At 39.5% G+C, this 288,358-nt stretch overlaps 4 protein-coding genes and 1 pseudogene across 4 annotated transcripts; 1 reads left to right on the forward strand and 4 right to left on the reverse strand.

Annotated features, from left to right (window-relative positions):
* Nucleotides 1-590: 590 nt before the first annotated feature.
* VWA3B (von Willebrand factor A domain containing 3B) lies at nucleotides 591-212,330 on the reverse strand. The gene is made up of 28 exons (XM_043997092.1): nucleotides 212,267-212,330; nucleotides 210,091-210,315; nucleotides 205,379-205,473; nucleotides 201,921-202,171; nucleotides 199,156-199,315; nucleotides 184,314-184,483; nucleotides 182,774-182,889; nucleotides 143,524-143,653; nucleotides 140,091-140,107; nucleotides 113,074-113,255; nucleotides 107,696-107,850; nucleotides 101,643-101,781; nucleotides 100,880-101,011; nucleotides 87,341-87,439; nucleotides 84,439-84,621; nucleotides 81,116-81,246; nucleotides 77,279-77,442; nucleotides 73,676-73,813; nucleotides 69,327-69,384; nucleotides 69,029-69,185; nucleotides 49,911-50,029; nucleotides 43,493-43,543; nucleotides 41,570-41,774; nucleotides 26,109-26,214; nucleotides 15,704-15,828; nucleotides 13,050-13,187; nucleotides 11,622-11,719; nucleotides 591-1,069 (listed from the first exon to the last, which is right to left on the reverse strand). Exons 1-28 carry the CDS (start codon nucleotides 212,328-212,330, stop codon nucleotides 712-714), a joined length of 3,966 nt encoding a protein of 1,321 aa, XP_043853027.1. The 3' UTR covers nucleotides 591-711.
* Nucleotides 172,477-173,451, reverse strand: LOC122746028 (calponin-3-like). The gene has a single exon (XM_043991501.1). The coding sequence runs from the start codon at nucleotides 173,449-173,451 to the stop codon at nucleotides 172,477-172,479; it is 975 nt and encodes a 324-aa protein (XP_043847436.1).
* Nucleotides 212,331-230,022: 17,692 nt separating the features above from the next.
* LOC122746052 lies at nucleotides 230,023-230,423 on the forward strand (annotated as a pseudogene).
* A 24,444-nt stretch (nucleotides 230,424-254,867) lies between these two features.
* On the reverse strand, nucleotides 254,868-255,830 carry LOC122747417 (ovarian cancer G-protein coupled receptor 1-like). The gene has a single exon (XM_043993446.1). The coding sequence runs from the start codon at nucleotides 255,828-255,830 to the stop codon at nucleotides 254,868-254,870; it is 963 nt and encodes a 320-aa protein (XP_043849381.1).
* A 19,539-nt stretch (nucleotides 255,831-275,369) lies between these two features.
* On the reverse strand, nucleotides 275,370-276,290 carry LOC122746578 (ovarian cancer G-protein coupled receptor 1-like). The gene has a single exon (XM_043992310.1). The coding sequence runs from the start codon at nucleotides 276,288-276,290 to the stop codon at nucleotides 275,370-275,372; it is 921 nt and encodes a 306-aa protein (XP_043848245.1).
* Nucleotides 276,291-288,358: the final 12,068 nt, after the last annotated feature.

Raw genomic sequence — 288,358 nt, forward strand, 5'->3', positions numbered from 1 at the left:
GTAAATCAGGTAATATTAGCCTGGTGGAAAATAGGACAGTATCTGGTGTGAGATAACAATTCAAATAATCGATATAAATGATATACAATATGCAATTTCACACCTTGGTCATAGTTAACCCTACTTGGGTTAACAATGCATTGACTTCCAGAAAACTTCAAAAACCCGTTGACAGTAATTTGGGCAAAATCAGGACACAGAAGCTCCAAAGCCCAGAGCATGAAGGTTACCCCAGAGTGACCAGGGGTTTGGGTTTCACTTTGTAGGGAAAGCTTTTGTCTAGCTAGAGAGATGAGGCCCGGAAAACAGAATGGGATAAAGTATGATCAGGCAAGAGCCAATAAGGCGTTTTGTTTTTTTAAAAAGCAGAAGAGTTTAGGTAAGTAAATATGGATTAAAAGTTTTGCTTGTTTCTTGGTTGGCCTGAGCCACAAACCATGAAAGGTTCATGTGGAAATGAACCTGGTGTGTTACTTCAGTGCCAACCAACCTGAATGTCTCATTCTACCAGGTACCAGAGGACCAGCTGCTACAATGGTCTTGAATGATGATCAGTAAATCCCTTGTTATTTTCAGGATTGCCCCCAGAGCTTTGAGTGGGCCTCCAGGAAGTGGAGCTAGTGCAAATGGTAGATCTGACTTAGGGACCAGCTCAATGGAATCTGTCCTAAAGATTGGTTCTAGAGGAAGAGAATAGTTAAGTAGAACAACTTAAGCAGATTTTTTGCTGCGTAGGGATTTAGACTGACACTGACACTTTGGGAAAGTTTTTATCTGGTGAGTATAACTTTTAGGGTATTTGTTACTGTTTTCCTTAGAACCACTGTCTGGGAACCCTCCTCCCCTTGACCGGCCCCTTGCCTTGGAGCAGCACATGTGTGTCTCAGCTTCATAGGGACCATCCTCTGAATCTGAGGACAAGATCTCTCGGGATTGCTTCTTTATGTCAAATTTCTTCTTGTTCTTGTTTCTTTTTGAATTCTCATCTGTTGAATCTCTTAATGGGCCAGTCTCAACCTCGTCGAAAGGAAAGAACATAAAATCAGAATTCATCTCCTCTTCGTCCTCCCTAGAAAAAAGTAATTGGAGTTACATGGAGTCTGCTGAGAGGCACAGGGAGGATGTGGCTGGTGACATGCAAACACAGGCTCACAGACTGGCTTCAGGATATTTCTCCAGCGATCATTCCATGTCCCACCCCCACCCCCAGACACAATGAAAATAATCTTACCACCAGCAAATTTTGAGTTGCCTGGATTTATTTCTCTCAAGTCATTTTTATAACACTTTGGGGACACCTAAGAATCACGACATAGTTTAGGCTAGGTTTGATGTTGCAACTCAACAAACTTGCACGAAACCCCATGTGCAACCCCTATGTGGGATCTATCAGTTGTTATGTGGCCGCCAAGCTGGATTATCTTCAACTTCATATGGGAGTCTGCATCCCAAGCTGAAGACTACCCAAATAATCAAATTAGTCATGCCGAATGAAACAAAGAGAATGACTACCTACCCTAGTTTAGATTAGGCTCCCACCCCCCACTTCTACCACCCCTGACTCCCAGATGTCTCTATCTATCATAAAATTTTCCAAATTAAAAAAAAAACACACTTTGAAAACAAAAAAAAAGCATACCAGTGAAACACAAGTCTTGGCAGGTCCTACCAAGATGGAAAAGTTTTGTGTAGGGACAGTGCTATAACTAGGGTGGGGCGATGGAGTTTTGCCCAGAGTACAAAATTTAGAAGATGTCAATCTTATAGGGGGCTGACAGAATTTTCAAATTGTCAGTACTCTAGGAATAACAACATTTAACATATGGTTGGAAAGAATAATTAAAATAGGTAATTACCACAGAATGGACTGTAATTAACTTCTTCCTTAACCAGCACTGCTTACCTTGACCACTCCCTCCACACAAGCGCACACACAACTGAGAATTTTACCTTGTGTTAGTTGCCCAAGGAGCAAAAATTCTTGGTTATAGCTCTGAGTATGCATCCATTAATGTATTATACACTAACAACCTACAACGTTTCTCTAAATCTGGAAAGGCTTATCACTAAGTTGGCTACCAGGTGATGAATTTTTTAGCCATAGCAACTCTTTTTGGTAATATTTTCTTGTCTTTTCCAATTACATGTAAAGATCATTTTCAACATTCATTTTTGTAAGATTTTGAGTCCCAAATTTTTCCCTCCCTCCCTTCTCTCCCCCTTCCCCAAGATAGCAAGCAATCAGATATGTGTTTATATATATATATATGTATATATATACACATATATATATATACAATCATGTTATAAATATTTCCCCATTAGTCATATTGTAAAAAAAAAATCAGAACAAAAAAAAAAGAAAAACATATAAAGTGAAAATAGTATTCTTTGGTCTGCATTCATATTCCATGGTTCTTTTTCTGGATGTGAAGAGCATTTTCCATCATAAGTCTTTTGGAATTGCCACGGATCATTGTATTACTGAGAAGAGCTAAGTCTTTCATGGTCAATCATCATTACTGTAGCCACAGCAACTCTTGAAGACCTTGTATTAATTATGGTCTGAAGAGTGAAGGGAGTACCCACACAGATGAAATCACAAATCAGTGAAGCATTGATGTATATAGACTTAAGTTTAAAAATTAATAGAGAGCATAAATATAAGGTAATGATACATAGGTATACTTAAAAGTTATCAGAAATGATGCATCCACATAAGCATTGGACCCTTCAAAGTGAGGACCTTAAAAGTCTGTATACCTATTCAAGTGATGCTGCCCCTCCTTAGAACCCTTGAAAATGCCTATATCCAAACTGCTTTTACAGTCTGTTGTTGAATCCAATGAAAAAGCTGTGCCTTATTTCTGTAGAGATATATTCCGAATATAGATATATTCTGTATATTATTCATATTCCTTTGGGGGCCAAAACCAATGTATGTCCACTTTAAAGCATATCATCCATTTTATTTACATGGATTGACATTATTATATAATGACTGTTTATATTCAGAGCCAAATATGTCCCTGAGCTTTAGACTTAATGGCCTCTGAAGTCCCTTCCAGCTCTAAATATGTGATTCTGTGCTCCATGAGTCTATGACCAATGAGGATATTAAAAGCAGACAGTTTCAAATGAGGAGTTTTCACAAGTGTTTTGAGCCAAAGCACCATTTTAGAAATATATGTATCACCTACTGTGAAGGGCAGTGGTTAGTGTTCTGGTATGCTTTTAAAAAACAAAACAAAACAAAACAAAACAAAAAGCACTATCATTTGGTTTTCTTTGTGGAAAGCACAGACATTTCCTTTTTATTTCTCCCTGTTTTGAATTGATCGGGGACAGATCCTGTCAGACCTATAACTAGGGTGGGATAACTGCAGTGTCTATCTTGGGGATCTGAAATTTAGAAAACTCTGTCAGTGCTTGTATCTCTTCAGCAGGTTAAAAAAAAAAGTAATCTTTCCATCTAGTTAATAAGAATTACGGTTTAAAAGAGGAAGCTACTGGATGGCTGGCCCTGTTGTGTCCACACCACAGATAAGCCCTTTCCAGGCCTAGTTCCATATCAGTGACCTTTTAGTGTGTCCAGTATCTCTGCATCCCCTTGTAGGAGAAAGTGCCCTGGAGGCTCTTCTCCCATGTGGCATTTGCATCAAAAATCATCTCCCCTCATCCTCCTAAATCAAGTTAGCTGAAAAAGGTCGTTATGAGCATATGTTTCGTGCTGTTTATCATCCTAGAAACAATTTGCAATGTTTGCTTTTGGTGGCCGCATTTTTTTTTTAAGTGAAGCAATTGGGGTTAAGTGACTTGCCCAGGGTCACACAGCTAGTAATTGTTAAGTGTCTGAGGTCGGATTTGAACTCAGGTACTCCTGACTCCAGGGCCAGTGCTCTATCCACTGTGCCACCTAGCTGCCCCACAGTGGCCGCATTTTTAATTGGCTCTGGACATTGTACATATCCTAGCAGGATTTTATGCTTATCTCTCAAGGAATACCATTATTAAAAAGTGGTTGAAGTTGTGAGTTGTTTGGTTTTGTTTTTTTTCAAATCTGTTGAATGGACAGGGAGAATTTGGCCAGGGAAGGGACCTCTGGTATTGATAGAAATGTTCATTCCTTTGTTAAGAGCATGGAAAAACTTGAATGAAAGGGTGAAGAGCAAAATGCACAGAAAAATACCAAGAGAATGTTGTGTACGGTAAAAGCAATATTGTTTTAAGAATGGCTTTGTCATTCTTGTTGTTGTTGTCCTTCAGTCATTTTCATCATGTCCAATTCTTTGTGACCCTATTTGGAGTTTTCTTGGATACTGGAGTGGTATACCATCTCCAGCCCATTTTACAGATGAGGAACTGAGGCAAGCAGGATTAAGTGACAGTAAAGAAACTTGACCACTAAGGAAGAAATGACTTGTTCAAGGTCACATAGAAAATAGCATGCCAAAAAACAAAATAAAATAAAACAAATAAATAAATGAATAAATAAACAAATACATGAATGAATGAATGAATGAATGAATGAATGAATGAATGAATAGCAGAACCAGGAATAAACTTATGTCCTCTGACTACAAATTCAGCATATTTTCCACGGTGCCACATTGGCTGTCAGAAGACAGTTTTATTCCAAAAATGTACTATTGCATCAGAAAGTAGCTCAGTGGTACGCCCCTTTCTAGTCACTCTTCATTTTCCCCTCAGGCTTAAAAGTTGGCTCATGAAACATGGATGATAAAAACTGCTGTTGGCAGAGGCCTCTCACAGAGAGGCCTCGTGTCTGAGTTCTCCTTCCAGTGCACTCGAGATGGGGGTTAGAAATGGCGCGTTTGATCCTTTAGATCTTTCCCCAAGCAGAGCCAATGGGCCCCTGACATTCACTGAAACGACTAAACCAGCTAATGACATCCAGTGGCTCAATGATTTCGACTGCATAGTTTAATGATTTCAAATGTGTGGCTTCCTCTAAGAGGAAAACAATCATTATCTACGGTGTCAGATTATGGGAAGTGATTCATCCATAGTAATGTCATAGCATTGAATCTTTATGCTTCAATCAATGACTTCCTCAAGCCACAGCAGGAAAACCAGTGTGAAGCAAGGTAACGTGGTATAAAAGGAGGAGTATTAAATAACCTGAGAATTATGATTTCCATGAGGGCATCATTGCAGAGCAAAATGTCTTCCTGGGAAACCACCAAATGGGTCTCAAGAAACAGAGCTAATGAGATACTAATGTTTTGTGAAATAGGAATTGGGAATGGGAAAATAGAACCAGAGACCAGAACCAAAGCTACAGCTGAGACATCAGGACGTTACTTCATTGTTCTCTTGAGAGCCAACTTCTCCAGATCCACCACACTAAGAGTAAACAATCATGCTCATTTATTAAGAGAATGTCACCGGATCCTAAAGGCAAATATAAATCCAAATAATCAGGAGTACGATCATTTCCTTTCTAGCTGAGTTTTTATTCCTGAGGAAAGGAGAAAGAACCAGCCTTTTTTCTCACATTGTTAGATCCAGAGTTTCTAACTTTTCCAAGAAGCCAGAGCTTATAGGGAGAGGTCGTTACTTGGTTTGGATAGTCTTACACCTGAGGTTGTGGTCTGGTGTTTTAATCCAGAATGAAATGCTGGGCTTATGCTACATAGTACTGACATGTCTAAGACTGACCTGCCTCACTGAGGATGATCACCTACTAGTTACATCAGATAAAATGCAAAAGGGTGCTAGGTGGCGAAGTGAATAGAGCACCAGCCCTGGAGTCAGGAGGACCTGAGTTCAAATCCAGCCTCAGACGCTTGACACTTACTAGCTGTGTGACCCTGGGCAAGTCACTTAACCCCAATTGCCTCACCAAAAAAAGAAAGAAAGAAAGAAAGAAAGAAAGAAAGAAAGAAAGAAAGAAAGAAAGAAAGAAAGAAAGAAAGAAAGAAAGAAAGAAAGAAAGAAAGAAAAAAGATAAGATGCAAAAACCGGACTATTGGCCTCGAGTTCCAGATGCCTGAGTCCCATAAAAGAAAGTTCCCTAGACTCGCTGATGAGGCAACAATTTGTTTCCAAGATTAAGATCATCCTGATTATCATATTGCTGGCTCCTTTAGGGCAGAGGGCCCATTTTGAGCTGTTCTTTCATCTCCCTGATATGGTGATGCTCTTTCCACAGGGGGAGCTCAATCACTTGTTCTGACAATGACCCACAGAACTGAAAAGCCTTAGCGAATGATGAAAGCCAGGCAAACTATCACTACTTCTCCTAGATGGTCAGTAATAGGCTATCAAATAATACATTCTGGAATTCTGCTAGAAATGGAAGTTCACTGGCCCATAGTTTGCAAATTCCATTTGAAAATCAAGAATTGAGATTGGCTTTATCAAATAGAGGTTCTGGTATGACCAAGAGGTCAAAAAACCCAACTTTTCACTGGCCTATAACTTGCTGCTTCCATTCTCTTTCTTTCTTTGCAAATTGGGACATTTGCTTTTCTCATACAGTAACTTTGAAATCATCATGAAATTCTCTCCCTTGAAATTATCTTGTTTTATTTAATATATACTAGCCTAATCTGTGCCTAGCACACAGTAGGTACCTAAAAAGATAAGGAGTCCATGAATGGTAGCCATGTGGAGAAGACAACAGAATAAGACCATGGGAAGTGGGAAGGAAGCAGATTCAGCCATAATACACTCAATGTATTACCTTACTACATAGGCTCTGTACTGAGTCTATTTAAGCAAGACAGACAGTGAAATGTGGATCTATTGAAGAGTGGCCCCAACAATTCTACAGATGCCCAATGGTACATTGCAGTAACCTGAGGGAAAGAGCCAGCTCTGACTCTGGGCGCAGTGAGTCAGGGTGACTGCAGGGGAATCCCTGGGAATTTTTCTTCCTAAGTTGATGTGTCCTTCTGGGGTACAACCGGTTCCAGGGAGACAGAACAGGGCAAGAGACTGTACATGTTTAATAGCAACATAGATTTAGAGTTGGAAGCAACCCCAGAGATCATTTAATTCTCCATTAGATTCTATGATCCTTGAGAGCAGATGTGTGCAATATTTTTGCCTTTCTTTGTATTCACAGTGCTTAGCACAATGACTGGCACCTAGTATATGCTTAATAAATGCTAACGGGTACCAGCATTCAATATCCTCATTTTACACAGATAAGGAAACTGAGGCCCAGGGATACTCCTCCTGTGACTTGCTGATGGTCCCCCAAGTAGCCAAAGTAGTGGCATCAGGATTTGAACACAGGTCCCTTGAATACAAATTCAGTACTCTCCAGAAGCTGACAGTGTGAGCACTCTGCTCCCAGCTCCAGGCCCTCTTTACATGATCCAAAGGGTATGATGTTTTGCTTTTGCTATGATTCTTACTTGATATGAACCTTCTGCGACCATGTCAGGGTTGATCTAAAAGAGGCTGGCAAATGACAGGAGAAGCTGTTGTTGTTGTTGTTTGTTCTTCATTCTTTTTTTTTTTTTATTTAGTGAGGCAATTGGGGTTAAGTGACTTGCCCAGGGTCACACAACTAGTAAGTGTTAAGTGTCTGAGGCCAGATTTGAACTCAGGTCCTCCTGATTCCAGGGCCGGTGCTCTATCCACTGCGCCACCTAGCTGCCCCTGTCTTTCATTTTTGAAGAGGACCATGTCATTGGGGTGATGTCATGACTTGGCAGTGAATTGGATTTAAGTAAGGGAGGGCTGTGCAAGGTCACCAACCTCACTCCTCCAGAGTCATCTGGGTCCAGTGGCAAGATATAGATCAGGATGACTGGAGATGGCCCTGGATTTTTGAGGCAATTGGGGTTAAGTGACTTGCCCAGGGTCACACAGCTAATGAGTGTCTGAGGTAAGATTTGAACTCAAGTCTTCTTGCCTCCAGGGCCAGGGCTCTAAACACGGTGCCACCTAGCTGCCCCAAGCTAGTCAGCCTCCTAGCTGACAGGAGAAGCACTTACAGGGTGATTTTTCTCCACTTAGGAAGAAGTTTCTTGGGCAACCACTCACTCCTACATTTCATTTCAAATTCCTTCCTAGTTTTGCTGCTGCAGTTGTTCACCTCCATGTCCTCCTGTACCATAAGCTCTAGGGAAACCTAGTCTTTGTAGCCCTCTGGGCACTCAGAGCAGAGCTCTGCATACAGCAGGCACTAAATCTTTGTTGAACTGAATCCACTGAAGCTGCCTGGCAACAGCCTCGGGCAGACCTGCTTTTTCATTTTTAAAGGGACTCTGCTTTCTGTCTCCCCTCAGAATATTTTAAAACACATTTGAACAGAAGAGAAGAGTTTTTAAATTAACTCACACATTTGTTTCCTTCTGGGCTTATATCTGTGCAACAGTGGCACCAGTGGAAGAACATATGACCATATGAACCCTCTATCAACTGTACCTGGATGTACCCCCAAAGCAGGTTGCCTCCTGGGGGGCTAGGCACATGCCCATAATTTAGGAGGTGCCGTGGATAGAGCATTGGACTTGGAATCAGAATGACATCTTCATAAGTTCAAATCTGGCCTCGAACACTTGCTAGCTCTGTGACCCTGGGCAAGTCACATAACCCTGTTTACCTCAGTCTTCATATCTCAAATAAGTTGAAGAAGGAAATATCAAACTCCTCTGAGAACTTTGCCAAGAAAACCCCAAACAGAGTCACGGAGAATTGGATACGACTGAAATGACTCAGCATCAACAAAACAACACAAGTGTGTATGTAAAGTGTCCATGATTCATGGCAGCTCTTCTCGCTACTGGGCAAAGAAGTGGTTTCTGTATTACTCAGTGAACTGATCCTGCTGATCCAAGCCAAATGGCTACTGACCTTTGATGAAAACAGCTCTAGATTTGTTACCCCTTTCTCAGTTCCTAAATTGAGGTTTGTATGCTGGAAGCTTTAACTGTCTTTAAGTTATGGTAGCTTAGAGAGTGTTTTAGCTAGCTAACTATGCAGAACCCCACAGCAGAAAATAGAAGCACTTGGCAAAGATAATTCAGTCAACATCATGGTGAACTGTGAATCTACCAGTTAAGCAAAGAAATAATTGAATTGGCTCAATATAATTGTTTTATAATTCAGCCATTCTAGATTGCCTCAAATTTCTGAATACAACCACTGGGAAGTCAGGGCTATTTTAAGTGATTGAACTGCTGACAAGCCACCAGCACCACAAATAAAAAGGACTTTTTACTCATATGCTGCAATACCATTTGCTCTTTGGGGTCATATTACCATCATTCAGATTGGTTTGTTTGAATTACTTGACTGTAAATTCTTCAAGGGGAAGGACTAAGTCTGATTTCATCTTTGTAAATATAGGGCCTAGAACAAAGCTTTTCACAAACAAATGCAAAAAAAAAATCAATCAATAACAATTTTTTTAGGTGCCTACTGTGTGCTGGGTCCTGTTATTTGATGTTCAGTTGTTTCAGTTATGTCCTATTCTCCATGGCCCCATTTTGGGGATTTTCTTTGGCAAAGTTACTAGAATCATCTTCCCTTTCTTTCTCTAACTCATTTTACAGATGAGAAACTGAGGCAAACAGGGTTAAGTGACTTGCCCAGGGTTACACAGCTAATAAGCTAGATTTGAACTCATGAAGACCTTCCTGATTCTAAACCCAGTGCTCTTATCCACTGTACCAGCTAGCTGCCCCATGCCCTGTTATATTTGTTGCAAATATGACTGACATTTTAAAAGCACCTGTTGTATGCAAATCACAGTGCTAGATTCAAGCAATATAAAATGCAAAAAGGAAAAGTTTCTGCTTTCAAGAAGCTAATGTTTTAATGTGAGATATAATGTGAACACTGATAAGTAAATATAAAACAAATATGGTCATTTCAAGCGGGAGAGGGCATTTATCTTGGAGCATAGCTGGAGAAGATCAGAAGATGCCTCACCTAGGAATTAGTACTTGGGTTGTGCTTTGAAGGAAGACCCCCAAGGAGTACACTCCACACATTGGGGTACAGGGGCACCTTTGCAAAGCCTGGGAAGTGGTAGATGGAATGGAATGGAAGGTGGAAATTAAGTTGTTTTATCTGGAATGGAGAGTGTGTAAAGAAGGGGAACGTGAATCAAGTTGGGAAAGGTAAGCAGGAGCCAGATGATGGTGGACTTCAAAATAGTTGTAGCATAGCTGATGGAATGCTAGCCCTGGAATTCAAACCCTGCCTCAGACACTTTCTAGCTGGTAACCCTGGCCAAGGGGCTTCATTAGCCTCATGAGTTCCCTCATCTGTATAATAAGCATAATAACACCACCTCACAGAGTTATTGTGAGGATCAAAACAGATTATTTATAAAGTGCTTTGCAAGTCTTAAAGCCCTTTTTAAATACTAGCTGCCATTTATCATCATCACCACCACCATCATCGATTATTATTATGCCAGACTGAAGCTTTTGCATTTTATCCCAGAGGAAGCCCCAGAAAGTTTTTGAGTAGGGGAATGGCCTGGCCGAATCTGTGATTTCTGAATACCAATTTGGCAGCCATGTGGAGACTAGATCAAAGTGGTCAGAGACCACAAGCAGAGAGACCAATTGGCAGCCAGTCACAAAAACCCTACACAAGATGAACTGAGAGCCAGTGTTTGCAAACTGGTATACACTACCACCTGGTAAGCAAAGACGCCTAGGTGTGGTAATCTCAGAGGAAAAGATGGAATATAAATTTTTCCTCAATAATCCTTTTAAAACATTTAAAACTATGAAGAAGAGCCACATTAAAGAATACTATAAGGAGATACAAAGGGCAAAGTATTTAAGGAAACTTAAAGCTCCTTTCTTAAGAACTTAAGGAAAGTAGAGTTTGGTACTTTTCCCAATAGCGTCTTCCTCACAACAATCCTGGGGAAGTAGATGCTGTTTTTACCACCCCGCCCCCCATTTTACAGATGAGGAAACTAGCATAGAGGTGCAGTGATTTGCTAAGGGTCACAGAACTAATGTTTGAAGCAGAATTGGAACTCAGGTCTTCCTGAGTTCATGGTTGATTTTAAGTGTTGCCATGGCCAAAAAATGAATCACTCTCCTGCCAAACTGCTAAATAGCCTCTTTTACCTGGCCCTAACTTGAAGCCTTTGCAGGTCAATAGGATGGCCTTCTAGTGCTGGCAGAAGATCTTCTCCATGCCATCAGAGGAGGACTTGAATGGAGGCCCTACTTAATCTAACCCTGCTTTTTTTTTTCCTTTTGTGGGGCAATGAGGGTTAAGTGACTTGCCCAGGGTCACACAGCTAATAAGTGTCAAGTGTCTGAGGTCGTATTTGAACTCAGGTCCTCCTGAATCCAGAGCCGGTGCTTTATCAACTGCGCTATCTAGCTGCCCCCGACTCTGCTTTTATGTAGTCAGAGCGTTAGAATGCTTCTTTCCTCAAACCCTAACACACTTGGAGAGCTGCTCACCATTAATTGTCTAAGAGTGTGCTTTTCACAAGAATTTCAAAATAATATTCATGAGATAGAATCATTTTCAGGCAAAATGTACCATATGTCTGCCTTTCTCTTCACATACTTAAAGGATGATTACTCCCTACTCAAGGATGAAAACAAAAGTGTAAGGCACACTCTAATTTAATAAGTGGAAAGTTAGAGAATACTTACTTTGGGGGTTCTTTCATTGGTGTAGAACTTATAAAGGAACAAGAGAGTGCGTATTTGTTTTGGCTGATTTTAATAAGACCACTTCTGAGGCAAAAGTCCTATAAATGACAACAATAGTGACCATTCAAACAATACCATCCCACATTCGGACACATTTATACCCCAATCCACCCCATCCTACTAGTGAGCAGGGCTCTCTGTGACATCTTCCTCAACAGGGTAGTTTGAAAGAGAGCAGCAATTCAAAGTCAGGGCTAAGAATCTGTTTCTGGTTTTATTGGTTCACTTGTCAAAGTCCTCTTTGACTCATCTCTGTCCTTCCCCGCAATGATAGATTTATTTCCAAATCCATCCATCCATCTACTCCTTTTCACACATCTGCCTCTTACTCTCTAATCCCAACATTCTTTGCTTGGGTCAGACTCTGGTTATATCTTTCCCAGACTTGCTCTTTGCCAAGCTTCCTTTGGCCAGCAGTCACTCCTCTGTTCTTCCCACACTCTGCTGAAGGCAACATCTTCTTTGTCCTTTTTTCTTTTCTTTTCTTTTCTTTTTAAAATAACTGCTCTTTACCTCCCTAACATTTCTCACTTTGTCCTCACCCAATGTTCTATAGTCTTCACCAGGGTATGTTGGGCAGTTTTGTATTCTTAATTGCAGCTCAAGCAATCCTGCCTACATGAAAATTTTCTTGATCTTTTCCAATCATCAGAGTCTTCCCCACTCCCCAATCAACCACCATCTTCTATTTAACTACCTTGTATTTATTCTGCATATTTAGTACCCAATTCCTCCTCCCTTCCCCTGCTTTGGGATGAACTCATTGTATTTGTATCCCCAGTGCCTAGCAAGTACCTGGCATACAGTAGGCACTCAATAAATGGTTTCTGATTGTCTGATTAATCTTTCCCTGTGCCTTAGCCTTTAATCATTCCAAGTTCATATGTTTTTCATCCTCTTACCAGTAAACCTTCTCCAAAAGCAGTGCCACATGCCTAGATTGACTACCCCCAATGAATGTGATTATTCCATTGTCCATTTGCCTATTATATGTGTCCATATCAGTATGTATATCTTAAAAATGAAAGCAGTGGGGAAATTCTATAGTGTTTCTTGGGATGGTTGTCATCATTTCTGTGGACAGCGCTCGACACAAGTTCTTAATGAACCAACCAATCAATCTTGGCGGTGATTCCGATTCATTTCAATATATAGCTCTACCTGTTTGGATGTCAGCAGAACATAGTGCTGTGCTTTTCTATGAACATGGGATGCTCTACACCCAGCTAGTACATAACTCAATTACGCTATAGTTTTCATAATTTTCATCATGAAGGCACCAGGCCCACTATTACGATGATTATTTCCCAAATTGTTCTCCCGTTCTCCCAGCCCAGTGTCATTGTGTTGATCAGGATGCCTACTTACTCTTCTGTTGTTACACTTCAAAACAGTGTAGAATCTGTCATATGGATCATCTTCGTTGGGTGTTGCTGTGATAATAGCTGGAACATAGAAGTCATATCCTTTTCGTATAACAATTTTGGCAAATACATAGTCTCCAATCTGTACAGAAGAACATATTTTGTATAAAATAATGCTCTTTTGGAATAAAGACACCATATTAACATTCTGCAACATAAAGTTTTTAAAAGTTTTAATGACCACATATCAGTGCTGAAAAAGCGGGTATAACATGGAGGATAGAGGGCCAGGCCAAAGGCAGGAAGGTCTGAGCTCAAATTTTGCCTCTGACACATACTAGCTGTGTGACCCTGGGCAACTCATTGAAATTCTCTTGGTCATGTGCAATTATCTAATACATGGCAGAGAAAGGAGGAAAGGTCAACTTGAATTTATAGAGGGAGTTTCTTCACCTGAGATTTCCCTATACTAATAAAATCACATAAAAAAACCCCCCCCACCACATGTCCAAGACCTATCCCTATATGAACACTAGCAAATTTTAATATGGAGAAACAATAGAAATTAGTTTTTCTAGACTACCAAGGATGATAAGTAGATTACAGTACTCACTAACAGTCAGACCCATCTGGAACATTGTATGCATTTCTGGAAGTCACATTCTAAGAGAGACAGTGATAAGCCAAAGCCCATCCAGAGAAAATGAGTGGGACTTGACGCAATGTCTTATAAGAAACAATTGAAAGAGTTGGGTTAATTTATGGCTTGGAGAAGAGATGATTGAGGTAAGATAGGACAGCTTGGGCAGCTAGGTGGTACAGTAGATAGAGTGCCAGGCCTGGAGTCAGGAAGACTGCTCTTTGTGAGTTCAAATTTGATCTAAGAGACTTACTAGTTGTGTGACCTTGTGCAAGTCACTTCACCCTAATTGCCTCAGTTTCCTCATCTGTAAAATGAGCTGGAGAAGGAATTGGCAAACTACCCCAGTATATTTGCCAAAAAAAAAAAACCCAAGTGGACTCTCTCATGGAGAGTCCTACACACTTGAAACAACTCAGTGACAACAAGAAATGATGGATACCTTTAACTATTGCTAGGATTCTAAGTTTAGAGTTAGGGAGGGCCTTTGAAGATCATCTAGTCCAAATGCCTTAATTTACAGATGAGAAAACTGAGGCCTCCAGTGAGGTTAAGAGGTCACATAGGTCATCAATGACCAACACAGTATCTGAATCTAAGCCCTTTGACTCTAAAGGCCACTGAAGGGCTGACACGTTGAGAAGCGATCAGACCTGCTTGTGTTATCTTATCCCCAAATGAAAGGGGTTTCCTAGAGAACTCTATATGCATCTCTTTTGCAGTATAACATCCTACCTTTTTTTTATACTTACTTATATACAAATCACATCTTCCTACCTCAATAATATGCACAATTATTAAGGTCAAGAAGTGTGTTGAGGGGCAGCTAGATGGCTCAGTGGATAAAGCACTGGCCCTGAATTCAGGAGTACCTGAGTTCAAATCCGGCCTCAGACACTTAACACTTACTAGCTGTGTGACCCTGGGCAAGTCATTAAACCCCAATTGCCTCACCAAAAAAAAAAAAAAAAAAAAAAAGAAGTGTGTTGACTTGATTTCCAGTACCTGTGACTGTGGCTTGCATGTCCTTGATTTGAACTGAATTTCAAAAAAACTACTAAAAACTGGTTCAGCTACCCATAAAAAAATGACTTTCTAGCAATTACAGGATCCCAAAATGGAAGAGACTGCTTTAGGAAAGATTTCCATTGAAATTCTGCTTTTATGGGATGCTGTCCCAGGGATCAACCAACTAACTAACCTCTCTAGCAATCAGGAAGTATTTATTAAGCATTTACTATGTACCAGGCACCTTGCTAAATGTGGAGGATAAACTAGAAATTGACCCCCACAGTCCCTTACAACTCTGAATTCAATACTTTTTTGACAAACTGCTTTTTAACTGGTTCACCAACCAAGTAATAACTAACACTACCCAATCATTGTGAAACTTTCCCTTTCCAAAGCCTGTTTCAACATTTTTTTTTTTAAATCACCAATTGACTGTTTAGAATTAGGGTGGTGTAAGGGATATGTGATCAGACCCACTAAATCTTTTATGGATGCATAACTAGATAAGAAAATAGCATGATACCACAAATATTATCCATGCAAATATGAGTAGTATCAACTTTTGAGGGCTAATCATGTTTTAAGGTCTAGAAGGTACAGTCAGTGAAATTACAATGCCGGAGGAAAGCAATGGAATGTGCATTGGTCATAAATTACTTTTAATTTATTCTTATAAAGTTAAGAAAAGATGATAAATTATGGGCAAATTACAGCCCCTCTGTTACTCTGTATACTGTTGGAAGCAAAGTAATAATATTACTAGCAAAAGCAAGTCAATATGATTTTTATCTACATTGTATGGAGTTAATTATGCAACTATAAATTAGCAAGAGGACAATAGCAGCTTTGAGCCCAGAAAGAGGACTTAATATCATTTCTTCAACTAGTCAATAAAGAGTCATATGAACACAAGTGTGGTGATGTCATTGGTGACTTTTGTGCTGTGTCAAATGAAGAGCAGAGTGAACAGCCGAAAAGGTAGCTGAAAGAATCGCTATCTTTCTTACCTGTAGAATTGGACAGGGCATAGCACCTCCCACAGGAGTAATGAATACAATGGGCACGACTCGAGCTTCTCCATATTTGAATTGCACAAGTGCATGTGTGGGGCCAACACACCTTACCACAGTGCCTGAAATGGATCAATTTTTAAAGAAGACATTTTTAAAGCTACATTCTACTCACTCCAGGTAACTTCATGTGTTCTGTTGGCCACTAAATGGGCATTTAGTCACTTAACATTCCTTTTGTCTACAGATGTGGGATAAGAATCACAGACTCTCAGAATTAGAAGAGCCCTCACAGGCTTGTTAGTATTTGTTTTCCCTACAGGAATGTTTTTATTCCTTGTATTTTTTTTTTTTTTGGTGAGTCAGTTAGGGCTAAGTGACTTGCCCAGGGTCACACGGCTAGTAAGTGTTAAGTGTCTGAGGCCGGATTTGAACCCAGGTCCTCCTGAATCCACGGCCGGTGCTCTATCCACTGTGCCACCTAGCTGCCCCCCATTCCTTGTATTTTAATTCCCAGTATATAGCACGCCCCGGCACCTAGCAGAGGGTTCAATAAATGTTGACCAATTGATTAATGACTTGAAATAGGGAGAAACCGACTACCTCATGCAACCTATTTCCCTTTGGGACAGCTTTAGGGAGTCTTTCCTTACCTCAGGCATTGCATTCATCGTGGTACAGTGGGAAAGAATACCAGTGGAGATTAAAGACCCAGGTTTGAATCCCACCTTGAATGTGAGACTACATGTGAAACTTTGGGAAAATCATTTAACCTCTTTTGACCCTGCAGTGTTCATGTGTAGAATGAGAGGATTCACATAGATGGCTTCTGGGGACCATCCAGTTCTAGATCAATGAATCTAAGAGCTTTGGTCCTAAATCTGACTCCATGCCCATCTCCATCCCTTTGTGGAGCCAAGCAAAATAAACCTAATCACTGTTCACTGTGATAGTCCATCAAATACTTAAAGATAGCTATCATGGTTCCCCTAAGTCTTTTCTTCTCCACAATAAATATCCCTCAGGTTCTTTCAGCCAATCTACATTGGACCAGCTAGGTTGCACAGTGGATAGAGTACTGGCCCTGGAATCAGAAGGACCTGAGTTAGAATCTCACCTCAGATGCTAACTAGCTATACAACCTCGTGCAAGTCACTTAACTCCAATTGCCTTAAAAAAAATCTGGGGCCATCTCCAGTCATCCTGATGTATATCTTGCCACTGGACCCAGATGGCTCTAGAGGAGAGAATGAGGCTGGTGACCTTGCACAGTCCTCCCTCACTTAAATCTAATTCACTGTAAGTCATGACATCATCCTGATGCCATGGCACTCTTTAAGAAGAAAGGACCGCCAACAACAACAATATGGCATAATCCTAAGCCCCTCACTATCCTGGTTCTCTTCTACTGGGCACACTGTAGCCAGATAGGATTGAACTCAGGTAAGAAGTCTTGACGAACAAATTATGATTTGGGGATTTGGGGTTGCTTGTTTTGGTTGTTGTTGTTTTGGTTTCATTTTGCAAAGCCCAAAGCAGTTTACAAACATTGATTATAAAATACCAGTGGGAAAAAAATACCAGTGAGATGAGTAGGCATCAAGATAAATGAACAGGGGGGCAGCTAGATGGCGCAGTGGATAGAGCACCGGCCCTGGAGTCTGGAGTACCTGAGTTCAAATCCGGCCTCAGACACTTAACACTTACTAGCTGTGTGACCCTGGGGGAGTCACTTAACCCCCATTGCCTCACTAAAAAAACAAAAACAAAAACAAAAACAAAACAAAAAAAGGATAAATGAACAGGGTCCTGGAGAATTTCCATGACTTATGCTGAGGAGTAGCAAATATTCAGGGAAGTTATGTGCCAGACCTGGAGTCAGGAAAATTCCTCTTCCTGAGTTCAAATATAGCCTCACACACTTACTAGCTGTGTGACCCAGGGCAAGTCACTTCACTGTGTTTGCCTCAGTTTCTTCATCAGTAAAATGAGCTGGAGAAGGAAATGGCAAACCACTCCAGTATCTTTGCCAGGAAAACCCAATGGGGTCACAAAAAGTCAGCCACAACTGAAAAACAACAACAAAAAGCAAATATTCTTCCCAATAAAAAGATTATTTGCACATACATTCATGTGTTCCCTTCCTCTAGAAAATCTTTTTGCCTTCCACTCACATAATTTCCAGAAGCTGTAAGGGACCGAGTGAAATCCAAACTGCTTCTGCACAGGAATCTCTTCTTCAATATCCCCAACAAATGGGACCAGCTTCCATCCAACAACCACCAGTGATGGAGACATGACTATGTCTTAAGGTAGTCCCTTCCACTTTTGGAGAGGCCTAATTTTTATTCATTTATTTTTAGTAAACTTATATCAGTCTTTCAGGATTAAAAAATGGTATTTTTCAGTTGGACAATTAGGAAAAGAAGCCTGTGTTTTTCCCAGAATCCTTTTCTCAAAGCTGAATAAAAGCTCTAATGGTAGAGAAATGGGAAAGATGACCAGGTCAAATAAACCAATGTGCCCTCTGTGCCCAAATTTACAACTAAAAATAATTAAGAAGCTAAAAATGCTGAGTGTTCCCTTGTGGTGTAGCTGCAGTCAAAGAGGGCACTGTAATGGAAAAAGAAAATTCCTGGGCTGAGGTTGAGGGGGTCTGGCATTCAGCCTGACTGAATTTATGCTCCACATTAAAAGGGGTTATAATTTTAAGGGACATTTTAGAAACAGATATACTTAATATGGCAGCTACAGCTGTGCACAGAATTCCTTTCATAGATAGAAAATGTGTACACAAGTCCCCATTGTCCTCCAGAACAACACATCTGGCATCCTGACCATGACCACCCTCTTACTGCCCCATCTAGCCTTGGCAAACTGGGTTTATTTGCTGCAAAAGAAACCAGGTGTTGATTTTCTGCCTTGACCCAGGCCCAAACATCTCTTATTTCATTGAGTGTTATAAGGAGGCCAAGATATTTTTAAAAAATCAGACCCATGGTTGATTTTTTCCCCTTAATTTTTGGACTAAAATATTCAACTTGATTTTAAATAAGATTAAACAAAAATAACCAATCAACAAGTAATTATTAAACACCTACTATGTGCTAGGCACTCTGCTGGCTGTTAAGAGATACAAAGACTATTAACTCCAGAGGGATGGCAAGTAGGTTACCAGGAAGGGACAATGGTTATTTCCCAGTTTCCTGAGTAATTCAATTCAAGTCAACTGAGCAAACATTTATTAACTGCCTGTCATATAGCTAGCAAAAGCTACAAAGTTCAGCTAAACTCCCATCCAAAGTGGGGCTTGGAGTACAGACAGTACAAGAGCCCAAGTGCATGTGATATTTTGCAAACATCATTGCAGTTAGTCCCTACAACAGCCATGGGTAGATATTTCCATTTGACAGCTGTTGATATCTTGAGGGCATGGGTAACGTGCCTAGGTCAGGCAATCAGTTACAGAGCTTTTCATTGCTGTTCCCACTACAACCCGACTGTCTGCCCAGCTCAGCCACGGTGTGCAACAGAGAGACCTCATCACCTAGAAAAACCAATATGATGTGGCTAATATAGAAATATATTTTGTATGTCTTCTCATATATAATGGGTATTCTATGCTTGCCTTCTCAATGGGTGGGGGAGGGGCTAGATGGGGAGAGAGAGAGAGAGAGAGAGAGAATTTGGAAATTAAAAAAAATTAATGTTAAAAAAGTGGAGGGAGTGTCTTTTCCTGCAGATTAGAAAAGAAAAATAGTCTTCCCACAGGGTGACTAACTAATCTTTTAAGCTTTACAAAGTATTATACTCATAATAACCCTGTGAAATAAATGATACTCTTTTTTTTGGGGGGGGGATGTTCTGGACCTTTGATTTCCTAAGTATGTGAGACCCCACATCAGCATCTCCTCTATAATTTCTACTCTCAAGAAAAGTGCCTGGAGGTACCAAAAGACTCATAGGCCAAAGATTTAGGTCTGGAAGAGCCCTTGGAGATTCTTTCAAGTCTGGAAGATGAAGAAACTGAGGCCAGGGAATGAAAGGCACTTGCCTGCAGTCATGTAGCCAGTATGGGTCAGGACGGGGACTTAAATTCAGCTCTTCCTGACTCTAAGACTTTATGCCACACTGTTCCTGTGATCTCCTAAAGTCAGGGAATTAACCCCAGGATCACATGTCTGGAGTCAGGTCCCAGCAGTATCGGGTGAGGAATCAGGAAGGCCTTATCCCATCTCTATACTCCTAGCTAGGTAACTATGAGCAAATGATTCCATCTCTCTGGGTTTCATCTCCCCCATCTCTAAAATGAAGATGATAACATCTGTAACACCTACCTCTACAGGATCATTGTAAGGATCAGAAGACTTCATCTGTGTCTATAAAGTAGCTTTTTAAAAAATCCAAACTATAGAGTTTTGCAAAACCGTAAAATGTTATTTAACTGTCAGCTAGGCTTTAAGGTATGGATTCAAATCCTGACTTTGACACTTATTTCCCACAGTGATCTTGAGGAGATTAGTTCTCTCCCTGGGTCTTCCTTTGCTTATCTGTAAAATGAAGAAGCTGAGCTAGAAGATCTCTAAGGTTCTTTCCAGTCTTAGGTATATGAGCTGATAATCCATATCTCTGTCCTGGCCTCAAATCCAATATTCTTTTACCTTTTTTGTTTGTTTGTTTTTGGTGAGGCAATTGGGGTTAAGTGACTTGCCCAGGGTCATACAGCTAGTAGGTGTCAATGTTCTGAGGCCGGATTTGAACTCAGGTACCCCTGACTCCAGGGCCGGTGCTCTATCCACTGTGCCAACTAGCTGCCCCCCAATATTCTTTTCACTCTGCCACACGGCCTCTCCTATATGTTATGTTTCAGTTTTGTCTAGGGTGTCTATTAGTTAATTGAGAGGCCCAGATAAACATTTCAAATTGTATCTGCAATTTTGTGTCCTCCCCATACTGTCTCTCCCTGTGGTGGGCAAACCAAACCCAGCATAGCTGGTGGAGCCACCTTGTTCTTCTAACTAATAATTACTGATTCCCTCTAGCATATGAGAGTCCTTGCTGTGATCGGGAAGTTTGAAATGTTGCTGTTGTTCAGTCGTTTTTCAGCCATGTTCGACTAGTCGTGACCCCATTTGGGTTTTTCTTAGCAGAGATACTGGAGTGGTTCGCTAATTCCTTCTCCAGCTCATTTTCCAGATGAGGAAACTGAGGCAAACAGGCTTAAGTGACTTGCTCAGAATCACACAGCTAGAAAGTGTGTGAGGCCACATTTGAACTCACAAAGATGAGTCTTCCTGACTCCAGGCTATATCCGCTGCTCCACCTAGTTTCCCATGTTTGAAATGACTGGGCCAGGTACGCTTGTTTTAAGGTGTTATAGGCAACTTAAATCATGCAGTGGATAGAGTGTGTTTGAATCCTGCCTGTGACTTTGGATGAAGTCCTTTAGTTACCCTCAGTTTCCTCATCTGGAAAATGAGTATAATAAAAGCACCTACCTTACTGGGTGGTTATGAGGATCAAATGAAATTCTATTTGTAAAGCACTTTGTAAACCTTAAAGTGCTATAAAATACAATTAGTTTAACAAACTAGCATTTTTACCCCTTAACACAGTACCTGGAATGTAGTAAGAACTTAAATGCTGGTTGACTTGAACTGACCTGGTATTGGCCTTTGACTTAGGATACCCTTATCCCAATTATTCCTTCTGCCCCTAATATACTTTAAAATGATTCATGATCACCAAAGATGATTCTAAAGCTTTTAACAAAAAATATCCTAAATGGACCAAAATAATATCTTTGCAAAATGTTTTAGCGGCCTTTTCTCAATGAAAATGATGCAGGCAAAATAAAGTTGCAAAAATCCTATAAAGGTTAAAAGACAAAATTGCGATAACATTCTGGACAAGTCAGGCACTTCCCAAAAGGGTATTCCTATGAACACAGAATGGGTTTTTTAAAAATAATAATTTAATCCAGTTAAACAACCTTTAAGTAACTGGTTACCTATCAGTTAGTTTCATAGTTGACTAGTTGCTTGAATAAATTGATTTTCTTTTAAATTTTCCTCCAAATGGTTTCTCTATTAGGTAATCATGGAGGCCAAAACAGCTGGTGTTAGCTCTTTTGCATTAATCACATATGGAAAGTAATAAAATAAAATTTAAGATGTTGATATTAACATAAAGTTTAATAGGGAAGAATGTAAAATCTTTTTCTTAGATTCAAAAATAAATTTTAAGAGTGCAAGATAGGGAGGCATGGCTAAGTAGTAGTTTGTCTGAAAAAAAAAGGTCTGGGGGCTTTAGTGGACCACAAAACTCAATGTAAGGGGCAGCTAGGTGGCGCAGTGGATAAAGCACTGGCCCTGGATTCAGAAAGACCTGAGTTCAAATCCAGCCTCAGAGACTTGACACTTACTAGCTGTGTGACCCTGGGCAAGTCACTTAACCCCCATTGCCCTGGAAAAAAACAAAGAAAAAGAAAAAAAAACTCAATGTGAGTCAACAGTGTCAAGTGGCATGCAAGATAGCTAATGCTAACCTTGGTCTTGTGTTTTTTGAAATTAATTTTGCTATTTCTATATAGGTTTTGGTGATGAGCATATTATTTATTAAATATTATACCAGTAAAGGATTGACCATGTATCTCCCTAACTTTTCATGGTCTCAGGCCCCATGGTAGAGAAATCAGGGAGAGAGCTTCAGCATGCCAGTTAGCACACAAGCAGGAGAAAAGCCCCGGAATACCCAGAAGACCCAGAAGACCCCCGAGAGAGCTCGAGGTGTATTCCCAGGGTTTTTATCCTCTTTCGATAGAGACGGGTCATTCTACATTGCTAGTTGGTTAGCATCATTCAATTTCATTGGTTGGTATGACTTGAAGGTTCATTAAAATGAACTCTAGAGATGACATCAGGGAAAAGACCCTCACTTAAGTTGCTTAAGGCAAAGTCCATTATCTAGGTGTGGTTTGATCCCAGCAGTCCTTCACAAAAGAATCTGTCTCTGTTCCTTTTGTTCCCTTGAGTTTATCCTAGATCAAGGAGAACTGGACTTGGGGGGGGGGGGTGGAGGGAAGGGCGGGAGAAAGCACAGAGAAACTGATCTCTGCGTCCCCCCAAAGAAATCCATTATTAATAATTTATTTTCTCACATACATTAAGAAAAGCAGAAGTTGGGTGGTGATAATTCAGCTACACTCTGCCCTGGTCTGACTACATCTGGAACAGTGTGTTCAGTTCCAGTTACTACACTTCATAAAATGGGGTCAACTCATGTATTAAACACCTACTAATGTTCCAGGCATTGTGCTAAGCACTGGGGATACAAAGGCAAAAAATAAAAATAAAAGACAGTCCCTACCCTCAAAGAGTTCACAGTCTAAAAAGGCATGAAAACAACTATATCCAAATAAGAAATGTGTGTGTGTGTGTGTTTATACACACACAGAAAGAATAAATTGGGGAGAGTGTCCGGAGGAAGACAACCAGTATGGTAAAGGACCTTAACTTCACATCATATAAGGATTGGCTGAAGGAAATACAGATATTCAACCTGGAAAGGAGGAAACTTGGGAATGAATGCATAAGATAACACTCTTCATGTATCTGAGGGGCTATCCCATGGAGGAGAGATTAGAAATTGTTCTGCTGGGGCAGAGGAAGATAGAGGTAACAAAGTAGCAAGTGTGGGCTGAACGTCAGGAAAACCTTGTCAGTAACGAGGGCTCTCCAAAAGCAGAACGGTCCGCCTCAACACACAGTGTGTTCCTCTTTATTGGAGGTCTTCTGATTAAGACTAGATGATCACTTATTAGGAGTGTTGTAGTGGGGGGTTGGACAAAATGGTCACTGAGATTCCTTCTGTCTCTGAAATTCTGTGATTTATTGCTGACTTGCCACAGAGCGACCCATATTGTACTGCTGTCCCCAAGGGCTTCCCATGCTTTCCACAATCAGGCATGACTGGTTTTTGTTTCATTTTCTTAGCTCACAACTACTGTACTGAGGGATGTTTGAGCCCTTCACATTTTTGCTAAAACACTAAAGCAGAAAACTATTATTATTAAATGGGGTTTTTTAAGCTGGAGGAAAGACCTAGTAAGGGTGGGCGTGGCGCATAATAAATATCACCAAATATTTGAGAGGTTGTCTTGGGGTTCAAAGAGCTATTAGATTTATTACTCTTTGTTCCAGAGGGTAGAACTAGGAGCAGTGGGTAGAAAATGAGAAAGGCAGATCAGTTCAATGTAAGGAAAGTTTCCTAAGAATTAGATCTATCCAAAGGTAGAATGGTCAGCTTTCAAGTCAAAGGAGGTCTTCAAGATAAGACTGAATAGGGGCAGCTAGGTGGCCCAGTGGAAAGAGCACTGGCCTTGGATTCAGGAGGACCTACATTCAAATCCGACCTCAGACACTTAACACTAGCTGTGTGACCCTGGGCAAGTCACTTAACCCCAATTGCCTCACAAAAAAAAAAAAAAAAAAGATGAGACTGAATAATTTCTTGTGGAGGAAATTCCTGCTTTAGGTATGTGTTGGACTAGTGCTTACTTAGCGTGGTGCCTGATACAATGTAGGTGCTTAATAAATGCTTATTGACTGACTGACTGGAAGACCACAGTCCAGGGAAAAGAGCACTGGCTTTGGAATCACAGGACCTAGGTTGAAGTCTTCTGTCTCTCACTCACCACCCCTGTGACTTTGGTGCCAGTTGCTAAAGCTATCCTGGCCTAGTTTCCTCATCTGTAAAATAAGAGTTGGATTATAGTGGCCGAGGTACCTTCCTAACCAGAAACATGCTCCTATGATCTTGTAACTTTGAAATCAAAAGATCCAGAGCTGGTAGGGCACTTGGAAGTCAATGAGTCCAAGCCCTTCTTTTTGCAGATGAGGAAATCAGGCTTTTCTCATCAAGGTCAGAGAGTGAGTGAGCACCAGATCCAGGATTGAAAACCAGGTCTTCTGCCTCCAAATTCAACATTCTTTCCACTGTGCCGCTCCAGTCCTAAGATTCTGAGACCAGAAGCTGAGCCAGCAGGTTGGAGTCCAGATTGCTTCAGCCTTACTGCTTGGCTTTCACCTTATTGTCAGTTGGCTTTCTAAACTCCAGGCTGAATACATCAGAAGGAGCTTTTCCAAGCCAGTCAGACAGTTTTCTCCAGTTACATCTGAGCATCCTTGAGCCCCAGAGACAGGGCAGAGGAAGGTTCCACACACCTCCTCCCCTTCCCTTTGCTTCAAGACCAGTTGCAAGGTATAAACTTCTAGGCCCCCTTGTAAGCCCTCTCCATGTTTATTCTCACAAAGCAAGTTCCAAGGCAATTTTGCTAAGTTTACAAATCAAATTGTTCCAGTCGTCAGCCCCACATCTGCCCTCTGGGAACTGAAAAATTCAGCTGATGTCTGTCTCTAGCCATCATCCTTGGTAATAGAGATTCTGGAATTACATTTTATCTGGTGGTTTGGATGGTGATGCCAGAGGCCTAATCTACTTTGTGCAGGACAGCTGTGCTCATTTGCAAATAAAATGCCAACTTGTCAGGAATCTGGGAAGGGCTAACAGATACCACCCATTTCCTCTTCCCACAGAAACACTTCCACCTCCCACTGAGGAGCCCATTAAGGACAAAGTCCCAGAATTCTCTGTTAAAAAGAGAGCTGGGTCCTGGGGCACTAATCTAGGGAGGAAACAATTCCAAACTGGTCCCATTATTCCCCCAGATAATTATAGAACTCGTCTGCAGCAGTCACTATGGCCCTTTTGTCTTATTCTGGAAAGATGGTGATCCTATCTTTTTCATAAACACCCCTTTCAGAAGACCCACAGGTCTTTTCTGAGCCACCGGGAAGCAGAGCAGCTCACTGCCCAAGATTTTTGCCCTAGTTAAAGGTGAGCCTTCCCTTAAATCTCTTAGGCCATTCCATATGAGTATGTAAAAATGTAATGCATTTAATCAAAGTTCTAACTTGGATTATCTTTTTTTGGCCCAGACCTGTGATTTCAGTGTGAAAACTCCTTTCACCTGCTGGCAATCCACTGGTAATTAATAGTCTCAGAGTTTTCTGAAGGCATTGAGAGGTTAAGTGATTTGCACAGCTAATATGGTCTGGTCCATTGGCAGGCCTTGAACCAGACTCCAAGGCCAGACCCGGAGTTACTAAGACCAGTGCTTCTCATTACTATTGCATTCGTGGTGTAATTTATCTGATTTTAGGATCATGGGGTTGTTAACTTAGAGGTCACTTAACAGCGACTTGGCCAGAGTCATACAGTTATGAAGTTACATTTAAACTCAGGAAGCCTAATCTTTCTGACTCGAGGCCAGGCACTCTATCTGCTCCAACACCTGCTTGCCATCACAGTATCTTAGGGACTCTTAAAATACAAAGTCTACCTGGAAAATAAAAGCCGTTTTCTTCTGATCTTGCAATAACCTTCTGGCCTTTGAGAGGATCAACTCTTTTGCTTTTGAATTTCTTCCCTTGGCTTTGCTGTGATTTCTGTAGGGTTAAAAAACAGCCACATGAAGATAGAATGATTATACAAAAACAATGAGGAAGAGGACATGCAAGATCTCTAAAGACTTGGAAATCTTGCAGAATGATAAAATAAATGAATACTCTGTGTGCTCATGCTGTTAGGTGCACACCCCCCCCCCACAGAGGCCATCTGGCCCAACCCCCTCATTTTACAAATGACAAAACTGGGTCCAGGAAAGAGAAGTGACCTCCCCAAGGTCACAGAGGCAGATAATATTAGAGTTGGGATTTGAACTTAGGTGCCCTAATTTCAAAATCAGAGCTCCTTTTACTAGACCAGGCTGCTTCTCACATGTAAAAAAATCCAGCAGAGCATTTAAGCCCCTGAGGGGAGAGAATTCATCATTTTCATCTTTGTATTCTCAGTGCCTAGCAGAGTTCCTGGAACAGCAGAGGTGTTTGGTGAGTCCTTGCTGAACAGAGGAGCTGTTTGATCATTTCTTGAATTGATTACATTGATATTATCTTCAGTCGTCTTTTTGAGCTGTGGTTTCTTCCATACAGAATATGGAGGAAGCTAAACAAGGAATGTGCAGCTAAGTGGCACAGTGGATAGAGTGTCAGGCCTGGATTATGGGAGACCCCTCTTCCTCAGTTCAAACCTGGCCTCAGACACATACTAGCTGTGTGACCCTGGATGATTTGCTTAACCTTGTTTGCCTCAGTTTCCTCACCTGTAAAAGGAGCTGGAGAAAGAAATGGCAAACCACTCCATTATCTTTGCCAAGAAAATGGGGTCACAAAAAGTTGCAAATAACTAAACAAACAAATAAACAACAAAGAAGGCCCACTCCATGTCTCAGTAGACCAAGAACACTGGTAACCCAACTTGATTCTTCCCACCTCACAAATCCCACATTAAAGCCTGGAAAGAATAAAGTTGAGTGAGCCCTGATGATCACTGTCATAAAGAGTGGAAACAGACTCCATTCTTGATTATCTATGGGTTTAAATCAGTCAATGATTGGATTCTCCACGCTCTTCCATTCTCCCCTCCACTTTCTTTCCTTCTCATTGCTGGCTTTGTGGCCAGTTTATTGCTCTTCTATAATGGGAGGCTGGGTAGATGAAATTTAAATCAGTTAATTTCATGCCTTTGCCAGCAATCAGTGTCAGGGTTTCTTGGGGAAGAGGATTGAATAGTCCCAATTAGATTTGGGGATTGTGTGTGGATTTCAGTGATTCGTGCTACTTTTGTTCCCCATGACCACAGATAACTGAGAGTTGGCTGGACTCTCCTTGAAACTCATCAGCCCCCACCTGAAAACAATATTGGTCACAGCCTTCCCTATAGGGTGGGAATTATGAAGAAAGTCTCACAAAACCTTTTACGAGTCAAGATGGTAAAGCCCTTTGAACTCCTGTCTTCTTTCAAGGAGTTACAATAATAGGTAATATTTATATAATAGTGCTTTAAGATCTGCACTTTATAACAACATCTCATTTGATCCTCACAACAACCCTGATGTAGATGCCATTATCATCCCCATTGTGCAGATTAGGAAACTGAGGCAAACAGTGGTTAAGTGACTTTCCTAGGGTTACACAGCTAGTTAAATGTCTTAGGCATAACTGGAACTCAGGTCTCTATGGACTATAAACCAAGCATTCTGTCTATCAAGCCATATAGTTACATTTTTTTGTTTGTTTTACCAAAAAAGATGGGGGACAGGGGCAGCTAGATGGCGCAGTGGATAGAGCACCAGCCCTGGACTTAGGAGTACCTGAGTTCAAATCCAGCCTCAGACACTTAACACTTACTAGCTGTGTGATCCTGGGCAAGTCACTTAACTCCAATTGCCTCACTAAAAAAAAAAAAAGATGGGGGACAGGGAGCATGGACAGACAAACTCAAGAAAGATGATCATGAGACACACACATAGGCACACAAACAAATATGAACCAACACTGAACTAGTGAACAGAATTTTACCCAGCCAGATACAACTGCTTAGCCACAGGAAAAATAAGAGAATAGCTGTTAGGCTGTGGTCTCCCTAAGCACAGATACTGTATCTTTTTCCTCTTCCTTTCTCCCATAGCCCCAGCATGACATTTATTCTAGAGGCTGCTCAGTGAAATGTTGAATGTATCAATGGGCACTAAGGTGCTGCATTCTAAGCAAGCCAAGCATCTTCTTCCCATCATTCTTGGTTTGGTGTGGCCTGGAAATTGATCCCAAACCTTCTGAATCCTGCAGGGAAAGCATGGACAGTTGCTATGGTGACACCACTGTCAGGATAACATCCTGCTGGGAAAATTAACCACAAGGAAAACCCACAATAAACAACAACTACCCTCTTCTGCATCATTACAGCTAGACAAGAGACAAAAGACCCTTTGTTGTATCTGCTTTCCTTGGAGAAGGGATCCACTTGAAATTAACAAAGCTCTGCTTCACTTTCCTATCCTCGAAGAATACAGGAATATAGGACTTCACTGGAAGTATGGTAGAAACAGGCTATGCTAAGGAGAAAGGCCAGTCTCAGCCCCATCCTCTTCTTTATTCCCCAAGGTATCTTGCAAGGGATGGGTATCGAATGAATGAAAAAGCTTTTATTAAGTGTTTCCTTATTAAGAGAAAGATGGGAATTCATTCACTTCTGGCCTGAAGCTAGGTGATAGGTATACATGCATGTATATACACACATGTATGTATGCATGCATGCATGTGGATGATCAGACTTTTCTTTCAATCATGTCCAACTCTTCATGTCCCTATTTGTTTTGGTTTTTTTTTTGGCAAAGATATTGGAATCATTTGCCATTTCCTTTTTCAGCTCATTTTACAGATAAGGAACTGAGGCAAATTGGGTTAAGTGACTTGCCAAGGGTCACATAGCTATTAAGTGTCTGAGGCCGGATTTGAACTTAGGAAAATGAGTTGAGTCTTCCCTAAGACCCAACACTCTATTCACTGTATCTCCTAGCTACCCATATACATACATATGCATGCATGCATGTGTATTATAAATTGTATCTATAGATGTATATAGGTGTATATGTGTATATATACAAGTATGTATATCTAACATATAGGCATCTGCATTGATGTGAATATGTATTTGTGCATATATGTATATATGTATACATATTATTGATTTTAGATAAGCCAAATGAATCATCTTCCTGAAATGGCTGCAATACAGAAACTGAGACTTTTGTGCTCTCTTCTCGATGAGTTGTTTTTTCATTTTTTCTTCCTACAGTGATCATTAACCCTGCCACCTCTTGAATTTCTCAAATAAATCAAGGAATAAGAGGCACTCCTCCCAGTTGGATGCTGGGCAACAAAGCTACTTCCCAGAAAACAGGCAAAGGTTCTGTCCCTTAAAAAGTGACATCTTCAGGAAAGGACTTGTTTCACAGGTACAACTTAATGTTATTTATTTGGGGCCCCAAAGCTGCATTTTAAAGTATTACTTCAGTGAAGAAAGGATTAAATTATCTCTTGTACAGTCCCACTTAAAGCCAAACATACTTAAGAAGGTTTTTCTAATGTATGAGGCAATTGACTATACAAATTAAAATAACTTCAGGAAGTCTGAATATCATTTGTTCTTTTTTTTAAATTTTTTTTTTTCAGGGAGGCAATTGGGGTTAAGTGACTCCCAGGGTCACACAGCTAGTAAGTGTTAAGTGTCTGAGGCTGGATTTGAACTCAGGTACTCCTGACTCCAGGGCTGGTGCTCTATCCACTGCCCCACCTAGCTGCCCCAATATAATTTGTTCTTAAACCATTATTCTTGTTCAACTCAGTTTGGGCTCTGAAAATATCTAGACTTCTGTCTTTGGTACAATGGTGACACTTCAAAGACACAACCAAAAGCATCAGTTGATCATTCAGATATCTGAGAGATTCTGCCCAGGGTCAATAAAGGAAACAAGAAGAGCTTTATGACCTTGGAGACCCAAACACAAAGTCAGGGCCCAGGAATTAAAAGGTGAATGAAATGTTTCTTCATCTGTAAAATGGGATTAAATGGGCACCTTCCCTAAAGAGTCGTTAAGAGGATTAAATGAGAGAAGAAAGGAGGGAGGGAAGGAAGGCAGGAAATATTTGTTAAAGTCTCTTGTGTGCCTATTATTTTTTTTAATTATTATTATTTTTTTTTAGTGAGGCAATTGGGGTTAAGTGACTTGCCCAGGGTCACACAGCTAGTAAGTGTTAAGTTTCTGAGGCCGGATTTGAACTCAGGTACTCCTGAATCCAGGGCTGGTACTCTATCCACTGTGCCACCTGGCTGCCCCTTGTGTGCCTATTATTAAATCTACTATGTACCAGGCACTATGCTATAAGCTTAGCAAATATAGTCTCATTTGCAACCCAAGAACTATTACTATTATTACCATTTTACAGTTGAGTAAACTGAGACAAATAGATTGTGACTTGCCTGGGGTCCAACAGCTAGTAAGTGTCTGACTCTGGATTTGAACTCAGGTCTTCCTGATTGCAAGCCCAGCAATCTGCCCACTGTACTACCTAACTACCTTGTAGCATACGTAAAGTTCTTTGCAAACCTTAAATATAAAAATTCCGGCTGTTTATTATTATTGTTGCTATTACTAACAGCAATTATCATTGCAGTAGTAGTAGTCATCGTTGTTGTCGTAGTAGTCCTAGTAATAGTAGTAATAGTAGAAGAAGCAGCAGCTAAGTTCTGGAGAACTTAAGAGGATCATCTTTTCTTGTAAAGGCTTCATGCCTAGAATACATTTAGAGCAGCTGGGTGGTGCAGTGCTGGTCCTGGAGACAGGAAGACTCCTCTTCATGAGTTCAAATCTGGCCTCAGACACTTACTAGATGTGTGACCCTGGGCAAGTCACTTCACCCTGTTTCCTTCAGTTTCCTCCCCTGTAAAATGAACTGGAGAAGAAAAATGGCAAACCGCTCCAGTATCTCTGCCAAGAAAACCCCAAATGGGGTCATGATGAGTTGGACACAACTGAAACTATTGAACAGCAATAACACCCCCGTTTTGTAGACAAGCAGGTTGTATGGTATTGTATAATAGCTATAGATGCAGCCAGCCTCACATCAGGAAAACCTGGCTTCTTTGACTAGCCATGTGACCCTGAACAAGCCACCTTAGGTCTAGAATAAATAAATGAATGAATGCATGAATGAAATAACATGCATTAAGCCTTTACTGTATCCAAAGATTTGTGCTAGTCCCTACTCTCAAGGAATTTATGTTCTTATTGGGGGAGACCACACCTAAAGGAGGTTTTAGCTGGAAGTAGGTTGGAAAGGTACTGTGGTCTTTAGAGAACAGTGGCAGGGTAGATAGAAGGTACTACATCGTCTTAGGTGCCATTTCCATTCATCAAACCACCACACTTGCTGAGAATGAACAATTTAACAGTGCCAAAGACTTTGTGGGCAAAAGCTATCTTTTCCAGGTCTTCAGTAGCTAGAGCTTTAGGGGCAGGCTAGGAGAAAGACTGGTGCTATAAAGGGGTGGGCGAGTGGTAAACTTCCATTCCAAGGGCCTGAGTTGCCAAATAATACCCTGAGCTTACCTTCCTCCTTGATGGGCTGTTGGTGCGGTTGGTGATGGAAACCGACGGTCTCTTCTCTAAACGACGTGCTCCCACAGATAATGACCTCCTTGGGTGACTTGTAAGATATGGTGGCTTAGAGGCAGATGCTAGTCTCGAGGATTTGGGGCGTGTTTTCCTTTCCTTGGCAGTTGGTTGGTGGCAGTGTGTGGTTGGAGAGGGAGGGACAGCAGGCCTCTTCTCCATGGAGGATGATTCCCTGTATAACACAGGGTTCTGAGCTGATGGTGGAGATACTGGCTTGAGGGGCACTGCTGTGTCAGGGGTTCTCAGGCTTTCCTTTTTATCCATGGAACTTGGCTGATGGTTGACATTGATATCAGGCCTCCTCCTGTTCACAGGGGACCCTCCCCTGGATGACAGTTGCCGAGCCTGTGCTGGAAGATGAAATAGTGGTCTGGGGGGCTCCGCTCTTCTCGGGGATTCTCGACCTTCCACGGCAGTTGGTTGGCAGTTGGTGTTGATGGCAGGCTCCATCTCCTCAGAGGGTGTTTCCCTCGATGGTGGCTGTGGGTTCTGACTGGGGCCCAGAGCAGGTGATCTGGGGTGTTCCACTGTTTCTAGGACTCTTGGACTTACCCGCCCTTCCATAGCAGCCAGTTGATAATTGATGCTGGCGACGTTGGCAGTGTTCGCAGGTATGATGGACCCCTTCTCCATAGATGGAGTTATCCTGTATGTTAACTGTGGAATCTGAAGGAGAAACAAAGTCAGTGTTCTGGAGGAAGCTTCTGTTCCTCCGGTCACCAGTCCTTCCATGGCAGTTGGTGGGCAGTTGGTGTAGATGATGGAGAGTACGGAGAGCCCCTTCTGCACAAGGCTTGCTCCCCCAGATGACAATGGTGGGGTCTAGACTGGCAGCAGGGCCAGTGGCCTGCAGGGTGATTGCTTTTCCTGGCACTGTTGGACTTAACTGTCCATCCATAACAGTTGGAATGGAACATAAAGCTAAAATTCCTTACTGGAAGTTGTTGTTTTTTAGTTGTTGTTTTTTTTAAATCCCCAAAACTCCATTTTCCATGTCTCAATTTCACAAACAGTAAACTCCTATTAGAATAATTCAATTTATAGCTCACTTTTAAGATTTACAAAGCACTTTTCTTACAATAATTGCATAAAGTAGCAATTATTATTATTGTTGTCATCCCTGTTTCATAGATGAGGAAACAGCACAGTGACTTGCCCGAGGTCACACAACTAATAAGCTTTAGTCTCTCCTAATGTAAGTCTAGGAATTCTGTCCACCACACCATGTTACATGGTCTACACAGTGTTAGTCAGGGACCAGAGGTGATTCCCCTATCACAAGTTTGTGTTATAATGAGAAACATGCTGTATATCACTGAGTATATCAAATGAGATCATATTTGTAAAGTGTTTAGCACAGGGTGCTATATAAATGCTTATATACCTTTCCCCCACCACACGATTTGACTTTGAAGAAAACCTTCTATTGAAGTTTTCATTTCACATCTTCCTGTATTTCATCGCTCAGAGGAAGACTTTACTCAGTTTCTTCAGCCATCGCTAGGATCCACAAAATGAAATTAGAGCTGTTTAGCAGAGGTGTGCTGGAGGCAGCTTGCACTCCCAGAGAGATTGTTAAATTTTCAGTGGGAGCATCCACATGGAAGAAACTGGCAAACACCACAAATCAGGACTTGATTTATTGTTTGGTTGATTGTCTAGACTTAAGTAAATAATGAAGAAAATGCTAACAATGCAGATTAAACTGAAAAATGTGTTCTAAGTACAATTTTTTTCCTGGAGAGTCAGTTATTAAATGTGAGATACAGTAGCAACCTGTTAAAGTAGTGCACTCTTCTCAGTTAGCAAAAAGCATGCCCACATAAGGAGCAGCAAAAATATATGATCTAATGAACTATGTCAACTCCAGAATTATGAGAAAAGTTAAGTTTTTCAAGGTGAGAGGGAAAACTGGTAAAAACCAGCTTGAGCTGACTCTCACCAGTGCTCTAGTAAAAAGGAGGTCACTACTGCACTTGTTTAATAGACTTATTAATATTAACTTCTCCTCCCATGCCCAAAATCTCCACCCCATTTTCTATCATGGGTTGCATGAAGGTGTATGTGGATGGGAGGGGTAACATATCAAGGAGAATTTAATTAGAACTCTTCTGGGAAGATAGTGAACCTGATGTAACTGACCTATGGTGACCTGGAGGAGGGACTTACTGTGTTAGGGCTTAAGATAAATACAGGCTGCACACTCTTAGCACTGGCACTCACTGATTGTTTTTACAGTGGGTACCCATTCTCAAGAGAATGCAATAAAAAGCTTTTGTCATACCAAAGTTGCCTCTGAAAGAACTCATTTTGAGAAGGTGGTCTGCACCTGTTTCTCACATTAAACATTTACCAGTGTACCTCTGTCTATGCCTGACCTTTACTTCAATCAAGGCTCAAGTTCCAATGTATGTCCTGCTCCAGGAGCATTCACACCAATGGACAAAAGCCCAAGGAGTGAGGAGTGAGGAGTGAGGATCTCACATCTAGGAAGGGTCTAAAGTCAGATTTGAACTCAGGTCTTCCTGGCACATGTACATGAATACTGAAGGCACAGCACTGGACTTGAAGTCAAGAAGACACTTAGCTGCCCTTGGAGTCAGGAAGATGAAACTGTCTGAGTTCAAATCTGGCCTCACAGATTTACTAACTGTGTGACCTTGGACAAGTCACTTAATGATGTTTGCTTCAGTTTCCTCAGCTATAAAATGAGCTGGAGAAAGAAATGACAATCCACTCCATTATCTTTGCCAAGAAAACCCCAAATAGGGTTTGCCAAGAAAACCCCACAAAGACTCAGACTTGACTGAAATAACAACAACAACATTGAAATTAACTTAGGTAAATAGTTCAAAAGCAAGTTTAATTGGATGTATTGATGTTCTATTGGGTATTAATCTTTTTGGGGGGTGTCACATTTTTTTTTCCCGATCACATGTAAAAATAATTTGTAACATTCTTTTTTTGTTTGTTTGTCTTTGCGGGGCAATGGGGATTAAGTGACTTGCCCAGGGTCACACAGCTAGTAAGTGTCAAGCGTCTGAGGCCAGATTTGAACTCAGGTACTCCTGAATCTAGGGCCGGTGCTTTATCCACTGTGCCACCTAGCTACCCCTGTAACATTCTTTTAAAAAAATTTTTGAGTACTGAATTATCTCCTTCTCTCCCTACCCTCTCCCTGAGATGGCAAGCAATTTGATATAGATTATACACATGCAGTCATGCAAAACATATTTCCATATTGGTCATGTTGGATATTAACTTTTTTTTTTTCCTGCGGGGCAATGGGGGTTAAGTGACTTGCCCAGGGTCACACAGCTAGTAAGTGTCAAGTGTCTGAGGCTGGATTTGAACTCAGGTACTCCTGAATCCAGGGCCGGTGCTCCATCCACTGCGCCACCTAGCTGCCCCGATATTAACTTTTTAATAGAACATTAAAAAAATATATCCAAAACATTCAGCTACTCTCCTCCCCTCTCCCCATAAAAACCAAAATCTAAAACAAACAAAAAAACTAGCAGAGAATTGAAGAGTAAAAGCAAGCCTGGGGTTAAACTAGACACACAGTTAAAGCTTCATGCCTTTGGTTTAAGTTTGCCTTTGGTTAAATAATAATAATAGCTAACATTTCTATAGCGTTTTAAGATTTGCAAAGTGCTTTACAAAATATTGTCTCTGATCTTAACAACCCTATGAGGTGGGTGCTATCAGGGCTTAACTGGCTTAAAAAGTCATTAAGGTAAGGAGCCGGAGGTGAATAGGAGTATGAAACTGAGAGTCACAGATGATTGTATTAAATGCCAAAATATAACCACTGGCTCCAGCAGACAAGAATATCTGGAGACCAATGTCACTCATGAATGAAGTAAGATGGGCAAAAATATTGGTTATATGGCAAGCCACATGATTTTCACTGAGGTAACTGGCTCTGCAAAATCCAATTTGCTTCCCCCTCCAATTCAATTTCCAGAAGTACAGCAAAGCTCTAAATTGTACCATTCACCCTTCACTTCATTGTTTAATTCTAAGGTTATATCCTGGGGCTTACAGTGGGAAGGATATTGACAGGAAGAAGAAGAAAAAACCACATGTACACAAATCACTCTGATGAGTGATGAGTGTTTTATAATTTTCCCATTTAAATAAGTGATGTGTGTTTCCTACTTGGGAGGGACAAGAATATCCTTATGATAGTTCTACAATATAACTCACACTGACTTTGTGTGTGTGTGTGTGTGTGTGTGTTTGTGCACAAAGTAGGACTGGAAAGCAGATCTTGCTAACTATAGTCAGACTCTCATGTAGTAAAAAAAATGTAAAAACACATGTGTATATATACATGCAAGTGTGTATGTATATACTGTGTGTATGTGTATATATACATACATGTATCCACATATATGTATATATCCACATGTATACATGTATGTGTGTATATATATACATACATATATACATGTATCCACTTCCTCTCCTTAGCCTTGGCTAACTTAGAGTTCAGTGATCTCTAAATTAGGATAGTTCACATTGATATAAGGGCAGCTAGGTGGCCCAGTGGATAAAGCACGGGCCCTGGATTCAGGAGGACCTGAGTTCAAATCTAGCCTCAGACACTTGACAATTATTATCTGTGTGACCCCCTCATTTCCCAGCCAAAAAGAAAAAAAAGAAAAAGTGGGGGGGATATGTGTGGGGGGCCACCGAGAAACTCCCAGGCCTAGGGGTTGGAGTGAGTCATCAATCAGAGGGTGTTCTGAAGTGCCTCAGGTCCTAAGGACAATACCCATGCTGAAAAGGAAGCTAGCTGCTCCTTGATGATAGCTTAACTGGAAAGCAAATGCCTTCAGCCCTGGTGATTGTTTCTTGAATTTGAAATAGCTGTGGGGTACTTAGCTGTACTTTAAAAATGGAAGAGTTTTAGATCATTTGGTTTTGCAGAGTACCTTTTTTCTCCCCTCAGACCATTAAATGCTGTGAAGCATGAGGAAGACAGGCCCCCAAGTCCCCATATACAATTTTCCTTTATTTCCACACTTGTTTGTGAGCAGGGTCACCTTTACTTGGATGTATGCTGGTTAGATAGATCTGTACTCTTTTGATGCCCAAACCATTAAATTAAGCAAAGATTCAGAAAGGTGATGGAAATACTTCAGGCGCAAAGCTCCCAGCATTCCTCCAGCTCCAGGAAGACTAAGGACGGACGGCTGTATATGCCTTTTAACCCTCCACTTCAGAAACTTTGCCACTGAAGATTAGCAATTACTGGCTTTGGTGCCTAGCTGATTAAGTTCCCAAAGCAGGCGGGCTTGGGATAAGTGATTGTGCCTCTGTTAATCACACCACTCTCCTCTCTGATTGGCCCCCTCGGGATGAGGAGGAGAAATTATACAGATGAACCAGTGAAACATGAAAATATCTCCCCTGCTGCTGAACTGTAGTAGTCCTGATGTCATGCATGAGAGTTAATCATTGAAAAAGTGAAATCACCAATTCAGCATTCCCAGATTGAAAATGTAATAAGCAAATCAGAGGGGCCTTTTGGAAAGCCTGCCCTTCCTTTTTTATCAATGGAAAAGGAAACTGATGAATATGTGTCTAAACATGTGTATATCACACATGTGCATATGTGTATGATATGTGTGTGTGCATATAAGGAACTGACTCAAATGATTACCTATGGGACAACAAATGCTATCTAGCCTCCTACAGGCAGTCATTTCATTTTTAAGCTTAATCGGTCTTTAGGATTCAAAAATGTGTATTATATCTAGACATTATACCCACCACCTCAGATTTTCACTGCCACACATTGCTCCAGCAGATGGGAGCAACAAAACCCAAACCCACAATCCTGCCCTTTCCCCACATGTCACAAGAACAAGGCATTGTGAAGTGATGAATGGGATTTGGCAGCTTATACAAGTCTCTAGACACTGGTGAACTGATAAACCTTAATCCATTAGGAAAAATCCTCATTTGCAAAAAGAGGTCAGAATCTTCCTGGTTCTTTATTCCAAGAAGATGCAATAGATCTTAGCAAGATCATCAGTCTTTGCGGGGGAAAAAGTAAGAAAAAAAAAGAGACAAATGGTAAATATTATTTTTAAAGTTATTGTCAATTTTATGTTTGATAGCAAAAATTAATTAGCCACAGGGATTTATTCAAATTCATTTTATGAACTGAATTAATTTTGCTAACGTAAATGTTAACACATACCAACATCAGTAAATGACTGTATTTCGAGATTTGGGGAGGGAGGGAGACAAGATCTGTGACTTCTTGGTATAGGGAACTCATGTTGAGCAAACTCCCTCTACAAATGCAGCATCAGCATCAGCTCTGAAACTTAAAGTCTGAGGGAATTGACTTAGAGCACTGAGAAATTAAGTGGCTTTGCCGGAGTCTCACAGCCGGTCTGAGTCATAGGTAGAACTAAAAATCGGGACTTCTTGACTCCAAGGCAAGCTCTGTAGTACCCCCTCTCCAGCTAAGTGATGCAGTGCATGGAGCATTGGTGCTGATTCTTCCTCAGATGCTAACTGACTGTGTGATGCTGGGTAAGTCATTTAACCTGTTTGCTTCACTTTCCTCATCCGTACAATGGGGATAATAACATCACCCTCCATTCAAAATTGTGAGGATCAAAATGAGATATAAGTTTTCACAAATCTTAAATCACTATAGCTTAAAGCTAGCTATTATTTCAAGAAATAGCCACTTCACAAACAGAATATTATTTACATCATACAGTGCTTATGGTAGGTACCAAGTAGGAATTAGAATATATTAGAGCCAGAAGAGATCTTTTTTTTTTTTTTTTTTTTTAGTGAGGCAGTTGGGATTAAGTGACTTGCCCAGGGTCACACAGCTAGTAAGTGTTAAGTGTCTGAGGCCGGATTTGAACTCAGGTACTCCAGACTCCAGGGCCGGTACTCTATCCACTGCGCCATCTAGCTGCCCCCAGAAGAGATCTTAGAAATAAACGAAGCTAATTCCATTTTGAGGCAGCCAGGTGGTGCAATGGATAGATCACTGGGCTTGGAACCAGGAAGACTCCTCTTTCTGAGTTCACATCTGGCCTCAGACACTTCCTAGCTGTGTGACCCTGGGCAAGTCACTTAACCCTGTTTCCTTCAGTTTCCTCATTTGTAAAAGGAGCTGGAGAAGGAAATGGCAAACCACTCCAGTATCTTTGCTAAGAAAATCCCAAACAGGGTAACAAAAAGTTGGAAATGATTGAACATTAAGAACTCCATTTTACAGATGAGGAAAATAAGTTTCAAAGCGATGAATTAACTTGTCAGTCACATAGCTAGCAAATGGTGAAAACAAGATCAGAATCCATCTTCCCTGACTCCTACTTCAGTGTCCACTCTCTAGCATCCCACAAAGCATCTTATGTAGCTCAACAAAACTTCCCTTGAATTGCTGGGCTTTCTGGTTTCAAGTTCCTTTTTACTTTTCAAAGTCACAAAGCTGGGGCAGCTAGGTAGTACAGTGGATAGAGAATCAGCCCTGGATTCAGGCAGACCTGAGTTCAAATCCAGCCTCAGACACTTGACACTTACTAGCTGTGTAACCCTGGGCAAGTCACTTAACCCCAATTGCCTCACCACCCCCCCAAAAAACATATTTACTCAAAGTCACAAAGCTAAATCTCACAAAACAACAGCAAAAGTAACCATTTCCTATTACTCCCAACTTCTAAAATACACTTAACATTTATCCTACCACTCTAAGACAATTTTCCTACACAAAAAAATAAAGGAGAAATAATAGAGAATTTGCTGAGTGGAACACTTCATTAACAACTCATAAAAGTCACAGTTACCAGATTCCTTGGGTGCTACAAGACAGTGAAGTTGAATGTCCATGGACAGCTGCGCAGGGAGGTATCGAATTTCTTATCTGGGTTTGCCTGCAGCTGCCGCTCTCACCTCAAAGTAGCTCACTGTCTCTGTGGTCTCTCCATCGCTCTTGGGCAATTGCCCAGTTGTCTGTGTGGATTTTACACCATCTTTTTTTTTCTCACCCACAGGAGAATGGTTCTCGCCCCCACCACAAACAATATTTTCCATTTGTACTACTTAATACCCAGGGCAGAGAGGGACACACAAATGTTTGCAGGTCCTGAAATGCCCTGCTGAGAAACCAATTCAGAAAATATTTTGAAAGAAAATGTTAAGCACCTCTTTGGGAAAGCCATTTCATCTGAATATTAAGAGATGTAGAAGCTGGTCTGTGAGGAAACTCCCTCCATTTTGGCTTGAAGACAAAACACTAAGAAATAACACTCAGAAGCCCCACCACCACCACCACCCGCAAACAAAACACACACACACTAATGAGCAGCAAATGAAGCAGTTAACTCCTAAGAAAGTTAACATTGATGATTTTTCATTAGAATTTTTAATTTTAATTTTAAATTATTTTTTCCTAGTGCAGCATTAAGGTAAGCCTTGAATTCTGTAGGATATTGTAAAGATCTGTCCCCAAGACAACTTTAGGCAGAATTAATCAGGAACGATCTGCTGAAATACAGTATGGATGAGACTTTCATGAATTGAGACTCAGGCGCAGCAACTGGGGCAAAACTAAGTTTGATGGTGAAAAGAATTAAGTAATGGACATAGAGTCAGAAAGACTAGAGTTCAAATCCTGTCTCAGATACTTAGTAGCTGGGTGATGCTGGGCAAGGCATTTAACATTACAGCAACTTAGTTTCATTATCTGTAAAAGGGGGGTAATAACAGGCTTTTGTGGGTAAAACAAAATGATGTTTACAAATCTTAAAGTTCTCCATAATTGTGAGTGGTTATTGTATGGAAATCAGCACTGCAGTATAAGAATCTGGTGAGGTAGATTGTTCTTGCAGACAAAGGGAAGGACATTTTAAAGGAGCCGTGGAAGTTCCACTATGCTTTTTTATTTCCATCATTCAATCACTGTGGCACCTAAAGAAAAGAAATGCCTTACCTACTCTTTGGGGAAGTTAGAGGGAAACCCGAAAGGTTTTGTGGGGCTTTTAAAAAATCCAAAAGATGCTGCAAAAGAGATCTTCATCTAAAGTGAAGATTAGGGAGGGATGTCTCTGTCTACTGAGAAGGAGCAGATGCATTAACAATGAATAGCTTCGGGGCAGCTAGGTGGCGCAGTGGATAAAGCACCGGCCCTGGATTCAGGAGGACCTGAGTTCAAATCCAGCCTCAGACACTTAACACTTACTAGCTGTGTGACCCTGGGCAAGTTACTTAACCCCAATTGCCTCATCAATAAACAAACAAAAACAAAACAAAACAAAAAAACAATGAATAGCTTCCATGTGCCAAGGAAGAGCAGTCAACTGTACAACCATGCCATTGAATCGGGGCTCTAAGAAAAGGCAACCCAACCTCAGAAGAATGAAGACTACAAACATATGCAAAACCAAATGATATTATTAAAACAAAAGTTACAGTGATCTACATACACTTGGAAATTGATAATTAGCAAACATGTTTTGACTAGCTTTTCCATAATAGAGAATGTCAGTGCTTGCAACTTCACCTGCTATGCATTGCAGGGGTAGTGATTCAGCCATTTCTTCCCCAGACCAGACCTACCCTCATTTTTGTAAAGCAAAGAGACGACATCTCATGCTATCATAGAAACAAGGGGAAATGCCTCTGAAGGAATGAAAGGAGGAGGACTATGAAAAGAAAGTTTTGACTCCAGGGCCAAGCATCACCTCAGGTGACTGGTCCCCACGACTGTTTTCCTTCTTGGTTGCTTCTTGGATTTCCTTAGCCTGCTGGATGTAGATATTCCCAGCCTGGATCTCATTTTCCAATAATAACACATCTTCCAAAGAAATGGGCCAGTTGGCCTCTTGTAAGGCCTTTTGTATCGCCTCTTTATTTCCCAAGTATTGAACTGGCTCCTGTATTTTAAGCCTAAGTGGGAAAATAGCATAAGAAACACATGGAGATGAACCAGTGTCTAGCACAAATAGACCCTTAATAAATGATTAATTGAATGCGTCTCAGTGAGCTTCCCCATAAAAGACCTCTACCAAAGTATTTAAGGCATGCTAGCTGGCAGTTATGATCACACATCTATTGACATTTATCTACCCAGGACTCTTTATGTTGATAAACCAATTATCCTCCTCAACAAAGCTAGAACACATGTTCAGCTTGTGCCCTTCTCTGGAGGCTCAAAATTTAAAAGTACAGAGAAAGGGGTTCTGGGAACCTTCCTATCCTCAAGCCTTGGGGTGACGGAGAGAAATTCAGTAGCTGCATTTCAACAGATGCGGGCTCTTTTCTGATTTATTACAAGCAGTCAGACTCTCTCCTCTGGCAGCCCATATGTTTCATCTGTTCTTTGTTATTTCCACTTTAGGGCCCACAAAGAACAGAAACTAAACTTTCCAAGAGGAAACAGTTTGTTTATGAGACTGCTTCTCTAACTAGTGTGTCTGATGGTGAGAGACCTATCTTTCTACCTCCACCCCCCCCCAGCCTTTCCATTTTCCAGCTTCTCTTGGTGTAATGTCTTCCCCCATTACAATATAAACTCCTTGGAAGCAGCTAGGTGTCACAGTGGATAAAGTACAGCCCTGGATTCAGGAGGACCTGAGTTCAAATCCGGCTTCAGGCACTTGACACTCACTAGGTGTGTGACCCTGAGCAAGTCACTTAACCCTCAATGCCCATGCAAAAAAAAAAAAAAAAAGACAGGGACTACCATGTTTGATTGTATTTTTATTGTCAGTCCTTAGCACAGTTCCTGGAACACTGCAAATGCTTAATCAAATCTCTCTCTCCAGCTTTTAAAAATCATTTTGGAAAGTCAGAAGTTAGGGTGTGTTATGTGTATACAGGTGAATGCATTATAGAGGAAATAAGGGCTGAAGAAAGAAGAATGATGAGGAAAAGGAGGAGAGAGGAGAGAAAAAGAAAGGAAGAGAGGTCAGAGAGAGAAAGAGAAGGATGGCACATGTTATCTTTACAGGGAAACAAGCCTTTCATATTTCAGCTTAACTCAAGCCACACCATGGAGATTCAAGTACAGTTGTGAGGAGGGGAGGGAAATATTAAAATCTATATCCCAGAAAATTCTTATCCCAAATGTAAACTAATGTATGACTCCTGACTGATTCAGAGCTATATCAATGCTACCTTTTTAACAGGCATCCTCCCAATCCTTCCAGTGCTCTGTATCAGAATACAGAAGTAAAATGCTACCTGAAAATCTACTTCCTTTTGTAAAGGAGTTGAAGTATAGAAGGCTGGAGGAGGATGGGGAAAGAACTTCCTTTATCAGTTTCATTGTCCTCCATTTCAAAAGTCCCATGAGGTGGAACACCTACGTCTTATGTCAGGTTAGACTGACATGAGGATTTATAGTTGTTTACATCCCCTTTGCCCAAGGTAATCTCTTGACCTGAATTTACATACCCTTCAAAAGAAAGCAGACTTCAATATCTAATAATTAACAATCAACTCAGAACTGAATGGATTCTTAATGCACACACAAGTTCAGGGTTAAATGTCATCCTTAATTTATTTATTGTTGGCTGACTAAGCAAAGCTAAGGACCACTCTAATGCCACAGAATGCCTTTTGATTACAGCCTTAGGAAGTGATTAGGTGACATCACAACTTACCTCTCTCTTTCCTCTGGAGAAAATGCTTTCCAAATGAGCAGATTTAAGCGCCTGTTTTCAAAAACAAAACCAGCAACAATTAATTCATTTCATATTGCACTTAGTTTGTAAGGTGATAATCATAGAGCTGCAAATATCAATTACCTACAAAGGCAAACTGGGCAGCTACGTGGCACAGTGGATAGAGTGATGGGGCTGGAGTCAGGAAGATGAGTCTTCCTGAGTTCAAATCTAGCCTCAGACACTTACTAGCTGTGTGACCCCAGGTAAGTCACTTCACCCTGTTTATCTCAAGTTTCCTCATCTGCAAAATGAAGGAAATGGCAAATCTGTCTAGTATCTTTGCCAAGAAAACCTCAAATGGGGCCACAAAGAGTCCAACATGACTGTACAAAGGCAAAGCTGTCAAACACACCCTTTTGGGAAGGGCTCAGGGAGCATAGTGGTTGGGTAGCATGTCCCCTTGGTCACTGAAGTATAAAATTATCCGGGATAAGAGCATCTTCCCTTCTAGAGTGTAATTTGTGCCGAGTTATGAATGGATTCATAGGAATCTCTTTGGGTTTCTTGACAAAGCAGAGGGGAAACCCCAGCACCAAGGCTGGTGAAACTCTTCAAGAAATGAGCTCCTAGTCTCATGTGGGTATGAAAATGCCTGATGTGGCTCACTTCAGCACTCCGAAGATCTGATTTTACCATTGTGGCAAAAATACTGGCTCTAAAAAAAAAAAAAGAAAGAAAAAAAGGAGCAGCTAGGTGGCACAGTGGATAGAGCACCAGCCCTGGATTCAGAAGGACCTGAGTTCAAATCCGGCCTCAGACCCTTGACACTTACTAGCTGTGTGACCTTGGGCAAGTCACTTAACCCCAATTTCCTCACCAAAAAAAGAAAGAAAAAAAGAAAAGAAAAAAGAAAAAAATACCAGCTCTATCAGAGGACTTCAGTTTAAATCTTACCTCTGACATTTACTACTTGTGTGACCTTGGACAAATAATTTAATTTTCCTGGGTCCCTGGGTTTTCCTTATGTTTTTGACAAAGGGATTGAATTAGATGGATCTTTTTTCTCTGTAGCTCTATGATCTTATGCTATTCTCTATCCAAGGGCACAATTATTTTACATACTATGCAAGATAGTCTTTGGGAGCCAAAGGTTTCAGTACTCTGGAGCCTGTCTTTGTCCCTTACTCCCTGTGTGACCTCGGTTCAGTCATTTCATCTTTCCAGGCCTCCATTTTCTCATCTGTAAAATGAAGGGGTTGAACCTTATGGCCTCGAAGATCCCTTTTGACTTTCAATTTATGACCCTATGAAACTGGTGATGAGTGTCTCTGAGCGTCTTCCATGCGTGGGTCTTCAGAAAACAGAGAAAATGTCTATCACTGGGCCCATTTTCTAAGACTTTCCTGATAGGTAGGACACAACAAGGCTTACATTTTGCAATCAAAGCCTTCTCAGAGTAATAGAACCTCCATACCATGAGGAGGTTAATAGAGGAGGATTTCTGTGAAGAATGAGGCTTGACATGTTTTCTTTCTCCCCCCAGAAAAGAACTCCACCCTAACCTCCCTTGCTGAAGTTGTCCTTCTACTGTTATGTCACAATTGACACAGAAAATACTCAGCCAGGTACTCGAGGTGGAGAGAGTTTATTACGCGCGGACCCAAGGGAGGATTTCATCCCTCCAACAATGGGCAGTGAGTCCACCTGGTTATATACAAAAAGAGTAGGCGATGCATAGTGGCACCTAGTGGTTAGGGGAGGCTTGGCGTTGCAGCTGGGGTACCTCAAGACCAGAGCCTGTCTGAGACAGACAAGGTCAGAAAGCAGAGATTACAGGCTGCAGCTGCAGTTTGGAACATAGCAAGGCCAGGGTCTGTTTGAGATAGACAAGATCAGAGGCTATGTATGATTTTCTACATCACTACCTAGTCTGGGAAAACAAAAAGAGGGGAGCTGTGGTGGAGACAGGACTAAATCAGTGAATCATAAAATGTTAATATTGGTGGGAACGTTAAGAGATTTTCTAGCTCAATTTCTTTCTTTTTTACCTCTGGGAAAACTGAGGCCTAGAGACAAGAAGTGGTTCACCCAAGGTTAAGTTAATAATAGAGCTGAAGGTAAAATCCAAGTCTCCTGATTCCTAGTCTAGTACTATGCTACATAGGATGCTCTCTCTGAACATCATTTTAGAAGATATCACATTTTTCAAAGATAATTTGTCACTTAACCTCACCCTGTTTGCCTCAGTTTCTTCATTTGTAAACGAGATAAAGAAGGAAATGACAAACCACTCCAGTATCTTTGCCAAGAAAACCCCAAATAGGGTCATGAAGAGTTGGGCACAACTGAAAAATGACTGAGAAATAATACTGTTACTGTTAGAAATCAGAATGAACATCTTCAGAATATAAAAAAAAAAGGATGCAGAAGACTTTTAAGTTGCTGTCTTTTGCAGCCCTAAACATGATCAAATTAGTCACATTTTCCTGGCCTATCTTATTGTTTTCTTAGTTTTCTTCACCACAGCTCTGGTTCAAGGACATGCACAACTGTAAGATACAATGGGGAGAGAACATGAAAGGTGGATTATGGTCCTGGCTCTTATTAGCTAGGATGTAGCTATGGGATAGTCAAAGAACACCAGACTTGAAGTCAAAAGACTTGAGTCTGAGTGTAGGCTACAGCTGTTGGTAACTGTGATTTTGGCCAAGTAACTTTATCTCTTTAGGTTCCATTTTCTTCATCTGTAAACAAAAGATCCATTGGCTTTAGAGCTAGAAAGTTGGACAAGTCATTTAACTTCTGTTTGCTTCAGTTTTGGTTTTGTTTTTCCCCCCAGTGATTGTAAAGTGCTTTGTTGATAGGGAAATGAAAATAAAACAACACTATAAGACAGAAGAAGAGAGGTTCTTCCCCAAGGATGAAACCGAGATCATGGAGAATCCCTAAGGACATAAAGGGACGGCATATCACATGGAGACTACCCCTCTCCAGATGCAGCTCCCTCCCAAGAGGATGGAGAGGGGCAGGAAAGAGAGCTACAGAAATTCAACCCAGGACCTCTGAATACAAATCAGGCACTGTTTCCATTTGGTTGTTGTTCAGTAGTTTCAGGCATATCTGACCTTTGTGACCCTGTGTGGGGTTTTCTGGGCAAAGATACTGGAGTGGTTTGCCATTTCCTTTTCCAGCTTATTTTACAGATGAGAAATTGAGGCAAACAAGGTTAGGTGACTGGTCACACAGCTATTAAGTGTCTGAGGCTGGATTTGAACTCACGAAGATCTGACTCCAGGCCCAGAACTCTATCCATTGTGCCACCTAGCTGCTTGTTTCCACTATAACACAGCCATAAGAGATGACCTTCAAGGTCACTTCTAGCTCTAACATTCTATGAGATAACTGTAAAATCATAGGCAAGTGACTGAACTGTGCCTCACTTTCTTCATCTGTAAAGTGATGAGAGTTGGACTGAGTGAACTATAAGGCATTCTCAAGTTTTATGATTCTGCAGTATTGCTGCTACCAGTTATTCTTGCTTCTAATTTTATAAAAGTGACATTTGAATGAGGGCTCGACACCAATGACATTAATGGTGCATCTTCCTCTACCCCTCAGACCTACATGTGCCAAAAAATTACCCTCTTTTCTGATTCCATAAAACAAATTTGTGGCTGATCATCATTCAGAAAGCTGAACTACAATTTCTGCAAATTCTATTACCAGGAGCGTGGATCTGCAACCACAGCACTAGAAACAAGTTAAAACCAAGCCAAACAAACAAAAAAAAACTTTCATGCTTTAACAACAAATCTTGGTTTTATGAATTCAGAACTTAGATTTCTTACCTAGACTCAAAGATGGTCCAAGACTTAATCCTATCCTGACAACGTGCATAAAGCCTCTGATGAAATGCACAGAGTAAAATCATTCATTTAATTCAATTCAATAAGCATTTATTGAATCACTATAGTGCACACAGTACTGTGTTAGTCATTGGGGAAGAGAAAAAAATTTAAATGAGACAAAATCTTTGCCCTTGAGGATAATTCAAATGAAAGTCTTTTTGTACAAATTATCTAAATAAATGGCTTATTTTTCTATTATCCTCTTAATATAGGCACTGAAAATACTGAAGTAATCCCTCTCTTAGAACTTCCTTAGCTCTTAGTACCTCTCTTGTTTCCTGTTCACACTTTATTTTCATTATGATTATTCATGTTCATCTCTTACTTCCCCTACTAGAATATAAAGTCTTAAAGGGTATGGACCGTATCTTGAGAATTCTCTGTCCCAACAGTATCTTGCAAATATTAGGTGTACAAAGAACTTAGGTATTTGATGAATGGAATAATTGGTTTATAACCGGACTTTGGTTAATGTTAAGGGTCTTTGGATTATCCTATTTTAATTATGGCCCTGATTAAAAACAATAAAAACCTGAATATTAGTAGCAATACCCTGAAGGTTAGAACAAAACAATGTTTGGAGGGTCAGGGTTGCTTTTGTCTGACTTTTGAAGAACTAACCAGAAACATTATTCTGTAATAAAATGTGAGTTTTAAAATTTATTTTTTGCATTTCACACATATCTTAAAAATAGAAGGAAAAATACACATTTACAATAAAGAAAAAAAAACTTTCCCAAAAAGAAAGAGAAACTTTATTTATTATTTCTTAATAATATCAACAATAATGTAGATGTTGTTCTAGACTTAAATCAGACAATAAAGCTTTATTCTAGATTCTATTATTTATTTGTAACTTGTGGTTCATTGAATGAGTTCTGGACGCATATAGCCCCAATATTGGGGGCTTTTATATCTCACACTCCTAAGATCATTATGCCCCCTCCCCCAAGAGTTTACTCTGGGACAATCTCAGAACATATTGTTTATATGCCTCCACAAACATGGGTAACAGTGTCTTCATCTTCCAACAAGTATTCAATGTAGTAATGCAAATAGAGGGTGCAAGGCAACTTTTACCCTGCCAAATAATGTACAAAACCCTATAAACAAATAAAAAGTAAGCTGTAGAATTCTTTTTTCCTATCTCAGGATTCCTACTTTCTATTTTTTTTGGGGGGGGGGGTGAGGCAATTGGGGTTAAGTGACTTGCCCAGGGTCACACAGCTAGTAAGTGTAAAGGGTCTGAGGCCATATTTGAACTCAGGTCCTCCTGAATCCAGGGCCGGTGCTCTATCCACTGCGCCACCTAGCTGACCCCTACTTTCTATTAAGTGAGGTTCTAAAATCCCCTAAACTCAGGACCTCCCTGTGATTTAGACTCCCCTCTGAAGGAAACTGAATTTGGGGTTGCCATTGGAGAAATTCCTAAACCCTCTGGTGATTCCCTTTTTCCTCGGAGATGAATTTAGTAGCTCCCCTCCCAGACTTATAATACCACTGTAGCTTAGAAGAGATATAAACCTGGGGTTACTAGATAGGCAACACACCAACATTCTAGTGATCCCTCATTAAACCCAAATTGACCCTCTAAGGGGATGGACTCCCCTAGAAGAGGAACATTTTTGGGACTGACAGATAACCTTTCCTTCCTCTCCATCTCATCAGAGACCAGCCATATAACTCATCATAAAGACTAGACAGCAAAGTCCAAGTTCCTTGCTCCTCTCTTGTTGCTTCTCCTGCTAGCACCAGGGGCCATGTAGAAAATCTCTATAATGGCATACTGCCCCTCCCCAATCTTTTTTTTTTTTTTTAAATAGGGCCAAAAGTAGTCTCTCAGCTCTCTTTCACAGGCCAACACAAAGAGCCGGGTCCGTCCTCTCGAATCTGAATCAATCAAATGATCTGGGGCAGCCCAGATCGTTAATACTTACTGATAGGATCTCACTGAGATGCCAATGGGCATGCCTAACTCTTTAGGGAGATACAATCAAAAGTCCAGGACAAAAGCTGTTAGCTCAGTAAGCTGAGCAGGGAAATCGCTTGATGAAATTACTATGCTCTTCCCCCAATTTTAATGATAATAATTGATTATTAGTGGAAAATAAATACTGAGTGAGCCTCAACACTAGAAAAGATGGTTTGCCAGCCTATGAAGACTAATCCTCTTGACCGTTACCTTGATCATCACATCAATCACCTTCCTGCCAAAGAGACTGTAAAAATAAAGCTGAGTACACATGCCCTTTGAAATATTATCATTATTGCCCTGCATGTTATTGCTCACTGAATTTTAGATAAATGAAAGATGCTGCTAACTGGAAAAAAAAACCCTTCCTAGAAAAAGGAAATAAGTTTGTTTGTTTGTTTGTTTTGGTGGGGGTAGGAGTATGTAGTATGTGTGATCCAACTCTCTGTTGGAGTGTAGTACTTGAAGGAAAAGGCTGTTTTACCTATGAAACCTGACTGCTCATCCCCACAGAGCAGACAGCAGAAATACTCACCTTTCGTAGGATTTCACAGCTCGTTCTACTTTGTGCCTATAGGTCTTGAGATTGACAGCATGTGGGTTAATTAAGATCATTTGCCCTGTGTCACTGCCTACTTGTTTCAATGTAAAAATCTACAATACAAAAAAAAAAAAAAAAAAAGGAAAACATTACTTCAATGACGAACATGCCTATCTTTCAAGGACAATTTGCAAATATAGATGTTTAATGTGCTTGTTCTATTGAATGGAAAGGTAGGAGAAATTTGTCTTTGGGGACCCAGGATCTCCATCGTATGCACTTCCTGCCTCCCCTATATTGACCATCAAAACCCTTCTAAAGAGTTCATTCTTGTCTGAGAATAGCCTTTTTTTCCTTTAAAAAAACAAAACTAACTATTTATACAACAGCCAGGTGACTTAGCAAATAGAGTGCTGGGCCTGGCATTAGGAGACTAATCTTCCTGAATTCAAATCTGGCCTCACACATTTATTTACTGGCTATGTGACCTTAGGCAAGTCACTTCACCCTGTTTTCCTCAATGTCCTCATCTGTAAAATAAGCTGGAGAAGAAAATGGCAAACACCCCAGTATCTTTACCAAAAAAACCCCAAATGGGGTCATGGATATTCAGACACCATTGAAAAATAACTGAACAAACCCCATTTATTTCCAACTTTTAAATTGTTTTCCATACATACCTAATAATTCTATATTCTACTGATGTTTAATGTAAACATGTGAAGAAAGAGCAAGGCTAAAAGGAAGCAATCACATTGTTGGATAGCTGTAATTGTTTGAAAAGTTCTGTTATTTATAATGAGAATCTCGTTAGAAAACAGCAAAAGACAGATTCAAGAGGTATGGGTTCTAGCCCTGATTCTACCACCAATTACCTTTTAGTTTTGTGACCCAGAGAAAATCACTTAACTTCTCTAGACCTCAATTCCCTAGAGAATCTCTGGGGTTTCTTTTGGTTCTAAAAATGTGGTGATTCTACAGATTTTGACTTCATGTAATGCTCACCCATTGATCCTAGTTCTGCTGCTACACAAACAACACACAACCTTTAAATGGCAGAAGATGGCCGTTATGTGTCCTCTTAGTTTTCTGTTCTCCAGGCTTTATTGATATAAAGCAAATCCCATAAGCATTACTGAAATGACATGATTTCTAGGCTCCTCATTGTCCAGGCTTCTGGATACACACTGTAAAGGCAGTTTAAGACCCTCTCTGTCCCCTCTACAGTAAGTTTTGTGAAGCTTTGCCCTTCATTTATACTTTAAAATAATCACCAATCCCAATAAAGTTACCTTGGTTTTGTGGAAATGGCACTGAATTTGGAGTGAGGAGAGACTTGGGTTCAAATCCTAGTTTTACAGGTTTGTGATCATTCCACCTTTCTGAGCCTCAATTTCCTCATTTGTAAATTCCATTAATAATAGTTCCACTATCTCCCTTCAAAAAGGTTGTTGTGAGGAAAGCTTTTTTTATAAATATCAAATCATCATAGAAATGTGAATTGATTTTACCAATAAGGAGAAGGTATGAGTGGAGTAGTAGTGTCCAACATTTACATTGTATTTAAATTTACAAAGTTATACACACATATATGTATATGTGTCTATACACACACATACACACATACACACACATACGCATGCACACACACACATAGATAGATAGATAGATAGATAGATAGATAGATAGATAGATAGATAGATAGATAGATAGATAGATCTCATTTGATCTTTAGCAACCCTATAAGGTTGCTTACCCTATGGCCAATACCAAACAGGCATTATCACTCACATTTTACAGATGAAGAAAGTGAGATTTAGGGAAGCTATATGAATTACCCAGGACTTCAAAGAAACTGAGGAAGAATTTCTTTCCTAAGACTCTTTCTGCTACAACATGCTTCCTCTTACAGAGAGCTAATTCTTCAAAATCAACAGTAAATATTCACCACCACCACCCAAACTAAAAAGCAAACTACTAGAATTTCTCAAAAGAAAATTATTTTTGAAAAGAATTCCATTTAAAGAAATGAAGAGTTTAGGTGTAGTAAAAAACTGAATGAAAAGAAACTAAGACAGGGCAGCTAGGTGGCACAGTGGATAGAGCACTGGCCCTGGAGTCAGGAGTACCTGAGTTCAGGTCCAGCCTCAGACACTTAACACTTACTAGCTGTGTGACCTTGGGCAAGTCACTTAACCCCAATTGCCTCACTAAAAAAAAAAAAAGAAAAGAAAAGAAACTAAGACAAAATTTTCAAAAAATTATAATTAAATACTAATGGAAAGACCACCAACAAAACTAGAAGTTTCTCAAGGAATAATAAAATTAATAATAAACACACTGAATAAAGTGCAGGAAAAAGTTAAATGAGTAAAAATATGAGATTAAAGAACTGAGCATGACCAAGAAATCTCAGGTCAATATGTCAAGAGTTTAAAGATATTTCTGAAAAAATTAAACATACTTAATCAGAAAACAATTATTTTATTAAAAGACTAAATATATGATGGAAACAACAGAAGGGAACAAAAAGAAAAGTGTTTCCAAAAAAATGACACATCTGAAGTGAATTGGAATCTATATAAATGAAAATGATGGTTCTAGAAAGCAGAATAAAGAGATAAAATTATAGAATTATCAGGCTCCCCAAAAACTTAATAGAAGAAAAAAATTATTATTTCAGGGGGCAGCTAGGTGGCAGAGTGGATAAAGCACCAACCCTAGATTCAGGAGGACCTGAGTTCAAATCTAGCCTCAGACACTTGACACTTAACTAGCTGTGTGACCCTGAGCAAGTCACTTAACCCTCACTGCCCCGCAAAAGAACAAAACAAAACAAAACAAAAACAAACAAAAAAATTATTATTTCAGTAAATCATGCAAAAAGATTTCCCAGAAATATTGAAAAAGAGACTGATTGTAGACTGACAGAATTCAAGCTCTTTATAGGAATGAACCCCCAAATCCAACTCATATGGAAAAATCATTGTCAAGCTTCAAGACAATAGTAAGATGATTTTACAAGCAGCCAAGAAGAAAAAGCATCATGATGAAAAACAATTTGATTTGCATAAGATCTTTCTATAAAAGAAACTGGATGATTTACAAAAGCCAAATTTGTTACCCCCATCCACCTTAACCCTATCCAATGAAACCCTAGTTTATTGTTAAGATCCCCTTTGAATTTGAGCTCATCTCACACTTCCTTGAAAACATAAAAGATTCTTCAGAAGTTACTGTAACCATAGCCACCCACCCTCTCCAGTATTGCATGGACACTTTCAAGTCCCCAAACATTGTGCTGAGAAGTAGAGTAAGCTTTCTCCTTACTCCTCACTGCCATTTTGAAATCTCCTCCATTCCATTTTCACAATCAAATACTTTTTTGAAGTTCACTGAATCCAGGCATATTACTTTATCAAGATAATTGGTGGCTATTATCTGCCAGCTCAAGTCATTTTCCCTCCTTTCTCAAGGAGAACAATACGAGTCATAGTCTTTCCATTCCAACCCTTTCCTTCATACTAGGGATTTTAATACACACAGTCATGTTTCTTTACTCTGGCTTCTCAAAGCATCCACCTTAACTCCCATGACCTACATTTTCACTCCACCTCAGCCAAATGCAGGAATAGTCAGACCCTTTAACTTATCACCACCCACAAATAATCTGTTTCTATGACGCAAAACTCAGAAATTCCTCTCAGACCATCACCTCTTATGCTTTTATCTCTCTTCCTAAATCAATTCCTCATCCTCCTTGCTACAATTTCTAGGCACTCCATTTTCCCCTGTTGTTCTAGTCTATCTCCCCTACTCTGGACTCATTTTCCTTCCTTTACCATCTTTGTTGTTGTTCAATTGTTCAGTCACATTCAGTTCCTCATGACCCTGTGGACCATACTGTTCATGGGATTTTCTTCACAAAGATACTGGGCACAAATCTATTGTTTCTACTAACAAATGACAAACTTGTCAATATCTGTCTTGAAATTAGACAATGAACAATGCTCTAAAGTTTAGATCGGAGGTATCAAACACCATATTGCCCCACAACGCTCCCAGGTGTGCACAGAACCAGATTAAAATGTACTCAGGAAAAGTTTAACAAAATAAAAATACAATAGAACATAGATAATGTTACTATGTGTTTTTCTAAGTCACTGTGTTGCCATTCTGTGCAAGTTAGTGGTCCTTTTTTATTTGAGTTTGACCTCATTGCACCGAACATAGAATGGTCCTTACAGAAGACAGTAGAAATACTGTCCCCTTATATTTCAATTAAGGTATCTTAAAACTGTTCCCTTGCTTGGTGGCCACATCTCACAACAGGCTTATGTTGACCTTGTTATAAACATAAAACTTTCTAGATCCTTTCATGTGAAATATTACTAAAATAGTTCTCTTCCATGTAATCCAGGCGATTTTTTAAAAAATCTAGATATAGGACTTTCCATTTATCCCAGTGAGATTTCTTTTCACTGATATTGGCCTAAACTTGTCCAGCCTGTAGAAATCTCCATGAATATTAATTTTCACTTAACAGTATAAAAAACCCTTAATTCAAAAGATAAACTTTGAGATTTTAGGTAATATCCTGTATTCTTGAAGGACCACCAAGGCTTTCCTAAGGATCCCTGAAATCACACCACAGAAGCAGCGGCCTATTTTATCTGACTCTAAGGCCATTCATTCATGCATGCATTCCTTCAGCTCTCATTTATGGAGAGACTCCCACATGCAAGACACTGTCCCAGGCACCAAGAATACAAAAAAATAAAAACAATCCCTGCCTTCAGAAAGCTTAAACTCTAGCAATCAATTGGTGTTTCAATTATAGACTTAGAAACCTTATATGTAAGCAAGGACACTTCACTTTTGTCAGCAGCTGGAAGGGCCTGGCCAGACTCTCCTTGCTGCTGCCAGTTAATGGATGGGGGGAAGCATCATGAACTTGAAATACTATTCTTTGGGCCAAGGAATTGGTCCATAATTTTGTGGGCATACATGCTAAGGTGGGGAGAGCAAAGAAGCATTCATCAGTTTTAAGTTGTAGTCTTTTGCCAAGAAATCAGAAATAGTGTGGGAAGGGGATCATGGGTGAGAAATGATGAGAAAAGATCCATCAACCAAGAAAAGGTTCAGGACATATCCTAGGGTCTACCAAACTGCCACACTACGTTGTTCATTGTTCTCTGGTACTTGCCTGATTACAGGTTTTGCTAATACAAAACTAACTCTCTAATGCCTGCCAACTGATGATGACACTGCTCTTCATCTCGAGAAATCCTTTGCAGCCCTCAGGCATCTGGCACAGATACATACAGTTGATGAAAGAAATGGACCAGCTCTGAAGAGTGGAAGCTCAGGGCAGGCTGCTACGTACATTCTTCAGGCCCACTGTCCTTCCCCTCTACCAGGTATGGCAGCCTACAGTGTCACCAGGAATCAAATACCCCCATCTGCATGCACCAGGTTGAAGAGTGAACATAGATGTAATTCAGACTCCTTTACAGTTAGGGAAACTGAGACTGATAAAAGTCAAGTGACTTGGCCATGAACATGCAGTTACTTGAGCATGTGTCAAAGATGAGATTCAAACCTGAGTTTCAAGTCCAGTACTCCCTCCACAATGGCACACTGTCAGTCTCGCCCCACTTCCAGATTGCCTTAACTAGTTGTTGAACTTTTGCACTCTCCTCTCCACTTCACAACAAACATCCAGAGTTGGATCTTGCATCGCCATACCAAACATACTTGATTATCAGCAACAAAGCAACATATTGATGCTCCTTAAGCAGGCAGGAAATCTGTGGACACACTAACAGCTGTGGGCAGCTGCTTGCCCCAGTGACCTTCTTCTAACAGCTGGTCCACCTTTCAACTTGGATGACATCTGGGGATGCCATTATCTCAGAGCCAGAGTGTCCAGTATAGCTGAGCTTGAGCTAGAAAGCCTGTGAGCTTTCTAATGCACCCAGTTGTGGTGGTGGTGATAGTCTGTCTTTCATTCTCAAATTGAGAGGTGATATCATAACTTTTGGTGAACTGGATTTAAGTGAAGGAGGGCTGTGCAGAGTCATCAACCTCACTTTCTCCTCCAGAGATATCCAGGTCCAGTGGCAAGACACACACACAGACATACATTATATATATATATATATATATATATATATATATATATATATATATATATATATATATATATATATGAGCTTTATCAGGGGAAGTTTTACTTTGGACTATAATATTCAAGATTATTTAAATCTTATCACTTCAAAAATTTCAAAAATTTCAAATATATATAATATGTGTGTGTGTCTCTCAGGATAAGTGGAAATGACCCTGGATACAGTGGGAGGCCTTGGCCTTTTGGAACCCAGGGCTTTTCCAGGTCTCTGCTTGCCTGAGGCACAGCCCATTCAGTGATTACAGCTAGATAAAAAATGAGGTAAAGAAATGCAGCTTTGCCAAGGCACCCGGGAAATTTCTCATGGAGGCTTAGTGTGGGCACGAGAGGCCAGCCAGTCTCTTTTTGAGCTACTCCAGGTCCACAGAGGCTGATCTAGTCTAGCTGAATGTCATAGAGCTGATATGGACTTTGGAGGTCATTTAGCCTGACCTCATTTTACCGATAAGGAGACCAAAGTCCAGAAACACCTGCTGGTTTTCACATTTCAATGCGTCCCTTGGCTTCTCTTCCCAGGGATCCTGTTCCTAAGATCACACGGTGGAAAGGGGGTAGATTCAAGCTGGCCCTCTGACTCCACAGCCATGGCTCTTTCTGAGGCAATATGCCACCTCCCCAACTCTGCTACCAGGGCCATGTTGTTTTCTCCTTGGGTGGCACCTTAGTCCTCTTTTGGACAACAGCTCTGCTTTAAGGCTACATCTTTGGGAAGAAAGGTGCTGTTCCCTCCATCTCCCCTGTAGGACCTGTGAAAGGAGAGGAATAGGAAAGGTTTCACAGCAAACAATCCCATTGTGGCTTGGGTGAAGCCAAGTTCGTTGGTTTATGGGTGCTGCTGCTGCGGGTTGGTGAGTGGAGGAAGGAGTCACAAATCCAAAACCATGATTTTTAGTTAGGTGGCACAGAAAGGGCCGTGGCTACACATGTCAAGGAGGGGAATAGACCCCAGACATTCACCAGTTACAAGAACTGGTGATGATGATTTGCCAAGAAATCAGCCTGCTGTTGTTCATCCTTACTTTTTGTTGGTGAATTGGATTTAAGTGAGGCAGAGCTGCACAAAGTTGTCAGCTTCACTCTCTTCTCCAGAGTCACCAAAGTCCAGCGGTAGGGCAAAAGTCAAGAGGACCAGCAACGGCCTGGGATGAAGTGGACGACTTGGCATCTTTGATATTTGACCAAGTTCTAAGGGCTCCACACGACCTGCTTCAGCTGCCTTCACAGCCATTGGAACAAATTGTTCTCATTCACCATTCTGCCAGGGGAAATCTTCACTTGCGTGGGGTAGACATCCCCCTAACTCACTGATGGGTTTGAGGTTCATTGGTTACCCTTCACTTGGTTTAGCCCATCTGCTGAGATGGTTTTACTGGGGTGTGGCTGCTGTGTATGTATGCTACAGCTTCTTGGAGCCACAGGTGAGAATTGGGTGCCAGGTGGACCTCACAGGTGGATAAGCAGCTCTGAAAGGGCTCAACAAGCCATCATACTAGAGGTGCTAGACCTCCCTGAACAGCCCATAATTCAAAGGAAAGGGACCATGGGTGAGAAGATCAGAGAAAGTATTAGACTAGAAGTTTTCACTCATCAGCCAGATGAGCATCCAGGAAAAAACAGAAATCAGATCTGGGAGGGCTTCTGAGCCACCTGTAAACATCCAAGAGACTTTTTATGGTTCATTGAAAACTCTCTGTTCTTCCAGTCCACTCAGTTTACATAGTTCTCACTTTATTCACACTATTTATTCATGTGGGGATACCACCTGAACATTCATAAGAGAGATAACAAAATACCATGCTTGAGTTGTGCTGTCAGTTCATATTAAGCCATATTTCATATACTGACCTTTCGATCAATGGGCAGAGGAAGCTCAGATAACCAGAGAAATCAAAGACAGAGAGGTAGGACAATGCAAACAAAGTTTCTTGAACCATAGATTTTGAGCTAGAAGGGGCCTCAGTGCTCAATAAATCTATCACTCTCATACAAATGATGAAATTGGGCCCCAGGGAAGTTAAGTGACTTGAATAGGGTCACACAGCTACTAAGTTTCTGTGATGGTATTCAAAGCCGGGCCTTATCGACTACAAGTGTAGCATCCTAACCACTACACCAAAGAGTTTACCTCTGTGGTATAGGTGTCACTGGACAACATTAGGGCCACTCTGCTGCTTCCTTGAATATAAAACCACAGAGTATCACAGCTGGAAAAGACCCCAAATCATCTAATGTCAGAACTGCAAAAGACCTTGAAACAAAGAATATTACAGAGGGAAGAGTATTTAGACCATAGAATATTGGAACTGGGAGGGACACAAATGGCCAAAGAGGGAGAGCTCTTAGACACAGGATGTCAGAACTTGGAATGACCTTGGAACACAGAATGTTGGAGTAGGAAATGACATTAAAACATACCACATTAGAGCTGGAAGGGGCCTCGGAGACTGTCCAAATCAGTTCTTTCATTTTTCAGAGATTGAAAGAAGTGGTGGGACCAGCATTCAAACCATAGTCCATTTCCTACCAATTTAGTGCTGTTTCCTCTAGATTGAACCCTTTCTGTCTACTCTCCTCATTTTTCTTTCATTTACAGAGCAAACATTTGCTGAGCACTATAATGTACTAGCTAGGTGATGTGGTAGCTAGATCGCCAAGCCTAAAGTCAGGAAAACCTGAGTTACTAGCTGTGTGATCCTGGGCAAGTCACTTAACCCTGTTTGCCTCAGCTGTAAAATGAGCTAGAAAAGGAAATCGTAAACTACTCCTGTATCTTAAACAAGAAAAACTTAAATGGGGTCACAAAGAATCAGACATGACTGAACAACGAATTATATATAGGGCAGTTAGGAGCATTTGGCTTGGAATCAGGAATACTCATCTTCCTGGGTTCAAATCTGACCTCAGATACTTACTAGCTGTGTGACCCTGGGCAAGTCACTTAACCCCTCATTGCCCTGCAAAAATAAAAAATTGTTTAAATTAAAATTAAAAAATAAATAAAACTTACTCTATGGTTATGAATCATGGGATGGTACAGTCTCTGAAGAACTAATGTTTCAGGTCACAGAAAATGCTATAAAGAGGCATATGATAGGTATAAGTAGACTGCAGCATATTAACAAGGAAGAATGCCATCAAACAAATGGCATAAAAGATATTATTAAAGAAATGTGTGCCTGGGAAATGAAATTGACTGGCAATATGTTGAGTGAGAGATAATTGGGAGATATAGTGTCTTACATATAGTAGGCACTTTTAAATGCTTATTGGATTGAATTGTTTACATTAATACCAATTCAGTGTCAAGATAATCTAGAGGAAGGTCCCTACTAGACTAAAGGACAAATGTTCTTTCCATTATTACATGTTGGCCCATAGGGATATTACATGCTTCTGGATTTGTCTGTTACTACCACAGAGAGCTAACAAAAAGTTCAAAAACAAAATATTTGACTCAAGGTCCTATGTAGACACAGTGTTAATTAACTCCCAGTGTTACTCTGATAATAAAATAATATCTCTTTTCAAAAAAATTATATAAATCATCCTTTTCACTAACATGCCGTGGTTTTCTCCCCAAATTATTACAAATTAATGAGATTTTGCTCTAGCATGAGAGTTGTAACTTCTTTTCTCAAATAAGATAGCATAAATGGTGCTTTTCAAACCTTAAAGCACTATATAAATGCTAGTTATTATCATTTTACCTAAAGAAAAGTGTTCTTCCAAAAAGATGAGAAATTTGGAGCCTTTAATTATAGATTCATCTAATAACCAAGTTATGTTTTCTTCTAAATGTGACTGGGTGATGAATTAATCTCTTTGAAAGAGCTCAGGTGAAATTGTCTGGTCACTTGGAAACTAAAAATGCCAGTTAGAATCCTGTAATGAAGAGTTGCCATGGTAACCTCTCTGCTCACTTATTTCATTTCCAAGGTGATAGATTGGATGAGAGTCCAGCCAAGACTGAAAACCCAACCAGCACTGTGTGTACAGATGGGGAAAAGAGAACCCATGCATAAGTCATGAATGAAACAATAAACTGGGAACAAAGCTATATGCTGCTTTGAAAGTCTCTCTATCTAGCCAGATATGGAAGAGTAAAATCTCTGAATAAAACCCCCTTCAAACGATTAGCCTCTGTTCCTAACCCTTTCCTGCTCCGTTCTGAATGCTACTCTTCTCCTTTCTAGGAAACGTTAGCATCAACTACAAAGAACCTAAATATCAGCATTGGGACCAAAAGTAGATTAATTATCATTCTAAATTCTCCTTCTTGATCCCTCTTCCCTTGCTTTAAAAAGGAAAGGGGAACGGCAGATGTGAAAGTATTTTAAAAGGTAAAAGTGCTATGTTAATTCAGGCTGTTACTTTTCTATCTCTACTAAAGTCCTACTCAGGGTCTTCATCCAGCAGCGGTGGCCTGGACTTCTCAAAGGCCATGCCAAGAAAGTGCAAGCTCTAGGAAGCTGGAAAAGCTTCACGTATTTAGCAACTGATTCCATGGTCACTATCTGAGAACTGACCTAGCCAAGTCCTTAGAGGCTCATCATCAGAAAGGAGGAGAATGCCAAAAGATTAATCTGGGGGCCACAGGAGCTCATGAAGACTATCTCTACAAAGGCATGGAAGATTGGCGATCTCCCTTGGAGAAGGAAGCATCACACTGATGAAATCATTGCTTTTTAAAGGCTCTTTGAGAGAAAGGATTGTTTCATTCTTCGTATGTGTGTCTCCATTAGTGAGCGTGGTGCCTGATACAAGGCAGGTGCTTAATAAATGCTTTTTGATTGATTATAGAACTCACTTAAGCATTATTACCAATGTTGTTCCTGTTAAAGGGACAGGGTAAGCTCTCCAGTCTCTCTCTGTCTCTCTGTCTCTCTCTCACTCTCTCTCTCTCTCCCTCCCTCACTCCCTCCCTCCCTCCCTTTTTCTCTTTTTTCTCTGACCAACTAGTTGAGTACTGCCTTGGAGTTCCTGGATACCATCATTCCATTCCTTCATAGTCCTTAGGCTTAGGCTTTTGGGGGATGGTGGCCCATCAAGGTAAACACAAAGTAAACCATTTTCATGAGAGTCTAATATCCATGTGATTTTCCCTCTAGTCAGGAAGCACACTCACTGACATCATCAAGCAATTTGATCACAATCACTTCTCAAATGAAATTATACATTTAGGTTAACCAGATTACTCTTACATACTCTATTCTGAATTCTATTTCCAAGATTTGCTGACAAAAATCTTTCTGCTTCCTGAATTCCACCAAGATAAAATGTTGTTATTTTACATAATTTTAATCTTTTATTTTATGTACTCTCTCCCCACCCCCAAGATGGCTTCAGATAACTTCTACTCAGCAATGGGCTCCCAGCACATCTCTCTTAAGCCTCCACTCAATTTCACTTCCTCTATTGTGTTTTACCTAGTGTGATACCGTTCCACTTTCTTTGTTTTTTCTTTTTCTTTTTTTTTGTGGGGCAATGGGGGTTAAGTGACTTGCCCAGGGTCACACAGCTAGTAAGTGTCAAGTCTCTGAGGCCAGATTTGAACTCAGGTCCTCCTGAATCCAGGGCTGGTGCTTTATCCACTGCATCACCTACCTGCCCCTCCACTTTCTTCAAAGGGGAGACTTTGGTACTACCTTGTCTGAGTTCTCCCCAGTATCCCTCACCCCTTATTAATGGGCCACACTTTCTGCATTTATGAAAGGTATTCCTCAAAGTGCTACTCCAGCCTAATCTTCTACACCCTCTGAACTATAGATCATCTTTCAAAATTATGATTTTGAGGCACTACAAGTTCTTTTTGGATAAAAAAAGATAATTAGGGACAGTTAGATAGCTGTGTGACCCTGGGCAAGTCACTTAACCCCAATTGCCTCACTAAAATAAAAAAAGATAATTAGTGATACTAGTTTGAGATTGTAATGGTGTGTTTTTCATCTTATTCTACCTTAATAGATCTGCAATCTTATGGTACTTCCTCCATGATTTTATTCTAATTCTAATTTTTTTTAAAAATCTGGTTGTCCAGTGGCTTAAATTCATAGAACACTGTAAAACTCATGTTTTCCTTATAACTGTAACCTGACTTCTGGTCCCCTCGTATTCCTGGACTTGCTTTAAATTCTAAAGACTGCTAAGAGGGGATCTTCTTCAGATGAAATGATTCCCTCTCTCTTTGATTGATCTGAAGTCTTAACTTGTTCCAAGCTTGAGAGTTCATTTATTCTAACTTATTTCCTGGTATATTCTAATCCATAGAACTTCTCCAATATCTATTTCCTGTTTTGCTTAAATAAGTGGGTTTATTCACTGTTCATTATTTGTGACTGTCTTCTGTGTAACTGCCATTTGATGAGTATAAGCCATCCTCCCTCTTAAGAGCAATCAGGGATGTACCTTTTATTCTGAGCCTTTCAGACCAGAGAAATTTGAGGGATGGCACAACAATATAATTCTAGCCCAGATACCCCTAAACTGACCCAATCTTCCCCAAGCTAGTGTGTTGGCAAGGCAAGCATAATCCCTGGCTCTCTTCCTACTCTCCAGAGAGACACTTAGGTCATATCCATCTGCCTTCAAGCCTCATCTATACAGTGTCCTAGGGGTAGCTAGGTGGCGCAGTGAATAGAGCACCGGCCCTGGAGTCAGGAGGACCTGAGTTCAAATCCAGCCTTAGACACTTAACACTTACTAGCTGTGTGACCCTGGGCAAGTCACTTAACCCCAACTGCCTCACAAAAAAACCAAAAACAAAAACAGAGTGTCCTAAAGGTCTCAGTGTAGTTTTAAGCTATTAGAGGTTCAACTTCTTCCTCTGACACATACCAACTGGCCCAGTCACTTGACCTCCCGGTGTCCTGGGAAACTCCCTAAGACTAAGTTGCAGAATAGTTATATATCTGCATTGATTGGGATTTTCTTGTTAGAAGCTATAAGCGCTCAAAACTATACTAAGACCTTTGGGACACCCTATATGTTTACTCAGCCCCCACAGAATCCTGCAAGTAGGCATCTACCCTACATAGCTGTGCTGTGGAGGTGGGTAAAGTATTCTTATAACCACTTTAAAGATGAGAAAAGTGAAGCAAGAGAGATGCAGTGACTCTTCCACAGTCACACAGTTAATGAGTGGCAGATGAAGCATTTGAACTCAGGCCTCTGAACTCCTGTTCCAAATGTTCTTTCTACTACAGCAAGCATAGGATCCATGATATTTCACTAATCATAATATCCTTTGGCCTAAAACACAGCATAAGTAGTAAATAGAAAGGAAGCCTGCCTGAGTCATGAAGATCTAGGTCAAGTCTTTCCTCTGACACATACTAGCTGGCCTAGTCACTTAAACTCCCCATACTCTAAATAACTCCCTAGGACTAAGTTACAGAACAGTTACAGATCTCTATGGGTAGGAATTTCCTCATCAGGAACTTCCTATGTTCCACTGAACTCCTACATTCCACTCTTCCCCCAGGGGGAAAAATTATTTCCCTAACCTGGACGAGTGGGGAGCGGCAGCATATAAGTACTATAATTAGATTCAAATTCATTTAACATATAACTGTATTAACCACCAATATGTGTATTTAATATGTACTAAAATATTAAATAGCAAGAACATGTAGAAAACACAATACACATGAAGTAACCTAGTTAGGTTTTGCTTTTAAAGAAGAAAATTAAAATGTGTACTCAAACATAAATGTGGACAGCAATGATATAATTATTTTATCTTATGAACAATTATTTTCATACAGTTCCGCTCTAATGCCAGGGTCAGGAATGGATTATCTATTAGTAAGAACCATGTAAATTTTCCCTTAACCTTAACCCTGCCCCCCCCACCCCTCTCCACCTCATTTCACTTTGACTTCTATCACTGTGGTTGTCATTAAGTCGCTTTTTAAAACTTTAAAACATTTCACTGATGCTCTTGTTTTTATATCACCTTAAATTTCAAATATATTCCTTCCCCACTCTCTCCCCAGAGAGATACATCCCTTGAATGAATAAAAAAGAAAGATGAAAGGGAAAGAAAACCCCAGCAGTTCCATAAAACTAACCAACCTATCAACACTGGCTGTCAGTCTAGTCGATGTTCCACATTCATCCTTTCCCACCCATCCCTGCAAAGAAGGGAAGGAGGAGCATTTTCTCATCTTAATGAAGTCACTTTTATGGGCACGTCTATGGAGAGGATATAGCAGATAAATTTTAGATGCCATTAAAGTCCACTGGTTTCACCAAAATGATAGTGAATGTATTTTCCTCCAAATAAAACTGCTGAAGAATCTTAATGAAATAAACTCATGGAGCATGAGAATGAGACTTCGTAGAGGACACAAAATGGTTTCTTGGCTATCTCAGGCATTCTGGGTAGAAGCCAAGCTCAGTGGATGAGGAAATAAATTCCTGTTCAGGGGGAGGGGGTCATATTTCTTTTGGAGGTAAACAGGACCAAAGGGCTGCTACCAGAGGAAGGAAGGGAGGCACAGACAGAAGCAAAGAGGCCAAAGAAAAAGTAGGGGACAACCTGCCATGCTGGGACTCCAATGCTAATTCTTAGATAGTCTAGTAAATGTGTAGAGTCTAGAGCAAGGTTGAGAGGCAGAGAAGCTGAGTTCAAGTCCCCAGTTCTTAGGCACATCATTTAACCTCTTTGGGGCTCATTTTCCTTCAGCTGTAAAATGGGGGAATTGGCTTAGATGATCTCTAAGGTTCTTTACATTCTACATCTAGGACTTGAAATCTAGGATCTTCAAACATTTAATCAGCATTCAAACGTTTAATCAGCAAACACATTGTGCAACAGATACAGGAGAATTTTACATATTTTTTCCAAATACATCCAATCTGAGTGGTTGTAAAGCTACGTAGATGACAGCTTCTGGAAATATCTATTATATTTGATGTCTTCTATGGCTTGCAAACCCTGAGATGATTTCAGTCTAATTCATTAGCTGTGGCAAAGGTAGAGTAGATGAATAAATGCAAGCACTTTTAAAAGACAAAACAGGCTAGCACTTTGAAGGAGAAGATCAGAATATAAAATAGCCAGAGAAAATGAAGAATGAAGGATATAATAAGATTCAACTCAATCAATCAACAGACATTTATTGAGGATGTGCTAGGAACTATGCTAAGTGCTGGAATACAATGGGGAAAATCCCTACATTATATTCTAGTGGGGGAAACAATATGAGCATGTTGCTGTTCAGTCATTTTTGGTCCTGTCCAATTCTTCATGACCCCATTTAAGGTTTTCTTGGTAAAGATATTCGAGGGGTTTGCCATTTGCTTCTTCACCTCATTTTACAGATGAGGAAACAGGCAAACAGGCTTGAGTGATTTGCACAGGGTCACACAGCTACTGTCTGAGGATGGATTTGAATTCAGGAATATGAGTCTTCCTGACTCCAGACCTGGCACTCTATCCATTGTGCCACCCAACTGCCCTATATATGAGCATAAATAGATATGGATGGTATACAAGAAGAGTGAAATACAAGGTAACCTTAAAGCATTAGGCACTAGCAAAGGGGGGAACCAGGAAAGGCTTCTTGCAGAAGGTGGGACTTGAGTCTTAAAGAAAGCCAAGGATTCTAAGAGGCAGAAGGGATGAGGAAGACGATTCCAAAGATAGGGGACAGACCAGTGAAAAGGCATATGGACAGAAGATGAAACATCACTCATGAAGAATAGCAAAAAGCCTAGAGTGGCCATACCTCATGGGGGCAAATAGTGTATAAGAATACCAGAGAGATAGGAAGGGGTCAGAAGTGGAAAAATCTAAATATCAAAGAGAACAGTTTATATTTGATCCTAGAGGGAAAGTAACATAGTCGGATCTATAGTTTAAGGATATCACTTTGGCAGCTTGGAGCTTGAAGATGGCTTGGAGCAGGGAAAATTTGAGGCAGGGAGTCCAATTAAGAGGCTATTAGTGGAGCAGCTAGATGGTGCAGTGGATAAAACACTGGCCCTGGATTCAGGAGGACCTGAGTTCAAATCTGGCCTCAGACACTTGACACTTAGTAGCTGTGTGACCCTGGGCAAGTCACTTAACCCTCATTGCCCTGCAAAAAAAATCAACTTCATTCCCTTGTATTTTTTGCCTTTTAAAATTTCCTTCTTGGGGCAGCTAGGTGGCGCAGTGGATAGAGCACCAGCCCTGGATTCAGGAGGACCTGAGTTCAAATCCGACCTCAGACACTTAACACTAGCTGTGTGACCCTGGGCAAGTCACTTAACCCCCATTGCCCCACCAAAAAAAAAAAAAGAAAAGAAAAGAAATAAATAGTCCAGGCAAGAAGTGATGAAGGTTTGAACTAAGGTAGTAGCTGTGTAAGTGAGGTGAAGGTCAGTTATACCAGAGATGTTGTAGTGGAAGAAAGAAGATTTGGGAACTAGTTACATAGGTGGGATAAAACCTGGCTGACAGAAAGAATAGTGGTACCTTCAACAGCAATAGGGGCAGTTAGGTGGCAAAGTGGATAGAGCACTGGGACTGGAGTCAGGAAGACTCATCTTCATGAGTTCCGATCTGGCTTCAGACACTTATTTTCTGCGTGACTCTGGGCAAGACACTTAACCTTGTTTGTCTCAGTTTCTTCATCTGTAAAATGAGTTGGAGAGAGAAATGACACTGAGTTTGGAGTGAGGAAGATTCATCTTCATGAGTTCAAATTTGGCCTCAGACAGTTACTAGCTGTGTTACCCCAGGCAAGTCATTTAACTCTGTTTGCCTCGGATGAGGAAACTAAGATAAAATAAGCTAGAGGAGGAAATGACAAACCTCTCCAGTATCTTTGGCAAGAGAACCCCTAAATGGGGTCATAAAGAGTTAAACATGACTGAAATGACTAAAAGAAAAACTAAACAGCAATAGGGAAGTTTCATTAAGGGAAAATTTGGGGAAGGGGGAAAAGATGATGAGTTTTATTTTACACGTGTTCGGTTCAAGATGTCTAATGAGACACTATTCAATTTGAAATGTCTAAGGGGCAGTTGACAATGAGGAATCAGAGCTGGGGAAAGAGACTAGGCTAGAGCTAGGAGTAATATGCACAGAGATAATAATAGAAACCATGGCATTTGATGAGAACATCAGGTGAGAGAACAGAGGGAGAAAAGAAGAGGGTCCAGGATAGAGTCCTGAGGCACACCTACAGTTATTGGCTGTGACATAGATGAAGATCCAGCCAATAAGACAGGTGGAAGGAAATCCAAGAGAGACATTACATGGAAAGCCAGAGAGGAGAGGGGATCCTAAAGAAAGTGGTTAACAGTGTCATATGCTACAGATGTGTCAAGAATAAGAACTGAAGAAAAAGTCATTAGATTCAGTGACTTAGAGATCACTGGTGACTTTGGAAAGAACAATGTTGGAAAGATGAGGTCAGAAGCTAGTTTGCAGAGAGTTTAGAAGTGAGAGGAGAGAAAGCAGAGGCTCTAACAAAGAGTTTAGTTCAAAAGGTGAGGAGGAAAAGCGAACAGCAGCTACTGGGGAAAGTAGCATCTAGTGAGGGTTTTTAAGGATGGGGAAGACTTGGGCATATTTCTAGGTAGTCAGGAAATCAATAAATAAGGAGAAATTTGAAAATGAGAGAGACAGAGAGAAGACTTAGTGGAGACAGTACACTAGAGGAAATGGAAGGGAATGGGATAAAGGGGACAGATAGAGGGATTGACTTTGGTGAGGGAAAAGCCTACATCTTCATTAGAGATTAGAATAAAGGAGGAGATCATTCACCACAAGGGGAGAGAAGTGTGTGAAATGGGGAGAAAGGAATAAGAGGGAGTTTGTTGAGAATGACCTCTATGTTTTTTCATGAAGTATGAGCACAGGTCCTCAGCTGGGAGGGTAGGGGAAGAGGGTCACATGGGAGGCCTAAGGAGAGGGGAGAAGGTCTGGAACAACTCCTGCAGTGGCTACCCAAGGAGGAAAACAGACACAACTATGAAAACTGAACACGATCCAGCAATGCAATAACATCCAAAAAGTATGAACATCCATGAGGCAATCTCTCATCTCATGCTGGGCCTCAGGCAAACCTCAACATTATTCTAAGTCAATGACATATCATGGACACTATGACTATGGAAACTTAGAGAGGTGGCAAAAGACCCTCAAAGATAATTTTAAAACTAGAAAAACCTCATACCTATGAAGTGAGATTAGATGAGACCTGGGGCTTAGAGTAACCTGGAAGAGGTGTGTGTGTGTGTGTGTGTGTGTGTGTGTGTGTGTGTGTGTGTGTATAAGAGAGAGAGAGAGAGAGATCTGATAATTATTCAAAAGGCCAAGTAGGGTTAGTCTCAAATAGCTGTTCTCCATCTTCATGAGGATAATAGGAGAAGAAGTAGGATTATCCTGGACCATTAAGCATTTTGATGAAGACAAAGATTTAATTTTCCTACGGTGAGTGACATCAAACATCCAGATGAGTTATTGAAAGGAAGCAGTTAAAATTAATCTAGAGACCTTTTAAAAACTAAAACAAGCAAATGAGTGAAATAACCTTCAAGGGTCCTTTCCAATTCCATGACGCTCTGCAGAAAATTTGCATCTCTAGTGAAATACCTGAATAGCTCCATACTACCACCCACTGGTAAATAGACAAGAAGAGCCTGTACCTTGGAGGCCCATTTTACATCCCCCTCAGATTGTAAACAAACAAACAAAAAAAGAAACCATATTCATTAGCAATCTATTTTTTCAACAGCTGCCATCATGAATAAACATTTTCTAATGATGTAACATGTATTTTGTTTTTGTATAGAACACATGCTAAGACATTTAAATGAACTACATGATGTATTTAGAGAAATAATAAAAACCCTTCTCTAAAGGCAACACTACCAGGGCTGTAGTTTACATAGTATAAGGCCTTGCCAAGAACAGTGTGAGTTTTACCGAATCGTATACTTTAGAAACGACATGCTTTCCCAGAATTGGCACATATTTCGAGCGGTGTGGAATGGCTGTAGCAGATAAGGCATCCATTATGGTGAGTCGCTTAGCAACCAAGCCATGGACCTTGAGCCAGGTTTCTGAAGACATATCTAAAGAACTAAGAACACAGATTTCTGTGAGATGCAATGGAAGATTGTAGAGGGGGAAATGGGGAAAGGGGGAGAGAAAAAATGCAATTCAGATTTTTTAAAAAGAAAGCAAACCACCCAGTATCCTTTGGTGAAATTAAAATACTTACTCTTGGCTTGGTTCTCTGCTCCTCACTTCTGATGTTTTTTCACCTATTGTATTCATTTCTGTGGAGAAAGAGTTATAAATATATAAAGGTGTTTCATGTGTGGGTTTTACACCAAACTAACATTAGCTTCATTGTTATTTCTCTATCTGAGGTTATTGGTGGCCAAGGACAAATGTTCTGTTTTGCTTTTAAAGTATTCTCAATGGTACATCTTGGTTGGTTTTATTGCTCAGGCAATTTTGATTTGAAAGGCTAAGTGTGTACATCAAAGTGTGTATTGCCTTGGTTTTGTTAACAATTAGGCAAACACTCTGAGCTGATCTTGAACTAGTCATAAAAACAAAATATAGACTCTCAACTGCTTTGGGATATTACAGTTCAAGGCTCCTGAATAAAATCACCAATCATTTTCTATTCCCTCCTACTCCTATTGTACTCACAACAGAGGAACATAGGATCTCAACCAAGTTAGGACAGACATTTAAAATTTTTTTATTTTAAATTTTTTTTTAGTGAGGCAATTGGGGTTAAGTGACTTGCCCAGAGTCACACAGCTAGTAAGTGTTAAGTGTGTGAGGCCAGATTTGAACTCAGGTACTCCTGACTCCAGGGCCGGTGCTCTATCCACTGTACCACCCAACTGCCCCAGGACAGACATTTTAAGAAAATGCAATAAAGGAACAATTTCAGCTAAAACTGTTATTGTCATATGGTATCATGATTATATATCTTAAAATCCCTTAGCTATATCTTGTTATGTTATGGTCCTTGTTCATAATATCATTGATTTAGAGCCATCAGAAACTTTAGAGGCCATAGAGTTGAGCCCCCTAATTTGAGAGATGAAGGAAGTAAGGGCTAGACAGGTTTAAGGAAGTTGCTCAAGGTCATACAGGTATTTTTGTGACAACACAAGCATAGTAAAAAACATTACATATCTATTCAAAAGCCTCTTTGAATTGTTTAAATATTCTTTAAAATTATGCCTCAGAGTGTGCTTGCATTATTAGCTGTAAAAGGATATGACCTCTTTAAAAGAAATAGGCCAGTATTGGAAATCAAAGTATAAAATTGCAAGTAAGAAATTTAATACAGAAATTTAATCATTCTGTTTAGACTACTAGTAAACTCAAACTATACTTAGCAGTGATTGGAAAGTAGGGACTTTTAAATGACTCAAGCTCTGGTTTAGAAAGCTTCATGGGGGCAGCTAGGTGGCACAGTAGATAGAGCACTGGCCCTGTATTCAGGGGGACCTGAGTTCAAAGCCAGCCTCAGACACTTGACACTTACTAGCTGTGTGACCCTCAAGTGCCAGGTACCTTTCTTTTGTGCCCCACCCCCTGACCCTTTACAGCTTTTTTTTTTTAAGTTGTCTTCTCCTGTTAGATTGTAAGCTCCTTGAGGGCAAGAAATGCCTTTCTTTTTTGTGTCTGTATCCCCAGCACAGTACCTAGCACATAGTAGGCACTTAATCAATGCTTAATGACTGTCTGAATAAATGGGAATCCCATTGAGGAAAGTATCAATCCTATTTTGTAAGCTAGGACCTTGAACATAGTAGACATTCAAATATTTCATTCATTTCCTCAGAATGACAAGTATGTGATTTCATCTTTTTGGGGGAGAATGCACTGTACAACCATGAACTTTTTAAGGAAAAAAAACAGGAGCAGAGGAATCTAGCAGGATAAACAGACTACTATATAGCTGTGGTAGAGGAAAGCTGTTGGCAGATGAGAACAACTGTCTGCAAGTGATTTTCCTTAAAAGTTATTTAGAAGCTCTGAAGTGCAGAAGTCTTGTACATACCTTGAAGGGTTTTGTTTCTGAGTGTAATGGATATAAGAATGAATTGAAAGAAGTATTTTGTGCATCCTGGAGAAATTAAAGTTACATTGGTGACAAGTGGGCATTAGTGAATAAAGTACCTAATTGTAACTAGATGTCTATAAAATCTTGCTCTAATTATGTACTATTTTAAAATTTAATGATTAGTATTATTGGCTAATATATACAACTAGCTTTTTATTAAAGTTTTTTTAATTTTAAAAATAGATGGAGAAGTATATTAATTTCTCTCATTAATTATGCCCAGACAACTGTGGCTATTCATACCAAGAAGACATACTCAAGGCACTGCTTACCTAATTGCTGCAAAAGCACAAACATATATGATTTAATGTCATGAATTGATTCTGAGAATATATATAGTATTAAGCAAAGCATTATTATAAGACAGTTAATTTCATAGGAACAATGCAAAGTCACAATTTTATAGTAGCATTTTAGAACTTTACAGTACATTGATATTGTTATTAATGAGGCTACTATTAAAAACATTTATTGGACCAGACATATATAGTTTGCCTACATCCAAGATTTAAGGGTTTAATTAAGGATTCCCATTTATTCAGAAATGGCTAAATAAATTGGGGTTTATAAATGTAATGGAATATTCTTGCTCCATAAGAAATAGACAATTTCAGAGAAGTCTAGGAAGACCTTTATGAAATGATATAAAGGAGAGTGAGAAGAACCTGGATCACTAGTTATACAATAACAGTGCTGTAAAGACAAAGAACTTTAAAAGACTTGACAATTCTGATCAATGCAATGACCGATTATGATTCCAAATGACTGATAATGAAATATGATATAAAGGTGATGGACTCAATTTGTAGAACAAGGCGTGCATTTAAAAAAATCTCCATCATTGACTCTTCCCATTTTTCGTCAATTTACAAGATGTGGTGAAACCTCAGAGTTGATTTAACACTTTCAGTGATTAGGCAGGGGTCAGCAAATTACAGCTGGAGATCGAAGTTTCCATTGCATGTTGTTTACATTTTTTAATGCAATGAAATTTGATTTTAAAATGTCAAAACCATTTTTAACTTCTGGGCATACATGTAGGCCTTAGTTTACCAACCCCAAATTTACAACATGTTTTCATATGGTCATTTATAGTTTGTAATTCTTTTGAAAGCTTCAATGCTGGTTTTGTAAACCCAAACTGACCAAGGAGACAGGAACCATAAAAATGGAATTTTAAAAACAATAAATATTCTCTAATCGTGTTCCTCATATTTAGAGAATACATTTCTTTTTTTTAAATTTTCTTTTTTTTTTAAGTGAGGTGATTGGGGTTAAGTGACTTGCCCAGGGTCACACAGCTAGTAAGGGTTAAGTGTCTGAGGCCAGATTTGAACTCAGGTACTCCTGACTCCAGGGCCGGTGCTCTATCCACTGTGCCACCTAGCTGCCCCAAGAATACATTTCTTGAAAAGACAAACAAGTAATTATTTGTTTTATAGAAGGATACAGCACTGGGTTCCTTTCAATGGTGCACTTAAAACACAATTTGATTTCTACACAGCTGCTTCAGGAGGAAGAAATATATCACAAAGGTAAGGGGGTTGACTGGAGTCTTTACTACCCATTAGTGATCTTTTCATTTACATTGTTGTAGTTACTATTTGGATTATTTTGTTGGTTCTGTTTGTTTTCCTCTGTATTGGTTATGATGCCTCTGGTGCTTACTTCCTAAGTAAACTTCTATGAGTTACTCCCTGCACCTCACTTTCCTCAAGTATAATTGGAAATCGATGGAATGCCCATCAAATGGGGAATGACTAAACAAGCTGTGGTATATGATTGTAATGGAATATTATTGTTCTATGAGTAATTTTGAATGATTTGACTACTCTCAGCAATACAACGATCCAAGACAATCCCAAAGGACTAATGATGAAGCATACTATCCACCTCCAGAGAAAGAACTGATATTCACTGAACACAGACTGAAGCATGCTATTTTGCATTTTCTTTTTCTTTTTTTTTACTTGAGTCTTTTTATATAAAATGACATATAGTAATGTTTTACATAACTACACATGTATAACCTATATCTGATTGTTTACCACCTCAGGGAGGGGAGAGGGTAGGAATGGAGGAAATGAGAGAGGGATAGAATTTGGAACTCAAAACTTTAAATAAATAAATAAAAGAAAAAAGAAAAGAGACCTTGAAGGTTCCATCCAGCTCTAGATTCATGAACTTAACCAAGAGATGTATAGAGGTGGTATACTAGGATAGAGTGCTAGACTTGAAGGTAGGAGGGTCTGGGTTAAAATTCTGCCTCAGATCTTTACTTGCCCTGTAACAATGGGCAAGTCAATTAACCTCTATGCCTCAGTTTCCTCATCTGTAAAAATGAGGAGATTGGACTTGATGACTTCTGAGGTCCTTTACAGCACTAAACCCGTGACCCTGAGATCTATTAATATCATTCTTGTGCAAATCAGAGCTCACTTGCATTTTCATCTAGCTCTCTTTTTCAAGCTGACCTTTATGACTGGGTGAACAGGTTCGTTTTCTGGGAGACTCCTTTTGTTCGAGAGGAAGGTGCTTTTTTGCATTTGAACTATCTTCATTCAGCTTCTTTTCAATAAAAGAATTCCTGAGTAGACTAGTTTTTGTTGGTTCTGTTGACATTTACAGAAAGAAGATTGGTGGGGAAGGAGAGGGAGAAAAGACAGTTTAGTTCAGCTTCTAAATAAAACCTAGTCAACAATCTCTCTGGCAAATAAACACTGTCCCCACACCCCTTCTTAAGCTTTAGACTTTTCTTTCCATTCGGAACTCTAATTTGGGATGTGGTGCAATATCATCAAATTTAAATAGCTACTCTGGGGGTTTCTGGTATCTCCCTCTATCTTCTATCCTGGGGCCTAATAATATATGCAGATCCATAGTCTAATTACAAGCAACCCAAATCCTTGAAAGCATTTGTGGGTACTGAAGGAGAAAACATGCAAAGTTAGAAAATGACTGGAATATAAAATTTTAGATATTATTTACCATCCACAAAACAACATGTTGACTTTTTAAACAAGTAATTGGTTTGGGGCAGGTAGGTGGTGCAGTGGATAGAATGCTGGGCTTAGAGTGAGGAATACTGATCTTATTAAGTTCAAATCTGGCCTCAGACACATACTAGCTGTGTGACTCTGGGCAATTCATTTAATCTTGTTTGCTTCAAGTTTCTTCCTCTGAAAAATGAACCAGAGAAGGAAATGGCAAACCATTCCAGTATCTTTGCCGAGAAAACCCCAAAATGCTATCACAAAGAGTCAACACAACTGAAATGTCTCAATAACAAATAAAGAGTAATGTGGCAGTGGAGAAAAATACACTTACAAGGTTTAACTGAATTTTCCCCTTATTAATTGGCCAGGTAATATCAAGGATTTTTTTTCTTTTTTTTTCTTTTGGGGCAATTGGGGTTAAGTGACTTGCCCAGGGTCACACAGCTAGTAAGTGTCAAGTGTCTGAGGCCGCATCTGAACTCAGGTACTCTCAAATCCAGGGCCGGTGCTTTATCCACTGTGCCACCTAGCTGCCCCAAAATCAAGGATCTTACTGACAGGTGTGTATTCTTAAACAGTGAGGACAAAGTCACCTTTCTAACAGGTGCTCTGCCTGCTTCACACATTGATCATACCCAGGTAATTAATCATACCCAATTCCACAAATCTCTTTTTTCTACTGAAGATGCTAATGAAGCAGAAATGGCTAAATCAATGGGGCCCCTTATTAAATCCAGCTTTTGATTGCCATATGAAACCAGGTTCCATGTACATTTCAGATAAGTGTTTTGTGTAGCTACCAAAATTTAAATAATAACGACAATAATAGCTAGCATTTCTATAGTACTTCAAAGGTTTGCAAAGTACTTTACAAATATTATCTCATTTTATCCTCACAACAACAACTCTGGAAGGTAGGTGCTCTGATTATCCCCATTTAATGGGTGAGAGAACTAGGAAGGCACCTAAGTAGGGAGTGCAGGGAGTAACTCATAGAAGTTTACTTAAGTGACTCACCCAGGGTCACACAGCTAGTAAGTGTCTGAGGCCAGATTAGAACTCAGGTCTTCCTGACTCTAGGTCCAGGGCTCTATCCACTGCACCACCTAGCTACTTCTATAATAAGCAATAATTATAATAAATATTTTTCCTTTATAATTATTATTATATTAACACATAATTATTATTTATTATATTATTATTATTATTATATTTATAATTATTCCTTTATAATTGGAAAAAATTATGGGCCTTAAACTTATCCACATTAAGAGTAATACCAGGGGCAGCTAGGTGGCACAGTGGATAGAGCACCAGCCCTGAAGTCAGGAGGACCTGAGTTCAAATTCAGCCTCAGACACTTAACACTTACTAGCTATGTGACCCTAGGCAAGTCACTTAACCCCAAATGCCTCACCAAAAAAAAAAAAATAAAAAAGAGTAATACCAGTAAATGTTCTGGGTTTTTCATAAGAAGACAACACTACTGGGGGGGAGGCAACTTTTTTTAATTGGGAGGATGGATTTGCCTTGATTTCTACTCATAAACCTTTAAGAACTTTAGAACTAGAACAGGTACTACCAGGCAGGCTGGCTACCCTTATTCCTATTGACACCTACAAAGGTTGAGCTGGGGGATGCCATCTGCAAAGTTAACTGGCCTAGGTAAGAGCTGAAGCTACAGAGGCATGTACTCTAACTCCAAATCACGACTTGTACAGAAGCTTCAGAGCTTACCCAAAAGAGGTGAACACAAGCGCTTGCATCACGGAGGGAATGCAAACCTTTACTTCTACCCCTGACCCTGTGCCCAGTCTCCACATATCAACACCAATTCTTTTGTAGAGACAGATATAAATACCTAGAAATACATCTCAAGGCTGTCTAACTCAAACACTAAAATGCAGGTTATGGAAGTATTGAAATCTACGATGGGATGGGATGAATGACATGGTAGCCGCTTTTCCAATGGGGATTTAATTTCACCCCCAACTATTACCCAAAGCGGAAGGATGAATCATGTGAAAATTTAACCCATCTAAGACACCAGTATTTAGGATCAAATACAAATCTCCTGTTTGATTTTTTTTTTTTTTGGTGAGTCAATTGGGGTTAAATGACTTGCCCAGGGTCACACAGCTAGTAAGTGTTAAGTGTCTGAGGATGGATTTGAACTCAGGTCCTCCTGAATCCAGGGCTGGTGCTCTATACACTGTGCCACCTAGATGCCCCTCCTGTTTGATTTTTAAAGCCCTTCACAACCTGCCCATGCCCACCTATCCAGTGTTCTTACAACTTAACCCTCTCCTCTTCAATCCAGTGACACTAGCCTCCTTTCTGTTCCTCACATACAACATTTCTTTTCCCAACTTCTGGATATTTCCATCAGCTGTTCCCCCACCCCTGGAACACTATCTCTCTTCAACTCCACCTCCTGGCTTCCCTGAAGTCTCACCTCCTAAAGTCCCACCTTTTGCAAGAAGCCTTTTCTTATCCTTCATAATTCTTGTGCCTTCATTTCGTGATCATCTCCAATTTATCCACTATATGTCTTGTTTGTGCATTTAGTCTTTTTGTTTGTTTGTTTGTTTTTTTGTGAGGCAATTGGGGTTAAGTGACTTGCCCAGGGTCACACAGCTAGTAATTGTTAAGTGTCTGAGGCTGGATTTGAACTCAGGTCCTCCTGAATCCAGGGCCAGTGCACTATCCACTGCACTACCCAGCTGCCCCCATTTAGTCTTTTTGAATGACATTTTGTCTCGTTTACATGTTGTCTTCCCTATTAGCCTAAAAGCTAGTCCCTTGAGACTAGGGTTTTTGGTTTTTGCCTTTCTTTGCATCCCTAGCACTTAGCACAGTGCCTAGCACTCAGTAGGCATTTAATAAATGCTAGTTGGGGGCAGCTAGATGGTGCAGTGGATAAAGCACTGGCCCTGGATTCAGAAGGACCTGAGTTCAAATTTGGCCTCAGACACTTGACACTTACTAGCTGTGTGACCGTGGGCAAGTCACTTAACCCTCATTGCCCCCCCCCAAAAAAAAACACACACAAAAAAATGCTAGTTGACTCACTGACAGTACCTGCAAATGGTACTTTCTTCTTCAGGAGAGTTTGAGGTGGGTTTCCACAAGGACTAGAGAAACCAGTCTCATCTGGGGATACTGTTCTCAGTGTAGGTCTTTGTAAAGGCATGTCTTTCATTTTTTCTGTTGTTGAAACCACTGCATAGGTGGGCTTTTTATACCTGGTTGTTTTGGTGGTGTTTTTTTAGAAAGGGAAAATGGCAAAGAGAGAACACAAGATATTTCACAAAAATGCACAATATATTAAAAGATCGTGGCAAAAATGCTATATTTAAACAATTCAACTACTTTCCATTTCAACATACGAAAAATATCCAAATAGTCAAGTTTCAATATAACCAATTTTCAGGGATGCTTTCCAAAACTTCATTTATTAAATTAAAAATAAAAACAAAACTCCAACATGCAAAAATTGCAAATCCAATTCTCCAACCTGTGGTTCCCCAGAAGACAGCAGGATTCCCCAGAAAATACAGAGCACCAGTGTCACAATACATGATAACATAGAGCTCCCATGTGAGAAAAAGGGTAAAGTTGGGGAAATGGAATCGCAGTCCTAGATTCATGCAGCTGCAGCTGTTACACTCCTGCTTAGATAGCCCTGCTGCTTATGGACCTGCACTAGGCAGCAGCCCCAGGAGCCATGGACTCTCTAGGATGCCATTTTTCTGCCTGAAGTTGACTTGGAAAGACAATGCAGATACACTGCTACATTTAGGTTATGCAACAGTAACCCTCATCTCCTCCTGTATTGTTTCCTCTTTCAGGTAGATTTGCTATATATTGTGTAGTAATCTGATTTGATGATTTAGCTTCCTAAAAGGCATAAACTCCATGAGGACTAGGACTAGATCTTAATTAAATTGTGTATCTTCGGGGCAGCTAGGTGGCACAATGGATAGAGCACCAGCCCTAGAGTCAGGAGGACCTGAGTTCAAATCCAGCCTCAGACACTTAACACTTACTAGCTGTGTGGCCCTAGGCAAGTCACTTAACCCCAAATTGCCTCACCAAAAATAAATAAATAAATAAATTGTGTATCTTTGCAAGTAACTAACATAGTATTCTGCACATAGTGGGGGATTAATAAATGCTTATAAAGGTTGAATAATGAATATTCTACATGCAGAAAGAAGAAGTCAGAATAAACTCCACTGGAGACATTTAAGTGGAGGTCATATAGATATATGATCCTGGATTGTTGTTCAGTCGTGTCCAACTCTTTGTGACCCCATTTGAAGTTTTCTTGGTAAAGATACTGGGGGTGGTTTGCCATTTAACTTCTCCAGCTCATTTTACAGATGAGGAAACTGAGGCAAATAGGGTTAAATGACTTGCTCAGGGTCGCACAGCTAGTCAGTGTCTGAGGTCAGATTTGAACTCAGGAAGGTTAGTTTTTCTGACTCCAGGCTAGGCACTCTAACTACTGTGCCACCTATCTGCCCATTATTCTGTAGTTATTTACCCTTTATGAGTCCTCACTTTCCTCATCTGTAAAAGGAAGAAGTTCAACTATATGATTGTTAAGATTTCTTTCAACTTTAAGTCCTAAGATCCTACTTTAGTTTCATGTTAATGATACTTATGAAAATACTGGTTACATGGACAGAAATGATTCTATATATATATATTTTTTTGTGGCTAAGACAACTTCTTTTGCCTGGTAGAAAGGTGGCAATACATAGTTTAGTGTCTGTTCCAGTACATGTGGAAAAGTAACCGTCTAAGAGAATTCTTTCCATCAAGGAACAGGAAAGTGGAAAGAAAACATTTGTAAAGAATGGAGCGGTGCCTTCTAGTCTTTGTACCAGATTAGTTTGACCTCTATATAACAGCATTCATTTGTTTATTTTGAATCAAGCTGATCTTTAATTTAATTATTCAGCCAAATGACAGAAGCAGATACACTAGTGAAACAGTTTACCCAGCTCAACTGCAGATCTCCAGATGAATTAGTCAAATGGGAGAAGGGAGTGAATGGACAAACTTACAGAAAGGAATAGCTAGAGGTATATTTGTTATTTATTCATTTAACTATTAATTTGTATTAAATAGCATAATGATGTGTGATTAATACATATTTAATTAAACAACAAATCTAAGTGGGATGGCAAAGTGGGAAATTTGGAGTCAACAGACACTTCTTCAAACCTGAATATGTTGCTTATTATTTATGAGACCCTGGGCAAGTCACTTAACATCTTTGGACCTCAGTTTCTCCAACTGTAAAATCAGGGGATTGGACTAGATAACCCTGAAGGTCCCTTTCGTCTCTCGATCTATAATTCTATGAATTCTATGTTCATGTGTTCATTCAAGTTTCCTAAGTCTGCAATGCAAATTCAAATGTTAAAAAATACATATAATTATCAATTATTCCACATTAGAATAAAATTTCATATAATGAGGCCATGCCATGACCATGAGCCATGAGGCTTTGCTAACCCTGTTTTTCTAGTGAGCATATCATGAATACTGTTGAGTGAGGAATCATTTATAATAGATTCATTCCCAAGTTCCTTCCCAGTTAACAGTCAACCTACTCATTAATAATGATGGCTGATATTTGTAGACCATGGAAATTTACAAAGGAATTTTCATACTTTTAAAAATTGACTTAAAAGAATGGTTTTAATGAATCCTCAGTGTGGAAACTCCCTTCACCTAAGTAAATTGGCAACTTGTCTGTTACCTTATGATCTTAGAGGTTAAGTGATTTGACCAGAGAACTGAGGGGTACACAGTGACATGCTAATGGCCATGTAGTTGTCAAAAGTGAAACATGAATACAATTCTTTCTGATTCTAAAGTTGTTTATCTTTACTCTAAAAGTTTGCCTCTTTTTACATACATTATTTCATTTTCTTTCAGAAAAGTGCCCTCTTGGTAGAATATTTACATACAAGGCTGGCATTTCAATGCCTGTAGAATATTAAATATTCATTATCAAACTAGGCATGTTTTTCAAATTTTTCAATAGTATAAGAATGCAATGTAGATATCAGCATGCAGTCTCATATGAGGCCCCAGTTGTGGGTTTCCACCAAGGTTCTGCTCTCATCCCTCTCCTTGGCAATTAAAGGATCATTGCTAGTTTTGGGAGGGGGCAGGTAGGTGGTACAGCAGATAAAGGGCCAGGTCTGGAGTCTGGTGATACCTTCATTCATACTCCCCAATTCACTGGTACTGATGGAAGAATAAGCATATTCCTTGATTCCCATTACTCAGACTTCCTCTACCACTACCACCCTCCCTCAGTCACTCCTCCTCTTTTATAGTTCAATCTCTTCAGTTGTATCACCTAATCCAGATCCACTGGCTTTTATCTCCAGAGCCCCATGACAATTCTCTCTCCTTTCTCATTGATGTCAGTGCCTGGCTCACAGTCTCCCGCTCTGCCTAAATTCTAGCCGTCCTCTTGGAGACATCAAAATACTGTTGATGCTCCCTTAAATACCTTAAATGACAGCAGTGACAAGCTGTGGAAATATTGAGTTCTTTGTAGACATCTCAGATCTTGTACTTCCTGAAACACCGTGAATGACATTCTGAGCTAACTTAGTGACTTGTCACTTTGTCTCTAAAATAAGCTTATTTGAGCTCATTGAATTGGAATTCTGTGAAAAATTAGATAACAAATGTTCTTTATCTAGCTTATCTAGCTTCTCAAAGCTAATCTTAAGGAAACCTTAATTTAAGGTTCCTTTTGCAAAAGTAAATCATGTAAAATATGCCAAAAGGGAAAAACAATGTCAAAGGAAGCTTAACAACAAATTTCAGAGGATTCTAAGACATTGCGAAAAATGTATGTCATATGAGAGATAGAACAGTTACTCAGTTTCTTCATCTTTTTCTGCATTATGCCACCAGTCCAACATAATGGATTCAGTGTAAAGGTTTTGCACTCTCTCGAGGTCATTTTGTCCCATTTCAATCTCATGTAGTAAAAGGTTCAATTGTTCATTCTGCCAAAATGAGAAGCAGACACATATACTACTCAAAAATATGGCTGATCCACATTTTACAACAACATTTCTTAGAGCCTGTCATCTGGCTCAGGAAAAGAAAAAAAATAGGACTTCATTTTTCTTCCATTTTAGTTTCCCACAAGTCCAGCCAGGTCATCTTTCAATTAAAGTCAGGTTAGTCAAATCAACAAACATTTTTTCAAAAAGTTTTATTTATCTATTAATTAATTAATTTTAACATGAACTTTTAAAAATTTCTGAGTCCAAATTCTATTTCTCCCTCAAACCTCTCACTTATCCAGTGAGAAGGTAGGCAGTATGATATAAATTATACATGTGAATTCATACAAAACATGTTTTCATATTAGTCATTGTCAAGCATTTATCAAGTACCTATGTGCTGGGACTTGTGCTAAGTATTGGAATAGCAAAACCAGACTCTGCCCTTGAGATGAAATGGGGGAAATGGGGAGGGGGGGTAATGTTGTGCAGTCATTTCAGTCATGCCCGACTCTTCATGACTCTATTTGGAATTTTCTTGGCAAAGATACTGGAATGGTTTGCCATTTCCTTTTCTGGTTCATTCTACAAAGAAACTGAGGCAAACAGGGTTAAGTGACTTGCCCAGTATCACATAACTAGTAAGTGTCTGAGGTGGGATTTGAACTGAGGAAGATGAGTTTTCCTGACTCCAGGCCCAGCACTCTATCCACTGTACCACTTAGCTGTTCCAATGGGGAAAGGCAAGGGAGGGTGAGATAATAGTACAACTTTATACAAACAAGATACACTTGAGATAATTTTCTTTCTAACTACCTTTGGATAAATTCACAATCACAAAATGTAGGGGAAAGCATTTAATCAACAGAGAGTATCACAAAAGTCAGCACAATTTCAAGGTTAAAACTACATGACTTTTGGAATACCTTGTAGTTCAAAATTTTACCTACTATTTAGACATATTCTGCATAAAGCCATTTCCAAAAATAGGAAGTCAGGTAAACAATATTATGAGGGAATTCATTTCAATAAGAACATAAATCTAAAGCTGTAAGGGATCTAACAGGTCATCTAATCCAATGACATCATTTTATAATGAGAGAAATTGAGGTCCAAGAACATTAAGTGACTTGCCCAAGGTCACACAGGTAATAAATATCAGAGGAAAGATCTGAACCCATTTCCAAAACAATGTCTCTGGGGATAAGATTAGTTGAATTGATGGCTTTTCTGTAAACATGTCTTTTGTGAGACAACAATCTATGGCATATGCCCAAACAAGATAATTCATGAAGCAAATGACTTAAATATTGCTTTGTTAATAACCCCACAGATTCTGTAATAAGTGAAGCAATGGGACATATTCACAGAAGAAAGGTATGAGGTTATAATAAAATCTTTCAGCTTTGACTACTAGTTTTTCCACTTCTCTAATATATGCTGAGGAAAGACAATTGAACTGTAACATGGCTTTCCTTCCTCTACTCTATAGTGTACATCACCCAAGGATTTCACCTGCCATGTCCTCTCTCCCTGCTCAAAGCACGTATGTGCTTGTTGGATGACCAAACCCTCCCCAACTGTGATTTCTAACTCTGCCCTATCCTCTTTTCATCAAATAATAAATAAGTGATTTAATTTGAAAAAGTGTGTCTTCTTCATCAAATGATCTCTCCTTTCATAGCACTCCTGTAAAAATTCCTATTCCCTGTTTGGCTGATCTTAGCTAAATGTTAGGAGGAAAGCAATCTAATTAAACTAATTCACAACTAAATACAAAAGACTGACAAACATTGTTCTAATCCCATGTATTTTGTATCAGAGGATATTTGCTAATTCAGATTAATCTCTAATTACTGCATTTTCAAACCATTCCATTAGTGGAATAACACCATGAAGATGCATGATATGATAATACAATGTCATCTCCCACCAGGATAGTAAGTCTCATTTGTTGAGGTCATTCCAAGGACCTGAGGAAGCAGTTTTCTATGGCTAGCAGGGTTGGACATTATCAAATCAAAAGTGACCATTTCTTTAAGGGGGTTCAACTGATGAACTCTGAGAGCAGATGAAAGCATATTTTTTTTCACTTTTTTTATTCTTCCTTCCTTCCTTCCTTCCTTCCTTTCTTTCCTTTCTTTCTTTTCTTCCTATTTTTCTTTCTTTTTTTTTGCAACATGGCTAATGACTAACATGGCTAATATGTGTTGCATTACTTCATATGTATAATAGGCATTGTTTTTCTTACCTTCTCAATGGGTGGGGGAGGGGTAGAAAAATTTGGAACTGAAAATAAAAATTTTTAAAATAATAAATATGGAAATGCTTTACATACTTGGACATGTATAACCTATATCTGTTTGTTTACTATCTCAGGGATGGGGGAGGGAAGAAGGGATAGAATTTGGAACTCAAAACTTGAAATAAAAATGTTAAATGTCTGAAAAAATAATAAAGGATTTGAAGCACTCCAAGCCCACACAAAGCTTCAGATGTACGAGATGCAGTTTTGCCTTCTCCAACTGGTGTGGAGCTGAGGAGTAAACTGCAGAGATTCTAGCAAAGTGAAACCAGACAGGAAGTAAAGAAAAGGATAATAGGTCCTCATCAACCTTGGGAGTGTCCTCATTGACATTTACATACTCTCAGGATCATTGATTTAGAGGAGGTAGAGACCTTAGAGGGCATTTCTCTCATTTTACAGATAAGAAAACTGATGCAGGTTTCAAAGAGATGCCCAAAGTCCAAAAATCATCCAGGTAGTGTTTCTGCAGCAAGATTTGAACTCAGATCTTCTCAATTCCAAGCTCAGCATTCTCCTTACTCTGCCACCTCACAAGGGCCTAAGTGAGACATACACATCCAATTTTTGCTGCTATCTTGTCTCTCTTCTCTCAGCAAGCAGCGGTAATCACTCTCTTTTCTTGTGACTAGGCCAGAGGTCATATCACCTCTGGAGCAATAAGAGGACAATGCGCCAGTTTGGGGACAAAGGAATATACAAATTATACACTCTGATAGTACACAAAGCCAGTGGGATCATCCATGTCCGGGTTCTTAGGGAGGCATTTCGCTGTAGGATCTTGTGGGTTTTGTTCTAGTAAGATAGAAATCATGTTTCACTAATCTCAGATCTGTAATTCTAAACCAAATAAACACATCCTCCCCTGTCAGAGAGACTCTTACCATGTAAGCATCTGGGTCCAAAGGATCCCGGGAACCAAAATGAATGTAATGGAATTCTCCTCCAGTCCTCAGGGAGAGTTCCTTCAAAAATTCATTTGCATCTTCATCATGATAGTTGAAGGAGATTGTATGAATAGGGATTTTCTTTCGATGTTGGATTTGACAAAAAATCGTTTCTACAGGCTATTTGGTGGTTATTTTTAAAAGATAGACAGCGGTGGAAGAAGGGGAAGTTGAAAAGGAAAGAAAAGGGGGAGTGAGAAGGACATAGAGAGAAAAAGAGGAAAAAGAAGAGAATAATTCCTTAGTAAACATACCACTGTGACACCAGCAATTTTCAATTTATATTTTCATGACTAAACAATGGATGTGTTGGTTTCATTTTAAAGCCAGTGAGTGGTTTCACTGTGGTCTTCATTCATGTAAAGTCAGCAACTGATATGACTTAAGAGTTTATATAAGCAACTGGACTTATAGGTCCCTATGCTTTAAAAAATGCATTTAACTCTGATGGTGATGATCTGTGTCCAGGGTAGGTGGCAGATAGGCAAAGATTATAAGCCAAATGATTAAGGGAAACTAATCGTTCAATAAGCATTTATTTATTAGCTTATTCTGGGCAAAGCATTGGGCTTCCCAGCACTGTGTTAAGGACTGAGATACAGAGACAAAAGGCAAACAGTCACTGTCCTCAAGGAAATTACATTCTAATAATAATTCTAATAGAACCAAGTCTATGCCTCTTTAAAGCCAGGGAATGTGGAGACCTATCTTAGCATTCATCAAGTCTGTCTTCCAATGGCACACTAATGCTTCCCCTTAAGAACTAATGAGGTCATGAGAGAGTTTGGAAAGAGAAATGAAATGAGTGTCCATAGCTTATTCCCATTCCTATAGTGATAAAGAATGGAACTGAGGGGCAGCTAGGTGGCGCTAGGTCTTTTGTTTCCAAGTCCTTGTCACATGACCTAAAGGTTTTTATGTGGCCTGCCTAACAGAGAGGGGCTCAAACCAGATAAAAATATAATTGGGGTGGGGGGGCAGCTAGGTGGCGCCGGCTCTGGATTCAGGAGGACCTGAGTTCAAATCCGGCCTCAGACACTTAACACTTACTAGCTGTGTGACCTTGGGCAAGTCACTTAATCCCCATTGCCTCACCAAATAATAATAATAATAATAATAATAAGGAACTTTAACAAATAAATAAAAATACAATAAAACACAGATAACATTAAGTTTTAAAACTAAATCAAGCTCAAGTAGAAATGGGGTCATTAAACCATAGATAAGGATGCCTGCCAACCACATACTGACTTAGAAAAGCACTTATTAACATTATCACTTTTTTTCTTTTTGTTTCGGGTTTTTTGTTTGTTTTTATTTTTGCTGGGCAACGAGGGTTAAATGACTGGCCCAGGGTCACACAGCTAGTAAGTGTCAAGTGTCTGAGGCTGGATTTGAACTCAGGTCCTCCTGAATCCAGGGTGAATAACTTTAAAGGCTAAATAGAGGAGTTAATACTCTATCCTGAGGGGCAGCTAGATGGCGCAGTGGATAGAGCACTGGCCCTGGAGTCAGGAGTACCTGAGTTCAAATCCGGCCTCAGACACTTAACACTTACTAGCTGTGTGACCCTGGGCAAGTCACTTAACCCCAATTGCCTCACTAAAAAAAAAAAAAATACTCTATCCTGGAGATAATAGGAAACCATTGCAGTTGGTTTAGTAAAGGTTGGTTAAATTTCTATTTGAGGAAAATTGCTTTAGGAGCAATGTGTAAGACGGCACAAGATTTGAAAGGTAGAGGATCAGTTGGGAAGCTATTGCAATAATCTGTATGAGAGGGATGAGGGCCTGAACTGAGGTGCTGGTTGTGTGAATGGAAAGAAGATGTTAGATGAGACTGATGTGGAGGCAGAAGCAGAAGGATTTGACATCTATTATATTTCTAGCAGCAGGTATTCTAAACGTTTTTCATCCATAAACTGCATATCTGCCTTCCTTACTTCTAACAAATGACCTAATTTAATTTACTATGAAGAAGGGGTCAATCTAACAAAATCCTTCAACTGTCTTCTTCTCTATCTCAGAAAGGATTTTTGTGGGCTGACCTCAAAAACTAACCTCTCTATATTATATTATTTCATACGAAAATATATTTTATGCTTCAAATTTTGATTTTGGTAATACATCTCTCATGATTTGGAGGGACAGGGAATTCATGCAGTAAGAAGGGAACCCAACTACATTAGGCATGGCCACTGGCTGGATATTCGTGAGTGAGTGGCTACCTATATTATTATATTGAATGGTTTTTAGAGGAAGAAGCTGTTCAGTTCCATTCAACTAACCTTCAGTAGCAACCTTCAGTAATAACATCTGACCAAGCATAGGATAGAGATAAGAGTGGGGAAAAAGGAGAAGAGAATGATATGGTCCTGAAAGATAATATTAGCTACATATATATGTATGTATATATGTATGAATGTATGTGTGCACACACATACATACATAGTACATGCATACATATGTCTCTGATTGGTGCTTTCCTTATTGTATTCTCATTAGATCTTTTCCTCCCAGAGATCAAATTCTAGTATCTTGTTCCATGGGTTATAGCATGTAATTTCACAAGCAAAGCATCTTCTCTTTTCATGGCATATTATTTATATTTATAGTTGTCTATAATTTTAAAGAGACAGCAATCCTTGCATTCATTTCCCCCCAGTGTATTTAGATGGAAAAGCTGGATTCCAACTGAAAAATAAAATGTGGGAGCTTTTTCAATAGCCTTTTAACTAGAATAGGTTTTGAGGAATTTGGAGACTCAGTCCATTCACAAAGTGCTATTTAAAATATTTCCTGCTGCTTCTTCCCTGTTCTCCCTATGGATGAAATACTACCTGATCAGGTCTCCCATCCGTCAGAATATAGATTACTTTTGTTTCTTTATCAGCAAAAGCAGTTTTAAGGGCATCCATAGTATTGGTAGAACTTCCAACCTAGGGGTGGGGTGTGGGGAGGAGAGGATTAAAAAGAAGGAAAACATTGAAATATTACTAAAACAGAGATAAATTTCTCTAATTTTTACTCTACACATCCAATCAATTGCCAAACTGCATTTCTTCACATAGGTTTCCATCTATCCCTAAAATTACTGACTTGGTCCAGACCCTGGTCATTTACTAGGACTTATCATTATATCCTTCTCATCAAATACCACGGACCTCCAATAACACTCTCAACTATCCTGCTATAATCATCCAATCAAAAACATATATTAAGTGTTTACTATGTGCCAGGCACTGACAGATGCTAGAGATACAAAGACAATAATGAAATAGTCCTTCCCTTAAAGAACATACACCCTATAGGGACCCCCCAACAATACACACATACATATTCAAATTTAACAAAGTATATATAAAATAAATAAAAGGTAATTTTGAGGGAGAAATGCTACCAGCTAGGGGGAAATCAGGAAAAACCAAATGCAGGTGGTATCACTGCAGTGGGGCTTCAAAGGAAGTTAGGAATTCTAAGAGGAAGGAAGGAAGGAAGGAAGGAAGGAAGGAAGGAAGGAAGGAAGGAAGGAAGGAAGGAAGGAAGGAAGGAAGGAAGGAAGGAAGGAAGGAAGGAAGGAAGGAAGGAAGGAAGGAAGGAAGGAAGGAAGGAAGGAAGGAAGGAAGGAGGGAAGGAAGGAGGCATTTATTAAGTATCTATTAAGTTCCAGACACTGTGGCCTTACAAATATTATCTCATTCAATTCTCACAACAATCCTGTGAAGGAGGTACTGCTATTACCCCATTTTTAGTTGAGGAAACTGAGGTAGACAGATTAAATGACTTGCCCAGGATCACACTGCTAGTAAGTGTCTGAAGTCACATATAAGCAAAGAACTACTTAGTTACCTGGGATGGGAGCACCTAGTTGAGAGATGAAGTATCACATGTGAAAGAAAGCAAGATGTCTAGTTGGATGGACTATAGAGTATATGAAGAGGAATAATGTATAAGCCAGGAAAGATAGAACTGGATTGTAAAGGGCTTTAAGTGACCAACAGAAGTATTAGTATTTGAAGTATCAGAAGTATCAGAAAAATACTAGAATTTATTTAGTAGAGGAATCAGCCAGGGCAGCTAGGTGGCAAAGTGGATAGAGCACTGAGCCTTGAATAAGGAAGACTCATCATCCAAGATTCAAATCTGGCCTCAGTCACTTACTAGCTATGTGACCTTGGGCAAAGTTTGCCTCAGTTTACTCATCTGTAAAATGAGCAGGAAAAGGAAGTGGCAAATTACTCTAGTTGTTATTGTTTGTCCTTCATTCTTGTAGAGGACCATGAGATCAGGGAGGTGATGTCATGACTAGCAGTGAATTGGATTTAACTGAGGAAGTGCTGTGCAAAGTCACCAGCTTCACTCTCTCCTCTGGAGTCACTCCAGTATCTTTGCCAAGAAAACCCCGAATGAGGACATGAAGAGTCAAAAATAATTAAATGAAAGCTGGGAAACAATTTTTATAGCAAATGTCTCTGATAAAGGCCTCATTTCTCAAATATGTAGAGAACTGAGTCAAATTTGTAAGAATATAAGCCATTCCCTAATTGATAAATGGTCCAAGGATATGAATGGTAAGTTTTCAGATGAAGAAATCAAAGCTATCTATATTCTTACAAAAAAAAATGTTCTAAATCACTATTGATAGAAAAATACAAATTAAAACGACTCTGAGATACCACCTCACACCTATCAGATTGGCTAGTATGACAGAAAAGGAAAATGATAAGTGTTGGAGTGGATGTAGGAAAATTGGGACACTATTTCATTGTTGGTGGTGTTGTGAACTGATCGAACGAATCTGAAGGAGAATTTGCAACTATGCCCAAAGGACAATCAAACTGTGCATACCCATTGATCCAGAAATACCACTACTAGGTCTCTATCCCAAAGAGATTTTTTTTTTAAATGAAGAAAAGGACCTATTTGTACAAAAATATTTATGGCAGTTCTTTTTGTGGTAGCTAAGAATTGGAAATTGAGGGGATGTCCATCAACTGGGGAATGGCTGAACAAGTTGTGGTAAATTATTATAATGGAATATTATTATATTATAAGAAATAATAAACAGGATGATTTCAGAAAATCCTGGAAAGACTAAAATGAACTGATGCAAAGTGAAGTGAGCAGAACCAGGAGAACATTGTACATAGTAACAACAGTATTGTAAGATGATCAACAGTGAATGCCTTAGCTTTTCTCAGCAATACAACAATCCAAGACAATCCCAAAGGATTCATGATGAAAAATGCTATCTTCATTCAGAGAAAAAATTGATGAAGTCTGAATGTAGATCAAAGCATACTGTTACTATTTTTTTCATGCTTTTTCCCTTTGGGTCTGTTTCTTTCACAACAACATGACTAATATGGAAATATGCCTTACATGATTGCATATATATGACCTATATCAAATTGCTTACCATTTTAGGGAGGGGAGAGGTAAGGGAGGAAGGAAGAAAACTTAGAACTCAAAAGTTTAAAAATTGAATGTTAAAAATTCACTTAACATTTAATTGGGAATAATCATTTTTTTAAAGAAAAGAAAATGACTGAACAACAATAAAGAAGAATCGGACCTATGCTTCAAGAAAAGAATTTTGCTAGCTGAATAGAAGATGGGTTGGAAAAGTGAAATGTTTCAGGCTGGGAGAACACTTAGAATAGACCAAGTGAGAAATGATGAGGTCCTGAACTAGGGTGATAACTTGTGAGTAGAGAGAAGGGGATTCAACAAAGAAATAAGTGATAAGACTTGGCAGCTGAGGGAAGGGAAGAGAGGGAAAGAAGGGAATTGACATATATATATATATATGCAAATACATACACATATACATGCACGTGCACACACACATAACCTAATATGTGCCAGGCACTGTGCTAAGAGCTTTTTACAAGTATTATTTGATTTGATCCTCCCAACAACCCCATGAGACAGATGCTGTTATCCCCATTTTATAGATGAGAAACCTGAAACAAACATAGATAAGGTGGCTTGCTCATTGCCACACAGCTAGTAACCATCTAAAGCTGGATTTGAACTTAGATCTTCCTGACTCCAGGCCCAGTGCTGTATGCACTGCACCACCAGTGGCCTCTGAATGGATATATATGGGATGGGGGAAATGAGAAATCAAGAATGACATGAAGTTATTTTAATATTTCTGGATAGAAAACAGCACTCTAATCAGAAAAAGGAAAAGTTTGGAAGAGGGGTAGGTTTGGGAGGAGAAGTATAATGAGTTCTCTTTTGCAAATATTGAGTGTGGCATACTTAGCTAAGAACATTGACGGGGTGAAGAGACGTAGTACCTATAAGAGGTGGTGACTTGCCCTGTGGTGGACCACCTACTGTGGTTTTTCTGACCTCTTCCTTGAAGTTTATATAGTGGCTTCCTGATTCCTATACATAAAGTCCAAGATTCATGCCTTATGCTCTTAAATCTTTTATCAGGGTACTGAGTATCAATTTACTTCCTTAATCAGTTCCAATAATAGTCTATGCCATCTTTTTTTTTTTTGTCTCAAAGAAACCTTCATTCATTCTTCCTTTTCCTTCCTTTGAGCCTTCTCTAAGGCAGCACTATAAACCTTCAATGCCCTCTGTATTAGACTCCTTCCATTCACAGCCCTTTATTTACATAGGTTCTGATAGATACTTTCCTATGAACTATTCCTGGATAGATTAGAGAAGAATTGATAACTTCTACCAGCTCTCACACATCTGACATGAGGCATCCACCCCTACAGCTATTCACCCCAATTTTCTCCAATCATATATTTAACCCTCTTGTTCCTTACTTGATCTATATATCATACTACCTATTAACATTAAACATTCTCACCCTTCTTTATGCATATCCTATAGAGATCCCTTTCTTTGTATAGATCATAAGTTTCCAGAAGACAGATTAGCTATATAACTCTAGTGTCTCTCACAGCACCTCAAGCAATGATGGCTAATAAATGGTTTTTATTAGACATCAGTCAACTGTATCATCTTTCATCTCTTAGCTCTCAAGTTATCTTCCTAAAGCATGGGTCTGACCTTACTCAAAAACCTTCAGTGTCTCCATAACACCTCCAGTATCAAATATAAAAGACTTTGGCTTTCAAAGCCCTTTTTAACCTGCACTCTTCCCTGACTCTTTCCAGTCTTCTTACACCAGACAGGTGGAGACCTGGGCCTCTCCTCCTTGATCCAGTGACATGGCCTCCTTGAACAAGATACTTCAGCTCCTGTTTGGAGGCATTTTGATTGGCTGTCACCCATGCCTAGAATGTTCTCCCTCCTCACTCCCACCTCCTGGCTTCAAGTCCCAATTAAACTCCCACCTTCTACAGGAAGTCTTTCCCAAACCCCATTAATTCCAGTGCTTTGTCTTTGTTGATTATTCCCAATTCATCCTGTATAGATCTTGTTTGCACAAAGTTGTTTGCATGTTATTCCCACTATTTTATGATATCCTTGAAAGCAGAGATTGTCTTTTACCTTTCTTTGTATCTCTAGAGCTTAGCATGATGCCTGGCCACAGTAGGCTCTTAAATGTTTATTGACTGGCTGCCTTTTTTTTTGCAGGGCAATGAGGGTTAAGTGCCTTGCCCAGAGTCACAAAGCTAGTAAGTGTCAAGTGTCTGAGGCTGGATTTGAACTCAGGTCCTCCTGAATCCAGGGCTGGTGATTTATCCACTATGCTACCTAGCTGCTCTGACTGACTGCCTTTTTGATAATATTGGTGGTGAAGATAATGATGATGATGAACTATATAACTCTTTATTGACCTTAACTCTCTTCATGGCGTCATTCTAAAAGCATATTTTCCAATGATTGGCCTTGAGATTCCAAAGTTGACCCTTGAAACCCACAGGAAAAAAAACACACGCAAGCACTCTTGTTTTTTGTTTTTTGTTTTTTTAATTTTATGTCTCCAAAAGGGGAGGGGGAGACTGAGTCATCAACGAGAATTCAAATTACACTGAGGTTAGAATTTAGCTCCGATGATTCCAGGAAACTGAATAACTTATATTGGATACTGTCGTATACTGTAAATGCTTCTATCTGGGCATGCAAAGGACAGCTTGAAGCCTTCATTATGGATTTTCTGTCTTGAAGATATGGCTTTTAATGCTGTTTTATCTATGTGTGTTGATGGGTGAAAAACTAACTCAGTACTGTTCCTTCATCTGTCAACACAGTTTAAACAGACTGCCTGAATACCTCTTGGCATGGGCATAATAAGATTATCCATCCCTTCTTCACCTCTCTTTCAACTCAGATTTTCTGCATGTCACCTGTTATTTGGTAAATGTGAGTGTTGCTCTTTTTGCATTTTGTAAAATTCAGCTGGATTCCAAAGAAATTCTGTTGTATTCTCGCTCTGAGTTCACACAAAATATACTGTGTGTTATTTAGATACCTGGCATTGAGGGCAGGGATTAATTTATGTCTCTGTATCTGTGGTGCTTAACATTGTGCCTAGAACACAGTGGGTACTTAATAAATACTTATTGATTGATCACAGACTTGAAAGGGACCTTAGACCAACCTCTCTCATTTTACAGCAGTTAAGAAATAAAGCTAGAACATTAAAGTGGGGCCAGATCATGAAACTTTTTGAATGGCAAGCTATAGATTCTGGGCTTAACTCGGTAAACAACTGAAGTCCACTTAGGGCATTATAATATAAAACAGAACTGATTTGGCCTTTATGAGGAAGCTCATCCATTCAAATTATAAAAGTTATACAAGCATTTGGGGTTTTCACATTTACTTCCCCACCTCTAGTGATTCTGTAACATAGAACTCACAGTATTTCCATTGTCTAAAAGTAATGAGAACCATACCACCACATCTGATTTACTGCAAATTCATTTAATAGCATCTGGACTAATGAAGGTTTTCAAGAAAACCTATAGTTTTCTAGTTTATTTACCTATAGTTAATCAGCCACAGTCCATAGGATCATGGATTTAGAACCAGAAGTGAGCTCAGAGGCCAACTAGACCCATCCCCTCATTTTAGAGACAAGGAAACTGGGACCCCTAAAGATGAAGCAACCCACCTAAAGCTAGTGAGTGACAAAGTCAGGTTTTGAACCCAGGCTGTCTGACTCCAAATCTAAAGCTCTCTCCACTACATTACCCTATTTCTCATGCCACCTAGTAAGTTAGTTATTAATTCTGGACAATTTAACATGCCTGAAGTATGAAATCAGTGCTTTCTTTCCTAGGACCAAGTTATCACTCGGCACAAAATTTTACAGCTATTGTTACTTCATACAGTAATTGGTTCTTCATTTTTTTAACAGCACCTCCAGGGAATCAGATTGCTCAGCATGATGGCAAAGGCTCAGCTTTGATTAAAATTTGGAGGGATCTGCTGATGTCTCTTGATCCTTGACAAAGCGGGGTCACTAAGGTCTGCCATCTGCACTGTTTTCAAGATGGCTATGTTCCACAGCCATATTTGGCTTATCAAAAAACAGATTTGGATCCTCTTTCTGGTGCTTTCTCAAGCACCTGGTTGATTATTTGGTTCCTAAAAAGGAACTTTAAAAAAATACCAAGGCCACATAGTCCAGGAAAGGGGAAAGTTTTAAAAAAAAGGAATATCCTTTTCATTTGACCATGCGTTTACCAAGCACAGTAAGATATTTTAAAGATATATTTCCTCTGAAATGTTGAGGTAGTGGTGTACCTCTAGAAAAATAGGAAGGTTGTGTATGGTTCTTTGATTTGGTACAATCTTATTAGAAATCTATGGTGGGGGCAGCTAGATGGCACAGTGGATAGAGCACCGGCCCTGGAGTCAGGAGTACCTGAGTTCAAATCCTGCCTCAGACACTTAACAATTACTAGCTGTGTGACCCTGGGCAAGTCACTTAACCCCAATTGCCTCACTAAAAAAAAAAGAAAGAAATCTATGGTTATTTAATAAGAGATACAAACTATTCACACCCTGACACTCAGTGATCCTACTACTAGGAAGATAACTGTAAAAAGAATATTGACAGGGGAAAAGAATTATCTATATAAAAATATTCCTAGGAAACAGCACTGTACAATGGAAAGAACAATGAGGCTAGAGTTGGAAGATGTCATTCAATTGTTTCAATCATGTCCGACTGTCCATGATCCCATTTTGGGGGTTTCTTGGCAAAGATACTGGAGTCCTTTGCCATTTACTTCTCCAGCTCAGGAAACTGAGGCAAACACAGTGAAGTGACTTGCCAAGGGTCACACAGCTAGTAAGTGTCTGAGGTAAGATTTGAACTCATGAAGATATTCTCCTGACTTCAAGCCCAACAACACTCTATCCACTGTGCCACCTAGCTGCCTAGAGTTGAAAGACCTGGATTCAAATCCTGACTTGGATGCCTACTCCATGTGTGAGTGACCATGGGCAAATTAACTTCTCTTGGCCACAAGCTTCCTCAAAACTGAGGGAGCTTGGGGCAGCTAGGTGGCGCAGTGGATAAAGCACCGGCCCTGGATTCAGGAGGACCTGAGTTCAAATCTGGCCTCAGACACTTGACACTTACTAGCTGTGTGACCCTGGGCAAGTCACTTAGCCCTCATTGCCCTGCCCCCCCCAAAAAAACAAATGGAGGGAGCTGTAATTATAAAGTCTCTGAGGTCTCTTTCAACTCAAGATTTATGATCCTGTGAACATTATCTTAACAGTAAAAGAATGAAAAGACCACATGCATCCAACAATTTGGTCATGGCTCAGGAAATTTTGGTATATGGATGTATCAATCTATCGATCAATCAACAAGCATTTATTAAGTTCTTACTATGTACCAGGTATTGTGGACTCAGCACTGGGGATACAGAGAAAGGCAAATCATTATTGTATCATATGAAAGTGCAAATATGATACCTACAAAGGCCTAAAAGGAAGGCATATATGAGGTGATGCAGAGTAAAGACAGCAGAACCAAAAGAATGATAGATACATAGATATATAATACATATATCTGAACAAGTGACAGAAAGAAATAACAGAGAGAAATTCAAAAGCAGACAAAAAAAATAAATAGTATGACAATGTCCTTACCTTGTTAAAGTTAGTATTTTTTAAAAAAACATTATTGGGCAGCTAGGTGGCGCAGTGGATAGAGCACCGACCCTGAAGTCAGGAGTACCTGAGTTCAAATCCAGCCTTAGACACTTAACACTTACTAGCTGTGTGAACCTGGGCAAGTCACTTAACTTAATTGCCTCACCAAAAAACAAAAACAAAAAAAAACATTATAAGGAGATGATGGATCAGGATAATCTCTGAGTCAAATGAGGAGACCTCCAATCAAACAGATGAGTTACAGGGCATGGATGATGGTCTGCGGGCAATTTGTGGGATATAGGGAATTCCTGGTGATTGGCTCACTGGGGATCAGCTATCCCTCCTCTTGGCCTACAAAAGCTCCAGGCTTCTTGAGACCTTACTTTTCATGCTTTCCCTATCTCTACTTTTAGAGTGCTGAAGAGGAGGGCGTGGGGAGAACTTTTATCAGTTCATGTAACAGCATGGTAATTAAAAGAATATGTGTGCAGGCCTCAGTTTCCTGATGTAAAAAAATGAGGGGCTTAGAAGAGATCACTTCAAAGGTCATTTGAACTCTAAAATTGTATTTAAGATATCACTTTTGTATCTAAGATATCACTTGACCTGACTGCACCCTACCAAAAATTACCCCACCCTTCTTCCTGCCCTGCATTTTCCATTTACCAGTTAGAGGTTACTGCTTTTGGTCAAAGGTCACAGCAAAGCTTCCATAGCAGCAAACAGGTACAATGTGATCTTTAGAAAACAGCACTAAAGCTTCAAACAGAAAAGCTAAAATGAATTTCTAAGGACCAAAAAAGTATAATGCTTCAGAATTAATTTCATAAAGAGGCTCAAGGGGGCCGTAAATCTTTTCAAATTTTGCCACAGTTTCCGAAATAGTATTAGCTATTTTTCGAGGCAGCCAAGAGATAGAGACAGAAGCAGAGAGGGAAAAGAATGAAAGAACATTTTATTAAACATACCGTGTGCCAAGTACTGTGCAAAATGCTGGGAAGAGAAAAGAGATAGGCTTTTGTTTCAAGGAACTCATTCTCTAACAGGAGGAGACACACATGTAAGAGAGTTCAGATGCAGGGCGCATGGTAATGCCTGGAAATCCTAAGAGTTCAGCAACAAGGGAGGTGGCAAGTTCCTTAGGCAAAGCAGATGGCACTACTCAGAGGTCTAGAGGGTGATGTAGCAGGGAGGATGAAAAGGTACAAAGGACCTGAGGACACAGTGACAGGGAAGTTGGTAAAGCCTGGCAGTCTCCCATCTTATTAGAGGCTTATAGCTGGTGACTTTCTGCTCATCAGTGGTATGAGAAGTTATGTCTGGAGGGGAAGTGATCTCGTTCATGTTTTTTGTTGGACCGTGAGTAAATAATTCCCACTCTAAATATATTGAAGCTTAAAATGGCACTAAGATTTTTGGGGACATAATATCTAGAGAATTAAAGAAAATCTAGATTTAAAATTGCACAAATATAGGTTTGTTGAGAGGGGTATGATTTGTTGTTGTTGTTTATTACAGAATTAAATGACTCTTCATGACCTTATTTGGGGTTTTCTTGGCAGAGACACTGGAGGGGTTTTGTATTTCCTTCTCCAGCTCATTTTACAGATGAAGAAACTGAGGCAAACAGGGTTAGATGACTTGCCCAGTGTCCCACAGAGGCCAGATTTGAATTCAAGTGTTCCTGACTACAGGCCAGGGCACTCTATCCACTGCTTCCTAGCTGAGAGAGATGTGAATCTGCCTTCTTTCACAGCCGTGGGCATGATCTTGTTTGTTTGTTTGTTTGTTTGTTTGTTTTTTAGTGAGGCAATTGGGGTTAAGTGACTTGCCCAGAGTCACACAGCTAGTAAGTGTTAAGTGTCTGAGGTCGGATTTGAACTCAGGTCCTCCTGAATCCAGGGCTGGTGTTCTATCTCTAACTCTTTTACCGGTTCCTCTATTTTCTATGTCATGTTAATTGCAGATACCTCCCAAAACTCAGGGAGGAGCTTTCTCTTGACCTTGCCTTTAAGGGAGTTCATGTGTTTACATTATAAATCATTTTTATGAGGGTGACATGAGGATATGCATCCTTTAGGCTTAACTTCTCAAATTCTATCCACAACTATATTTCATATGGTCCATGGGCTATCTTTATGTGGATGCCCCAATGATGCCTAAAATTAAATGTATCTAAAATAGTTTTATCAGCCCTACCCAATGTGCACATTAACTACTTCCCCTTTCATATGTGAGCAGTTTGGTTTGTAAAAGAGGAAGAAAAAGCATATCTGTGTAAGAAAAACTAATCAAATCCACTTGGGGAGAAACATTGTCTCTCAGATGAAATGTTAAGGAGAGACAAGGACCCTTCTGAGGACCAGATGAATGTCCTGAGGGGACCTGTTTGAAGGCAGTACGATGAATGACAAAACAATGGCTATCAGACACTGCAGCCCATGAGCTCATCTGCATGCAATTTCAGAGTTTTATTAGTTATAAATGACAAGATTACAAATGATTTCATTGTTTGGGGTCTAAAGAAAGACTGTTGGGTTCATACCTGAAAGAAAGATGGATTTCTTGTATTTTATGTCATAAGGTAAAGATAAGTCACTGTCCATCAAGAGGCTCTGGCTTGAGATATTAGTGGATTTAAGATGGCAGAAGGAGAAGAAACCACAGGAAGAGAGAGAAGTGAGTAAGCCGAGCACAGGAGAAATCATGGTTACAGAAGACCTAGACAGCTTCTGGCTGAGAACCTCATTTTCCAAATGCTTTGCTGGAAACTTGATGATTGGAAGAGGGACATGGTTTTGCTGATTGGCTGGAGATCTGATTGGAAGAAAGATGAATCCTGCTGCTGGGCTATTGGGCTAATTCTGCTGTTGGGGCATATGGCTAGTGCTGTCTACAATCTCAGAAGGCATGAATTGCCTTCTACTGTTCTCTCAAACCAGAGAGAACTGAGGAGCTTGGCAGGTCTCTGGCTTAAGTGAACTGCTATCACTGATGCAAACTATTTGTTGTTATTGCTGTTGTTGAGTCCTGTCTGACTCTTCCTTACCCTATATGTTTGGGGTTTTCTTGGCAAAGATAATGGAGCAATTTGCCATTTCCTTCTCTGGCTCATTTTCAGATAAGGAACTGAGGAAAACAGTTGAAGTGACTTGCCCAGGGTCACACAGCTAGTGTCTGAAGCCAGATTTGAACTCAGGAAGATGAGTCTTCTTGACGGCAGGCCCAGCACTCTATGCATTGTGCTAACTAGCTTCTAGGGGGCAGCTGAATGACACAACACAGCAAACAACTGAGCACAGCAACCTCTCACTGAAAGAGTGGTTTTCTCAGCACCCTGTTAGAGTGGCTTGGAGCAAAAAGTGCTTGCTACTGTTCCAGGTGCTTCAAGCACAGAAAAGGGATGGTTTTGTCCATCAGGGGAACAGCAAGGCCAAGAAAAGGGGCAGCTAGAAGAAAAGCTGCTTTGTGTGAGACAGATTGTTTAAGAAGGAGCAAAGTCTAGAATTGGGAGGGCTCTGGGGGGCATGGATTTCTCCACTCATGCACCTTCCTTCTAGGTTTCCATGAGCTCAGTCTTCCCCACCAGCACTATGCACATTAGTGAGTGTGTGTCCCAAGTTTATGGAATGAATGTGATGCTTTTATTATTTGTGATCTTGCCTTCTATTGAGTAAATGTTGTGATTACTATTGCTTTTGTCTTATAATTTAGCAAATGTTTTATATCTAAGAATTAATGGTGAAATCAGTCATAGTGACTGATTTCATTTAAATGGGAAACACACTGGTAGAGATTCAGGAGTTAAACTTATATTAGGAGTGTAACCCCACCTCTCCACACATGCACCAGAGTTAGCCTTAATACACTGTAAAGGAGTTGTCTATAGCAGTTGTATACATCTCTTCTCTTCTCCCTTACCCCAATACTATAAGGAGAAAAATACACATATGTGTACATACACATACATGTGCACACACATGCACATATATATGTATATACTTATATACACATATATACACATATCTTTGGTTTGAGAGCAGGTTGGGGTGAGTTAGAGAGAAAAAGAGGATACTGGCACGACATAGGGCACCATGCTGGTGCGTTACCTTGCCCACATGGATGAGTCAGTGGCCACACCCTAGTTACAAACATTATTGTCAATTATAACTCTAATACTTACAGGTCATTTTTTACTTTAATTTCCTTCTCTGGTACCAACCCACTAACAAGTTTTGACATTTGTGCCTCCCAAACATCTCTCATTTCCTCTCCTTCTCAACTCATCCCAGGCCCATAGTCAAAAAGCCATGTCATACACTTGGAATACTGTAACAGTCTCCAGGTTCCCCACTCTCTATCATGTTCAACAAGCAGTTACTCTGTGCCTTCTATATACAATTCAATTTGGGTATTTCTAGCCTCAAGTCTAGGCTTCTATCTTCTTTGACAGCTAGCTGTTACTATTATTTGTCTTCTCATTTAATTTCATTTTAGTTCTCATAACCTGTCTGTCTCCCCACTGTGAAGGAAGCAATGATGTCTGGTTTCGCCCTGTAGCCTACTGAGCATATTTCAGCAGAAACTCACTATATTGTCAACTGATTAACTTTCATGTACTTCTTGTTAATTGTTGTTGAATTGTTTCAGTCACATACAACTCTTTGTGGCCATTTGGTGTTTTCTTGGCAAAAAAATGGCAAACCACTAAAAAAAACCACCATTCCTCAAAGTGTGATTTGCCATTTCCTTCTTTAGCTCATTTTACAGGTGAGAAAACTGAGGCAAATGGGGTGAAGTGACTTGCCCAGGGTCACACAGCTAGTAAATATCTGAAGTTGGATTTTAATTCAGGTCCTCCTGACTCCAGGTCTGGCATTCTATCCACTGTGCCCACACTCCTTGTTATTAGAAATGAACAGGAGCAGCTAGGTGGCGCAGTGGATAGAGCACCGGCCCTGGAGTCAGGAGTACCTGAGTTCAAATCCGGCCTCACACACTTAATACTTACTAGCTGTGTGACCCTGGGCAAGTCACTTAACCCCAACTGCCTCACAAAAAAAAGAAAGAAAGAAAGAAAGAAAGAAAGAAAGAAAGAAAGAAAGAAAGAAAGAAAGAAAGAAAGAAAGAAAGAAAGAAAGAAAGAAAGAAAGAAAGAAAGAAAGAAAGAAAGAAAAGAAATGAACATATTTCTTCAGCAACTCTCATTCTGGGATCTCAAAGCACTTTTCTAAGAATTTAAATAAATACATAGACATAAGAAAAGATTCAATCCCACTAATTAGTGCTTCTTTTCTAAATCACGAACTTCATTTTACCTGAAGGTTTTTAACCCATTCCTTAGCCATTCTCAAAGTATCTTCATTAACTTCAGCAAGTTTCTCCTGCCAAGCAACAGCCTTACCATCAAACTTCACAAAATTGAATTTTTTTTTGAACACCAGCTGCTCCTGCAATAGACAAATTTGATTCAACCATCAAATCTTCATTTTCCCAATAAGACAAAAGGTTTGGACAATTCACAGAAAGAAAAATATCAATGACAATGAATGGAGTCAACTTTTTTAGTTGTGGGTATTAAAAAATCATATTAAAAACCAACCCTTCAAAGTTAAAGGCATTTCATTTCAGGAAAGCATTTATAGTCTGGATGCCGATAGCCCATGCCAGGAAATGGAAATAAACATTTGTGGTAAAAGTCATTTAGAAAGTCTTACACCACAAATGTCAAGTCTTCCACACTGGGGTCATGAAGGAAATAACAAAAGAATCAAAGTCCCTCCCATCAATAGGGTTTGAGAACAGAGAAAACTTCTAAAGCAGTAGGTGAGGAGACTGTCCACCGGGCCATCCAAACAAGGGGAAGATATATTGATTTTGTCATTTTTAAAGGGTAAAGAGAAGCCCTTCTGAAATTTTTCCTTAGGAACCTAGACTCTGACCTCACACAATTCCTGATTCCTTTTGACCATAACTTTAAGAGCTCAGCTCCCTGTTGGTCCCTTATCCCACAGAAGATGATAACAGGTTGAGGCAGGAAATGGGTCCCCAAAGTCAGGGGAAGTGACTGCTTTCTCTAACCTTTAAAAGCTGAAAAATCTTCTCTTTCACCAAAGGCAGTTTACCCTTCATCGAATGAGATGTATCGATGAGAATATAGATATAATCTTCAAGCACCAGTCCAAAAAGACCTTGGCTCCCATTCTGTAGCCATTTAATCCTGGAGATAAGAGAGAGGAAAGGTAGGGATGTTAACAGAGTTAATAGCCAGCAGGTCATCATAGTACATCCCCGAAATCTTGATAAAATATCCAGTGAGAAATTCAATAGATCTCTAATGGAGCCCTATCTCCCCAAATGTCTGCATGGGTTTTACTTATCCTCTTTGGGATAAGTAAAACATATTTTGCAATGAACCTAACAACCCTGTTTCCCCCAACCAGTACACACGTGTTCAAGAAATACAAACTTTAGCACAGATTCGAGTAAAACAGAATTAGGGAAATGGATTTATTGAAGAAATAAATATTTCCATCCCAAAGCTATTCAACAAAAATAATGTTAAAATTAATGATTATTGCAGATCACCCAAGGCAGGGACAGGAAAAGAATAAGCACTTATATGGTAACTACTATATACCAGGCACTGAGCTAAGTGTTTATCCTCACAACAATCCTGGGAGGTAGGTACTCTTATCCCCTTTTTACATTTGAGGCAACTGAGGCAAACAGAGGTTAAGTGATTTTGCCCAGGGTCGCACAACTAGGAAATGTCAAAGGCCAAATTTGAACTCAGGTCTTCTTGATCCCTAGTCCTGTGCCCAGCTGTTAATTTGAGCTGCTGTCCATCTCATTTGTGAATAAAGAGATACTTCCCCCAGCCCGCCCAGAACCACCCACATTCAAGCTGGTAATGCCAGCACATTCTTCCAGCCCTCATAAAACATATGGACAGTGTCAAAGGATGCACGGATAATATTCTGTGACCAAGAACCCAGCCAGCTGTGTGAATGAGTCTTCTGTCCTCCCTCCTCAGGCAACTTTAAAGAAACATGAAATAAATGTGAAGCTGGCAGTAGGCCTAACTATCACTCATAAAGCTCTTAAAAGCCAAAAGGGCCTCAGGAGACAAGGCTGTGCAGCACTGCACGGTTAACATCCTCCCAAGTTCTGCTAATTCAACAAGGGTTTTCTTTATGTATTTAGAGAGAATTATCAGAGACTCCTCTGGTTCCTCGGGTGGATAGGCACTTCAGCAGAGCCATTTCTAAATGTGCAGAAATAGAACACACAGCTCTGGTTTCCATGTGGATGGTGAAAAGGGCAATGAATGGTAAAGTCAGAGCAGGAGAGTGAGTCTCTCACACAGCTGTTACCCTTTTCTTTACAGGTGTGTTACATACTGACCAAACAAACAGTCCAGGTATTCTAGTGGGTAAGGGAAAACTGATGATCTTGGTTATTACAGAATGAAAAGCCAAGTTAACAAGGGATTCCTTAAGAGAGCATCCAGCTGTCTTCAATGATTTCAGGTTACCAAGCAGAAATTAATTGCATCTCAGGTACTAGAAGACCTGGTAGGTATAATTTCTTAGCCACTGTCAGCAGCCTCACAATGAAAAATCATGAAGAATGGGAGAGGCATCATGAGACTGGGCACTAATAAATGATCTGATTTTTAAAAGGACATGATGGGGCAGCTAGGTGGCACAATGGATAGATCACTGGCCCTGGAGTTGGGAGGACCTGAGTTCAAATCCAGCCTCAGACACTTAACACTTACTAGCTGTGTGACCCTGGGCAAGTCACCTAACCCCAATTGCCTCGCCAAAAGAAAAAAAAAAAAAAAGGACATAGGAAGCAAGCAAGGGTATAGTGCATAGAGTGCTGGACCTGTCATCAGGAAGACAAGTGAAAATCCTGTCTCACTGCCTGTGTGACCCCGGGCAAGTCACTTAACCTCTCTCAGCCTCAATTTCCCCCTCAATTTGAACATCCGTGAAATGCTGAAGTCCAAATACAGTGGTTCTTAACCCAAGGTTGATGCACATAAAAATATTTTGTTGACTTAATTTCAATATTATTGGTGCCTTTTGTAATCTTCTGTATTTTATTTTGTGCATTTAAAAACGTTCTTTTTTTTTTTTTTTTTTTAGTGAGGCAATTGGGGTTAAGTGACTTGCCCAGGGTCACACAGCTAGTAAGTGTTAAGTGTCTGAGGCCGGATTTGAACTCAGGTACTCCTGACTCCAGGGCCAGTGCTTTATCCACTGCGCCACCTAGCTGCCCCTAAAAACATTCTTATGAGAAGGGGTCTGTGGGCTTCACCAGACTTCCAAGGGGATCTGGGACATGAACAAGGTTACAAACCTCATTTCCTGTAACAACAGAAATGAGAAATCCTCTACATGCACTTGAGCATAGAAATGTCCACTCTCCCCACCCTGCCACCCCCAATAAAACCTAAAGACTTTACTCCCTCACCAAGAAGTTGATAATGACAACAGGGACTCAAGTGTATACATATTAACAAGCAGGAGTGATGGAGAGCTTGCTGAAGGTGGCCTTTTCAAAGGAAGAGACAGGCTAACACTCCTTCCTCCTCCTGCCTTGAAAACTATGGCAAGATCCAAGGTCCTGTTGATCTCCCTGGCCATAACTGTCCCTTCCTGTTCCTCCTTCCCATTTCCATGCCCTAGGCATTTCATGCTGTGCCTTATGTCTCCCTTGTGTGAAATAAATGTGTCATGATCACTTTATATATCACTGGCCCGACTTTTGGTGAAAAGCCCCTTCTAATTTCCTACAGTTATGGCATGGGGCAGAAGCCACACCATTGATTGGGGTTGTAGAGTTTTGACTTCTGTTTCATTTCTAAAAGCAACATTCATCATTGAAAATAAATGAACACCTTATATTCAATATTCAGTTGCCTTTTATTAGCACACATTCCACAGAAACTGTCTCTTTTGGCCATGTTAATGATTTTCATGCAAGAGGAATGATAAGACAACATGGCAGAGTAGATTGAGTAGACCTAGAAGATGTAGGTCCAGGTCACACCTCTGACACAAATGGGCTGTGTGATACTGGGTAAATCATTGCTCTAAGCATTGATGCTCTTTAAAACTCCCTAAAACTGGGGCAGCTAGGTGACACTGTGGATAAAGCACTGGCCCTGGATTCAGGAGGACCTGAGTTCAAATTTGACCTCAGACACTTGACACTAGCTGTGTGTGACCCTGGGCAAGTCACTTAACCCTCATTGCCCCATTAAAAAAAAAAACAACCTCTCTAAAACTGTAAATTTCAGAGACCTGTAGTGATAGAGGACAGGGGTATTCTAGTAAACTTTTAACAACCAGTTCTCAAAAAAGACTTATGACACACTTTTAGATTTAATCTGCATTATTAACATTTTCTCCATTGCTTTATTAAGTCTAGACAATCATGAAAACATTAAATCAAGCCCTGATTTGTAGCATTTCCAAGATGTAAAGGTGCACACTGAAAATTTAGCAATGGCTCTCTCCCTGTAGGAGCTGGCTCCCCCAAACCACCAAGAGAAAGAGTTTCTTCATCTGAGAGAGTTCCCTGTGTCAATGAAATCAAAGGTCTAGTTCTTATTCCCTAAGACTTCTCATTCACAGATCAAATCTAAAATTTATTATCTTCTCTCAAATATAGAAACTAAAATGGAAATAGAAAAACATCAGCATATATTTATCACATACCTATTATATGCACAACACAGTATTGGGAGTTTGGGGGAATAAAAAAGTAAATATCTAGTTGGCCTCAAGAACTTATATAATATAGTTAGGAAGTCCATGGCTCTCATAGATGGTCTCCAAAATATTATTGTCCTCTCCAAGTATCATCATAATCCAAAGACAGCCCCCAAATTCATCAAGTTTGTTCTAGAAGTGTCATAAACATCAGAAATGAAATTTCTCATAATCTCCCTTCTAGTCTGTAATGACTATTTCTGAGTATAGGATCCTCCAAAGGAGGAAACAATATAGTTTCTGTCCCTCACTTCTGAATTGGCATGGATACTAAAAAAAGACAGACAGTAGACATGTGACAGGAAGCCTAAAATAAAGGTCATGATCTTGGGGAACAGGAGCCAACCCGAGAATAAACAGTCTTGGAGACCAAGTAGATATGGCGGCAGACTCCTCACATTTGGCTGGGTGGGAACAAGGGAACAAATAGACCCAGAGACTATTTCCTGGTATGATTTCTTCCCTTTATACTACCCTCAAGGGCATCTTCCCACCAGCTTGAGGACTCTCCTGGGGGTTACTGTTTATCTTGCAGGACCAGTAACTCATTAGCAGAGATTAGTATGTCAGGTAAATCTGTTATCAGCCATAAGGGAACCTGGGCACTGGGAGAATAGGACTCAGGAAATGAAAGTTTAGATGGTGGAGGAGGTGAAGTAAGGAAGGTTGAAAGAATAGGGTTTCCTCTCCTACCAGCCTTCAATACAAGAGGACCACGGGAAGGCATTTGATAACTTGGGAATGGGAGCACTGAAAGGGATTAGGGGGGTCTGCTGAAAGAATGGTGGCAGGGGAGGGAGGTTCACCTAAAATGAGCCTGGTCCTTGTTGACTAGGGCGGTAGCCTGGTCAAGGAGGGGCCGTGTAAATAATCCTCCTGATAGATCACCTACAAACGATGAATTTATCATATTGTTAAAATAGGCTAAAGAACCTTTCCGGATAGCAAAATCTGACAAAGACGTGAGGAGTCACACATGCTTCTTTTAAAATTAAGTAACACGAAAATTTCAAACGACGTGTCAGTCTTTTGTGGTTTCATTTTATTCTTTCAGTGGGTGCTTTGAAATAGAATACCCAAGGACTCTGATGATACTGCATAATGTCATTTAAAGATTAGAACAAAGGATATGAGACACTTGAAAAACATGTATTGTGACACAGTAGTGTGTGTGTCAAATCTAATAACCCCATATTTCATTTACCATTTTTAAAGGCAACATCACCCAGTAATGAAATAAAAAGGGGCCTAAAATGCAAATGCACCATCCATTTAGTAAACATCACCCAGTGGGTTCTTTTATTTGCATATCATCTGAGTTGTGAAGACACCAAACCCAGTCACCAATGGCTGTTGCTTCATCATGCCTGCCCACAAGGTTGAACCATTTTTTTTATTTTTTTTATTTTTTGGTTTTTTGTTTTTGTTTTTGCAGGCAATGGGGGTTAAGTGACTTGCCCAGGGTCACACAGCTAGTGTCAAGTGTCTGAGGCAGGATTTGAACTCAGGTACTCCTGAATCCAGGGCCGGTGCTTTAACCACTGCACCATCTAGCTGCCCCTGAACCATTGTTTTAAATGAAGAAAAGGACTAAACTCTTTGCTTCTGAGAAAAAAAAAACTAACCTTTTTTCTTTTTTTAATCATAAAAGTATTTTATCATTTTCCAGTTACATGTAGATAGTTTTCAACATTTTTTTCATAAGATTTCTAGCTCCAAATTTTTCTCCTTCCCTCCCTTCCCTTCCTCCTCAAGACAGCAAGCAATCTGATATGTTATATATGTACAATCACATTAAACATATTTCTGCATTAGTCATGTTGTGAAAGAAGAATCAGAACAAAAGGGGAAACCTCAAAAAACAAAAAAAGTAGAAACAGTATGGCTCAATGTGCATCCAGATTCCACAGTTCTTTTTTCTGGATATGGAGAGCATTTTCCATCATGAATCCTTTGGAATTATTTTGGATCATTGTATTTCTGAGAAGAGTTAAGTCTATCACAGTTGATCATCACACAATGTTTTTGATACTGTGTACAATGTTCTACTGGTTCTGCTCATTTCACTCAGCATCAATTCATGTAAGTCTTTTCTGGTTTTTCTGAAATCTGCCTGCTCATCATTTCTTATGCATAATAATGTTCCATTACGTTCATATACCACAACTTGTTTAGCTGTTCCCCCAATAGATGGGCATCCCCTCAATTTCTAATTCTTCACCACCACAAAAGAGCAGCATATAAATATTTTTGTACATATAGATCCTTTCCCCTTTTTCATGATCTCTTTGGGATATAGAACTAGTACTGGTGTTGCTGGGTCAAAGGGTATGCACAAAAACTAACCTTTTTTCAATCAGCTCCAAGGCACTGCTCATCTTCTCTTCATAGGCCTTGCACTTGTCTGCAGTGACATAAACATGGACCATAGTTCCATCCTTCCAGGGAGTGTGGACAAATTTGTTACAGTATTTTGCATGGACATTTTTCTTGTTTGTCTCCTATGGGGAAAACAACAACCACCACCACCACCACCAAAAAAAAATCTCATATACCTAAAAGAATTTATAAGCAGCCTATTACAAGCAGCAGGACATCCGTGGCATGACCATATGGAGTTCTATTACCTAATTTGTCTCCATAGTCACTGAGACTAGTCATGCTCTATAAAATGGCTACAGGCATTGAATTAACCATTAATTTAATAAGCATGTATTCAGTGTCTGTCTTTGTGCAAGCCACTATTCTATGTTCTGTGTGTAAGACAAAGTATAAGAAACAGTTCCTACCCTCAAGGAGATTGGAAGGAAAGAAAAATGGAAGGAAGAAAAGAAGGAAGGAAGGAAGGAAGGAAGGAAGGAAGGAAGGAAGGAAGGAAGGAAGGAAGGAAGGAAGGAAGGAAGGAAGGAAGGAAGGAAGGAAGGAAGGAAGGAAGGAAGGAAAAAATATTAAACACAATGTGCAAAGCACTGTGTTAAACATTGGATTTAAAAGAGAAAAAGCAAGACAGTTTGCCCTTTCAAAGAGCTCAATCCTAATAGGGGAAAAGAAGTCTATGTAGACTAAATATTAAACAACCAGCTTATTTGATGATGTTTCCTAAAACAAGAGTTAATGGCTGACTTCTCTTTAACTCTCCACAATCCTTATCAGAATGCCTTATGCACAATTAGGGGCTCAACAAATCTTTGTTGAAGAAATTATTCTATTTTTTTTTCAGTGTTTTTTTTTTTAATTTACAGGATGCTTTCCCAGAAACCTCAATAAGATAGGAAGGGCCAATATCCTTATCTCCATTTCACAGATGAAGGAGTTGATGCTGAAGGACTTGGACATTGTCACATGGGTAATGTCAGTTCCAGAATTTGAAACCGGGTCTCCTGACTCAAAATCTGGAGCTATTTTTATTGATACATAGGAATGAGTGAATGGCAGTTGGTAAAATTGTGGTAGCAAGTTATCAAGTGAGTAAGACATTGTTAAAGGAGTTCAGAGAATGGAGGGTGAATTTGGGGCTAGCACAGTCAGGGAAGGATAGATCCAATAGAGAAGGTAATACCTGAGATACACAAAATGCTTTCCCATTGTTCACTTCTTCCATATTTGGAAAAGTGTAATAACCACAATAGCTAGTATTTATATATGATACATATGTATATATGTGTGTGTTTATATTGATATATATCAAGTCTCAGACCCTTAATAGCTATGTGACCCTGAGCAAATCACTTAATGTGTCTACCTCAGTTTCCTCTTCTGTAAAATGGAGGGCAATAACAGACCCTGCAGTTCAAGGTTGTTGTGAAGATAAAGTAAGATCCACTATACAAATACAAACACATACATGTATACATATATTTATACACATACACACACAAATATGTGTGTGTGTGTGTGGGGGGGGTGTTAGTAAGGGTCTAAGGCCAGATTTAAACTTAGGCTTTCCTGACTCCAGGACCAATGCCCTATCCATAGGGCCACCTAGCTGCCACATAAGTACAGGCAAAAGTCCTATCAAATTCACATTCATGGGACTCAAAGTATTCATTCAAGAATATACATTTTTCAAGTGTAGAAATTATGTCAATATATGGTAAATGCACTATCTTCATGCTCCAACTGTTATAAAATCAAATGGGACCCTATGGTATGTGATACCCTCTTCCCCTGGACCACCTAGGAAAAGTTCATATAAAGTCTTCCCTTTCCATCAAATTAGCTGGGAAAAAGCAAAACTGTACCTGGAAACCATTGCTGAGCCAGGTGGTAAAAATAGGAGAAAAGTATCTTACTGGTCAGCCAAGGGATCATTTCAATTCCCCAAAGAAGAAATGCTCCTTAGGCTTGGACATTGGGTCCGAATAGGTAGCCACTCATACACAGTGTGATTTCAGGGACTCTGGAAAGGGCGCCCCTCTCGCCAAGTATCTCTTTAACCTTTTCGGTGGCATAGTAGAGAGAGAGTGTTGGGCCTGGAGTCAGGAAGACTTGAGTTCTTATCCGGCCTCAGACCCTTAACATCTGTTTGCCTCAGCTTCCTCAACTGTAAAATGGGGCTAATAATAGCACTTGCTATTATTAGCAGGGCTAATTGTAAGGATCAAATGGGATAAAATTGGAAAGTGCTTAGCATAGTGGCTGGCATGCAAAAGTTGTTCTATAAATGCTTATTCCCTTCCTTTTTCCTCTTAGTGATACCTGAAATTAGAAAAGCATGCTCTTTTTTCATAATAAAATTGATACCTCATTAAAAGATAATTAATTTAAAATTTTCAAGCTGTAGTAGTTATTTGGTCTTTAGCGTAAATGAGTTTGCAAAGTCTTTTCCTTAGTGTAAAATCTGACCAATAAAAGAGAATACTGGCAAAAAGCAAATCTAGGGGACAGCTAAGTGGCACAGTGGATAAAGCACTGGCCCTGGATTCAGGAAGATCTGAGTTCCAATCTGGCCTCAGACACTTGACACTTACTAGCTGTGTGACCCTGGGCAAGTCACTTAACCCTCACTGCCTCCCCCCCCCCACCACCAAAAGTAAAAGGGAAGCTGGGGAAAATGAAAATAAACTTCACCTACTTCACAATTTTGCTTCAGACCAATCCCTGTGAGCAGCAATTGCATAATTTCAGAGGGGAATACAGCTTTCTATGTGTTACTTCAAATACAAAAGTAAAGGTTGTTACCTTCTTTTTCCCTCCATAATTGAAAAAAGATAGGTTGAAGGAATGGGGGAGGGCAGAGCTTAACTTCACTAAAGCTCATATGTCTGTTCTACCACTTACTAGCAATACTATCTGGGGAAAATGATTCCATCTCTGAGAGCCTTACATTTCTCCTCTGTAAAATGGTGTTGGGGCAGCGAGGTTGCCCAGTGGCTAGAGTGCCTGGCCTAGAGTCAGGAAGGCTCATCTTCGAGTTCAAATCTGGCCTCAGATACTTATTAACTGTGTTAACCTGGACAAGTCACTTACCCCTGTTTGCCTTAGTGTCCTCATATGTAAAATGAACTGGAGAAGGAAATGCCAAACCACTCCAGTGTCTTTGCCAAAAAAAAAAACCCCCAACAACTAGGGTTATGAAGAGTCAGACACAACTGAAAAATAACTAAACAACAACAATGGGGATAATAATACACATGCTACTGAATACCAGGGTTACTGTGAGATGTATGTGTTATGCAATTATAATGTTTTAATGAGAAGCAGTGTGGTGGAGTGTATAGAGAGCTGGCCTCAAAGACAAGATAACCTGAATTCAAGTCACACTTCAGACACATACTGGTTGTGAGATTGGGTACAAATCACTCAACCTTGTCAATGTCCCTACATGTCTAAGACTCTCAGTTGCGAAATTTGTGCTAATCTGAATTGGTGAAAGGAGTCTCCTTAATGGGAGTTATGTATGATTATGAAATCATAGCCTTGATCCAAAGGAAAAAAAATTATGTAATAATGAAAACTGCTAAAAAAAAACCCTACTATTATACTAAAAAGCCCTAATCTCAACACATTTTGTGAGATATTGTGGCATGGTGAAAAGAGAGACAGAGTAATTTCCTTTTGGAAGTTGTATTAACTCCGTCAGGATACCTACAGTGCAGTACAACTTGTCTATATTTCAAAAGTCTTCTCTACCAAGACAATATTTGACACACTGGGAGAATCTAGTCTCGTAACAACTGGGTACCTGTTTTGTGGTGTTGGCAACCATTCGGTTGAACAGATGGTACAAGATATATTTTAAAGTGACAAGAAGGGACAAGAATCTTGCTCTTCAGAGTTCACTGGCTGTAACTGAGGAGCTCAGATAGGCAAATTTTCTACCTAAAAAAAAAGAACTACTCTAGTGATACATTTTATGCAGGATTGATCCCAAGTTCTTGAATGAGCATCAGCAGGGCCCAAGTTCTGAAAAGTTTTTTTGTTTTGTTTTTTGGTGAGGCAATTGGGGTTAAGTGACTTGCCTAGGGTCACACAGCTAGTAAGTGTTAAGTGTCTGAGGTTGCATTTGAACTCAGGTCCTCCTGAATCCAGGGCCAGTGCTCTATCCACTGTGCCACCTAGCTGCCCCCTGTTCTGATAAGTTTTACCACTCGGGAAGGAATTCAAGGATGGTCCATGAAAGAGACTGAGTTTACTTTCGGAGGACCCACTTAGTGATAATAACAGCTAACATTTATAGAGAGTTTACTATGTGCCAGGCACTTTGCCAAGCACTTTATGATTGTTATTATCTCATTTTATCCTCACAATAACCCAGGGAGAAAGGTACCATTATCATCCCCATTTTTTTGTTGTTCAATTGTTTCAGTCGTGTCCAACTCTCCATGATCCCATCATGCTATTTTCTTGGCAAAGACACTAGAATGGTTTGCCATTTCCTTCTCCAGCTCATTTTACAGATGAGGAAACTGAGGCTAAGAGAAGTTAAATGACTTGCCCGAGGTGAGACAACTAGGAAGTATTAAAGGCCAGATTTGAACTCGGGTTTTCCAGATTCCAGGCCTGCTCCATCCACTGTGCCAACTAGCTGCCCCTTGGCCCTGACAACCCACAAAACAAAAATAAGAAATAGCAAGAGCAGAGGCCCCTTTCAGGACATTGTGATATATTGCTGTCCTGAAAATTATTATTATTCTCTGAAGTTTCTATTTCAGTCTTATTTCTAATTTCAGTGTCACTTGTAGTTCATTTATAACTAGAAACTATTCACTGATTTGATTTTTTGTTTTCCCATATGGGAACGGTTTTGAGAAATCTAAGGTGGAGATGCAGAATAATAAATTGAGAAAGGAATGGGAAGGGAAAAGAAAGATTTGTAATCGTGGCTCAAACTGCTCATTTTATAGACAAGGAAATGAGGCCCCAGAGAAGTCGTGATTTGCCCAAGATCACAAGACTAACGGTAGCAGAGAGTCAAAACTCGAAGTGACCTCTTCTGACTCCCAAATGCAATGTTCGACTCTGCCACTCTCAAAGAAGGAGCGGTCATCTCCATGGAAATACCACAATTTCCAGCCTCCAACCCCTCAAGCACCTGCCTCTCTGTGGGCTTTTTCTTCACAAATACTTTGATTCTGCCCCTGTAACTCTGATTTTAATTAAGATCCTTCCAGTAGGAATTAGAAAATTAATTGCATTCATATGGTACCACTCACTGGCTGTCCAGAACAGGGGAGAGTGGAAAGAGTCTCTGATTCCTCGTCCGGTTTTTCCACCCTACTTACGGCACAGGTCTGCAGGTACACGTTGTCGGGCCTGGCTTTTATGTCAACAACTCCATCAATGTGGCGAAAGGAACAGTTAGCGAGGATATCAAACGCCGTCAGTTTTTGGGCTTTCAGGCCGTATTTCTGCAGCCACTTCCTGGAATCCAGCCTGTCTTCTAGTGATGATTTTGATGAGAGTTCTATTTTAGAAGCACAGTTCATTGGCCAATTACATACGCAGCTCTGTGTGTATGGCATCTGTCTATTTTAGCATCCTTCCTAAGGCCCATTAGCCTAAATACAGGTCATACTTCTGTGCCCCACACCCTCCCCCAACCTGGCTTATGTATGTAATAATGTGTGTTTTATAATCAAATTCTGAGTACCACAACTACTATTTAAAGCCCTCTGGTCTCCCTGGCATAGGAAGAAACAGGGACAAGTGGCCTTCAAGCACCCTGCAGGAGCCTAATGCTGTCACTGCTTCAAGATAAAGGAGGCAGATTCTAAGCACACACATCCCTGACCCAAGAACCCTTGAGACAGGGGTCCCATGGAAAAGTCTTTGGATTTGCCCTCTCTCCTTTGCATTCCAGAGTCTGTAGGAGACCACAAAGGCTAGGGGAAGAGGGGTTCAGGAAGCGATCTCTTGTAAGTCTCCCTCATCAAGAGGCAGTTTGCACTTTGTCCTAAGGCTCATCTCCGCTTCCTATTTTTAGCTGGATGACCCAGGGCCTGCTGCTCGCTGACAGCTACAGTTGCTCAGGTTTTTACATGGAACTCACTATCTCAGGGAGGAAAAATACAACAGAAGAGAAAAGCAGAAATGCTGAACAACTATTGCCTACTACTCTATGGTATGTAAATTTTACAAGGGAGTACAGGGATGACCTGGGCATTATGATAGGGAGGGAGGAGAAAGGGAGAGGAGAAGGGTAGGGAAAATGAGAGGGGAGAGGATCAGGAGATTAACCCAACTATATTCTCAGCCTCTTCTGCCTCAAAAATCCCTTCTAAATTCTGTGTTGTGAGTACTGGTAGAAAATTTTCAATTAGTCCAGGGGTGGGAAAAATTCAACACCCACCACCCTGAGGCTACAAATCCCCAGAGAGCATGGATGTCACCTTAAGACAGATCTGGGGTTGGTATGGGGGAGGCGGGAGAAAGAACCTACAGACCTAGAGATACAAGATAAGAGTGTTGGAAGTGGAGTTAGGGGACCTCCATCAGAATCCCAGATCTCTCATGCCTCTGTTCTCTGGGAGAAGTCACTTTATATCTCTGTTGCCCCAAGTTCTTCATCTGTAAAATGAAGAGCTTGAACTAGGAGACCTCTATAGCCCCTTCTGCCTCTTTAAACCCTGTGAGGCTAGAAATCTGAATATTAAAATGTCTGCCCGGCCTGTGATAAAATGGCAGAGGAGAATGGGAGGAAGTGATGGATAAACAAAGAAAAAGAATGGGGGGAAAGAAGAGGATGGAGAAAGGCCCATCTGTTTCACCGCTGTCATGTGGGGAGGAGTTAGGGAAGAGGGAGCTGGCATTGATCGGGTTTTAGATTAAAGGTGTTCATTGGCCATTGAGTTTAGTCAATATCTGACCTCGAATAATGGGGAATCAATGGCCTCTTGGCACAGCCCTTACAAGTTCTGGGCAGCTTTAACTGTTAGGAAGCTTTTTCTTCAAGCTTAAATTTTCCTTCCTGTAACTTCCACCTACTTCAACCAGTCCCTTTCCACAGGAGAGTCATTCAAACACCTGAAGGCAATTAAGTTACACCCCTTCCCCATTTCTGGGTCTGTTCTTCTCCTTACTGAATATCAACAGTTCCTTTATCTGATCCTCAGATGGAGGGAGCTAAGGGTGTGCCACCACCCTATTACCCTCCTCTGGACACTGAAAAGCTTCCAAACATCCTTCCTACATCGGGGTACCCAAAACTTAATATGATACTTTAGATGTGGCCTAAGCTGGGCAGAGTATAACAGAACCATCATCTCCTTATCCTAGAAGCTATATAACTCAATATAGCCCAAGGGAATGGAGGGAGAGAAGAAGAAGGAAAGAGAATAAGCATTTATATAGTGTCTGCTATGTACAAGGGGACAGCTAAGAGGTGCAGTGCACATAGCGCCAGGCCTGAAGTCAGGAAAATCTAAATTCAAATCCAGCCTCAGAAACTTACTAGCTGTGTGACCCTGGGCAAGTCACTTCACCCTGTTTGCCTCAGTTTCTTCATCTGTAAAACGAGCTGGAGCAAGGGCAAGCCACACCAGAAATCTTTGCCAAAAAAACTACAAATGGGGTCACAAAGAGTCAAAATGACTGAAAAACAACAATGTGCCAGATACTGCATTGTGTGCTTTATAAATATTATTTCTTTTGATCCTCACAACAATCCTGTGAAGTTATCATCCCCATTTACACTTAAGGAAATTGAGGCACACAGAGGTTAAGTCACAGGGTCACACATTTGTCCAGTAAGTATCTTAGTCTGGATTTGAACTCAGGTCTTCCTGACTCCAGGCCTAGTGTTCTATCTACTGTGCCATCAAGATTATATTAGTTTTAGGGTCAGCTAGGTAGCACAGTGGATAAAGCACCAGCCCTGGATTTAGGAGGACCTGAGTTCAAATCTGACCTCAGACACTTGACACTTACTAGCTGTGTGACCCTGGGCAATTCACTTAACTCTCATTGCCTTGCCAAAAAAAGAAAGAAGTTTAAAAAAAAAAAGATTATATTAGCTTTTTTTTCTGTCACATCACACTGTTGAATCATACTGAGCTTACAGATCTTTTTCAAACAACTAGCTAAACATGTCTTCCCCCTCTTTGTATTTTTAGGTGATTTTCTTAAACCCAAAGGCAATACTTTTGGGGGCAGCTAGATGGCACAGTGGATAAAGCACCCACCCTGGATTCAGGAGGACCTGAGTTCAAATCCAGACTCACACACTTGATAATTACTATCTGTGTGACCCTGGGCAAGTCACTTAACCCTCATTGCCCTGATGAAGGAAGGAAGGAAGGAAGGAAAGAAAGAAAGGAAGGAAGAATGGATGGAAGGAAGAAAAGAAAGAAAGTTACATGTTGAATGGTTAATATGGATATGTGTTTTGCCGAACTTCACATGCATATTGAATATCATATTGCTTGCCTTCTCAATGGGTGGGGAAGGAGTTGGAGGAAGGGAAAGAATGGGGAACTAGAAATGTCAAAATGAATGTAAAAAAAAAAGGAAGTTACATGCTGAATTGATCATACATTTAAAAGGAAAAGCAAAGGGTAAATAACAGATTCACAGCTTCTTGTACAACCCTCTTTTCTGTTCTATTCTGTATATGGAAATGCTTTGCTTTATTTGGTGTTTTTTAAATTCAGAATTTTTAAAATGAATACCCATTCCCCCACCCCCCTATCCCTTCAACCCTGTTGGTTTGCTCAGCTACCATATCCATGGTTTTCTCAGTAATCAGTAATGTAGTTCATCTGGGCTAAATACTTGGAAAATACCACAGGTGACTCTTTTACTAGCTCTGTATAGAGCCTGGAGTCAGGAAGACCTGAGATCAAATATGGCCTTAGACCCTTACTAGCTGTGTGACCTTGGCCAAGTCACTTAACTTCTGTTTACCTCAGTTTCCTCCATTTTAAAATGAGAATAACAGTACCTTCCTCACAGGGTTGCTGTGAGGATCAAATGTGATAATATATGTAAAGCACTTAATGCAGTGCCTGACACAAAGTAGGTGCTTTATAAATGTTTAATTCCCTTACCTCTTCCCTCCCCCCCTCATTATTTCATCAGTGGAAAGGAATCTAATGGGTCTGGATTTAATACAATACAATTTTTACATTTAATCCACATAGAATATTCCTGGGATTGAGGCAATCAGGGGATTCCAGGGACACAAAAAGTGTGAATTACAGAACAAAAGCTAACATGGGTACCATCTCTACAACCCTACAGATATGGAATGTCCACTTTTTTGGCGGGGGGAGGGGATGGCAGGTTTTTTTTTCTCCAAATAGGTTAATGCTTTTAATATGGTAAGTTTATGTAATTATTTTTCATTTTGTGTGCATGTCACATACACATCAAAAATTTTCCCCTTTCAAAGAGATTTTATGTGGCCAATATTCCTGTTAGCTGCCTGGAGTCGGCTGAGTCAGCAAATTGTTAACATTAGTGAGGAGGGGGAGGGGAGAACCCAAAGCAAGTTGCGTCAAACAAAGTGACAATTTCCCCACAATCTCTGCATTTTTGGTTTCCTAACCTCCAGGAGATTGCCCCAGTTCTAAATTCTGTGCTCTGGAAACTGGGTCATCTTGATGCTTTTGATCTCAGTGTCCTACAGATAATCCAGAAGCTGACCGGGCCTAGTTTTTGGATTTTACCTGCTCCAGGTGAGAATGACCTCAGGCCTAAGGGTCCCTTTTCAGTGGTATATTTAAGCCCTGCCCTTTTAAGTCACCATTTTAGAATGGTGGTTTAATTTAGGACCAATAGAGGATTCATCGATCCCCATATTATGTTCTTGAATGATTTTCTTTTACTGAATGCTTATTTCAGGATGCACATTTTCCAACAAAGCCATGTTATCAAGGGAACAGTCCTCACAATTGAAAGAAAGAAGACCTGAGCTCCACCATTAAGTGGACCAGTCCTCCAATGCACATGGAATGATTTGAAGGATGCCAAATGTCCTCCCTAATATCCTCTTCCTTCCCAGCTTGCTATGTTACCTGATATTCTTTAAGGGGCCTCTGAAGACAAATCTAGAATGTCATTGGGATGAACTATCATGTTACATGGACAGCCTGGCCACTTACTGGTACATTTTACTCATGAGGAACCAGAGAAGGTAAACAAAATGGTAGATGTGGTGTGTGTGTATGTGAGAGACAGAGACATAGAGAAAGACACAGAGAGACACAGAGAGAGACACAGAGAGAGAAAGGCAGAGACAGAGACAGAGAGAGAGAGACAGAGAAGGGATGGGGGTTGGGGTCATGTTCCCTAATGCCCAAATATAATTATAATCTTGCTGAATGGGGCAAGGCACTAGTTAATTAGCATATAAAGAGAAAATCCCCTATCAGATTAAGACATTGCCCTCTGCTGTCATACAACAGAAAAGAATACTGATAAAAAGAGGACAGAAGATGCATACATTTGAAAGGGGGCACAGGTAGAAAGATAATTATAAAAGGTTCTTAGCACTGGGTAATGCTGGGCCAGATAAGAGTCCTAAAGGAAGAATGCTCATCACCATGGTAACATACACTTAGACTTATTAAGGCCACATCTGCATTTTTTTCATCTCATATACTTTACTGACAATCAGTAAAGTGGATCAGCTGGACAGTGACCTCTGAGCTATAATTTTGTGATATGGAGGTGGGGTGGGGATGGTGGTGTTTAGAGATGAGTATATTTTCCCATTTGATATTTTATTTGTTTGAAATAATAGTAGAACTCCCTACCATCAACAGTTTTGTGCAGAACAATCACTTCATGTAAATAGGCTACAGAGTGAGAACAAGTCTTAGAAGTATAAACACAAAATGATGCCTTTATCACTAAACCTTAACCATTCCTTTAATAGATGTAATCCAACCAGCCCTTCTCTTTCCTCCCCCTTCTACTCCAAACTAGGCTCAAATAGAACAGTAACTTCACCTGAATCTTTCTTGGAGATGTACCTTCTAGAGGCTTATGTGGGACTCCAGCCATCAAAAGTCCTTCTAGGGGCAGCTAGGTGGCACCATAGATAAAGCACTTGCCCTGGATTCAGGAGGACCTGAGTTCAAATGTGACCTCAGACACTTGACACCTACTAGCTGTGTGACCCTGAGCAAGTCACTTAACCCTCATTGCCCTGCCCCCCCCCCCAAAAAAAATCCTATTTCCAGACACTTGACTCAGTGGCCAGTCGGCTTCTCTCCATCCTAGTCACAAATGGTCATTATACAACTTAAGCAATTTGATCTAACAAGAGGGACAACGTAGGTGGCCTTTCTAGCCTTCCTCATTAACTGAAAAGTACATGTCATATTCCCTTTGGCTCCCTTAAATTCTCCCATCATGAAAAAGCAAAAAGAAGGGGAAACTTACAGCAATGTTTATATGTTTCTTCTTGAAAACTTTCGGTGGTTTCCCCCAAACTTCTCCCAGAAATAACAGCTCATAATTGCTTCAAAGTGTTTTAACATCCTTTCTCTCATTTGATTCCCCCAAACAACCTTGTGAGATCAGTGCTCTTATTAGCTTCCTTTTGCATACAAGGAAACTGAGGCTCAGAGAGGTGAAGGCACCTACTCCAGAGTTACACAACTAGTAAATGTCTTCCTACATCAAAATCCTGTTCCCTATCCCTGTACAACATTTCCAACCTTTTTAATTTAAATATTCTGCCAGAGCAGTTTGGCTATAAGCCATGTAGGAACCCCATCTCCTATAAATTAAAAATGATGAGTTGCATGAAAAGTGTGAAAAGTCTGTAACATAGAATAAACAAGGAATTAGTAAGAAGCAGTGTGATGGATATGCAAGAGTGTAAAGTGATGGACTAGTCATGTGGAAGAACAAGAATGACCACCGGAAAGCCCATGTGCTCTTCTGGCAGCCTCAGGACATCAAAAGTAAGTGAGGAAGGTCCCCAGCATGCCCTTGATGGGGGATGCCTTGGGGTGAAATTGCAGAAAGACCTGAACAAGAAATAGATGGGTTACATATACCCACCATGATGAGATCATAGATGCATTGAAGAAGTCTGCCAACTAGCATCTGAGTCTTCATATGTTTAAAGGGTTTTTTTTTTGTCCATTGAGAAATCCTTCAACTATTTCCCTTACTGACTCTTTCCCCATTAATAATTTAGTGGCCCGGGGCAGCTAGGTAGCACAGTGGATAGAGCACCAGCCCTGGAGTCAGGAATACCTGAATTCAAATCCAGCCTCAGACACTTAACACTTACTAGCTGTGTGACCCTGGGCAAGTCACTTAACCCCAATTGCCTCACTTAAAAAAATAATAATAATTTAGTGGCCCTTACTAGGGAAATGGAATTTCCAGTTGATTGTTCTCATAGCCACCATGTCACCCACATCAGAGATGTTTGCTCTCAGTGTAGATTGCCTCCTTCTAAAAGCACATGCCTTTCCAACTACAAGACAACTTGACAAAAACATGATGATCAGACTAACAAAGAGGCATGAGGTTGAATCACTACCAACACCAAAGGGTTGGGTACAGGAAAAGGGGGTATGATTATACCTAAGGCTAAGTGTCCTCTTGAGTTTCAAGTTCTTAACATTTCAGATAGGGACTGGACCTGTGTTATCATCTGATGTAAGTAGTTCCTGGTGAGGAACTTCCTCTACCAATGCAGGTTGTTACTACATTCTCTGTAATTTAGAGCCTTAGAGAATTCCCTGTGCGATGAGAAGTTAAGTAACTTGTCCAAGGTCACACAGCTAGTACTTGTCAGAGAAAGGACTTGAACCCAGCTCTTCTGGGCAATGAGGCCCTTTACACCAGAACTATCAAACTCTTGACCCAGACAGGCCACAAACCACATTAAAACATAACCAGAAAATGTTTAGTCATATAAATAAAAATACAATGTGACATAGATAATGTTATTTTGTGATTATTTAAGTCAATATGCTCCCAGTAGGGACCTGTTTTTATTTTAATTTGACACTGCTTCATTATACCACATGGCATAACATAACTATGTAGAAAAACAGAAGGGGGGGGCAGCTAGGTGGCACAATGGATAAAGCACTGGCCCTGGATTCAGGAGGGCCTGAGTTCAAATGCAGCCTCAAACACTTATCACTTACTAGCTGTGTGACCCTGGGCAAGTCACTTAACCCTCATTGCCCAGCAAAACAAACAAACAAACAAAAAAACCAGAGGGAAATAGAGGTTACATGGATCACCCAAAATGATACTATGATGAACAGAATGATTCCAAAGTACTTAAACGGAAGGAAGTATAAAGCATTTAGCATGTAAAGAGCCAGAGTGCTAGCTAGGTAAAACAAGAATAAATGACAAATTTACTCAGTAGGGATAAACACCAATTAATGGCTGAAAGGCATATTTAATATAACAAGGAAAACTCTGTACATTTAAAGTTATTTAGTAGGGTAAGCCCATTCACATTTCCCTGCAGCTCTAGTAATTATGAACCTTATATGAATTCTCACCCTCTCACTTACAAATCCTGGGATAATACTGTAAGTGATTTATTAAGATGCTAACTCAAAGCTAATCCTGATTCAATTGCTTTCTTATTTCTACTTGATAAACTGCTAAAGGTTTTCTTCCATGTCTACTCTCATTCAGCTAAGCTTGACCTAGTTCATAATACTCTTGCCTACCTACTCTGTAATCTTAAGGTATTTTGTACCAGGAGCTTCTAAGGTGGGTTTGGGGTGGCTCTGCCAGTGGGAATCTGGCTACAATGTATCCTTCTAGTATTATTTGACATCAGACCCCACTCATGTACTATGACCCATGTGCTATTGCTAGAACTCAACATTCCATCTCATATCTTTGCATGTATTGTCCTGGAATGCACTCACCCCTATCCCTACCTCTCAGAATTTCTCACATGATCCATGGTTCAACTCATAATCCACCTCCAAGAGGAAGTCTTTCGTGATTCCCCTACCAAACTAGACCATCTTTCACCTCAATTCTTACCTAGCCTTTAATCACTGAATGGGTGTTGCCTCAAACAAACTGAGATCTGGAAAAAAAAACTTAGCTTAAAAAGGCTAGGGTCTCCCACTGCATCCTAGGTCTTCACCAGTCATACTGACCTATGTTTTGCCACTGGACTGTGATGACTCTGGAGGAAAGAGTGAGGCTGATGACATTGCACAGCCCTGCCTTACTTAAATCCAATTCACTTACAAGTCAAGATATCACCCTCCTGACATCACTGGTTCTCTTCAAGAAGAAAGGATACTGGCAGCTTGGTGGCACAGTGGATAAAGCACCAGCCCTGGATTCAAGAGGACCTGAGTTCAAATCCGGCCCCAGACACTTGACACTAGCTGTGCGATCTTGGGCAAGTCACTTAACCCTCATTGCCCCACAAAAGGAAGAAGAAGAAAGGATAAACAACAGCTCAGTGCTCACTCACCCTTCAAATTATCTCATATTCACTTATTTATAATTTACCTCCCACCCCCAAGAGAATGTAAATTCTTTGAGAGCAAAGACTGTTTTGTTTTATTCCCTTTATTCTTAGCACTTAGCATAGAGCCCTATACATGGTACTTAATAAACAGTTGTTGGATTGGCATCCTCAAGGGTGTACATAGGCAAGTGTTCAAGCCAATGGCCTATTAGCTCAGGGAACGAACAGGGAAGATAAATAGCCTACATGAAAAGACTGGAACTTAGGGAAAACATTTGAACTGTACAAATGGGAAGCTGCCCAGCACTCTCATTTGTTTGTTTGTTTTTCTTGCTTTCTTTTGCTATTATTTTAATTATTTATTTTTTGACATTCTTTAAAAAAATTTTTTTTTTAATTTCAAATTCTGACCTTCATTTTAACTCCTCCCCTCCCCATTGAAAAAGTACCAATATGGGGCAGCTAGATGGTGCGGTGGATGGAACACCGGCCCTGGATTCAGGAGGACCTGAGTTCAGGTTCGACCTCAGACACTTAACACTTACTAGCTGTGTAACCCTGGGCAAGTCACTTAACCCCAATTGCCTCACCAAAAAAAAGAAAAAGCAAAGAAAAAGTACCAATATGAGATCAATTATACATGTGAAATTATGCAAAACATATTTTCACATCAGTCATGTTGCAAAAAAAGCAAGAAAAATAAAGTAGAAAAATTATATTCAATTTGCACTCAGAGTTCATCAGTTCTCTCTCTGGAGATTGGATAGAATTTTTGATTCCTTTGGAATTGTCTTGGATCATTGTAGTAATCAGAGTAACTATATCTTTCACAGTTGATCATCATTATAATATTGCTCTACAATGATCTGGCTCTGCTCACCTCAGTTTGCACCAATGCATATAAGTCTTCTCAGGTTTTTCTGAAACCATCCCTCCCTTTATTTCTTAAAGCACAATAGTATTCCATCATAATCATATACCACAACTTGTTTGGTCATTCCCCAATTGATGGGCATCCCCTCAATTTCTAATTCTTTGCCACCACAAAAAGAGATGGTGCAAATTTTTTTTGTTTGAATCTTTAGGTTTATCAAAGGCTAGATTACTGTGGTCATTTACTACTGTGTATTGTGTACCTAATTTATTCCATTGATCCACCACTCTATTTTTTAGCCAGTCCCAGATTGTTTTGATGATTACTGCTTTTTAATATACTTTGAAATCTTGTCCAGCACTCTCTATATCATGTAGCCTGGGGTCTGATCCTGATGTCATAGCCTGAGTCTCTGCTTCTACAACTGATTTTCTAACATGTCTCATAGCCCCTTGGATTTAAGCTAGTATTTGTGCCTACTATGTGTCAGGCACTTTTACAATATTTTTCATTTGATCCTCACACCAACCCTGGGAGGTAGGTGTGATTATTATCTTCATTTTTATAGCTGAGGAAACTGAGGTAAACAGAGATTAAGTTCAAGGTCACAGAGCTAGTGTCTAAGGCTGGACTTGAACTCAGGCCTTCCTAAATTCAGGCCCACTGCTCTATCCACTGTGTCATAAACTGCCTCAAGAGAGGGTTATATATGAAACTGAACTTGCATTATATAGTTTGGTTTTTTTAAGTGTATGTTAAATTTAACAGGATAATAAAACTGCTTTTTTTTCTTTCTAAATTTCTGCTCTTTTCTGTGTATTTTAAAAATGTTTCATTAACACACTTTTTTAACATCGCTATTACTACTTTTTTAACACCACTATTACCCCTCCTAACTTCTCTCCCCACAAATAAAAGTCATCACTGGTAACAAATAAATATAGTAAAGAAAAACCCCTAAACATTTGTAATCTCAGAAAATGTTTATCTTATTCTGCAATTCAAGTTCATCAACTCTCTGTTAAAGGTACCTCCCATCCCTCTTGAGTCAAGTATGTTTGTTTTTGTTTTTGTTTTTTGGTGAGGCAATTGGGGTTAAATGACTTGCCCAGGGTCACACAGCTAGTAAGTGTCAAGTGCCAGAGACCAGATTTGAACTCAGGTCCTCCTGAATCCAGGGCTGGTGCTCTATCCACTGTGCCACCTAGCTGCCCCGAGTCAAGTATGTTTTATAGCTATGGGCTATGGGAATCCTACCTAGGGAGACACAAGGCATAGGATGAAATGCCTAGGTCACAAACATGTAGAGTGTTGACAGGAAGGGAAGGTTATAGCCAGGGGAGATCAATAGAACTTTGGGTACCATGGTCTTCAGGGAAGGAGGAGGAAGGTGTGTTAGCCAGCCTCCTCCAATAGAGAGGCCACATTGAGCAAGATCTCTATCACTCCTCCTCTTTAATTTTTGGACTCTTGGGTCCCTGTCAACTTTACCAATCAGCTTCTTGGTCAGGGAGTAAAAGCCTACCAAGCTTTCTTCTACATTCTTAAATTTGTCTCTGTGAAGTCTAGAGTACAAGTCAGTCTCATTATCTTTCATGAAATCTAAGGGTCACGGTGACTGCTTCCCAAGGTTTTCCTCATTTCCTCTTCATCGACTATTTCCTCCTTTTATTGAGGCAGGTTCAGAATATCAGTGTCATGCTTCACTTCTGAAAAATGAAATTATCACCAAGGACAGTCAAGTGTGTATTGGTAGCTATGCTTTTTGGCAGAGAGAGGCCTGTCAGACGTCAACTACTTGGATCCCCCACCACAACAACACTTTGGGATATGTATAAGGAGATATATATAGATATAGATGTAGATGTAGATGTATGTATAGGTATAGGTATAGGTATAGGTATGGATATGGATGATATAGATATAGATGGATATGGATATGGATATGGATAGAGATAGAGATGGAGATGGAGATGGAGATGGAGATGGAAATGGATATAGAGATAGAGATAGAGATAGAGGTGGAGATGGAGATGGAGATGGAGATGGAGATGGAGATGGAGATGGAGATGGAGATGGAGATGGAGATGGAGATAGAGATGGAGATAGAGATGGAGATAGAGATGGATATAGAGATAGAGATGGAGATGGATATAGAGATAGAGATGGAGATGGAGATGGAGATGGAGATGGAGATGGAGATGGAGATGGAGATGGAGATGGAGATGGAGATGGAGATGGAGATGGAGATGGAGATGGAGATGGAGATGGAGATGGAGATGGAGATGGAGATGGAGGTGGAGGTGGAGGTGGAGGTGGAGGTGGAGGTGGAGGTGGAGGTGGAGGTGGAGGTGGAGGTGGAGGTGGAGGTGGAGGTGGAGGTGGAGGTGGAGGTGGAGGTGGAGGTGGAGGTGGAGGTGGAGGTGGAGGTGGAGGTGGAGGTGGAGGTGGAGGTGGAGATGGAGATGGAGATGGAGATGGAGATGGAGATACAGATATAGATATAGACATAGATATGGATATAGACATAGATATGGATATAGACATAGACATAGACATAGACATGGACATGGACATGGACATGGACATGGACATGGACATGGACATGGACATGGACATGGACATGGACATGGATGTGGATGTGGATGTGGATATAGATATAGATATAGATATGGATATAGATATAGATATGGATATAGACATAGATATAGATATGGATATGGATATGGATATAGATATAGATATGGATATGGATATGGATGTGGATGTGGATATAGATATAGATATGGATATAGACATAGATATAGATATGGATATAGATATAGATATGGATATGGATATGGATATGGATATGGATATGGATATGGATATGGATATGGATATGGATGTGGATGTGGATATAGATATAGATATAGATATGGATATAGACATGGATATAGATATAGATATGGATATGGATATAGATATAGATATGGATATAGACATAGATATAGATATGGATATGGATATAGATATGGATATAGACATAGACATAGATATGGATATGGATATAGATATAGATATAGACATAGACATAGATATGGATATGGATATAGATATAGATATGGATATGGATATGGATATGGATATGGATATGGATATGGATATGGATGTGGATGTGGATGTGGATGTGGATGTGGATATAGATATAGATATAGATATGGATATAGACATAGATATAGATATGGATATAGATATGGATATGGATATAGACATAGATATAGATATGGATATGGATATAGATATGGATATAGACATAGACATAGATATGGATATGGATATAGAGATGGATATGGATATGGATATGGATATGGATATGGATATGGATATGGATATGGATATGGATATAGATATAGATATGGATATAGACATAGATATGGATATGGATATGGATATAGATATGGATATGGATATGGATATAGATATGGATATGGATATGGATATGGATATGGATATGGATATGGATATGGATATGGATATAGGTATAGATAGATATAGATATAGATATAGATATAGATATAGATATATAGATATAGATATAGATATAGATATAGATATAGATAGATATAGATATAGATGGATGTGGATATGGATATGGATATGGATATGGATATGGATATGGATATGGATATGGATATGGATATGGATATGGATATGGATATGGATATGGATATGGATATGGATATGGATATGGATATGGATATGGATATGGATGTGGATATGGATATGATTGAGTTCCTCCAAGTAACCAAGAAGCCTGTAACATGCTCCTCATCGAGTTCCACCTTTGATACTCACCCAAATGCTTTCTCTCCTCTGTTTCATGGATTTCCACATCTATCTTCTTGATCTATAGTTGCTACCCCACTACCTATGCTAGCTGATCTTTCCTTCAGAAGAAAACCCTTCCATTCTAGTCATTACTCACACTAAGACTCAATAACACCTGTGATACATATTTAGCCCTCAAGTTAAGACATCTAGTTTGTGTTGTTAAACTCTCCCTCCCCTCCCCCAATTTATGAAAAGCCATCTGAGATGACAAGTCCTATTTCTGTTTCTCTTTGCAATCATGGTCTCCTCTAAATACTATACTATATACTATACTAGTATTTCTACTATAATTTGTCCTTTGTGAAACCTGCAGATCTCAATGATTTAACTAACCACTTATCTCTGGGCAATTCTTTTCCTCCTCCTTGTCCAGTTTAAAGTCCTGCTGGTAGGTCAGTCAGTGAGTAAACATTTATTAAGCATCTACTCTGTGCCACATGGTGCTAAGCCATAGGATAAAAATAAAAGCAAAAACCCCCCAAACCAAAAAACAGTCCATTCTTTCAAGGACCTTCAATTCTAATGGAGAAGAAGAAATGCAAACAAACTACATATACAGGATAAATTGGAGATCATCAACAGAGGGAGGGCACTAGCATTAGGGGAGATCAAGAAAGGTGGGATTTGGGGGGCAGCTAGGTGGCGCAGTGGATAGAGCACTGACCCTGGATTCAGGAGGACCTGAATTCAAATCCAGCCTCAGACACTTGACACTAGCTGTGTGATCCTGGGCAAGTCATTTAACCCTCATTGCCCTGAAAAAAAGAAAAAGGAAAGGTGGGGTTTTAGCTAAGACTTCAAGGAAGTCAGGGGGGCTAGGAGACAGAGATGAGGAGGGAGAGAACAACAGGCATGGAGGACAGCCAGTGGAAATGGCCAGGGGGTGGAAGATGGAATGTCTTTTGTGATGAATAAGGAGGTCACCAGATTGCAGAGAACATGGTGGAAAATAAGGTGTTAGAAGACCAGAAAGGTAGGAGGGGCCCAGTTTATAAATGGCTTTTCCCCCCCAGGGCAATGAGAGTTAAGTGACTTGGCCAGGGTCACACAGCTAGTATGTGTCGGGTGTCTGAGGCTGGATTTGAACTCAGGTCCTCCTGAATCCAGGGCCCATGCTCCATTCACTGCACCACCTAGCTGCCCCCTATTAATGGCTTTTAATGCCAAACAGAGGATTTTACATTTGATCCTGGAGGCAACAGGGAGCTATTGGAGTTTACTGAATGGTTGGGGGGCGGGGGGGGGGGGGAACGTTAACAGAATCAGACTTGTGCTTTAGGAAGATCAATCTGACAGCTGGGTGGAGGACGGCTGGAATGGAGACAGGCTTGAGGCAGGGAGATCAATTAGAAGGCAACTGCAATGATCCAGTTTTGAGATGATAAGGTCCTAGATCAAGGTCTTTAAGTAGGTGCTTGATAAATGTTTCTTGATTGGTCATTGATCATCCAGTCTCCAGACAAATATATTCTTTTTAGTTATAATGTGACTCCATGTATAACTTATATGGAATTGCTTGAGTTCTTAAGGAGGAATGGGGAGGGAGGGAGAAAGAGAATTTGGAACACAAAGTTTTAAAAAATCAATGTGAAAATTTGTTTTTACATGTAACTTGGAGAAAATCCTAAATAAATAAATTAAAAAAAAAAAAGCTATAACATGACTGTCCCTGACCAAGAGCCCATCTAGAGCCCTGACTGCCTAATCAAAGGCAGCTAGGTGGTGCTGTGGATAGAATGCTGGGCCTAGAATCAGGAAGATACATCTTCCTGAGTTCAAATCTGGCCTCAGACACTCACTGTGTGTGATCCTGAGCAAGTCACTTCACTTTGTTTGCCTCAGTTTCCTCATCTGTAAAATGCTCTGGAGAAGGAAATGGCAAACCATTCCAGGATCTCTGCCATGAAAACCCTGAATGGGGTCACAAAAAGTCAGACAGGAACTGAAAAAAATGACTGAACTGCCAAATCAAACGTCTATTCTCGGATTCAATCTTTTTTTAGCTAGCTGTTAATTTCTCATCTACTACTTTCCCTCCTAAAACTCCAACCTTCAATTGGCTACAGTGATAATAACACTATTTGTGGCCTTAAACCCCTTGCTTTCCTCCTTGGGTCTTCAAAATTTCTAGACTTTCTATCTAGCAGTATCATTGGTTCCCACACAAATCACCGGAAGGAGGATCAACCTTCAGGTTTGGGAGAAGTATTTGGTCACATTCTGAATACATGCCTCAGGAAGACAACACATTTCCCATTCTCCTCTAAAGGAAGTTGCTGGCCACTATGACATCTCTCCTTTTCTAGTGGACAATAACACATTCCCTCACTCTCAGAGGGATCTGTGAATTCCCCTGACCCTTTCATAAAACATAACTGCTGGGGTAGCTAGGTGGCTCAGTGGATAAAGCACTGGCCCTGGATTCAGGAGGACCTGAGTTCCAATCCGGCCTCAGACACCTGACACTTACTAGCTGTGTGACCCTGGGCAAGTCACTTAACCCTCATTGCCCCACAAAAACAAACAAACAAACAAACAAAAAAACATAACTGCTGAGTCTTCTTTACTACATCCAGATCCAATCTCTGAACATGGAAGCATATGGTTCCAACCACTCAAAGGTCTTCTTCCTTGTATCCCTCCGACTCTTTTGCCTTCTACTGTATTGATTCTCCTGAACCTAATTTGGATATTCTCCTATCAAAACATGGTAGAAGGTCAGGGTTGTTAACCATTTTTGTGTTGCATGGACTCTTCTGGCAGTCAGATGAAGCCTATGGACTCCTCAGAATTATAGTGTGTTGCTTATATTTATAATTAAAGTAAATGGTAAATTTCAATTAGAAGCTACTGAAAATAAAAATGCTGTCTCTTCCTCATCCAAGATGACAGACCCTTTGAAATATATCCATGGACTCCTGGTTAAGTACCCCTATCACAACTGGATAGAAGACTGGACTCAGACTCAAGAACACCTGAATTCAAATCACATCTCAGATATGTCTGTGCCTTTTCTTATCTAGAAAATGGAGGTGGGGTTGGACTCAATTGCCTGTAAGGCCCCTTGCAACTCTAAAACTAAGATTATATAGTGAGAGAGAGAGACAGACAGACAGACAGAGAGGGGGGAGGAGAATGAGAGAGGGGAAAGAAGCCAGAGACACACAGAGAGAGACAGAGAAAGAGAGAGAGACTAGAGAGAGCAGAGAGACAGAGACAGACAGACAGAAAGACAGAAAGAGACAGAGAGAGAGACTGACTCTGCTGGAATAAAGAGTAGCAGGAGGTGCTGCTACTTCCTTGGGCAATTGACTTAAGCTCTCAAAGCCCTAGTATCGTCATCTGTAAAATGAGTGGGTTGTCCCTCTCTCAGCTCTAAATCCATGTTCCCAAGAATTATTTTGGATCTTTGAGCTCTTCCACTTCTCCTGGATAGGCCTTTGCCCTCTGTGATAAGCTGGAGAACAAAGAAATATCTTTCTGGTCCTTATACCTTGTCCTCCAACAAACAGACCAATTTGCATTTAGTGCAGATTTAATTGTTGATAGCTTATGGCAATAGCAAAAACATGTAATGATCCCTTGAGGTCATAGACCAGTTCCTTTGCACTCCCTCCACATAGGCTAACACGGCTGTAATTTGTAGGTCGCCCCATAATCTTCCAACCTCTAACCGAATGTTTGCTATGCCTCTTTAAGCTGAGAGCCCTGTGACCACAGGTTCTGAAGCCCAGGCTCTTTTAGCCCATTAGAGTTTGCATCTCCTGTATTCCTTCTTCCAGATTCCTACAGTCCTACATATGGACAATTAGTTAGCAAATCCCAGCCAATGGCCTCAGCGGCCCACAATGTCAGTCAGCAGATATGACTGAGAAGCCCAGTGAGGGGAAATGCCAAGTTCACTTACCAGATTCTTCTGTCCCCTCTTTTTTGCCATATGCTACCTCTTCCATCAGTTTCTGGTTTCCTTTAGGGACACTCATCCGAAGACTCTCAGAGGAGGCACTTCCTTTGGCAGACAGGGAATCTAACATGAAGACAAACACAAAAGGAAAACAGAATTGTGAAAATAGTGTCATAAAGGCTAAAGCCCAGAATGAGCAAAGGCATGGGGGGAAATACTTAAGTACAGCAGAAAGGATGCTTATAGTTGTGAAGAGAGATGAAGTATCACATCCAAAAGACAGCACACACGTCAGTTTAGCTGGATCACAGACTGTAAGAAGGAATTTTTGTTCAGTCATTTTTCAGTCATGTCCGACTCTTCACAACCCCATCTGGAGTTTTCTTGGCAGAGATACTGGAGTGGTTTGCCATTTCCTTCTCCAGCTCATTTTACAGATGAGGAAATTGAGGCAAACAGGGTGAAGTGATCTGCCCAGGGTCACACAGCTAGTAAGTGTCTGAGGCCAGTTTTGAACTCAAGAAGACTCATCTTCCTGACTCCAAGCCCAACACTCTATCTACTGTGTTATCCAGCTGTCCTGTAACAGGCAATAAGTCCAGAAAGGTAGGTCAGAGATAGATTGCAAAGGACCTTAAATGTCAAACAGATGAGTTTGTATTTAATCTACAGAAAATATAGGTAAGCCTCTGGAGCTTTTAAGAAGGGAGTGACATCATCATACTCATGCTTTAGAAATATCTCTTTGGCAGCTACGTGAACAGATTAGTGAAGGGAGAGACCAGAGGCAGGGTGACCAATTACGAAGCTATTGTAATAGTACAGAGGAGACTTAATAAGGGCTTAAACCAGGTTTAAATTCATTACTTATGAATGGATGACAAATGGAGAGAGAGAGACAGATATAAGATATATCAGAGGGAGGATAAGGGTAGCTGAGGGAGAAGGAAGAGTCTAAAATAACTCTGAATTTGCAAACCTGAGTGAGGGATGGTTGTACCCTCAACAGAAATAAGGAAGTTGGGGATGGAGTGGGGGATAATAATGAGTTATCTTTCGGACATGTTGAGTTTGAGGTGCCTATGGGACTTGTTGTTGAGTTATTTCAGTTATGTCTGACTCTCTGTGACCCCATGTGGAATTTTCTTGGGAAAGATACTGGGGTGATTTACCATTTTCTTCTCTAACTCAGTTTACAAAGGGTTAAGTGGGGCAGCTAGGTGGCGCAGTGGATAAAGCACTGGCCTTGGATTCAGGAGTACCTGAGTTCAAATCCAGCCTCAGACACTTGACACTTAACTAGCTGTGTGACCCTAGGCAAGTCACTTAACCCTCATTGCCCTGCAAAAAAAACAAACAAACAAACAAAAAACAAAGGGTTAAGTGACTTGCCCAGGATCACACAGGTACTGTCTGAGGCCAGATTTGAACTCAGGTCATCCTGACTCCAGGCATGCTGCTCTATCCATTGCACCACCTAGCTGCCTATGGGACAACACCCTGGAAATGTTCAATAGGCAGTTTGTGATAAGGGACCAGAGATGAGAGGACAGACTAGGGTTGAATTATAGATTTGGGAGTCATCTGCTTAGAGATCATTGAACCTATGAGATTTGACAAGATCACCAAGATAGAACATGGAGAGGTAAAAGAGAAGAGGACTGAGGCTAAAACCTTGGGGTGCACCTGCAGGTAGGAGGTGGTAACTTAATATATAATATTAATATTCCAGCAAAGGAAACTGAGAAGGAATGGTGTGAGAGAGGAGGAAAATCAAAAGAAAGTGGAGTCATGAAAACACAGTGAGGAGAAAATATCTAGGGAGAAAGGACAGTCAACAGTGGGAGATGCTACAGAGAGGTCAAAAGGAATGATGACTGAGAAAAAGTAATTGGATCTGGCAAAAAAGTAGTATTAGTAATAAGAAGGATTTATATAGCACCATTTATTTAGTGCCAGGCAACTATGCTAAGAGCTTAACTCACGTGATCTTCACTATTATCTCCATTTTACAGTTGGGGAACTTGAAGCAAACATAGTTTAAGTGACTTGCCCAAGGTCACACCACATCTCAGGCTAGATTTGGATTCTCAACTGAAGCTCTCTAAGCTTATGGAGAAATTCAAAAGTTCAAATTTCAGGCCAGGTATGAGGTTAGGATAATATTACAGCAGACCAGTAGGGGCATTATTTTAATAGCAGGCAGAGATTTGTAATGCCACTTAAATCATAAATTGTTAGGGGGTAGGTAGGTGGTGCAGTGGATAAAGCACTGGCCCTGGATTCAGGAGGACCTGAGTTCAAATGCAGCCTCAGACACTTGACACTTACTAGCTGTGTGACCCTGGGCAAGTCACTTAACCCTCACTGCCCAGCAAAAACAAACAAAAAATCATATGGTATTAATTAGGGTAATCTCTGAGGCTGTTGCTGTCACACTGCCCTGGTACCCTGGTACACTGAAGAGTCTGGTTTGGCACAACAGCAAATATTTAGGCACACTGAATGCAAATCAATTCAAGATACTTTGGTGGAAAATGGGGGGAGGGCAACAGATAATGGCAAATGAGACAAGCATTAAGAACATTTAGGAAACTTGTAGAGCTAAATAGAGACATGGATGGGATACAACTGGATGTGTAATTCCATTGGTATTGGGAGCTTCCAATGGAGAAACTCCCTTTGCCAATGCTGATGGGCATCTTCTCTTCAATTAATAGTCACACAGTCTCTCGGGGTGCTGAGAGATTTTAGTGAATTACCTAGGATCATAGAGACAGTATGCACCGCTTTCTGCTGCTAGTCCCTTCCCTCTAAGATTACTGCCCATTTGAATTGTGTAATCTTGTGTGTGTGTGTGTATACATGTGTGTATATACGTATGTGCGTATGTATATATCTATATCTATCATCTATCTATTATATTTCTGTCTATCTATCTAGAGCTTGTTGTCTCTCTCTTTAGAATATGAGGTCCCTGTGGTCAGGATCTGTGTGGTTTTGACTATCTCTGTATCTGCAGTACTTAAAACACACTGCCTGGTATAGAGTAGATGCCTAAAAAAATACTTATTTTCATTCTCTTTATCATCTTTCTCCTCGTCCTCCTTCTTTTCCTTTTTGCCTCCTCCTCCTCTTCCACCTTCTTCTTTTCCTGACCATTCTCTTGCTCCTTCTCCTCTTTTGTCTCCTCTTTTCCTCCTCTTCTTCCTCCACTTTCTCCTTCTTCTCCTTCTCCTCCTCCTTCTCTTCCACCAGCACCTCCTCCTCCTCTTCCTTCTTCTTCAAAAGGAAACAGCTAGTTGGCACAGGGGGATATAGCACTGAAACCGAAGTCAGGAAGCCCTGAGTTTAAATCCTGTCTCAGGCATTTACCTTGAGAAATCATTTAATCTCGGTCTTAGTTTACTATTCCTTTGTAAAATAAGGATAATAGTAACACCTTCTCAAAGTTATTGTAAAAAATAAAATAATGTTTGTAAAATGCTTTGGAAACTATAAAGCACCATTTAAATGCTAGATATTATTCTTGTTGTTATTTGTCCAATGGAAAACTTCAGCCCAGGACTTCTTAACACTGGGACCAGCTCTATCCACCATACCACACTTCCTTTCAGAAAATAAAGCCAAGAAATAAATATAGTACTTTGTGGGGATGTATGTTTAGAAACAAATGTCTGGTCAAGAGTCTTCTGGGAAGAAATTTATCATAGAGGTGTATTTGTTAGGCCAGTACCCACTAGTTTATTTGCTTGCTTTAGAATATTCAAGTATTTGCCATTTCTTTCACCTCCTATCACCCCCACTTAGCTATTTTTGACCTTTTTTAATTATAAGGTTCAAAATTCAGCTATGCTATGTAAGTGCTCCTTTGGATTTATTATGATTTTCTATTTTGACTACCACCCCCTTGGTCGATGCTGGCCTCCACATAATTTTAGCCTTGACATTTTGATTAGTACCTTTCATCACATGACACTTTCTTCCTGGAACATGCTAAGTTAAATGATGCATTGCATCTTTGGCATTCTAATCCATAAAACCTCCTCATATGTAATATTTTAAGAGGAAACTGTAATCTTCAGTCTCTGTAGCTTTCCCCCATTAACCTGGATGTTGATGGTTTTTTTTTTTTTTTCCTATGAGAAATAACCTTGAAAAAATGCAGGGTATATGACTCAGTCACCAAAAGCTCACTGTCTCTGGCATTTGCCCTTTTGATTTGTTAATCTTCCAATCTGAGAAAATGACACCACAACATGTCAGCCCTCTTACCTCAAAGTACTTCAGGGTCAGAGCCAAGTAGGTGATGGTGGGATGTCATATATGGAGGCAGAACCTACTCTGGCCTAGGCTCTCCATTTTTTTTCTTGCTCTAGACCTGTGACTTCATCCATAAACCCCCTCCAGCAATTCAAATCAGCTTTCTATCTGTAATTTATAGTCTTAGAGATAGCCTGGGAAGAATGATTGATTATCCAGGATTGGTACATAATATGTATCTTGAATCTAGGTTTTCCTAACTCTAAGATCTGCCTTCTGTCTTGACACCTGGGTCTCTACCTCAGGGAAATATATCTCTTTTTTTGCCATCCATCATTTCATCAGGAAGATGAGATTCCAACATCAGGCCCTTGCAGAGACTAGATTTGGAGATGTCCTCAACCTAAAACCTATGTGCCATGTGTCAATGTCCTCCCTATTCTCCCCAGAATTGACGAATGATTTTTTTTAAATGACTGCCTCGGCCTTTGTAACTTGAGATGCCTGGCTTTTCACCTCCATGGCCTCATCCAAGGAGTCAGACAGTGGGGCCCAAACAGGAGCCAAGTATATGTTCAACATGTAAGTGAATGTCATCCCACACAACATTGGGTTTGTGGTAAAAATTATTTGTGGTAAAGACATATATCGGAAGTTTTAGCTTAATCATTTGAGAGATTGCGCATGCTACTGAAGCGGCTTTTGAAGGATCTTCTTTTTTGGGGAGGAGAACTCGAGGAATTTCTGGGTACTCGGACTTAAAAGTGAGGGCAAGGCACGGAAGTTCGAAAATTCGCTCTCTCTGGCTGAGAATAGCGATGGAGCGAGATCGAAAGGAGTGCACGTGGTTTGGTGTTCGATCTTTTCAGAGATCCGCGGTCTGGTGGGCAGTTTGGGATTCAGTGAGTTTTATAAAGGAATAGACTAAGCTTGGATCTAAGATTATTCATTTGTATTTCTCCTTCTTTATTTCCCTAATTGGTTTCAACTCTTGTTGTCTAATTAATTCCCAAGCAATAACATAAAAAACTGATCCATCATAGATTAAAGCTCAGTGGCTCCTTTTTCTTAAAGAAAGTTAAAGGGGAAGATTAATGCTCTGTATATCCAATTTTGAATCTCATAGGTTGAAGCAAAGGAATTCCAACTGAGTTCAGTCAGGCATCTAGGAATATTTATGAGCCCAAATAACTCATCTTCCTGATATTTTATTTTGGTTTTTTAATTTTTCCCGATATTTGGAAATAGGTTATACTGACACTGTCCTCCATCATCACCAGATAAAGATCAGGAGCTGCGTCTGACAGAATCCTATCTCCTCCTTCATTGATCCCTATGATCCAGGTTCCATCTGCTGAAGTGAAATCCCACCTTTCCCTGTTATTACCTCCTATTCTCTCATCCCCATCTAGCTTAGTCCCACCCCTCCCAAATCGTCATCCTCTTCTTCCCAGTCTTCCTACTATATCATCTTGAATGACCATTCTATCATTAACAAATTTTCTAAGAATCTTAGAACTAGTGCACCCTGAAGGGATCTCAGATGCATCTAAATCAACCCTTTTATTTTAGAGATGAGGAAATGGAGGCTCAGGCTAATTGAGTGACTTGCTGGAGGTCACACAAATAGCATCAGAAACAGGATTTGAGCCTATGTTCTCTAGAACCAATGATCTTTCCACCACACGGCTTCATCCCAGGTCCTTCCTTTTCACATTCATTCTAATTTTTTTTTTGGAATCAAGGAAACCTGGCTCCTTCCTAAATACACTACATCTCTGACCACTCTCTCTAGGACCAGATGTTCTTTCTCTCATTCTCCATGAGACACTATTTCACCCCATGTGCACAAAACCCATAGGCACCATATGTCTCTGATGCAATAATCTACCAGCCTCTGAGTCATTCTTCTCCTTGTTAGTCTCCACGTTGTACTCTGGACCTCCTCTGCCATGATCCAGCTCTTCATCCTGAAGCCTCTTATGGTTGTTCAGTCATTTCGGTCATGACCGACTCTTTGTGAGCCCATTTGGGGTCTTCTTGGCAAAGATCCTGGAGTGTTTTGCTATTTCCTTCTCCAACTCATTTTACAGATGAGGAAACTGAGGCAAAGAAGGCTAAGTGACTTGCCCAGGGTCACACAGCTAGAAAGTATCTAATGCTGGATTTGAACTCAGGTCTTCTTGACCCTAGGCCTGGCACTCTATCCTAGCTGCCCTTGAAGCTTCATTTTGACCCTAAAATTTACACATTGAAAGTATCCTGCCGCTTCTCCTTCTGAAGGGAGAAATCCTCCCAGAACCTTCACCTAATGAGGGTGCCCAGGTCAACCATGTCTCATTCCAGGCCATACCTGTGATTTCCTCTATGATGCCCTCAGGCAAAGTATCATTTGGATGTTGTCTTCCCCCCTTAGAATGTAAAACCCTTAAAGGCAGGGACTATGTTTCCCTCCTGCTTAGCACAGTGCCTGGCACATAGTAAACACTTAATAAATGCTCATTAACTGACTGACTTTTGAGTGATTCAGTCACTTTTCCTCTTTTATCCAGGAGTTCAGGAAATGGCTCATAGTCTTCCTCTCCATCCCACCCCCTTCTCCCATACCCAGAAATTTCAATATACATCTTGATGTCCTCACAAACAGCCGGGCCTCCCAATTCAATTCCCAGCTATGTCTCCACTCCACCTCAGTCCCTGCAGAGATGTTTGTAGCTTAGCTCTCATCATCACTGTCAATCACAACTTTGGTCCCTCAATGCTCCTGAGCTCAGAAACTCCTCTTCTGACTCTGACCTCATGACATTTTTCCCTCTGTCTCACTGCTATTAAATGCTATTTTTCCTTCTCACTGAACCTCCAACCCCTCTGCCCTTCCTGCTCTATTACCCCTGCACTGGCCTCACTTCCTTCTCTTTAACTTTCTCAAGCCTATAGATGGTCACATCACCTCTATGCTATCTTGTGCCTTTGGATTCCCTGCTACATGGTGTAGCTCATAGGGTGCCCGGCCTGAAGTCAAGAAGATACATCTTTCTGAGTTCAAATCTGGCCTCAGACACTAGCTGTGTGACCCTGGGCAAGTCACTTAACCTTGTTTGCCTCAGTTTCCTCATCTGTAAAATGAACTAGAGAAGGAAATGGCAAACCACTCCAGTATCTTCGCCAAATGGGGTCACGGTGTGGGACATGGCTCAAAGGACTGAGCAACAATTTGTCTTACAGCTAATCTTTCCTTGCCAAACCACAACCCCAGTTTCTTCCACCTTCTACCTTCTTTGTTCCTACTCTCATTTTTTTTTTTGCAGGACAATGAGGGTTAAATGACTTGCCCAAGGTCACACAGCTAGTGTCAAGTGTCTGAGGTCAGATTTGAACTCAGGTCCTCCTGAATCTAGGGCTGGTGTTTTATCTACTGCACCACCTAGCTGCCCCCTGTTCCTACTCTCATGCTGCTATAACACTGGATGAAGTCACATAAATATATAAATATATTGAATATATATATATATATATATATATATATATATATAAACTTGGTCCATGATAAATTTAAATTCTCCAATCTCAACTGGATTCCCTACTGCTACAAATTATCTTTTTTTATTTTTCCATGTTTGACTATTATCATACTCCTTGAAGCTACAGCTGTTTCAGACTTTTTCTTCCTGAATCTTCCAACACATCCTCTTGGCCCTTACTTCCTTACTTAATAAATGAATGAATGAATGAATGAACCAAAGCCAGTCACAGTAAGTCCCCTCTTTTCACCTATTCTACACCTCAAAACCCCTTTACATTGTGCCTCCTTTATGCATTTCTAACAAGGGTATGACCCCCAAAAAATGTTTTTAGCAAAGGCAACATCATTAAAATATAAAACCTCCCAAGGTGGCTACTTTGAGGGCACTGTAGTGAGTTCTTTCTTGTTGCCCAGCAAATGCTCCCTCAATAAGTGGATATGGAAGGGGAGAACTTGTTTTCAAGATCTCTCCCAACTCCGGTAAGTCTCTGGATCCCCCCATACCAAGGACAATATGATTTAGAAGCAAAAGTCCTGGTACATTTGTTAAAAGTGTCACCAAAGCGTTAAGTTGGTTCTATGATCTGTAGTGAGCAGATAAGTGTGGACAAAAACTGGCTGCAGTCCAAATATGTCTCCATTGATCGAGTGATAGACCCTCACCTTTGGCCTTAAGATACCCTTATGTGAAGTGGATTGGAAGAAAAAATGGGCCCTCTGCCAGAGCTTTTCCCCTGAAGAAATATTTCTGACTGAAACCAACCCCAACATTATAGGACTTGCTTCTTAGGGAAGGTGGGAAACAAAGAAGGGGAGGGAACTTTAAGTGCTATCCTCTCTGACCCCTATTCACATAGCTTAAGAACAGCTAACAAAGGATGATGGTTTAGGGGAGCATCCAAAGACAGCATATGTTAAGGTATTGGAATTTATGTTCATGATCCCTCTGAGGGGGAGGTTCCTTGTGGGAAATGCTCATTCAGGAATAAACAGCCTGTAAAACTAGTCTCATCCAGTCTAATTATCTTTGCAATCTAAAATTGTAAGCAAGAATGATAGATAGATATGTGTGTATATGTGCACACATGTAAATATATGCGCATATAAGTTATATTGTGCATTATGCAAATATATGCAGATATGTGTGCATATTCACACAGATGTATGTGTATGTGTGTATAAAATGTGCATGTACATGTGCATATGTAAATGTGTATGGGTACATGCATGTATACATGCTGTATATGTATGCATACATATGCATAGGTATGTGTGTACATGTCTAAAAATTAACACATGTGTGCATATAGAAATATATGCAAATGTGTATATATTGAAATGTACAAGTGTGTGCTATATAAATGTGTAAGTCTGTTATACATATTTAAATATATGTATGCGCATATATAAAAATAAATGTGTATATGTACATACCTATTTTTGTGGTTTCGCTTTTAAATATATACACACACATATATATTGTTTAGCAAAGCGTGTGTGTGTGTGTGTATGTGTGTGTGTATTTTTAGAGTGGGGGAGGCACTCATAGAGCAGGGGAAATTCAGGGCACAAGCTAGTATGTCCATATTTCAGATCTGCCAGTGTGTGCGGGGGAGGGGGAGGGGGAGGAGGTGAATGGGAGAGAAGGGAGAAGGGAAATAGGGAGGAGAGATGGGGAAAGGGGATGTTATATACATACACACACTTGCTTAGCTAAACAATATTTCTAGACAAAGAAGCCAAGTCTCATGAGCACCCTCTGTCAACCTCATAATAAGTCATAGGTATAGGACAACATAAATAATGTGAATCCTATAGTAACCAAATCTCCAGGATAGGCCTGAGTTTCACCTTCCTCTCCTGGGTGGCAGCCTATTTCTGGGAAGAGCCATCTTTTCTCTACCATCTTATTTCCCACTCCAATAAGATGTTCTTAATTTTCTCCACCTTCAAGCCTCAGGCTAAATGAACTTGGAGATTGGTTCCAAGACCCACAACCCCATATAAAAATTCTTGCCCTAAAGTAACCCTCAACCTCAGTTATAATGAGCTGCTTCTCTCGTCCCTCCTTTCCCTCTCCCTTCTCTCCCATCTCCCTCCCTCCCATCCCCTACTTTCCATCATCCACTGGCAGATCTGAAATATGGAAACACTGGCCTGTGCCCTGAATTTTCCCTGCTCTAATCAAAGAGGGGGGGAAAGAACTAAGGGGGACATGTCCTCTCCTTAATTTCAAGAAGGCCATAACAGCGAAATTGCCTTCACTCATAAAAACACCACGGCCTATCTTCTAGGCTATGAGTAATTCATTCATGTAGCCATTCTTTCATTTTCTTAGATAAAGAAAAAAAAATTAAGATAACTACATCAGGTTTGCTGGTGAGAGGAAAAAAGTGGATAAACTGGATAAGCAATCCTATTTCGTGCCTTTTAGGTGCCGCTGATATCATTTAGAAAAAGAGCCAGGTTTCAGGTCTTTAAAACTGAGTAAGGCCGAGCAATCCAATAATAAATTACATCAAAGAAGTCTTTGGGGCTGAGTCACTGCATGAATGTGTGCTGTGCTCTCGCTCTGTCTCTGTCTCTGTCTCTGTCTCTGTCTCTGTCTCTGTCTCTGTCTCTGTCTCTGTGTCTCTCTCCTCTCTCTCCCTCCCTCCCCTCTCCCCTTTCCTCTCTCTCTCTCTCTCTCTCTCTCTCTCTCTCTCTCTCTCTCTCTGTCTCTCTCTTCTCTCTCTGTCTCTCTCCTTTCCCTCCCTCCCCTCTCCCCTTCCCCCCTCCCCCCCCCTCTCCTGGCCAATGGCCACATCATAAACCAAACTCATTTGGGCTCAGGTAGTCAGCAGGGTGCTGAGAGGCACTTGGCTTTTTACACATTTTCCTTTTTCAAAAGTCAGTAGCACAATGCTCTCTTCCCCCTGCAGTCCTATGACATGGTCACTGCTTGCCCAGGCCCTCCAGAGAAAAAAACAGAAAAAGAAATTGGCTTAAATGAAGGCAACAAAGATTTGGTCCATGTCCCCACAGGTGGAAAGGTAAACATAGATTATTATATCTATTAGAGCTAACATTTATATAGCCCTTGCTATGTTCCAGGCACTGTACTAAGTGCTTTACAAGTATTACTTTACTTAATCCTCAGACAACCCTGGGAGGTGGGTGCTACTATTATCCCCATCTTATGGATGAGGAAACTGAGGCCAACACAGGGCAAGTGATTTGCCCAGAGTCACACAGCTACTAAACGTCTGAGGCTGGATTTGAACTCAGGTCCTCCTAACTCCAGGCCCACTATGCCACCTAAAAAAAGGGAGTTTTGACTGTTTCTTTCCTGGAGATCTCCTTGGGTATAGTATAACCAGCAAGCATAGGGTTCTTCTATTTCTTTATGTGAGTAGGTACACAGAAGCTTTTATGCACATACTATACTTAAAAAAAAAAAGAAAAAACCAAACCAACATCATCAATGACAACAAATTTCTCCCACTCACTGATGCCCAGAAATTATAGATCTCAAAGATCCTTAGATTCAGTCCCTTCTTTTTATAAAGAAACTGTCAGGCAGGCAGCAAACATGTATTCTTACTAGGAGTCAGGCCCTGTGTAACTGTCTCGCAGAATAATAACAGCTAGAATTTATATATTGTGTTAAGATTTGCAGAGCCCTTTTCAAGTGTTATCTCAGTCTATCCTTGCAACAACGCCCTGTGAGGTCAGCAGTACTATTATCCCCATTTAAACAAAAGAAAACTTAAGCAAAAAGCAGTGAAGTGACTTGCCCAGGTTCATACAGCTAGTTAAGTATCCGAGGTGGGATTTGATCTCCCTGGTCTTCCTAACTCCAAGTACACTACTCTGGTTGTCTAGATAAAACTAGATGTCGAATCATCCATTGAGAATTAAGAGGGTTAGGAGGCAGCTAGTTTAACTCCTTTGTTTTGCAGTTGAGGAAACTAAGAGACTTGCCCAAGATCCCCTAGGCAGCAAGCAGTAAAACTAGGATTCAAACCCAGGTCTTCACTTGTCCATTTCATCACCCAGCCTCTCTCAAGATCATATAATTAAGAGGTATACTCCTATGACTTAAGGTTTTATTATGGCATTAAAATGCCCAGACCCATGGAAAGAATGGAGTCAAGTCATTTAAAATCCAGTGTGAATCAACTGAGCGGATTCTTTCTGGGGAACAGCTTGGGATCCCCAAGAGTGGAGAGAAAACAGAGAGCTTTGTGTGAGGGCTCATTGCTACCCCCAAGAAGTCCCAAAAGGACAGGCAGAAGGGCATTGCAAATTTCACATTCCTTGTCAGGCCGGCTCTGCATAAAAGTGAATTCTTCCCAAACACTCTTTTTATATCCCGTCGTCCCTGAATACTAGAGCCCATAAGAAGCACTCTAAATTGAAAACAACCATTTTAGCCGGCATGTGCCAGCTCCAGTGTGCAAGCCTGAACCCCCTATAAAGCTGAGAAGAATCCCCACCCTGAGTACAATGCAGCGGTGAAACCCATGTTTAGGGCTTATGGGTCCTTTGGGGGTTGTTTTCATTTTTAATTATTTTGATTTATTTCATTAAATATTTCCCAGTTACATGTTTAAAAAATTAACAAGAATTTTTTACATTTTTGAGTTCCAAATTCTCTCCCTCCCTCCTGCCCTTCCCCTTTCCTTGAGAAGGCAAGCAATTTGATATTGATTATACATGTAAAGGATGACCACTTTCTTTACTACATTAAAAGAACTGCCATATAAGCAGTTATGCTCACACACAACTAATTCCCCCAGTCTCACAAAATTTGGGAACGTAAATAGGATGTTATTTGGTTGCTTGGTTTGTTGGGTTCAGGCTGGAGAGTAGCCATAAACACCACCTACCATGGATGGCTTCCGAACCTTCAGGATTCATGGAATCATCAACAATCTTCTGGATCTGTGCCAATGTATTCCGAGCGTCCTCCAGCTCTCTCCAGATAAGATACACATCCTCCCTGACCCCAGCTCCTAGGATGGGGAATACACAGAGCCAAGCAGTCAGCTGAGGCAATGTAAGGCAACAACCAGCAGAGTTAATGGTACTGACACTACGGATAAGAACAAGACTAATGCTTGTAGGACTTGAGTTAATAGTACTTTTGTTAATAATACTTGTAGAGAGGCAGCTAGGTGACACAGTAGATAGAGCACCGGCCCTGGAGTCAGGAGAACCTGAGTTCAAATCCGGCTTCAGACACTCAACACTTACTGGCTGTGTGACCCTGGGCAAGTCACTTAACCCCAATTGCCTCACCAAAAAAAAAAAAACCAAAACCAAAAAAACCAAATAATACTTGTAGAACAGGGATCCTTTAATATATGGAACAGGTCAATTCCTGCAAGGTTCTGGTACATTTCTCTATGTTCAGGCCTAATTTCCTTAATAGCCTCTACTATAAATTCCATCCCTATGGAACAGCTTAGACCCCCGAAGTCCACCTAAAGAAATAATAACCATTAAAGGAAATAATCATTTTCCGGTGGAAATAGTGATGATACTCAAAATACTGAACCTGAAAAATACCAGAAACTGGAGTCATGGCTGTGGGAGCTGCTGATGCAAGGCAGATGTCATGTTTTTGTGATTTATCTGGATTTCTTTATTTTTTTTTTCTTTTTGTTTTCTTTTTGTTTGTTTGTTTGTGCAGGGCCATGAGGGTTAAGTGACTTGCCCAGGGTCACACAGCTAGTAATTGTCAAGTTTTTGAGACCGGATCTGAACTCAGGTCCTCTTGAATCCAGGGCCAGTGCTTTATCTACTGTGCCACCTAGCTGCCCCGATTTCTTTATTTTCTGATTTAGCTGTATCTCCACAATCATAAACTATAAGGCTACCTTAACACTTCCAATTTAATTAATTTTTATTATAAAATTCATAATTACCAACAAAGGTGATCAAATAAACAGACAAAACAAGAAACAGAATCTTACCTTTAAACCTAGGTTTTATAACAGATGGCAGGTTGTCATACAGAGTCAGGAAGGCTTTGGTTCAAATCTTGCCTCAAACATAATAGTTGTATGATCCTGGTCAAATCACTTTCCATATCTTAGTTTTCTCCCCTATAAACTGAGGAGATTGGACTCAGTGGCCTGTAAGGGACCCTTCCCACTCTAAATTTCTCACTCTGTGTATTTGTTCTTTATTTCTCTCCAGGCCCTCCAGAAGTTCTGTCACCTTTAGACCTGTTTTCCTTCCTTCCTTCATCCTTTTTTCACAGAAACATGGAACTTAAGAGTTGGAAGGGACTCTGGGGTTTCAAAGTCTAAGCCATACTTAAAAGAAACTTCTACTATAACGTAGGTGGAACGTAGTCCGCTGGCTCTGCTTAAAGATCTCCAATAAGAACATACCCACCATTTTCCAAAGAGCAATCTCTTCTACTTCATAGCTCTAAACATTAGTTTCTTCAATATCGAGCCTAAATTTGCTTCTTTGCAATTCTCACCCATTTTCCTCGTTCCATCCTCTCGTATTAAACCGATCAAACCTAATTACTCTTCTACATGACATTCTTTTAAATACTTGAATACAGATGTCATATTCTTCCTGAGTCTTTTCTTCTCTTCCTTTCCTTAATATGATCACAATCAGTGTTTGTATAGTTCTGGTTTGCTGATTTCACTCTGTATCATCAGCATTAATAAATTCTTGTTGACTTGACCTGACTTGTGAGAGGCAACATAGCATAGTGGAAAACCTAGAGATAGATTTCTCTCTGAGACAAAGTGGCTCTATCACCCTGAGCAAGTCTCTAAGTATTCGAAGAAATTCTATAATAAGATGAAGTTGAGAAGAAAGTGCCAGCCTGTATTAGAACAACATAGCTCTCTGTGCCAATGAAATAGTTCCTATCAACCTTCCTTGTCTGTCCATGTTCCTTATCTCTTTCCATTTATCTTCTGTTTGTTTTTTGCCAGTTCTATGATTTCATCTTAAGAGAGTAGTTACCTGGGGCCAACAAGAGGTTGAGTGACACCCAAGATCACAGAGACACTATATGTGAGATCGGAACTTAGGTGTTCCTGATTCCAAAGCTAGCTCTCTATCTGCTCCACCATTCTGTTTCTAATTTATCATTTTCGTGGCACCATAAAATTCCAGTTCATTTTGTTGTTCAGTCATGAATAACTCCTTCTGATCCCATTTGGGGTTTTCTCAGTAAAGATACTAGAGTGGGTTGCCATTTCCTTCTCCAGTTCATTTTACAGATGAGGAAATTGAGGCAAACAGCTAAATGACTTGCTCAGGATCACACAGCAAGTGTCTGAGGTCAGATTTTAACTCATAAAGATGAGTCTTCCTGACATCAGTCCCAGCACTCTAAGCTGCCCCCTCCAGTACATCAATGCACTATAATTTATTCAGCTGTTCTTCAATTATTGGACTATAAGTTGATTCCATGTTTGCTACTATAAAAACCACAGCTATGAATATTTTGGTACAAGTAGTTCCTTTTTCCCATTTTGTGGTTTTTAGGGGGTTATAATTTTCATAAATAGAAATATTCTATAATATAATAATAATAGAAAAAGTAGTTGGTTCAAAAGGTATGATCAATTTTATGATTCTGCATGTTGCTATGCCTCTCTCCAAAATGACTGCAACAGTTAGTAGTTCCATTAATAAAGTAGTATAACACATTAATAAAGTAGTATAACATTCCTATTTCTCCACAGTCCCACCAACATTGGATTTTATAAGTTCTTTTTTTTTTTTTTACGGGGCAATGAGGGTTAAGTGACTTGCCCAGAGTCACACAGCTAGTACGTGTCAAGTGTCTGAGGCCGGATTTGAACTCAGGTACTCCTGAATCCAGGGCCGGTGCTTTATCCACTGCACCACCTAGCCGCCCCCGGATTTTATAAGTTCTTTATGTTATTCCCATTCCAGTGGATAAAAGAAAATAAGGTTGTCTAAGTATATATTTACCTGAATACTAAAGAGCATAAGCATTTTTTCACTTGGTTATTATTTCCTCTTTCATAACTTGTCTGTTCATATTAATTGGCCACTGTTGCACTGGGGAATCTGAATTATTATTCTTATGCATAAGTTCCCCATAGCTTTAGGATGTCATCCTTTTAGCTTGAATACTAACTTCCAAAAATATTTCCAATCTGTTTCAGGTTTAATTTTAGAGGTCATTGCTTTTGTTATATAAAATCTGTTTCTCTTTATAAAAACAAGCCTGCAAATTTTGTCACCTTCTTGACAAGTAGCTGCCCACTACTCCTAGAGTCCTAGCTTGTTCCTAGCTTACAAATCATTTTCCCTGAGCCACTGTTGCCCAATGCTTGGCCTTAAAGATGATTTGCTTCAATGCTACACAGAACAATCACTCTAAAGTTTTTACAAGAACACTAAGGGATTGAGCTAAGAAGAAACTCTACTGATCCCCAGATGGCATGTAGCTATCTAATTTCTCATAACAGACATGATTTTCCTAGTGATATGAGCTGCTCTCAGCAGGTTTCCCTAGTATAGTCCTGGTACACCATAAAAGGGTCCACAATCCCCCCTAAAGTTAAAACCCTGTATTTTAGGGAGCCATACCAATGACCCAAGTGTAAAGAAAATATCAACCACTAAGATACTGCTGGGCAAAAAAGAACAAAATATTTTTAATTGTAGTGAGAGACAGAAACAGAAACAGAGAAAAAGAAAGGGGCAGACAGACAGAGAGTTAAGAGAAACAATAAGTAAGGGGGAAATAAAGTCCCTTCCATTTACAGGTTAGTCAAATAAAAATAAAATATTAATAGCTTCAACTCATAAAGAAGGAAGTGAAAAGCCTCAGATATGAAACCTGTCCACCAAGGCTTTGCAGCTATCAAGAGCTTGGGGAATGGAATCTTACACAAAATCTTACTGAAATACTAAAAATATAAGCACTTTGCTGCCAAATGTAATCCTTAAACCCATGGTTCTTTCCCATTGCCGTGACTGAGGCTAGTTTGCATTTGGCTGCTAAAATGCCCTGGTGTTAAGTAGCAGTCTACCCTCTAAAAAACAAAAACAAACAAACAAACAAAAACATTTCAAATGCTCTGAGGCTTTCTTTCTCTCATAGATCCACTGAGTAACAGCTTAAGTAGGAGGAAGTCATAAGTAAATATAAAAAGAAAACCAGCAGAAGAAATGAATTATAAATCCCTGGGGGCAATAGTGACAAGCTCCCCATCCGGCTCTCAGGCATTTATCGGGTATGTGTAAGATTATCCATTGGCTCCCTCAGTGTTGCCACAGCATTTGAAAGGCCTTAGAACTTCTGCAAAAAATTGTCTGGGAAAGGCCGCCCATTCCCTTCTCATGTTTTTATCAAGGATATACTTGATACATATATAAGCCACCCTCATAAAGGTTTTAAAAAGATGTATAAAGCAGGCATGCACATAAAAAACAACCAACATAAAGAATAAAATGAATTATGGAAAGACTTATATGAAGTGTTACAAAACTATGTCAGGAGAACTAGGGCTGTATGTCCATTGATTACGATAGATGGAAGGAAGGAAGGAAGGAAGGAAGGAAGGAAGGAAGGAAGGAAGGAAGGAAGGAAGGAAGGAAGGAAGGAAGGAAGGAAGGAAGGAAGGAAGGAAGGAAGGAAGGAAGGAAGGAAGGAAAGAAGGAAGGAAGGAAGGAAGGAAGGAAGGAACAGAAAAGTAAAAAGAGAAATAAAGAGAAAAAAATGTTTTATAAATACACAAATGGTTTTTGTTGTTGAATGTTCAGCTGTGTCCAAATCTTTGTGACCCCATTTGGGGTTTTCTTGGCAAAGATACTAGAGTGGTTTACCATTTCCTTCTCCAGCTCATTTTACAGATGAAGAAACTGAGGCAAACAGGGTAAAGGGACTTGCCTGAAAGTCACACAGCTATTAAGTATAGAAGGCCAGATTTGAACTCAGGAAGATGAGTCTTCCTGACACCAGGATTGGTGCTCTATGCACTGTGCCACTTAGCCCAAAGGGTTGTAATAGGAAATACAAAGCCAACTTTTTATTTCTTAATTTATTAACTTGATTTCAATTTCATAAAACATATGGTAAAATATTATTTGGGTCTTTTGTTTCTTCTCGATTAAGCTATAAATGGTTTGAATTAAGAGGTGTAATTTTGAAATTTACCCCCATATTTGGCTCAGCTGTTGGTTTTGTTTGATGTAAATGTTGTACTTATAGTACAAATAATAAATTGTATAAAATCAAAAAGACTATTGGGCTAGTAGATGCTGATGTTTTCTTAGTCACCACTTTTCTTTGTCAAAGAACTATTCATAATCTTTTCAATCTGTGAGTACCTCAAAATTGTGTCACCTCCAGAAGAGATTTCTTCTTTATATCAGTCAACAAGAATTTGTTAAATACGTATAATGTGCTAAGAAATGCTGGGGATACAAAGAAAGATCCCCCCTCCCATTCTAATGCAAACAACTATATACAGACAACATATACAGGATAACATATTTGGCCAGGTCAAATCACCATTCCTAACCTGTTCCTTTCACCACTACTTCCTCACATGGCACATCAAGTAGTGAAGTGGCACAGTCCAAACAAGCTCATTTCACTACAGTTACCAATGAGAATAAAACGCTATAAAAATAGCAACTATGTTCTATTTCTTGTCTGTTTTTTGCACTCCTACCAGTTTTCAAGTACAAATGCACTAAGAATGATCTAACTTGACAAGATCTCAAACCAAAGTTTCTACAGGCTTTTTTTTTTTTTGCTTAAGTGCTTTTAAGTTTTAATTTTTTACAAATATCTTTGGGGATGTTTCTTAGAAGTGTGTGACCAATGACACAGATGGTTAAAATGGGTATCATACTACCCTCCCTAAGATAGCCAGTCATGTAACCTATCTCCAACACAACCACAACTACATCCATTACAACCCAACATTCCCTTATTTCACACTTTCCCACCAATCTGCAAGCTCCCAACCTGCCTCCTACTGAGCCAGGCAATAGCCCCTCAGGTCAGTTATAACCTAACACTGACTTGGACACCCACACACAGCAATAGCCATGCAGGCGCCACTGGAAAAATCCTCTTTTGGCTTCCTCTCCCTCCCACTCCCACTGCAACATACCCATGGGGAAAAAAAATTACTATCAGTCAGCAATCAAACAATGTTATAGATGACCACACTAAGCAATTCTAAGACTTCAAATTACTATGCCAGCAATCAAAATATTTTGTATATGACCATGCTAGGAAACTCTAAGACTTTAAATTTCAGAGAAGGTGCCAACCCTATAGTGGTTGAGAGAATTTCTTCATCCAGGATGAATGAAATCACAAGGTTTGCTCCTATCCCTATCCCCTTTTCTCCTCCATCTACCCAAGGAGACATGCCCTGTAACGAAGTATGAAAAAGAGCGGGAAAAATCAGTTCAGCAAAACTAACACATCAACTCAGTTTTATCATTATTTACAATATTCCACACCTATCCAAGAGTCTCCCACCTCTTTAGAACAGGGAGAAAAAGTACTTTTTCTTATGTCATCTCTGTTGCTGAGCTTGGTCATCATAGCTACACAATGTTTAGCTTCATTTTTTGTTGTTTTTTCCTTCTACAATGTTGTAATCATTCTGAATAATGTTTTTCTGGTTCTGATTACTTCACTCTGTGGTAATTCATAGTTTTCCTGTGCTTCTCTCTAAATCTTCTTATTTGTCATTTCTTATAATCAAGTCATACTCTCATATACCACAATTCCTGTTACCATTTCCCAACTGATGCATATCTACTTTGCTTTCAAGTTCTTTGCTACCATAAAAAGTCAATTGTAAATATGACTTTTTCCCCATTTATCTTTAATCACCCTGAGGTTTATGCCAGCAATGAGGTCTCTAGGCAGTTGGGTGGTACAGTGGATAGAGTGCCCAATTTGAAATCAGAAAGACTTATCTTCCTGAATTCAATCTGGTCCCAGACACTTGCTAGCTGTGTGACCTTGGGCAAGTCACTTAACCCTGTCCACCTCAGTTCCTCATCTGTTAAAAAAAAAAAATGAGTTGTAGAAGGAAATAGTAAACCACTGCAGTATCTTTGCCAAGAAACTCCCAAATGGAATCACAGAGTCAGACATGACTGAAACAATCGAACAACAACAATGAGGTCTCAGAGTCAAAGGGAACTGATATTTTATTTACTAAATAGTATTCTAAATTGCTTTCTGGAAGTTCTCAATCATATTCCAATATTTTATGAGGCAATACTATTTCAATCATCCTCATTCATAATATTTTGCAAAATTGTATTTTTAGTCATTTTTGCCTTTGAATATCTTATCTCTTCAGTTTGCAAGAAGATAAAAGGCTGGCTGGCTAGATAATGGTTTCTAAGGTCTTTCTGCCTCCTTATGTTGTTGTTTGGTTTTTTCTGACTCTGTGACACCATTTGGAGTGGTTTGCTGTTTCTTTCTCCAGCTCATTTTACAGATGAAGAAATAAGTATATTCTATCTTCTAAGATGCTGAGGTTGTATAGTGGATACAATACTGGCCCCTGGCTCCCAAGTCAAGAAAAGCTGAGTTCAAATCCTAACTCAGACACTTATTAGCTGTGCAACACTGAATAAATCACTTAGCTTTTGTTTGCCTCAGTTTCCTCATCTGTAAAATGAGGATAATAATAACACCTATCTCCCAGAGTTGTTATGAGAATAAAATGAGACACTTGTAAAGCGATTTGCAAATCTTAAAGCTCTATATAAATTCTAGGCATTATCATTTTTATCATTATTACTCTAGTCCTCTAATTAAATTGTAAGCTAGAGTTGACTCAACATACTGGGCATCTTCATTTAGATCTTAAAATTGCTTTGGATACCAGCAAAGCATTCAAGCTATCCATCAGTTATCCCTCCCCCTCACCCCATGACCACCTCAGCCCCTTTTTCTGTCACTCATTTCTTCCATGGTGTCACTACCTCTGCATCACTCTACAATCATAATATGTTGCAGCCTATTAATGTCTCCATGCCTCCATTGTCCTTTGAGTGAGACATAATTTTAATGCTTCAGACACTGTGGTATTCCATGATTTCAAGTCATGGAATTATCAAAAGAATTTTTTTTATCTGGGTCTGTAATTTCATCACTGTGAGGAACTCCTAGTGTGCAAACTCCTTCACTGGCACAAATTGGCAAATCATCTATAACTTACTAGTGTTATCGAGGTGCAGGGGGCAGGGAGAGATTAAGTGACTTGCTATTAGTCCCAAGCTTTGTATACGTCTGACACAAGTCTTCCTGACTTCACAGATGCCTCTATCTATTATTACATGTTGCCTTTCTTAACTAGAAGAAAATCGATTTTAAAAATATGAGCTTTTGTTTCAGGGAGAAACCAATGGACCACTGTTCCATTTTCCAATTACTATACAGGCCTCCCCTTCCTTCTATTAAATGCTGGACTAAGTGAACTGTCCATCTATATTTTTGTACAAGATATATAGTCCTATGAATGAGTTCTATTCATCTAGCCATATATCATCATCTAGACAATAAACATTCTTCATTGATTTTGTTTTTCCTGTTTGGATAGCTATGCCAAACTTTTGTGGGTGATCACAGGTCTCATTCAGAGCCAAGAGGCTCTAAAATGTTCTGACATTTGACGCAATTAGCACATTGCCATCTTCAAGCAGGAATATTTGAAGGAGCTTTTTTCCTATTTGGACTTTGCCCTAAACATCCTCCATGACAATGGAAAACACCTTCAGTGAACATACAAGTCCTTCCTATAAAATAATCATAAAGAGGGGCAGCTGGGTGGTGCATTGGATAAAGTACCGTCCCTGTATTAAGGAGGACCTGAGTTCAAATTCGGCCTCAGACACTTGACACTTATTAACTGTGTGACCCTGGGCAAGTCACTTAACCCACATTGTCCTGCAAAACAAAAGAATGAATGAATGAATGAATGAATGAATGAATGAACAGATAGATAGAAAAGCAAATTAATTAATTAATTAATCATAAAGAAGTTAACATTTACATAGCTCTTTAAGGTTGACAAAATGCTTTATATTATTTCATTTGAACCCATTGAGCTCGGTTGTGTTACTGTCTTCCTTTTACAGATGAGGAAAGTGAGAGAAAGGTTAAATAACTTGCAAGGGTCACACAGCTAGCAAGTTTCTAAGGCAAGATTTGAACTCAGGTCTTCCTGACTCTAAGTCTAACACTCTAGCCACTACAACATGCCATTGCCTTCTTGATATTAATGTAAGAGAGGAAATACTATGTCAACATTTTATGATCCCTTTATAAAGTGTGATCACCTATTTCTAGTGGAAGACTGTATCATTTTGACATAGAGCTAGTCAACTAATAGTAGACACTGCATCCAGCATGGAGCAGGGAGTACCCTCCAGACAGACACAAATACAGAGAGGCAGCCACTTGAGGTCAGAATCAGATTCAAGAAGTATGAAACTCGGCAGCACAGAAGATATACAGCCTTAGACTCAAGGGAGAGAAAGCCCTGGAAATCAAGAGTTCTTCTAAAGAGAGGACTTGCTCTTCTATACCCTACAATACCAGAGTTGTGAGCTGCCATATTCACTTGTTTCCTACATGTGTGCCCCACTATCATTGTACTATAAGTGTGTGCCCACTCTTTCCATGGATATTTCCATGTATTTGTAGAAGAGTACACTGTGATAATGTGCGGCATGTCCTTTAGCTACTGGTCTTACGATGACATGGAGGTAAATGCCTATGCTAAGAGCAAATTTTGTTATCTGTGGGCTGATTGTTAATAGGAAGGACATTAGTGGGGACTTGGAAGTGATGGTGGTGGTGATGATGATGATAATTGATTGATTGATTGATGTAGTAACTACTACACCTTAGAACCTAGGAATAGCAACAACACAATAGAGACCAATCTACAAGTTCAGGGAGCAAACCAAAGGGTATATTACAACAATTAGAGGGCCACTAAAGCTTCCTCTGTTGTTGCATCTTGCAAAGAATCTTTTACAATTTTAATGTGCATGGAAGACACCTTGTCGGATGTCAAAGATAACCTGTCCACCTCTTACTTTGGCCTTGGCACAGTCCTATGACTATAGCTGGTAAGTCTCCTCTTTAATGTTTGATGCTTTCCGGAGAGAGCAGGAAAGAATTTGAGGGTGTGGCATTTGAATATACCCTTGAATCTTCTCCAGCCATTAACACTGACATTCCCTGAAGCAATAAATTATTTCCTCTTTAAATCTCATATCCCAGCTAAGCAATGTTCCCCTCAAGGACCTGAAACAGTATCATTCCAAAGGCAGGTGGGGAAGGAAGGCAGCTGTCAGGGGCTATTGACCTTGAGATATCTCAAATAGAGCTGAGGGGAGAGGGGGAATATGGAGATACAGGAACCATTCACCAGCCTTTGTATCTTCTTTCCAACCTTTCAAGTACACTTGATGCCATAGCCCTTTGGAAATCGTGGTTGAGAAATTGGCAAGAACCTTAAACCTAATCCAATGAGATCCCTTCATTTTACAGTAAGGGAAGAAGAAAGCACAGAATTTTTATCATCTGACTTAATATCAGTTTTACAAAATGAAAAAGAAAAAAAATCATTTGTGTAAAGATTTCAGAGCACCAATTAATCAATCAATAAGCGCCTACTAAGTGCTTATTATGTACCAGGAACTATGCTGAAAAAATGTTATCGTTATTTTTCAATTGTGTCCAACTCTCTGTGATACCATTTAGGATTTTCTTGGCAAAGATGCTGGAGTGGTTTCCCACTTCCTTCTCCAGCTCGTTTGACAGATGAGGAAACTGAGGCAAACAGAGTGAAGTGACTTGCCTGGGGTCACACAGCTAGTAAGTGTCCAAGGCCAGATTTAAATTTAGGTCTTCCCATCTCTAGGCCTGGCATTCTACTCTCTGCACCACATAGCTGCCCTTGTTGAAAACTAGGGATATAATAATCAACAAAATAGTCCCTGTTGTCAAAGAGCTTACATTCTAATGAGGGATACAATAATAAAAGCTAGCATTTGTGTAACTCTTTAAGATTTGCAACACACTTAATGCATATTATCCCATCTGAACCTCAAACCCTGTAAAATAGGAATATTCTCTCCATTTCACAGCCAGGAAAATTAAGGCTAAGAAAGGTTAAGTGGCTTGTTTTCCAGAATCACACAGCTTATGAGCATCTGAAGCAAGATTTTCACTCAGGTTTTCCTGACTCCAAGACCAGGACTCTCTTTACTCAGGCATCTAGCTGCTATGTACGTGTATGATTAAAACTATAACTATATATAAACATATATGTACATATGTTATATATAATTACAAGGTTTTGAGAGGGAATGAACTAAGACATGGGGTTAGGAAAACCTTTGTGGATAAGCTGGAATTTGTGATGAAAGTCAGGGATTTCAAGTGGTGGAGGTTAGAAGGGATGGCATTTCAGGCAGGGGTATAGCCAAGGCAAAGACATAGAGATTGGAGATGGTGTCATATGTGTAGAATAGCATGTAGATAAATTAGATTGGTTTACAGAGTATGTGAAGAGGAGAAACTTGTAAGAAGACTAGAAAGGATAGGAAGGAGGAAAGGTGAGAGAAAAGACTATATTTGGACTCTTCTCAGAGACCTAAAGGCAGAGAGTGAGTCTGGTTTCAGGCCCTCCAGCTTTGTGGGCCAAAGCTCCCAGTAGGGGGCCGCCCAGCCCACAAGGCTCTGAGGAGCCAAGGCTCCTGGGCCTTAGGTCCAAGCAGGGCCTGAGGAAGGGCCTGGGTTTTGTCAGAGTCGGGCTGGGCTGGGAGTTCACCTTGAGGTGCCCAAGGTGATCCCCACGTGACTCAGAGCTCAAGCCCTGACTTGAGTTTTGTTTTAAAAGGTTATGTTTACACAAGCACTGTTTAGTGGGGAATGGGGGCAGTCTTACGTCAGCATAGGATTGGGCCTAAGGCCGCAATCTGATTGGTCGGTAAACAGAGCAATCTGATTGGTCAAACCCCAAGTCGGGTTTTCTTTCTTGAAGAGTTATGTATGTTAACACAGTGTTCTGAGGAGGAGCTGATAGTCTTGCCCAGAATAGGTTAAGGCCTGGTATAGTAATTTATAAAATCTGATTGGTCAACTGGTACCACTTGACTAGTTTCTAGCACTGTGATTGGTCCACTTGATACAACCTGATTGGTTGTTATTGTTCTGCTGTATGTTGATGGGGGGGGAAAGTATGTAAATGAGGAGTAGTGAAATACCTTAATGTGATTGGTCAGAGGGGACCCCTTGAGGGGTATAAATAGAGGTGAGGGACCTCACTTCAGTGTACTCTCCAGGCACATAAAGAAAAGTGCCCATCTTCCTGAAGATGAATAAAGCTGCCTGCTTGGAATTTTTGAATGGCTACCTGCTTAGCAACACGAGGGCTGCCAACACTAGAGCTGCTAACACTAGAGCTGCGCAACACTATGAGTGGTTAGCTGCATTTCTAACAAAGGGAATAAGCATTTTTATATAGCACCTAGTATGTGCCAGGAACTAATAAACACTTTACAAATATTTTCCCATTTGATTTTCAGAAAGGTTGTAAGGGGCTGGGTTGTAGCAAATTTTAAATGTAAAAGAGAGGAATATGTATTTGATCCTGAAAGATTAAATAGGAAGCCAGCCATTGGATGGTTGGTTTTGGTTTGTTTGGGGATGGGGGAAGGGAGGAAGGATGACATGATCAGACCAATGTTTTAGGAAAATCACTTTGGTGGTTGAATGAGTGATGAATTTGAAAGGGAAGAGGCTATTTATAAATTGTATTTGTCTATTTTATATTATTTTATAATATTGTATATTATTATATAGCACTATTTGTATTAGTAAATAAAGGACTAAATAATAGAGATAACCCAAATGCCCAACAATAAGGCATCATAGCATAATAGATTTAGAACTGAAATGTTCCTGAAATGTCATCTAGCTTCACCTTCCTGTTTTACAGATTAAAAAAAAAAATTGATGTCCAGAGGTTAAGTGAGTTGCCCAAAGTCACACAGATAGTAAGTGGTAGAGTTGAGATTCAAACACAGGGCTTCTGTTTCTAAATCCAGTACTATTTCTACTCGACAAGGGATGCCTAAGCAACCTATGATATATTAAAATTCAATTCCACAAGCACTTATTAAGTGTCTACAACATATAAGGAGAGGCAGGTAGGTGGCACAATGGATAGACTGCCAGGCCTGGAGTCAGGAGTTCATCTCCATGAGTTCAAATATGGCCTCAAACACTTACTAGCTGTGTGACCCTGGGTAAGTTACTTAATCCTGTTTACCTGTTTCCTCATCCATAAAATGAACTGAAGAAGGAAATGGTGAACCCCTCTAGTACCTCTGCCAAGAAAACCCCAAGTAAGGTCACAAACAGTTGGACACAACTGAACAACAATAATAACAAAAGTATAATGAGGCTATATGGTACAGGGAAAAGTGTCCTGACTCTGGAGTCTAGAAAACCTGGGTTCCAATCCTGCTTTAGACACTTACTATCTATATCATCTTGAATAAGTCATTTACCCTTCTCAATTTCTTTATCCATAAAATGAAGAGCAGGACTAGGTGGCCTCTGAATTCCTCCCAAGAATCATTCTATGAATCTCTGTATAAAGCACTGGGGATAAAAATAAAATTGCCTCTGTCCTCAAGGAGTGTGCATCCTAGTGGGGAAGAGGTTCAACCCATGGTAGGTGGGCTTTTTCTTTTAAACATTTTGCTAACAATATTTCAATGTAATTCATTTCCCTTATAACACTAAGTATTTTATTTTATGCATTTAAATGCATTATTCTGAGAAGGTAGGCATAGGTTTTACCAGCCTGACAAAGGGACATAGAATTTTAAGAACCTTGTACTAAAAGAATACAACACATACACAAATAAGTGCATATAAAATAATACAAGCAAAGGTAAGAAAGTGCTGATTGTGGGATGGGGAAGGTGGAGAAGGGGTAAGAATGGTTTCATCTAAGAAGTAGCACCTGAGGTGTTGGGCAGTTAGGTGGCTCAGTACCAGGCCTGAAGTCAGGAAAACCCAGGTTCAAATCCAGCCTCAGACAGTTGCTAGCTGTGTGATCCTGAGTAAGTTACTTAACCCTGTTTGCCTCAGTATCCTCATCTGTAAAATAAGCTGGAGGAAGAAATGGAAAACCACTCCAGTGTCTTTGCCAAGAAAACCCTAACTTGAGTCATGAAGAGTCATATACAACTCAAAATGACTCTACAACAGAGCCAAGATGTCAGAGGAAAGGCAGTGAGCTCCCGAACTCATGACACGATCGCTCCAAAAAACATCCAAATAACGCCATCGGAAAATGCCCGGAGCAACAAAACTCACAGAAGAATGTGCTGAAATCATCTTCTAACCAAGAACTGCTTAGAAGGTCAGAAGGAGGGAGCTGCTGTGCTGATACAGGAGTTGAGCCCAACCCTACAGTCACCCTGACACAGATCCAGTCTCAGGAAGTCCTCACCAGAGAAGGAGACCCCCAGAGCCTCTGAATCAGCTGAAGCACCAGTGTTGTCTGGAACTAAGCTCACAGTCTGGTGAGTGGGCTGAACCCTGGGCAGGGGGGAGACTACAGGGGTCTATGCTGGTGCTAAGGCAGAACTTGGATTTTACACCCCTGCTGAGGTAGGCTTGAGTAGCAGTGGCCCAGGTGGGGGAGGGGCACAGGCTCTTCAGAGCTAACAACCACAACACACAAAGCTGGTTGATTAGCAAGTTGGTCTGGGGTCATCTAGGACCAGGAAACAGGCCAGGTGAGTGAAGAACCTGATTCTCCTTAAATCATACCACCTGGGACTTCTTAAGCTTGGGATACTGCAGCCTGAAAACAGTGCCCCACTTTAAGGAGCTAAAAGTCAAGTAAAAGAAAGGCAAGATGAACAGACAGAGAAAGGTTAGGACCATAGAAAGTTTCTTCAGTAACAAGGAAGACCAAGGGGTACCCTCAGAGGAAGATGTCAACATCAGGGCCCCTATATCTAAAGCTTCCAAGAAAAATATTAATTGGTCTCAGGCCATAGACGTGCTCAAATAAAGGACTTTGAAGATAAAGTCAGAGAGGTAGAGGAAAAAATGGAAAGAGAAATGAGGGAGATGCAGGAAAGACATGAGAAAAAAGTCAACAGCTTGAAAAGTCAAATTGGCCAAATGGAAAAGGAGGTACAAAAGCTCTCTGATGAAAATAATTGCCTAAGAATTAGGATTGAACAAATGGAAACCAGTGACTTTATGAGAAACCAAGACACAATAAAGCAAATCCAAATGAATAAAAAAATAGAGGGCAATGTGAAATATCTTCTGGGAAAAACTGCTGATCTGGAAAATAGGTCCAGGAGAGATAATTTGAAAATTATTGGTCTACCTGAAAACCATGATCAAGGAAAGAGCTTAGACACCATCTTCTATGATATTCTCAGGGAAAATTGCCCTGAAAATTCTAGAAGAAGCAGCTAAAATAGAAATTGAAAGAATCCACCGATCACCTCCAGAAAGAGATCCCAAAAGGAAAACTCCTAGGAATATTATAGCCAAATTCCAGAGCTCTCAGGTCAAGGAGAAAATATTGCAGGCTGCCAAAAAGAAAGAATTCAAGTATTGTGGAGCTCCAGTCAGGATAACACAAGATCTAGCAGCTTCTACATTAAAGGACAGGAGGGCATGGAATATGATATTCCAGAGGGCAAAGGAAATGGGATTACAACCAAGAATCACCTACCCAGAAAAACTCATAATAATCTTTCAGTGGAAAAAATGGGACTTTAATGAAAAAGAAGACTTTCAGATATTTGTGATGAAAAGACCTGAAGTGAATGGCAAACTTGACTTTCAAATACAAGACCCTAGAGAACCATAAAAAAATTGGAGCTGGGAGACATACCTGGGGTCATACAGCAGGCGACTATCTTGTGTCTGAGGCCGGGTTTGGGCTGGGATGCGCCTGGGTCCAGGGGTGATGCTTTGTCCACTATGTCACTTAGCTAGGTACATCTTTAGGGTTAAATTGAGGGGTAAAGGGAATTCACTGGGGGAGGGGGAAGAGCAGAGGTAAAATCCTACATGAAAGAAACAGGAAAAGGCTTATAGAGGGGAAAGAGATGGGAGAGGAGCAGGGCAGTAAATGAATTTTATACTCATCAGAAAAAGGCTCAAAGACCTTAAACTCATCAGAGCTGCTTCAAGGAGGGACTAACAGACACACCCAACTGGGTGGAGTAATCTGTTTAATCTGGGCAGTAAATGATCCTAACACTCATCAGAATTGGCTCAAAGACCTCAATCTCATTAGAATTGATTCAAAGAAGGAATAATCTCTCTAACCCTCAGGAAAATAGGAGGGGAAGGGGATAAAGAGAGAGGGGCAAAAGAAGTAAGGGCAGAGTGGGGGAAGGGACAGACAGAAGCAAATCCCTTTTGAAGAGTGATAGGATGAAAGAAGATGGATAATAGAATAAATATCATGGGGAAGGGAATAGAATGGAAGGGAAACAGTTTACAATAGTAATCATGAAAAAGAGAAAAGGGGGAAATTTGTACAAGAAATATTTATAGCAACTCTTGAAGGAGGCTAGGAATTGAAAATCAAGGGAATGTCCATCAATTGAGGAATGATGGAAAAAGCTGTGCTATATGATTGCAGTGTAATGGTCTTGTGCTACAGGAAATGACAAATAGTATGATCCCCGAAAAACCTGGAAAGACTAATGAACATCGATGTATAGTGAGGTGAGCAGAGCTGGGAGGACATTGTGCATAGTGACAGAAGTATTATTGTTCAATGAGCAATTGTGAATGACTTAACTACTCTCAGCAATGCAATAATCCAAGACAATCCCAAGGAACTAATGAGGAAGCTTACTATGCACCCCTATAGAAAGAACTGATAAAAAGAACACTTGTGGATTGTACATATATAACCTGGTTGCAATCTTGTGGAGGGGGGAGGAAAAGGAGGGAAGGAGGGAGAAAAATTTGGAACTCTAAATCTTATCAAAATGAATGCTGAAAAGTACCCTGAAAAAAAAGGGGGGGGGCAGCTAGATGGCTCAGTGGATAGAGCACCAGCCCTGGATTCAGGAGTACCTGAGTTCAAATCCAGCGTCAGACACTTACTAGCTGTGTGACCCTGGGCAAGTCACTTAACCCCCATTGCCCCGCCAAAAAAAAAAAAAAAAAGAAAAAGAAGAGTACCCTGACATGTAACTGGACAATAAAATAAATAAAGAGTAAACCTTAAAAAAAAAATTACTCTACAACAATAACCTGAGGCGTGCTTTGAAGAAAACTAGAGATTCTACAAGGTAGAGGGAATATATTTCAGAAATGGGGGTCATTAAGTAAAGAAACAGAGGAATGAGCTAAAATGTCATGTATGGAAAAGCTGAAGTAAGGGGAACAATATGAAATAACCTGGAGGGGGCAGTTAGGTGGTGTAGTGGATAAAGCATCAGCCCTGGATTCAGGAGGTCCTGAGTTCAAATCTCATCTCAGATACTTAACACTTACTAGCTGTGTGACCCTGGGCAAGTTACTTAACCCTCCTTGCCTCACAAAAAGTAAAATTTTAAATTAAAAAAAATTTTTTTTAAAAGAAAGAAGCCTGGAAAGGTAGGTAAGAGCCAGATTGAGTACTGTATGTCATATTTTTCCCCCAAAGGTGGTGGAAAATCAATGAAGATTTTTGAACAGAGTGAGATAGTTAGATCTGTGGTGCAGAAAAGGTCTGGGAAAATGGTATTTGATTTCCCTTCCAGCTTTTAGCTGAGTGAAATATAGATTTGAGAGGGAGCAATTTGAAGACTACTGAAATAGTGCAGGTGAAAGGTGTTGAGAGCCTGAACTAGAATAAAGGCTGTGTGAAGGGAAAGGGACTGAAGGAAGAAATTGTGGGGGTAGAAGCAAGAAGATTTGGTAAATGATTGGACATGAGGGTTAAGACGAAAAGGTAAGAATCAAAGGTGACTCCTAAAGAAGGGTGGTGGTGCTTCATCAGAAATAAGGACATTTGGAATAGGGTCAGGTTTGGGGGAAAATTTGAGTTTCATTTTGGATATTTTCAGTTTGGGCTGCCTTTATGACAGTCTGGTACAAATGCCTAGGAGGGACAGAGGAAGAATTTAAGACCAAAGGAGATATAGAAAAGAAAGAAGATATAGAGAGCAATACAAAATGTAAAATGGATAATTTTAATTATTATAAAATTTAAAAGCTTTTGCACAAACAAAACTAATGTAATCAAGATTATAAGGAAAGCAGAAAACCAGGAAAGAATTTTTGAAACAAGTATCTCTGATAAAGGTCTCATTTCTCAAATATATAGAGAGCTGAGTCAAATTTATAAAAATACAAGTCATTCCCAAATTGATAAATGGTCCTAAAGGATATGAATAGGCAGTTTTCAAGTAAAGAAATCAAAGCTATCTATAATCATATAAAAAAATTCTCTAAATCACTATTGATCAAAGAAATGCAAATTAAAACAATTCTGAGACATCACCTCACATTTATCAATGGCAAATATAACAAAAAAGGAAAACATTAGATGTTTGTGGGGGGGAAGGAACTGGGACGATAATCCAGTGTAGGTGGAGTTGTGAAAAGATCCAAGCATTGTGGAGAGCAATTTGGAATTATGCCCAAAGGGCTATAGAATTGTGCATACCCTTTGATCCAGCAATACCACTGCTAGGTTCATATCCCAAAGACATCCCCCAAAAGAGAAAAAGACCTATTTGTACAAAAATATTTATAGCAGCTCCTTTTGTGGTGCCTAAGAATTGGAAATCAAAGGAATGCCTATCAGCTGGGGAATGGCTAAATAAACTGTGGTATATGATTGTGATGGAATATTATTGTGCTATAAGAAATGACAAGCAGATGGTTTCAGAAACACCTGGAAAGAAAGGCTTATAAGAACTGATATATACTGAACTAAGCAGAACCAAGAGAACGTTGTGCACAGTGACAGCAATATTGTTTGATGAAGAGCTATGAATGACTTAACTATTCTCAGCAATACAATGATCTCAGACAATCCTAAAGAACTAATGATGAATAACATTAATCCACCTCCAAAGAAAGAATTGATATTGACTGAACACAGACTGAAGCACGCTATTTTCACTTTCATTTTTCCAAGGGATTCAAGTTTTCTTATACAAAATGACTAATATGGTAATGTTTTACATAATTTCACATGTATAACCTATATTTGATTGTTTACCACCTCAGGGAGGGAATAGGGGAGGGAGGGAAGAAGGGATAGAATTTGGAACTCAAAACTTTAAATAAAAATGTTTATTATTTATTTTTTTAATTCCGGGGCAGCTAGGTGGCGCAGTGGATAGAGCACCAGGCCTGGATTCAGAAGGACCTGGGTTCAAATGTGGCCTCAGACCCTTGACACTTACTAGCTGTGTGACCCTGGGCAAGTCACTTAACCCCAATTGCCTCACCCAAAAAAAAAAAATTCCTAGAAGAGTTATTTTGGTAACTGAGGATTGGAATTTAGGAGAAAGGTTGGGGTTGGAGATACAAATTCTGAGAGTCATTTGTATAAAAACAACTGAATTCATGGGAACTAGGAAGAGCATCAGGGAAGAGAGTTTAGAGAGAGTAGTGGGTTCAGGTCAGAGCCTTGAGCAATGCCCACCCTTACTGGACAGGAGGAAGATGATGATTTAGCAAAGGATTATACAAAGTATTGCCCAGAATGGAGGTACAATAGAATACTACAGAGTTAGAATCTGTTGATATATAGAGGGGTGATAAATATTATTGGTATGTATAGTACATGAAAAATCATGTTTAGATTAATTAAAACATGCAAACATGTGGGCATTAATTAACCTAAGAAAATAATTTAAAGTTACATAAATAGAACTTAGTTTGCTATGTCCTTTTTCTGTAATGCTAATTAAATGAGAAAGAAAAATTATTTTGAATTAATGAAAAAGTGCTAATATGAATGATAGGTTCACCCTGAATTAGTAAGAATATAAAATAGGCTACTTCATGGGATTCAACAATTGCAAATTTATGTGAATAGTCAATGTTTTGAAATGATAGCATGCATTCCTTTTTCAAGAAGACCAAATAGCATAATAAGTTATGGGGCAGTAAAGTGTCCTGTGAACTTAAAATGATGATTTGGATGAGGTGAAAAGGTGGGTATATTGCAAGCGTAAGGGGATGGAAGTGATTAAATCAGCAGTTCTTGTTTCAATAAAACACTCCCAACTCCTCCTGTTAAATTATATGTTAAAATACTTAGTTGTCAAATTGAAATTTAACATTTCCTAGCCAGTTTGAAATCCCCAAGGTGAAAGTACAAGGCATAAATGTGAAATTGTACTTGGTCCTAAGCTATTGAAATAAATTATCCATGAATCTAAAGCAAATGTATATATTCACCTTGCCACCTGAAGAATCTAGAGTTTTATTAAAGTAATGATGCATGTATATTTCACTTGGGCCATATCTCAAAGGTTATTTTAAGTGCAAAATGGGGAAAAACTGCATTATCGCCTATAAAGTGTTCACATTTGCTGCCATATCCTGGCATCCTCAGCATTTCCAGAAACCTCTTCCAACTTTGAGGACTTGAAGCACTCTTTCGGCATTTTGTAGTAGCTAGTCATGACCTTTAATCTTTGAGTCAGTCTTAACTGGATTTGATGATATCTTAGTGGGGGTATCCCTCTCCCTCCAAAAAAGCCCTGGAGGCAAGATCAGAAAACGAAACTCTCAGTAACTGAAACGAAAAGATAGGATTTGTTATAAAGTGATCCTCCATTGAGATTTGGAACACTTTCAGCTCAACCATCTTACACATTGTTGCTGAAATAGCCTGACCTGCCTGTTTTTATAATTCATGCTGCTGAAGAACTTGTATTGACTTGTTACCACCTCTAATATTATATTCAACTCTCTCAGCAAGCTATCAACAGTACTACCTGCAATGTCCCCCCGCCCCCCCCCACCCCCCCATACTTTCATTTTAAGCATCCTAGAATCATAGAACTGAAGGGGGCCTCAGAGGTCACCTAGGCTAGCCCCCTTCTTTTTAGGAGTGAGCTCAAAAAGGTAAAGTAACTTGTCCAAGATATGGCTGGGACTGCACTGGAATTATGTCTGTAGATTCCAAAAGTATAGTGCTCTTTCCACTATAACTATCCCTTCTGACTCAAGGCTCTCAACTAACTTGGGTCAAGTTGATCTCTACTTTTACACAGTAGGCAACTTTCTAATTTTCATCTTTAGATCATCCTTGCGTTTCTCTCTCCACCCAGAATACCCTTGTCACCACCCCCCACCCCCCCATGTGTTTCTCTCTCCACCCAGAATACCCTTCTGCCACCACTCCCCCACACACCCCTTAGTCTCTAACAGTCTCAATCACTTCCTCCAAAGTACGGTTCAAGGCAGTTTTCAAACAAAGAAATCAAAGCTGTCTATAATCATATGAAAAAATGCTCTAGATCACTATTGATCAGAGAAATACAAATTAAAACAACTCTAAAGTATCACCTCATACCTATCAGAGTGGCAAATATAACAAAAACGGAAAGTATTGGATGTTGGAGGGTATGTGGGAAAACTGGGATGGTAATCCACTGTTGGTGGAGTTGTGAAAAGATCCAACCATTCTGGAGAGCAATTTGGAACTATGCCGAAAGGGCTAGAGAACTGTGCATACCCTTTGATCCAGCAATACCACTGCTAGATTCATATCTCAAAGACATCCCCAAAAAAGAAATAAAGACCTATTTGTACAAAAATATTTATAGCAGCTTTTTTTTTTTTTTGCAGGGCAATGGGGGTTAAGTGACTTGCCCAGGGTCACACAGCTAGTAAGTGTCAAGTGTCTGAGGCCGGATTTGAACTCAGGTACTCCTGAATCCAGGGCCGGTGCTTTATCCACTGCGCCACCTAGCCGCCCGCAGCTCTTTTTTTTTTTTGGTGCCTAAGAATTGGAAATGAGAGGAATGCCCATCAATTGGGGAATGACTAAACAAGCTGTTGTAAATGATGGTGATGGGATATTATTGTACTACAAGAAATGACAAGCAGGATGATTTCGGAAAGGCCTGGAAAGACTTGTATGAACAGATGTATAATGAAGTGAGCAGAACCAAGAGAACATTGTGCATAGTAACAGCAATATTGTTTGATGAAGAACTGTGAATGACAACTATTCTCAGCAATACAATGATCTAAGACAATCCCAAAGGACTATTAATAAAACATATTATCCACCTCCAAAGAAAGAACTGATATAGATTGAACACAGACTGAAGCATGCTATTTTTCACTTTCATTTTTTATTCAAGTTTTCTTGTACAAAATGAGTAATATGGTAATGTTTTACATAATCATATATGTATAAACTATACCTGATTGCTTACCACCTCAGGGAGGGGAAAGTGGGGGAATGAAGGAGAGAGCGAAATTGGAACTCAAAACTATGAATAAAAATGTTTATTACTTAAAAATAAAAAAGAAATTATGAACTAGAAAAAATCAAAGTATAGTTCAAAAGCAGGATGCCTCCTAACCCAATGGTCATCATTCTGTTCCCGTTTTCCTAGGTTCAAACCCCCTTAGAAATGGTCATTTCCTTGGAAAAGTAACAGATAGCAGCTGCAATCATGGGAGCTACACAATTATAACTGATTTAGAAGAAGCTGGATGACTCAGCTGCCTTCATGACCAATTAAACCATGCCTCTGCCCACCGGAAAAGTGAATAGAGCAACTGGCATAAATTGTAGTAAAATGCATTGCCTCATTGCTTTCCCAGGATCCTCTTTGGCTTTATCTCTGGACTCCATTGCTTCTTTGCTCTCTCACTGAATGGTCTGATCCTTCATCTCCTTCTGCTTCTAGTCTCTCATTCCAGCTCAGTCTGAGGAAACTAATTACAACTCTGCCAGAAAACTTCTTGAAAAACCCTGAGCTATCAGGCTTCCTCCTAGCTGAGGCAAGGGTAGAAGAGAGAATCTATGGTGAGTCCTCAGTGAGGGATCTGGGAGGAAGGATAGATAGAGTCAGTAATCATACCTAAACTCAAATCCTCTTTCTGCTACTTCCCAGCTATGTGACCCTGGGCAAGTCACTTAACCCCTCTGAGCCTCAGTTTCCTTATCTGTAAAATGGAGAGAATAATAACACCTACCTCACCTACCTCACAGGATCAAATCAGATGAATATGTAAGGTAAACCTTAAAGTGCTATATGAACGGGAGCTATTCTCATCATCATCATCATCATTATTATTAACAGAGCCTCATGCAACACTGGCCCAACTTATTTGGTACTTAGTGTTATCTAGTCTCCTCCTTGGTTTCCCCAAACAGAAAGTTAACATTAAAAAAACAAAACACCTTGCTTAACCTTTCTTTTTCTTTCTACTTGGCACAGAGCTTCACACACAGGAGGCTCTTAAGAAATGCTTGTTAGGGCAGCTAGGTGGCACAGTGGATAAAGCACTGGCCCTGGATTCAAGAGTACACTTGACACTTAATAGCTGTGTGACCCCGGGCAAGTCGCTTAACCCTCATTGCCCCAGAAAAAAACAAACAAACAAACAAACAAACAAAAAACCCACCATTGCTTGGGGGCAGCTATGTGGCTCAGTGGATAAAGCACCAGCCTTGGATTCAGGAGGACCTGAGTTCAAATCCGGATTCAGACACTTGGCACTTCCTAGCTGTGTGACCCTAGGCAAGTCACTTAACCCTCATTGCCCCACCAAAGAAAAAAAATGCTTGTTAGTGAAGTTCTAGACTTTTCTGTAACAATGGTAAGAGCCTCTGGGCAGTCCACCACTGAGCAGTCAACAGAACCTTTCACTATAACTAAAGTTACTCAGCCTTGTAAGCTGTGAAACATATCCACACTTTGCTTCTCTGGATACAGCTAATAAATTTAGCTGGCTCCCAAGGAGAATGGGAAAGAGGCTGCCAAGACTGCTGCTATTCTAGAAACTCTAGGACTGTCACCATCAGGTTCTCTGATTCAGACATAAATAGAAGGATGGATTACTGGATTTTAAAGAACACCTGAGCATCCTAGCACTAAAGATTATTGTGCTTTTCTTTTCTTTTTTTTTAATAAAGTATTTTATTTTTTTCCTGTTACATGTAAAGATAGTTCTCAACTTTTGTTTATACAAGCTTTCCAATTTCAGATTTTTCTCCCTCCCTCCCTCCCCTCCCTCCCCCCTCCCCTAGACAGCAGGTAATCTGATATAGGTTTATATATATATATATATATATATATATATATATATATATATATATATATATATATATATATATATATATATATATATATATATAAAATGACATTAAACATATTTCTTCATTAGTCACGTTATAAGAGAAAAATCAGAGCAATGACAAAAAACCTCAAAATAGAAAAACAACAGCACCAAAAACAAAAGAAGTAGTATGATTCATTCAGCATCTATACTCCACAGTTCTTTTTTTTCCTGGATTTGGAGATCCTCTTCCATCATGGGTCCCCTGGAACTCTTCTGTACCATTGCATTGGTGAGAAGAATATAGTCCATCACAGTAGATCAACACACAATGTTGATGATACTGTGCACAATGTTCTTCTGGTTCTGCTCATCTCACTCATCATCAGCCCATGCAAGACCCTCCAGGTTTCTCTGAACTCCTCCTGCTCATCATTTCTTACAGCACGATTATTGTGCTTTTTTCACTTAAAAGGTAGGATTCTGGGGGCAGCTAGATGGCGCAGTGGATAGAGCACCGGCCCTGGAGTCAGGAGTACCTGGGTTCAAATCCGGCCTCAGACACTTGACACTCACTAGCTGTGTGACCCTGGGCAAGTCACTTAACCCCAATTGCCTCACTAAAAAAAAATAAATAAATAAATTAAAAGGTAGGATTCTAGGCCTACCTTAAGCTGAGCAAAACCGAATGACCTTCTTCTTCTCTTCTTACTTAAAAAAATTAGTCTGAACTCAACCATTTTCCTACACTGGGAAAAAATGTCATTTCTATGGCTTCCATTGACTCTTGTTGCTACTGTTTGTCCTTCATTCTCAAAGAGGACCTTCTCATTGGGAGGTGATGTCATGACTTGCAGTGAACTGGATGTAAGTGAGGCAGGGCTGTGCAAGGTCACCAGCTTCACTCTCTCCTCCAGAGCTATCTAGGTCCAGTGGCAAGCTATACTTCAGAATGACTAGAGATGGCCCCAGATATTTAAGGCAATCGGGGTTAACTGACTTGCCCAGGATCACACAGCTAGTAAGTGTCTGAGGTGAAATTTGAACTCAGGTCCTCCCAACTTCAGCACCAGTGCTCTATCCAGTGTTCCACCTAACTACTCCATTGATTCTACTATAGCAACTATAATATGCTTAGACACTGTGAGACATTGAAACTATTAAAGGCATACAACAGGTTTTTTTTAACTCCATTAAACCAATGGTCCTGAAAATGGAGAAAAATATTGCCTTCTCCAATATGCTCATCAATAATATTTACATAGAATTTGAAGGTTAAGAAAGTATCTTATATCTCATTTGACCCTCATAACAACCCTATGAAATGCTATTATCATACCATTTTAGAGCTAAGAAAACTAGGGCTAAGAGAGGTTAATTGACTTGTCCAGGGTCACACAGATAATAAGTATCTGAAACAGGATTTAAATTTAGGTCTTCCTGAATCCAGATAATATTTGTGTGAAGTATTCAGTCAAGTGCCTGGCATATAGTAAATGCTTAATAAATCCTTTTTCCTTCCTTCCTTTCTCCCTTCCTCACTCCCTCCCTTCCTCTCATTCTTTCTTTCCTCCCTCCCTCCCTTGCTTCCTTCCTTCCATTCTTTCCATCCTTCCTCCCTTCCTTCCTTCCATTTTTCCTTCCTCCTTTCCATTCTTTTTTCCCTTCTTTCCTTCCTTCCTTCCTTCCTTCCTTCCATTTCCCCCTAGCCATAGTACCATCTAGCTGCTTCTTTTCCTGCTACTCATCCTGATCACTATTCTTTGGACCATCTTCTCTTCTTATTTCCCACCACACCTACAGTATTCTTGGTATATTTCTCTTACACCCAAAACAACATTATAAGAGCTTAAAAAACTCAGAAGCTGAATAAGATCGAAGGTACAAAACCTGAAGTCACAGTGTGGGAGCTATTCTTATAGCCTAGTAACCACTGCCTACTCAATAGGAAATATATTTGTCATATCTCTTTTAGAGGTAGGTGAGCCCCACCAGCTCCATCCACTCTGTTTTCTCTCCTTCCTTTTTGGGCTTTCCTTTTAGTCTCTTCCCAGGCCAAACTAATGTGATATTTCCTTAACTCAGGAGAAGAGTAAAAATCCTGAAATCCATACAGATCCAAGCCTTTCTTACACCACTCTGGAGCAGACACTACATTTTCAAAATGTTGTCAGAGGTGCATAAGAACTCAAAGTCCATGAGAATTTGGCATTTATATTCAGTAGCCATGGCAGCTCAACTTACAGGAAGTGCTCACTGACTAATATTTAATTACTCAGCTGGTTGAGGGTTAATTGAGTCATGTGGCTCTGCCTACATGAAAAGAAAGCACAAATCCTTTTTCTCCTTTCAGAGATGGTGACATTTGACATCACTTAAAAGGTCTGCCAACAGAAAAACAGACTTAAAGAAGCTAATTCATTTCTCTTGGTGCTATTCTTACACTTAAGCCAGTTGGTTAATGGTGATGTCTCTGGATACGTAGTCCCAGAAATTAAGTCTTTCTTAATATGATTTATTACTTTATATATTTTCTATCAAAGCATAGGTCTCTATTAAATTGAAATGGCACATATTTTGATCTCTTACTTCCATTTCTAAATAATGTGCTAGCCACGTTGAGCAAGATTTCCTAAACCATGAATACCTAGATTCAAGATGTGTACAACCATCAATAAATGCCCTACAAGGGCAGTTAGGTGGTGCAATGGATAAAGCACAGGCCCTGGATTCAGGAAGAAATGAGTTCAAATCCTGCCTCAGACACTTGACACTTACTAGCTGTGTGACCCTGGGCAAGTCACTTAACCCCCATTGCCTGCCAAAATAAATAAATAAATAAATGATCCTACCTCCAAATGGGGACAAAGAAAAGAGGGTCCTGAGCTGCTTGCTATTTGCTTACTGTTTGCATTAGGCCCATGTGATCTGAGACATGACCCTAATGACTCTTTGTTGTGGCTAAACTAGAGCTTTCAGACTATAATCCAACCCTTCATGAAGTCCTATTTCTTGAAGTATGACACCAAGAAATTGGTTTTAACTCTCCAAATTGTTCTAGGGTGACAGCTAATTTCAAAGACTTCTTCAGTTTGGGAGTTGGTTATTGCTTGAGGTTTTTTAGTTTTGGGGGTAGTCTTCTGTAGCTCAAACACAGGACCTTGATTTGTCCTCAAAAACTGCATTAAAATTTTATTATAACTTTAAAATAAAATTTTTGTCATGGGTCATCATTGCCACATGATTAAACTAGCAGCAAAGCTTCAGGTGACAAACCATTCCAATATTTAGTTAAGTTGGTTCTTGAGTATTAGATATAATCTTTGTAACTCCAGTGCCTAGAACATAGTAAGCATTTGCTAGGTGTTTATTGGTTTCATTTCAAAGCCAAAGAGGGGTGTTTATATTTGAGGTAAGAAACAGTAGAGCATCTCTGGATATTATTAAGTAGGGGAATGATGTAGTCAGACTAAAAGGTAAGAAAAATCACTTTGATAGTTGAGAGGATAATATATTGGAATGGGGGAGAGAGAACAGCCAGGTTACTGCAACACTTGAATTAAAGTAGTGGCTCTAAGTAGCAAAAAGGGATCAAATATGAAATACTAAAGACCATCACAATTCACTTGAATTTTTCTTCTTTTTTTCACATTTATAATGACTTGACTTTAAAATTAGCAAACAATACTATAGAAACAATTATGTTTAAATCTCTAAGATTTAGTTGGCAAAGAATATTTAACAATAAGCAACGAAAGTTTCAGTCTTCCACATAGAAACCAGATACTAAACTTAAAAAAAGAAAGCTTCATATGATCCATAAAACTGTTAAGGGTTAAAATTCTAGCTAGTCTGTCTAAAATATCCAATGAGTGGTCGCCAATAAATTATAAGCTTTAGCAAGAGTTAGGCTTTTAAGCATTTATTAAGGAGAATAAGAGTTTGGTAAAGAGAGAAGGCCTAGATTCCTATCTATTAAAGAGAGAGCACATTTCTAGCTCCGCTCTTCACCAGAGTCCAAAGGAAAGTGAGTCAGAGCGAGCGCCAGTCTCTTCCTTCCTCCTCCCACTAGCCCGCATCACTTCCTGACGCCAGAGAAAAGACTCCTGGTCTTGCCCTCAAAGACCTTCCCTTCATGGGCGGAACTCTTCTACAGTAAGTCTCCAGCAGGTGGTGTCATTCCAATCGTTACAAAACACCATAGATAATTAATAAAAGAACTGGCTTACAAAAGTAGCCCCCTTTCACAGTATTCCTTTTTACTTCATAAAAGAATTATTGTTATACTATAGAATATAACTGTTGAAGAACTAAAAGGCATCTATTTAGGGGAGAGGCAGAGAAAGGAAAAAGGAATATATATATAGGGCAATATATCTTTTAGGTACTATAAGCGTAATAGTGTTTTAAGAAGACAATAAAACTTACACAAGGTGAGCTTGGTTTCCATAGAATAAAACAATGCACTAATACTGAGCTTTTTTGTGTGTAAATCTAATCAGTGCCCTGCTCACTATATTGGTATTCTCTTGGACAGACATCTTGGTACTTGCTATGATATTCATCTGGAAATTCTGCCTGATAATCACTGTCACTGATTTCGGACCCATTTGTTCCTATTTCTTGGCTTCCATCATGTATTACGGGTTCTGTTGGTGCAGCAAAATATTTCGAACCATATACCGGTCGCCCAATCCCGTAGACATTCATTCCTTTCTGGGAAACAACTTTTTTGGTACCCATCTGTAGTGAAATCGTTGAATTGTCCATTGGTCCTAATGTTAGCTTCTGATCATAGATCTCTCTTCCAGTACCTTGTGCTAACATTCCAGCCAGACTGGCTCCTTTGTCAGTATCCAGCTGCAGACCAACTATTGTCCTGTCAAAAAGGTTGTCCGTTTGCATTTGAGGATCATAAAGATAGTCCCTAGTCCCATAGGCTGTCATTCCTACCTGGCCGGCATATCGGTTGGTTCCCATCTGCAAGCCAATCCTACTTTGTTCAGGAATTAGCTCTCCATCAAAACACCTTGCTTGTTTGTCTGCATATTTGACGCTACTGTCAATTGTCCTGTGGAATCCTTTTGTTTTAGCCAGACCTGCTAAAGCTACCAGTGTATACCGAACTCGGGTCATGTTTTTATTCTCAAAAAGATCATTTGCTTCAAAGATGTCACGTGGCTTCATACCATAAGCTTGAATGGCTTTAATAAAGTTCCTAATGTTCTCCAATTGAGGCCAATTTAATAAAGACACATTGACTATCTTCACTGAATTTGGCTGTAGCTTGTTTATAAGTTCGCAGAGGATTATGCCATTTTTTAAGCCCCATTGAAAGTTTGTCCCAATACTCAGGCCTGTAACTTCTTCTATCCAGTTGCGAAGATCTTCCTCTGCCCGGTAGTCATATTTGGGGGCAATCTTGTTCTTGACCGCCTCAGTTGACCGACCCTGGTTGAAATGGGTCATGGCGGTTCATGGCTCGAGTCTGGTCTCGCGCCTCCGCGTCCAAGCGTGGTCCTGGCTCCCTTCCTGAGTTCCCAGTGACTGCTGCTTGGGATGCTCCACGTGCGGTCCGGAGAGATAACGCTAGCCACAAAGGCACTCAGTACGCCAGCTCACAGGGAGGGACAGATGGGGCGTGGCGGGGGTCCTGGTCAGTCCATTAGAGCCGGCATCATTTTTCTTAATATTAGACATTCCACAGAGATCATTCTGAGAGTCTTTTAAGGACAAGGAGGTCAGTTTTACATCCACCCTAAAGAGTTTTTTCACACTAAAGTTTTCTCTTTCTATCGAGATGGCACAGAACCTGGGGGCAAATTCAAGAGCTCCTAATTAATGGTTTAAAAAAAATTTCAGGACAGCTAGGTGGCGCAGTGGATAAAGCACCGGCCCTGGATTCGGGAGGACCTGAGTTCAAATCCGGCCCCAGACACTTGACACTTACTAGCTGTGTGACCCTGGGCAAATTACTTAAACCTCACTGCCCCGCAAAAATAAATAAATTAAAATTAAAAATTAAAAATCAAAGCTCTTTTCTAAATAAAGTATTGACCCCACCCAATAGTAGGCCAGATAACCTTGCTGTTCGGGAAAGAGATTATGCAGTGCCACAAATAGTGACAGTAAATCTAAGCCCTTCCATTTCCTCAATAGTGTCTCTAGGTAACTTGCTTCACACTTTGGTTTTCACTGAATACAACAATGGACGAAAACTGAGCTTTTTAATGGAAATCTAATAATCTACGGCCAAGTCACTATGTTGGTAATCTCTTGGATAGCCATCTTGGTATTCTCCCAGATTTTTATCTGGAAATTCTGCCTGATAAATCACTATCACTGATTTCAGACCCATTTGTTCCTGTTCCAAAGCTCCCTTTAAGTATTACAGGTTCTGTTGGCGCAGCAAAATATTTAGAATTATATACCTGTCCCCCAAGCCCATGGATGCTCATTCCTTTCTGGAACTGAGAGAAACTGAGAGGTCAGTTTCCTCATCTGTAAAATGAGGGTGGAAAAAAAATAACAATAGTACAACCTACCTCATGGGATTCCTGACAGGAAAGCACTTTATATAATAAAGTAAAATATAAATACGAGTCATTATTATTATCAACAACATATCACTGACTATAGTTCTGTTAATGATAGCAACAAAAAGTCTGGGAAAGCATTCAGAAGAGAGAACTAGAATTATAGAATCATAGAATTTGGGCATGTAAGGACCTTAAGGAGGCATCCAGTCTAACCCATAAATGAAAGGAGTCCCCACTGTAACATACCCAAAATGTAGTTGCATAGCTTCTGTTTGAAGACTTTCGAGAAAGGTAGCCCATTCCTCTTTTGTTTAGCCCTAACCATTAGGAAGGAGCAAAGAGGATAGAACACTGGAACTGGAGTCAGGAAGACTCATCTTCCTGAGTTCAAATCCCTCCTAAGAGGGATTTGCCTCAGTTTCCTGATCTGTAAAATATCCTGGAAAAGGAAATGGCAACCCCACTCCAGTATCTTTGCCAAGAAAACCCCCAAATGGAGTCACAGAGAGTTGACTGAACAATAACAAAAGCATTAAGAACATTTTTCCTGACCTCAAGTCTAAATTTCCCTCTTTGCAACTTAAACTCAGTGCTTCTGGTTCTACCCTCTCGGACCGAACAAAACAAGGCTAATCCCTACCTCACGTGTCAGCCCTTCAAATACTTGCAAAAATATTTCATGTCTCTTCTGAGTCTTCCCTTCTCCAAGCTAAACACCTTCAATTCCTTCAACACAATGTCCTTGGTTGGACTTCTCTACCCAACCCCAACCCCAACCCCCAGCCTTCTCTCTTACCCCTTTCTCCCCTTTAAGCTTCCTTTTGTGTGTTCCATCCCCCATTAGATTTAAGCTTCTTGAGGGCAGAGACTATTTTTCTTTTCTGTATTTGTATCCCAACACTCAGCCTGTGCCTGGCATTTGTTGTTTGGTCGTTTCAGTCATGTCTAATTCTTTGTGACCCCATTTGGGGTTTTCTTAGCAAAGATACTGGAGCGGTTTGCCATTTCCTTCTCCAACTTGTTTTACAGATGAGGAAACTGAGTCAAATGGGGTGAAGTGACTTGCCCTGGATCACACAGCTGGTAAATGTCTGAGGTCAGATTTGAACTCAGAAAAATGGGTCTTCCTGACTTCAGGCCCAGAGCTCAATCCCTACCTAGCATATAGTTGTTGCTTAATAAATGTTTCTGAGTAACTGATATAACACAGACTCAATGCCTTTCACCATTCTTGTTGCCTTCCTCTGGACTCTAGCTCTTCGATGTCCTTCTAAAACTGGGGCACCCAGAAACGGATATAATGCTCCAAATGAAGTCTGACAAGGGCAGAGTGCAATGATGCTATCACCTCCCTATTCCTGGCCCCCAGAATGTTGCCTAAGAGCCGGTTAGCTTTTTCAGCTGCTCCATCACGCTGGTGGCTCATACTGAGCTTTCAGTCCACTTTAACCCTGAGATCTTTCTCAGAAATTGCTTGTTTTTAAATAGATTTGTTTTCTTATTAAAGTGAGTGAACATACATATTTTTTCAAAGAAACTGTAATAATTAAAGTTTCTGGCTTTGTATATATATTCTGTTTTTTGTTCTAGTTTGTATATTTGAATTTTCTGAATTTTGTTGATGGTTAAAGTTTGGGAAATGACCAAATAATTGAATAATTCCTTTCTTGAAGTTTTCTTTTTTGAAGGGTAGTGAGAATTTTGGTAGAAAAATAACAATAATAATTCATGTTTATAATATATGAGATATATTAATATTATATTAATATATTATTAATGTGTTATCACATTAGTATTATACTATTAATATAATAACATATATAGTTGTGCAAAAATATAACCACTTATATTTTATAAAGTTTTAGAATTTGTAAAATACTTTATACTTATTATCTCATTTCAACCTAACAACCTGTAAGACATGATAGATATTACTGTCCCTACTTTACAGATAAAGAAACTGAGACTTCAGAAAAGCTAAGGAAGAAGCCTAGCAGTGTTACTACTATTAGACTTGTGTTCAAAAAGATCAAAGAAAGGGGGTAGCTAGGTGGCGCAGTGGATAAAGCACCGGCCTTGGATTCAGGAGTACCTGAGTTCAAATCTGGCCTCAGACACTTGACACTTACTAGCTGTGTGACCCTGGGCAAGTCACTTAACTCCCATTGCCCCACAAAAAAAACCAAAACACAACAACAACAAAAAGATCAAAGAAAGAGAAAAAGGACCTGTCTATACAAAAATATTTATAGAAGCTCTTTTAGTAGTAGCAAAGACCTTGTAACTAAGGGGATGTCCATCAACTGGGGAAATGACTGAACAAATTACAGTATGTGAATGTAACAGGATATTGTGCTGTAAGAAATGATGGAAGGGATGGTTTCAGAGAAACTTGGGATAACTGAACTCATGTAGAGAGAAATAGAACCAGAAGAACAATGTATATAGGAATAAGAACATTGTACTTCTTTTTGAAAGACTTAAGAATTCTGATCCATATAATGACCAACCACAACTCTGAAGAAAGAATGAAGAATGTTATCCACTTCCTGACAGAGGTAATGGATCCAAAATGATGCATGAAACATACATTTCTAGACACTAGCAATGAAGGAATTTGTTCTGCTGGTCTATGAATATTTATTAATTTTTGTTTATTATTATCTGTTTTTCTTCTCTTTTAAGTAAAGAAGTAGATATAGGAGAGAGGGAAAATGAATGCTAAAAACGTTGGGTTTGGGTTTTTTTTTTATTTTTTAAGGAACTGGCCTATGGTCATATAGCTTTTGAGTGTCAGCAAAATTTGTTTTAGTGTGGGGTTTTTTTGGTTTGTTTTACCACATATGTTTATGGTCATAGTAAATTATGTGACTATTAAGTGGGGTTCTGTTGCCAACCATTCCGGGAAATTTAGAGCTAAATTCAGTGCCCACCTGTAATAATTAGAACATCTCATGTACCAGGTAATAGCCAGGTAAAATCTGTTTCACTTAAATCAGAGGTTCTTAAAATTATGGAGGTATCTTTGGCAATCTGGTAAAGCCTTCTCAGAATACTATTTTAAATGCATAAAATAAAATCAATAAGATTACAAAAGAAACCAAGTATATTGAAATAGTTATCATAATATTTTGAAAAAATCAAGTTCACAGAATCCCAAGGTAAAAACTCTATCCCCCTCCTTTATATAGACTTAATTGCCCTAATATTTGCATTTATTTTTAAGCTACATCAAATCGTTCTAGAAGTTAGTTGGGAGTATAAATCCTATGCAATTATTCTTCTTTTAATCTAACCTTATTTTATCTCTTAATCTTCTATGCTTGCATATACAAAAAACCATTCCCAATATGTTCCGGGCAACCGCTGATTGTTCCATATTCAAAAGTTCCAGCAAGGTTCACCTTTGGTTGTCAGACTTTGCCCACATATACAAATGACTTAGTCTGCCTACACAAGCTATACCATGATCTCTTCCTAGCTGTAAAAAGTTTACTACAGTTTAGCTGCTAATCCAGGAAGATGACTCTCATTCCATGAAGCTTTCTTAGATTGGCCCCCACCCTAGGGGATTGGGTCCTTCTAGAAATTCTAGATCTATTTTTATCTCTGGTAGGCACTTACTAATTTTCTAACTTGCATTGTAGTGGCTTGATGGCATATATCATCTCCTTACTAGATTTTAATCTCCCTGAGAACAGGGACTATGTGTTGTTACTCATCTTTCTATGTCCATCTTCTAGTTTAGCAGTACTAAGAATGTTTGTTGGTTGAACTGTTTGTTAAATTAACATCTTCTCCTTTCCCTAACACCTCTCCCCCCAATTAGTGCTACCTTCCTTTCTCAGGAGATATACTTTTAATGTTTCCTAGCCAAAGCCTCACTTGGTTTGTTTTCCTAAGCTCTTAGTCTCTGTTATCTCTGCCTTGTTTGTGGCTACAGGAATCTGAATCCACTAAGAAGAACACAATGTTCTAACTGCAGCTGACTTCTCTCTCATTCAGCTCCGCTCCTCCAGATTAATGGTTCATCTCCATTGCAGGCTTGATACAACTGTTTCTTAAAGGGGTGCACATCCCCCATCACTTTTGCTTCCTATGTGCTACTCAAAAATAATAATAATAATAATAATAATAATAATAATAAATCTCTGGCTTAAGAGATCTCTGAGCACCATAAATCTCAACATGGAATAAGATGCTTCTCTCCAGACTTCTTCTCCTTGGGAACTCTCACCACAAAATTGGCACCTCCCTCTCTCTGATATCAGAGGCAGGAAACCAATCATTTGAGTGAGCCCCAGTTACATCATCTGTACACTCCATCACAGAGCCACCCTGTTGTGTGAGAGAAAATAGGATCCTAAAATAGGAGTGGAGAGAGACTAGTATAATCTAGGTACCAAATCTGGAGCCCAACTTCTCTCAAGATCATCACACCCTTAAGCCTGACCATCAATATCTGTCCGTTAATTAAGACAAGGATAGAGTTTGTGCCCTACTGTGACTGCAGGCCAAGTGTAGCTATCTCCCTCTCTCTAGTATCTGAGATCTGAATATAGCATTTGTATTGGATCCCTTTCCCCGATATTCTCATCCCTTATACAGCTTTGATTAGATTTCTTTTTTTTTTTTTTTTGCGGGGCAATGGGGGTTAAGTGACTTGCCCAGGGTCACACAGCTAGTAATTGTCAAGTATTTGAGACTGGATCTGAACTCAGGTACTCCTGAATCCAGGGCCAGTGCTTTATCCACTGTGCTACCTAGCTGCCCCCTGATTAGATTTCTAATCTTCTCTGCCTATAATAAAGGCCTTGTTGCTTTTAACATCACTGGGTTATCTGATTCCTTTAGGAAAATCTTCCAATTCTGAAAAAAACTTCTACCCTTTCAGAAATACCATTAAAACATGGCTGATATGGAAATATGTCTTGCATGACTTCATGTATAATGGTTAACATATTGTTTGCCTTCTCAGTGGATGGGAAATGGATTGGGGGGAGAGAAAGAATTTAGAACTCGAAAACAATTTTTAAATGAGTGAAAGAGAAAGGAAAGAAGGAAGGAAAGAAGGAAGGGAAGGAGGGAGGGAGGAAGGAATGAAGGAAGAATAGAAAAAAAGAAAGACAAAATAATTTTTTAAAGAAATACCATTAAAAAAGAACTTTTGAAATGAATTTGTATGGTGATTTATTCAAAATTAAATATATCCTTAGATAACCCACTGCATTATGTAGAGGCTAGGAATCTATTGTACAACTTAAAAAAAAAAAAACAAGTGAGCCTTTACCAAAATTTATTCTGAGAGGAAAATGGCTAACATTTCTAGCTTTATCAATTGCTCATAAGATCTAATACTTTCTAGTCTTTCTGAATGTTCTGCTTTATTGTGTCCACCATGCTATTTATAACTTGTTTAAACATGGCCAAGTCACTCCTACTCCCTGGGTCTCAGTTCTCTATTCAGTAAAATGAGAGGGTTGGACAAGATGAAGGATTTTTATGCTTTTTTTGTGTCATGGACCCCCTTTAGCAATCTGGTGAAGTCTATGTACCCTTCTCAGAATATTGTTTTTAAATGTATAAAATAAACTACACAGGATAAGAAAGGAAATCAGTTATATTAAAATATACTTATCAAAATGTTAATTTTAAGGGGGCAGCTAGGTGGTGCAGTGGATAGAGCACCTGGCCCTGGGTTCAGGAGGTTCTGAGTTCAAATATGACCTCAGACACTTGACATTAGCTGTGTGACCCTGGGCAAGTCACTTAACCCTCATTGCTTGGCAAAAATAAATAAATAAGTAAATAAGCAAATAAATGAATGAATGAATAATAAATAAATGGATGAATGGATGGATGGATGGATAAATAAATGAATAAATGAATGAATAAGTAAATAAATGAATGGATAGATAGATAAATGAATGAATGAATAAACAGATAAATAAATAAATGTTAATCTTAAAGTAGTTCAGAAATGCCAGATTAAGAACCTGTTAACTAGGGGCAGGTAGGTGGTGCAGTGGATAGAGCATTGGCCCTGGATTCAGGAGGACCTGAATTCAAATCCAGCCTCAGACACTTGACACTTACTAGCTGTGTGACCCTGGGCAAGTCACTTAACCCCAATGGCCTCACTATAAAAAAAATTTTTTTTTATTTTAAAAAAAGAACCTGTTAACTAAAGGACCTCTGAGATCCCTTCCAGTCCATAGTCCAATGTTATATTATGATCTTAATCTTTGGTGTTATGTAATTTTAAAAGGCAATATGATTCCTATCCTAACCTGATGGTTTAATGAGTGACTTTACAGTATTGTTTCCTCTCTCATGTCACTACATTTGACTCACTTATTTTGCATTCATGTGCAACACACCTGTTTCCTGACTTACAACCTCCTTGAAATAAGAAGGCAGGCTACTATCATCAGTAATGTTTCACTTGCTATAACAATTCTTCAGGGTAGAATGTCAACTTCCACTTTCATACAAAAGCAGTAATGCCTGTGAAAAAGGTAATAGTGGCTGGATGAGTAATAGAAGTCTCTGACCACCACTAATCATATCTTATCAGGTTTTGGTATAACAACACTGCAGAAAAAACATATCATTATCACCATTATTACTGTTATTGTTAATAGCTCGTATCAATATAGCTATTAATAGCTTGGGAATAAGTCCAATGACTCATTCCATTGAACTATAGTACTCCTGGAACTCTTATATAACCTTCAGCATTTTTTTTCATCTGCCCTCTAAAAGAAAAACAATAACAACAACAAAACTTAAACCAGTCTTGCCAAGAAGCTCACAAAACTCAGCAGTCCAATCAGTGCACAGCACCCCTCCCTCAATTATCCTCCTGCAAAAGGCAAGCTATGCATAAATATAATCACTATTCTCCACCATTCACTTACTCAGACTGGTTACTGACCCCAGACAACAGGCTAGTGTCTATTCATAAAGCTGACCAGTGAATGATGACTATTTCATGTTAGCTAGAGCTGACTCTTTGTGCCACCCAAGCTCACAAGAGGCACAGCCCCTGGCTAGGAAGATAGGTTTGGTCTCTTGCCAAAGGTAAATGACAATCACTATAGGCAGCAATGGCAGGGGAATATTGGTGTTTTGGCCTTGCCATCAAAAGTGACTTGGAGAAGCAGCTAGGTGGCACCATGGATAAAGCAACAGCCCTGGATTCAGGAGGGTGTGAGTTCAAATCCGGACTCTGACACTTGACACTATCTGTATATGAACCTGGACAAATCACTTAACCCTCATTGCCTCACCAAAAAAGAGAAAGAAAGAAAGAAAGAAAGAAAGAAAGAAAGAAAGAAAGAAAGAAAGAAAGAAAGAAAGAAAGAAAGGAAGGAAGGAAGGAAGGAAGGAAGGAAGGAAGGAAGGAAGGAAGGAAGGAAGGAAGGAAGGAAGGAAGGAAGGAAGGAAGGAAGAAAGAAAGAAAGAAAGAAAGAAAGAAAGAAAGAAAGAAAGAAAGAAAGAAAGAAAGAAAGAAAGAAAGAAAGAAAGAAAGAAAAAGAGAAAAATGACTTGGGTTTGAACCCTGAACCTCATCCTACTCTATGACTTTGGAATAGTCACAATCTCTCTGAGAATCAACTTTCTCCCCTGTATAAGCAGCAGTGATATTTATACTGCCCGGCACCCATGGCACCAAGAAAAGAAAGGAAGGAAATAAGTATGGATGACTACACTGCCAGGCACTGTGCTAAGCACCTGATCAATATGTTCTCACTTGATCCTCAAGACAACCCTGTGAGGTAGGTGCTATTATCATTCCCATTTTACAATGGAGGAAACCAAAGCAGAAAGAGGTCAAGTGACTTGCCCCAGAGTCACACAGCTCATAAGTGTCTGAAGACAAATTTGAACTCAGGTCTTCCTGACTCCAGGCCCAAGGCCCTCTCTACTACCCAGCTCCCCTTTTGTAAACATTCTATGTGTCTTGTGTCCTTTGATTTCATCAACATGGGGAACTTCTAGTATAGAAATTCCCTTCACAAATGCAGATCAGCAACTCGTTTGCAATTTATAGCTCTACCATAACTACCTGGGTCACTGAGAGGTTGTCCCTTGCCCATGGCCATGCAGCCAGTGTGTATCAGGATGACCATCCAGAATGACCACTATGCCAATGCCGTATTTCTTTTGTAGATCTTAAATGTATAGAAATATGCACAATTTTTATCTAAAGCTCTTAGTGAAATAAAAAAGCTTTGGGTTCTAAGTACCTGGAGGTACTCTTCCTTTCAATTTCCTTAAATTTGAAGAAAAATAAATGTTTCCATCCCCTGAGGGAGGCTCGTGAATCCCCAAAGGCTCGATTCTTGCAGCAAATGCATGAAATCTAGAAAAACAGAAGTGTACTTACCATTAAACCAAATTAAAACTAGCACATTCTTTTCTTAGGAACATAAAGGTGCTTAAAGGGGTTTATTTGCTATTTGCTACATAGGGTCTTTGTGCAACTGGCATTTAGTTGGAAGGGAGCCAAGTATTGGATATAGAGTTTGGGGCACTCTTTCCCCATTAAAGGATAATGATCAGGAGTTCAGCTTTAAGCTCAGAATTATTTCTCCTACACTAACAATCTTTGGGGGCAGATAGAATGTAATTCTGGCCTGGTATTCTTTCTCTGAGGAGAGCAGGGTGGCCAGCCTAAGACACCAACTTCCTGCTTCCCCTCCTGGAAAGAATCACATTCTCCCCTAGAGAAGAATAGACAGAGAAGACTCCAGCAATATCTGTTCATTCTTCCCGGTGAACCACATCTAGACAGACCCATGTGGACATTTATAATCTTTGTGGGCACCACCACCCCACATGCACATTTGTTTAAATCTAGGGTACTCGTTGAAGAGGGGGAAAAACAATACCAAACACCAAAAAACACAATGAGACCCACCCCCCAAAAAAAATCCAGACATCTTTCCCCTGATTTTCTTCAGTTGGATGTAATTGGAACCTTTTCTAAGTCCAGCCTTTTATTCTGTTAAAGACTCCATCAGATTGAGATAACTTATTTCTCATTAAAAACCTGCAGTTGACTCTGTCTTTTGCATATCTTTGTGCCCTTTTCCATCCTATGAGAGCAAGGGATAGCTCAGGGAGTCATATAGGACCTTTCCTAGCTTGCGGCTTGGACTCCCAACCCTTTAGCTCACTGCTGGAGAGTTTTTTCTCTCTAACTGGGAGTATAGCCATTTGTGTATTTCAAAAGTTCACTTCCAAAGACAGAACTACTATCTACCTGGGTATTTAAGCCTGCCCTATCAGACCCCAGGCCTAACCTGGTAAACTGTAGTGTTATACAGATTTTTTTGTTTAATTTTTTTCTGTATATCCATCATCTATATAGCACAGTATTTTATACATACAGGGCAGGCCAAAAGTCATGAATATTTTATAATTCCTTTATTTTTGTTTTTAAATTCATAATACCATAGCATCACATACAGTGTGTATATATAGGAAATGAATTTGCTTTAGGTGTGAAAAAGCAATCTTAAATGGCAAAAGTAAAGAAAAAATAATTTTCAAAAAGTTATTAAAACATCAGGTCCCTTCATGACTTTTAGCCAATTCAGTAATAGATGATTCATAAATGCCTTTTTTTATTGATCCAATTGGATTCTTGACCACAAAGTCAATCCTCTGTCAACTATGTCATGCTGCTACTCAAGAAATATATAAGAAATCCCAGACATACTCTCACCACTCTGAAATACATAGGTCATTTCCCTTTTGCTCAGATAAATATTTCCCCCCTACCTGCCCCTGGTTGAAGTGCTCAGCTCCTTTAAGAAATTGATGGTGTCTTCTCCTCGGGCATTGAAGGACACTGTATGGATTGGATGTGAGCTCTCAGCTGCTGAATGAAGGAGAAGCTGCTTGGATTTCTCCAGAACGTCACCCACAACAAAATAGTAAATGGCAGCAACCTATAAAACAAGGACACCACCATTTATTTTACCTCCATGACACCCTATGGTTGCTTAATGGATTAATGGGCCTTGAACATTCCTTCCACTTAAAAAAAGGGGGAGGGGGAAGATGATATGGTAGGACTTAGATCTCTGGTCCAGTGTCTTCAGCTTTATTGTGCTGTGACAGGGAAAGAAAAATCATGTGGGTAAGATATTTATTCCCAGAGCCTAGTGTCAAAGAAGGACTGATAGGAGATAGATATAAATTCAAGGAACACATGGGTAAAAAAAGGGTTGAGAGATTTGGATTATAGCCTTCGGTCGAGCTCATTAATATATTTTACAGTTCAGTGATGGGGTGTTCCCAAATGAAGACAAAGCACTGATGATAAGGAAGATTCTTCCTCTTTACCATTGCAATGTTGCAGTGAAAACACACTCATCAGCATTATCTTCCAGAATTTACAATAGAGTTCCTTTTGTAATCACTTTTTTTTTTTTGGCAGGGCAATGAGGGTTAAGTGACTTGCCCAGGGTCACACAGCTAGTAAGTGTCAAGTGTCTGAGGCCAGATTTGAACTCAGGTCCTCCTGAATCCAGGGCTGGTGTTTAATCCACTGTGCCACCTAGCTGCCCCCACTTTTGTAATCACTCATAGATTATTCCTTTCCAAGGGAACTGTCTACCAGGATGGATTTTATCTCCATCTCCCTAATGAGGAAACAGAGACAGAGAAGTAAAAATCTAGGCTCAAGGTTACACAGAGTAAAGGGTAAAACTAAATATGTGTAGTCACCTGTCCCCAGTGGGCCCATGATAATAATATTCTCACAACAGTGAGTAAGGATACCTGCTTCTCTGACTTCCAGCCCCATCTCTACTTAGGAGGCCTCTCTGCTACTTGAGGAATCACACCTCCAATTGATGCTCCATTTAGATGAATGTTCCTGCCCATGTGAACTAACATAGCTAATGGTGGAGGAAAGACTTAAAAAGAGTGGCCTGTTACATCTTCCCTTGGTCATATCAGGAAGTCCAGGCTGAAATCAAAACACAAACCTGTGGGAATTCCCCAGAAATTTTAATTTTTTGTAATAGTAAAACACAGAGCAATAAACATAATCAAAAAGGCATGACAAGGGGGCAGCTAGGTGGCACAGTGGATAAAGCACTGGCCCTGGATTCAGGAGGACCTGAGTTCAAATCCAGCCTCAGACACTTGACACTTACTACCTCTGTGACCCTGGGCAAATCACTTAACCCCACCAAAAAAAGAAAAAAAGAAAAAGGCATGACAGAAAATTTAGCTACATTTTTTTTAATAGACAGAAAAAAGTTCAATCTTCCAAACCCCTGGAGGAAAAAAAAAAACACCTCCATAACCACCATTTTATCTATTCATCTGCTAAAGCTAAGAAGATCATTAGATACTTTGAGTTTTGAAAAAAACACATGGATCTCTCACTATTCCTTTAAGATGAATGTCTCCACCTAACCACCTAACCTCCTTTGTTAAAAGCTAAGCAAAAGTTGTGTATAGGGGCAGTTGGGTGGCGCTGTGGATAGAGCACCAGCCCTGGAGTCAGCAGTACCTGAGTTCAAATCTGGCCTCAGACACTTAACACACACTTACTAGCTGTGTGACCCTGGGCAAGTCACTTAACCCCCATTGCCTCACTAAAAAAAAAAAAGTTGTGTATATATAAGGGTACCCCAAAAGTCTTAAAGTTATTTTAAACAAAAAAAAGTTATTTTAAGATTTAATAACTTAAAACAACACTAAGATAAAAGAATACCTTGTAAAACTAAGTAATGCAAATCATATTATTTGAAAGATACATTTTTAAAACCTGGGCCTTAAGTTCATCTAAATGGTCTTTTCAAGACAATTTGATTTCTGAGGCTGATCTATTCAGAACAGGGATGTAGGTAAGTTTGTGCACAAGTTCAACTCAAATAGGGGCAGGAAAAAGAGAAGAAGGCCTTACCCTGCCCCCACAGCACCCCTACATCTTTCTCCAATAAATTCAACAGAGTTCTTTATAGTTCCCAACTCTGACATCAAGAAAAAACTGGGGAAAGAGAAAAATATATCCAAAAGACATTTATTTCAATATGACCAAATAGGATACATACCAAGGATACAAAGGTAGTTTAGAATTTTGAAAATAATTAACATATTTGGTCATAAAAACAACAGATATAACAGAAACTACAAGATTATTTTAATAGATGCAGAAACAGGGGGTGGAGCCAAGATGGCAGAGGAAAGACATTAACCGCACAGAGCTCTTGATATAATTACATCAAAGACAGCAATAAAAGAACCACTGGAGCAGAAAAACCCACAAAAATATGGCTGAGATTATTTTCCAGCTATAGATAGATTACAGGGGGCCGTGCTGGGCTACAAGTAAAGTCCAACCCCGTGATTGTGCCGACAGAGACCCCAGGCATGCCACAATAGAGGAATTTACCCCAGAGCCTCTGAATCAGCTATAGCACCAGCGTCATCTGGAACTGAGAATGCAGTGGGGTGAGAGGGCTGAATGGCTGGCCGGGGGGAAAGTGCAGGGCTATCAGAGGGACCTAGGGAGGAATTCGGCTGTCCCACCCCAGCAGGGAACCAGGAAAAAATTCTGAGCGACTGGAGGCCCAGGTGGGGGAGGGGCACAGGCTCATCGAAGCTAAGAACCACACTACAGGAAGCTTTGCCAGTTGGTTGTTTAGTAAGGAGGCTTGAGGTTATCTTTGGACCAGAGAACAGGCCAGGTGAGAGTAAAACCTGCCCTCCCTCAAATCAAAACACCTGGGACCCTCTGAAGCTGGGAACAGTAGTGTAGCTGAGAAGTAGGGCCCCCCAGTGGAGAGTTTAAAGTCAAGTAAAAGATGAGCAAGCAAAGAAAGTTCAGAACTATAGAAAGTTTCTTTAGTGACAAGGAAGATCAAGGTGCAGCCTCAGAAGAGGAAATCAACCACAGGGCCCCTACATCCAAAGCTTCCAAGAAAAATATGAACTGGTCCCAGGCCATGGAAGCTCTCAAAAGGGACTTTGAAGAGAAAGTAGGAGAGATAGAAGGAAGATGTAGAGAGAGGGAGGAAAGAATGGAAAGAGAAATGAGAGCAATGTGGGAGAGTCATGAGAAAAAAGTCAACAGTTTGAAAAGTCAAATGAAAAAGGAGATAAGGGGCGGCTAGGTGGCACAGTGGATAAAGCACCAGCCCTGGATTCAGGAGGACCTGAGTTCAAATCCAGCCTTAGACACTTGACACTTACTAGCTGTGTGACCCTGGGCAAGTCACTTAACCCCCATTGCCCCACAAAAACAAACAAAAAATTTTTTTTTAAAAAAAAAGGAGATTGGGGGCAGCTAGGTGGTGCAGTGGATTAAGCACAGGCCCTGGATTCAGGAGGACCTGAGTTCAAATTCGGCCTCAGACACTTGACATTTACTAGCTGTGTGACCCTGGGCAAGTCACTTAACCCCCATTGCCCCGCAAAAAATAAAAAACAAAAAGGAGATTTAAAAAACTGTCTGATGAAAATAATTGCCTAAGAATTAGGATTGAACAAATGGAAGCTAGTGACCTTATGAGAAACCAAGACACAATAAAGCAAATCCAATTGAATGAAAAAAATAGAGGGCAATGTGAAATATCTCCTTGGAAAAACAGCTGACCTGGAAAATAAATCCAGGAGAGATAATTTAAACATCACTGGACTACCTGAAAACCATGACCAAAACAAGAGCTTAGACACCATCCTCCAAGAGATTATGAGGGAAAATTGCCCTGATATTCTAGAAGCAGAAGCTAAAATAGAAATTGAAAGAATCCACAGATCACCTCCTGAAAGAGATCCCAAAAGGAAAACCTCCAGGAATATTATAGCCAAATTCCAGAGCTCCCAGGTCAAGGAGAAAATATTGCAAGCAGCTAGAAAAAAGGAATTCAAATACTGTGGAGCTCAAATAAGGATAAAGCAAGATCTAGCAGCATCTACATTAAAGGATCAGAAGGCATGGAATATGATATTCCAGAGGGCAAAGGAACTGGGACTATAGCCAAAAATCACATACCCAGCAAAACTGAGTTTAATCTTTCAGAGGACAAATGGGACTTCAATGAAAAAGAGGACTTTCAGGCATTTGTGATGAAAAGACCTGAACTGAATAGAAAATTTGACTTTCAAATACAAGACCCTGGAGAATCATAAAAAGGTAAACAGGGAAAAGAAATCACGAGGGACATTAAAAGGTTAAACAGTTTGCATTCATACATGATAAAATAATACGTCCAACTCATAAGAACTTTTTCAGTAAGGAATACACAGAGGACACAGGTCTGAACTGAATATGAAGATATGATATCTGTAAAGCATTTATTTTTTGTGTATCCTCACACTTCGTGGAGCAAACAGGGTGGGTTGTCTAGTGTCTGGGGTCAGATTTGAGCTCTGAGCCTCCTAGGCCCAGGGTTGGTGATTTTTCCACTGTGCCACCTAGCTAACCCATGATGACATCTTTAAAATAGGGTTGAGGGGTAGGAGGAATAGACTGGGGGAGGGAGAAGGGGAGAGGTGGAATGGGGAGAGGTAGCTCATATGAAGGAAACAAGAAAAAAGCTTATGGAGGTGAGGGGAAGAGGGGGGAGGAGTGGGGGGGTGAGTGAACCTCACTATCATCGGAATTGGCTCAAAGAGGGAATAACATACATAATCAAGTGGATATAGTAATATTTTTTTGCCCTGAGGAAAAGTGGGAGGAGAAGGAGATGGGGGGGAGGGGAGAAGAGGGAAGGGAAGTTTGGGGGAGGGACCTATAAAAAGCAAAACACTTCCGAGGAAGGTGAAGATGTTCTGCATAACACCACATGTATGACATATATTGAATTGCTTGATTTCATAGGGAGAGTTCAGGAGGGAGGGAGGAAGAAAAATTTAGAAAACAGAATTAGCTCAAAGGCCTTAACCTCATCAGAGTGGGCTCAAGGAGGGAATAACACACACACCCAAGTGGAAAGAGTAATCTATTTAATCCTACAGGAAAGTAGAAGGGGAAGAGGATAAGGAGGGAAGGGTGAATGAAGGGAGCATAGAGTGGGGGAGGGACAGTCAGTAGCAAAATACTTTTGAGGAGGAATAGGGCAAAATAAGATAGACAATAGAGTAAATATCATTGGAAGGGAATGGGATGAAGGAAATAGTTGTGATGATTGACAACATTGTCATAACATATGGTACCTACTCTGCTGGGCTATTGTGAAGAAAATTCTCTGTCAAGTTCAATGTACTATATAAAAATTATGATGAACAGGATGCTATCAGAAAAACTTGGAAAGACCCGTATGAACTGAAGCAGAGAGAAATATACTATATACAAAATAACAGCATTAATGCAAGATGACAGGCTGGGAAGCACGTGGTTATTTTCAGCAAGGCAATGATCCAATATAACTCTGAAGAACTTATGAAAATTGCAGTCCATCTACAGAGAAAGAACTGATGATATCTGAAAACAGACTGAAAGACATTTCTTTTTGACAATTCCTTAATATGAAGTTTTGTTTTTATCTGTTTTCTCTCACAACCTAGCTAATGTAGAATTGTTTTCCATGGCTACTCATGTATAATTCATACTGAATTATTTGAGTTCTTGGGGTGGGGGTGGAAAGGTAGGGAGGAAGAGAAGTTGGAACACAAAGTTTTCTTTAAAAAATTGATGTAAAAAATAGATGCAGAAACAGACTTTGATGAAATATAACTCTCATTTATTAAACACCTTAAAAAAAGTCATATCATGGAAAGCTGCCTTTGTTTAATAAGATCAAAAGAACATATTTAAGAGGGCAGCTAGGTGGCACAGTGGATAAAGCACCAGCCCTGGATTCAGGAGGACTTGAATTCAAATCCAGCCTTAGACACTTGACACTTACTAGCTGTGTGACCCTGGGCAAGTCACTTAACCCTCATTGCCCTGCCCCCCTCCAAAAGACCATATTTAAAACCAAGAATTATCATTGTTTACAATGGAGAAACACTAGAATCATCCTTAGTTCAAACAAGGGTAAATCAAGAATGTCTCTTTCCTCAATGTTACTTGACATCATTTTAGACATTCTAGCTAAAGCAGTATGATAAGAGAACACAATTAAATGTATAATCATTGACAAAGATAAAACAAAAATTATCCCTATTTGTAGATCATAGAGTTGGAAAGGACCTTAGAGGTTACCAAGTCCAATCTCTTCATTTTACATATGAGATTGAAGGTCAGAGAATTAAAGCAAAGTGACTTTCCCAAGGTCACATAGGTATTGTCTTAGTTGGAACTAAACTCAGGTCTTCCTGATTCCAAGTCCATCACTCTATCCAGTAAAGAATGTTGTACACATTGTCAGACATAGTCACTATTTTTGCTTGATTGTTTTGCAGGTAACAAAATTATTTACTTAGAAAACCCCAGAGAAAGGAATTCAGATAATTAATGTAGTATAATACAAAATAAAAGCACAAAATCAGCAGCATTTCCATGCAGTATTACAAAAAGAGAAATAAATTATATTATAGAAATTCTATTCAAAATAACTATAAAATGCAACAAAAAAAATGTGAATTAACCTAACAATCCACACATGATTTATATAATTATAACAACAAAATAACCTTTTTACATAAAGAGGGAGTTTAATAATTGGAGACATTTAATGTTCATTATTGGTCCATGACATTAAAAATTATACTTTTCCTTAAATTAAGTTCCAGACAATGCTACACCAGTCAAATCATTAAGAGAATACTTTACAGAACCAAACAAAATAATGACAATTCATTTGAAGAAACAACACCACCAGTAATCTTTGTGAAAGCAAAGAACCAGAAACAAAGTATGAGCAAAACTTGATCAGGAAGTGGCTGAAAAACTAAGATATGTGAATTGATGGAATATCATTGCTAACTAAAAATAATGAATATGAGAAACATTGGAAGATTTATATGAACTGATGCAAATCAAAATACATAGAAACAACAGAACAAAATACACAATGTCTGTGACAATATAAATAAAAAGATCATTGCAAGAAAATAAAATTCTGAGTAATGGTAAACCAGTTATGGTCCTGGAGAAAAAATATAACACTTCCTTCATGGCAAAGAGAGAGGAGACAATAAAGAATGCTGTATACATTGTCAGACATAGTCACTATTTTTGCTTGATTGTTTTGTTGTGTCACAAGGGAAGGTTCAAGCTAAGGTGGGAGAATGGAAATGAAGACCAAAGCCATCAATAAAACATTTGTTTGAAAAAGAAATTACGGAGTAAAGCTAGAGTTAGATTGGAACCTTCAAGGGGCATGACATAGCAAAATGCAATGAAAAGCATTTATTAAGTGCCACCTACTGCATAAAGTTCTGAGAATAGAGATAGAAAAGCAAGACAGTTCCTATTCTCAAAGAGTTCACAATCAAATTAGGTTAAGACAATACATAGAGGATGGTTTAGTAGCAGGTCAGATGACAATTACCGAGGGCACATCAGCAGGGTAGATGGTGAGGTTTCTTGGTGCTTCAGGAACAATGGCAAGGAAGATGGTAAGGCCCAGTGTTCCACCATCTTATCAAAAATATTGTATTTAATGATTCTCTGCTCATTTAAGTGTGTATAGAGTCATGTAGCCCACCAATGACTATTGAGAAGAGGATAACAACAACAATTAGTGTTGTTATAGCTCTTACTATGTGCTAAGCACTTGGCAAATATTATTTCATTCGGTAGTGAATCAAGACTCTGTTTCTTCTGTTTAGAGTGGGGATTGGGGGAATCTAGCCTTTGCAACTAGGCAATAGGGACTAAGTTCTCTGATACCTACTTTTATGGGATAGACTTGGGCTAGAGTGCTGGACTTTACTCAAGATGATCTGGGTTCAAATCTCACCTCTGACACTTGCTAACTATCTGACTTAAGTCAAATCACTTAACCTGAGTCCTCAGTGTCCTTATCTATAAATGGGGGGTGGGGTGGGGGGAAATGATCATCTCTGTCATACCCATTTCAGAGCGTTATTATGAAATTCAGATTAAAAAAACCATTAAAGTGTTGCAAACTTCAAAGCACTCTATAAATGTCAGATATTATTATCATCTGATAACTGTCATAAACCTTTATTTAGGAGAAAAGTAAACAATCCCTGAAAGCTCATGAGAGTTGCCTAAGCTCAGTATCAATGCCCTCCCCACCACACCCCTGCAATGAAAACGAATTGTTTTAAATTGGTCTGTAGCCCCAACATCCGGTAAAAACCAAGAAACCCGAGAAAACAGAGACCATTCTTATAACATTTCCAAGGTTTCAAATATTTCTCTTAATCACTGGGTAGGCAGAAAAATACTAATGAATAAACATTAGTCTGGAAATAATTCACTAGGCAACTAATAAGAAGGGCAAGTTTTATACTGTTCTTGGGATGAGAGCACTCCATTACATCTCATTATCTGACCACTGTAAGAAATCAGACACTAAAGCGGCTCCTGTTCCTACTTGAGACGCTAATATTTGTAAAAGGCCTTGAAATGCTGCATCACTAGAAAAATGGCATAGGGAAGGATTCCATTTGCTCAAGTTTCTAAAATTACAGCCGGTCAGAGGCCAGACACCTGACATGGCTCCCCGGCCATCTGTGTGGCATTTTCTCTGTAGCTGATGGAGCTTCTAATTCCATTATTGTCAGTCCAGAGGCAATATAAATTATTGGCAAGTATGTAGATAGGTTTTCATGCCAGGAAATTTTTGTGTGCAAATTTATATCACACAAGATTAGCAAGGCCAGCTTCTTTGCTTGGGAAAGAGCTGAAAAAGTTCGGAGTTCTTGTTGCAGACATTCCTTTGTCCTGAGAGCCCTTGAAACTAAAAATTACCGTAGCCAGCATCACAGCAGGCTCTACTCCTCTCCTTAGGTTTCTCACTATTCATGAAATTTTTTTTGGTGCCTCACCACCACGTGCAGTCATGATCAGCTCTTGGAAGCCTGAGTTATGAATTTTCTATGAAATATATTTCACCCTGAGTGAGATTCCTTGCCCTTGCTCCCCAGAATACTTATCTACATTTCCCACCACTGCACAAACAATAATAGCTAAGTTGGCCTCCACAAAACATTGAGGAGAGTCAGTCTCCTGCCAAGATGTTCACATCCTATATTCTAAAATGAAGTATAAATGATTGTAAGGTGATCTATCTGTGGCACTGCCTGCTTCCATTAATACTAATGGTATCCTTTGCATCCTTTTAAAAAAATTATTTATTTTGAACTTAAATACAAAAAGACAAAATTTTTTTAAAATGTCCATGTACCCAGCACAACACAAAAAGATGATTCAGCATGAAACCATGACTCTCCATTTCACAGTTTACTTTAAAAAAACACACACACAACTAGGTAACAAATACTACACATCATTTTCGGGTTTTTTTGTTTGGTTTTGGTTTGGTTTGGTTTTTTTGAGGGGCAGTGAGGGTTAAGTGACTTGCCCAGGGTCACACAGCTAGTAAGTGTCAAGTGTCTAAGGCCAGATTTGAACTCAGGTCCTCCTGAATCCAGGGTCGGTGCTTTATCCACTGTGCCACCTAGCTGTCCCCCACTACACATCATTTTCAAAGCTACCCTGCTTTTCTGTGCTTCCTTATGAGTTTTCTTTTGTTCCCTGTTGTACACTTTTTCTCCCTCCCTCTCTATCCCACTCTAGAGAAGGGCACCATTAGACATAGATATATGTGTGTGTGTGTGTGTGCATGTATGTATGTGTTACCAAATATATACGTGTGTGTGTATAAAACCATACTACTATTTATCAGTTCTTTCTCTAGAGATGGATAGCATCTTTGTTCACAGATCCTTTGTAGTTCATATGAGTATTTATAATACTCAAAACAACTTAGTCTTTCAAAGTTGTTCTTTAAATATTATTGCTTTTACTGTAAAGGTTCTGCTCATTTCACTCTTCATTATTTCATGCTAGTCTTTCCATGTTTTTCTAAAATCAACCAGCTCGACCTTTCTTACAGCACAATAGTATTCCATCACAATCATATACCACAGCTTGTTCAGCCATTCCCCAATTGATGAGCATCCTTCAATTTCCAGTTCTTTGCCACCAGAGAGCTGCTCTAAATATTTTTAGAATGTATGGGCTCTTTTCCTTTTTCCCTGATCACCTTGCAAAACAGAGCCAATAGTGGAACTGCAAAGGAACTTTGCATCCCTTTGGGATTTATGTATACTGCTTTACCATGATGATGAAATAACCTCAATTCTCCCACTAGTCTGAAGTTGCATATATCACATGGATAAAGTTGTATATGAAATGGAGTTTTGTACTGTGATGTAGTTGGAACTTGTGTTATGGCTGAATTCATAGAACTAAATTTGGGCATTTGATCTAAAGGCCTCACTGTGGCTTGGAGATGACATTGAATTCTCCACATTGTTCTTTACACTTGAATCCCAGGATCCTTTGTCATATTGCTTATACCTCTTCCTAACCACACCTCCCCCCCACCCCCCACCCCAACTCATCCCCATGCAAGTTAAGCTAGTTTTTCTTTAAAGGCATTAAAACTATCCTGCAGGAACTATCTCCAGGATAGTTTTAATACAGCCTTAGGGGAAAAAATCCACAACCCAGCTACCCAAGAGTTGTCTGTAACTACATGTAGTGGTGACTTGGCTTGGAGCGCTAATGGCTATTGAAACTACTTCCTGGTCACCTGAGTACAAAACAGCTACAAGTATCTCCTAACACTTTCTGATGTTTGGTCTATGAACCACTATGGGTAGCTCAGAGGCTGGAGAGCTTCCCTCAGCTGAATCAACTCCTTAGTGCTTAAACTTGTTCAATATCCTTCTTAGCTATGGCTAAATAAATCTTTTGTTACCTATTAAATGACTTGAGGATCTATCATTTTGTTTCTATGGAACAATCAGGGTATTGGCCTGAAATCAGGTTCACTTTGAAACACTTGACAAGTCCCAAGCATGAATCACTCCCCACCATTTGACTGACTCCTCCAGTTCTATTCACATGCCATTGAACTGAGCTAGTGGAAGTCATACAGTTGAGGTGCCTGAGCTATTACAAATTTATGTTATACAACCTCAAGAGGGACATTACTGTAGCAATGCTCCCCAATTGATTTTCTTTCTTTTTTTGTGAGGGGCAATTGGGGTTAAGTGACTTGCCCAGGGTCACACAGCTAGTAAGTGTTAAGTGTCCAAGGCCACATTTGAACTCAGGTCCTCCTGAATCCAGGGCCAGTGCTCTCTATCCATTGCACCACCTAGCTGCCCCTTCCCTAATTGTTTTTCTATCCCCTTCCCTACAGATGCTGTTCCAAACCTGTTCTCTCCTCAAACTTCCCATACCTCTCTCTTCCCCTAGTCTTTCAGTTGAGGACTTCACCTCATACCTTACTGAGAAAAATAGAGGCCATTTTCTATGAGCTCCCTCTGCTCCTCTTCATCTCAAAAGCCTTTGACAACCTCTCTTATTCTCTCCTGCTTTACTCCAGGCTCTGACAGTGAGGTTACCCTTCTCTCTGAGGCCAACCCCTCTCTCTACATGTACTCTAGTTCCTACTCCCTTTTGGCTCCTCCAGAAAATAGCCCTTTCAACTTTTACTTTTCTTTCTCTGATCGTCAATCTTTCCCTTTCTACTGGTTCTTTTCCTGTTGCTTTCAAATGTAACCAAGTCCCCTTAATACTTAAAAAAAATTTCATTAGATTCTACCATCCTCTCATGCTAGGCAGCTAGGTAGTCCTGTGGCTAGAGGGCCGGCCTCAGAGTCAGGAAGACCTGAGTTCAAAATCCCTCCTCAGACACATAACTAGCTATGTGATACTGGACAAGTCACTTAACCCTGTTTACTTCAGCATCTACCTCCCAGGGTTGTTGTGAGGATCATATCATATAATAATTATAAAGTAGTGAACATAGTGCCTGGCACATAGTAAATACTATATCAACCTTAACTACTATTATTAATTATCATCCTATATCTCTCTTGCTCTTCTCAGCTAAAGTTCTGGAAAGAGCTGTCTATGGTCATTTTCTCCACATCCTCTCTTCTGCTTATTTTGCAGTCCTTTGAAATCTGACTTCTGACCTCATCACTCAACTAAAACTGCTCTCTCCAAAATTCCTGAGGACCTTTAAATTGTCGAGTCGGATTGCCACATCCTTCTTGACCTCTGTAACATCTGACACTACTGACCACCCTCTTCTCTTGAATACTTTCTCTCCTCTGGGTTTTTGTTATAATATTCTCCTGATTCGTTTCCTAACTGATCGCTCCTCGGTTTCATTGTTCATTCATCATCCAAGTCATGCCCCCCAAAATGAAGTTGTACCCCCAGAGATCTGTCCTGGACCCTCACCTCTCCCCACCTCTCCCCACCCTCCCCTCCTCTTCTCTTTTCTTCTCTTTATATATTCTTTCCCTTAGTGATGCCATCAGCTCCCCCTGGGTTTAATTATTATACTTACGCAGATGACTACTGAAGCTACATAGCCTGCCCTGGTCTTTTTCCTTTTTGCCACTACTATATTCCTTCATTTTTATATATTTTAAAGATTATTGATGATTTTTGCTTTCACATTACCAACATTTACAAATTATCCCCCGGGGGCAGGTAGGTGGAACACTGGATAAAGCACAGGCCTTGGATTCAGGAGGACCTGAGTTCAAATCTGTTCTCAGACACTTGACACTTACTAGCTGTGTGACCCTGGGCAAGTCACTTAACCCTCACTGCCCCACACCAAAAAAAAAAAAAATTGCCCCCATTCTGTGAGAGGTCTGGATTTCTTTTAATGAAAACAAAAAATCAATAAGGTTCTGCTGTGCAAAATAGAGACAACTAGTAGAACTATAGATGACAAAAAGTCATTCCCCAATAAATAAATAAATGTTTAAAGGATATGAAAAACAGTTCCCAAAAGACCAATTACAAACTACTAATAGCCATGTGAAAGAATGTTCCAAATCACCAATAAAAAGAGAAATGCAATTCCCGAGGCTCCACCTCAAGTTTGGCCAATTGGCAAAGATGACAATAAATAAGAATAATCAATGAGAGATTATGGAAAGATAGTCACAATAATGGCATTGTTGGTGAAACCATAAATTGGTTCAACCACTCTGGGAAGAAATTTGAAATTATTAATAATAATATCTAGTATTTATATAACAATTAAAGGTTTGCAAAGTGCTTTATAAATATTGTGTCATTTTATCATCCCCAAAACCCTGGCAGGCAGATTAGGAATTCGGAAACTATGGAAGAAAGAAGTTAAGTGATTGGCCAAGGGTCACACAGCTAGTAAACATTTGAGGCAGGATTTGAACTCAGGCCTTCCTGACTCCAGGTCCAGTGCTCTTTCCACTATGCCATACTCTTTAATCCAGAGATTCCACTGCTAGGCATATACTCCAAAGAAATGAATAAGAAACAGAAACATGTGGATGCCTACAGATAAGCACACACACATTTATCCAATGGCTCATGGAATAATATGTTAGTCCAAATTTACCCTTGATTTAGAAAACATAGAATAAAAAGTATAATTTCATGTAAATATATATGCATGATAATAATAACACATTTATGTAGTGTCTTAAGATTTACCAAAGCACTTTCCTCACAACAACCTTTGAAGGTATATAGTACTATGTCCTTTTTACAGATGAGGAAACCAAGGCTCACAAAGGTCAAAGTGATTTTGCCCAAGAGCTATACAAATTACATTATATAGTCTCCTAGAGGACTCGAACTATGAGTACAATTTGGGGTGGGGGTGGGGTTGATACAAAGGGAGCTCTAACGCATACCACTATCCTTTGGAGAGACAATATGGGGTAGGGGATAAGGCTCTGGACTTGGAGTTAGAAAAACCTTGTTTCAAAAACTGCCTTAGAAACTAGCTGGGTGACCTTGGGAAAGTCATTTAACTTCTCATGCCTCAATTTCCTCATATGTAAAATGAGAGTTATGGACACAATTGCCTCTAAAGCTCCTTTATCTCTAAATCTCTGATACTATGAACACTATAATATGGATTAAAATATAAAACATGATGGGGCAGCTAGGTGGCGCAGTGGATAGAGCACAGGCCCTGGAGTCAGGAGGACCTGAGTTCAAATCCGGCCTCAGACACTTAACACTTACTAGCTGTGTGACCCTGGGCAAGTCAATTAACCCCAATTGCCTCACACACACACACACAAAAAAGATATAAAACATGACAGGGCAGCTAGGTGACACAATGGATAAGACACCAGCCCTGGATTCAGGAGGACCTGAGTTCAAATCCAGCCTCAGACACTTGACACTAGCTGTGTGACCCTGGGCAAGTCACTTAACCCTCGTTGTCCCACAATAAAAATAAAAATTTTTAAAGATATAAAACGTGGATTAGCATATCTCATGAGTTAGATATCATCTTGGAAAGTAGAGTCCTAAAGAAATAAACAGGATAGAAATGTGGAAAATTTTGACAAAGATATCAAGGAAGATAAGGGATCCTAGAGAGTCTGCAGCAACATGAAGGTACCAGGTGAAAGGTGAGGCTCTAAAGAAAAACTACCCCTGTTTCATAATTTGTTTGAGGGCCAGCTGTGCAGACACACTTACCGAGTCATCTCTTTTAGCTTCATGTAGAGCATTGATGCCACTATTATAAGCCACTGGAGACTTGCACACCAGGCTCTTAATCCACTTCAGAGCAGAGTTTATGTAATCCTCACTGGCAAAGACAGATTCATACTGCCACTTGGTCATGATCTGAGCAGCTCTAGGGGGGAAAATCATATTGGAGGGTGGTTTAGCAGTCATTCAATCAGCTATGTGGATCACCCTTTGGACTAGCAGGATAGGGTGGTTGGGTGTGGAAGGGGAGGGGTATTTGAGCATTTGTTTCTAATGCCTGTTTTGTTCAAACAAAGTGTATTAGTATTTTTTAGGACCATATTTTTACTAGCCTTTTAATGTTGCAATTTAAAATAGCAAATTCTAATCATAAGAGGAGATATTATGTCCAGATCCCAAAGCACCACAAGATTTAGAATTTCAATGTCCTCCACAAACTGTATAAAGGGTAAAGAAATATCTGAGAATTGGATAGAGCACTGGCCCTGGATTCAGGAGGACCTGAGTTCAAATCCAGCCTCAGACACTTGACACTTACAGCTGTGTGACCCTGGGAAAGTCACTTAACCCCAATTGCCTCACCCCCCCCCAAAAAAAAAGAAAAGAAATATCTGGAAAATGGCTTACAGGTAAGTATAACATTTCAATAGTGCTGAGGAAAAACAAAGGATTTGGAGTACAAATACTGTAATCTTTTGAGTTTGGGCTAGGCAATAACAGAACCAAAGAGAAAAGAACATCCAAAATAACTTGCAGTGTCTTTATATGCATAATTCTAAATATAATCAACTCAGTTTTACACATAGAGTTCTGTAAGACATCAGGATTGATCACAACATTGATGAGGGTTCTGAAAGGCTTTTAAAATTGTTTTCCCTTTTTTTAGTTCTGTTTATTTTACTCTGTATCAGTTCATAAAACTCTTCCTAAGTTTCTCTGAAATCTTCATATTTTTCAGTTCTTATGGGGCAATATTATTACATTATATGCATATATCATTATTATTATAAACACAAATTGTTCAGCCATTTCCCCCAATTAATGAGTTTCCAGATCTTTGCTACAATACAAAGTATTGCTATACATATTTTTGTACATATAAGTGATTTTCCTCTGTCTTTGACTTCTTTGGACAATATGCTTAGTAGAAGTATTATTGCGTCAAAGTGTCTATTCAGTTTAGTGACTGACTATCATTCCAAATTGTTGCCCAGAATGGTTAAACTCACCCAAAGCTCTACAAAGGGATATTAGCTCACACTAATTTTTCAAGAAATATGTGGATTAACAAGAAAAGAGATGAATATGCCCAAAAGGTGTTAAAACTGTGCATACCCTTTGACCCAGCAATACCACTACTAGGTCTATATCCCAAAGAGATCATAAAAAAGAGAGAAGGACCCACATGTACAAAAATATTTATAGCAGCTCTCTTTGTGCTAGCAAAGATTTAGAAATTCAGGGGATACCCATCAATTGGGGAATAGCTAAACGAGTTGTGGCATATAAATGTAATGGAATACTATTGTGCTGTAAGAAATGATAAGCAGATGGATTTCATAAAAACCTGGAAAGATTTACATGAATTGGTGCTGAGTCAAATGAGCAGAATCAAGAGAACATTGTACACAGTATCAACAACATTGTGTGATGATCAATTGTGATAGATTTAACTCTTCTCAGAAATACAGTGATCCAAGACAACGCCAAAAGACTATGGTGGAAAATGCTCTCCACACTCAGAAAAAGAACTATGGAGTCTGAATGCATACTATTTTCAATTTTGTTGTTGCTTTTTTGTTATTGTTCTTGTTTATTCTTTCTTGAAGTTTTTTTTTCCCCTTTTGTTCTGATTAATATGGAAATATGTTTAACATGATAGTAATGCATAACCTATCTCAAATTGCTTGCTGGCCTCTGGAGCGGGGAGGGAAGGGAGGGTGGGAGAAAAGTTTGGAATTCAAAAAATCTTTACATATAATTAAGAAAAATTAAAAATTAAAAAAAATTAATTTTTTAATTAAAAAAAGATTAGTAAGTAGCTAGATGTATTAGAAGAGTTCAGGGAACAGGATTTTTGTGGAGGTTTTTTTTGTTGTTTTTTAGGATGGAGGAAACTTATTTATGCATGTTTATGGATGGGAAGGAGTCAGTGAAGAGAGAAAAGCAGAGATGAGAAAAGGGAAGGTGATAAGGTTCCTTCAAACTCTGAGGTTCTGTCATCCTAATTAAGTCTTTCAACACTCTAATAGCTCACCATTATGGGTAACTCTCTTCCAGTGGTGCTGATGGCAACCCATTCAAAACTTCACACAGTTTTTGTTCATGTCTCACCACCAGTCTTCTTCAAGAGATCCACTCAATACATTGAGCACTTTCCTCTACATCTCTTGGTATGTTGTGGATATCAATAGAATATGACAGCTTTACATTTGTCATCCTTTACTCTTCCCATGAGACCAGCCCATGTCCCTTTTGGGGGGGTCATATTTCTAACTTACACATCCTTCATACTAATTCTTAAGTATCGTTTTCCATTAGTGATCTGTTGTCATACAACTCATTCAGCATGCATCTCTCCTTTTAGTTGACCCATAGCTTCAATTCAGTCTCATTTGACAAGCAGTTATTGTTGCCATTCATGTCATTATTATTTATTATTATTAATTTATTAGGCATCTTCACTAAAATGCATGTGTGAATTCTATCCTTCTTCAGATTATTTATTAGTGAACATGGAATTGACTTACCGTATGAGGTTAAATCTGGTCAGATGAGCCACCTGTTCCTCAATGACCATTACGAGAGCATCTTGGCAAAGGCTAAATTCTTCATCATCCAGAGAACCAAAATCTAGCACTATGGTGATACATTTGTCCAAGATTACACCAAAAATTTGCCGACTTCCACTGGTCAACCAATTCATCCTCTGTTTGAAGCATCCCACGGCATCACTTAAATGCTTCACAAATGGGTAAATCAACTCAGTTTTTGCTGTCAGCTTTATACAAACAAAAGTACAAAGAGATACCACCATCAAGATAAAGTCTGGATTCTTGGTGTTAGTAGACTGGGATTATCATCCCATTGTCCTTAACTATGGAAGAGTTTCACCTAAATCAAACAATAAATAAGAAGAATTTACATTTATAACACTTAAAGGATTACAAAGGTCCACAATAGAGGTAAATCTCATAAGTATTCTGACGCCCACCTTACAGATCAGGAAACTGAGGCTTAGAAAAATGAAATGTCTGGCAAACAATACACAGTGTAAGAGCTGGGATTTGGACAAATAATGCTCTAGAAATCTCATGTAATCTCAAAGTGTTTCCATTTTTCATGGTGAATATTTAAAAGTCAATGAAGTCTATAGGAGAGAATTAAATCTGGTCAACTCCACTTGCCTAATCTATCGGGTCTGATTAATTTATGAAAAGATATGTCCAAAAAAAAAAAAGAGAGAGATGTCAGCCAAGTCTCATAATAACCTATTCCTTCCAAATTTTTCAACTGAAAGATTCTTTAAAAGATCCTCTGAGGCCGTAATTCTGCCTACAAGGAGAAAGCTAGTTGATTATAGCCATAATTTTTGTGTACCTTTAAAAAATACTTTCATAATGTTTGTTTATATGCATGGTTATAGGGCAATCTCTAGATAAGAACACTTGGCCATCCTCAAGAAATTCAATGGAAAAGAAGAGACACTAGTAAAACAGGTTGTGAGATTCTCATACAAAATTCTCCTAAATATATTATATATAAATGTTGCTGGGGAATGTTCAGTAATTCACCAATATTTCTTCCCAGATTTATTAGCTATGGTATCATAGCTACTCAGCACTCATAGCCAGGACCACCTTGGTCTTTCTCTCCAATCTTTCATATTTTCATCCAAAGTTTCACCATTATAAAGTATCTTGGGTCTTTTTAACAGTTATGACATAACATATCCTTCATAATAGCTATAACTAACTAGGACCAGGAGCTCCTTATTGCCTCTAGGCAATATAAACCTGTATATTTGGAATTTCTAAGGAATCGACTACAGTAAGAAATTATTTCTTTTCCTTTCCCCTGAAAAGGAGGAAATGACCCTTTGTTGTTCAGTTAAAACCTTCCACAATCTAATGCCACTGTACCCTTCTGTATTGATCTCACATTTCTACATTTCATGCATTCCTACATTCCGGCCAAATCCACCTACTTAGCATTCCTGGTAAATAACATTTTATTTCCCACCTCCATTCCTTTGTTCAGGCTGTCTCCCATACCTAGCATTCTCCTTCCTTCACTTCACTTTTTTTTTTGGGGGGGGGCAATGAGGGTTAAGTGACTTGCACAGGGTCACACAGCTAGTAAGTGTCAAGTGTCTGAGGCCGAATTTGAACTCAGGTCCTCCTGAATCCAGAGCCAGTGCTTTATCTACTGTACCACCTAGTTGCCCCTTTAGTTCTTAAAACTCCTGGCTACTCTCAAGATTCAGCTTGGTACCATCTCTCATAGGAGGCCTCTCCTCATCTTCCCTATCCCCCAGTTATTACTGCTGTGTGGTCCCCCAGCCCTGAGATGACTTTGCATTTATTAATTTGTATCCATGCTTTATCCTCTCATCAAATATAATGTTCTTGAGAGCAAACGATATTTTGCTTTTGTCTTTGCTAGGCTAGCATATTGCCTTGACCTGAGCTTAACAAATGGCTGCTGAATAAAATTAATTCAATTGAATCCTAGCATTTAGAGCTGAAAGAGACCTTAGAGACATCTAATCCATCCCTTTCATTTTATAGTTTGGGTAACTGAGGCCTGGCAGGGTGGAATAACTTGCCCAGGGTCGCACATGTAGTAAATAACCAGAATTCAAACTTAGGTCTTCTGTCTGCAAATCCAGGGTTCTTCGTGCCATAGCATATGTCTAGATAATATGAACATCAAAACCACTATTATGTCCACAGCTTAGATCAGATACAATTGTGCAGTATTGCAGGAAATTGAATTATGGCAGGTGTCAAGTACCTATTTTTAAATAGACATTTTTATGTGCTGATAATTATTCCTTTTTTGGTAGAGACAGAGAAACAATGAGGTCAGTGGTAAGTACTATCACATACTTAGAGCTGAAAAGGCCCTCAAAGTTCCAATCCCTTCACTTTATAGATAAGATACTGAGGCCCTAGAGACTATATAACTTTCAAAGTCACACAGGTGGTAAAGGGCAGAACCAGAATTCAAACCCAGGCCCTCTGATTCCATGCCTGTAACCCTCTCTTCACTGTACCACAAGAGTCAAAGGATCTGAGTTCAAATTTTGGCTCTGATATTTGTTATCTGAGTGACCTTGAGCAAATTCATTAAGCCTCAGTTTCCGCATCTATAATATGAGAGAATTGGGCTTCTATGATTCTGGTTGGCAGTGGAGGGGAGATGATTCTGTGCCATGCACTCAATGTAGAAAAAAGAAATCCAGTACCTTCTTTTAAATAATTAATTATAAGAGAATTAAATCCAGGAACACCCCCAGCTGTCCCAAATTACTTTAGGGAAAGGATAAAATATAACCTGATTCATAATAAGCTTATGATATCATAGTCCTTTCCTTGCCTGGAAGCCTTACTCCTCAACCAACAGGATTTGCCTATCCTGGCTTTCAGGTAACTCCTATGTTCCGGTCTTACAGATTATTTCAAGGTACAAGTTAGTATTGATACTCAAGGACTAGAGTCTTTGATCATGTTCTTTACTCCTTGTTCTCTAATAGGTTAATTGCATCTTTATGTGGCATAATAGATAGTGTGCCGGGCCTGGAGTCAGAGAGACCTAAGTTTAAACCTGATTTCAAATACTTACTAGCTGTTCGACCCTAAGAAATTTATTTAACCCTGTTTGCCTCAGTGTCCTCATCTGTAAAATGAGATGAAGAAAGAAATGTCAAATCCCTTCAGTACCTCTGCCAAGAAAAGCCCAAATGGGATCGTGGAGAGTCAGACACAACCAAAACGACTAAATAACAATAATCTTTCTGTGATAAATGAAATCTATTACTGATCACTGTATCAAACATAAATGTATTAAACTATCCAAAGAAAATCTTTGATAAAACCTCAGCTTGGCTTTTGTGCTTGTTCATCTAGATCTTATCTCAACATCCCATTGCTCAGACCTTATCATCTTTTAATGAAAGACCATAGATTTTGATAAATTCACTTACCCTGTAAACTGTGCCATCTTCTGCTTTACAGAACTGACGAAAGAGACCATTTGCATACCGGGAAGCCACAATTCTCCCTATTGAAGACACATAATCTGCATTTTTTAAGAAAAACAGAAATTGGGGTGAATTATTATTTTTTCTTCTTATTTTTCTTTTTTTTGTCTGCCACAGTTTAGGCAACAGCCCTGGTGATATCAATAGATGATACCTTATACTCTGTTCTAAATAATAATACACTTCAAGAGTACATACAAACATAATCATTTTTTACACCTGGAATTTTCCTGTGTATGTGAGTGATAAGTATAGCTAATTTCTTGGTTTAAAATCATAGAATTCTCAAGTTAAGGGCAATCTAACCTAACCCTTATGTTTTACAAACAATCTGTCTCAGGCAGCCAGGAAGTACAGTGACTAGAGAGCTGGGCCTGGAGTCAGGAAGATCTGAGTTCACGTCTGGCCTCTGACACCTTCAAAGAGGACCAATGACATCACGGGTGATATCTTGACTTGTGTGTGAATTGGATTTAAGTGAGGCAGAGTTGCACAAAGTTGTCAGCCTTACTCTCTCTTCCAGGGTATTCATCCAGTGACCCTGGATGCTGGGATGGCCTTGGGGTCTTTGTCCGACCCAGGCTCAGCAAGTCCTCACATCAGAACCACTAGTCCTCCTGAGCACCCCAAAGACCCCACTTAAGTCACTTAAACTCTGTTTGACTCAATTGTCTCAACAGTATAAGTAGGATAACCCCTCAGGGTTGGTGCGAAGCTCAAATGAGATAATTATATATCTATATCTATATCTATCTATATATCTATCTATATCTATCTATCTATCTATCTATCTATCTAGATATATATATATATATATATATATATATATTTTAGTGAGGCAATTGGGGTTAAGTGACTTGCCCAGGGTCACACAGCTAGTAAGTGTTAAGTGTCTGAAGCCAGATTTGAACTCAGTTACTCCTGACTCCAGGGCTGGTGCTCTATCCACTGCGCCACCTAGCTGCCCCGATAATTCTTATAAAAAGTGCTTGGCACATGATAGGGACTATATAAATGATTATTCCCTTCCCCCTAGTGCTTTTTTTTTTTGGACTGATTAAGGCACAAGCTTCAATGCATAATCAGAAGTTATATTTAACTTAGAAGACTTAGATTTTAACCTGGTTTTCAGGACTGAAAAAATTAATCTCACATATATATTATACTTTAGGGAACAACAGCATGGGGTGCTAGACTTGGAGGAAGAAAGACTTGGTTGAAATTATATCTTACTGGGCAGCTAGGTGGCACAGTGGATAGAGCACTGGCTGTGAAGTCAGGAGGACCTGAGTTCAAATCTAGTCTCAGACACTTAACACTTACTAGCTGTGTGACCCTGGGCAAGTCACTTAACCCCAATTGCCTCACCCAAAAAAAAAAGAAAAGAAAAGAAATTATATCTTACTAGCAGTGGGACCCTGGGCAAGTCACTTAACCATTCTAAGGCTCACTTCCCTCATCTATAAAATATATCACCAAAAGTGTCAAATATTTATTCTTTCAGCATTCTAAGAAGATCTTTAAAAGAGTTATTTCAAAATTAAGTTTCAATTCTCATAGGGTCTTCATATGTCTGTGTAGACCCTTAAACTTTTCTTTTAAATACACATTTTATGAAAACAAAGCCATCTAACACAATTTTTTTTCAAATTGAGAACTATTGCAAATATTAAGTGGAAAAAAAAAAAGGTAGGAACTATGCAAAAGCCTTAAACAAAGAATTCCTAGCTCTTAAAAGAGGAAAAATAGACTCCTCGAGCTTGAAGGAAACTTTAAGTCCCAATTAATTTTATTTTAAAATCCAACTTATCTTATAATTAAAAAAACAGTCTCAGAGAAGTTGTAACCCATCGAGTGGCAAAGGCCATACTAAAACTTAAGCCTCCTACCTCCCAGCCGAGAGCTCTTTCTTACTACTTCTCCAGACCCTATTCTGATTCAGGAGTTATAGAATCATCTCCTGCCTTCTAATTTTTGACATCATATTTCTAGAGTTGAGGGAAGAAGAGGAGAGAAATTGATCCATTTTTTCTTCTTTTTTTCTCTTTTTTTATTTAATGCTTTGATTCTTTTTTAATACTTTGTGGATACAAGTACAATACTTTGGTTTTCCATCTGTTGTAATACTGTACTCTTTTTTTATTCTTTTAAAAATTATTTTTGTTTTTAATATTCTCTTTTAAAAATTGAGTCACAAATTCTCTCCCTCCATGCCAACCCCTTCCCTCCCATTGAGAAGGCAAGAAAAATGATATCAATTCATTATACATGTGATATCATGTAAAACATATTTCTGTATTGTCCATATCACCAAAAAAAAGGGAGAAAATTATCCTTCAATTTGCACTCATCAGTTCCCTGATGAGGTGGGTAGCATTTTTTCATCCAGAGTCCTTTGAAATTGTCTTGGATCATTGTATTCATCAGAGTAGCCAAGTGTTCCACAATTGATCAGCATTACAACATTGCTTTTACTAGGCACAATGATCTCCCAGTTCTTCTCACTTCACTTTGCATCAGTTCATATAGGTCTTGTTATGGTTTTTTTCTGAACCCACCCCCCCTTATCAAGAAATGGATCAATTTTCCAAGCCAAACATGTTTTCAGATGGAAAGGATTTTTTCTAACAATACCATATTTAAATTCCATGAGACAGAGTACTTAAAGGAAGGCTGGATTCTACTGATTGGGTATTTAATGGATAAGTTATCTTCCAAACTTTAATATTCCCAGTGATGAGTTACTAAATCACACATGGCATCCAATTCTATTAGAAATAAATGGAGCACTGGCCCTGGATTCAGGAGTACCTGAGTTCAAATCCAGCCTCAGACACTTAACACTTACTAGCTGTGTGACCCTGGGCAAGTCACTTAACCCCAATTGCCTCACTAAAAAATTTTTTTAAAAATTAAAAAAAAAAGAAAGAAAGAAATGGATAAGGCAGCTGGTGACACAGTGGATAAAGCGCTGGCCCTGGATTCAGGAGGACCTGAGTTCAAATCCAGCCTCAGACACTTAACACTTACTAGCTGTGTGACCCTGGGCGAGTCACTTAACCCTGATTGCCTCACTTAAAAAACAAAAAAAAAACAAACAAAAAATGAATGAATAAAAAGCCCTCCTTTCTAATCCCACCTATGCAGATTTCTACCAGACTTAACAATCCTATCATCATGCCTGAGATTTCCTCCAACCTGGGAATATCATCAAAACAGAGAGTCTGGACCTGGGCTCCACAGACCATCAAGGGATCCATGGAAAGGATTCAGGGGATCCATGAACTTGGATGAGAAAAATGTTGCATCTTTATTTTCACTAACCTTTGATTTCCTTTGTAATCCTATGTATTTTATCATTAAAAAACATTATCTAAGAAAGGATCCATAGGCTTTGCCAGACTGCTAAAAAGGTCCCTGACCCAAAAAAGGTTAAGAACTGCTGGCTGCTCTGAACAGACTAGAAGTAGCAACAGGGTACAACTATAGCATGTGGCACCTTTGAGGGTGTGGTGACTACTCATTTCAATTCAAGTGACATTTCTGTGCTCACTTCCAGAACCTGAAATCAAAATTTCTGAAAGGTCACCTTTCCTGTGGTATCTAATTTTATTGGACCAGAGTCAAATTCAAGATACAACTTTCTACTCCATCTGTTACCTTGGAATCCAAAAGACCTCCCTCTGACCCCTCTCCAGGACTGTAGCTCTGCTACACTTTGTGGTTCAAGAATCATTCATTGGGGGCAGCTAGGTGGCACAGTGGATAAAGCACTGGCCCTGGATTCAGGAGGACCATTCGTTCACCAAGTCACTACTGAGCATATAACTATATAGTGTGAGGGATTGTATGCAGATACAAAATAAAACTTAAGGCACAGCCTCTGCCTTTCAGATGTTCAACCTGTGGACAGACTTGCTTCTCAAAGAGAATGGAAAGAAAATCAGAAAGTCTCTGAAAAAAAAAAGACCAGTTTGCCAGTTAATTCAAGCTATCTCAGAAGTTTAAAAAAAAATACTTCCTATCTCCTAAAAAACTTTCCACATCCTAAAAAATACCCCCACTTTCTAGTTTTCAAATATTAAGCAAGACTGGACAAGACCAAGGCTGATTAATTGGTCCCTGGGTCAATATAGTGCTCACCCAATGCATTTTCCACAATTTTGGGGTTCTTTGACAGGTTCTAGGTGCCTTCTTATTTCATCTGGTCCTTTTCCTTAACCTGGTCCAAATCTGAGATTGACTCCTGTTCGCATAAAGTTTCAGATATGGCTAATTTGGGACCAAGGCAATAGTGTAAACTGAACAAAATTATAAGAAAGGATTCAGACACAGTCTACAAGGAAAGGAGGAACTTAGTCTTCTGCAAGATTTCTTTAAGGAAAACAATGGCCCCATTTGAAACCTGGGTACAAACCCCAATAAGTTCATTAACCAATCCATTTAGAATAAAACCAAACACACTAAACTATGATAGGAAAAGAGATAAATAGTCGTTCTGGAACTACAGGGAGTTGATAGTTTGGGGTTTGGAGGGGGGGTTGTTTTTGTTTTGGGGGTTTTTTGTCTACTCAAAAGGTTCCATAATGTATGGAACAAAAATTGACACACAACATGATGGTTAGTGTCCCAGACGAGATTGGCAGATACTATACCTTCCTGATGTGGAAATCCAACCTGAGATAAAATCTGAGACAGGGTCAGTTTTTTGGTTTTGAGTCCATGGATTCGAAGCCATTCCTCAGATGAAATGAGGTTATGTCTGTCCAAGTATCCCTGACTGTTGCTAGGCACCACATTCTTTGACGGTGGCCTTTCATAGTTGGGGGATGGGAGTAACCTCTCCAACTCTGCGTCACTGTTTAGGTCACAGGAAACCACTGTAAAGGAAGGGACCAAAACACAATTGGAAAAGTTATAGCTCACATTTATGTGGCATTTTACAGTTTACAGAACCCTTAACATATAGTCTCTCGTCTGACTTCCACAGCAACTCTGTGTAATAGACAATGAAGATACTATTGTCATTTTACACAAGAGGAGATTAAAGTCTTAGAGAGGCTAATTGACTTGTCTAAGATCACACAGTAAGTGAAAGAACCCAGACCTGAAGCTAGGAGCTCTAATTCCAAGTTTATGTTCTTTTCACTGTCAAGCTATAAATATCCTCCCTTGTCCATCTTTTTACCCCTCACCTCTGCCTCTCACTATGTCCTTATATACATTCCTCCCCTCAACTTGTTGACTTTATTTTAAACTTTCAAAAACAGTCACACCTCGGACTTTGCTTAGAAGTGACTCAAGGTATCCCACAGGAATCTCTTCAATACTGTGATGACTAAAACCTGAGCCTTAATTCTTTCATGTTGTTGGTTGGGAAAGTGACAAGAAAATGCAGATTCGACAAAAGTAGCTTGAATCAGCAGCAGAATGAGGGACACAAAGCATATTATATTGGATACTTAGGCTGCATTGCTTTCAATACCTATCCTGGGACAATCTGGAGGTATTTTAAAAGATACACAAATTCTTTCTCGGTCAGAGAAGCAGATCTAAGCCTACAAGGGCACAGCTAATGTATGGATTGATATCCAATAGGTATATCCAAGAGGTAGAGGATCAGGGAGCAGTGTGCTGATAAATGTTTTACAAATGTTCTCTGAAGGAAAAAAAAGACACTTTTAAGTTTAATCTACATTGTCAATATTTTTTGCAATACTTTCTTAAGTCTGTGGTTGTTCAGTCAATTCAGTCATGACCCCATTTGGGGTTTTCTTGGCAAAGGTACTGGAATGATTTGCCATTTCCTTCTCTGGCTGGTTTTACAGATGAGGAAACTGAGGCAAACAGGGTGAGGTGACTTGTCCAGGATCACACAGCTCAGTGTCTGAAGTTGTATTTGAACTTGGGAATATGAGTTTTCATGACTCCAGGCCAAGCATTCTATATACTTTGCCACCTGTCTGCCCACACTGGGCAGTCAGGGAAACCATAAATCAAGATCTAATTTGTAGCTTTTGCAAATTTCTGAGGTGTGAATGCTTACACTGAAAATTTAACAATTGTCTCTCCAGAGCCTATTTGAGCTAGCTCCAAGACACCCCTGAAAAACCAAATAGTGTTGCAGTTTTAATAACACAATACCCCACTGCGGTGAGGTTAACAGGAGGCTCCATTTACCTCTACACCAAGGGCGCATAAGTGATGGTGGTCCCCAGAACAAATGGAGATGTTGTCTGTATTTCTTTATTCCTGATCTACCTAATATAATATGCTCTTGTTCAGTTGTTTCAGACAAATGGGGACACAACTGAATAACAACAAAAATAATTAACTAATTATTCTTGCTAATTAAGTCTTAAGTTCAGTTTCAATACCAATAAAAGAGTACACGTGTTGTCAATGATCTCTATATTTCAACAAAACCCTGTTTACCCCCAACCTAGTTATGGCTCTGACTTTGGGTATTTTATCAAAGCTCTAGTTATGTTTATTAAGTCAGACTGCATATTTGCTCCTATTTTGACTCAGAGTAAAAACATTAAAGGCTTCCCTGTACTGCCTTTGGATATTGCTTAGGAGAAAGGCAAACACCCATAAGTTTTATATTATGTTGTCCATATGGAAGACATTGCCCTCTGGAGACCCAACTAACCTGAGATCATGAGTGCAAGATGGAGTAGTGAGCCCAAGTGGGTACTGAATATAAATATTGAACACCAAAGAAATGATCAAACTCCTATCTTCTGTGAATATCTTGCCTTTCCCAGACATACAACCAAGGGTTACTGGCAATATAACAGTATTATTAGGACAAACAGAAATACTAACTGTCTATTTCCTTATGGTATTCAGTTTCACTCCAAACAAGTCTTCTCCGCAGGTTTCCAGTCATTTTCTAGGTAGATTTTGGAGCTACTCTTCTTCTTTTAACTTGAAAAGCAAGGGACTCAAAGAACAAAGGACAAACCAATGGTCCTCAGTCTTCTTTTCAGAATTCATACACAAGTTTCTCCAGCAAAGGAGCCTTTAAACTTGGCAAGTGGTTCCTGTGGAGGCAAGAAAGGGTGTCTTGAGATAAACAATCTCAATTGTTACAACATTACTGGTAAACCTTTCTCTACTCTCAAAAGCACTCATTGTCCTTGTTATATTTTGGAGTGCTTCTTACAATATATAGATGGAATGTGGAGTGAGTGGTTCACCCCATTTAAAGTGAATAATGGCCTGTAAAATAGCCTAATTAAGCTCCCCAAAGACTTTTTATGAAACCTAAAGAATTTTCAAGCACTAAATTTTGCATATCAACTAAGGTGAGGCCTTTACCAAATCAAAGATAACTTGAATCCTCTGACCCATGCAACCACAGAGTGCATTGCCAACTCTTTCTTCCCAGACCCAGTTTTGAAAGAGAAAAAAAAAGTTTTGGCCACACTGGATCTGAGAGGCTGCGTGATTCCAAATGGCAAAGTCAAGCCAAAACACTAAAGAGTTTGTTTAACCTGGGAACAAATGCCTGCATTATAGAGAATGGAGCTGATTGGAAAAATGGAAATCACCCAGGCAAAACAAGAGGAGAACTGGAAAGGGCATCCCCTAACAAAAGGGTACATTCTTTACAAATTTCCACAAGCCATTCAGAGACCTGTAGCCTACAGAGAGAATCTCACATCTCCAATCAGACCAAGGTTAATTGTCCTGTTATTATTAAAAAGAGGAGGCTTCCTCTCTGTCTCTCTTTCTCTCTCTTTATCTCTCTCTCTCTGTCTTTGGACTCTCTGTTTCTCTGTCTGTCTCTCTCTTATTTTCTGTCTATATCTCTGTTATTGTCTGTTTCGGTCTATATTTGTTTCTATAGTTTTCTGTTTCTGTCTTTCTCTTGTTTTCTATTTCTGTCTCTGGTTGTATGTTTCTGTCTCTGTTTCTCTGTTTCTCTGGTTCTCTGGTTCTCTGGTTCTCTGGTTCTCTGGTTCTCTGGTTCTCTGGTTCTCTGTATCTCTCTCTCTCTCTCTCTCTCTCTCTCTCTCTCTTTCTCTTCTAAGAGCTGATTCATTACAGAGTATATTTAATAGGAATATGTAACCAGGGTTTTTCCCAAATAAGTTCGTCACACATAAAAATCAATCAAATGCAAAGAAAACCGAAAAAGATTTGCCCTAAATTGTAAAGGTCAACAAGCCAGGATTATATGTGATTCTGGTAAATAAAAGGGAAACTTTGAGCAGGAAAAGGAAGTCTAGATAGAAAAAAGAGGAAGCAAAAAACACCCAAACTGGAAAATTAGGAGGGGCTGAGGGGGAGAGGAGGAGAGAAGAGGAAGAAATTGTTTAGGAAGAAGGAAAAGGAGAAGGTGGTTTTAAAAAATATATATGCCGTGTGATAACCCAAGTAACAACTCCAGAAAAGGATCTGAATCTCTTGTTGGGGATTCATTGGAAGAAATTATAATCACTAGTAAAGAATGACTGTCCTCTGAATTGCTGGGTCCTATTTGCCTTACAGAGTTGTGGGACAAAGCTATTTACCACCCACAAAAGCTATGACGTAAGAGCTATGGTACTAACCCATCTTGCCCTAAAAAAGTCCTTCTGTGGTCAGAGATGAAACAACACTTGACAAACAACAGCAAAGCAATGATTTGTTATAGTTCCCAGGAGTCCTTGTCCTCTTCTTGAAAAAATAAAATGAGCCTGGAGAAGATGTCAGGCTGGTGACTGGACACCTCTCAGGAGAAAGAATGAGTGGCCATATTGCCTGTGAAGAAAGCAATGTCTTCTTGCTGCACTATCTCCTCAGAAAACACTGCTATTGAGGAACAGCCAAGATGATAGAGTAGAAGAAATTGCTATATCATAACTCTCCCCTGCAAGCTACTACAAAAATGATCTAAAAAGGATGCTGGGCCGGGTAGTGAATGAGAAAAAATGAGAAATTACATTGGGCTATCTTTCCAGCCCAAGATTATAATTTGACCTACAGGTAAAAGTCCAAGGGAGGAACTTTGCAATAAGGGCCAAGATCATGGACTTGTCACTGATGAAGAGCTCTGAGCTAAGGCAACAGCACAGGATTACCAAGATTTTGTCAGAGACTCAGCCTTAGGCCCAAGCCAATAGCATAGTATTTCCCACATTTTTCATTTTAGTCATTTTTCTGTCACAACTATGACTTCATTTGGGGTTTTCTTGGCAAAGATACTGAAGTAGTTTGCCATTTCCCTTTCCAATTCATTTTACACATGAAGAGATTGAGGCAAACAGGATTAAGTGACTTTCCCAGGGTCCCACAGCTAATAAGTGTCTAAGGTTAGATTTGAACTCAGGACAACTTGTCTTCCTCTCTCAAGGCCCAGTGCTGTATCCACTGTGCCATCTACTGTTCTGATCAGGGCTCAGAGCCAATGCAGAGGATATTATATTTCTGATTCAGTTCCTGGCTAGATCTCTGATTGGGAGTATAGACTTAGTGTTCAGAGATTCACAGTAGGTCAGCTGGCAAGAACTCCTAAAGCTTATCACAGACTCAGACCTAGGGTCCTAGCCAACAGATAGGGGTATCCCAAAGGGTCTAAGAATCTGGATTTTTACATAGAGTTCCAAACTAGGCTTGTAGTAAAAGAATGCCCAGAGCTGATGTCATATTCAACTCCAATCCAAGTCAACAGCTTAGGGCCTACAACACAGACTCAGAGCCCAGAGCTCCCAATGTTAGGTCACCCAAAGCAAATTGCTGATGGAGTTCCCACCTAGGAAAGCAGAGCTGGGGGAAGTCTCTCAGTGGGGTTGGGATCATAGACTCAAAAACCTGAGTTTTTATCTAGGTGATTAATGTCACGTTGCCCAAAGCAGATCACTGGAAGAATGACTAAACAAACAAAGGTAAAGAGCTTTTATGAGACCAGGAATGCCCAGGACACAAACCCAGAAAGAAAGAGCAGATCCAAAATACCTACAAGGACGACTATCCATATATCAAGTAGAATTCCTTGAAGAAATGTTGAATGAATTTTTAATTAGTTAAAATAATATTTTTTTCCTCTTGTGGAGCAACGAGGGTTAAGTGTCTTGCCCAGGGTCACACAGTTAGTAAGTGTCAAGTGTCTGAGGTCGGATTTGAACTCAGGTCCTCCTGAGTGTTTTATCCACTGCACCACCTAGCTGCCCCTGAGTTAATATAATATTATAAATTAAATGAGTGATAAGGTAAAGAATTAGAAAGGAAATGAAAGCTATTGAGGAGAGACAGAGAATTAACAGCTTGGTACTAGAAATACAAAATCTTACCCAAGAATTAAGACGCCCTGGAAATTAGAACGGGCCAAATAGAAATTAATTATTCCATAAGACAACACATATTAAAAAATAATTGAGTTTAACAAAGATTAGCAGAAGATATAGGCCTACAACCAAGAATAACTTACTCAACAAAACTGAGTATAATCATAGAGAAGAAAAAGAATGGGCCTTTAATGAAACAGAAGATTTCCAAACATTCTTGATTTAAAAAAAAAAAGGAAAGAAAAGAAGATGGGGGCTTAGGTAAATACAAGCAAGTAATCAAAAGTGACTTTATAAAAATTAAGTGTTTGCATTCTATTGGGGGGATGGTATAAGTATCCCCTAAAACCATGATGCCAGAAAGGACCAACTGAGGGAGTCAAATAAGATGGAACATTTAGGAATGATTTTTGATATATTTTGGTGTTATTAAAGAGAGAAAGAAAGGGGAAGAAGAAAAAGGATATACTAAGGGAAAAAAGGAAAGGATAAGGGAATTTATCATGGAGGGGTCTTGCAAATATTAGCCTATACAATTGAGAAAAGTGTAGGGGGAGTAGAAGTCATTTGAACATCACTTTGAACTAACATAGAGTGAAGTGAGTAGAATCAGGAAAACAATTTATATAATGACAACATAGCAAAAATGAACAATTTTGAAAGACTTAAGAATGCTGATCACTGCAATGACCAACCATGATTCCAGAGGACTAATGATTTCAAATGCTGCCCACTTTTTAAAAGAGAAATGATGGGGGCAGCTAGATGGCGCAGTGGATAGAGCACCAGCCCTGGAGTCAGGAGTACCTGAGTTCAAATCCGGCCTCAGACACTTAACACTTACTAGCTGTGTGACCCTGGGCAAGTCACTTAACCCCAATTGCCTCACTAAAAAAAAAAAACACAAAAAACAAAAGAGAAATGATGAAAAAGAAAAAGAAAAAAAGAGAAATGATAGACTAGATATGCTGAATGAGAAATACATTTTTGGACATGCTTGACATAGAAAAATGTTTTGCTTGGTGTTGAATATTTATTATAGGAGTTTTGCTATTCTTTTTTTTCTTTTGGGGGACAGACAAAGCAGGTGCTAATTAATTTTTTAAAAGAAAAATTACCACCTCTTCACATCATTGTCAAGGCCAGACCAGAAATAACAATCGATGAACCAAATGCTACAAATAACGATAAGAAACCAGAAGGCCATGTGGTTCTGAGGGTTGAAGAAACAGGAAAGAAAACCTGAAACAGACCCAGGTATTTCACAGAAGGTACACTATTTAGAAAATGAAAGAGCTAAACTCAAAGGAGACAGAAAAGCAGTTTATATGATAAATGAATGCCATTAAACATCTAAGGTCCACAAAGAGACCAGAAGAAGCAAGGATTTGTCTGTAGTGATTACTCTGTAAAACTTGGGCATATTGGGTGTGAGATAGCCAGGCAGAGGGCTTTCTAGGGTAGGAAGTCATGGAAATTTTAAAATCAGAACAGAATATTCAGATTTAAATTAAACACATTACTTCTTTGAAATAAACCTCTATCAATTATCTATCATCTCAAAATCAAAGTAATATACCAAAATGAATTTCATCATTTTTCCCCTTTGGTCCAGATCGAGGCTAGAAATCTGTTTATTTGAGGGAGAGGGGAAAAAGTTGAAATCATATCCCATGGGAAATAAATCTTTTCGTTGTATTCTAGTGAAAAAAAAAAAAAAACCCTGGTCTGAGACTCAGGAGATGTGGGTTTTAGGCCTCACTCCATTACTTAATTAGCCCTGTGACTTTTGGCAAATCACTTTACACTTTTTTCGAAAGGAAGAAAGTCTCCGTTTTCTTTTCTTTAAAATGAGATGATTAGATTAAATGATTTCCAGGCTCTTCAGCAGCTCCAAGATTTTGTGATTCTAAAACGTTACCACAATTCTGGACAAAGAGGGGGCAGATATTACACTAGTTGGAGAGAATAGAGTCTCCTCATAGCTGGGGCTGGCCAGGAGAAAATTGAATTCGGCAACTTACAAGATAAAAAGTCAGACGAAAAACAAGACAGTTTCTAATCAGCGACCCAACTCCCATTCTCTTGGGGTTGTTAGGCAGGAAAGGGAGTGTGAAACAAACATCTGGCTGGTTAGTAGAGCCGTGTTTCCCAGAAGGCGGAAAAACCTATTCCAAGCCTCCCCCGCAGCGTTCTTGCAGTTCTGTTTCTCTGTGACAGGAAGTTCAGAATTCTGATTTGCCGGTTTCCTGGGTACCACGTGAATGTTGACAGTGGAGACGCTGCGGTTGCTAAGTGCTGTCCAATCAGCGCGAGGCTCACTCAGCAGCCAGTACTGCATCAAGAGATGGGGAGGAGGAGGAATCTCCCGGGATGGGTCGGCTTCTGGCTGTGGACTTGGATTATGTTGAGGGACCCAGGAAGAACGATGGCTTTAGAGTCACTCAGGAGACCCATGGGAAGTCGGAGAGGCCATCAGGAAAGAAAACACGTGTTCTGGAGGAAAAGGTGGGGGGAGGGGTAGAGGAAGGATACAGGAAAGTGAGAGGAAAAGCATTGTGGAAGAAATTCCCATTAGGGCTAAAGTCAGCTAGCCAGCAAGTCTGTATTAAACGCTTACTATGGGACAAGCACTTTCCAAAGCTAGAGAAAAGCAAAGCAAAACAAAACAAAATAGCTCTTGCTTTCAAGGCTTTCACCGAAGAGTAATAACTACGTCGTGGAGTATGTACCTGCACAAATGCAGATTGCCCATGCTTTATAACTTAGTATCTAGGTAGGTAGTAGAATGCCCCGCATTCTAGGAAGGTACGTAGAGAAATAAAACGTAAAATAATGATGGCGTAAAAGTGGAATACAAATATTGCTTTCTAAGGTCGTCATACATCAGCATGTTTACATTTAAGAAAGGAGAGACCACAGTCAGTATTTCTTATGTATGCCTATTTTTTGGCATCTATGTTGGTGTATTACAGTGTTCCTGAAAAGTGTTTAGGCTGTGATACAAAACTATATAATTAAAGTCTGGGATAAAGAAAATACCAAAGGCTTTGGTGGTGGTGAATCCATGTTACCAGATAAGCAATATCTGTGTCCTTATCAACACCTTGTAAGCCTGAGTCAGGTTTTCCTGTGCCACAGGTTACAGGATCCAGACAGAAGTCACAGGATCAATTGGCACAATTGCTTAAGAGCTGACTTGGGCAAATATTGTCTTAAGTATCAGCTAGTCCAGGATCATCCAGGTGTATAGGCATAGACATGGACAGATATCACACGTACCCAATAGGAAACAATGTGGGGACGTGATCTAATACAATCTCAACAAACTCCTTTCTTGTTGACCTCTATTCAGTCCCATCTTATATTTCTCATACCCTGTTACAACTTCCTCCTGCAGAGTCCTACTGGTTCTCAGATTAGTTAGTGTTCCCAAGTTCTGAAACCTCAACTAAACTAAAACAAAAAATGCAAAATATCCCATTATGTGTTGTTATTCAGTCCAATTCTTCATGACTTCTTTTGGGGTTTTCTGGCAAAGATCCTGGAGTGGTTTGCCATTTCCTTCTCCAGCTTTTTATAGATGAGGAACCTGAAGCAAACAGGGTTAAATGACTTGTCCAGGGTCACACAGCTAGTAAATGTCTGAGGCCAGATTTGAATTTAGGAAGATAAGTCTTCCTGACTCTAGGTCCAGCACTCTATCCACTGAACCACCTAGCTGTCCATTCTGTTTTGTACCAAGACTCCAAAGGACATAAGATCCTGCTCTTTGTGCACTGGTGAGTAAAGGAGGAAGGGGAACCCAAAGAGAGAGAGGAAACATTCACTTCTGAGACAAAATTATTCCTTTTACAATAGGTGGAAATTGTCAGTATTGTTATTGTTTTGAGAGTGTATTTTGCCTATGGTGAAATTGTGAAGATAGAATTGGGAGAAACCATTCCCTGGAGCCATCAGGGAACAGACATCAAAGATAATCTAGGGAGTAAATAAGCAGAATCCAGGAAGGACTCTTTTGTTTCCACAAATGAGCTGAGAGCTTGAGGCATTCTTCAAACGGGAAAGATGAGCTCAAAAGGCAGTCCAAAATGAGGCAAAGACTTGAAACAGGTAGAAAGGGAAGTCTGTAGCTAGCCCTTGAAAGGAATTGCCTTGGGGCAATAGGCTCCAGGAGATTATAGCATCTATAATGATTTCCAGCTATGGTCAAAGCTATTTTTATTTACTTGAGTTTTTTGGATTAAAAAATGGAACAAAAAGAGAAAGGAAGACTGTTCACTAGTACTCCAATATTAATTGAACTCAGGAGGACCTGAGTTCAAATATTACCTCAGACACTTACTAGCTCTGTAACCCTAGGCAAGGCATTTAGTCTATGCCTCAGTTTCTTTATCTCTAAAATGGGGCAGCTAGGTGGCAAAGTGGATGGATAGAGCACTGGGCCTAGAGAATCAGAAAGACCAGAGTTCAGATATGACTTCAGACACTTAGTAGCTCTGTAACCTTGGGCAAGGCACTTAACCCCTGCCTGCATAAAACTGGAGAAGGAAACAGCAAACCACTCCAGTATCTTTGCCAAGAAAAACTCAAATGGGGTCACAAAGAGTCAGACGTGACTGAAAAATGACTGAACAGATAAGTCATGCATCATATTAATGTACACACATATGGAGAATTGGACAGCTTATTATTAGGAAAATGATTTGAAGGGCTTTTGGTGTTCTGAGTCTTAAATTACATGTCTACTTGCTCCTGAGGAATCAGCAGTAGATCCTATCTCACCACTAAAATCTGGGCAAAAGATTCCTAGAGCAGATTCATTCAATTCTCTCCTCTTGTTTCTTTCCAGTTCAGGGTATATACAAATCAGATAGAGTCCAAGAGCAGCTAGAAAGAATCTAGAAGGAAAAAAATAAGTGATCTTTAACTCCTATAAAATCTTCCAAAATGAAATCATTTTAAATTCCCCAAATACCATTTTAAATTATATTTATTGCTCAACTTTTAAGATCATTTTAACTGGAAAGAATTGTTTGAAAGAGTAAATAGCAATGCAAAATTGTAAAAGAAAAAAAGCAAAGTTTAAAAATCATTTTTACATGTAATCTGGAATAATATTTAAAAGAAAAAAACAAAATATAGATTAAAGAAGTAAGATTGTAAGGCATTTCACAATAAAGTTAGAGTTGAGGAGTCTAAAAAAAGTGAATAATCAGAAGGATGTTTTCCCCCTTCCTTTAGAGTTTTTCCAGTCTAATAAATGGATACCAATAAATAATTTCCAGAGCCCACAACTCTAAGCTTTGAAAGGACTGCTGTTTTTCCTGAAAGAAGATAATGGAAAATGAGTTGTGACTATGGTACAGGAAAAGTGATATAAAGCTACAATTTGTATAAATTGGTACAATTTGTATAATTTGTATAAAGAACAAATTCCCTTTAAACAAAAATCACCATCACATCTCAGTTTACTGAGATACTTTAGCTAGCTGACTGTACATTATATGAAACCTTTATATATAAAAACCTTTAAATTGCACTAAGATTTTGGGGATACACTGAATTTGCATAAGGGGATGCATTTTTAAGCTATGACTTTTAGAGAAGCTCAGCTTTCTGTAGCCAATACTTCATTTTTCATAGTGCTTAGCATTTTTTTAAAATGAGTGCCAAATATTTTCTGCCTCAGCCTTTTAAACTCTGTCTCAGCCCTCCAAAGATGTGGGAAGATTGTCAACCTAATGGTTCTGATAGTCTCCACAAGTACCAGGGCTCTGCCTTCATGAATTAAAAATTGAAACAGTAACATAAGCATAGATATGGTTTTTTTTAATTCTCAAGAACCCAATCATTATTGCCTCCCTTCAAAAACAACACACACACACACACACACACACACACACAGGAACAGGGTATCTCAAAGGTCTTAGTACAGTTTCAAAATGTAAATACTTAGAGGAAGGAAAAACTTTAAGGCTCTCAGTCACCATTTACAGCATTAAAGCTTATGGCTGCACTATGACTTTTGGGACACACATGCATAAATGTACAGGACACCTACATACATACACATATGCATATGTCTATGTGAATGTGTACATATATATGAATATAAATATATATCCATTACCACTTGAAAGAAACACAGAGTAAATATCTTTTTCTTTTAGATTAAAAAAAAGGGGGGCAGCTAGGTGGCGCAGTGGATAAAGCACTGGCCCTGAATTCAGGAGGACCTGAGTTCAAATCCGGCCTCAGACACTTGACACTTACTAGCTGTGTGACCCTGGGCAAATCACTTAATCCTCATTGCCCTGCAAAACAAAACAAACAACAACAACAAAAAGATAATGGTACCAAAATAGATTTTTTTAAAAAAGTTAACACCTGGTTGGAGAGCACATTTTAAAAATAAATATGTATAGATAGATATGAGAAAGAGATATGATAGATAGATATAAAATTGTGGGTGTAATTGGCAAGGGTCTGTATGTAGTATGAAGTATAAAGACTTGGGTTCAAATATTGCCATTTGTTAGTTGTGCAGTTCATGTAACCTTTCTGAGTCTCGGTCTACCCACTAAGACTATTAAATTACAAATGAACTATAGTCTAGTACTAGGTAGTTTTAGTGTATCAATGCTGGACTTGGAGTCAGGAAGATCTGTGTTCAAATCCAGCCTCAGACACTTGTTAATTGTGTAACCTGGGCAACTCACTTAACCTCTCTCAGGGTCAGTTTCCTTACCTGTAAAAAGGGTATAATGATAGTCCCAACCTCCTAGGGTTATTGTGGAGATCAAATAAGATAACAAAAGCAAAGTGCTTTGCAAGCTCTAATGTGCCATATAAATGCTATTGTTTGCATGTATTTATACATATACATACATTTTTAATATTCCCCAACAATCTATTTGGCTTCCCCCAAATCTTCAACATTAGAGATTGATTCCCATAGCAACACATCTCCCTTTTAAAATGTAAATATCCCGAGGAAGGGTAGATATAAAGTACCTTGATCACCATTAATATTCAATGAATTAGCTTATTGGACATTAGGTGCCCCATCACTTACCAAGGCCCCAAGGACAGTGATACAGGCCAGGCAAGTTTTGCTGGGGAGATGGAGAAAAGTCTGGCACATAGGGCAGTGCCAGGATGAGACAAGGTGAGAGAGGGTAGCATGAGTGTATCAGATACCTGATTGAGTGGGAAGGAAGAAGGGATTATGGCAGAGAAAACAAGGAGACTGATGGGAGTTGTGAATGTGGCCCTAAATACAAGCTAAACCTAAAAGGAAGTGGACAAGGAGAGGTAGATGGCAGCCAGCCATCTGGAGAGAGAGGAGTGGTATAGTCTCAAGTCTATCAATGATTCAGCCTAACAGCCACTAATACCTTATTTTTTAAGTTCTCTTAAATAAGGTCACAGACAGGTAGAAGATCTTTTTGACATCTCCTTGGTAATTAAAGAGCTCCCCCTCCAGAACACTCTGGACTTAGAATTTTCTTAATAAAGTCCTACCTTTTCTATTTCTTCCTTCCCTAGAAATATTTTCAAAATCAAGAATTCAAAGTAACAACTCTTTATCAAGACTAGCCTGGACAGGACAGAATAGACTTTGACGACACAAACTTTTCCCCCTGAAAGAATGACATTTGCTGCTCTTTCATTAAAGAGTTGCTCATTATATTGTTAAAAGTACTAAATGTTCTTCAGTCTGGAAAACAAAGTGATTGACACAGCACAGGCCTTGCCAGCACAAGGGAGCTTTTCAAGGCATGCTCTCCGCCCTCACAATTTTAACCTATGGCTGACCCACAAACATGTGGGCCATAAAAGGTGTCCTGTGTACCTTGTTGTTTGTCCTATCATCATAGAAGGTAAGTCCCGACTTTTGGGTTCCTGCCCATGTACACTCAGATGCTAAGGTTAAAGGGATTAAATGCCTTTAGAGAAAGAGAAAGGAAGGATGTTTTATGATATTGTTACTGTTATTATTATTATTATTACTAATTATGGTGCTTAATAAGAAGCAACATGACATAGTCGATAGGGAGCCAGACGTAGGGCCAGGAACATTTAGGGATAATCCTGGCTGTGTGACCATGGACAAAATCCCTTAATCTCTCAGTTCTCCAGGGCACAAAGATTTTTAAGGTACTGATTCATGGGTAGAAACAATTTGCTTCATAGAGTTCCTTATAACAGTGAAATCTCAATACAATCCCTTTAATAATTAATAATAATAATAAATGTACCTGTAGTTCTCTTGTTGAGGAAGAATATATTTTGGATAAGGGTGCTTGACATGAAGTTAAGTGACTTACTAGAGACGTGACCACAGAAAAAATCACTTAACCTGAGATCACAGATTTGTAACTGGAAGAGGACTTAGATGTCATTTGGTCCATCTGACTCCTTTTACAGATGAGGACACAGGGTCAGAATGGTTAAAAAGGTGGGGGGGATTTGCTCAAAGTCTCAGGGTTATCAAGTAGCAAAGACAGGACTCAAGTACAGACTGTCTCACTACTGATCCAGCGTTCCCTCAGTCTGATGAGGATTACAAGTTTAGTTAGCATTTATATAAGAGCTTTAAGATTGTAAAGTGCAGTTATCCATTCCACATATCGACTGTCCCCATCATTATTTTGATAAATCATGGTTTGGTGTAAGAAATTAAATGGAAAAAATTAAATGGAAATTTGGGGGGCAGGGCGGGGTATTCTGTGGAAACTGCAAATGATGTGCAAAGGCCAGTAGACAACACAGAAAAAGTTTAGAAACTCAGAAATGCATAAAATATGTGTATAGTATTGTAGAATAACAACCCAAATTTTACAATAAGGTACTGTAAATACCCCATAAAGGAAAAAAAATCAGACTTCTTCTCTGGTATGAAGGGAGGACCAAAAAATTTTATGTGATTGTTCAGATCTCAATGGGGGGTGGGGCAAGGGAAACAGATGGGTTGGGGCTTTGCTATACCCCCAATCCCTAAGATTTGGAAGGGATAACTGTACTTTGCAAATATTACTACATTTGATCCTCATAACAACCTGAGAGGTAGGTGCTGTTATTATCTCCATTTTACAGTTGAGGAAACTGAGACAAACAGAGGTTAAATGATTTGCCTGCTATCATACAGAAAGTAAGTGCCTGAGGCAACATTTGAACTCAGGTCTTCTTGACTGCAGGCAGGGTACTTTATCCACTGTGCCTCCTAGCTGTCTCTAATCTCCAATAGCCCAATGTGTTTTAGAAACCTGACTCACTTAGCAGTATCAGGTCTCAAATTATATTTTTTAAAAAAGGTAATCATCAAAACAATCTGGTACTGGCTAAGAAATAGAGAGGTGTATCAATGGAATAGAATAGGTACAAATTACACTATAGTAGATGACTATAGTAATCTAGTATGTGATAAACCCAAAGACCCAAGCTTTTGGAACAAAAACTGTAGGGAAAACTGGGAAACCATATGGCAAAAACTTGGTATAGAACAAATCTCACACCTTATACTAAAATAAGGTCAAAATGGGTACATGATGGGGCAGCTAGGCAGCACAGTGGATAGAGCACCAGCCCTGGATTCAGGAGGACCTGAGTTCAAATCCAGCCTCAGACCCTTGATACTTACTAGCTGTGTGACCCTGGCAAGTCGCTTAACTCTAATTGCCTCACCCCCCCCCAAAAAAAAGGATACATGATTTACACATGAAGGGTGATACCGTAAGCAAATTAAGAGAGGAAGAAATAATTCATCAGTCAGATGTATGGATAGAGGAAGAATTTAGGACCAAAGAAGATATAGAGAATAATATAAAATGTAAAATAAATCATTTTGATTATGTAAAATTAAAAAGCTTTTGCACAAACAAAACTAATGTAACCAAGATTATAAGAAAAGCAGAAAACTGGAAAAGAATTTTTGCAACAAGTATTTCTGATAATGGCCTCATTTCTCAAATATGTAGAGAACTGAGTAAAATTTATAAAAATAGAACTCATTCCCCAATTGATAAATGGTCAAAGGATATGACTAGGCAGTGTAAAGAATTAATTGTTGTTTGAGGTTTTTATGCCTCGATGCACACTGGCCTGGGGCTCCACAAACCGCAGGGTGCTCCACCCAATGGTTGTAGCTGTTGCCAGGGCTCTGGCATCTCACGTCATCACCACTCGCCAACACCTACATGGGCCTGGCAAAATTATAGTGATTGGAAGCCTAGTGAGGGCAGTCATGTGACCGTCAGAGCGGCCATCCCATTGGCTGGGGCTGTGGGGGGGGGGGTTTCTAGGTTTGGGGGAGGAGAATTGGGCATTCTAGGTGGAAGCTAGAAAGCGATGGGTGTTCTGCCAAGTATTTTCAGCTGATTCCTGGGCAGTGGTATTTTTTCAGGTATTATAATTTCCCTTTCCCCATTTTATTTCCTTTCCCTTGATCCTACTGATCCTGTTTGTGTTTTTTTAAGTTCGTTCTTGTTAAAATAAATCTTGTTCTGTTTTGAGGGAGGCTGCCAGTCTCCTTCCTTGCCCCAATATTGCGGCGAGCCCCTTAGCTAGCACTCCCCAATTAAAAATTGGTCCCCACAGCAGTATTCAGACAAAGAAATCAAAGGTCAAAAAATGCTCTAGATCACTATTGATCAGAGAAAGACAAATTAAAACAACTGCGAGGTATCACCTCACACCTAACAGAGTGGCAAATATAACAAAAAGGAAAATATTGGATGTTGGAGGGGATGTGGGAAAACTGGGATGCTAATCCACTGTTGGTGGAATTGTAAATAGATCCAACCATTTTGGAGAGCAATTTACCCAAAGGGCAATTACTAGGTTTTATCCCAAAGACATCCCCCAAAAGAGGAAAAAAAAAACCATTTTTACAAAAATATTTATAGCAGATCTTTTTTTGTGGTGCCTAAGAATTGGAAATCAAAGGAATGCCCATTAATTGGAGAATGGCTAAACAAGCTTTAGTATATGATGGTGATGGAATGTTTTTGTGCTATAAGAAATGATGAGCAAGATGCTTCCGGAAAGGACTGGAAAGGGGCGGCTAGGTGGTACAGTGGATAAAGCACCAGCCCTGGATTCAGGAGGACCTGAGTTCAAATATGACCTCAAACACTTGACACTTACTAGCTGTGTGACCCTGGGAAAGTCACTTAACCCTCATTGCCCCGCAAAAAAAAAAAAAAAGAATATAAAAAAGACATTAATTTGACACTAAGGATTTTGAAGTAAACATTTGAAAATTTCTTGTTAAACTCCCTTGTTTATCTTTACTTAAGCTTCCAGTAATGAGACCTACTTTCTATTTACTTTTTTTTTCTTTACAGAGCACTGCTTTTATTGGCTGACAAGGTAGAAAAGGCTTCCTATATTTACAGAGAGTTTGGATGAGACCTGGGCAGAAATGTTAACAAAAGTAGAAATTACAGTATAGACAGGGAGCAGTACGAGGAGCAGGAAACAGCTCTTCTATGTAGCAAACAATACCTTTCCTTCTCCTGTGGGAAAAGGTGTTTTACCTTGAAGGGGTCACTTACAAGGTTTGAGCTGTGTTACAAATGGTGTAGTGTGTATGTGTGCATGGCTAGGACAAACCATCTATTTACTTTTTTTTTTTTTTGGTTTGGTTTTTTTTGCAGGCAGTGGGGTTTAAGTGACTTGCCCAGGGTCACACAGCTAGTAAGTGTCAAGTGTCTGAGGTCGGATTTGAACTCAGGTACTCCTGAGTCCAGGGCCAGTGCTTTAACCACTTCGCCATCTAGCTGCCCCCTCATCTATTTACTTTTAATAATGCATTGTTACATCAATATTATGTCTTCAATTACTTAAGGTTTTATAAGGAAAACATTACTTAATCCTAAAATACCAGAAAGGTGATGTTACTGTTAAGCTTTGGACTTGGAGTCAAGAAGATGTCAATTCAAATCAACCTCAAATATTTACTATCTATGTGACCTTGGGCATCCTTTAACCTTTCTCAGCCTAAGTTTTGTCATACATAAAATGGGGGTAGTAATAACACCTACTTCACATGGTGATTTTGAGGATCAGATGAGGTAACATAGGTATAGTGCTTTGCAAACCTTAAAGCATTATATATAAATACTAGTTGCTGTTATTGTGATTTATTAGCTGATCTGAAGCAGCTTGTTAGTTAATTGTAATCATTACAGTTTTATCAAATTGATACTTTAACTGAGTCAAATATTTAGTCTGACATCTATATATACATCCCAGTTATCTACAAATCTCAACCATGATTCCTCAAGGGAACTTCCCCACATACCAATAGGAAACATGGATGCCATGCATTCTTTTTTTTTTTTTTAAAGTGAGGCAATTGAGGTTAAGTGACTTGCCCAGGGTCACACAGCTAGTAAGGGTTAAGTGTCTGAGGCCAGATTTGAACTCAGGTTCTCCTGACTCCAGGGCCTGTGCTCTATCCACGGCACCACCTAGCTGCCCCGATGCCATGCATTCTTGAAGCATAGCAAGGGCACCCTAGACCTGTTCCTCTTTTCCAGTCACCTGATAGTTCTGGCCAAAAAGTAGAACAGTAATCTCTCCCAAGATTTGTGTGACTTCCTATTACCAAAATAGCCTGTCCCCTCAGTTGATTTGGTTAAACAACTGGTCACTGTTGTAGGGATGGGAGCAGGTAGAGCAAATCAGGGAGAAGGAAGGAATTAATATACAACATGAGTTTGTTTAAATGGGTAAGTCATTTCAGAATACACAAAAATGATAAAGCTAAAGCCCTGTAGGATCTTAGAGTTCAAAGTTCATAGGAATGTTGCCAACACTCTAATAATTCCATATTTCCAATAGGCAAACTAGGATTTCTTCATAGGAGATTCTGCCATCAGTCTCAGATTTACTTGGAAAGCCTACCTTGTTTATGCAAGCAAGCACTTTGAGCTCCCTTTTATTTATTGAGCCAGGTAGACTAGCAGATGGAGCACTATCATTGAGAGCTGAAAAGAAATGAGTTCAAATCCTGACTCAGATGTGTATTATCTCAGTGACCCTGGACAAGTCATTCAAGCTCATTGGTAAAATGATTGAGCTGGACACTATGACCTCTAAAGTTCCTTCCAGCTCTAAATCTAACATCCTATATTTACCCTTAAAAAGGGGGATTTAATCTCTTTAGCTATTATAACCCTGCCATTCTACAAGGCTCACCTTCCCCAGGAAACTCCACTGATCTCCTTATTAGTAGTCCTCTGGCCTCAGCAGTGAACTAGTGAACATCTTGTATTAGATGCCCTATTATTTCTTGTGTATTCATCATGCCTTCCCAATTACAATGCAAATTCCTTGAAGACAGGGATGACGATTTTCACAGTATTCTTTCTTTTATCTCCCACAGCACCTAATATGGTGCTAAATATGTAGCAACTGCTTACTTAATATTTAGTAATTATGTAAACTTTAAATATCTAATATGTGTGTCTATATGCCTTTTAAAAAATTTGTCCACATAAAAGATTGTCATCTAACCTCCTAAAGTCAGAGATTATAACCAGCTGGCTGGTTTCAGTTGGCCCCTGACATAGGATGGTACATAATGAATATTTTGTATAGCTTGCAAATTGAACTTGGTATTGATTTTAATGAACTTTAAAATGCTGTCTTTCAGCATAATCATGAAGCTTAGAAAAAGAACTAAGAGAACCAGCAATCATCAGAGCCAGAAAGAACCGAAGAGCTAATCCAGCCTCTCGTTTTAGATTTATTGTAATTGTCCGAAAGTCCAGTAGATGGGGTTCCAGCATTCAAGGAAAATTCTCCCATTAAAAGATCCAAGGAGAAAACTTTGAAACAGGTGACACGTTGGCAGGTGTCACCAGATGGTTGGCAAATGGACCCAGGGAACTCAGGCACTTGGTTTTCCCTTCACTAAGGACTTGAGAATCTCTTCTGCCTACAAGTTGACACTTTGTACCAATGACAGATGGACTAAATTGATATGTTTCTTTTAATGTTTGTATTGAATAGATTGAAAAAACAGGACAATGAATCACCAAACAAGATTCTAAAAACAGTTTTGTTTCAGGCACTATTGACTCCAGTAAATAGGGATTAATTCAATCTCATGCCCAAACTTAAAGAAATATTTTCATTGTTAATATTAATAGCTAGTGGAATTCTTCACTTCCAGTGGCGGGAACGGGCACTAGCTGGGGCGCTGAGAGCCCAGCCCGGTGCAGTCGCTTCAGAGGTCCCGAGTCCCAATGGGTTTTCTTATAGACCCCCTGGCGCTCTGTTTCCGTCTAGCCCACCATGGTTCAGCTAACCTCCCTCCTCTGTAAGACATACCATGGTGGCCATGTGACCATCCGCCTGGCCCTCAGCGGCTGCACCAACTGGCCCTTCTACCGAATCGTGGCTGCCTACAACAAGCGTGCCCGAGATGGCCGGTGCTTGGCGCAGCTGGGCTGCTATGACCCCCCCTGCCCAACACGAATAGGGAGAAGGTCATAGGCCTTAACTTGGAGAGAATCTGGCACTGGTTAGGCTCTGGGGTCCATCTCACTAAGCCTGTGGAGAAGCTTCTAGGTCTTTCTGGATTTTTCCCTCTGCATCCCATGACTCTGACAAGTGCGGAGAGGCTTCACCGGAAACTAGCTCTCAAGGCCAGTTCAGCTTCCCAGGCAGCAGGCACAGAGACAGAACCCAGCTGAGCTTCATGAGCAGGACCTGCCCGTCCATTCAAGAAGCCTTTGTTAAGTGCTTACTCTGTGCTAGGCACTCTGCTAAGCTCTTGGGAAAATTTGTTCTTGGAGCCACCTGGCACACGATGGACTCAGAACTCATTCTGCTTTGTTCTGAGGTGAATAAAGGGGATTTTCAGGGGAAAAATATCAATAGCTAGCTTTACAGAATACTTTAAAGTTTGCAAAGCACTTTACAGCTATTATCTCATTTAATCCTCAAAACAACCCTGGGACATAGGTGTTATTATTATCCTCAATGAAAAGGGGAGACTGAGGGCAAAACAGATGCTAAGCAACTTGCCCAGGGTCACACAGCTATTAAATGTCTGAGACTGGATTTGAACTCAGATCTTCCTGCCAGGTCCAACACTGCCTTCCTAACTTGGTATGCTTGTCGATAGCATAAGAGATGGGGGCAGCTAGGTGGCACAGTGGATAGAGTACCTGAAGTCAGGAAGACTCATCTTCCTGAATTCAAATGTGACTTCAAACACTTACTAGTTGTGTGATCCTGGTTAAGTAACTTCATCCTGTTTTCCTCAGTTTCCTCTTCTGTAAAATGAGCTGGAGAAGGAAATGGCAAACTACTCCAGTATCTTTACCAAGAAAACCCCAAATGGAGTCACAAAAGAATCAATAAATGACTGAATAACAACATAAAAGTAAAAGATACTATATATCTCAAAGAGTTTATGTGAGGATCAGATGTGAAAATATGTATTTTCCCCCATAAGGAACTGTGGTTCTAGATATAATTCTTTTTCAATAATTTTCAACTCCTCATTAACATAATCATTTTTAAGGTTATTCTCATCACTGTCCTTAAAAGTGCATATATTAAAGTCAAGCAGGTTCTAAGCACATCTCAGGACATAATAGACAATGCCTCCTGATGTAAATTCTTATGTTCAAAAGGTCAGAACTTAAATTTGAACTAAAATCTCACATCTGGTGCTTCTGCTGGTTAGAAATGAATGAATGGGCAGATAAATGAAAAGGCATTTATTAAGCATTTTCTATGTGACGAGTACAATTCTAAGGACTGGGGATACAAATAGAAAAAGCAAGACAAACTCTCAAAGAGCTCAGACTCTAATTCAGGGAAACAACACAAAAAAGAAAACTGAACTTAAGGGCAGATGGAAAAGGCCTGAAAGTCCTAAATTTGCCGAATGGAGTGGTTGGGAAGGCTTAGAGTCCTTAGGTTATCTGAATGCATCCTGACAGCATCAGAGGTGGGTATTGAGGCAGGAAAGAGGGTAAGATCCTTACAATACAGGTAAGATGGGGGACCTTAGATTGAAGAACCAGAGCAGATGGTGAGGCCTGTTGAGTCGGTATCATTGGAGGGGATGGACTTGTTTATACCATCTCATCCAAGCCAGAGGGGTTCAAGGAAGGCCAAGGGCAGGGGAGAGTGATTAATGAACACCCATACTAGCTGGGGGGGGGAAGGAATCAGGAGCTTTTGTCCCTCACCATTAAGAGTTTTGTTATACCTCAGATGATGATGATGAGTCCTTATAAGGGCTTCCTTCTCTACCTCAAAAATCCATCACAGTCAGGAAAGCTAGAACAACCCAAAAAGAAGGAAAGAAGAGAAAGTTAAACCCAGGTTAAAGTTTTATAAGTAAGTAAAATGAGCAGAACCAGGAGAACATTGTACACAGTAACAGCAACACTGTATGATGATCACCTGTGAATGACTTAGCTATTACAGTGATCAGAGACATTCCCAAGGGACTCATGATGAAAAATTCTACCCGCCTCCAGAGAAAGAAGTGGTGGAGACTAAATACAGATTGAAGCATACTTTTAAAAACTTTATTATTGTTGCGTGTTTTGGTCTGTTTTCTTTGGCAATATGGCTCATATGGAAATATTTTACATGACTGCACATGTATAATCTATATCAAATTGCTTACCTTCTCAAGGAGGAGAGGAGAAAGAAGGAGAGAGAGAAAATGGAACTCAAAATGGAACTGAAAAAACAAATGTTAAAAATAGTTGTTTATAGTAATTGAAAAAAATTAAAATTAAATTTTAAAGTCTTATAAATAAGTCAGATGGTTCCCTTTTCATGACCAAAAAGAGGCTCAAGTGGAGGTTCCAGAGGTTTGCTGCTGTTATTCAGTCATGTCCAACTCTTGGTGACCCTATTTGGGGTTTTCTTGACAGATACTGGAGTTGTTTGCCATTTCCTTCTCCAGCTCATTTTTTTTTTTTGTGGGGCAATGGGGGTTAAGTGACTTGCCCAGAGTCACACAGCTAGTATGTGTCAAGTGTCTGAGGCCGGATTTGAACTCAGGTACTCCTGAATCCAGGGCCAGTGTTCTATCCACTGCGCCACCCAGCTGCCCCCTCTCCAGCTCATTTTACAGATGAAGAAACTGAGGCAAGCAACGTTAAGTGATTTGTCCAGGGCAACATAACTAATAAGTATCTGAAACAGGATTTGAACTCAGATCTTCCTGACTCCAGGCCTGGTATCTATACACTGCAACACCTAGCTGCCCAGTGGTTTGCATCAGTCATTGATAGTCATTTCTGTGACTACTTTATTTTGGGATCTTTAGACAACTAGAAAGCTATCTCAGTGCTGGGTACCCTCATCCCCTGAGTCAATCAAGTCTCAAGGATTGCTTCCCTACAGTAATACTATTGCATCCTATGAGATAAACATTACTACCTCCTCCCTCCCGGATTGACAGATAAGGAAATTCAGATTAAGACAAATTGTTTGTCTCCTCATAAGCATTAGAAGCAGCATTTGAATCCACATTTTCCTGATCACAAGTTCAGTATTCTAAACACTTTTCTATGGTAGGTCTCAAGTATTTTACAACATGTGCAAGCCTTGTTCATAATAGAACGTGAACAAATAAGAGAGGGTCAAACAAAAAAGGTATGCGAAGCCTAAAGAAAAAATAAGGAACTTACTGGAGGAAGACTGCATGAAATAACAATAACTAGCATGTATACGGTACCTTAAGGTTTGCAATGTGCTCTATAGATATTATTTTATCCTCACAACAACTCTGGGAGGCAAGTGGTATTATTATCCCCGTTTTACAAATGAGGAAAACGAGGCAGACTTTAGGGTCACACAGCTAGTGATTGTCTAAGGCCAGGTGTCCCAGACTGTCCACTGTGTCATCAAGCCGCCTCATTGATGTTGCTTTTGAGCTATCTTGAAACATAAGGAGCATTTTATTAGGCAGAGACTTTCTAAACATAAGGAATAGTGTAAATAAAGGTAGAAAAGCATAACTCATGTGGGAGGGACAGCTCACAATCATCACAAAAGTCCTGAGGCAGCCTTGGTTAAGTGACTTGCCCAGGGTCATACAGTAAGTATTTGGAGGTAAAATTTGAACTCAGGTCTTACTGACTCCTGGTCTAACACTCTAGTCACCTGGCTGCCCAAAAGAGATCATGCCACAAGCATAAAGTAAATGAAATCCACAGAAAGAAAGCCCCAATAATCATTAAAACCCTTTTGAATTAACACTGAATTTCATACTTATAGTGTTCATTCAGAATTCCATCAAGGGCATCCATGCCTCCATCAAGGGCATCCATGCCTCAGCATAAGCAATTTACAAGTAAGTGCCTGGGAACCTCTCTTGAGATGCCCTATTGCAACTCCCTGATTCTACTGGACCTCCCCCAACACACACACACACACACACACACACACACACACACACACACACACACACACACACCCTGCAAGAAGTGACAGATGCTGATTTGGCACAACCATATGAAAGGGGGGGGGGGCGGGAAATGGAGTAAAGATTCAGGTGGGAAGCCTCGAACCTGAAAAAGAAATGAAAACCCAGCTCAGGTCAGTCCCGTCTTCCCAGAGGTTGCTGAGAAAAACTATTCAGGTTGGTGAAATATAAATCTCTCAAACCAAGGAGGCCAAGGCAGCCTTCAAGCCCAATATGATGTCTGCTTACTAGCGATGGGACAGGGGCCAGAGAGTGGGTGAGTGGAATGATACAAAAAAAAAAAAATAGAAGCTAACACACCAAATGTATCAAGGTGGGGGAAAAATCCAATAAAAGTGTAGTGCTGAAGGTTATAAATCAATAAAGGTCTGAAAAACAGAAGGAAGAATGACCAAAACTCAAAGATAATACAAAACTCTCATGACAAATCTAATATCTAGAAGACTTAGGCAACAGTGCCTGATGAAAAATAGAATCCTGTGAACTCCCCAGAGAGCTGGAACAACAAGCAAAATGCCTCAAAAGAGAAATAAAATCAAGAAAGGAGAAATTTAAAATAAATACAGGTGGTAAGTAAAAGCTCTGAATGCAGATTTAAAAAAAAAAAAACTAGGAAAATTGAATCCATGATGGAGAATCTCTAAAGAAGTGAGAGAATAAAAGACTTGAAATACAAAAATACTGAAATAGAGGGAAATTTGTTAGGAGAGCAATAAAGGCAACAATGTTAAAAGGATGCATGAATTCTGTATGAACCAAAATACTAACCTTACAGTTAGGACAGACTGAGGTCATTTAAGAGTCATGTCATCCTGAAAAAGATGAAAAATCACAAAACCTTGATGTCTTAATTTGGGAAATAATACAAGGGAAGTGTTCATATCTGAATACAGACAACAAAGCATCAATTGAGAAAATCCACAGATTGCTGCCAAGAAAAAAAAATTCTTCAAGCTCTAATATATAGAGGGATTGAATTTAACAATTTCAATGCCAACAAATTTTTCAAGGGGCCAGAAGAAAGTCCGTTTTGAAGGAAAGGAATTTTGAGTAACAGAATATTGTTAAGTCAAAAGAAATTGCAGAATGGAATAGAATGGTGTATTTGGAAAAAAATTGATAGGACATGACAACTGGTTAAATATGGGAGGTTAGTGAGAGGGACATTCAATAACATCAAAGGGTCAAGCATAGTTAACTAGGTAAAAGGTAGTCCTGTTGATCAAAATAGAATGTTCTGGAAAAGGAGAGGGTCTTAGAGAAAGGATGGCAAAGTTTGGTTTTGAGCACATTGAGTTTGAGATACTAAGACATGCAGGTGGAGATATTCAGGAAGTGGGTTAAAATACAAATTTGAGGGGCAGCTATGTGGCACAGTGGATAAAACACCAGCCCTGGATTCAGGAGGACCTGAGTTCAAATATGACCTCAGACATTTGGTGCTTACTAGCTGTGTGACCCTGGGCAAGACACTTAACCCTCCTTGCCCCGCAAAAAATAAAATAAAATAAAATACAAATTTGAAGTTCAGGAGACAGGTCAGAGCTAGAGAAGGGTACTAGGGAGTTATATTAATAGAGGTTGTAGTTAAATTTATGGAAGTAGATAAGAATATCAAGGGAGAAGCAAGAGAGAAAAGAGCATTATCAGACCCCTTAAAATGTTTACATTAATCACAAGTGAGTGTTAAGATGAACAAATGCAGAAAAGAAACTCTCACTATGGTAGAAAACAAAGCAGATAAACTCTTTTTCACTGAAATCAAGGGAAGGAGTCAGTGAGGGAAACACCAATAGTATCAAAAGCTACAGAGAGGTCAATGATACTTTCACAAACAATTTGCCCACTTCTCTCTTGATCTTCACAACAATCCTGTGAGAAAAGTCATATAGATAATATGATTTCTCTTTTTACAGATTATGAAACTGTTTCAGAGAGTGTGACCTGCAGTTGTTAAGTACTAGAGGTGGGTCCAGAGAAAGAACTGATAGAGTCTGAATGCAGATCGATGCATACTATTTTTCACTTTCTATATTTTTGTAGGGTTTTTTCCCCTTTAGGTCTGTGTCTTCTTTCACAATACGACGAAGATAGTGATATGTTTTGCATGATTGAACAAGTATAACCTATATCACATTGCTTTACTATCTTGGGGGGGGAGTGGTGAGGGAGGGAGAAAATCTGGAATTCAAATGTTTTAAAAAGTGAATGTTTAAAACTGTCTTTACATATTACTGGGGGGAAATAAAGTATTTTTAAATTTTTAAGGTATTGGAGATGGAATTGCAACCCAAATTCTGATCTCTCTCCAGAGTTCCAGTCTCACATAACCAGGTATCACTGGGCACAGCCACCTGAGTATTTCCTAAGCATCTCAAACTCAACATGTCCAAAATTGTCCTCTATCTTTCCTCTTAAATGCATCCCTCTTCCCAAGTTGCTGAGGTTACACTATCCTTCCTGCTACCCAGGTTCACAAACTTGGGAGTTATTGTCAACTCATTCATACTTACCCACCCAACACTTCCCCGTCTAATCACTTGCCAAATCTCAATCATTCTATTTCCATCACATATCTCACTTGGCCACTACCCGACTTCAGCCCCTTATCACCTCTCACCTGAACTATTATAATAGCCTTCCAATTGATCTCAAGCCTCTGTCTTCTCCAATCCAACCTCCAAGAACTGCTAAATTGATTGTCCTAAAGTATAGGTCTGAAGATAACATTGCCTTGTCCAAGAAGCTCTTGTTCAGTTGTTTTTTTCAGTCATGTTGGTCTCTTTGTGACCCTATTTGGCTTTTGGGGGGCTTATTTGTTTGTTTGGGTTTGGTTTTGGTTTGGTTTTTGCAAAATTACTGGAGTAGTTTACCATTTACTTTTCCAGCTCATTTTACAGATGAGAAAACCAAGGTAAACAGGGTGAAATGACTTACCCAAGGTCACATAACTTGTAAGTGTCTGAGGCCAGATTTGAACTCAAGAAAATGAGTCTTCCTGATTCCTGGCCTGGTGCTCTTATCCACTGCACCATTTATTGCCTTTGGCATTTAAAGTTCTGAACAATCTGTGTCCAAGACCTTTCTAGGTTCATCACACTTTATTCCCTTTGCACCATCTACATTCCAGCCACAATGGACTCTTGCTTTTACTCATACAGGAAATTGCTTGTCCCGTCCCCTTGCCTTAGCATAGACTGTCCCCTCATACCTGGTATTCACTCCCTCTGCATCTTAAAATCCTTGGCATTTTGCAAGACCCATCTCAAATGCCATAGGCCACATAATGCCCTTCCCAATCCCTTCAGTCGCTAGTATCTCCCTTCCTCTTCCCCTCCCCATTACTTTGTATCTATTTTGCATTTCTTTACTTACATACATGCTGTTTATGGACCTTGAGATGGTTTCCTTGAGGACAGGGACATTTTTATTTTTGCCTCCCTATCCCTCAGTGCCTAGCTGGGAGATAAGTGCTGTTAAGAATCTGCCATCTTCCCTGAAATTCCATTTTTATGTGGGTTTTCCCTGAATTAGATTATGAGATTTTTAAGAGCTTGTCTTGCTTTTTCTATTTGTACCCCCAGCCCTTAGTATAGTGCTTGTCATACAGTATCCCAGTTTAAAGATGAGAAAACTGAGGCAGAGAGATGCTGAGTGACTTGCCCAGGGTCACATAGTAGGTTTTTGGAGGTAGAATTTGAACTCAGATCTTCCTGATTCATGGTCCAGTGCTCTAGCCACTTAGCTGCCAAAAAGAAACAGTCAAACAAATAGTAAATAAAATTAACAGTTAATAGTAAGATCCAATGAATGAATGAATGAATTTCACCAGACTCCAAGTCAGTCAGTCAGTCAGTCAGTCAGCCAGTCAACAAGAATTTAAGTCAGGGCAGCTAGGTGGCACAGTAGATTAAAGCACTGGCCCTGGATTCAGGAGGACCTGAGTTCAAATCCAGCCTCAGACACTTGACACTTACTAGCTGTGTGACCCTGGGCAAGTCATTTAACCCCAATTGCCCCGTTTAAAAAAAAAAAAAGAATTTATTAAGTGCTTACTATGTTCCAGGCACTGTGCTATGAAGAATATAAATACAAGTAGACATACCCTCACTTGAAAGGGGGTGGAACAGAGAGGGGGCAAAGGTACATAACAATGCCAGGGGACATGGTAGAAGAAGCCTGGAGTACATTCAGGAAAGGAATGAGACATGGCTGTCCTGGGCACCCTCCTTATTTGGAGACTCTGCGGGGAGCCATCCAATCAGAGGGAGAAGCTGAAGGGGCAGAAGGTCCTTCCAATGTGTGAATTCTAGGGCTGGGGTGGGATTCAAGATGCAGAGGTTTCTGGGGGCAAAGTAGAGGAATGAGGTCCTCAAAAGTCCAAAGCTTTAAAGACACTGCCTGGAAGCAAGCTCTTTAGAGAAGATGAAGACTAGAAAAAGGTCATACATTTGGCAATCAGTAGGTAGTGGTGACCTTTGAGAAAACAGTTTCTGAGGTGGTAGGAACAGAAGTTAGATTGCAAGGGATTAAGGGGCGAATAGGCAGTGAGGAAGGAAAAGATACAAATGGAAACAGTTCTTTCAAGAACTTTTTATGTTTCTAGGATTATCTTTACTTGTTTTCTTCCTAAGGAATCACATTGTTACTAAAAAAGGACTTGGAGATTTTCTTATACAAATGCTTTTGATAGAATTATTTGAAATATAAACCTTCAAATATAGATTTCCTCTTCTATTAGAATCACAGTACATTCACTAATAAAAGAAGTAGACAAAATATGATATTCCTGTTTTGATATCTACAAAACTAAATTAGACACACAAGAAAAATTGTTTGAAAAATATTTTTATCTTCCTCGACTCCAGTTAGCCAGCAAATATAATTAGAGTCACCCCTTCAAGAAGGAGGCACACTTAATACCAATTCAGTGATATCAGAGTCAGAGAATGGTTGGTGTGAATACAGATAGGACCCAAGTGGACTGTGCTCTACAGAGTCAGGTTACCAGTCTTTCAAAGTATATTTAAGAAGTCCTTGGAGATGTTTTTGGCTCTCTGTTATTTGTTTCTGTTGTGTTTGAAGCTAGCAACCAGCCAACAACTTTCCAGGAATTAGAAAAAAAAAAAGGCCTGACCTTCTCAAATATTCTTGGTTGCCTTATTGTTAATGAAGCAAATCTAGCATCAGGTTTTCTTAATCAACTGGCTTGGCTTTTATTTCTTCTCCCTCTTGGCTCCATAATACAATCACTCCCTGTGGCTTGAATGTAATCTTCCTTTCCCCCTTCTTCAACTTGACTCAACACCACCACCACCCCCTGCTCTGTTCTTTTTGATTTGACAGGACCTAGCTTGCTTGGCTTTCATCTCCAAAGTTGAGGTGTTTGGACATACTAAGTTTGGGAAAAGGTTAAAAATCAAAGGGTTGTGTAATTTGGAGGAAAGCAAGCAGAGGGATTTAGTCATTTGAAGAGGTAATATATAGCTGCTATTTTGACTGCATTTATACCCCTATTTCTTTTTCTTTTTCCTTTGTTTGTAGGGCAATGAGGGTTAAGTGACTTGCACAGGGTCACACAGCTAGCAAGTGTCAAGTGTCTGAGGTTAGATTTGAACTCAGGTCCTCCTGAATCCAGGGTCAGTGCTTTATCCACTGCACCACCTAGCTGCCCCCATCCACCCCTATTTCTATGAAAATTTTCAACTAATTTTTCTGCTTCTTGTTTCCCTCTTCCATGTTCTCAACAATTATTAACCCTCTCTCCCCTGTTTTCTCTGATAGTCACTGCCACCTTCAGCTCAGTTCTTCCCCTCCAGAGCCTGGACCACCTTTGTTATAAGCAAATGGATAACCATTTAGGTATGCTATAGTGGAGGTCCCTGTTCAGGTGTGCATTGGAAGAAGAGACCAATGGGCCATATGTTTAGCGTTAATAGGGATCTCAAACCTCATACTTTTTCTACTGCACTACACTGTCTCCCAGGGACTTTTGAGGTCCCTTACAACTCAGATCCTATAAGTGCTCTATTTACCTGACTTTTCTATAATAATGCTTTCAAACATTCTCTTCATCTTATACATTTCAAATGTCTCCCATTCTACTGGATCCTTTCTGTTCTGCTGTAAGCATGCTTAGGTCTCTGCATCTGAAAAAAAAATTCCTTTGTCCCTAATACTCCTTTTAGCTACACTTCCATTTATTTCTTTCATTGATCTCACTGCCAGTTACCTAGAAAAAAATAGCCTAATTCAATGCTTTTACTTTCTCACCAGCCATCCCTTCCTCAACCTCTTTGTAATGTGGCTACTAAAACCATTATTCTACAGAAATCGTTCTCTCAGAGGTAACTAACCTCCTTATCTGCAAATTTAATTACTTTTTCTCAACTCTCTCCTCTTCTCTATAGCATTTGGGACTGTTGATCAGCCCTTCTTCATACTTTCCTTCTTAGTCTCTAATCTCTTCATTCTCTAACTTTCCCCCCAAACTATGCCTGCCCTTTGCTTCATTAGATCCTCTTCCTCTCCTCTACCCATTAACACACAACCATTTAACTTACCGGTCATACTAAAAAAAACCACTCAGGCATCTTTGATCCTGCCATGTTTCTTCCTTTCCTTCTAATCAATTGCCACATCCTAAGAGTTTGATTTCCATGTCTATCTTCCAGCATGTCTTACTACTGCTGCACAGTTCAGGCCCTCACTATATCCCACTTAGGCTATTCCAATAACCTCTTTACCTGGTATCACTATCTCTAGTTTCTACACTTTTGATTGATTTTGTCAGTCAATCAACACATATTTACTAAGGTCCTAAATGTGTCACACATTGTATGAGGCACTGGGCCTATAAAAACAAAAGCCAAAAGGCTCTGCCCTCCAGAAACTTGGCTAATATTCTGAGGGAGACAATATATACATTTATGAGTATATACAGGGGCAGCTAGATGGCGCAGTGGATAGAGCACTGGCCCTGTAGTCAGGAGTACCTGAGTTCAAATCCAGCCTCAGACACTTAACACTTACTAGCTGTGTGACCCTGGGCAAGTCACTTAACCCCAAATGCCTCACTAAAAAAAAAAAGAGTATATACAAAACAATTTGTTCAATGTTCAGGAAATAACTAATCATATACATACACACACACATATATAATATATATATGAGAAATAGCAAGAAAGCAAATATGATTGGACCATAGAGAGCATGAAGGGGAGTAGCATGTAATAAGGCTAGAAAGATATGATGAGGTTTGGTTGTGAACAGCTTTGGTAATAAGAAATTGCTAAATATTATGGTGCAGTGGAAAGAGTGCTGGGCCCAGAGTCAGGAAGACCTGAGTTCAAATTCAGCCTCAGACACTGACTAGCTGTGTGACCCTAGGTAAATCACTTGACCCTCTTTGCCTCAGTTTCATCATCCGTAAAATGGGCTGGAGATGGGAATGGAAAACCACTCCAGTATCTTTGCCAAGAAAACCACAAATGCAGTCACAAAGAGCCACACATGACTAACCGACAAAATAACAACAAAAGGAAAGTCACTTGGCAGCTGTATGGAAAATGGATTGGAGTGGAGAAAGACTGTGGAAGAGTGATCCATAATGAAGCTATTGCAATAGTCCCAGCAAGAGGTTATAGAGACCTGAACAAAAAGTGATAGTTGTATGAGTGGAGAGAAAAAGATGGATAAAAGATGTTGTGGAGACAGAAGTGACTAGATTTGTCAACTGATTAGATAGGGAGTAAATAAGAGTGAGGCCTTGAAGATGACACTTGAGGTTTGTGAATCTCAGTGAATGGAACAATGGTGGTGCCCTCAAATGAAACAGGAAAGTTCAGGAAAGGAATAGATTGGGTAAAGGACAAGATAAACATGATAAGTTCTGGTTTAGAGCTATGGGGTTTGAGATACCTACAGGACATCCAGTTTAAAGTGTTGAATTGGTAGTTGGTAATGAAGATTTCAATCTGAAGAAAGTGACTGAGGCTGTCTACATAGATCTATAAATCATGCACAGAGTAAAAGTGAGAAAGCAGAGAGGGAGAAGAGAAAAAAGCCCCAGATGAAACCTTGGGCTATACTTAGATGAGGGAGCATGATATGGCTGATGATCCAGCAAAGGAGACTGAATAGAAGTAAACAGCAAGAAAACCAGGAGAGAAAAGTGTCATGAAAACTCAGAGGGGAGAATACCTAGAAAAATATAGTCAACAGGGTCAAGTGCTTCAGAGAGGTCAAGAAGGATAAAGTCCACTCCAATATCTTTGCCAAGAAAATGCCAAATGGAGTCACAAAGAGTTGGACACAACTGAAATGCCTGAAAAGCAATATGCTTAATTCTGATAATCATAACTTAAATTTATATTCTGCTTTAAGGATATAAACCTTAGGTTAATATGACAAAAAAGGAAAATAATAAATGTTGGAGAAGCTATGGAAAAATTGGAACACTAATGCATTGTTGGTGGAACTGTGAATTGATCCAACCGTTCTGGAGAGCAATTTGGAACTATACCCAAAGGGCTATAAAGCTGTGCAAACCCATTGACCCAGCAATACCACTATTAGGTCTTTTCCCCAAAGAGATCATAAAAAAGAGAAAAGGACCCACATGTACAAAAATATTTATAGCTGCTCTTTTTTTGTGGTGGCAAGGAATTAGAAATTGAGGGGATGACCATCAATTGGGGAATGGCTAAACAAGTTTTGGTATATGAATGTAATGGAATACTATTGTGCTGTAAGAAACAATGAGCAGGTAGATTTCAGAGAAACCTGGAAGGACTTACATAAACTGATGCTGAGTGAGATGAGTAGAACCAGAAGAATATTGTACATAGTATCTACAACATTGTGTGTTGATCAACTGTGATAGACTTGACTCTTCTCAGCAATACAATGGTCCAAGATTATTCCAAAGGACTCATGATGGAAAATGCTCTCCAAATCCAGAAGAAAAAAAGAACTGTGGGATCTAGATGTAGATTGAACCATACTATTTCTACTTTTTTTGTTTTTCTTTTTTGAGGTTTTTCCCTTTTGCTCTGATTCTTCTTTCACAGTATGACTAATGCAGAAATATGTTTAATGGGATTGTACCTATATAATCTATATCAGATTGCTTGCTGTCTTGGGGAGGGGGGTGGGAGAGGAGGGAGGGAGAAAAATTTGAAACTAGAAATCTTAGGAAAACAAATGTTGAAAACTATCTCTACATGTAACTAGAAAATAATAAAATACTTTTATGATAACTAGAAATAACTAGACATCTTCTGATGTCTAGATACATAATATGTATCAGAGCCAAACTCTAGTTTGGCATTCATGGCTTCCCAAAATCTAACTCCATTTTTCTTTTCCAGCCTTATTTTATATCAATTTCTCTTTTACTTGCCCTATGCACCAGACAAACCACTTCATTGACTAATCCCCAAATATATACATTTTCCCCTACCTAAATAACTAATTATCTTCCCCCCAAATCTATGCCTTTTCTGACCTTCTCTATTTCTACTGGAGGCATTCCCATCCTTCCAGAATCTCAGTACTGCAACCCCATTATCCTTAGCTCTTCACTGTTTCTAAACCTCCTCATTTACAATCAGTTGCCAAATTTTGCTATTTTTACCTCTACAATGTGTCTTGCATCTGTCACCTTCTCAATATTCATATAGTCACCACCTAAAAAACATTCATCACCTCTCACTTACCCAATTTCAGTTAATTTCGGTCTCCAGTATCTCCCCTCTCTGATCTATTCTCCACATAACTGCCAAAGTGATTTTCCTCCTTCCTTTCATTCCCCTCCTGACTGTGCTTCAGTTGTTAATGGACTTCAACATCATGCCTGTACACTGAGTATCATTACTCCCACCTCCACCCCCATCTTTTCAGCTCTCTTTTGTGTGGTATCTTCCACCATTAGAATGTAATCTCCATGAGGACAGAGGTTGCCTTTCTCTTTGCTTGTCTTTTTTGGGGGGTGGGGTGGGGTACTGAGGGTTAAGTGACTTGCCCAGGGTCACACAGCTAGTAAGTGTCAAGTGTCTGAGTCCAGATTTGAACTCAGGTCCTCCTGAATCCAAGGCCAGTGCTTTATTCACTGCACCACCTAGCTGTCCCCCTTTGCTTGTCTTTTTATCCCTAGCACTTAGCCCAGTGCTTGGCAAATAGTAATTGCATAATGAATACTTCTTGCCTAGTGTGAGATTTAAAATTGGATATTAGAGGGGCAGCTAGGTGGCACAGTGGATAGAGCACCGGCCCTGGAGTCAGGAGTACCTGAGTTCAAATCCAGCCTCAGACACTTAACACTTACTAGCTGTGTGACCCTGGGCAAGTCACTTAACCCCAATTGCCTCACTTTAAAAAAAAAATTTTTTTAAATTGGATATTAGATCATAAATCTCCCCTACTTACCCTTTCCCTTAATTTATCTCCCAGACTAGTAAATGGAAGAAGCTTCTGGTTTTCTAGTTAGAGCTTTTATTGTATGGTAGTCACAAGGTGATGTTGATTAGAAGGATAGGAAAGTAGAAATACAATACAAATCGTCTTAAGTCTAGGCTTAGTCTATATTCTGTATAAAACTCACCAAAACCCAAGGGAGAGAGAGACCAAGTCAAGCGCGTGCTGTTAACCGAGAGCTGGGCCGAGTCGAACTCCAGTCAGCATCTGTCTGTGCAGCGGAGCAGGAAAAAAGGCCCCACTTCCGTTCTCTCCTTGCCTTTTAAGCTCGCACCCCGGAAGTCGAGTGCTTAGCAGGCAATCTGGCTTGCGTCGCAGGCGGACTGGTGTGCATAGTTCATGCTGTTGGTCTCCTCCCCAAAAGGGTGGTCCTAAAAAAAAACTGGCGTCTCTCCATTATCTAACCGACTGTTAAAACTTTTTACCACATTCCCCCCTTTTGTTCCTCAAGAAACAAAATATTTCCTTGACAAAACAGTAAAAAGAATATAATAACTATTGCTAACTAATAATATGTGAACAACAATATATAAAAGGAAGAGAGGAAAGTTTTGTCCAGAGGGGCGATTTTTTTGTCCTCATAAACCAACGCTTTGACATTAGTCTTGCAAAGGGAGAGCCTCTGCAGAGAGTACATGTTATAGATAGTGTATATTATAACAGAAAGGAGATAGTAAAAACTAACAAAACATATAAAGTCTCTGAGTTCTCTTGTCTTCTTGAAGTGGTAAGATGTCATCAGGAGGAAACTGGATTCTGGTCTGGAAAACTGGATTCTGGACTCTGGTCTGGATTCTGGTCTGGAAAAACTGGATTCTGGACTCTGGTCTGGAAAGCTGGATTCTCTTCTTTAACTGTTTGAATTGCTATATTTTTACTAAACCTTAGCATAGCATTGTCAATGATCAAATTAATAAATTCCATTACACTAGCCTTGTTGGTGTCTTGGCACTGGAATTCCTTACTCCTAGGATGTATTCCTTCCTCATCTCCGCCTCAAACCTTGCTTTCTTCTAGTCTCAGCTCAAGTACCAACTTCTTCTACATTAAGGTTTTTCTGATTGCCCTATATACTATGCCCTCATTCTGCAAGCATATTTATTTTGTATATGCTTATATGCCTACATTATCATCTCTAATGGAATGTAATCTCTTTGAGAGCAGAAACTGTTTCATTTTTTTTTCATTGTAACCCCAGCTCCTACCACATTCCTGGCACATAGTAGGTGCTTAGTAAACTTGCTGTTTGAAACTTTTCATAACCTGGCCCTGCATGACCTTTCCAGTCTTTTGTTTTTAATGCATTAGTCCCCTCCATATACTCTATGGTCTAGTTCTGCTGGTCTACCAGCTGTTCCTCACATACTTGATTTTCCCTTATGCCTGGAATGCTTTTCCTCCTCACCTACACTTGGAATCACTGGTTTATTTCAAAACTGAGATCAAATGCCATATTATGCAGGAGGTTGTTCCTGGTCCTCCCGGCTGCTAGCGCTTTCTCATCTTAGCTTCCCTTCTATTTGTATGTATGTATATGTATGTGCGCACATGCACACACACACACACACACACAAACACAAAATATTTACCGGTTTTATTCATGTTATTTCTCCCTTTAGATTGTAAGGGACTATTTTTACCTTTTTTAACCCCAGGGCTTACCACAGTACCTAATTTATAGTTAGCCCCTAATAAATGTTTGTAAATTGACTGGTTCACTGGTAATACCATGTTATTCTTAGAATGCCTTCTTCACCTCACCTCCTACATTTGTTCCAGATGAAATCCCACCTATCCTTTAAGGCTTAGTTCAAATATAATTTCCTCTATGAAGGATTTTTTGGTCCCCCTAATCAATCAATAAGTAGGCAATTATTAAGGTCTACTATGCACCAGGCCTTATGCTAGGTGATACAAAAATAAAAAGACTCCCTCTGGTTTTATGAACTTTGCATTCTATTGGGGTTGGCCAAAATGTACATTTATAATTATATACAAAATATATACATGCAGCTTCACTTGTTCTTAGGGTCCCCTCCCTGACAGTAGGTTGAGTTTCCCATCAAATGATTACTCTAGGTTAAAGGTTGTCTGTCTGTATTCCTAAAGTTATGAGCCCCTACTGATATCTTTACCTTCAATAGTCAGCCAGAGTACACAGTTATCTCAAAGCAACAACTGAAGAGGCATAGAAAGAACAGTAGCTATAAAACACCTTCTTCATGAACTTGGAACACACATTTCCACCAATATCAGAAGAAAGGGGCACCATGCTCACAGAAGGTAAATGCTCTATGTTTGTTAAGTATCCTCTCTAGTCCTCCTTTTATTGACTGTTGAATGATTTACCAGTGTCCCATTTCTTTCCAGTATTGGACCACTAAAGGACCAGACTTAGTTTGGCCCATCCTACAGGACCAACTGGAACTCCAGAGGACTATTGTTAACCACAGTAAGCATTTATATAGTGCTTTAAGATTTGCAAAGAATTTTACAAATATTATCTCATTTTATCCTCACAACAACCCTGATAGGTTGGTGTTATAATGATCTCCATTTTACAGGTGACAAAACTGTATTTGAAATCAGACTTTCCTGCCTCCAGGTCCAACTCTCTGTCCCCTGAACCATCTAGTTCCCTCTAGGTTGAACAAATATATCTCACTTCTGACAGAAAGATGGTGGATTAAAGGAAAGGAATGAGACATATGTGCTGCTTTGTTTTGCTTAGCTATCCTTTCCAACAAGAGAAGGTTCTATTGGGGTAGTGGGAACTGGAAAAAGATTGCAACAGTTTAAAAAGCATCAATCAAACTTTTTAAATCACTATGTAAAACTCTAAAGTTCTCAACAAATATTAGGTAAGATGAATACCGAGCTGTTACTTGCATTTTTTCCACTAAAGGTAGAGTCAAAGGATATCAGCAAGAGAAATTATAGTTAAACATTATGAATAATATCTTGACTATAAAATCAGAGTGATAATCATAGTGACCCATCTCTAAAGGAAGACGTTGGCTTTCCTTCCCTAGAGGAGAAAAAAAGCAGAGAAATTCTTGTTAAGACATGAAGTGTATCCCTGACTAAAACATGGGAAAGGATTATATCATGGCCAAAATTTTATTCATGTAGTTATTTGACTCACTTTTCAGATTGGAAGAGGGTTTTGTTTATTAAGAGTAGCTTAGGGGCAGCTAGGTGGCGCAGTGGATAAAGCACTGGCCCTGGATTCAGGAGTACCTGAGTTCAAATCCGGCCTCAGACACTTGACACTTACTAGCTGTGTGACCCTGGGCAAGTCACTTAACCCCCATTGCCCCGCCAAAAAAAAAAAAAAAGAATAGCTTATATGAATACCCTAGTTGTTTCTTTTTAAAAATTTTTTTTCATTTATGGAATAAAACAAGCATTTCTATAACTTAGTATAATAAAAGTATTATTGTGCATGAAACTGTAATTCTATTATGTACAACTTGCTATTCATCTTAATTATATAATAAAGTTATCATGTAAATTTCTTTTTTCCTTTTTTATCCTTCCCCCCACCATTAGACGCAAATAGGTAGACATATATGTGTGTATGTAAAAGTATTCTATACATACTTCTATTTATCAATTCTTTCTCTGGGTGCAGATAGGATCTTCCTTCATATGTAGTGAATTTGGGTATTTATAATACTCAAAATGACTTATTTGCTCAGAATTGTTTTTAAAATAACATTGCTATTACTGTATAAAATATTCTGTTGGTTCTGCTCATTTCACTCTTCCTTATTTAATGCAAGTCTTCCAATGTTTTTTCTAAAATCAACATGCTCAGCATGTCTTATAGCACAATAGTATTCCATCACAATTATATACCACAACTTGTTTGGCCATTCCTCAATTGACAGCCATCCCTGCAATTTCCAGCTCTTTGCCATCACAAAGAAGAGAGCTGCTATAAATATTTTAGAACATGTATGTTCTTTTTCTTTTCCACTAATCATCTTTGGAAATAGACCTAGTAGTGGTAGTGCTGGGTCAAAGGGGATAGGCAATTTAACAACTCCTTGGGCATCGTTCCAGATGACTCTGCAAAATGGTTGGATCAGTTCACAATTCCACCAACAATCAATTAAATATCCTGATTGTCTATATCCTCTCCAACATTCTTCACTTTCCCTTTCTATCATTTTAGCCAATCGGGTAAGTATAAAATGATATCTCACGGATGTTTTAATTTTCATTTCTCTAATCAATAATGATTTGGAGCATTTTTGTATGATTATAAATTGTTTTGATTCCTTTGTCTAAAAACTGCCTGTTCATATCCTTTGACCATTTATCAATTGGGGAATGGCTTTTATCTTTATAGATTTTTTTCTTTTGTGGGGCAGTGGGGGTTAAGTGACTTGCCCAGGGTCACACAGCTAGTAAGTGTCAACATGTCTGAGGCCGGATTTGAACTCAGGTACTCCTGAATCCAGGGCCAGTGCTTTATGCACTGTGCCACCTATCTGCCCCCATATCCTTATAGATTTGACAAAGTTCTTTATATATTTGAGATATGAAAGCTTTATCTGAGAAACTGTCTAAAAAAATTTCCCCCAATTTTCTGCTTTCCTTCTCATCTTGGCTATATTTGTTTTGTTTGTACAAAAACTTTTAGATTTAATGTAATCAAAATTATCCATTTTACATCTCACTCTGCTATCTCTTGTTTATTTGTGAATTATTCATTTACCCATGTCTGTTAAGTAATATGTTCCATGTTCTTCAAATTGACTTGTAATATCTCTCATTATATCTAGGTCATATATCCATTTTGACCTTATCTTGGTAAGTAGTATAAGATATTGGTCTATGCCCAATTTCTATCATACTACTTTCCAGTTTTCCCAACAATTTTTACCAAATAATGAATTTTATCCCCAAATCTTAAGTCTCTAAATTGTATATTTACTCTGTTCCATTGATCTACCTTCCTATTTCTTTTTTTTTTTTAGTGAAGCAATTGGGGTTAAGTGACTTGCCCAGGGTCACACAGCTAGTAAGTGTTAAGTGTCTGAGGCCAGATTTGAATTCAGGTCCTCCTGACTCCAGGGCGGGTACTCTATCCACTGCACCACCTAGCTGCCCCTACCTTCCTATTTCTTAGCCAGTACCAGATGCTTTGGATAATTACTGCCTTATAATATAGTTTAAGATCTGGTACTCTAAACCTCCTTTCTTTACATTTTTTCATTATTATTTCCCTTCATATTCTTGACTTTTTGTTCTTTCAAATGAATTTTGTTATTATTTTTTACTAATTCAGTAAACTGGTCATTTTCCTAGTTGATTCTAAGGACCTCAGGCACTACTACATACTAGCAACAAATAGCTACTCTAAACTAAAAAGTCAGTGGTTAAACCTCTACTTAGGAGCACTGCTCATTGGTGTCATATTAACTTCCTGTGGTTACTAAAGATTTTTGTTTTTCATGAACAGCCAACCATTCTTTCTTGGTTTTTCTACCTCTATCTCCCACTCATGTCCTCTTGGTCTGTGCCATCTGGAGTACTATCTGCTGTCAGTATGTTATTCTATCCATCTCTCTTGTACACAGCATTACTTACCTACTATTTTTGGTTTTTTGGTGTTTTTTTTTTTGGCAGGGCAATGGGGGTTAAGTGACTTGCCCAGGGTCACACAGCTAGTAAGTGTCAAGTGTCTGAGGCCGGATTTGAACTCAGGTACTCCTGAATCCAGGGCCGGTGCTTTATCCACTGCGCCACCTAGCCGCCCCCTACTTACCTACTATTACCCCCTCATCTGGGCAATTTCACTGACCTACCAAATCTTGTCCGACGGACTCCCTACTCTCTTCTACCTATTCCCCCACTCCCTCAGGTTTGTGGTTTAGAGATTGTGAAATTTATGACCCTCTCTCACCAAAAGAGTTGCCAAACAGGTATGGGAAAGAAAACATCTAAAAAGCCTGTGCTATGGAAACAAAATGTAGAGCGACATTACCCTGTCAGCTGTTTCTACAACTTAGTTGAATTCCTAAAGCCCCCATACTATTTGTGATAAAATTCATTATTAGTTTCTTCATCTGTAAAATAAAGAGGTTAAAAAATAGGTGTATATGTATTCACTCACATGTGTATATAAATACATATGCAAATACATACATGCAGATACATATCTATATGTATACATAGATTTCAATAAAACTTTGGTCTTGCAAATCACCTTTCCCCAAAGATTAATGTATAAAATGTATGTATATACATATATGCATGTATGTGCATGTATGTCCATCACATTTACACATGTATGCGTTTGTGTGGGAAACATATATCTCTGTAGGCTGATATGCATAAATATATAGCATTTGCATGTGTATGAATACATTAATGTGTTTACATGTCATACATACGTACACACGTTCATCATGTATGCATGTATAAATATATTTTATAATAGTGTTTGGAGATAGTCAATTTGCAAGATTAAAACAAAGCCTTTACCAAAATGTATACATATAGAGTGTTACATACATATATGTTATTCATATATAGATAATAGACATTGTGTTATTATATGATGTATGTTGTATAAATACACATGTGCAAGGGATACATACATCCTTATATGCAAATATATGTACAGTTATACATATGTGTATTTTACAATAGCATTTAGGAATAGTTGATTTGAAAGATCAAAGTCCAAGGTAGGGGCAGCTAGGTGGCGCAGTGGATAGAGCTACGGCCTGGATTCAGGAGTACCTGAATTCAAATCCAGCCTTAGACCCTTGACACTTACTAGCTGTGTGACCCTGGGCAAGTCACTTAACCCCAACTGCCTCACCAATAAATAAATAAATGGATGGATGGATAGATAGATAAATAGATAGATAAATAAATAGATAAGTTAATTAATTGACTAATTAATTAATTTTTTAAAAGTCCAAGGTAATGCTGGCCTAAGAAGGGGGAAAGTAGGAGGAAATAAGAACATTAGTTGGAATTTGTACCCAGCTCCTATTTGCTCCCTTCTCATAGATCTACACATTCACAGTTGTACAAACTAGTTGAGGAAAGGATCTCACACCAAGCAATTTCAGCAGCAGGGAAGTAGTGTGGTGCCACTGACTCTAACTCTTCCAAGTGTACCATGTTCTAAAATGGGCTCCATCATGATATCACAATTTTCAGTTATGGGACAGTCAGTGCTATTATACAAGCTTTCATCTAAAAACCACAAAAAGCTCCAACTTAGAAGCAGCAGATAATGACAATGTAGCTCTTTCTTTCAGCATCCAGGTACATTATCCCATTACCAGATGCCAGTTTTCATTCGCAATTCAATAAAATTGCTCCACCACTAACACTGGATTAAAGGAACTTTTCTTTTTTATTTCTTTTAAATAGTATTTTATTTTTTCCAATTACATGTAAAGATAATTTTAATATTCATTTCTTTATAAAATTTTGAGTTACAAATTTTTTTCCCGCCCTCATTCCCTCCCCCTCTCAAGATGGTAAACAATTTTATATAGGTTATATATGTACAATTACGTAAAACATTTCCATATTGGTCTTGTTGTGAAAGAAGATACAGAACAAGAAGGGGAAAAAACAATGAAAAAAGTATGCTTTGATCTGCATTCAGACCCCATCGGTTCTTTCTCTGGATGTGGAGAGCATTTTCCATCATGACGTCTAAGAGTTTTTTGATGAGAGGGAGGATGCCTAGATTGATCTGTTCCATATTTTAATTTCTTCAAGCTTGCAACAAGTACTTGCAGAAACCTGGAACTAAAGCAGGGGCAGGTTGCCCCCCTCCCAGCTTTTTTCCCCCCAAAAAGCATTTTTAACTCATACAGCCTGTCATTACTGTCACTTATTCAAATGTGATGACATTAGAGTAGGAGGAAAAACAGGTAATGTTGGTGCTGGCAAGGCAATAGCCTAAGAATAATATTCTAATTTCGTCTATATTCCTCTTTTTTGCTTTTTCATTTCTATAATCAAAGTTTTCTATGGATCTATGGATCAATGACCTGAAATAAGGGGAAAATAAAAGTTCCCAGACTTTTGGAAAATTCAGATTTAATAACCTGCATTATATGCCCCCCAAAAGTGATCAAACATTAAGGGGATGTCTACCCCAAATATATGAAAACTCCCCCAGTGGAATGGGCAAGTGAGAGCAATTTGTTCCAATAGCCATGAAGGTGGCAGAAGAAGGCTCTGTAGATCTTAGCACTTGGTCAAATATGGAAGATGCCAGGGTCATCCACTGCATCCTGGGCCATTGCCAGTTGTCATGATTTTTGTCTTGCTGTTGGACTTTAATGACTCAAGAAGAGAGAGTGAGACCAAAGATTTTGGGCAACTCTGTCTCACTTAAATCCGATTCACACACAAGTCAAGACATCATCCTGTGATGTCACTGGTCCTCTTCAAAAAACAAAGCATAGACAACAACAACCACCCTAGAAATTGCATGGAAAGAGTACTAGAGTAGAAATCAGGAAAGTTGGGTCATCCTCAGCTCTCCTACAAAATAGCTGTGTGACTTAAGAAGGTCTCCTAGTTAAGCTCTGTCTCTCCTTTCTTTCTTTTTTTAGGTGCCACATTTTGTTTTATTTATTTTTTTGACAAACAATATAGTATTTTATTATTTTCTAGTTACATGTAGAGATAGTTTTCAACATTTATTTTTATAAGATTTCTAGTTTCAAATTTGTCTCTCGGGGCAGCTAGGTGGTACAGTGGATAAAGCCCTGGCCTTGGATTCAGGAGGACCTGAGTTCAAATCCAGCCTCAGACACTTGACACTTAACTAGCTGTGTGACCTTGGGCAAGTCACTTAACCCTCATTGCCCTAAAAAAAAAATTGTCTCTCATTTCTTTCATGGCCAAAACTCCCAGAAGAAGTTGTTGATCAGTTATTCCCATGTCCTCTCCTCGCACTCAGTTCTCAACCCCTTTCTCATCTGTTTTCTAACTGTATGAATCAATTGAATCTGCTCTTTCTAAAATGGCCTTTTCTCATTTCTGATCTCTCTATGGTCTTTAACATTGTTAATCACTGTCTCCTTCTGGATACCAGCTCCTTTCTGCAGATCCTAAATCTAGAGCTAGAAGGGACCTCAGAGCCAATCCCAACCAACCCTCTCAGTAAACAAGGAAATGACTGACTTTCCCAAGTTCACATCGGTAATAAGCATCAATGGCAGATTTAAACCAGGGCCTCCACCTCCAGAGACAAGATCCTTTCCACTGTACGTCCCTGGCTGCTTCCCTGAGGACTTTCCTAATTTTCTCAGCCTCCTACTCCCAAAATACTTTGTATTTACTATGTCTGGATTTTTCTATTTATTTATTTGTGTACATGTTGTTTCCCCTGTAGAATGTAATATTCTTTAAGCTAGGGGCTGATCAGTTTCTATCTGTGCATCAGCATTGCCTAGTACAGGGCTTGGCATATGGATCAATTATGTGTCTATTATGCACCTACTATGTGCCAGAAACAGTGCTAAGTTCCGGTACACATAGGTGTTGAATAAATGTCTGCTGTTTTACCTTGTTTATGATAAAAAATAATAATAATAGCTAACCTTGTCATTGATTTAAGGTTTGCAAAGCAGCCACAGGCTCAATATTAATGTAAGCAGTTAGGTAAAGGAGTAGATAGAGCATTGAATCTGGAGCAAGGAAGACCTGTGTTCAAATCCGGCCTTAGATACTCATTACTTGTGTTACCCTGGGAAAGTCACTTAATCCTATTAGCCTCAGTTTCCTCATCTGTAAAATAAGTTGGAGAAGAAAATGGCTAACCACTCTTGGAAACTTCATAGGAAAAAAAAAAGGAAACTTCATAGGGCTTCACTAAAACTTGGACATGACTGAACAACAACAAAGGTTTGAAAACCCATTTCACATTTATCATCTCATTTGATCCACACAAAAACCCCTTGAGATTGGTGCTATTATTCTCATTTTACAGATAAGGAGATGGAGGCTGAGAAATTAAAGGATTTGCCCAGGATCACACAGCTAATACGTATCTGAGACTAGTTTTGAACTTAGATCTTCTGAAAGCCATTTCTCTATCCAGTATGCCACTTTCTCTGGGACTCATTTCCTTATTTGACAGATAAAGAGGTTGGACTAAACTCTGTCTAAGGTTTCTTCCAACTAAAAAAAAATAATAATTCTAAGTTGAGTTTATAAACATTCCCTGTGAAGTGGCCAGTTCCTGATGGGAAGAACACAGACATTTGCACGAGGCTACAAATTCATCCCGTGTGCTTTTTATGAATAATATATAAAGCACAGGATCCAGAATGTCCCCAAGAGTCATTAGACATAAAGAAATTTCACTAAAAAGGAACAGCGCTACCTCTTTTCCACAGAGATCTAAATCATCCTTTCCGCTTTCTAACAAATTCTTATAGAAGGTTGTTGCTTGATAAGGTAGAAAGACCACAAAGAATGTCACCATAGTGAGAAGAATACAGCCATAGACTTGCTTCTTTGTCTCCAGATTTCTCACTTGCCTGACTTTGCACAGGATGCTGACATAGAAAAAGCCTATTAATCCGATTGGTCCAAAGAAAGAGAAGAACATGGTGGCCATTTTGAACAGGGCATACTTCGGTGAACTTGGGTATCCTTCATGGCAGAGTTGGGTCTCTTCTTCTCCTTCAGACAGAAAGTGGGAGCCCATGGAGCAAAAGAAAACTGTAACTGCCCAGGCAATGAGGCTGGTTTTCACAGCCACGCCCACAGTGCCCAGGCCATGACAACGTAATGGGAAAGCAATGTGAAAGTAGCGCTCCTTGGCAATGAGGCACAGGAAGGCAATTTTGGCATACAAATTTGTGCTGAACAAAAAGCCAACTGCTATGCAGGCTTCCTTCCCTAACACCCATCTGTGTCCCAGGTAGGTATAGTGGATCCAGAATGGAATCATGAAAATCTGAAGGAGGTTGGCAGCCACCATGTTTATCATATAGATGCTGAGAACATTCTTCATCCTGACCTGGAAAAACAGAACCCAGGCAGCCATGCAATTCAGGGGCAAACCAAGTGACACCACCAAGGAGAACACCGAGATGCGCATGGTCTTGGAAATCTCAAAATCCATAGAACACTTTGTCCCATTTGTGTCATTCATTTAAAAAAAAAAAAACTCCTTGCATGTGTCTCAGAAAAAATTAAATTTCTCTCTCTCTCCCCCTGGTTTTAAAGCAAGTGTATTAGTCACCTTCTTCAAAGCACAGATGTTTCACTTGATGTTCTTTCTTTAAGAAGAGTCCAGGTCTGTTATAGTTCCTACAAAAGAAAAAAGGGAAACAATAGTAATAGCTCACATTTCTACAGTGGTTTAAGGTTTTCCAAGTGTTTTCTTCATAACATCCCCATTTTACAGAGGAAGAAACTGAGGTTCAGGAAATTACATAACAGGGTTACACAGGATCTTCTGACTGCAGGCTCAGATGTTTGACTTCAGGATCTGTGCTCTTCCTTCTACACTCATACTGATTTGGTGTCATTCAACAGCTATTTATCAAATAGTTGCTATCTGCAGAGTATTTTATACATACATTTATATATACAAACACACCTATATATACATATATACATCCACATGTGTATATATGTATGTATAGAAACATACACTTGTGTGTGCGTGTGTGTGTGTGTGTGTGTGTGTGTGTGTATCAGCTGGATAGCATTTGAATAGAGTGTCGGGCCCGGAGTCATGAAGACTAATCTTCCTGAGTTTAAATCTAGCCTCAGACCCTTACTAGCTGGGTGTCCCTGGACAAGTCTTTTAACCCTGTTTGCCTCAGTTTCCTCATCTATAAAATGATCTAGAGAAGGAAATGGCAAACTTTTCCAGGATCTTTGCCTAAAAAACCATAAATGAGGTCACAAATAAGTGTCTGAGGCCAGGTTTGAACTCATGAAGATGAGTCTTCCTGACTCCAAGTCCAATGCTCTATCCAGTGAACCGTCTAGCTACCCACATCACACACACACTCAAATAATAATAGTAATAACCAACATCGGTGCTGATCTGCATGGGTAGATGAAGTTCCCTTTACCAGGCATTCCCTATACCAATGAAATCACAAGTCTGAAGGAAAAATATAATAGATGACATTTACATAAGTTTGAAAATGACATTATACATGAGATAATATTCATAAAGCTCTCAGCACAGAGCCTGGGAACATAGCAGATGAGTCAGTCAATAACTTTGTATGAAGTATCTACTATGTGCCAAGTACTGTGCTAATCAAAGGGGACACGAAGACAGGTAAAAGATTGTCCCTGTCATTGGGAAGCTCATGGTCTATAGGGAATACAAGATGCAAACCACTATGTACAATCCACAGGATAAATAGGAAAATTTCAACAGAGGGAAGGTGCTGGAATTAAGAGGAACTGGGAAAGACTTCCTGTAGAAGGTGTTTAATAAATGTTTGTTCCCTCCTCCCACCCCTTTCTTTATCTCTCTTCTTCCTAAAAACTATATGAAGTAGGTCTTGCAGGTGACATGGTAGAATCATAGCTGGCAGGTAATTCTTATAATTCCAGTTAGATGACACTCTCCATCATCTGGAAGGGAACTCTATTAAGCTATGAGTAGTAGCTACTAAAGCGAGTAATACCTTAATGGAGATTGGTTTATCAGACCCTTTCCTTTTACCTAACAGGACCCTGAAAGAATGAAATACAGGAAAGGAAATTTTAATAAGGAGAAGGGAATTAAGAAAGAATTGGCCCAGAAGACACTGACAAGGGCTTCCCATAGCCCTTCTCTATGAAATTATAACCGATCTGAGAGCATGGACTATGTCTAACTATCATCATCAATAAAAAACATTTCTTAAGCACCTGCTAAGGCAAATAGTAGGGAAATGGATTAGTTACTGGGGATATAACAAGGTCCCTCCCCTCTAAAGTAGAGTGAGAGACAGGATGTTCATTTACTCCAGAACATACTATAATAATACCTGATATTTATATAGTGCTCTGCAAAAGCAGTCGGGTTTTGCTGCTGTCATACATGCATAATAAACAGAGGGAACAGAGCTAAGTGTAGAGAATACTCACCTAGCTTCCTCAGCTCTTATTCTGGCTCAAATTCATTAGCAGCAAAGCCTGAAAAGACTTGGGGAGTATGCAAAGATATCTAATCCTCAATTAAATAGTTATTTATAACAGAAGGCTTTCATCTAAGCATATATACAAGCACATATGTAAAAGCAAATACATTTTGCCTGACTTTGGTTAGCTAGGAATGATTGTCTATGGGTACAGAGTTATGAGCTTTTCCTTATTAGGGAGAAATTCTAACCACTCTGCCCTAGCTGACTTAGGCAGGAGTAGCTTAGGAAACTTTAAAGATATGAAACCAGAATGTAGTTAACTGTTTTTGTTTAGCTGTTTTCAGTTGTGTCCAACTCTTCATGACCTGATTTGAGGTTTTCTTGGCTAAGAGTGCTTTCCCATTTCCTTCTCTTGATGACTTTATGGATGAAGAAACTGAGGCAGAAGTAAAGTGACTTAGCCAGGGTCACACAGCTAGTAAGTGTCTGAGGCTAGATTTGAACTCAGGTCTTCTGACTCCAGGCCCAGCACTCTATCCACTTTACCACCTAGCTACCCAGAAGGTAGAGGCTGAGAGCAAAACCTAGTAGCTACCACAGCACCACTCTGGTACCACCAAGAGAGATACTGAAAACTGTAAAACATGAGCTGGTACCCAGCAGTCACAATGAGACAAGTAAATACTATGTGTTGAACTTGGTAGACCCTAAATCAGCAAAGTCCTTCAGAACAACTTATCCAAGAAAGGAATCATGACCCTCAAGAAGTAGGCCCAGGGGCCAGCTAGATGGCGCAGTGGATAGAGCACCGGCCCTGGATTCAGGAGTACCTGAGTTCAAATCCGACCTCAGACACTTAACACTTACTAGCTGTGTGGCCCTGGGCAAGTCACTTAACCCCAATTGCCCCGCAAAAAAAAAAAAAAAAAAAAGAAGTAGGCCTAGTCTAAGTAGTGACTCTGTGAGGACATCCAGGGTCCTGCAGCATTAGGGGAATTTCCCTTCCTTGGGTATTCCCCGGATGTGGGACTCTTATGTGTGATCACTCTGAATGTTCATTCACCCCACTGAGGATGTCAAGAAAGTATGTCCTAGATTTATGAAGCAATGTTCTACTGCAAATCTTCTTACTGTACTATTTCATTGAATACCTTTCCTTTGAACCCCTTGAGTCATCTGACGACTCAAGCAAATATATCATTGAGAGTTCATAATTATTTGGATACAGATTACCTTGAATCTGGGACAGATTCTAGGTTCCTATATGTGAGTATGAGATTGTTCTAGGTGCTACATATAAAATGTGTATTGTTATTGCTCTGATGGAGACAGGAAATGGGGAAAAAGGAGAGTGGGAGAGGTAATAGGAGGGAAAAGAAAGAAGGAAGGGAGGGAGGAAGGAAGCAACAAAGCAACGAAGGAAGGAAAGTCATCTTTCAGTGTGTAACAGAAATGCTATGCCTCAAAAATATTTAAGTTGCATGGATTTCAATACCACATATTGACCGTTGTATTTTTTCCAAAGAAAATGAATGATTGTCAAATTATATATATATATATATATATAGGTTTTTGAACACAGACTAGAAATCTAGATGTTTTAATGGGTTAGTAAAGATAATTTTCTCTTCTCTCTACTATTTAACATTAAAGAGTTTGTTAACAAGAGGAGTCACAAGCAGAATGGGTATGGTGAGAAAAGAAGAACATCCTAAGAAGAAATCCTCTTCTAAAATGAATATACATTTTTCATCAAGATCATCTAATTCAGTGTAATTTTATCTCCCAAGTTCAACTAAGATACACAGAGGAATTAAAAATAAGAAGTCTTTAAACTGTTCAGAACTTAATTCTTCCTTCTATAGGTGGTGCTTACCCTATCTTCTTGTGATTCCCCTTCATTAATTAATCAATTCACTTGTTCTTCATTCAAAAACTGAATAAAGACTTTATTATGCCTAATGCTACATGTATGTCACATGTATAATGCATATATAACTTCATCTTTTGGCTGGAAAATGATTTCACCCTGTCCTTTTGTGGGTTCTGCTGCTCTAGGAATTGTCTTATGGCATTATTCGAAGGCATTTGGAGGGCCTTTGGGGAGAGTTCAGAGAAGTCACTGCCTTTCCTCCACCATCTTGGCTCTGTCCCAGCATCTTTTGAGGTATACAAAATCTTCATCCAAATAGAAGCTGATCTATATCAAATAGACAAGCCCACCTCATAAAGGTAGATTATGACCAGGTATGATCCTAGGGAATCACAGTAACAAAGGGCTCACTATGTTATTTTATTGTTTTTGTTGGGGGGGGGGGTGTTGGTAAGGCAATTGGGGTTAAGTGACTTGCCCAGGATCACACAGCTAGTAAGTGTTAAGTGTCTGAGGCGGGATTTGAACTCAGGTCCTCCTGACTCCAGGGCCAGTGCTCTATCCACTTCGCCACCTAGCTACCCCCTCACTATGTTATTTTAAAAGGAATAAGTTGGGAGTGGAGGAAAACAAAGTAAATTAGGCTTGATTACCCCCCCCAAACTATTTGTCACTCCTCAGTGAGGGTCCCCTGTCCCCAGAATTGATCTATCACCAATATTAAAGGTTCATCTTGACTGGGAACATAGTCTGGTTACTCTAAATACCTGGATTTGGCTGGGAAGTGGTGTTTGAGAAGATTCTGATATTTACTAGCTATGGTAGGCAAGGAGGTAAGCAGGGAAAGGAGATGCTTATTGGAGTTCCTGTCAGAAGATCCTAGAATTTAGAGCTCAAAGAGACTTTAGAGATCCAATTCCCCTCATTTTACAGATAAGGAAACAAGGTTGAGAGGAATAAAATGGCTTGCCTGTGGTCATAGCCCTAATAAGCAGGAGAGCAGGTGGAAATGCTCCAGGAAATGCCATCAAATACACATGGGATACAGCTAAAACCAAGTCTGTCTTTATGGAAGTCTTTCATTTCCTCACCATTCCCTCTTTTAAATAGGCGAAATTTCTTAATCTGTTTAAAGTCCTATAGGGGACACAGATCTTTATTTACTCTGTCCTCATAAGAGTCAGTGACTCCATACACCAAGTAGGGAGATTCCTTAGAATAAAAATACCCTTTCACTTGAGAATGATAGCATCTTCTGATACTTTGTCCAGATGGAAGCTTATTGACTAAACTTATGAATGAAGAAACATGTAGAAAAGTAGTCAGAAACCTATCTTTTAAGGTCAGAAGACCATCATCCTTTGAAAGCAAAAGAAATTTCAATAACTAAGAAACTGCTTTACTTCCTCAGATTTAGTGTCTGAGACTTAATAGAACCTAATGGGGTTTTTTTCCAATTTAATTAGTTTAGAAATGCATCTCTATACTCCTAAGATCTAATTCAATTTTCTGTTTTCCCTTTAATTTATTACAAGAAAGAGAGACTGTTAGAAGAGGACTCACAAAGAGTAATAGGTAAGGGTAGGAAGAGAGGAACACCCTATAAAGAAATCCTCTTATTCTATAGAACCCAGTCCAAATATGTCACATTTTTATAAAGTTCTAACACCAAATGAGTAATTATTTGAGAGAGGCAGAATTACGAATCATACTTACAGGACTTGGCATCTTTTAGGACTCCTAACTCTGTCATTCCAAATCCTGCCACACTTCTTGAGTGAGAGAAGGTCCTCAGGAGAGTATTCATATATGCAAGAGCCAGTCAATTTTGAGTTTTAGAATAACTTGCTTCCGTACTGTACTCACCAAAATGAACCCAATGTGGGTGGTGATTTTAGATGAAGATAACTAGTCATTATTTCTAACAAAGGCATTGGTCAAATGCAGACCTCAAAGAGTTTGAGGTGGAGAGACAGAGACAAGCTTGCTAGTTGCTTAAACAACAGACTCCAGATTAAACCAATAAACCAAAAAAACAATTTTGACTTATATGTTCCGTTTCTGCTTTATTTCTTATTTTATTTTCTTTTGGGGTCAAAGGAGATGGGAGGGAGACTGAATTGTTGCACAGCTTAATATTAACAAAGAATCATCTGTTCTTTATAAAGTTTGTCCTTGTAACAATAGTACCATCTCCAGTTTCCTTTTTGGTTATGATGGAAGACTTACAGTTGGGATGAAAGCTGCCATGAGGAATTTCAACTGTCTAGACATCTGTTGGAGGTCTCTCCTTGATAAAAGCAACAACAGCTGATAAATTGTTGACTTGCTGACTGATAATTTCATCTTTCTCATTATTCTTGGTCTGATTATGACCAAGGGAGGGCACTGGTGGGTGAATTGGAAATGACAGAAATCTTAGAAGACTGATCACACCATCTAAGAGTCCATAATGAGGGAAAGGGCAGGGGGAAGTAGCAAAAACTTGACTTTTGGAAGCACATGTTTCAAAGAGTTCAAAGATAATCTACTTATCATCCCATATGCTGAGAATCTCAAAAGGGAGTTTGGAAAGGGAGGTTCTCATAGACAAAATTCTGGTGACTCTGTTGTAATTGGTTCCCATGAGAAAGAAAGAAGAAAAATGTCTAAGGAGAACAAAGTGGCTGAATAGAGAAATCATGATATAGTGGAATGAGTACTGACTCCACAGTCAGGTTTTAGAAGGAAACATACAAGAAACAGAAAGGACAAGTAACTGAAAAATGAATACAAAAGAATGTCTTGAGGTTTAGTTAGAAGAATGACAAGAAAGCTCAATAGAAGCTAAGCCTTGAAATAAATGCAAAGGGATTTGTGTCTTAACTATACAGGGTGTCTTAATATTTTAAAGCTGCACTAAGACTTTCAGAAGTCTTTCTATTGAAACAAAGTGAAGAAAAGGGAAATGCTAGATATAAGTGTGGAACCCAGGCAGGAAGTTCTTGTCATTCAGTCGTGTCCAACTCTTAGTGACCCCTTTTTGGGGTTTTCTTGGCAGAGATACTGGAGTGGTTTGCCATTTCCTTCTCCAGATCATTTTACAGATGAGGAAACTGAGGCAAACAGGGTGAAGTCTAAGGATGAATTGGAACTCAGCAAGATGAGTCTTCCTGACTTTGGGCCCAGCATTCTATCCACTGCGCCCCCTAGCAGAACATGCAGGAAGATTCTGATATTTTCTAGCTATGGTAGGCAAGTCATTTAACCTCTGTGACTCAGATTCCTCACTTATAAAATGTACATAAGAAAAAGAGGATAGGGGCAACTAAGTGGTGCAGTGGATAAAGCACTGGACCTGGATTTAAGAGTACCTGAGTTCAAATCCGGCCTCAGACACTTGACGCTTACTAGCTGTGTGATCCTGGGCAAATCACTTAACCCCAATTGCCTCACAAAAAAAAAACCCAAAACAAAACAAAAACAAAAAACAGGAAAAGGGGATAGCAAAGGATGAGCCAGATAGATGGTGTCATGAAAACAATTAACATGAAGAGACTTCAAGGGACTGTAAAAGAAAGAAGGACCTTGCACCCTATGTTCCATGGGGTCATGAAGAGTTGGATGTGACTGAGCAACTGAATAACAACCCCCTCAGAAAAAAACACAATATATGTGTGTGTGTGTATAGATATATATCTATATCTATATCTATATAGATATATAGATATAACCTATATCAGATTACCTGCTGTCTAGGGGAGGGGGGAGGGAAGGGAGGGAGGGAGAAAAATCTGAAATTGTAAAGCTTGTATAAACAAAAGTTGAGTACTCTCTTTACATGTAATGGAAAAAATAAAATACCTTATATGTAAAATAAAAATAAATAAATTTTAAAAAACACACAATAAAACCTGTAGAGCTTACCTCAGAGAGTTGCTGTAAGGATCAAGTGAGGTAATGTAGACACAATATTTTGCAAACCTAAGAGCACTATATATAAATTCAACTATTATTACTGAAAGTATTCTTGACATAAATAGGAAGAGAAGAGAGAAAACAAAATCATTCAACTCTAGAATTACTTCTATTTTCTCTACCAAGGAGAATGATTTTGATAATATAGAACATGAAAGCTGGAAGGAGCTTCATCCTAATCCAACCCCTTCATTCCATAGATGAGGAAACTGAGCATCAGAGTGATAAAGTATCTTGTCCAAGGGTCACATAGCACCTTAGCGGCAGAATCAAGACTAGAACCTCCTGACTGCAGACCAATGCTTTTTATTTTTTTATTTTATTTTATTTTTGGTGAGGCAATTGGGGTTAAGTGACTTGCTCAGGGTCACACAGCTAGTAAGTGTTAAGTGTCTGAGGATGAATTTGAACTCAGGTCCTCCTGAATCCAAGGCAGGTACTTTATCCACTGCGCCACCTAGCTGCCCAGACCGATGCTTTTTAACATTGCATATCAGGTTGAAAGTGGAAAGGATAAACAAAAGTGATTAACAAGTAATTGAAATCCAAAATAAGTGAGGAGAACATCTTGTTGTTGTTCAGTTGTGAATTACTCTTTATGCCTCCATTTAGGGTTTTCTTGGCAAAGATCCTGGAGTGGTTTGCCATTTCTTCCTCCAGCTCATTTTACAAATGAGGAAACTGAGGCAAAGAAAGTAAAGTGACTTGTCAAAGGTCACACAGCTACTAAGTGTCAGGCTAGATTTGAACTCAGGATGATGAGTTTTCCTGACTCCAGGCCTGGCTCTCTATCTACTATGCCATCTACAAAATACATATTGCGAGTAAATTAGAGATAATCTTGGAGGGAAGACACCAGAAGTGATGATGGACTGGAAAAGGCCTCATGCAAAAGGGGAAATTTGAACTGTATCCTGAGCCATAGAAACGAAGAAGCAGATGTGGGAATGGAGAGCATTCCCTACATAAGAAAAGGCCAGTGAAAACGCACAGAGAGAAATCATGTCTATAAGAAATAGAAAGAAGGCCTGCATCCTGGGTCATAGAGTACATAAAAAGGGATAAAACCTAAGAATGGAAAGGTAGGAAGAAGTTATCTGGTAAAATCAAATAAAAGATTTTATATTTATCCTGAAGTAATAGGAAGCTATTGAGTATTTATCGAATAGGGTAATGACAAGGTGATACCTGCCTATCTCACTTTGATGGCTACATGAAAAATGAACTAGAATCAGTAGAGACTTGAGGCAAGGAGACCAATCAGCAGGCATGAGGTGATGAGGACTGTAAGGGGCTAAAAATTCTAGCTATGATGTCTAAAATCTAGTGAGTGGTTGCCCCAAATTAGAAGCTTTAGCAAGTGTTTAGATTTTTAAGAATTTATTAAGGAGCAATCAGAAGTAGGTGAGGAGAGAGAGAGATAAAGATCTAACTATTTTAAAGAGACCCCAGCATCTGACCCGCCATACCAAAGTCAGGAACCCAAAAGACCCCAATGCTTCCTCCTCCCAGAAGCCTCCTCTCCAAGAGGAAACAGGGCCATCCACACATACACACACACAGCTCCAAGATAATTGGTTGGCAGCCCTGATTGACAGAACTAATAGGCAGCTCTATAGATGCAAGTTCTGGATGCTGGCCAGTTTCCAGATGCTAAAGTCACATGGCTTCCAAATTACATGTTCTTTCCTCATGGCGGAGCCTCCCCGCAATATCTCTCCAGCAGGGGGTGCCACTCCAATTCTCACAGGATCTTCATCATGGTGATACATAAGTGAAGAGCAGGGGCAGAAATGAGGGATGTTAGGAAGGTGGAAATGACAGGACTGGGTAACATATTTGATATGGGAGATGAAAGTGAGCAGGGAAGGACGACACCTAGGTTGCTAGCCTAAGTGACTAAGAGTATGGCAGTACCCTCAACGGTAATAGGGAAGTTGGTAAGAAGGGAAAATTTGCAGGGAAAGAAAAGTTCTATTTTGGATATGATGAATTTAATATGTCTGTGGGACATCCTATTTGAGTTCAATAATCAGCTGGTGATGTGAGACTAAATTCTAGAGATGGTTTAGGGCTGGGTATATGGGTGTTTCTGTGTGTCTGTCTGTGTGTGAATCATCTGCATAGAGATAATCATTGAACCCATGAAAACAAGAGAAATCTCCAAGTATAATAACAGAGGTAGAAGAAGGCTATGGGTGGACCTTTGATGGATACCCACATGGGCATGATCTTTGCTCTGGGCTGTGCCAGCCTCATGTCAGATCCCTGGTAGGGGAGGTTCAATTTTGGAATAAAATGGCATACATGGGTCATTCAACAGTTAAAAATAGATTCACAGGCAGCTAGGTGGCACAGTGGATAAAGCACTGGCCCTAGATTCAGAAGGACCTGAGTTCAAATCCGACCTCAGACACTTGAAACTTACTAGCTGTGTGACCCTGGGCAAGTCACTTAACCCTCATTGCCCTGAACCAAAAAAAATATATAGATTCACAATGAAAAAAGAATATTAAGGAAGGTGGTCTAGCCATACCATATCTCAAAATGTATAATAAAGTGGCAGTTATCAAAACAATCTAGTGCTGCCTAAGAAATAGAGTGGCAGATCAGTGGAATAGATTAGGTACACATTACATTATAATAAATAATCATAATAATCTAATATATGATAAACCCAAAGATCCAAGTTTTAGAACAAAAATTCATGCTTTGACAAAAACTGTTGGGAAAACTGGAAAACAGTATGACAGAAACTAGGTATAGTCCAACATCTCACACAATATACCAAGATAGGGTCAAAATGGGTCCATGATTTACACATAAATGGTAATGCCATAAGCAAATTAGGAGAACATGGAATGCTTTATCTGTCAAATATATGGATAAGTGAAGGATTTAGGATCAAAGAAAATATAGAGAACATTACAAAATGCAAAATAGATAATTTTTATTACATAAAATTTAAAAGGTTTTGCACAAACAAAACTAATGCAAGCAAATTTAAAGGGAAAGTAGAAAACTGGGGAAAATTTTTACAAGTATCTTCGAAAGAGGCCTGGGGCAGCTAGGTGGAACAGTGGATAAAACACCAGCCCTGGAGTCAGGAGGACCTGAGTTCAAATCTGGCCTCAGACACTTGACACTTACTAGCTGTGTGACCTTGGGCAAGTCACTTAACCCCAATTGCCTCACCAAAAAAAAACCCCGATATATATATATGAAAATTGAGGGGCAGCTAGGTGGTATGGTGGATAGAGCACCCTCCCTGGAGTCAGGGGGACCTGACTTCAAATCTCACCTCAAATACTTAACACATACTAACTGTGTGACCCTGGGAAAGTCACTTAACCCCAATAGCCTCACCAAAAAATGTGTGTGTGTGTGTGTGTGTGTATGCAAATTGTTTTAACATAAAATTGATGGAGACAGAGAAGATAGTCAACAAGAATAGGCATTGAGAACACCTCAAGTTAATTCATCTGAGCAAAACTCCCTTGCCTGAATTGTCCATCTAAATCTATTTCCAAGCCTCAAAAATCAGCCAGGTGTTGGTCATAGCTCTTTTATACTCAGGTAATGAGGAAGTGGTGTCAATAGTCTGAGTCTTTAGTGCTTTGAGCCAATCAGATCTCAAGGATTGTCTCAATAGCTTTTTTTTTTTGTCTCAATAGCTTTTTTTTAAAATTTCTTTTGTTTTTTTTTTGGATTTTGTGAGGCAATTGGGGTTAAGTGACTTGCCCAGGGTCACACAGCTAGCAAGTGTTAAGTGTCTGAGGCCGGATTTGAACTCAGGTCCTCCTGAATCCAGGGCCGATGCTCTATCCACTGCGCCACCTAGCTGCCCCATCTCAATAGCTTTTAAGGAAAAAGTTGCCTAACTTGGATGGGGGACAGTTAGCATATTCCTCCTGCCACAACTTGGATGAAGATCTAGCAAAGGAGACTGAGAAGCAGTTGAACATGTAAGAGGAGAACCAGGAGAGAATATTGTCATGCAAACCTAGATGGAAGAAACATCTGGGGAAAGAGGGTGTTTTACTATGTCAAAGGCTATTCAGAGGTCAAGAAGGATGAGGATTAGGAAAAGGGGGATTGGATTTGGAAATTAAGAGATCATTAGAAACTTTGGAGAGAGAGGTTTTAGTTTGAATGATGATGTAGAAAGTCAAAATTCATGGGGTTTAGAAAGGAGGGAGAAAAGGGACAGGTATAGCTCCTCTACCTCCTGAAGTGCTTGGAAAGCTCACTTTTTTATCCTAAGTATAGGATTTTAAGGTGGTGCAGTGGATAGAATGCCTGGCCTGGAGGCAGGAAGATTCATCTTTATAAGTTCAAATCTGTCCTCAGATACTTACTAGCCATATGACCATGGACAAGTCACTTTACCCTGTTGGCCTCAGTTTCCTCATCTGTAAAATGAGCTGGAGAAGAAAATGGCAAACCACTCCAGTATCTTTGCCAAGAAAACCCCAAATGGTGTCACAGTGTCAGATGCAACTGAAATGATTGAACAACCATTAAATTTCATATTGTTCACTTTAGTCCACTCTTCCGGAATATTCAGATAATTTTGGATACTGGTCCTATCAACCCATCCAATGTATGTGCTATTTTTACCTTGGGTGGACAATCACTTAACTTCTAACTTGTCAGCTCCCTTATTTGGAAAAAGAGGGTATGAAACAAGATAGCCTCCAGAATCCCTTCCAGCTCTAAATTTATTATTTTTTTCTTCATAGTATTTTTATTTTCTAATTACAAGTAAAGGCTGTTTTCAGCATTTGGTGGGGTTTTTTTTGTTTGTTTGTTTTGGTCTTTTTGGTTTTTGTTTTTTTGGTGAGGCAATTGGGGTTAAGTGACTTGCCCAGGGTCACACAGCTAGTAAGTGTCAAGTGTCTGAGGCTGGATTTGAACTCAGGTCCTCCTGAATCCAGGGCCAGTGCTTCACCCACTGCACCACCTAGCTGCCCCATAAGATTTTGAGTTCCATTGAAGCTATGAGCTCCAAGTGGTGAGTTAAAATATGAACTCTGCTCTTTTGAATTAGCTGAACTGGAAGCAAATTTGGGGATTGTATAGACTTAGGTTAGAGCTAGGAGGATTATCCATATTTCTTTTCCCCTATTCCCTTGTCTTTTATTTTATTAATTTCACCCTTGCTGTTTACTTTATTCTCATGGTATATGAATGTGGTGGATATTATTGTTAATATGTATTTCTCTAATTGTTTGTGGTTTAGAGCATTTATTCAATGCTTCTTGCTAGTTTGGATATCTTAATTTGAAAATTGCCTGTTCATATCCTAATAGATGCTCTTCATGAGCTAAAATAACACAAAACCCAAAATTTATCTGGCAGCCAACTTTCTGGTGATAGGCCTCTCTGGAATTAGTTATATTGGTTTTCCACTGACAGGGCCATAAATGAAGTCTTGACATTTCCAAATATATACCTTGCCTCTTTCCTACCCACAAAGCAATTCTGTAGAACGAAGAATAAAAAAAAGGAAAAGAAAGCAGTTTAGGAAACCCAGGTAGCATATGAGTCAGTATATATAGTGTTCCCCAATTCTTCAAAGAAGGGAGAGAAAAAGCCCTGGACTTTATACACCTTTGGCAACCCTTCAAGAACTGGCATCACTTCCAAGTCACAATGAGGCATCTGAATAGGCCCTTAGCAGAGGATATGGACAATACACCATTTATTTACAAACTACATTACTCTTGTCTAGTTTCTCTGGGTCTTCCTCTAGCTAACCCAGAAAGTTCTTGTCACTGGTTATTTTGTAACCAACTAGTTTATTCATAAAGTATTTACTCAACTTTTTTAATAGGTGTTCAGGTCTATAAGGAATACTTGTGGGCAAGTCAGCAGGAGCTGTGGGCCACAGCCGAACAACTGAGGCCCCTGGAACCTGGTTCAAAAATCTGGTGGCCAAGAAGGACAGTGGAAAAACCTACCTGCACCGGCCGGGAGGGCCACGAACGGGTCAGGCAGGAATGGATGCCAGGAGCGGGCGCCTGGCTGGCCAAGCGCACCCAGACAGGAAGTGCAGGGTGGGGGATCTCCACACACCATAAAGGCCTCAGAGTAAAAAGCCGGTCACACAACACCTATACCCCTGCACAAGAAGCCCAAAACAGGGACCCTGGTGCCCCCAGAGCAGACCTCAACTTAAAAAATAAATAAATAAGCTGCAATAATGAATAAGAAGCAAAAAAGAGCCCTCTCCATTGAGAGCTTCTGTATCAATAGGGAAGAAGCCAGCGCAAACCCAGATGAGGACAATACCCTCAAATTGCCCCAATGTGAAGCCTCACGAGGGAAGGTGAATTGTTCTCAAGAACAAAAAGCCTTCCTGGAAGAGCTCAAAAAGGATATTAAAAATCAATTGAGTGAGGTAGAAGAAAAATGGGGAGAGAAATGAAAGCAAAACAAGAAAACTATGAAAAAAGAATCAGCACCTTGGAAAAGGAAACACAAAGATTGACTGCAGAAAACACTTCCTTAAAAAATTCACTTGGCCAAATGGAAAAAAAGGTGCATAATCTTACTGAAGAAAACAATGCCTTAAAAATTAAAATTGGACACTTGGAAGATAAGGAATCCATGAGACACCAGGAATCAGTCAAGCAGAATCAAAAGAATGAAAAAATAGAAGGAATACTTGTAGATATCGGAAATGTGATCCTTGTTCTAAAGAAGCTCACAGTGTACTTCAGTTTGTCAAGGTGACGTTAACATAGAAGAAAACACATTCCTTGGCCTTTAAGTGATACTGTTGAATCTTTTTGTAACTGGGCTTTGCACATTCCCATACCTCCTAAGATAGAGGAGAACATGAGAAAAGTCAAGAATTTACTTTGAGGAGTCCCCTACCATGTGGGTGGGAGCAGCCTCTTCCCATTGGCTATGTAGCTGGAACAGACGACATGTTTTAAATAACCAGAATGAGACAGTCTCAGTCTCTCTAGCGGTATCTGGGGAGTGACGGTCCTATTGGCCCAAAGCTTAGACACCAGGCACTGGTGCCTTTTAAACCCTGTTGCCCTGGGAGTTGGGTTTGATGTTTGGATATTTTTGTTCATCCTTTTCAGCTCTAGGTGTAACTAGAGAAGTCCCTGGACCCATGCATTTGATCCATGATGACCTCAGGGATAGAATACCAGGCTGAATGTTGGCACCAGCCTAATGGATGAAGCCAAAGAAGCTAGAGTATCAGCATACAAGACCATAGGACTTCAGACTTGGCGGGGGACCATGCTATATAGGAACTGAATTAAGATGTGAACCTAATTCCCCTCCGTTGAGGCTGAGGTGGTATAATGGGGGACTATGCCCCCCAGATGTTGGGAGCGGGGAATGATTGGGGGGTTTTTACTGTGTTTTTGAAGTAAATATTCCTTTGTAAAAGCTCATCTGACTATTAAGCGGTTAATAGAAGCTAGGGTATAAAGGACCTCCAAAATTGGTGAATCACAGTCGAGGTTTGTGCCAATGGCAGAGACTAGACAATGTCTCCAATCCACTTAATGGTACCAGAGAACCCTGGGGAAGGAGTGAAATGCAACATACCTGTATATAACATTTATAGCATTCTGTTATAAAAATTTTTGTTGAAAATCTCTTAATAAAACTCTCTTCTACAGGGCTGACCCTATGCAAAATAGTGAGGGAGATAAAGTTTGTCTTCCTTGTGGGGGTTTCAATTCTGCTACCTTCTCTTCCTCCTCTTCACCACCCACTCAACCACCTATTATCCTCTGTATCTCTCCTCCACCCATCATTAAAATGTTCTCTCACATTCTCCAGTCACATAAACAGCATAGATAATCATAACAGCTTATTATGTTTCTCCTTCCAATCCCCTCATTTTCTTTTTAGTGAGAAATCAAGTCTAAAATCTAAGGAATTGAACTCTAATTTGAATTTTTAGCCCTGGGATGAGGAAGGGGCTTTACCCTACAGCAGGCTTCCTCTTCCTCTTTTGTTTACCTTTAAGCAAACTAGAACTAGATTCATTGCCACCCATTTTTCTCTTTTAAGAAGAAAAAAGTATCCAGGTGCCAAGATATCCAATAACTTTAGCTTTCCAGGTTTCTTTACATGGAAGGAGCACTCATACCAGGGAAAATGTTCAATGATTAAGATAGACTGTTCATTTTGATGATTGATACTTCTGGAGACAAAAGCTGCAAGCCTTAAACATGTCAACCCATTAAAAATATTCCCAGTTCTCTGCTAAGAGGTGTAACAATTGTATTTTAACTACATTTCATAGATTCGAGAAATTCATTTTGTCACTCCCTCCCCCACCCCCCACCATTTTCTAAATGGGAAATGAGAAAAGTATGTCCCCAAAAGGCTGATTTCACTAAGGTGATAGTTAATGGCAGAACTAGGATCAGAACTCAGGACGCCTAACTTTTTGTCCAGTGTTATTTCCATTATATTGTGAATTTGACTGTTTATTTGTTTTTTCTTTTTCTTCTTTTCTTCCTTCCTTCCTTCCTTCCTTTCTTCCTTTCTTCCTTTTTTCCTTCTTTCCTTTCTCTCTTTCTTTTTTGGTGTTTTATATAAGAGGGCCACAGAGAGTCCATCAAAAAAATTATTGGAAAAATTAATAAATTCAGAAAAATTGCAGAATATAAAATAATCCTACAGAAATCATTAGCATTTCTGTATATGAACAAGCAAAACCAACAGAAAGTGTTAGAGAAATTCTATTTAAAATACTTTTTTGTTATTAAATTTTATTTTAATGAATGGAATAAAATAAGCATTTCCATAACATAGTACAATAAAAAGATGATTGCACCAAAAAGTACAAATCTAATTTGCACAACTTTCTATTCCTTTCAAATATATAACAAAATTATCATGTAAATTTCTTTTTTTTCTTCTCTACTCCCCTTCTATACCCCCCACCCCACCACCCTAGAGATGACTATTATTAGACACAAATAGGTATATATATGTAAAATTACTCTACACAAACTTATATTTATAAGTTCTCTGGATGCAGATAGTGTCTTTCTTCATATGTCCTTTATAGTCATTCTTAAAACAATATTGCTATTACTCTCTAGAATGTTACCTTGGTTTTGTTCATTTAGTTCTTTATTATTTCATGCTAGTCTTTCCATTTTTTTCTAAGATCATTGAGCTCATCATTTCTTACAGCACAGTAGTATTCCATCACAATTATATGCCACAACTTGTTTAACCATTCCCCAATTGGTGGGCATCCCTGCAATTTCTAGTTCTTTGCCACCACAAAGAGAGTTTCTATAAATATTTTAGAACATATAAGTTCTTTTCCTTTTTCACAAGTCATCTTTGGAAATACATCTAGTAATAGTATTGCTGATTCATAGGGTATATATACACAGTTTTATAACTCTTTCAACATAATTCTAGATTGCTCTCCAAAATAGTTGTATCAGTTCACAGTTGTACCACAGTTTGTGTCCCAATTTTTCCATATCCCCTCCAACATTTGTCACTTTTCCCTTCTATCATTTTAGCCAATCTGGTAGGTGTAAAATGATATCCCAAGGTTGGTTTAATTTGCATTTCTCTAGTCAACAATGATTTAGAGCATTTTTTCATATTAATATAAATTGTTTGATTTCTTTGTCTGAAAACTGCCTGGTTATATCCTTTGACCACTTATCAATTGGAGAATGACTTGTATTCTTATAGATTTGACAAAGTTCTTTATATATTTGAAATATGAGACCCTTGTCTGAGAAACTGTCTATAAATTTCCCCCCCCCCAATTTTCTGCTTTCCTTCTTATCTTAGCTATATTTGTTTTGATTTGAACAAAAACTTAAATTTAATGTTAACAAAATTATCCATTTTTCATCTCGCTCTGCTCTGTCTCATGTTTATTCCTAAAGTATTCACCTCTCAGTCTGTTTCTTCAAATAAACTTATAACATCTCTCTTTATATCTAGGTCATGTATCCATTTTGACATTATCTGGGTAAATGTTGTAAGATATTGGTTCATGCCCAATTTCTGCAAAACTATTTTCTATTTTTCCCAACAATTTTTAACCAAATAATGAATTCTTATTCCAAAATCTTTTCTTTATATTTGTTGTAAATTGTATGTCTATTCTGTTCCATTAATCTACCTTCCTATTCTTAGCCAGTACCAGATAGTTTGGATAATTACTGCCTTATAATATAGTTTAAGATCTGGTACTCTAAACTTCCTCCCTTTACATTTTTTCAATATTTACTTTCATATTCTTGACTTTTTGTCCTTTCAAATAAATTTTGTTATTATTTTTTTCTAATTTAGGAAAATAATTTTTTAGTAATTTCCTACTTTATTCTAAAAACACCACACACGTGTTTTATACTAGCAACAACAAATAGCTTCTCTGAACTAAAAAGTCAGTGGTTAAACCTCTATTTAGGAGCATTGCTCATTTGTGTCATATTAACTTCCTGTGGTTATTAAAGATTTTTGTTTCTCATGAAGAGCAAACCATTCTCTCCTGGTTTCTCTACCCCTCTCTCCCACTCATGTCCTCTTAGTCTGTGCCATCTGGGGTCCTATCTCCTGTCAGAACATTATTCTATCCACTTACTCTCCATCTCTCTCATACACAGCATTGCTTACCTACTATTCCCTCCTCATCTCCTCTGGCCATTGCACTGACCTACCCAACCTTGTCCAGTGGACTCCCAACTCTCTTCTACTCTATTCCCCCCATTCCTGCAGATTTGTGGTTTGGGGATCATGAAATTTATGACCCCCCCCCTCACCAAAAGAGTTACCAAATATCTAGAAAACCTGGACTGTGGAAACAGAGAACAAAGTAATGGGTACAGCAGAGGACATCGGCCTGTCACCTGTTTCCACAACTTAGTTAAATTCCTAATGTCCCCATGCTATGTGTGAATGTGCCTGCAAGGCATGAGCCCCCCACCCCAACCATGCTTAGAAAAATAACTTTTTTAATATAATGAAGCATATAGTCATAGTCATACCCATTGATTATACCCTCTAGGCTTGACATGTCAATCAATCAACAAACATTTAATATGCACCTACTATGTGCCAGAAACAGTACTAAGTGCTGGCACATGTAGGTATTTAATGTCTGCTGTTTTACCTTGTTTATGAGCATAATAATAGCTAACATTTATATAGTATTTTAAGGTTTCCAAGCATCGAGAGGCTCAGTGTAGTATAAGCAGCTAACTGGAAGAGAGGATAGGACATTGGGCCTAGAGTGAGAAAGACCTGTCTTCAAATCTGGCTTTAGACACTCATTAGTTGTGTGACCCTGGGCAAGTCACTCAACCCTGTTAACCTCAGTTTCCTCAACTATAAAATGACTTGGAGAAGAAAATGGCAAACCGCTCCAGAAAACCTTATAGGGAGTCACACTAAGTGTTATATATGACTGAACAACAATAGTTGTGAAAGCCATTTATATTTATTATCTCATTTAATCCACACAACAACCCCTTGAGATTGGTGCTATTATTCTCATTTTATAGTTAAGGAGATGGAGGCTGAGAGGTTAAAGGATTTGCCCAGGATCACACAGCTAGTATGTATCTGAGGCTAGTTTTGAACTCGGGTCTTCTGAAAACCAAGTTCATTTCTCTATCCAGTATGCCACTCCCTGGGACTCATTTCTTTATCTGACAAATAAAGAGGTTGGACTAAATTCTAAAGTTCCTTCCGACTTCTAAGTTGAGTTTATAAACATCTCCTATGAAGCGACCAATTCCTATTGGGAAGAATACAAACATTTGCATGAGGCTACCAATTTATCTCGTTTGCTTTTTATGAATAAGATATAAAGCACAGGATCCAGAATGTCCCCAAGAGTCATTAGACATAAAGAAATTTCACTAAAAAGGAACAGCGCTACCTCTTTTCCACAGAGATCTAAATCATCCTTTCCGCTTTCTAACAAATTCTTATAGAAGGTTGTTGCTTGATAAGGTAGAAAGACCACAAAGAATGTCACCATAGTGAGAAGAATACAGCCATAGACTTGCTTCTTTGTCTCCAGATTTCTCACTTGCCTGACTTTGCACAGGATGCTGACATAGAAAAAGCCTATTAATCCGATTGGTCCAAAGAAAGAGAAGAACATGGTGGCCATTTTGAACAGGGCATACTTCGGTGAACTTGGGTATCCTTCATGGCAGAGTTGGGTCTCTTCTTCTCCTTCAGACAGAAAGTGGGAGCCCATGGAGCAAAAGAAAACTGTAACTGCCCAGGCAATGAGGCTGGTTTTCACAGCCACGCCCACAGTGCCCAGGCCATGACAACGTAATGGGAAAGCAATGTGAAAGTAGCGCTCCTTGGCAATGAGGCACAGGAAGGCAATTTTGGCATACAAATTTGTGCTGAACAAAAAGCCAACTGCTATGCAGGCTTCCTTCCCTAACACCCATCTGTGTCCCAGGTAGGTATAGTGGATCCAGAATGGAATCATGAAAATCTGAAGGAGGTTGGCAGCCACCATGTTTATCATGTAGATGCTGAGAACATTCTTCATCCTGACCTGGAAAAACAGAACCCAGGCAGCCATGCAATTCAGGGGCAAACCAAGTGACACCACCAAGGAGAACACTGAGATGCGCATAGTCTTGGAAATCTCAAAATCCATAGAACACTTTGTCCCATTTGTGTCATTCATTTTAAAGAAAATCTTTGCATGTGTCTCAGAAGAAATTAACTTCTCTTTCTCTCTCTTCCCCCTGGTTTTAAAGCAAGTATATAAGTCACCCTCCTTGAAAAACACTTAATGTTCTTTCTCTTTGGGAAACCTTCCTTTAAGAAGAGTCCAGGTCTATTAAAGTTCCTACAAAGGAAAGAAGGAAACAATAGTAATAGCTCACATTTCTAGAGTGGTTTAAGGTTTTCCAAGTGTTTTCCTCATAACAACCCTGTGAAATAGATAGGCTGTGCATCATTATCCCCATTTTACAGATAAGGAAACTGAGGTTCAGGAAATTGCACAACAGGGTTACACAGGATATTCTGACCACAAGCTCAGATGCCTGACTTCAGGATCTGTGTTCTTCCTTTTACATTCTTACTGCTTTGGTTATCATTCAACAGCTATTTATTAAATAGTTGCTACACGCATGCAGAATACTTTATTTATACATATGCACATATACACGTATGCTTAGGTGTGTGTATATATGTACATGTTATAATGCATTGTGTATATATATACATATATAGACAGATATAGATAGGTAGGTTGATAGGTAAAGAGATGATAGATAGATAGATAGATAGATAGATAGATAGATAGATAGATAGATAGATAGATAGATAGATAGATAGATCGATTGATCAGGTAGGTATCCCAGAGGACAGAGTGTTGGGCATGGAGTCAGGAAAATTCATCTTCCTGAGTTCAACTCTAGCCTCAGACACTTAGTAGTTATGTGACCCTGGACAAGTCACTTAACCCTGTTTGCCTCAGTTTCCTCATATATACAATGAACTGGAGAAGGAAATGGCAAACCACTCTGGTATCTTTGCCAAGAAAACCCGAATAGGTAGCACAATGGATAGAGCACTGGCCCTGTATTCAGGGCCTGAGTTCAAATCTGACCTCAGACACTTGACACTTACTAGCTGTGTGACCCTGGACAAGTCACTTAACCCCAATTGCCTCACACAAAAAATAAAAAAGAAAAGAAAAAATAAAGTAATCTAGTCCCTACCTTCCTAAACTGTGGTTCACCACCCCATATGGGGTCCTGTAACTGAATGCGGGGATCATGAAAAATTTGGCAACAGTCAAAGGTTATGTATACCTATTTTATATGCCTATATGCCCAGGGTCATGTAAAAATTTCTCAGGTGAAAAGGGGTCGTGAGTGGAAAAAGTTTAAGAAGGCCTGATCTAGTCCAGCCCTCTGATTTTGCAGAGGTTGACACTGGAGGCTTAAGATGTAATTTGTCAAGGATGACACAGGCCTCCCTTTCCCCTGATACCTCCTTCTTCTCTCCTATCTCACATAAAGAGAAGACCCTTCTTGCCAAGGCAAAGCCCTCTGCCTATACCCTTGATCCTATTCCCTTCCACTCTCCAGCACGTTGCCTGCTTTATCATCCCCATTCCATCACTCATCTTCCATCTCTCCCTATCGACTGCTCCCTTGCTGCCTATAAAGCTGTCTCCCCATCCTTTAAAGAACCCTGACCTCATCCTACCACCCCTGATAGCTTTCATCTTGTATTTCTCCTCCCCTTCATAGCTAACCTCCTTCAGAAAGCCTTCTACACTCATGACTCCTCTTCCTCTCTTCTCACTCTCTTCTAAATCCTCGATTTCTCACTCTTTTTCACCCCACATGTCAAATCTGTTGTCATTTTTACCTTCACAACATCTCTCATATCAGTCTCTGCTCCCCTCACATAACTGCCACCTTGGTGCAAATCCTTATCACCTCATGCCTAGACTATTTCAATAACCTGTTATTTGATCTCCCTTCCTCAAGGTCCTCCTAACTCTGGTCCATCCACCACTCAGCTGCCAAAATGATTATCCTAAAGCACAATTGTGACCAACTTACTCTCCTGATCAATGAACTAAATGGCTCCCTATTATCTGCAGCTGGTTGGCACTGTGCATAGAACAATGGGCTTGGAATCAGGAAGATTCATCTTTATGAATTCAAATCCTGCCTCAGACACTAGCTGTGTGACCCTGGGCAAGTCATTTCACCCTGTTTGTCTCAGGTTCCTCATCTGTAAAATGAGCTGGAGAAGGAAATGGCAAAACACTCCAGTATCTTTGCCAAGAAAACCCCAAAAGGGGTCATGAAAAGTCAGGCATGTTAAATGACTGAGAAACAACAAATGATCTCTAAAATTCCAGATAAATCTTCTGGCTTTTAAAGCCCTTCACAAGAGAGCTCCTTCCTACCTTTCCAGTGTTCTTAGACTTTATTCCTTCCCACATACTCTATGATCCAGCTACACTGGCCCACTTCTATTCCTTCATTCCATTTCCTAACTCCTTTCCATTGGCATTTTCATTAGCCTTTTTTGATGGCTATCACCCAAACCTGAAATGTTCTTTCTTCATTACCTCCATCTCTGGCTTCCCTGTCTTCCCTCAAGATTCAGTTCAAATCCCACCTTCTACAAAAGGCCTTTCCTGATGTGGCCCCTTTACCCTCCCTTTCCCCACTCTTCCTTGAGGGCAGAATGATGGTATTTGTGGGTTGTTGTTGTTGTTTTTTAATATCCTCAACACTTAGTACGATGCCTGCTACATAAGTGCTTAATAAATGCTTGTGAGCCAAATGTTGACATAGCTACTAAGTGGCAGAGCTGACTCTGAATCAAGTTTTCTTTCCACTGTACTACAAACTCTCATGTTCATCCTACATATCCTATGGGGATATTATAAGGAAAGCACCTCATAAGCCTTAAAGAGATACACTGACATTAGGAGGGCAATTCAAATGAGGATTTTCCTTGAGGGCACATCTACCAGATATGACACTCAGTGGAATAATAACAGCACCTTAAGTCTCAAAGTCAGGAAGGAAGGAAGGAAGGAAGGAAGGAAGGAAGGAAGGAAGGAAGGAAGGAAGGAAGGAAGCAAGGTCATCCTTCAGTATGTAACAGAAATGCTATGTTCTCAAAAATATTCAAATTTGGGGGTGGGGCAGCTAGGTGGTGCAGTGGATAAAGCACTTGAGTTCAAATCCAGCCTCAGACACTTGACAGTTACTAGCTGTGTGACTCTGGGCAAGTCACTTAATCCTCATTGCCCTCCAGAAAAAAAAATGAAAAAAAAATTCGAATTTCCTGAATGTTTCAGCACTACACATTGACCATTTGTATTTGTTCCAAAGAACATGGATGATCGTCAAATTATATACATTTTTCTGAAAGCAGCCTGGAAATCTAGACATATGCTTTAAGGGGTTGGTAAAGACAATTTTCTGTCTTCTCTCTAATATATTACATTAAAAAATGATTGTTAGAAGAGGAATCACAAGTGGAATGGGTAAGGTGGGAAAAGAGGAACATCCTAAGAAGAAATCCTTTTCTATAATGAACATATTATAATAATTTTTTGATCATGTTCATCTGATTCCTTGTCATTTTACCTCCCAAATTCAACTAAGAGGAATTAAAAATAAGTCTTTAAACTGTCCACAACTTCATGCTTCCTTCTACAGATGGCAAGGTTTTATGCTTACCCTACCTTCCTCTGACTCTCCTTCATCAATTAATCAATTCACTTGTTCATTTATTCAAAAACTGAATAAAGACACAGATATTATCCATAATTCTGTGTATATGTCGCATGTATAGCATGCATATATAACCTCATCTTTTGATTTATACAAAATCTTCATCCAAATTGAAGCTGTTCTATATCAAATAGACAAGCCCACCTCATAAAGGTAGATTATGGGCAGGTAGGGTCCTGGGGCATCACAGTGACAAGGGGCTCACTATGTTATTTTAAAAGGAATAAGTTGGGAGTGGAGGAAAGCAGAAAGTAAATTAGGCTTGACCCCCCCAACTATTTGTCACTCCTCAGTGAGGGTCCCCTGTGCCCAGAATTGATCCATCCCCAATATCAAAGGTTCACCTTGACTGGGAACATTGTCTGGTTATTCTGAATACCTGGATTTGGCTGGGGATTGGTATTTGAGGAGTTGAGAGTGAGCAGGACACAAGAGATGCTTATTGGAGTTCTAGTCAGAAGATCCTAGAATTTAGAGCTCAAAGGGACTTCAGAGATCCAATTCCCCTCATTTTACAGATATGGAAGCAAGGTTGAGAGGAATAAAATGGCTTGCCCATGGTCATAGCCCTAATAAGCAGGAGAGCAGGTAGAAATGCTCCAGGAAATGCCATGGAGATACAGCTAAAACCAAGTCTGTCTTTATGGAAGTCTTTCATTTCCTCATCATTCCCTCTTTTAAATAGGTGAAATTTCTTAGTCTGTTTAAAGTCCTGTAGGGGACACAAATCTTTATTTACTCTGTCCTCAGAAGAGTCAGTGACTCCATACGCCAAGTAAGGAGATTCCTTAGAATAAAAATATGCTTTCACTTGAGAATGATAGCATCTTCTGATACTTTGTCCAGATGGAAGCTTATTGACTAAACTTATGAATGAAGAAACATGTAGAAAAGTAGTCAGAAACCTATCTTTTAAGGTCAGAAGACCATCATCCTTTGAACACACACAAAAAAAATTTCAATAACTAAGATACTACTGTACTTCCTCAGATTTAGTGTCTGAGACGTAATAGAACCTAATGTTTTTTTCCAGTATAATTGGTTCAGAAATGGATCTCTACACTCCTAAGATCTAATTCAATTTTCTGTCTTCCCTCTGATGTAATACAAGAAAGAAGAGTAAGACCCTATAGAGAAGTCCTCTCTTACACTAAAGTACACACCCCAAATATATCACAATTCTAAAGTTCTAACACCAGATGAGTAATTCTTTGAGAACGGCAAAATTACAAATCATACTTACAGGACTTGGCATCTTCCAGGACTCCTAACTTTGTCTTTCCAAACCCTGCCACATTCCTTGAGTGAGAGAGGGTCCTCAAAAGAGTTTATTCGTATGTGCAAAGGCCAGTTAATTTTGAGTTTTAGAATAACTTGCTTTTGTATTGTACTCACCAAAATGAATCAAATGTGGGTGGTGATTAGTCAATATTTCTGACAAAAGCACTGGTCAAATGCAAACCTCAAAGAGTTCAAGGTGGAGAGCTTAAGAGTTGATTAACAAAAGACTGTATGTTAAACCAATAAACCAAAAAAATTGTTTGACTTGTATGGTCCTTTTTATTTCCTGTTTCTGCTTTATTTTTTATTTTATTTTTTGGCAAAAGATAGGAGGGAGACTGAAATGTTGCACAGCTTAATATTAACAAGTCTGTGCTTGCAACAATGGTACCATCTTGTTTCCTTTTTGGTTATGATGGAAGGCTTACAGTTGGGATGAGAGACTAAAGCTGTCGTAAGGAATTTCAATCTGCTGGAGGTCTCTCCTTGTGAAAAGCAACAACACCTGATAAATTGTTGATTTTCTGACTGATAATTTCATCTTTCTCACTATTCTGGGTCTGATTATGACCAATGGAGGCCACTGGTAGGTGAATTGGAAATGACAAAAATGTTAGAAGGCTTTAATCACACTATCCAAGAGTTTGTGATAAATAAGGGAAAGGGCCTGGGAAGGGGGGGGGGGGTAGCAAATCCTTGACTTTTAGAAACATACACTTCCAAGAGTTCAAACATAGTCTGCCTATCATTCCAAATGCTGAGAATCTCAAAGAGGACTGAGGAAAAGGAGGTTCTCAAAAGCAAAATTCTGATGTCTCTGTTGCAATTGGTTCCAATGAGAAAGGAAGAAGAAAAATGTCTAAGGAGAATCCAGTGGCTGAATAGAGAAATCATGATATAGTGGAACACTTATTGACTCTACAGTCAGATTTTAGAAGGAAATATATAAGAAATAGAAAGGACAAGTAATTGAAAATGAATGCAAATGAGTAGCATAGTCTTGATAGAAGAGTGACAAGAAAGCTGAAGCTCAGTAGAAACTAAGCCTTGGGGCAGCTAGGTGGTGCAGTGAATAAAGCACTGGCCCTGGATTCAGGAGGACCTGAGTTCAAATCCAGCCTCAAACACTTGACACTTACTAGCTGTGTGACCCAGGGCAAGTCACTTAACCCTCATTTCCCAGAAAAAACAAAAACAAAAAAAGAAAGAAACTAAGCCTTGAAATAAATGCAAAGAGATTTGTGTCTTTTAGCTATACAGGGTCTTTTTTTTTTTTTTGGTGGGGCAATGGGAGTTAAGTGACTTGCCCAAGGTCACACAGCTAGTAAGTATCAAGTGTCTGAGGCCGGATTTAAACTCAGGTACTCCTGAATCCAGGGCCGGTGCTTTATCTACTGCGCCATCTAGCTGCCCTATATACAGGGTCTTTTAATATCTTAAAATTGCATTAAGACTTTCAGAACTCTTTGTATTAGAACAAATTGAAGAAAAGGGAAAGTCTAGACATAAGTGCAGAACCCAGGCAGGAAGTTGTCATTCAGTTGTGTCCAATTCTTCATGACCCCCTTTGAGGGTTTTTTGGCAAAGATACTAGAGTGGTTTACTGTTTCTTTCTCCAACTCATTTTACAGATGAGGAAACTGAATCAAATAGCAAACCTCTCCAGTATCTTTTTTTTTTTCAATTTTTAAAATACTTTTATTTCAAGTTTTTTAGTTCCAAATTCTATCCCTCCCTCCCTAAGACAGTAAGCAATCAGATATGTTATACACATGGAATTATGTCAAACATTTCCATGTTATTTTACACTATTAACTTTGCCAAGGAAACCCCAAATGGAGACACAGTCAGACACAGCTAAAAAAGAACAATAAGATGTTCTCCTCACTTATCTTGGATTTCAATTCCTTTTTTTTTTCTTTTTCTTTTTTTTTTTTTTGGCGAGGCAATGAGGGTTAAGTGACTTGCCCAGGGTTACAGCTAGTAAGTGTCAAGTGTCTGAGGCCAGATGTGAACTCAAGTCCTCCTGAATCCAGGGCTGGCGCTTTATCCACTGCGCCACCTAGCTGCCCCTCAATTCCTTTATTTATTTATTTATTTATTTATTTATTTATTTTAGTGAGGCAATTGGGGTTAAGTGACTTGCCCAGGATCACACAGCTAGTAAGTGTTAAGTGTCTGAGGCCGGATTTGAACTCAGGTACTCCTGACTCCAGGGCCAGTGCTCTATCCACTGCACCACCTAGCTGCCCCTCAATTCCTTTTTTAATCACTTTTATTCATCCTTCCACTTTCAACATGATATGCAATATGAAAAAGCATCGGTCTGCAGTCAGGAGGTTCTCGTCTTGATTCTGCTGCTAAGGTGCTATGTGACCCTTGGACAAGATACTTTATCACTCTGATACTTAGTTTCCTCATCTATGGAATGAAGGGGTTGGATTAGGATGAAGCTTCTTCCAGCTTTCATGTTCTATATTCTCAAGATCATTCTCCTTGGTAGAGAAAATAGAAGTAATTTTGGAGTTGAATAATTTTGTCTTCCCTTTAATCTTCCTATCAATGTCAAGAACAGTTTCATTAATAATAGTTGAATTTATACATAGTGCTCTTAGTTTTGCAAAATACTGTCTACATTACCTCAGTCAATCCTTACAACAACGAGGTAAATTCTACAGGTTTTCTTATGTTTTTTTGTTGCTCAGTCATTCATTCATGTCCAACTCTTCATGATCCCATGAACCATAGGATGCCAGGCCCTTCTATCCAGGCTCCACTATCTCTTGAAATCTGTCCAAGTTGATCTTAATTGTTTCCATGATACCATCTATCTGGCTCATCCTTTGCTGTGCCCTTTTTCTTATGTACATTTTATAAATAAGGAATCTGAGACAAAGAGGTTAAATAACTTACCTACCATAGCTAGGAAATATCAGAGTCTTCCTGAATGGACTGCTAGTACTTGAGGTTCAATATTGGAATAAAATAGGACATTTGTAGGTCATTGAACAGTTAAAAAGAGATTCACAATGAAAAAAAAAATGTGAAGGAAGGTGATCTAGCTATACCAGATTTCAAACTGTAATATAAAGGGGTAATTATCAAAACTATCTGGTACTGACCAAGAAGTAAAGTGGTAGGTCAGTGGAATAGATTAGGTACACAATACATTGTAGTAAAGGACCATAGTAATCTAGTATATGATAAACCCAAAGATCCAAGCTTTTGGAACAAAAATTTATTATTTGACAAGAAGTAATGGAAAAATTGGAAAACAGTATGGCAGAAACTAGGTATAGTCCAACATCTCACAGCATATACCAAAACAAGGTCAAAATGGGTACATGATTTACACATAAAGGGTGATGCCATAAACAAATTAAGAGAGCATAGAATAGTTTGTCTGTTGTATCTATGGATAAGGGAAGAATTTGGGGCCCAAAAACATAGAGAGCATTAAAAATATAAAATTATCTATTTTACAAAATTTTATCAAATTAAAAAGTTCTTGCAAAAACAAAACCAATGCAACCAAACTTTAAAGGAAAGGAGAAACTGGGGGGAAATGTTTGCAACAAGTATCTCTGATAAAGGCTTCATTTCTTAAATATATAGAGAAATGAGTCAAATTTGTAAGAATATAGGAACGAGAAGTTTTCAGATGAAGAAATCAAATATATTTATAGCAGCTCTTTTTGTGTTGGCTAAGAATTTGAAATCAAGGGAATGGGGGCAGCTAGGTGGCGCAGTGGATAGAGCACCAGCCCTGGAGTCAGGAGTATCTGAGTTCAAATCCGGCCTCAGACACTTAACACTTACTAGCTGTGTGACCCTGGACAAGTCACTTAACCCCAATTGCCTCACTAAAAAAAAAAAAAAGAAAAAGAAATCAGGGAATGCCTATCAATTGAGGAATGGCTGAACAAGCTGTGGTATATGATTGTGATGGAATCTTATTCTGCTATAAGAAATGACAAGCAGGATGCTTTCAGAAAAACCTGAAAAGTCTTACATGAACTGATGATGCAAAATGAAGAAAGCAGAACCAGGAGAATGTTGCACACAGTAACAGCAATATTGTGTGATGAAAACTGTGAATGACTTACCTAAACTCAGCAGTACAATGATCCAAGACAAACCCAAAGGACTCATGATGAAGCATATCTGCCTCAAGAGAAAGCACTGTTATTGTCAGAATACCAACTAAAGTATGCTATTTTTCACTTTCTTTCTTCCCTCCTCCCTTCCTTCCTTCCTCTTTCCTTCTTTCTTGCTTCCTTTCTTTTCTAGTCTTCTTGTAGAAAATAAATAATATGGAAATGTTTTATATGATTGCACATGTATAACCTATATCAGATTGATTACTGTCTCAAGGAGGGTGGAGGGGATAAAGGCAGGGATAAAATTTGGAATTCAAAAATTTTTAAAAGAAAGACATGTTAAAAATTGTTTTAACATGTAATTAGAGAAAATATGAGGGGGTGGATTGTCAACAAGAATAGGCACTAAGAACATCTCAAGGGGAAATGGTCAAAGGATATGAACAGGCAGTTTTCTGATGAAGAAATCAAAGCTATCTACGGCCATATAAAAAAATGCTCTAAATCACTATTGATTAGAGAGATGCAAATTAAAACAACTCTGAGGTACCAACTGACACCTATCAGATTGGCTAATATGACAAAAAACAAAAATAATAAATGTTGGAGAAGCTGTGGAAAAATTGGAACACTAATGCGTTGTTGGTGGAGCTGTGAACTGATCCAACCATTCCGGAGAGCAATTTGGAATTATGCCCAAAGGGCTATAAAGCTGTGCATACCCTTTGACTCAGCAATACCACTTTTGGGTCTTTTTCCCAAAGAGATCATAAAAAAGGAAAAAGGAACCACATGTACAAAAATATTTATAGCTGCTCTTTTTGTGGTGGCAAGGAATTGAAAATTGAGGGGTTGCCCATCAATTGGGGAATGGCTGAACAAGTTGTGATATATGAATGTAATGGAATTCTATTGCACTCTAAGAAACATTGAACAGGAAGAGTTCAGAGAAACCTGGAAGGACTTGCATGAACTGATGATGAGTGAGATGAGCAGAACCAGAAGAACATTATACACAGTATCATCAACATTATGTGTTGATCAACTGTGATAGACTAGATTCTTCTCACCAATACAATGGTACAAGAAAGTTCCAAAGGACTCATGATGGAATAGGCTCTCCAAATCCAGGGGGGAAAAAAGAACTGTGGAATATGGATGCTGATCGAACCATACTATTTCTTTTGGTTTTGGTGCTGTTGTTTTTCTTTTTTGAGGTTTTTCCTTTTTTGCTCTGATTCTTCTCTTACAACATGACTAATGCAGAAATATGTTTAATGTTATATATATATATATATATATATAACCTATATCAGATTACCTGCTGTCCAAGGGAGGGGGGAGGGAAGGAATGGAGGAAGAAAAATTTGAAATTGGAAATCTTATATAAACAAATGTTGAAAACTATCTCTACCTCTAACTAGAAAATAATAAAATACTTTTATCAGGAAAAAAAGAACACCTCAAGGGATAGCTAGATGGCGCAGTGGATAGAGTACCAGCCCTGGAGTCAGGAGGACCTGAGTTCAAATCCAGCCTCAGGCACTTGACATTTACTAGCTATATGACCCTGGGCAAGCCACTTAACCCCAATTGCCTCACCAAAAAAAAAAAAAAAAAAGGAAAAAGAAAGAACACCTCAAGTCAAATCATCTGAGCAAAGCTCCCTTGCTTGAATTGTCGATCTTAATCTATTTCCAAGCATCATAAATCCAGCCAGGTGTTGGTCATAGTTCTTTTATACTTAGGTAATGAGGAAGTGGTGTCAGTAGTCTGAGTCTTTAGTGCTTTAAGCCAACCAGACCTCAAGGATTGTCTTAATAGCTTTTAAGGAAAAAGTTACCTGTCTTGGATAGGGGACAGTTAGCATATTCCTCTTGCCACAACTTGGATAAAGATCCACAAAGGAGACTGAGAAGCAGTTGAACGTGTAAGAGGAGATCCAGGAGAGAATATTGTCATGCAAACCTAGATGGAAGAAAGCATCTGGGGAAAGAGGGTGTCTTACTATGTCAAAGGCTATTCAGAGGTCAAGAAGGATGAAGATTAGGAATGGGGCATTGGGTAATCTCTCTAACCCTGCAAGAAAATAGGAAGAGAAGGGGATAAAGAGAGAGGAGCAAAAGAAGGAAGGGCAGATTGGGGGATGGGACAGACAGAAAAAAATCCCTTTTGAAGAGGGATAGGATGAAAGAAGGTGTGTAATAGAATAAATACCATGGGGAAGGGAATAGGATGGAAGAGAAACAGTTAACAATGGTAATCATGAAAAAGAGAAAAGGAGGGGAAATGGTACAAAAAATATTTATAGCAACTCTTTGTGGTGGCTAAGAATTGAGAATCAAGGGAATGTCCATCAATTGAGGAATGACAGAAGAAGCTGTGGTATATGATGGTAGTGGAATGGTCTTGTGCTATACAAAATGACAGACAGGATGATCCCAGAAAAACCTGGAAAGACTCATGAACTGATGTATAGAGAAGTGAGAAGAACTGGGAGGACATTGTGCATAGTGATAGCAGTATTGTTTGATGAGCAATTGTGAATGACTTAACTACTCTCAGCAATGCAATGATCCAAGACAATCCCACTCCCATAGAAAGAACTGATAAAAAAGAGCACTTGTGAATTGTACACATATAACCTGGTTGTAGTCTTGTGGAGGGGGGAATAAAGGGAATGAGGGAGAAAAATTTGGAACTCTAAATCTTACAAAAATGAATGTTGAAAACTACCCTTACATGTAACTGGGAAAAATAAAATAAATGTTTTTTGAAAAAAAGGAAAGGGGCATTGGATTTGGAAATTAAGAGATCATTAGAAACTTTGGAGAGAGAAGTTTTCATTTGGATGATGATGTAGAAAGTCAGAATTCATGGGGTTTAGAAAGGAGAGAGAAGAGGGACAGGTATAGCTCCTCCACCTCCTGAAGTATTTGTGGAAAGCTCACTTTTTTATCCTAAGTGTAGGATTTTAAGTTGGTGCAGTGGATAGAGTGCCTGGTCTGGAGGCAGGAACACTTCTCTTCCTGAGTTCAAATCTGTCCTCTGATACTTACTAGCCCTATGACCCTGGACAAGTCATTATA

This window comes from Dromiciops gliroides, chromosome 3, assembly GCF_019393635.1.
Source record: "Dromiciops gliroides isolate mDroGli1 chromosome 3, mDroGli1.pri, whole genome shotgun sequence".
Classification (NCBI taxonomy): Eukaryota; Metazoa; Chordata; class Mammalia; order Microbiotheria; family Microbiotheriidae; genus Dromiciops; species Dromiciops gliroides.

Bases quoted from the DNA above. Each gene is read 5' to 3' on its own strand.
- LOC122746028 (XM_043991501.1), bottom strand. From the start codon at position 173,451: ATGACCCATTTCAACCAGGGTCGGTCAACTGAGGCGGTCAAGAACAAG.
- VWA3B (XM_043997092.1), bottom strand. From the start codon at position 212,330: ATGACTGGAAACCTGCGGAGAAGACTTGTTTGGAGTGAAACTGAATAC. The intron at 73,814-77,278 runs GTACTGTCAGTG...AAATGTCAACAG, and splicing joins GAAGAAAGTACCATTTGCAG to AACCAACAAAAACTAGTCTA. The intron at 50,030-69,028 runs GTAAAACTCACA...TTTGTATTGTAG, and splicing joins TTTCTAAAGTATACGATTCG to ATTTTTACATTGAAACAAGT.
- LOC122747417 (XM_043993446.1), bottom strand. From the start codon at position 255,830: ATGAATGACACAAATGGGACAAAGTGTTCTATGGATTTTGAGATTTCC.
- LOC122746578 (XM_043992310.1), bottom strand. From the start codon at position 276,290: ATGAATGACACAAATGGGACAAAGTGTTCTATGGATTTTGAGATTTCC.